At 40.6% G+C, this 249,303-nt stretch overlaps 6 protein-coding genes, 2 long non-coding RNA genes and 2 other non-coding genes across 23 annotated transcripts; 3 read left to right on the top strand and 7 right to left on the bottom strand.

Moving 5' to 3' along the window:
• Positions 1-14,003: 14,003 nt before the first annotated feature.
• Positions 14,004-51,289, top strand: LOC134211764 (uncharacterized). Of its 3 annotated transcripts, XM_062688983.1 has the most exons (5): positions 14,004-14,162; positions 14,224-14,306; positions 14,369-14,506; positions 42,460-42,659; positions 50,830-51,289. In XM_062688983.1, the coding sequence occupies exons 1-5, from the start codon at positions 14,087-14,089 to the stop codon at positions 51,152-51,154; spliced, it is 822 nt and encodes a 273-aa protein (XP_062544967.1). In that variant the 5' UTR covers positions 14,004-14,086; the 3' UTR covers positions 51,155-51,289. The 3 variants fall into 3 exon arrangements, with proteins under 3 accessions (XP_062544967.1, XP_062544966.1, XP_062544965.1); XM_062688982.1 differs by lacking the exons at positions 14,004-14,162; positions 14,224-14,306; positions 14,369-14,506; positions 42,460-42,659 and adding an exon at positions 45,281-46,393 and having other exon boundaries at positions 50,830-50,931; XM_062688981.1 differs by lacking the exons at positions 14,004-14,162; positions 14,224-14,306; positions 14,369-14,506; positions 42,460-42,659 and adding an exon at positions 46,716-48,567 and having other exon boundaries at positions 50,830-50,959.
• LOC134215944 (uncharacterized) lies at positions 34,045-34,807 on the bottom strand. Its single transcript, XM_062695017.1, has 2 exons — positions 34,667-34,807; positions 34,045-34,605 (listed from the first exon to the last, which is right to left on the bottom strand). Exons 1-2 carry the CDS (start codon positions 34,705-34,707, stop codon positions 34,140-34,142), a joined length of 507 nt encoding a protein of 168 aa, XP_062551001.1. The 5' UTR covers positions 34,708-34,807; the 3' UTR covers positions 34,045-34,139.
• LOC134211766 (large ribosomal subunit protein mL52) lies at positions 51,176-52,398 on the bottom strand. 2 transcript variants are annotated; one of them, XM_062688984.1, is made up of 4 exons: positions 52,245-52,398; positions 52,128-52,186; positions 51,482-51,589; positions 51,176-51,422 (listed from the first exon to the last, which is right to left on the bottom strand). In XM_062688984.1, the coding sequence occupies exons 1-4, from the start codon at positions 52,282-52,284 to the stop codon at positions 51,243-51,245; spliced, it is 387 nt and encodes a 128-aa protein (XP_062544968.1). In that variant the 5' UTR covers positions 52,285-52,398; the 3' UTR covers positions 51,176-51,242. The 2 variants fall into 2 exon arrangements, with proteins under 2 accessions (XP_062544968.1, XP_062544969.1); XM_062688985.1 differs by having other exon boundaries at positions 51,482-51,601; positions 52,155-52,186; positions 52,245-52,395.
• A 3,562-nt stretch (positions 52,399-55,960) lies between these two features.
• Positions 55,961-246,511, top strand: LOC134211756 (F-actin-uncapping protein LRRC16A). 9 transcript variants are annotated; one of them, XM_062688945.1, is made up of 19 exons: positions 55,961-56,166; positions 62,200-62,297; positions 62,354-62,404; positions 62,468-62,596; positions 92,492-92,575; positions 113,573-113,961; positions 115,643-115,740; positions 133,037-133,224; positions 133,285-133,362; positions 134,713-135,599; positions 138,103-138,352; positions 138,421-138,596; positions 138,658-138,820; positions 138,875-138,946; positions 143,053-143,073; positions 143,132-143,378; positions 149,103-149,849; positions 152,946-153,011; positions 233,486-233,569. In XM_062688945.1, the coding sequence occupies exons 1-19, from the start codon at positions 56,130-56,132 to the stop codon at positions 233,545-233,547; spliced, it is 3,843 nt and encodes a 1,280-aa protein (XP_062544929.1). In that variant the 5' UTR covers positions 55,961-56,129; the 3' UTR covers positions 233,548-233,569. The 9 variants fall into 9 exon arrangements, 7 of the variants coding, with proteins under 7 accessions (XP_062544929.1, XP_062544930.1, XP_062544926.1 ...); XM_062688946.1 differs by lacking the exon at positions 233,486-233,569 and adding an exon at positions 174,651-174,885; XM_062688942.1 differs by lacking the exon at positions 233,486-233,569 and adding an exon at positions 153,109-153,391 and having other exon boundaries at positions 143,056-143,073.
• LOC134211761 (uncharacterized) lies at positions 175,624-178,070 on the bottom strand. Its single transcript, XM_062688971.1, has 3 exons — positions 175,890-178,070; positions 175,755-175,821; positions 175,624-175,693 (listed from the first exon to the last, which is right to left on the bottom strand). Exon 1 carries the CDS (start codon positions 177,999-178,001, stop codon positions 176,202-176,204), a length of 1,800 nt encoding a protein of 599 aa, XP_062544955.1. The 5' UTR covers positions 178,002-178,070; the 3' UTR covers positions 175,624-175,693; positions 175,755-175,821; positions 175,890-176,201.
• LOC134215943 (uncharacterized) lies at positions 180,142-180,752 on the bottom strand. Its single transcript, XR_009980380.1, has 3 exons — positions 180,396-180,752; positions 180,261-180,327; positions 180,142-180,200 (listed from the first exon to the last, which is right to left on the bottom strand). It is a non-coding gene; the product is annotated as an uncharacterized LOC134215943 (long non-coding RNA).
• Positions 182,924-187,631, bottom strand: LOC134215942 (uncharacterized). Its single transcript, XR_009980379.1, has 3 exons — positions 187,535-187,631; positions 183,246-183,332; positions 182,924-183,039 (listed from the first exon to the last, which is right to left on the bottom strand). It is a non-coding gene; the product is annotated as an uncharacterized LOC134215942 (long non-coding RNA).
• Trnat-agu (transfer RNA threonine (anticodon AGU)) lies at positions 189,231-189,303 on the bottom strand. Its single transcript has one exon. It is a non-coding gene; the product is annotated as a tRNA-Thr (tRNA).
• On the top strand, positions 190,901-190,973 carry Trnat-agu (transfer RNA threonine (anticodon AGU)). The gene has a single exon. It is a non-coding gene; the product is annotated as a tRNA-Thr (tRNA).
• LOC134211762 (ubiquinone biosynthesis protein COQ9, mitochondrial-like) lies at positions 204,170-240,778 on the bottom strand. 3 transcript variants are annotated; one of them, XM_062688975.1, is made up of 4 exons: positions 240,625-240,778; positions 206,763-207,400; positions 204,352-204,561; positions 204,170-204,288 (listed from the first exon to the last, which is right to left on the bottom strand). In XM_062688975.1, exons 1-4 carry the CDS (start codon positions 240,677-240,679, stop codon positions 204,250-204,252), a joined length of 942 nt encoding a protein of 313 aa, XP_062544959.1. In that variant the 5' UTR covers positions 240,680-240,778; the 3' UTR covers positions 204,170-204,249. The 3 variants fall into 3 exon arrangements, with proteins under 3 accessions (XP_062544959.1, XP_062544957.1, XP_062544958.1); XM_062688973.1 differs by lacking the exons at positions 204,170-204,288; positions 204,352-204,561; positions 206,763-207,400 and adding exons at positions 220,069-221,211; positions 239,197-240,059 and having other exon boundaries at positions 240,625-240,756; XM_062688974.1 differs by lacking the exons at positions 204,170-204,288; positions 204,352-204,561; positions 206,763-207,400 and adding an exon at positions 220,069-221,211 and having other exon boundaries at positions 240,625-240,774.
• Positions 246,512-249,303: the final 2,792 nt, after the last annotated feature.

The raw sequence follows: 249,303 nt of genomic DNA, 5'->3' as shown, positions 1-249,303 counted from the left end.
ATATCGTTATACAGTATACCCCCGCTGATCCGACAAATGTATGGCCGGACTATCGGGGTTCCTCTCGTTAATCCGACTGTCAAATCCATACAAATGAACCAAAACAAAATCACAGCACAAATTTGAAAACTGACAGCATAATGTGTTTAAATTGATGTTGATACTTTTTAATCCGGAAAATTCCGAATTAGCGAGATCCGGACTAACGAGTCGTCGGATTAGCGAGGTCCGGATAGGCGGGGGGATACTGTATTGCTGCATGATTGAGTGTTAAATTTTGATAAAATATTGAAAACAAAAGTGTGCATAAAAATTTCCTCGCCATAACAAAAAGGTGGTAGAGAATTAACACTGTTGTTTACAGTTTAGAACCAAATCCAGATGTCGCACATGTTGGGGTAGGGATTCAGTGCTCCACCTTCCCCCCTGGATTTTATCTGATAAACTATACACGGAAGAAAAAAAATACCCAGCGTTGAGTTTTGTTAAACTTATTTTTGAGTTATTTTTTCTCTTCTCTTTCATCCACTCTTTCTTCTGTTGTCAAAAACAAAAGAGCCAAACAACCCAACGACGCCAGTTCAATACGGGAAGCCAATTTTGAGTTTTATTACCTGAGGTCGAAATTCGAAATTTTATTTCATTGCTTTGTTTTGATGAGATGAACAGTGCCGAACAGTTACCCTATTCAGTCGATTTTTTTTTTCAATTTCGTTGAGCATCAAAGACGAGCTCGGTGGTCAAGTGGCTACCGCTTCTGCCTTATAAGCAGGAGGTTGTGGGTTCAATTCCAGGCTCGTCCCTTTCCTACTTTGTATTTTTATCTGTGTTTTACGTTGTACCAAATTCTCGCTTAACTTTTCAAAAGGACCTAAGTAACATTTTTTTCATGTATTAATTTGAGTACTGCAATTAAAAGCTTTCATGTTGTTCTGTTGATTGCGCTATTCAAATTAATTCATGAAAAAAATGTTACTTAGGTCCATTTGAAAAGTTAAGCGAGAATTGATTCTTCTTCTTCGTATTGGCATTACATCCCCACACTGGGACAGAGCCGTCTCGCAGCTTAGTGTTCATTAAGCACTTCCACAGTTATTAACAGCGAGGTTTCTAAGCCAGGTTACCATTTTTGCATTCGTATATCATGAGGCTAACACTATGATACTTGTATGCCCAGGGAAGACGAGACAATTTCCAATCCGAAAATTGCCTAGACCGGCACCGGGAATCGAACCCAGCCACCCTCAGCATGGTCTTGCTTTGTAGCCACGCGTCTTACCGCACGGCTTAGGAGGGCCCCCTCAAATTGATTCCTACTGTTATAACCTTTCTCACTAACAATTAAAAAAAAACTCCCGTGGCACCTATGAGGGGTCGCAGAGTTCTCTGCATCTTTCTTAAGAAGGGGTCCAACTAATCATCCTTCCCCTTCTTCAGCATTCGCAAGGACGTGGCCAGGACAAATCTTGACTATTGGAGAGTGCATTGCTTCCATCAACATAAAGTGACCAAATTTTTCTTAGGCCAATCCGGGATACCTTATGCATTATATATTTTGATAGCGTATTACCGTCAATGAGATTTTTCTCTTATCAACCTACATATCCAGTATGATGTTAATCACTTGATTTCATAGAAATAAATTTCCTAAAATCTTAGGTTTTTTTTTTCAAATATATTTGAAATAAAAATTGATTTACAATCTAGACCTCGTGGCTTTACGGCGCCTGTCGTCTGAGCATATTTTGTAGTTATATGATGTGTATTATGAGTTAAGAGTTCGATTCCCGTTTCAGTCTTGGAAAGTCTTCGATAAGAAAAACATTCTTCATTGGGCTACTGAATGTCGTCCGATGTCCATTGTCTTATGTATGTAAGTGTCCAATTGAACAACCGTCGTTGATTGAAGACGGTGAAATTATGAAGATTTTTAGATCTTTGCAGAATTAAGGATACTCCAAATGTTACACATTTTCTGATGTCCCATTTTTTCTAGAATCTGGAGCCAGCCTAAAGCGCCAAACGCAATACAACGGAACGGCGACGGAAACGTAAAATTTGACAGAAAATATATGGGCTAACTGTCAAATTTTCCGTTTCCGTTGTTTTGCGTTTGGGGCTTAAACTTCTCAAAATATCTCAAAACATTTTTATTTTTGTAGATCATAAAATTCCTTAATCACCGTGGACACTTATTTGTTCTTTTAATTGGATTTTTTCGGTGACAATTAAATCAAAACAGCAATTTAGCGTTACGCGTTTCGGCTTACAACGCTTCAGCCATTATCAGATGCTACTAGCTGGCAATCTCCTAGCTGTTATGTTTATCTGACTGAACAGCTAGGAGGTTGCCAGCTAGTAGCGACTGATGATGGCTGAAGTGTAGTAAGCCGAAACGCGTAACGCTAAATTGCTGTTTTGATTTAATTGTCACCAAAAAAGTCAATTAAAAGAACAAATTCTTCCTTTTAGTCCATTTAATTGATTAAGATTCCGGAGATTTCTGCGTTATCCAAAGACTGACGAATCAACTTAACTTTTATTGATCCTTTAGGATGGAATCTTTAATAATGAAGATAGCCTGGTCATCTGTTCCGCGGATTTTGTCCCCGTCTATTTTTTAGTGGCGAGAGTGAAAAGATTGCGACACGATGAATCAATTATCCAGCTGACCCCGTTTAAAATTACAAAAATTATTTAGATTCTCGAAACATTCAAAACTTTATTCTCCAAGTTCAGTAAACCCTCTAGATTGCTTAAGTTCTTCCTTTCTCTTCTGAATAGTTTGGTCTATTGCAGATTTTCTAAACATCCCATTTCCTAATGATCCATAGATTTCCAAAAATTTACGGATGTGACATGGAATGCAGGACGCTTTCCGGGACATTTGGCCATGCGAGACAGCTAGGTTGAATCGGCACAATCCGGGACGTCTGGTCACTCTCTAAGAGATAGTGATTAGTCCCATATCAATATCTGTGGTAATGGATGGAAGTAATGGTACTCTCATGCTCAATGCTAATGCTAATAAACTCCATTTTCGTTGAGCATCCACTTAGGCTTGATGTATCTGGCTGAAATTTTTACAGTAGCTTCTGGGAGCAAAAAACTTTTGAGTATACGTCTCGATAAAATTATTTTGATTTTTTTTTTCATATAAATGTGGTCCACCCTACTATGCTATTATTGTGCTCCCCAAAGCCAGAATCACTAACACCAATATCTTTGTGTAGGATATATAAAATAAAAGTGGGTGTTTATTCATTTGAAAAAGCCAATACAAGCAACGTGTTGCACTGCCCCTAACCGCATGTTCGTCCCATATGAATAGAAAATCCAGCAAGGATGGGACTGACATGCAGAGGAGTCAAAAAATATATGGAAATTTGTTCATTTTAACCTAAACTTCGAAGAGTTGCTCAAGTTGCCCCATTGTATTTATTTTGCTTTTATTGTTTACTCCTACATATGGGCGTGAGAATCTCAATAGCATTTGTACTAATAAAAAATAACAAATTACAGATAGGTCTATAACAAAATGAACATAGGGAGAAGGGCCGATTTAGAATGTGGCTGAGTAATAAACGATAAGGACGGGAATACAGGCCGCCTAGATATATATATAAAAAAAGCCAAGTAAATTATGGGAACATATTTTGATGTGAAAATGTATTTTGAATAATGGTCGCCCAATTTGCAATCAAAAAGCAAACCAAATATATTCTTAATTCAGATGTTTGGATTGGCGAAGTATGTAAAAGATCATTGCTATAAATGTTATTTCAATTAAATAAAATAATGAACAAAAATATCAAAATGACTCATAGTTGAGGCTCCATTTGTACTAATATCAGACGAGTGACCATCTTGCATAAGGCATTTTATGAGACAAATTTCCTGGGCCAGTCTAGTGTTTATCTGTTTGGCTGTTACCGCTGCTCGTTTGTTTGGCTGTTTCGAGGTGAGCATTATTGCCTGATTTTCTCAAAATTGCACGCGGCAGCATTGCGGTGTATCGTTTGGCGCGGCCGTATTCACCTTTCGACAGTTATTCACCGCGTGAAGTTTTGTGCAAGTGCCCATTTGGAAACATTACAAACGCCGCGCAGTGTATCATATCCAGAAAATCTGACAATAGTATATTCAGATTGCGCCATTTAAGATAATAAATATAATTATAAAGAGTAACTTGATGCAAATTCCCATACATTCAATTTCCTTTTTTAATGTTTAACTCTATAATTAATATAGTAAATGGCGTAATCTGAATATGTAGGCTATTAGGATATCCATGACATTCGGCGATGGGACTGACAATCAAAATCAATAAAAACTGTGTAGTGTATGCATTTGAAGGCTGGTGTAAACAATTTCCTTTCGACCCTTTTGTCAGTCTGGTCTTAATCAGAGTCTATTACATAGAGTTGCGCAAAGAGGATCTTCTTACACTTATTCTAAATGATCTTGTTATTGTGTTTGCAACTTTCATTTTTGTTCAAAACTTAAAGTGACTTCACGGGAGTGTTCACTGCTGATTTTAATTCGATAACCAAGTACATAACCCACAGAGTGCAAACACGTGAATTTCTTCTTGCTACTTTATTGGGGGTGTATTGAAGTTTTTTGAAGTTGTTTCTAGAACAAATCTATTTAATACATTTCAAATCATGCGTTTTAATTCGACATAATAATCATTAGGCGATAACAATACTTCCGCCTTACCAACAAGCATTTGTTTACTTTGCTCGATAGGTAGGCGGTTTGACAGTTCAATAGGTAGATTTGGCTTCACTCTTTGCGTAACTCTATATGTTAATATTATACACTCGATTAAGTTGAAAACCGGAATACGGGACTAGCAAAGTTGGATTTTTCTTGCAATACGTACACGGTAAAAAATATACACGTCCATGCGAACTGTTCTGCATTTGAATATGCACTACTTTGGAATCAAATCAATATCAATAGCTGAGCTCGTCGCGTTCAAAGACCATCACTTCCATTTGACGTGCACAATGTTTTGAATATAAAACAACAAAATAAAAAAATAGAATTACCTCAGCTCAGATTTGAATAACATACCTTTTGCTTGAAAGTCCTTCGTCTTACCATGACTCCATCTCACACTTCGAAATACCTCTTGAAATAAGCAGAACAGGTGAAAGAACTGTCATCTATTTTTAGAACAACACCAATATCGCTCCACTCTTAAATCAATAGCTCTGAACCTGTGAATTCAATAGCATAGCACTTTCAATTCTAGTGGAGACATTATTGGTGCTGATCGAAGTGCTAATCATTTCAACATCCAGTGAGTAGCACTTTGGTCAACAGTGTTGATGTTATGGAATTGTCTGTATTAAACACACTTGTGAAAGGTGTGACACCACTTCTAAATCAAAGGAATATCATTTTCAATAATAGTGATTCTAAAGTTGATCATTCAATAGATGGAACAGTTAATTTGAACGTGTTGGTTTTTTACCGTGTACGTTAAACCTAATTTCGCTAGTGGCGCGCTAGTCTAATTAGAGCGCACTACTAGCGAAGTTAGGTTTAACGTACCGATTGCGAGAAAAATCCAACTTCGCTAGTCCCTCATTTCGGTTTTTAACTTGACTAGCGATAATAGACTCTGGTCTTAATCTTTCAAAAAATCAAGGTAAACAAAAATCGTCAGCTGATCGCAGCTGTCTTATGGATTGCCAATTAATCGCATCATTAATTATCTACCTGATTTATGTTCCAACGTCAACAACCTAATCATACAAAAAATATCAAATGTGAGTAAGCGAGCCGCCAAAAACCGTCTCATAGAATGCCTTATTGTTCTACATTACGTGTACTAGAATTCAAGGGGTCGCGATAATAATATACACCTTCAAAATAATATTCATTCATATAGATATGTGCCACAAACTTTCCAATAATAATTTATAAAGCTAGTTATATTATAATATATAATCTTACTATTGGGATTGTAAGGAATTTAAACAAAAGTTATTTCAAATTCATTTAATTCTGTATTTACACGATTTACGTTGCTGGATAATAATAATAAACTGTTATTTTTTCTAATTATTTAGAATTTTTAGGAACATGTTGCTAAGTTTTGATGGTAGAAGTTACAGAAGTTACATGATCAAAAATCCAACCAAAAATTGTGTAAAAACAGAATGTTTACTAAATCAGCACCAATAATCTGTTAAGTATAACTACGCTAAATGTGTTAGTAGTTTAGTTAATTTATAGTATCTAAAATATGTTTGGAAATCATTCTTGTAATAGTTGAATTCATTAAGTAATCCTAGTTTATAAAAAGTGCCTTTTCTAGTGATCTATACACCAAAAATTCGAATATACCCAAAACGTCGCAATAAACTATTGTAATTAACAAATAAATCAAAAGCTGGACTCGCTAATACAAATTGAACTAATGTGTTTTTTTAATACTAACTTCTGCATAAATTAATTAAGTGTCTAAATGCAAATAGGTTATCTTCCTTAAACTTACACACTAGAGTGTTTCAAATTTTGTCTTTTTCGCTCCTCTATGTTTAAACGATGGCATTTGCTGTTTTATTAATCCTCCTAAATTTTTAGCTAATTTAGATGTAAGCACGCGCAGTTTTAAGTTTGTATGAAAATTACTATAGAAATCGGCACTTAAGTAAAAGACTGTTCCGTGTTGCGACCCATTGACTTTCAAATGTAATCGACTTGTTGACTTCATAGAATACTTCCTTATCTAGAAGAGGACAGTTGTTGTTCGGAAGCGATTTGACTTTTGAAAACAAAGTTATAAAGAAAACAAAAATTCTCATTATTGATATTGATGTTATTCTTTTACGTGTTGTTAAATTCAGTATTTCCCTAATAACTTATCTTACAAGCAGAGAATCGTTTCGCAACAAAGACGATCAGTTTCATTGCAAAATTTTCTATATTGCCAACGTAGTAATATATTTTTAAAGCTTAATGAGCAACGTTGCGGAACGGTTTTCCACAAAAGTGACTGTTTTCATAGTAATTTTCATACAAACTAAAAACTGCGCGTGCTCAGTCTAGTTACATCGAAATCAGCTAAAAATTTAGGAGGATTGATAAAACAGTAAAGGTCATCGTTTAAACATAGTGGAGCGAAAAAGTCAAAATTTGAATCACTCTATTAACACACCCTATTATATGCTCGTGGGCTCAAATTCTAACATATTTAAATTTACATTATTTTATAATAAATCTGAGCCTAAAATATAATATATATTTTGTAAAGCACAAAACGTTGATCGAACCAATAAAAATAAAAATAAAAATTGAAAAAAAACAAAACAATGAATCTGTTATCATTTTTGTACAATAATATAATAGATGTTAAATTTTATGGTCTTCTAAAACGTGATAACATAAGTAAAGCAAAAGCAATCAACATGATAATAGTTGTAAGAATTTATGTGGATGTAAAACAATCATACAATGATATATTTATAAAATATTCATTCTCATTTCTTTACTCACAATCCTTACATTGGTTGACAATAAACGCATATATATATATATATACATATTATTTAAATGCCTAATTGCCTATGCATCAGAAGGAAAGTAGCCTTGCTAGTTCGTCGTTGAACTGGAATCATTGACCGCCAATGATTGACAATGAATTTGAATCGTAATATATTTACTATGCACAAAAATAAAACATGCACTCTGTTAGACATAAATTCTCTTAGCATAATGCAGCTCTATAGAGCTGTATACAGAAAGGTCGTTTGACGTCATGTAGTTAGTCGTAATATTTAATTACTAAAATGGAAGTAGCAAGGCCTAATCCAGGTTAAATTTTACATACCGCTATTAAATGTGTTCACATCACATGTCAATAGAATCCAATAAACAATCCCAAGTAACATTTTAAGTTTTATTCCGCTCTAAGAATGGTTTTCAAGATCAATTTATAAGATCTAACAATAAAACCGTGTAATACACGGCAACCTTCTGATGACCACTATAACAGTAAGATATTGCCAAGTGGCCCTCTCCAGATAACCACTATAAACCTATTATAAGAGCATTTAGAAACCCTTTTTAAACCACCCGCAAAAAAGGGAATTTGGCTGCGGCAGCTGTCAAAATGTTGCATTAAAAAAAGAGAAACAAATCTTTGCAGAAAAATAATAACAAAATGGATTGTTGATGAAAATTATGATGATGACAACAAAATAATCCAGTACATTCAAAGTTAATTGCCTATATGCCGGGTATTAAGCCACCCGGTATGGAAATTAATTAGGGTTACTGCTCCTGGACTTCATCTCATAGCTCCGAAGTTGGTCTCACGAAAAACAAAGTAATGAAGATATCTGGTTTGTTTATTAATTTTGTGATTTTTTTCAGCAGTAGTAAGCACGCATGTTAGCAAAAAGAAGCGACGAAATTGGTGCCGTATTTCTTTGTTTCGCGATGAGATGAATATATGTCTGAAACTGGATTATGCATATGTACAACATGTGACAGATTTAGTTCGGAAAAGGTATTGGAGGGTTACCGCCCCTTCGGACCCCACCGAAGGGGCGGTTACCCTCCAATACCTTTTCCGAACTAAATCTATCACATGTTGTACATATGCATAAGAACACCTCCACGGGAGTCCTCATCGCTATTCTTATTATAGCGCTCCCTCTCGAGTGCTATTTTAGGATAGCGCCCCATCTTCCCACCGGTGGTTTCTGTTTTAGGTATAGCGACTTCGTAAACATATTGAGTTCTCACCGGGCGTTGCTAAAAGTACACTCAGGAAAATCGACACATACTTTATGACAAAAATCCATGTATTTTGAAATATGCATATCATTTGTCGGCACATACTCAATTGCATACAAATTCACACATGGATACTATGACCCACATGGATAGTATGTGTGAACACTCATGCAATGCATGTGGGCGCATGAAATATATGTGTCGAAACTATGGAATCCATTTCGCTACCCCCATTGCAAAAATCCATGTGTGAACTCATGAATATAATGCGGAGTTTTGTGTGAGTGTAGTCATTTTCTTCTTCAATGTCTCTACATTCCAATTGAAACTTGGCTAGCTGCTAAACTTAGTACTCTATAAGCATTTCCTCAGTTATCAATTGAAAGCTTTTCTATGCCCGTCATTGCATGAGTATGTATTTCGTGTGACAACTATGCTCAAGGACCCCACTTGAAAATAACAGAATCGGGAATCCGGAGGGCAATTCTACGCTTTGCTCGTAAGGATAGCTGGAGACCCGTCATCAAACTTTTTTCATTTTTTTTTCACCATTATTCCTTCTGGACTTCCTTCCCCCTGGAAATTTCCTTCAGGGATTTATACTACTTGCGGACGAAGAAATTCCTCCTGCAATTCCCACCAGTTTTCCTACAGGAATCTCGACTTGATAAAATCCTGCAAGAATGCTTCCACTATTTTTTTCTCCGAAGAATGTCCGGGACAAACAATTTTGTAACAACATCCGAAAGAATCCAAAGAATTTTCTTGGGAAAACTTACTGAGTTTTCAAATGAAATCACAAAACAATTCCAAAAAAACAATCCCGATAGTTTCTGGAATAATTCCTGAAACTAATCTGGGACAACTGCTAAAGATTCTTCAAAAAAATCAAAGATTGCTTGGGAACTCCCGGAGAAATCTTCCAGGGATCCTATGATGAATTTTCAAAGCAAATCATGTTCAAATGAATGACAGAAAAGATAAACTTGCGGGAGATTTTGTGGCGGAACAACTTGAAGAACATACTGAACAATTACTCAAGGTAAGCTTCTGAGGGATTCCTGGAAGCACCTGGAAGACCTCCTTTTTAGAACAACTTGCTAAAGAAAAACAGTAAAACTTTCTTTCGCGAAAATCCATGAAAGTTTCGGACTCTAGCGGACGTCCGTGCGCATCGCTCCTCATCATACCTGCTCCACTAGTATAAGTACTTTTTCGCGGAGTTGATCCAAAAAATTAAATATTTCCCTTGCTATTTTATTTACGCCGGAATTGTTCTAAAAAGAAAAACAGATTTTCTGCAATTTTTTTTATCTATACCAAAGTGACGTTTCACGAAATAGCAACTCTGTATGAAAATTTAGCAACCCAGTATGGGGCGGTAAATTTGGAAACTCACCGCTAATTTTGAGTTGCGTTCTCATTTTACATTCCCGTTTAGATACCGCCGGTGTAAAAGTGGGTCTCTATAAAGGGCCCGGAAATAGCGACAGGGACCCAGATGGGGACTCCCGTGGAGGTGCTCTAATCAAGTTTCAGACATAGTAACAAAATAATATTTTATTTCAGGTTGTTTTTTCGATTCAGTACCATTGAAAAGAAGTGCGCTTTCGATTTTATGGTCAAATGTTGTGAAAAAAATAAGGTTGAACACCCGGCCATATAACGTAGTTCAGGGAAATAAATCGAAAATATTGATTACCACAACATCTAGGATGTCCACTAAATCGATTAGTATTTTTGTCCAAACTATTGATTAATAAAATTATTGATCGTAAAAAATATGATAAGCGGTGAAAATTTCGTTAAATCATGCATTTCAGTGATATATTTCACTGATTGCGAAATGCTTTTCCGTTTTTAATATGGCCATCCTGGAATTTGATCAAAAAAATTTAGCTTTTATAGAACACCGTCATAAACTCTTCGCAATACAAACATTCTTATGGGGGTAATTCATTTGACCATATCATGATCAAAAATTGTAGCTTTATTCGAGCGTTGAAAATTGGATTTATTACGCTCTTCATCACTACCATAGATCTGTTCATATGGTCAATAGGCATTTGACGTTTGAAGCATTTTTCAGCAGATTTATGGGAAGTTTATTGATAGCAATAAGAGCGCCAATAAAACTGAGCAATCAGCTTCGTGATTGCTGTCATAAGAATTAGATAAATCCAAGAAGCATGGAAATTGTTACTTGGGAAAGCATTTGCATTTCATGATTTGGATATATTATTGATAACAAATGTAAAATGCATTCGAAATTTGTTAATTCATAAATGGTATTGAATTTAGGCTGTGAACCACTCCAGCGAATCGTTTAACTTTTAGTTAAGATTTGACAATTCGATGGTTATTATTTTCTCCGTGGTTAAAAATAACCTTGCTCCGGAGCATGGTTAGATTTGACCAGAGTGTATGTAATTAAGAGTGGCGACATGTGCCGCAGGTCTCCTGCTCGTTTGGAACGCGATTTTGTATAGAGATGAGTGACGTTTAACGCTCGCACACTGATGTGCAATTCGGCTTGTGTAAATATTGCCATTTCCAGCTCTCGATGGATTTTTGGGAAAGTCATAGATCGCACTTTGAGCAGTGATGTCAAATATTTTACAATATCTATTATTATTCCAATATCTATTATTAGATTTGACCAGAGTGTATGTAATTAAGAGTGGCGACATGTGCCGCAGGTCTCCTGCTCGTTTGGAACGCGATTTTGTATAGAGATGAGTGACGTTTAACGCTCGCACACTGATGTGCAATTCGGCTTGTGTAAATATTGCCATTTCCAGCTCTCGATGGATTTTTGGGAAAGTCATAGATCGCACTTTGAGCAGTGATGTCAAATATTTTACAATATCTATTATTATTCCTAGAGGCCTGAATAAGAGAAACGCGGATAGGTATGTGCCGCCAATCGAACCGTCAAAAACAGCAGCCAATCGAGCAGGAGACCTGTCAAGCAGCCAAAATATTGGCTCAAATACTGAAAACGGCCAAATTCGATTTTATGCAATTTTTAAATAAACAAAATTGAATGTATTTTACATTAGTTTGCAATAATATATGCAAGTCATTTATAGATTATGAAATAAAATTCCATTGTTTATTGGATTCTATTGTTAGGTGGTGTGGACACATAAAATAGCGGATTGTGAGATTTTGTCTACATAAACCATTTCTTCCTTTTCATGTGTTGTTCTTTGATGAAGAAGATTGAATGCAGTGTTGGCAGAGTCATATTTTCTATCCGCGTTTCTCTTATTCAGGCCTCTAATTATTCCAAGCTTCATCTAAATGCATGAAACTTGGAAATAACCGTCTGATGTACCACTATTGCAATTATTGTAATATGCTTCCGCAAAGAATTCAAATTATAACTAACTTTATAGTAGCGAAAAGATTAACTTTCACTACAAATCATTATTTTTCTAGAGTTTGATCAAACAAATGTACTGGCAACCCTGCCGAGCCCACGTGTTCATATGAAAACATAAACAACTTTCGTTGGCGCCAACCCGTTTCACCCGATTCATCAGCCCGCCAACCGGGAGAACAAAGGATTTTGACATCTCGCACTTATGCTACGTTTTGACAGGGCAAGTGAATTGAACAACTCAGTTGAATTCAATTGACTTGCCAAAAGTTGAACATGTTCAACTTTCTTTTCGTTCAAGTGAATTGAATTAAGGTGTTTACACGTTCAGTTCGCGTTCGATTCAAGCGAATTGCTCAATTCACTTGCCTTGTCTAAACGTAGCATTATGACTATCTCGCACTTCTGAAGTGCGGAGTCCAACGAGGTGGGAAGTGCGCAATACATGTTTGTTTTCCTTCTGCTCATAACCTCAAAATTGATCGAGTCATCACAATGGTTGCGAAGGAGTCAAAAAATATATGGAAATATACTCATTTTTACCCAAACTTTGGTGAGTAGCATCATCTAGGAGTGTTTGTTTTCCTTTTATCGCCACTCACACATTCGGACGTGAGAATCTCAATGGGAATGACAGATGAATTTTGTTCCAATTCTGACAGTGTCGCCACTCTTAATTACATACACTCTGGATTTGACAAATTGGCGCCAAATCCATTTTGTTCCAAATAACTATCAATCAATCCATCAAAAATTTTAACTAAAAGTTAAACGAATTGGGTTGTTTAGGGGTATATATGTTTTTACATATTCTGAGTCTGCATAAAAAACTGAGCCTAACCCCAATTTTTCAGATTTTTTGGAGCCCCGGAACTATTTTTAATTTGCATTTCAAATTTATATGGAACTAAAAATTTGCTCTTATGCTGCATGGGCCAACTGTCATTCTATGAATGTTAGTGTCATTCTATCGAATAAAATGGCTTATTGTTTGCTGTACAGAAATGTAAATAAAAGGTTTACAAACAAAATAAAAGTATATTGGAGATCAGCAAAGCATGCTCTTTATGTTAAACTATAAAAATCCTCATATTTTTCTTTGCTAAACAACCCGATTGCTACGTTTTCAGCACGCTACTGACATCCTATTGTTTAGCCCATCGCCAGATCGTAGCCAGGATGTCATGGGCTATAGAGATGAGTGACGTTTAGCGCTCGCACACTAATGTGCAATTCGTCATGTGTAAAAACATGTTTGTTTTCCTTCTGCTCATAACCACAAAAATGCTCGGGTCATCACAATGATTTCAAAAAAGTCCTGCTCGTTTGGAACGCGATTTTGTATAGAGATGAGTGACGTTTAACGCTCGCACACTGATGTGCAATTCGGCTTGTGTAAATACATGTTTGTTTTCCTTCTGCTCATAACCTCAAAATTGATCGAGTCATCACAATGGTTGCGAAGGAGTCAAAAAATATATGGAAATATACTAATTTTTACCCAATCTTTGCTGAGTAGCACCATCTAGGAGTGTTTGTTTTCCTTTTATCGCCACTCACACATTCGGACGTGAGAATCTCAATAATTTGTTTTTATACTGCGTTTCAATGATGACAACCGGCTATGTCTATTGATGATGATGACACCGCGCTTATCACCGGCTCGGTTTTCAGTATTTGTGGCGCAGTTTTGGCTGCTTGACAGGTCTTTTGCTCGATAGGCCTTTTTACGAGACATTTAAAATCAGCTGATTTTATCGTCAACTGACAGTTCTTCTATGAAAATGACAGCTTCGGGTTTGCAGGCCTGTTCAGCGGTTGTAAACAAGTGCAGTATCGGCCGTGTCACATGAAAAGGACTATTAGCTGCAATTTGTTGACGGTTCAATTGGCGGCACATACCAATCCGCGTTCCTCTTATTAAGGCCTCTAATCAAAACTATGGGATTGTGGTTCAAACAACTATTTAATAATAAATTTCCAATTATTGGAATGATTCATTTAGATGCCCTTCCAGGTAATTTACAATAAGCAATGAGCATAGATTCAAATTGTAATCGTCAAATGTGTGTATTTAGGAACACCTTTCTATAGAGGAAATTTCGATGCAATAATCACAAAGGCAATCGAGGAAGCTAAAATCTACACAAATAATTCAATAGTAAATATGTCGACGTAAGTTACAATCCTTTTAATGACAATGAAGAATTATGTTATCTACAGGATGCTGTTATTATCGAAAATATGAATGATGTTCCTTATGTGCAACGGCAATGTTTTGGACCCGAAACTGTGGCTTGCATGACTAAAATTGCAAGTATAATTAGAGAAACTGTTAAGCATATACCTTGTGGGATTCAGGTGAGTTGATGTTAAGTAGACATAAAGTTATGTTAGCTTTTGACAGGGCAAGTGAATTGAGTAAAGGGGTCGTACACTAATTACGTAGCACTTGTGGGGAGAGGGGGGTTTGGCATTTTCTTATGTTCCTATGTACTTACAGGGGGGAGGGGTGAAAAACCCAGAACAAATGCTTACGTAATAATAAGTGTACGGCCCCAAAGCTCATACTCCACAATTTGCGATAATGGCAAACATTTGTCAAGTTTATACGGACCTCTATCAGAATTATTAAAAATCGACATGGACATCAGGATGACTTACGAAATATTTTTCATTGTGACAATAGCGTACTGATAGCTTAAGTCACTCGACTTAAACGCGCTTTGAACATCTGAACACCCACCCACCGCATCAAACCGACGGCGGCACTGAATACGCATATTTCTATTCGTGTGTTTTGACTGAAGATCTCTACTCGATCTGTTCGTTTCATAGCGGCAGATTTTGCTTAGGGGTCGTACACTAATTACCTAAGCACTTATGGGGGGAGGGGGGTCTGCCATTTTTCTTACGTTCCATATAAATAAAAAAAAAATGATTTGTATGGGAAAAAAATCTGACATGGGGGGAGGGGGGTCGAAACACCCAGAAAAAATGCTTACGTAATTAGTGTACGGCCCCTTATTGATTTATCCATTGATTCACTTGAATGAAAAAAAAATTAAACACGATCAACTTGCGGCATATTGGTTGAATTTCTTTGATCAACTCCCTTTTTGAAATGTAGTATTAAGTGAGGAATCCTTTCCTTCTATAATTGTAAACGTCGTTAATTGCCTATATTCTGGGGATTAAACCACCCGACTAGGGCATTAATTTACAATGTTCTGAAAACTCATATGTGAATATGTCATTATGTGGAAGATATTGATTTGAAAAATGTATTGGAGGTAACCACTTCGATGGGACTCGAACCCACGACCCTCAGTACACTAGACTGGTGCTTTAACCAACTAAGCTACGAAGGACCTCCGTCGGCCTTCGCAACCTAGCGGCAACTGAATGAGCTCGAGATTCCCAAATTGGACGCGTAGTTAAATCACTCGCAATCCATTTGTCAAGCCAACACTTCCACATGTGTATAGTACACGACACACGTGCACATTAGAGGAGCGTGAGTATTTAGAATGTCTAGCGCTACACACATTCACAGAGAACAGACGTTGAAGCTGCACTCGCTATGTTGTGATAATTTTTTTTACTGTTCATTTTGAAATAACTTTGGAATGTCGCCGTTATCCCGTGCATAATCAGCGCTAGCGTCATCAAGAAATGCCACTGTGCGCTAGTGTCGTTATGCATGCAAGAGTATAGCAGCGCCATCGTGTTGTCAAAATGAGATTGTGAGTTGCAATGTCGACGTCGTTGGCGTTGCGGTTCGGTTTGTTTGTTTACACATGTTTTGCAAGAAATTTTGTTCGAGCCTCCATGTCTGTTCTCTGTGACACATTCTTCATCAGCAACTGTACTGATCAAGTGAGGTTCTGTGAGCTATTTGCCAGTCGGTCGGCTCAGAATCGACCGCATTGCGTAGACAAGAGCACGCAACTCAGGGTCAGTTCAATCAAAGTTAATTGCCTATATTCCGAGATTAAACCACCCGACTTGGACATTAATTTACTCAGACCCGACTGCACTGTATTGCTTCAATTCTGGTAATCCAATTAGCGTGAAAAGGACACCAGGCTACAACACTTGACTCCAGAATGGATCGTACTAGCGAGCAGTACAGGGACCGCAAGCGATGTAAATCTCGAAACTCTGCAGATATTTTGAAGATGAACCCAAGTTGCGTATTGGCCTTAGAAATAACATCACAATGATGAGCTTGGAATGTGAGCCCACTTGCAAGCTTAACGCCCAAATTTTGTACATGGCTTACCCTTTGTAGGGGCTGTCCTTCGATGGTGTAGTCAAAAACGGTCACGAAGGTCATTAGGCCGAATGGTCATTAGGTCGAACGGACATTAGCAGGGATTGAATCCTAAAGAGAAAGAGCAAGTCTCTCACTTATCATCTATTTATACATATACGATATGTAGCATACCGCGAGAGACTTTTTTTGCAAGCTGTCATGATAGAGAACTGATTCGGGAGGCTATACCCAATGATAGATTTTTTTAGAAACCTCCAAATGCGGGGAGCCAGTCTGATGATGCACTTCAACTCGTTCTACACAGCTGTGCAGTAATCAACACGAAAGGAGCGAAAACAAAGCGAGAATCCCCATTTTTCTGTGGGGGCTGCCTATCCTATTCTGTTTTTTCGCACTTGTATACAAGTTTGATAAATTTGTTATCATGGCTTGTTATGATTCGGAACAGTTTTTGCCTCTCTTTTATCGCTGTTCGTTATCTATTGAGAGCGATTTCTGCAAACCCTGGTAAGTAAAAAATGAGAAGTTGTTTCTTCACCGTACCCCTTCTTCCTTCTCCCTTCTTGCATCTTCCTTCTTCTATCTGTCTTCTTTTTCCTTCTTTCCTTTTTTATATTTCGCTCTTCCTTCTTCTTTGTTACTTATTTCTTCTCCCTTCTTCCTTCTTCTTTTTGCATTCTTCTTCCTTCATTGTTATTCTTTCTTTGTTCTTCCTTCTACCCCTTCCTTCTACCTCTTCCTTATTTCTTCTTCCTTCTCCCTCTTGCTTCTTTCTTTTTTCTTCTTTTCCCCGTCCTTCTTCTTTCTACTTCTTTTTTCTTTCTTTTTTCTCCTTTCTCCCTTCTTTCTTTACTTTCTTTCTTGTTCCTTCTTTCTTTCCTCTTGTTTCTTCTTTTTTTCTTCTTCCTTCTCAATTATTCCTTCTTTCTTCCTACTTCTTTCCTTTTAATTTTTCCTTCTTCGCTTTTTCTCCCTTCTACCTTCTTCCTTCTTCCTTATTCTTGATTCCTCCTTCCTTCTTATTTCTTCCTTCTTTTTTCTTCTTTCTTCCTTCTTCTTTCTTACTCCTTCCCTTAGTCTTATTCCTTTCACCTTCTTGCTTCTTCCTTTTTCCTTCTTCTTTATTCCTTCCTCCTTCCTTTTTCTTTCTTCCTTCTTCTTTCATCTTTCTGTGAAGGAGTGAAGGAGCAACTCAGCCTTCTTCCTTTTTCATTCTTTTTTCCTTCTCCCTTCTTCTTTCTTCCTTCTTCTTACTTCATTCTTCCTCCTTCCTTCTTTCTTCTTCCTTCTTCCTCCTTCCCTCATCCTTCTTGCTTCTCCCTTCTTCCTTCTTCTTTCTTCCTTTTTCTTCTTCCCTCTTCCTTCTATCTTCTATCTTCTTTCTTCTTCCTTCTTCTTTCTTCCGTCTTCCATTTTCCCTCTTCCTTCTTCCATATTCCTACTTGCTTCTTTCTTCTTCCTTCTTACTTCTTCCTCCTTGTTCCTTCTTACTTCTTCCTCCTTTTTCCTTATTCCTTCTTGCATCTTCCTTCTTATTTATCCCCCTTTTTTCTTTTTTTTTCTTCCAACTTCTTCCTCACTTCGCACTACACGAAGCGTGCGATTGGAAAGGTATGACCTAAACCACATAATGAAATCGGTAGACATGCCCAATTTCTCCAATCTGGCAAGTAATATTCCATGATCGACACGATCAAAGGCTGCTGATATTCGTCTACACAGCGTCGACTTGAGCACCAGAGTCTATACTACGTAGGCACACCGACATGTAGGTAGACATGCCCAATTTCTCTAATCTGGCAAGTAGTATTCCATGATCGACACGATCAAAGGCTGCTGATATCCGTCTACACAGCGTCGACTTGAGCACCAGAGTCTATACTACGTAGGCACACCGACAGGAAATGAACTAGATTCGTTGAAACCGATCGTTTAGGGAAGAATCCATGATGGTCGTTGGAAATGTAGCGCTGGCAGTTTGCAAACAGAGTTTATTCATCGAAAGCGTTCCAACTATATATCTTGATTTTTGTACATCACTAGTGTAGTTACATATAGGTGGATATAATGGAGAATGGTTATTAAATATGGAGAAATACTATCTTATCTTATTTATCTTATCTTATCTTCTATATACATAAAAAAGAATTTGTCTGTCTGAACCTTATATACTCCGGAACTACTTAACCGATCGGCGTGAAAAATTTGTATGCAGAGGTTTTTGGGGCCGGGGCAGGTTCTTAAGATGATTCTGCGATCGATTCCAATAAGGTCGATGTCGTCCGCAAAGCCCAGGAGTATATGCGACCGTGTGATGATAGTGCCGTTCCTCTACACGCCAGATCTCCTAATAGCGCCTTCGAGTGCAATGTTGAACAATAAATTCGAAAGTGCATCTCCTTGCTTCAATCCGTCTAAGGTCACGAGGTTGACACTTCATCTGCAATCCGAATACTTGATTTCGAGCCATCCAGCGTTGCACGTATCAGTCTAATCAGTTTCGCCGGAAACCCATGTTCGGAACATTATCTGTCACAGCTCATTTCTCTTCACTGAATCATACGCTGCTTTGAAATCAATGAACAGATGATGAGTCTGCAAGTTGTACTTCCGAAATTTATCAAGGACCATTCGCAGGCTAAACATCTGATCCGTCGTTGATCGGCCCTCAGGAAAACCTGCCTGGTATTCGCCGACAAAGGACTCCTCAAGCGGTCTCAGTCTGTTAAACAGGATACGCGACAGGATTTTGTATGCCGAGTTCTGAAGGGTGATCCCTCTATAATTGGCACACTCTAGTCTGTGCCCTTTCTTATAAATTGGGCATATGAGGTCATCCAACCAGCCGGCAGGCAGTTCTTCATCCTCCCATATTGTTTGCATAATGTGGTGGATTGATTGATGCAGCTGCTCACTTCCGTGTCTCGCCCGGGATCTCGTACCTCCCAGCAGCTGTACTGTTTTTCAGCTCGTTTAGAGCCTTCTATAACTCGTTCAGCGTTGATGGTTCTACAGCTTGACCGTCGCCGACTATGTCCATCCTGCTCCTTAATACACCTTCATTTTCACCGTTCAACAAATCTTCGAAGTGCTCCTTCCACCTGGCTGCCACCATAGTCTTATCTGTCAGCAAATTCCCCTCTCGGTCATTGCACATGGTGGACACTGGCACAGTCTTATGCCGCGCGTCACAGTTGCGTAAAACCTCCGCATATCGTTTCTATCCATGTTCTCCTGCGCTCCAGCTATCACACTCTCTTCGTGTTGCCTTTTTTTCTGCGGTGGATTCGTTTCTCTTCTGCCCTTGCTACACTGTACCGGAACGAGTACGACCAACTAGCATTCGACTCCTAGCAACATTTTTCACGTCCGTCACTCGCTGGCACTCCTCATCAAACCAACCATTTCGTTGACGTCGCTGTGCAGTGCATAACACTTCCTGCGCTGTTGTAGTCACAGCTTCGTGAATATTTTCCCATAATCTGTTGACGTCGCCAGATCCGGTGGCATCTCCTATCCGCTCGTCTAGCTTCTGGTGGTACTATTCAGCAACTCCTTCAACTGACAAGCGTTGGATATTGAAACGCATCGTTCTGTTGTTTCGTGAATTCATGACGCTGGAAAGTCGCGCCCAATTTTTTGCAACTACAAGATAGTGATCCAAGTCGATGTTCGGACCTCTGAAGGACCTTACGTCTATAACATCCGAGAAATGTCGTCCGTCGACCAGCACGTGGTCTATCTGTGAGCAAGTGTCTCCACGCCAGGTGTGTTTGCGGATATTCTTACGTGCTTATTGCCATCTCTCTAGCAGCAGCAAAAGTTACATGCGCATTTGCATCCCCGATGACAATCTTTACATCGTGTGTTGGCCATGAAGCCAACTCCTCGTTCTGCTCTGTCATCGCCGCTATAGTAGATGTGGTACTTGAAAAAAGTGTTCGCTATGGGATCCACCGCCCGGAATTCACGTTCTCCAGTTCTGGTCCACCGTATTTCCTGGATTGCTGCCGGGTCTGTTGCCGTTGAATCAATCCGTTTGCTCTACTTTTGCCTTTCTTAAACTGTAGAATCTTCGGTAGGTTTCCTTACCAGGGTTGCGCTACCTACATCGCGTTGTATTCTCGTTGGTGACACGATGCAACATGCTGTGCACAGTTAAGTTTAGAGTCCCTCGCTGGCACTCGGACGATGATCAGCCGCCCCTAACATGGAGAACAGACGCTCGATCAGATTTGCAAATCCCCCCATCACTGTCACCATACGACCATAGTTCCCACCGGGGTTGGTTACCCGATCTTCCCTAAAGTTGCTCGTATCCCGGCCAGCGTCACGAGGAGGTAGGGATGGGAGTTGCTGGGTAAGATACTAAGGACCGCAAAATGGGGTCTATTTTATTCCTTCAGGTACGCGAAGTACCAATGGTACGCTTTACCCAGCATGTGCCGTGCCAACTCGACAACTAATCAGAGGATAAATCAATTTTAGGCGAAACGAAGTTCGTCAGGTCTGCTAGTTTTGAAATAAAAAAAAAACTTTATAATCGATATTGGTAAAAGAAATTCTTGTGACATAAAAGTCTAATGACGAAATGTCTTCTTCTTCTTTCTTGATCGAAGTTGTCAGCTGTCAACTTCTGTTGTTGGCCCGGTAGCAAAGACCATATGACCAGATGCAATTCGTAACGTTCATAACGCAATGCACTTTATGCAAAATGCACTTTTTAACTTTTTTGTTCTGTTTTTGTATTTATGACATTTGTGACTTTTGTCATAGATTCAGATTAGTTTGTCGAACGAATTTGATGACTTCTGAGTAAAGCTCTTTTTGTTTAGTTTTATAAAGCTCTGTCAAGCTAGTGAATTTTGTTCCAAAACTATAATTTGCTCTAATAGTATCATATACCGGACATCGCAGAATTGTGTGCTCTGCGGTTTCGGGAACATGGCAAGTATCGCAGTTTTCGCTCTCTGTTAATTTCATTTTTCCCAGCCAGTATTTGGAGAAATCGTGTCCTGCCATTAATCTGTTTGTGAGCCGTATGTCTGGTCCCGACATGTCTGTTTTTGTGAACCATGGTTTAGGTCAAAAGATGGTTGTATCTCATAGTATTTTTTCCTCTTTTCAGCTGAATATTGTTGGTACCAGTTTTCGGCTTTCTCCTGTTTTATATTTTTCAGTCGAAATTGTGAATCGATACGAAGAATCCTATTGCGGTAAACTGGTGGATCGTCGCAAGTGAGTCCTAGTTTGGACAGCTCGTCTGCTATCTCGTTCCCATTTAGGTCAGTGTGACTGGGTACCCATTGTAGAGATGTATTCCGACGGTCGGCGATGCATAGTATTTCAGCTAGTATCTCAGGTCCGGCTCTGAGTGCTTGGACGTCTTCTAGCATTTCGCAGGCAGTTCTGGAATCGGTGAGTACTACGACGTTGTTCATTTCCCTTTCTTCGATATATCCCATTGCTATCCGAATAGCCAAAATTTCCGCTGACGTGATACTCGTTTCTTCTTCTAGTTTGAAGTACAGTCTTTTCTTGTGTGCTTCCACATACACGCCTACAGCACATCTCGTTCCAATCTTGGAGGCGTCCGTGTAGATTCTCTGTTTTTCTTTGTAGGGTCCATTAAGCAAGTACAAAACCATTTGTTTAAGGTTTCTTGGATTTGCGTTCTTTTGCTGCCAACCATTCCGTCAAGGTATGCATGTATTTCGACATTTTTAGTCTGTATTTTGGTGATTGGAATTATGTTGTTGAACATGTTCTGATGTTGGAAATATATTTTTTCTAGGTATGAGTACTTGCTCATATCGTCGTCTTCTGGTCGAATTAATTGTTTGAGTTGTGCAGCTACTACGTTGTTCCTCTCGAAGTATCTCGCTATTTCTTTCGATGTGACGTACGCTTGCCTCAGCTCAATTGGCTCTTCTCCTGAAATTGCAGCCAAGGTGTTTAATGGCGTAGACCTGGTGCATCCTGTCGCTTTCCTCAGAGCCATATTGTTCGCGGTAATTATTCTTTTCCGATTCGTTGCGCTGGCATTGTTATGTATCATGCACCCATATTCGATTGTGCTCCTTACTAGCGCTTTGTGGATTTTGATCATAGTTGATGGGTGTGCCCTTTTTAATACCAGTTAGGACTTTAAACATATTCGTTCTATCCACCACTTTCTTCTCCAGTTCTCGTATGTGTGGACCGAAACTGAGGTATCTATCCATAGTGATTCCTAGGTATGGGTGTGTACGTACTGTCTCTAATTTTTCATTGTTGATTTGTATGTCCATTTCTTTATTGCTGTTCTGGAATAGTATTGCTTTTGTTTTAGCTCCGTTGATCTTTAGCTTCAGTTTCTCTGCTATTGCAATGAATTTGTCTACTGTATTTTGCGCCTTTTCATTTAGCTCTTGTAAATTCCTTGCTGTTACAAGTATGCCGAAATCGTCGGCGTATTGTACTAACTCCACATTTTCCTCCTGTATTTCGAAATGTCAGATGATACAGAAAAAATGATGCATGAGGAATGATGTCGTTCCAAACGATGAATTATCTATGCATCATATACTGCTGAGTGCGTGTACCAAGAGTTTGCAATTTTACAACAGATGCGAGACAATACGCATCGGCCATGGACCTTGAGAAGAATCTCTGCTCTGGCTACGGACAACCGGGTACCTTTGTCCGCTGGCAGTCAGAACATCGAGTCATCACTGGTTGCACTGCCCTCTGTTAGTTGGAGCGTCGAGGCTTCGCTGACGGAGAAGGGATAGTCGAATTGTCGAGTACGAAAAAGAAGCGCGGCTTGTTAAACCCGGTCGCGACAATTAGAAATCAACAAATGCTAGCCATGTACTAAAAACAGCTAAAAACCAAGTCATTCGGTTGTGATGTGCCCGAGTAGTAAACACGGACGGGAACAGGGTGTGTGGGTTATTTCAGTATAACTCCCATTGTCTGGCAGTGACATTATGGATACAATATTCATTAGTATAATTGCAAGAATCGTAGATCCGGGAGCTAGAAGGTGATAGCTCTATAGTAACTCCTATAGCCCGTTTCAAGAACGTATGCGTTCCGAAGCTTTTGTCCTATACAATAAGCCCCGCATGATTGCACCCACCCATATCATAAAAATATCTTGTGTGCATTCATGCTTCCTGAATCAAAATTGGATCCTTTTGATTCTGGCGCGGTTTGCAGATTTGAAGTTTTATCATAAAATGGCTTATCATTTTTCGGTTTGCGGATTTGCAGTTTATCATAAAATGGCTTATCATTTTTCTAAGTTTTCATGAACCGAACATGTTTGTTCATTTACATTGCGATTATCGCATTGTCACATTGCACAATGGTTCAAGAGCAGCCAAAACCTCAAAAATCGAAATTCGTGTTTCCGTCAAAATTATATTTTTCTCATTTTATAGAATACTTACGTGATTCAAATTCAAAATTTGAAGTAGTTCTGTTGAGTTTTGACTTTGTTACATCATTTTAAATTGAACATAAACGTAGATTTTCGAATAAAAACGCTGTTTGATAAGGCGTTTAGATCAGCATCGTACGGCTTCAATTACATCGCAAACCCCAATATTATTTCAAGACTGTCGGGATCTTAAATAGTATGTCTATGTCAAATATAGGTGACAGAACTCAATTTTATGTAACTTTGCATACAAAATTAGTTTAAATACTCACAATTTTTAGATTGAACTGCTCCAAAAGTATAGGCGCCGTTGAGTGGCCGTAATAATTCTACGCTCATTACAAAGCTTAAGGCAATAGCTTACTATTCATCACTATTTTGTTTTGCGAAAAGTTGCGATAAGCTGTCTTTTTAACGTTTTAGTTTGTAATGTGCATAGTATTTTTTGGTCTGTTTCTAACTGAAACCTTACAAATGCGTATTTTTTGTTCACAAGAACCATAAAAATGCCATTTTTTTAAATTATTAGATTGAAGCTGAATCGTTCGATATAATAATTTAATATTTAAAACATGTAATGAAAGCATTAAATGAAAGCTGAAAAATGAAATGATCTCGTAGCATAATTATTCAATGATGAAATCATTTATATACTTTTATTTGAATATTTTTATTGCTGTTTTAAGTGAAATAATTGGATAGAAGATATTACACACTAGGTTTCTTATTTTCAAAACTTTCTCCAAGGAAGGAAAAGGAAAAGCCTGTGTTTGTGCAAACACAATCAGTGTGGTCGCCGGTGCTGAGCTCTAAATGCTACCATCACTGTATTACCGTATTTGTTGTAACTATAGCCCATCAGTACTCAACACAACTTAGGACATCACACAGTGTATCTTTTGTTCAATAAAAATGTAAACATAATTAAACGTTTTAATCCGGAGAAGGAATGTCAATCCCAACCACTTGCGCGATCATAATGGTGCCGTGACCAGGATCCGCACGGCAAGGCTACCAGGAGTTTGCCGAACAAAATAGACCTGTGCAGGAGTTCATGAAATTCACTCACCCGATGGATTTTGACATTTGAGCGGGTCGTCTTCTCGAACAAAAGTTCATTTTGCGTTCATTATGCGACCCGCTCAAACGTCATAATTTCTTGGGGGAGTTCATTTTGCGTTAGTCTATATACTACAAATTCATCTCCTTCATCACCCGAATCAAAGCGCACGTCGTGAACAATGACTTGATATTAAACAATGCCTGTGCCGTATAAATGCCACCATCACAGAGCCTACTAAACGCTAACTATCATTACCGCTTATTCTGGAGCCAATTTGTATTGACTGGAAGTGAATGTGATATGTGCATCTAGCGGCGATTTTCTGGGGTACAAAGCGACCCTGACGGGGCACCTTGCCTCCCGTAGCTTCCAGTGTGCTTCAATTTCGGCCAACATGCCTGCCATGATGTTCGTCATTTCGTCTTCGATCGAGGCCCAGTGCGGCAAGTGATCTACGAAGTTCAACTCATCGGGGGATTTACATGGTTCGAAAACGAATAGGATACAGCGCGTGTTATAATCAGTAACTTTTATTTGACAAGTCTAATTTATATGGACAAGTCTAAGTAAATAGCAGTCGTACTAATTTTTCGCTCCTACAAGTTTTATACTTTTTCGCGCGTTTACTTCGTTATTATTTACAATCTATCGTCTTTCGCCTTCTCGAAGGATTAAAGCATCCGTTTTCGGTGCAAAGTTCAATTTGCTAGTGCTCTTTTCGCGAGGAAGAAAGTTTATATTTCCAAAAACGGCTTTGTTTTCTTTCCATTATTATCGCACGTCTACCGTAGTCGTCTTTCCCACCAAACCGTCGTAGCGCCGCTTATCCTTCGTTCCGGTAAATAGCGTGACAGGTCATTCGTTCGCTTGTTTACGTTCACCGCCGGCTGATATACGATGAAGAAATGCGACGGCAATCCTTGCTTCAATGCTTCTGCTCGCGGTGGAAAAGCGGAATGCATGATATGCCATAAACAATTTCATTTAAAATGCGTAAATTTGACCGGGAACCAGTTTAAGGCCATTCGTGAATGCCCTGGAGCTCTATGGCTCTGTTCCATATGCCGTAATAGCGATATCACAGCTGATAAACGCTCTGATAGTTTTGACACCGGGTACGCACTCATTCTCCAGCGTATAACATCTATTTTGAAACTCGTCGGCGCACAAATAGATGTTACCCGTTCCCTCTGCCGCGCCATCGGATCATCCTGCCCAAGACCCAGTTGTCATAACCCTCCAGCACGACCAACTCAAAGCGATTCACGAAATTTCAACGACGAGCTAGATCGAATGCAGTTCGAGTTTACTGAAGTGTTCAATTCGTTCATTAATGACCCAAAACCTGCTACCAACAAGCGAGATCGCACATCCAGCTCAACATCATCGTTCCCAAGGACCGATAAGAAAATGAGAGTTGATGTTTCAGTCGGTACCTCAGATTACACCGATATTATAGTCCCTCTTTTTGCAGACGCTGACGAATTTAATGCACAACCCAGCAATCCGCCGATCGCTGCATCAGCGAAACACACTCAACAAAGAATTGGCACCCTCACTTCTAATGCTGCCACCACCCACCAAAACGCCTCCACTGCTGCTGCTGCTTCTGCCAATGCCACCTCGAATTCCGCCACAATCAACAACGAAACTCCTCCTGCTGCTATTGCTGTTTCTACGATCAACCAAGCCTCATCCGCTCAGCTACCAGTTTCAACAACTCCCGCTCAGCTTATTGACCAAAACTCCGTCATCAATCAAGCCTTTGCGCCCCTGCCATCACTGCCATAAATAAGCAAACCCCGACTCAAGTTTATCCATCCATGGAACCAGCAAATCGATACACAGCACTACCTGCCATGCAACTGCCAAGCCAAATCACACCATCAATGAATATGCCGATTTTGTACATCCCTACGATGGATCGAACGCATCAAGCTCAACGAGTTATTCCTGCTGCATCTCTTTGTAGCAGCTCTCCCGCGCCCGCCGCCGCTGCCGCTATATCAGTCATACAACCATCCCGTCCTGCATCATTAAACCCACCAAGAATAATTTCGGTATGTGATAATTCGAATAGCGCAGTTCAATCTCGACAAGCTAGTATTGTTCATAGTAGCAAACAAAACACTACTGTAGGTAATGTAATCCACACACTCCCTATGCCTACTGTCCTGCCTACACTATCAATCGCTTTTCCATCGTCATCAGAAGTACCGTTGAAATGGTTCTATTTAACTAGATTCCAATCACATGAAGTCCCAGAAAATATTGTTTCGTTTATATCGGCAAAAACAAAATGCGACCCTCTCTCGATTAATTGCCATAAATTAATCCGCATGAATCGGGATATGAATGTACCATTAACATTCGTATCATTTAAAGTAGGTGTCCCTTCCATTGTTGAATCAACGATAACACCTGAGCATTTTTGGCCAGAAGGTGTTTCTATTAAGCCTTTCATCGTACGAGACATGTCAAATAACCGCCCTTTTTTAGCACCCGAGCGCCGCAATGTATCATCCCCTCGACGCCGAGCTGCTCCCCAGCCAACACGCCAGAAACAAATAATGTCACCCCTCGCATCTCCTCTCCCGCACCAGAATTCGAGACTTGCCTACCCAATTCCAGACAATCGTCGTCCAGCTCTACTCAATTCAATGCCCCAAATCAAGCGAATAATGTCGACAATGGTATAGATCACAAGCTATTGATTTATTATCAGAATGTTGGTGGCATCAATACTCGTATTTCTCGTATTTCACCGAGACATGGCTACGTGAAGACAAAATATCTACCCAGATTTTTGGTACCGATTACAATGTTTTTCGGCTGGATCGCAACTGTAAAAATAGTAACAAAAAAACTGGCGGTGGTGTGCTACTAGCCGTTCGAAGGAAATATAAAGCTCGTCAATTGTCCATCCCGAATTCTGAAGCGGTCGAACAAGTTTGGGTTGCTGTTAATTTTGAAAGCCACACTTTATTCATATGCGTTTTGTATATTCCACCGGACCGCATTCTAGACCAACATGTCATTGATCAGCATGTCAATTCACTTTCTTCGATATTGGATCGGATGCAACTCAAGGATAGTATATTGATTCTAGGAGATTTTAATTTGCCTAATGTTAAATGGATACCAAGTCAATCAGGCTATCTTTATCCCGACGCTTCCCACTCGTCGATCAGTTCAATAAGCTCGGTTCTCTTAGACAGTTATTGCCTAGCACGCATTCATCAAATGAATAACATTATGAATGAAAATGGAAGACTACTTGATCTCTGTTTCGGCAGTTCGGACGGCAATATTCGCTGCACGTTGATTGGAGCTCCTTCGCCTCTCGTAACGTCAACTTCACATCATCCACCTTTGCTCATAACTGCGAGTAGCGTCACGCCTTGTATTTTCTCTGAACCAGTTGAAAGCATCTACTACAACTTCAAAAAGGGTGATTATACTAGTATGAATATTTTCCTAGAAAATATTAACTGGCAGGATGTCACCATGAACATGAATGTCAACTCTGCTGTTATTACGGTCTCAAACATATTACTCTACTCGATTGATCAGTTTGTACCAAAACGTATATCATCTTTTCCTATGAATCCACCTTGGAGCAATAATCATTTAAAACGCCTGAAAACCCGGAAAAGGTCTGCCTTGAGGAAATACACAAAATTCAAAACGCACTATTACAAGGTCATATATCACTCCACAAATCGGCGTTATAAATATGTGAACGACAGGCTCTACTCTTCGTATCAACGAAAAATTCAAAGAAACCTACGACTTAACCCTAAAGGATTTTGGGGCTTCGTGGATTCACAACGGAAAGAATCCGGTCTCCCAACTGTCATGACTAATGGGCATATCGAACAGACATCTACTGAAGGAATTTGTGATCTTTTTTTGGAGCAATTCTCTGGAGTTTTTTCGAACCATCTTCTCAACGAATCAGAAGTTCAGCAAGCTGCTGCCAATGTCCCGTTATATCCTCCAGTTGGCCAACATCCTATTGTCACCGCCGAGTACGTCGCCGAATGCTGTTCCTCTTTAAAATCATCGTCTAATCCGGGACCGGATGGCATCCCATCAATCATTTAAAAAAAATGTTCCTCCAGTTTATGTCTGCCTCTATCAATGTTGTTTAACTTATTGCTGCGTACTGGAACTTTTCCGGATCACTGGAAAAATCCTACATTTTTCCTGTCTTCAAGAAAGGTGATAAGAAGCAAGTCAAGAACTATAGGGGTATTGCTGCTCTATGTGCAACAGGTTGATTCGATTTATACGGACTTTACAGCAGCCTTTGATAAAATCAATCATAAAATCGCCGTAGCCAAATTCGAGCGTCTCGGATTCTCCGGGCCTCTCCTGAACTGGCTTCAGTCATATCTGAGCAATCGAGAAATGGCAATCAAAATTGGAGATTGCATTTCATCCTATTTTCCGATGACTTCAGGAGTGCCTCAAGGTAGCCATCTTGGGCCACTTGTTTTTACGACCACTTGTTTAAACGACATCAATTTGTTGCTCAAGTCTTTCAAGCTCTCATTTGCCGATGATTTCAAGCTGTACTGGATTATAAAAAATCTCGATGATGCGTCGTTCCTACAATCACAACTGAACTTGTTTTCAAACTGGTGTGATTTAAATCAGATGGTACTCAATGCTGACAAATGTTCTTTGATGTCATTCTCCCGCAAACATTCTGTGATTAGCTACGACTACAAAATCGGTTCCACTAGTCTCCGGCGAGAATCTTCTGTCAGAGACCTCGGGGTGATGTTAGATTCTAAGCTAACATTTAGAGAGCATATTGCGTACGTAACTTCTAAAGCCTCTCGCACCCTTGGCTTTATATTCCGAATTGCAAAGCATTTCGATGATGTCCACTGCCTCAAAGCACTCTATTGTTCTTTAGTCAGATCGATTTTAGAATATTGTTCCGCAGTGTGGGCTCCATATTACCAGAGCAATATTGCTAGAATAGAATCCGTTCAACGCAAATTTATACGCTTCGCTTTACGCCGCCTTCCATGGAGAGATCCTTCAAATTTACCCAGCTATGAAGACCGTTGCAAGCCTATAGATTTAGAGCTCTTAACAGTCCGTCGCAATACTTCTCGGGCGATTTTCATTGCAGACCTCTTGCAATCGAGAATCGACTGTCCCCCACTGCTTTCCATGCTAAACATCAATGTTAGCCATAGGAATCTTCGCTCTCGTTCTCTCCTCTTTCTTCATGGTGCACGAACTAATTATGGTCACAACGAGCCATTTACTAGCATGTGCCGTATATTCAATAACTGCTCCATTGGATTCGATTTCCATTTATCTCGTAACACTCTCCGTACGAACTTTTCTCACCTTCTAAACGACAATCAGTAGTAGCTAGGCCTAGATTTAAGTTTATTGTTGGATGTAGTTTTAAGCCGAATTGTATCATTTGGATATTGTAATCTGTTGATGCATAGAAAAGATGAGGAGGTTTTGCGCCCGCTTGAGTGAGATGAATTGAATGAATTTCTAACTGTTCAACTCAAGCGGGCTTTTCCCTGCTTCCAATAAATAAATTTAAAAAAAAAAAAATTGAAGTCTTCACTTCAAGGCGGGGAGTATGTTCGATCAAAACATGATGGTCATTGCCGGTGCAGAGCTCTTCTGTCTACAGCACAGCTAATGCAGTGCCCATCTTTTATACGGTAGTTTTTACATCACACAACGTAGGATAAGTTGATCGTGTCTAGTCGTGGTCTTCCGTAATTAAATAAATATGTGAAACGTTTGTGATTTTTAAGTTATTGTCGTGCGGAGAAACCGAACCATTTCCTACCACCTGATTGATCATATGGTGCCGTGGCCAGGATAATCATCAACATCGGCAAGAATAAGATCTTTTGAACTACCAGCTGCGATAGTGTGGCCTTAACGGTAGCTATCCGGCAGAGCATCTTATACACCGTGTCAAGCTCATCACTGATACTGCAGCGTGGGGCTCTGTATATGATTTGGCAGGCAGGATGTTCATCTCTAAATGGTCTTTTCTAGCTGATTGTGATGGAGGCATGCGACAATTCTTCGATGGATTAATAATGAAGAGACACTTGATCATCGAAAAGTAAGCTGAACTAACATCAAAGCAATAACCAACAGTTGAAGGAAATCAGCCCGGGACAAACATGCCTGCATTGTTCTCGTCTGCATTTTGTGTTTTATCATCCACGATAGAGAAGTACGCCGACTTGGAATCAACACATGGCTGCAAAGTTTGTCCATTCACTTAATTCTGCAATGTTGAAGCAACTGCTTCAAAGCGGGGAGTATGTTTGTGCAAACACAATCAGTGTGGTCGCCGGTGCTGAACTCTACACACTTAAAATAAATCGCCGAATTCGGTAAAATTTTACCGATATCACAACAGCAGAACTGTTCGGTAAAAAATTTAACTGATTTTCGGTGATTTTGACAGTTGAGCAATGGAAAAATTACAAAAAATCTGTAAAATAAATTACCGAACAGTTCTGCTGTTGAGATTTCGGTAAAATTTACCGAATACGGTGAAATGAGTTGAGTGTGTAAATGCTACCATCACTGTATTACCGTATTTGTTGTAACTATAGCCCATCAGTACTCAACACAACGTAGGACATCACACAGTGTATCTTTTGTTCAATAAAAATGTAAAGATAATTAAACGTTGTTAACAATCGATCATCCTATGCTGGCACTAACATGCGCGTGTATGTATATCACTTTTTAGGCACTACTATAGGTTACACTATACATTTGCTTTGACCGCGATCACTGCTCCGGCTCTATTGTTCTACTTTTTGTGCCAAGTTAGTGCGAAACAGCGCACAAAAAGGCAGAGCCCAAAAGCCAACCGCACTGGACGACGGCCGAAATGAGACTCACGTGACGGACGGGAATAGGAAGTGCTGCCAAAATGGTCCGATACCCTAGCTTAATGTTGATAATAAAAAGTTTCAATAACACTGGCAAATTGGTGGAGACGGAAAGTCGATGAATATATAAAACTCAAAAATCCATCGAAAGATGAATGCGCTATTACCATTCAAAATCTTACATGATTTCGTGAAGGTCCTCAATTTTGAAATTTTCATTTTACACCCTGTAGCCAAGCCCAGTAGACGTAGTTTACGTCAAATAACACACACACACGCGGACACATGTATAATATTGTATACACACACACGACGGCTGCGAGCACGTCGAGAGCTTAATAGCTCAAAGGTGCAGTGGCGCTGAATGGCATGAGGAAGAGAGACAGTGAGCGTCAAAGATCAAGAGACGCGCAAACCGAATAAAAAATGCTTCAATGAGAAAAATGTAGCGAACTAGCTGTGCTTGCTAGAGGCTGAACACGTGAAGTGCATTAGCACAGCCCCCCTCCGAAGTATTGACATCCAGTAAGTCCCGGGGATGCAGACGCCAGAATGCTGTGGATGCTGTGCCGAGAAGCAGACGCCAACTGATGCCGATAAGCCGCAAACAAAAAAGGTTGAGAGAGAGAAAGGAGCGCTTTCCAAGAAGGATAAGGCCCGTATGTACCGTTGCCGAAGGAACAGAGGCGAGGCAATTATATTGTCAAAGTCGAGGGCAAAAGCTACGCCAATGTACTGAGGGCCATGAAAAGCAATTACAACAATAAAGCAATACTTCAGGGGGAGACTATTGAGAACTCTCACATTTATGCTAACGCACAAACAACTTCATAGGTGGTAACCTCACAACTTGTCGAACGCAAGCTACGACAGTAACCTAACAGTTTCACGTAACTCACATAGGGATAGGATACGAGCACCCCGGCAACAACAATCGCGTATGGTCCGCAACTACCTTTATATTCACATACTAAAGTAACCGCAGCCCGCCCGTTGTTGGTTGCCGAGTTAAACAAGGTGTTCACCGCACCACATGTATTTACTGCAGCTGCTGGTTTTGTTCAAAACACCACCATCGCTGCAGCTTCAACATAATCTGTTGAGCTGCAGTGTTCACCGCATTCCAAATATCCTCGTCCCGGCACATTCTCTCGATGAGGTTGTCCGAGGTCAAATCCATGTCACTGACAAGCAGCATGTTTTTTTTTTCGCTCAATACCGAATGGCGGGCATGCAAACTTTACATGTTCCGCCGAGTCCTCCTCACCTACACCCCAAGTAACACGGTTTGTTGTATGAGTGTAAAAAATACATTTTTCGAACATATAGTTTGTTACGTTTTGGTATAAAAACCAGCTCTCATTACTTTTACACGACCCAAACAGCGTAAAAATTGTCGATATTTTCAACATCTTCCAGTCGCAACCTTGTTTTTGATTGCACATTCACAAGACTAAACTTAAGTACTAATGATGTTTTCAATGACCGACTCTCAACATGGTTCTGTCAAGTTGGATACCAAAACAAAAATGTTGACCAACACGTCCAAAGAAATAAATTTTATACAAAAAGCGAATGAAAACAAGCATGCATGAAATGATGTATACCATTATAATGATATTAATAAAAATATACATACTGAATAAATAAATCAAATTTGTTTCCAAGTCTCGGTCGAAACCAGGAGGGTGAAACGGCTGTCAAACTACATAGATAACCCATCTACCTCACATCGTTTTTGGTACCCAGTTTTTGGATAGTTCACCCTAATAAATGGCATTATAGAGTAAACGAGTTCTCTGACGTAAGTGCCTATTTTCGATAATTATTGAATTATCTACCGTGATTTCGATAAAAACATGCAATTATGTTGATTTCTTGTACAGTAAACATTAGTATAGATGAAATAATGATCGATTCCATCAATAGAGATAATAAATCATCGAGGAAGATAGTCGGTGTTGACGGAATAGTCGGTGTTGGCGGAATACTTGTTATAGTAAAGACATGTTGGGTACTAAATTTCAACGCAAAACATGAACTGTTTGACAATTGAGTGATTAAAATGTTTGCAAAGGAAATGAAAGGTCCACCCAGCAGTAAAAATACGGAATGAGTTCATTTTAACTATTGTTATTTGAAACGAAAGACAGTGACTGATGTTGCATATGGGATCCCCAGCCGAACGGTAATAAAAGTACAGTTTTTTGACTTGTGCAATATCATTCGATAATTTATTCATTGATTTTGTTCGCATAAAAAATATATACATATAAAAAAAACAATCATGATCTTCAATCTGGTCATTTTAGGTATTACAATATTCGTCGCCCGTTCGCAAGAGGCATTTGATTCAACCCAGCTTCCAAATTCGGTTGAAATATAACTGGATCATCGCCGGCACCTGCTAATAGGTCTTGCTCCAAGCGTGCTTGAATCACTCCTACAGTATTGTCAGAGCCGAAGTCCGACCGAGTACAGATATTTCCGGAGGCATATTCGCGTCGTGTATCGTAATATGTGTTTCTCACATCCCGGAATGGCAACCGGCGGACTGCAGTGCATTTAGCTGTGATTGCATTTACAAGCTTGTTTTCATCAGCTTCACTAAGACACAAACTCGGTATCGCATCTTTTTTCAGTTTCCGTTTACCTTTCACTAGCAGGAAATCGTCATCCCTGAAGTGTCGAGAGCAAATTCTTGCATGCTCGCTGAAGAAGCAATCAATCCTACACAATACTTCCATCCAGCAAACGTTTCTCTCGGGATTCGTAGGAATTCTGTTGAGACACAATTGCGATAAGGAATAGAAAATATCATAAAATATAATTCTACTCTTACCTGTAGGTAAAAGAACCACCCTCTTCAATGCGCAAATGCATGTCGTTGCAGCAAGAGGCTATTAAGCACCGCAATATTATTGAATTGGCCACTTTCCACCATATAACACCGGAACAAAGTAGGAACTGGGTGACTTTACCATTTGTTGTTGTTGAAAAAAACAAAAACAAAATAGATCAAATCAACAACAATCGACGCCATGTTGAATCGATGTGAGGTAGGCGATATTTTGACGTCTTCAGTCCCCTGGTCGAAACATTATATGCGGCTCATGTTTCATTGGCTAACTTTTCATTTTACTTCTCCTAAGTTCATGCGCCAACGATTGGAGAAAAATTTAATTAAGCCAGAGCATATTTTTTGCAATTGATATGTAAATAATTTCTCGAATCTGCTAGAGAAAAACATTATGGCGAGTTCTTGATAAACAATAAGGTCGACGAAGAACGTTCATTGCATTGATTTTAAAAGATGTTGAAATTACGTTCAAAATGCATATTTTAGCTAAACTGCTATCATTGGGATATATATTCTGACAAAACAAATGTCAATAAGTGACCATGTTATGACCTTGTTCGTAAAATCTTCCTGTAGACATGTTTTATGTTGTGAGAATGTAAAAAAACAAACAAATGTCGAAACGGACATGTTATCAGCAAGTTGTGAGAATGTAGTATGAAACTTCTTCTCTAATCAAATTGCTGTATGTTTTGCAAAAACCTTTCAATAGCTTTCCTTGAACATAACATGTTTTGTATTTCATTTTCCCGACCATTATTCAACATTATTATTAGATCTTCGTTAATAATTATGTTTTCGGTGTTACTTGGGACATTCCGGGCAATCTGCAGGTTCTGTAAACCCGAACCAAAACTTCTTGAAACAGCCATGTCCAACAGCTGTGTAAGGTGGAAGTTGATCTGACCATGATTTCTATTGACCCAACACGATACATCCGGAATTAATCTGTGAGTCCAATAACAAGGCTGCTCTCTTGACACGTCTCACTTGCACCGAGTCCCTTTTTTTAAAGCACTCAACATCTTCCTCCAGAAGTATGTCTATCGGCATCATTCCAGCAATGACGCAAACCGCCTCATATGATATGGTGCGGTATGCGCTAGCGACCGGTAGACAAATCAACCGGTGTATTCTGACCAATTTCTTGACATTGTATCTAGCCTAAGTGCCTTGGACCATTCTGGTACGCCGGATAATAGACAATGCCACTTCCGATATAATCTTACGCATCTGACTATGTACCGCCGATCCGTTGGACATCATTCGTGATAATGATTTTATCGCTAGTGATGCCCTTTGGCATGCATAATCGACGCGGTTCGTAAAATTGAGCTTTTCGAGCTTATTGAGTGTCGAGCAGGCAGGTTGGTCTGTATGCCGAAGGATCTCCCGGGGGCTTCGCGGGCAACAGCACCAGTTTCTGGCGTTTCCATCTGGAAAGTTTCCATCATCCATGCATCGTTGGAAGCAACTCCTGAACATATCCGGAATAGTAAGAATCGCATGCTTAAGGAATAGGTTTGGGAATCTATCAGGACCTGGTGCCTTGTTCATCTTAAGTTTTCTTGCGTAAATAAGCTCGTCGTTAGTCACTAGCGATTTTCAGTAGGTGTTGTGGCATGTGCATAACATGTCATCATACCCTTCAATAATTTCTCATACTTTCAATCGATGCACAACGAATGCTCAAAGCCGTTCGTTGACATCAATGAAGTCTCAGCAATTTTAGTCCGAGACCTAAAAATTGCAATGTACACATTTTTAGTGCCATTTACTAAGTTGTGCTGGCTCCAATGGCCTTCCCTAATTACACTGGCTTCGACTGTCTCTCGTAAGTGAAATTGTATTTGTGAATCGCTAATAAAATCCTTATTGTTCTAACCGTACAACACATTAATTGCTCTTGGTGACACGGGTCCCAAAGCTCCACTACAGTGTGATATTGGTCCTAGCTATCCTGTTCATCACTATCCTGTATGCATCTTTTCATGAAGTGTCATCATTCATCCTACACAGCTCCTCAAATCCTGTCCACCTCGGTTCTAGCACGTCGCAATCTTCTTTAAGTTCTAAGACAGGTGCTGCGAAGATCAGCAATCGTGTTCGTTCACCAATAAACCGGTTTGCGGTTGCCGATTGGGTTTGTCCTCTTTGGCATTGTTACATCACAAGCTCGTGTCAGGACATCGTATAACTCGTCGCCGCTCAGGCCAAGAGTCCGATTTTTCCATCAACTGTATTGACGCGCCTTGTGGTTCTGTTGGGGCTATAATTGACCATATACCGGACTTCCTGGTGGTCGCTCAAAGTATACCCCTCATGAATCCTCCGTTCCGGGTCTGCCGTCCATCCCGCACTGCAGAAGATCACATCGATACATGACGCCCCTCTCAGACCTCTGAACGTGGAAACCTGCTCCTCGTTCAACAGAACCACATTCAGTCTCGCTAGCGACTCTAGCAGGATATTACCTCTGGCGTTAGTGAACCGGGATCCCCAGTCCACTGCCCACGCATTGAAGTCACTTACTACTACTAATGGTTTCAGACCAGTTAGTGTGCCTACAAGATTATATAATAATGTACTGCTCAGTAATCCGTCTAGGAGGACAGTAGCAGCTACAAAAGTAAACACCGTTTACTTTGGCTATCACGAAACCCTCATCGTCAGGAGTTGAAACTATTTCCTGGCTTGAGTACTTCCTGCATGTCCCGATTGACACTGTTCTGGACTTGTAGCAATGCTTGTGCTGGCTCGCATTGGTTGAGATTCAACTGAGTTACCTGTATGTCCAAAACCGTTTGGAAGCCGGACTGGCCAGCCCACCGGATGGGTGTTTGTTGTCTACGCCAGGAGCGCAGATCAAACACTTTGGTGCAGCCTGGCAGGTGTGAGCCTTGTGTCCATCATCTCCACACCTCCGGCATAGCCTACTCCGATCTGGACCCCTGCAGTCATATGACTTATATCCAAAACCGCATAGGGAGCGCCCACAAATCACGTAACGCTTTGAGGGGGGAGGGGGGTGTTTTTTTTTTCTTCCTAAACAATGGAGGGGGAGTCTGCTCAACAGACATCCTGGGTTGACCAGGAAGTGCTGGGTTAGGGGCCACCTCCAATGAGGGAGGCAGGGCTGCATCCCCGACCAGCTAATCCGTTTCCATTGCCGCCAAGCCCATCGTCCCTTCGGTACAACCAGAAAGTAATGCTTCAAAAGGGGGCCAAGGCACAACGCACCCTCGAGGCTAGCTGCGTGTCCTTGCAGCATCGAACATCATGACTCGCTTTGTTAGAAGAACACCATGGTATCGTGTCAACGCATTGCCGGCTTTCCAGGTGGCCTTACCACGCCCTATGTCCTCGGAAAGTGGGAAGGGTCAACTTCGCGCCTGCTTCCCTCTGCACGACTGGTATCAAAAATGATGATGCCGCGTGCACCCTAAATTGACCTCTCTGCGATAGGGTCTATTTGCCAACACACAGAGGGACTTGCCGACGCGGTGCCTACGCCTGCCCCAGCCTTGACGAGGACCACTTTCCGTCCTCGGGCTCGGAACCCGCCTGGTTGACCGACGCCGCGAAAGCAACGATACCATGTCGTTCTTTGCGCGGCTACTCGTTCGATAAAAGGATCGAGTTTGACCACAGGGCATAACCATCGGTATAACCCATGAAGCCGACTCCGATCCCTTGACCACCTCTTATTTGCGCCTGAACTAGCCATCCTTGAGTCCACGCGCCACCTTATGTGTAGCTCCGAGACGATTTGGGCGATAGCCGATAAAACGGCGTTCCAGCCAACTTCGTCTTTACACATCCTCCGAACTAGGTTGTCCGGGTAGTGTCCAGACCACATGTGGCAAGCATGTGGTCACGCATTGCGCGAAAACGTGAGCACACGAACAACACGTGTTCCGCCGTTTCCTCTAAACCTGCGCACACCAAACACTCGGGCGAAGCCGAGCAAGCCAGCTGCTTTACCTGCACTTTGATTTTGCAGCACGCTTAAACGCCGGGCACATCGAGCCCCCATGGGTGCTTGCTGTTCACAGCTTTGCTGGAACAAATCAAACAATTGGGAGGGTTCGTGCAGCATTGTGCCTTATGTCCCTCCAATCCGCAGCGTCGGCAGAGATTGCTTCTGTCAGGGCCTTTGCAGTCCCATTGCTTGTGCCCCGGTTCCAGGCACTTGAAGCAAACTTCGGGTTGCTCGTATATGCGCACAGGGCATACCGACCATCCCACCTTGACGCTCCCTAACTTGACTACCTTGGAGGCGTCCGCTGCAGATAGCCGAACCAATGCTACCTGCGTCCCTGCCGGACCTTTCCGTAGCCGAACGGCTGCGGTGGGCGTCTCCACATCACACTGTCGCCGCAGTGCCGTGACGAGCTCTTCGACTTCAGTGATCTCGTCCAGGTCTTTAACCCTTAGATTCACCTCCGTCGTGAGTGCCCTCACCTTGACCGTCTCGCCTAGGACCTCCTCCGCCAACTTCTTGTAGGCGGCGCCCTTTTGCGAGACGCCCCGCTTCAGCTCGAGTATCATCTCGCCCATCCGGGTACGTCTTATTCGACGTACGTCGGCGCCGAGTTCACCGAGCTTGACGTCACTCCTCATCGCCTTCAAAACATCCGAGTACTTAGCCTCGTCCGCCGTGATGACTAGGGCATCGCCCCTGGAGCGATTGGCGCCTACCCTAGACTTTCTTGCTACCCTCATTCGCCTGGGCCTTCTTTTCGGCCCTTGACGTCTTCGGTTTCCTCTTGTTCTTGACCAGGGTCCAGGAGGCGTCATTCCCCTCTATTTCCCTGGTCTGGTGCGGCTGAGAACTTTCAGCCTGCCGTAACCCCTTACCACCGTCTTGCCTGAGTGGACGGACCTATCCAGGTCCTTCCTCCCCCGGTTTTGGAGGTACCTGACCGGGGTTCAGCTTCCCAGCCCCACTACCCTTGTTCGGGGTAGTAACCCTCCGCGTTTTGGAGCGGCCCCAGGATCTCATCCCCTGGAGACTGTCTCCTGTTTTTGTGTCTGCTCCGTTGGAGTAGTCACCCCGACGTACCTGCAAATACTTGAGCCTCAGTCTGGGTAGACTTTGGCACCACCGTCTTAGCTGGCACGCCTTCGGTCGACTCGACCTTGCCTGAGTCCGCGAATCCTTGGGCCTCAGTCTGGGTAGACCTCGACTCCACCGATTTCACGGGTTTACACTTGGCCGTCCTGACCGCCCTCTCCAGCTTGGCGTCCAGCATCGACTTTCGAAGTTTCTGCAAGCTCCTCTTGAGGTCCTTGCTGATATTATGCTTCGATGATGCAAAGTCGATGATGGCGTCCAGCTGTTCCGTCGCCACCTCGAAGGCCGAAAGCCCATCGCGTTTGCGGTTCATCGCCTTCACAAGCCATGGGCCGTCAATAACCCCTTCCGGCGTTTTTATAGCCGAGAGGAAGGTTGAGTGACCCACGCTGGCGCTGCGCACTGAGCTGCCGACTATTGCCTCTGGCCTCCTAGGCGGAGACCTGAACAACCCACCTCTTGCGAAGGGGTTGTCGCCTACACTACTACCACTAATTGAAGAATTGACTTGGTTTTCCATTTTGGTCCCACGAGGCCTAGCTCATTATTTCACCCCCCTGGCCATGCATCCCCTCGGCACGGGTCGCTTGACGCCTTGGGATTAGGGGTTAGGGACGATGGTCCCGGTCTAACTCGCAGTGGCCATGGGGAGGGGTCGTCAAGCCCTTGGACAAAGTCCCTGCTGCCCCCCTGGGAGGGGGGTGTGGTTTGGCCAAAGTGTGACCATACAAAATTTTCAGACGTTTCATACAAAAAGTGTGACATAGGGGGGAGGGAGGTTGAAAATGCCCACGCGTGCGTTACGTAATTAATGGATCTTCCTGTACTGATCAACCCACCTTCAACTTGGCCTTATCCAGCACCTTCTTGACATCAGCCAAGGGTATTTGGAATGTGGCAACCTGCGTTTCCGCTCGATCCTTCTTTAATCGAATTGCGGTATCCTGGATTTCAACACCCTACTGATTACTCAGTACAGCCACCAGGGTTCCGGCTTCGGTTATTTCATCTAGGTCCCGACACTGGACTACTTCTACTGGGCATAGGGCCTTAACATGCACCCCATTACCCATCACCTATTCTGTCAACTTTTTATACGCAGCAATATGACACCAGATCTCGACGTTTCATGCATTTTTTAGACATTTGGCATCAAAATAAAAAAAATCGATTTCAAATTTTTCCTATACCCACAACTAACAGGAAAATTTTCGTGTTTCAAAATAGTCACACTTTGGTCAAACACTTAACGAGGTCGGATTGAGCTGAAATTTTGCAGGACTTATTTCGAGGAGATGAAACTTTAAGTACTACCCGTTTTTGAAATTCGAAAAGTCGATTTTCATTGGCACCCTAATATATATGTATATTTTTATTTTGTATTTTTATATATATGTATTTTTAACTAAGAGACGGATTTTCGAAGAGACAGGCATAGTTAAAACCTGGGTGCTGCGGATAGTGCCGCTTTTCTGTTCTCAAGCGAGTAGAGGGATATTTTGAAATCAATCTCATAAGCAAAATTATTTTGCAGTTACTAAGCTGTCAAACATTTCCCGCTCTTCTAATTTCTCTTCCCATCCTGCATGAGGGCGCACAAATGCGCAAGACTCAGCATGACTTTATAATTGTTTTCATACATTCTCGATACAATCAGCTGTTGAATCTCGTGAAATTTCATAACGAGTGATTTATAATTGCATTCCTACTAATTTTCCACTCGAAATATGATGCGAAAATATTTGTTACAACTAATACAAATCTCAAACTAAGTTTATTTTTATTTTTTTCCCAAATAATAACAATACTTCTCAATATAGAATCAGAAACGAACATAACCACAATCTTCAATGTTTGGCTCCGGCACAATAGAAAATTTTGGCTTCAGTTTGACAACCAAATCGATTCTACCACCCAGGTTAACACGATTTAGACACGGAAAATGAAAAACTCGGTTCTGTCAAAAAAAGGCCGATGCCCAAGTAGCGTTTGTTTAAGCTGCGTGTACGCTGCATCTATGCAAAGTATTGCTTTTTGCATTGAAACTTTTCGTTTCTTCGTTGAAAACAATGACATTTGTCTTCAGCGACTGCTTCCCCGATAGACCATTTGTACATGTTTTTCACTCACACATAAATAATACTGTCAAAACTTGCATTTGACAATAAAACATTCAGCCAAAAGCTCTATTTTTTGACATCGGTGTACTCACACAAACAATCGACATTAATTGTCAAAAATCAGGGTTACCAACTTTATAACTTTCCCCTTGTCGCCGAGTCTGGCGCTGAGTGCTCGGCGTGGAAACCCAAAGGTGGGAATAAAATTTTGGGATTTATGCGCAATACCCAGCGTCAAATGTACTCGTGCACATGTATACGTGTTTTTTTCTTCCTAAGCAATGGAGGGGGAATCTGCTCAACAGACATCCTGGGTTGTCCAGGAAGTGCGGGGTTAGGGACCACCTCCAACAGCAAACGAGGGAGGCAGGACTACATCCCCGACCCGCTAAACCGTTTCCATGTATACGTGTGCATTACTCCGTTTGACACTGGGTACCTTGCGTGTACGCGGCGTGCACGCAGCTTTAAAAACCGCTACGTGGACATCGGCCTAAAAACACACGCGACTCTATCGCTAGGTCGCGACATGCAATGCTCCATTAACAACCCTGAATTTATGCTTTTTCAATTATTAGGTTTTGGCATGCGGTAATGAAGAAGCATTGGCTGTTGCTAAAGCATGCAATTTGAATTTCATACGAGCTGAAGGATTCATATTCTCCCATGTAGCGGATGAAGGCTTCACCAATGCTAATGCAGGACAACTTCTCAGATATCGAAGGAATATAGATGCAGATCACATTCGAATACTCACTGATATAAAAAAGAAACATAGGTAAGTAAAATGAACTCTCCTAATAAATTATGGCGCTCTTATTATTTACTATCAATAATACGCTAAGAGAAGAATGAATTCTGTCATCAAAAGAAAAAGTAGAATCATGAAAAAAAAAATTCACAGCGAGGTATGGGATGCAGCTCTCAAAATAATTTTCAAAATTTCAAAATGATATTTATTTACAAATAATTTATAGCATGAGGTTAGAAATTTGATTATCTACATTATACATATATTAATTTGATTGTTAATGACAATGAAGTTTTTTCTTGAAATGATTCCGGAGATGGTAGTACTTTTAATGTTTATTGAATTTCTAATCCCGCCTAATAAATCATTTTCAAAAAAATCTCTGTTTGTAATTTTTAAAATTATTTTCAATTCCATTGGCTATACCTTGCCGTGTTAAATTTCAGCGATTCTACTTTTCCTCTGATGACAGCGTTCATCCACTTCTCCTCGCGTATCCTCTCATAAATCTTACTGAAAAAACTTCAAACGTCAAATGCCGATTGATCTTATTGTTAGAGTATCATGTTTAAGCTGTGGTTTATATGTTTGTCTGTGATCAGTTTATTACTCTTTTATGACCTTAACGTACGATACTGTGTTCTTGTTGATTCTTGACTTACCCATACCTAAAGAAAACATATTTTAATGTAAATAAACGATTGACCGTGAAGGACGTGTTTTCCTACACGGACAGATAAATCAACCCAAACGTTGAGTTCAATATACGCACTTATGAGAATAGAGCAGAAAAATTTACCCAAATTTGGGTAGTTTTCCCTTTCTTTCCCATGATTGCTATCTAAACTAGAGCAAGATGCAAACACCTCACCGAGGTTGCTCAGCCCAATAACCCAAATTTGAGTAAATTCAATATTCTCTATTTTGGGTTGATTAAGGTCCGCTTTGGATAAATTAAACTCAGCTTTGGGTAAATTGTTTACATGGGATTTAAGGCAAACTACCTAGTGACAGAAAAGTCATTTTACTCAAATTTGGGTTATTGGCCCAAACCACGGTTTTGAGTGCAAACAACCCACTTTTGGGTAGTTTTGGTTTTCAGTGTACTGTGCGTAATATACCGAATCCCAACAGGTTATGGGCCTATTCGCGAATGTTCTTTCGGAATGTAATTAGTGTTTCGGTCGTTTTACGCGAAAATCGATTGTTATTATGCCGGGCGGAAGTGGTAGTGCTGCGGCTGCAGCTGGTAATGGAGTAGTCCACAACATCTCAAGCCTTCCGGGAATTGCGCGGCTCGCAGGACGAGAAAATTGGGCAACATGGAAGTTTGCGGTGCAAACCTACCTGGAGCTGGATGATATGTGGAGCGCAGTTAAACCGGAGAAAAAGGAGGATGGAACCCACAAAGCAGTCGACCCTGCCATGGATCGCCGAGCGAGAGCAAAGATTATTTTGCTACTGGAGCCGGAAAATTACGTTCACGTGAAAGAAACTAAATCGGCGCGAGCAGTTTGGAAAAGCTGGAGAGTGTATTCGAAGACACTGAATCAACACGACGAGTTGGATTGTTGCACAAGTTGCTAAAGACGGAGCTAAATGCCCATAACTCGATGGACGATTACGGATTATTTCGACGGCACATCAGCTGAACGGAATAAACTTCCCGATATCCGATGAGTCGGGTGGAACGCTTTTGCTTGCGGGACTCTCCGAAGAGTATCGCCCTATGATTATGGCTCTCGAAAACTCGGGAACGGCCATTACCAGCGACGCAATCAAAACGAAGCTGTTGCAAGAGGTTAAGCTATCGAATGATGACTCAGCTTTAGCAGCGAGTCACAGAACAGGTGCATACAGAGGCGCTAAATTTAAACAGATATGTAAGTCGATGAACGAACCCCCTAAAGGACCGAAATGCCGAAAGTGTCATAAATTTGGCCATATCGCTCGAAAATGCAGAAGTGCGAAGAAGCAGGATGCATTTTGTGCAGTGATGTCGACATTTTCGTCGATGAAGAAAAGTGACTGGTTTATAGACTCCAGTGCCAGTGTGCACATGACCAGTAATCGCGAGTTTCTCGAAAACGTGAAACCTTCAAATGGAAGCGTTGTTGCTGCCAACGGGAATAGTATGCACGTGATCGGTACAAGATCGACTATTTTGAAACCAATCTGTCAGAAGGAAAGTATTCCGGTTCGTGAAGTACAGCTCACTCGGGCCCTCCTTAGCCGTGCGGTAAGACGCGCGGCTACAAAGCAAGACCATGCTGAGGGTGGCTGGGTTCGATTCCCGGAGCCGGTCTAGGCAATTTTCGGATTGGAAATTGTCTCGACATCCCTGGGCATAAAAGTATCATCGTGTTAGCCTCATGATATACGAATGCAAAAATGGTAACTTGGCTTAGAAACCTCGCAGTTAATAACTGTGGAAGTGCTTAATGAACACTAAGCTGCGAGGCGGCTCTGTCTCAGTATGGGGATGTAATGCCAATAAGAAGAAGAAGAAGAAGTACAGCTGATTCCAGACCTTTCTGTGAATCTGCTCTCTGTGAACCAAATTGTGAAGAAAGGATACACTATCGTGTTTTCGAACGCCGGATGCAAGGTGATCAATGGAAGTGGTGACACTGTGGCTACGGGTAAGCACGAAAATGAACTATTCAAGCTCGAACAACGGCAGCAAGATTCGAACAGCGCACTGGTTTGCTCGTCAGCAGCTAGTCTGAAGGTGTGGCATTAGAGGCTCGGTCATCTGAACGAGAAAAGTGTTCGCAAGCTAGCTAATGGATTAGTGGACGGAGTTTCAATTGTCGGAACGCACACAGGAGACTGCATGGTGTGCCCAATGGGCAAACATTGCCGGCAACCATTCAGCAAGAAAGGTTCACGCGCTGCAGAGGTTCTTGATGTGATCCACACTGATATATGCGGGCCCATGGAGGTGGATTCAATCGGTGGAAGCAAATACTATATTGCTTTTATTGATGACAAATCCAGAAAAATGTGGGTGTATTTTTTGAAGACGAAAGCGGAACCTGAAATTTTGAGAATTTTCAAGGAGTTTCACGCGATGGTAGAACGGCAGTCAGAACGAAAAATCAAAGCGATACGGAGCGACAAGGGAATGGAATATCTCAACGAAGGCTTCGAGAACTACCTGAAGATTCATGGCATCCGTCACCAGAAGACAAATGTCTATACTCCGCAGCAAAACGGAATGGCTGAGCGCGCCAATCGTTCAATTGTCGAGCGTGCTCGTTGCCTTTTGTTTGAAGGTCGGATGAAAAAATCGTTTTGGGCAGAAGCTGTGAATACTTCCGTGTATCTCCTGAATCGGTCTCCGACGCAAGGCCACGAGTGCACACCGGAACAAGGTTGGACCGGGAAAAAGCCAGATCTCTCTCATCTACGGATTTTCGGAACAAAAGCGATGGCTCAAGTGCCGAAACAAAGACGTCTGAAGTTGGACCCTAAATCACGGGAGGCAGTTTTCGTAGGATACGATGAGAATACGAAAGGGTACCGCCTGTACGACCCGCAGTCACAGAAGGTGTTTATTAGCCGCGAAGTTTGGTTCATCGATGAAGGAGTATCAAGTGCAGTCGTCAACACGAAGCGTCTAAACATGATTGTGCTTGACTACGATTTCGTTACTACGAAGGCAGCTGCGAGTGGTTCGGACAACTGCCTGTCCGAAAACGAAGATGATGACGAAGAGTTCTACACGGACTGTGAGAACGACAGTATTGCCGACGAGGGTGAGTTCAACCGTTTAGACGATACATTGACCAACGTGACTTCCGTGCTCCCACCGCGCAAAACTTCACATCCACCTCAGTCACAGGTGTCGAGGCCTAGCGGTCGGGAGCACAAAATTACAGGCAAGTACCATGATTTTGAAGTTTCGTTCGAGGGTCTGCCGCATTTTAAATGAATCGACTGCTTTGAGCGTGCTTACAGCGGCACACTAGGAGTTAACTTTCTGAAATCAGTATGGCGAAAGGCATCTAAGGTTCGATTTCTCAAAATAAAGCACTTTAATCAAAAAAATATTTGGTAGGCATAGTAGCGGACACCATCCCTCATAACCGGTACCAAATAGTTTTTCATGAAAAGTTCCTAATTTTGAGAAAACCAGCGTTAGATGTCTTTCGCCATACAAATTTCTGGCGGTTAACTCTTGCTGGCTATTTTGCGCATATACTATAGCGCCTGGATGTGGCTGCGGCGGGTAGAAAATCAGCCACTGCCAATAATTCATTATTACAGAACAGTCAACCAACCCAAGATGATGCACTGGTTCAGTCCGACGTTCAGCCGGAATTCAGCGGAATCGCAACTGCGAAGAATGGTGCTGCAACGTGTAGCGATGGAGATCCGGCAACACATCAGGAAGCCTTGTCTCGGGAGGATGCAGCTCTTTGGAAGAAAGCGATGCGTGACGAATATGAGGCGCTGATTGCTAACGACACCTGGACTTTAACCGAACTGCCACCTGGCCGAAAACCGATCAAATGCAAGTGGGTCTATAAGACTAAGTACGACGCGAATGGCAACGTTGATAGGCACAAGGCGCGTCTAGTTGTAAAAGGTTTTTCGCAGCGAAAGGGGGTGGATTACGACGAGACCTATTCACCCATGGTTCGTCACAGTTCCCTGCGATACCTTTTTGCCTTGTCTGCCAAGCATGGGTTTTACATCGACCAGATGGATGCGACCACCGCATTCCTCCAAGGAGAATTGACGGAGGAGATTTATATGGAACAGCCGTCTTGTTTTGAAAGATCGACCAAACGAAACCTGGTATGCCGCCTGAATAAAGCCCTCTACGGATTAAAACAGTCCAGCCGTGTTTGGAATGCCAAGCTAAATGCAGCCCTGCAAAGTTTCGGTTTGATTCGTTCCAAATATGACTCATGCCTCTATTATCGGATCGACGGGAAACAAACGCTTTTTGTCGCGATTTACGTCGATGACGTAATTATTTTCTCCAGCGACGAGGAGCTCACGAAGGAAATCAAAGCGAAGCTGAATAAAACTTTCCGGATGAAGGACTTAGGAAAGGCAAGCAGCTGTTTGGGAATCCGGATTAATCGTGAGAAGAGCGCTGTGGCTTTAGACCAGGAGGCGTATATCGAGTCGATACTTGCTCGATTCAACATGCAAAGTTGCAAAAGTGTTTCTACTCCGATGAACCCAAGTGTGAAGTTGACCAAGACTATGACCCCGCAATCAGCAGATGACTTTGACAAGATGAAAAGGGTACCTTATCAAGAAGCCGTGGGCAGTCTTATGTATCTTGCCCAGTGTACTAGACCCGACATTCTATTTGCTGTCAACCAACTGAGCCGCTACAACACGAACCCTGAACCGATTCATTGGGATGCGGTGAAACATTTGCTGCGATACCTGCGTGGCACGTCGAAGTTCAAGCTTCGCTACATGAAGCTAGGAGATCCCGAGTTGAAAGGCTATTCCGATGCTAGCTGGGCTTCTGACCTGGACGACAGGAAGTCTACGACCGGCTATATCTTCATGCTCCAGGGTGGTGCAGTGTCTTGGTGCTGCAAAAGACAACCGACAGTCGCACTGTCAACTTGCGAGGCAGAATACATGGCCTTGTCTCCTACGGTCCAAGAAGCCATGTGGTGGCGTGGACTAATGTCACAGATTGGATTGAAACAAACAGTCGAACTTCGTTGTGACAACCAGAGTGCCATTTGTATCGCCAAAAATGGTGGATATACTCCTCGCACCAAACACATAGACATTCGGCATCACTTTATTAGGGATGCGCTGAACCAGAATGCTGTAAGACTCAACTACGTCAGTACCGATCAACAAGTTGCTGATGGTTTAACAAAACCGCTTGATCGTATCAAGCTGGAGCGGAACCGGGCAGCTATGGGGATAAACGCATCACCTTAAGGGGGTGTGTTAGAGTATCATGTTTAAGCTGTGGTTTATCTGTTTGTCTGTGTTCAGTTTATTACTCTTTTATGACCTTAACGTACGATACTGTGTTCTTGTTGATTCTTGACTTACCCATACCTAAAGAAAACATATTTTAATGTAAAAAAACGATTGACCGTGAAGGACGTGTTTTCCCTACTGTGCGTAATATACCAAATCCCAACACTTATGGGTAACTCTACGGTTGTGCTGAAACGCATAATTAGCCAATTTGCAAAGCTCAACCAAAGACACAATTTTTATAACGGTGTAAAATAAGAGCAACGTTTTTCTACTCGGAATTCATGATGGTCCTATTGAAAAAGCAGAAGGTGGTGAGGAGGTGATTATCGTCAACAACCGCAATTCGACGCAACATGATTCATTGAGCAATCGAGATCACGTTAAACAAGAGTTTGACGCCCCTCGGGTTCATCATGATAGACAACAAGCTGACTATCCGCAGCCATGTCGACCTTCAATAGGAGGTCGTCAGTTGCATTCTAGCAAAAATTCCGCTTGAGGCCCTTTCAAAACATTTTAACAACAGCCACTACACCTGATGGTATAATGGGGGACCGACTGTTTACTTCGATGACATTTACTTCCAGGGTGCAGCAGCCGTAAAAAATGTAGACAACAACCTTCCGTGCACCATGTTTACGGTACTCGTCACTGAGTGGCGATACCGGCGTTTCTATCTGTGCTGTTAAGCCTGCTACTCTATGTTCTGAGATTTTCACATTTTCCACCATGAGCTCATGGAAGTTGGAAATCGATAAAATGTATGGGAAAATCAAGTATTTTGCAAATTTATGGAAAATGGTGGTGTTTTTAAAGAAAGTAGTGATAAGGAATGAAGTATGAGGTGAAAAGATTGTCTCCTGCACTTAGTTTGCACTGATTAGTAGTCTAACAGTGATGAAATTTCGATTTTACTACCATTGAAAAAACGCCATCTCTTGCATTAATCGTTTTGACTAGTACCTTATTGCAATATTTCCATTATCCGGCGACAGGTGGTGTTGCTGCGTGTTTGTATCAATGTGATATTTCATATACACTAGTGACATCTGCTGTTCGATATCGTAAGCTTTCAACACACACACACACACACGAGGTGGAAGTCTTGAAGAAATTGAAAGTATACAGCTAGAATTTAGTATGGAGGTACAATGAAATCTCTTTTATTGTTTAGAACTATAAAACAAGTCGTGAGTACAAAAAATCTAAACATTATTTGTTGGTTTTTGACCTAGCTTTCATATTGATGCGATGCGTAGTTGACGAGAACGGATGATTTGTCCATACAAGGTAATTCATTTTACTTTAAATGTTGTGGCGCCATCTCGTTCAAACAGCACCTTTGTCTTTGCCTTATTAACACAAAAGGAAAATACAAGAAGGGCACCCTGATAAAACCGCATATTTTTTTTATCAAAACACATCTCCGTATCTACTAAGCACGGGTGCTTGGTTGGAGTAAATTGTAATTGTAATTGTGCTCTATTTAAACATGATACCCTGTTCTGTTGGTTATAATGAATTATTGGCAGTGGCTGATTTTCTACCCGCCGCTGTCACATCCAGGCGCTATAGTATATGCGCAAAATAGCCAGCAAGAGTTAACCGCCAGAAATTTGTATGGTGGAAGTCATCTAACGCGGGTTTTCTCAAAATAAGAAACTTTTCATGAAAAACTATTTGGTACCGATTATGTAGGAAGGTGTCCGCTACCATGCCTACCAAATATTTTTTTGATGAAAGTGCTTAATTTTGAGAAATCGAACCTTAGATGCCTTTCGCCATACTGATTTCAGAAAGTTAACTCCTACACGTAAAAAAATTTAATGTTGTTTATTATTAATATTTCTAATACTTTTTTGCCAAAGCAAGCGCTTAATGACATGTATAAGAAAAAACTTATACATCGCATTAGTCACATACATTCGGAAACTTATACTTTTCATTAACCTATGAATGTTATTAGCTTTTTGATATGGGATCACTCATTAGGTGGCATAATGAAGACTATAAGTATTTTCGAATGGTTGCCATAACATATAAGGTTATTTTTTTACGTGTAGTGTGCCGCTGTAAGCACGCTCAAAGCAGGCGATTCTTTATTGTCAGGTCAGGGAATAAAATTCTCTTGTAAAAAAAAGATTGGCAGTGAGACATTTAAAATCTCCCACTTCAATGTAAAGCTCCCATTTTCAAATATATTTTTATTTCGTTGCAGTGCTCATGCCATAACTGATGACGTCTCACTGAAGGACACTGCTAAAGCAGCTGAGTTTTTTCGATCGGATGGAATTGTGCTAACAGGAACATCGACAGGATGTGAAACTAACGTAGACGATCTCAAGGACCTTCATAACGAAATCGAATTGCCATTGATAGTAGGATCCGGAGTTACAGTGGAAAACGTTAGTGAATACTGGAATATAGCTGACGCAGCAATAGTTGGATCGTATTTTAAACAAAAAGGACACTGGAAAGGAGATCTTAGTGAAGTCAAAGTACAAGAGTTTATGAGTAAATTAGAAGGATTTCGAAGCCAATAATACGTCAATCTGACACAACCATTAAGAGCTTCAGCCTTTATACGTATTATAAATTAATATGCAATTCCTTTACAAGTGTTCAGAATTATTACGAAAGCAATAAAAAGCCCTTGGGTTTTAGTTTTTGGTCAAGTACCTGTTTGTTCTCCTTTTGCTTGTTGGCTTGTAATGTCCTGTAGCGTTCTACGGCAAAATCCATTTCTTTTGACATTGTCACAATTTTATTCGCAAGTTCGTGTTGCTGAAGAAGTCTCTTTGTCTGATTGGCCTATAAAGTAGAATTTGTTTATCCACATATATTATTAAATATAAATTACTGGAACTTACTCCTAATGGTGTCACTCTTCCATCTAAAAAGGTATAGTCTGGCAGATCTGTGAGTGGACCAGATTTATTTGGATTTCTGGGTAAATTCCTTTCCTTTATTTCTGTAAACTTGGGACAAATCAAGCATAATTTTTCTTAACGACGTATGTAACAATTATGAGGATTCGAGAAATCCTTTGCAGAAAGTTGGCAAAACTTTTTCTAAAACTGTTTTAAAACTAAATCTTTTTTCAATACTTTTTTCCGCTGGCATGCATCATTACATGACACGTAATAAGCGTGCTTCACAGCAAAGCTCAGTTCATTCAAATTCACTGTGAAAACGATAAAATTATACATACACCGGTATGCTACACGTACGTCGGTGTACATTGGTCGGTTTTCCATAGTTGCACGATTGACGCAACTGCAGTTTTGTTTTGTTTTGCTTTTTTGTTACATAGGTCGCTCTCAGTTCCCATATGTTAAAGCGACGTATGTAACAGTGAGACTTCAAAATAGAAATTTTTACATACGTCGATTCGCAAAAGATCGAATTAAAGAATTTTAAGATCTGAAATCAGTAAAATCGATGCGTATTATATAAAGCCGCGTGTGATTGTCACGTTGTATTAAAACCCCCGTTTTGTTTACTTTTGTTACATACGTCGTTATGAAAAATTTTGCTTGAAATGGTTTTGCTGCTGTAAGCACGGCTGAGGAAACCTGCGAATACGAAATAATTAGTTCTCTCTAATATTTTTGAAAATAATTGTGCAACTACGTTTTGTTAAACAGTGTCCTGAAATCAAATAATATTTCATTTTTTATTAGTAGAAATGATGGATTTTCGAAATAAAACCACTAAAATACTAAGATCTCAGCTAAAATGCTCGAACAGATGATCTAACTTATTTTGACAGATGCTGATATACACTGAAAACCAAAACTACCCAAAAGTGGGATGTTTGCACTCAAAACCGGGGTTTGGGCCAATAACCCAAATTTGAGTAAAATGACTTTTCTGGCACTAGAGGTAGTTTGCCTTTAATCCCATGTAAACAATTTACCCAAAGCTGAGTTTAATTTATCCAAAGCGGACCTTAATCAACCCAAAATAGAGAATATTGAATTTACTCAAATTTGGCTTATTGGGCTGAGCCGAGGGCTGAGCAACCTCGGTGAGGTGTTTGCATCTTGCTCTAGTTTTGATAGCAATCATGGGAAAGAAAGGGAAAACTACCCAAATTTGGGTAAATTTTTTCTGCGATGTTCTCATCAGTGCGTATATTGAACTCAAAGTTTGGGTTGATTTATCTGTCCGTGTATACACACCCGTTTCTACTACTCAACTACTCAAATTTTGAGCATTATAAACACACTGAGAATCCAAACTATTCAAAATCGAGTTAAAAAGTACTCAAAATCAAGTATTTTGCGAAAACTTCCCTTTTGGATATTTTTATGTTAACATATAGGTATATATATTATCAATTTCCCACCTTATCGGCCGCGACGATTTGAAATCGTCGCAAAACAAATTGACGCCAAAATCGTCGCCAGCAGAAATGGCCCTAAGATCTGTCAAATCAACTGTGAACAAAATTTTATATACTCAATAATCACATTATTTCCCAAAATTGAGCCCTGTTTTTAATGCAGATTGACATTATTTTCTAATAAAACTAACATAATTTTAGAATAAAGATGTTGGCGACGATTTTGATAGTGCCTAAAAAATGGTCGGCGCGTTTTGTTACCAAGGAAACAGACAATATTATGGCAAAAAACCATTCGAAATCACCTGTCAGTCGCGCTACTGTTATAGCAGCGCGTTTAGTAGCGACCTGGGAGCTGCGGAGAGAGTCAAAACGAGTGTCAAAGGATCTCCAAGCTAAGCTGTCAAAAAGTATCCATCGCATCGAGAGAGGTTTTGTGCATTTTGAGCGCAGCCGAGAGAGTACACGTATAAGAGCAAGATTACCGGTGGTGAGTTTAGGCCGTTCGGCAGCGCAGTATCATTACTTGACACTTTACCGGTCGCTACACAGAAAAAACAAACGTTGTTTTATCAAATAGAATGCATTTTGTGTTTAAAAAGTGCATTTTTTTCTTTGAAATAAAAGTAAAATATTTTACAGCGACAGTGTTCTACTTGTTCTGAAAGTCATTCTCTCCGATCCAGATTGTAAATTTAAAAGTTCTCGCGTAACATATGATTACGGCTTATAAACCAAAACTATGATTTTTGATTTTCTGGCATAAACGATTGCTTTGTAAATAATTCATCATCCTAGGTAAAACTCCGTACTTGATATCTCCTAAGAAACACATTTATTGCTATTTTGAGTGAACGTCTCATGAACCATTTGCACCATAGTGGTTTTTAAGTCCTTTGTTGGCGCCCTCAACTAACATGCGGAATGTTTGCTTTGGTTTTTAGGCCATTCACTTTATATTGTTTATCTAGTAAAACTAGCTCAAAATTATTTTAAAATGTATATTCTTACTAGGTTTTCGATATATCGCATAGCAGAACTGCTCTGGCTAACAAATCCGATGGTGTTACTAGCTTTGAGCAAACGGCTTAAAAACCAGACGTGTTGCCGGTAATGCGAGTAAACGGCGCGATTTTTGTTTTAGCTGAAATTTTGAAGATTTCGAATGGTTTTTCAATTAATCTTTATCTGTTGTTATATTGTCGGCGTAGCACCAACTTAGAATTCGGAAGTCCGGACTTCCGAACCGAACTTTCTTCCGAAGTTTTATCTGTCAAACTAATGGATGCGTTGTTTAGCGCATCTTCCAGGGGAATCCAGCGCACTACTTCCGAAGTTGGGAAAGTTGCCTGTATCTGAAGAAAAATCCAACTTCGGTATAAAAAGCGGTATAAATTTATTCCGGATACACAATAATATACCCATTTATGTATAGCATTGACATGGTTTTGGCTATAGATAGTAGAATCTATAGATGAGCGAAAGCATGGCTGAGTCGATTTTTTTGCCCGTGCACACGCGCATATGACGTCACAGCCCTTAACGTTTCCATTGAAATCGTGACGTCATGCTCGTTTGGAGACACGTTTGACAGTTCGTTTGGAGACAGAGGATTTATCTCCGCTCATCTATATATTCCACTATCTATAGTTTTGGCAATGAAATGAGTTTCTACTTCAATTAATGATTTAAATTAGTCATAGAAAACTTGAACCTCATTTTTCTCGGTTCAGCATTGTTGGTAATCATATGTTGCTCGAGAGTTCTTCTTTTCAATACAATAATTGTAGAACTGTCAAATAGGTCCACCAAACACTTTACTTTTTTTGACATCGCAGGGACATTGGTATAATAAGTGGCAAAAACCTTTAACTTTATTCTTAATATTTTTAGTAGCAACTAGCAACCCTATAACCAGAGACCAGCGGAGTGAAAAACTGTCGAATTGGCAAAGTATGAAAATGCATGAAATCGCGGAAATAATACTGGTAGCACTTGAACTTTTTGCTTGCTTCTTATGGAAGCAAAATGTAAAGAACTCGAATTGGAACCGCTTTTGACGGTTCGATTGGAAACAAGATGGCGTCTTTGCCGATCTCTTATTCTAGTATTTCTAGTAGCAACATATGCTGGGAAAAAATTAAAGTATTAAGCATTTTGTTTCAATGAAAAAATCGACAAAATAAGGCATTAATAAACATGGTTGTCTTATTTAACTCAATTTAACCATGACAAAAATAAATATATATATGAAAAAACAGCAAACGGAAATGCTGCTTTCCGACTTTCCGAGTCGAGTCAAGTACGAGACACTGAAGACGACCACACAGTTGTGATCGAAATACGTATCTGCAAAGATATCGAAAATTAACTGGTGGAATTAAATGGAGAGTATTTACTTAATTCGCCTTAGACGGTTGATAACCGGCAGCCAATATAACAAGCGAGGGAACAAGTGACGGGGTTGCTGCAGGAGGCCAGTGCCATTCTGAAACCAATTTTATTTAACAACAAGTGCTACTTTATTCTGAATCCGATTCTACTAATCGCCACCGTATGGTATTCTGCATGGTACGGATATATTTTTGGAGACGAACCATTATTAAAACTTCGAATAAATTATATAAATGAAAATGTAAATAAACTCTTTTTTTGATTTTTTTGGTTTCTTTTTGTTTTGTAAACACCGAAGAAAATGACATAAACCATTAATGATTAAAAGAAAGATAATCATTCCGAAGATTAAAATTATTTTAATCATTCACAGCTTATAGTCCACCTAAACATTGCGATGAGTGGATAGACTGAATATAGTTTTAGAAGGTTTTAGTTTAGAATATAATCTATTTAGTTTTTTAATTTTTATCCGTGTGTCAAGTTGAGTGAAAAAGACCTAATTTTGGATTGTTTTGAATTTCAGTGTATTGAACCCCTGACTTGAGTAAAAAGTTCCTAATATTGGGTACTTTTTACTAACCGTGTACAAATGTATTTATGAGTAATCAGCACTAAAAGTGTAACGATGCAAAATGGTGATATAAATAATAAAAACATTGCATTTAAATCTTGTGGAGTTTGGATATTAGTTATATTGATAAATTCCAATAAGAACATTAGACAGTAATTAAATCTACGTACCCGAAAGTAATTAAAACAAATCAGTGGCCAAAATGTCAACAAGATCTCAACTTACGAAAGACTTGAATGGTGAGTAATGTTTTGTTGGAAAGTCTGATGTGAAAATGGTTAAAACATTTCAATATATTAATACCGATGCCCATAGTACTTACAGCCATTATATTGTGCTTAATAACGTTTATAATTTATAATTATTCCTACTTTGGAAAACAAAGGGTACCTAGATGTATGATGACAAAAAGTAGCTAAAATGGGCGTAGCGATTGGCCCGATTAGCCACAACAAGGGTAACGATAGTTATTCCCGGCATGAATCCCATTTCCAGTACAAGCTCAAAAACCTATAGACGAATCCAAGTAAAAATAAGAAGAAGACGCACGACGGTGTTAACTTTGACAGATCCTACAGCGCAGCATACACGTAAAAAAATAACCTTATATGTTATGGCAAAAAACCATTCGAAAATACTTATACTCTTCATTATGCCACCTAATGAATGATCCCATATCAAATAGCTAATAACATTCATAAGTTAATGAAAAGTATAAGTTTCCGAATGTATGTGACTAATGCGATGTATAAGTTTTTTCTTATACATGTCATTAAGCGCCTGCTTTGGCAAAAAGGTATTAGAAATATTAATAATAAATAACATTAAATTTTTTTACGTGTAGGGAGATCATTTTAAAAGGCTTATAATAAATTCTAGACAAAATGTAATTAAATCTGATTGATGTACGGTACGGAAAAAGTTCTGAATTACATAGGGGAACAGACGGCTTTGGCAGGTTTTGTTCTATTATTGGCAGGGGGTTTTGTCGACCGAATTTTATGAAATTTGGCGACAATATTCTTTGATATGCAAAGAATATTTAGAATATTTAGATAATAGAACAAAACCTGCCAAAGCCGTCATTCCCCTTATCTGGAAAAAAGATATTTTAGTTACTAGATAAAGATTGTCGCTTCGGTTCCCTTTGTTCAGCTGTCCGGAACATGTTGGGTACCAAGCTGTTAAATCGTATGGATTTTCCTCTGACATTTAGCTCCCCTATCCTCGCCAGCAAAACATGTTCCGGACAGCGACAATCTTTATCTAGTAACTAAAATATCTTTTATCTGGAAGCTTATCTTAATTTTTTGAATATTTTCCAAAAATGTATCTATCATACAGTTCGGAACTTTTTCCGTATCATACATCAATCAGATCAGATGGGGCCCTCCTTAGCCGTGCGGTAAGACGCGCGGCTACAAAGCAATACCATGCTGAGGGTGGCTGGGTTCGATTCCCGGTGCCGGTCTAGACAATTTTCGGATTGGAAATTGTCTCGACTTCCCTGGGCATAAATGTATCATCGTGTTAGCCACATGATATACGAATGCAGAAATGGTAACTTGGCTTAGAAACCTCGCAGTTAATAACTGTGGAAGTGCTTAATGAACACTAAGCTGCGAGGCGGCAATGTCCCAGTGGGGGGATGTAATGCCAACGAAGAAGAAGAAGAAGAACATCAATCAGATTTTAATTGCATTTTGTCTAGAATTTATTATAAGCATTTTAAAATGATCTCCTTATGCTGTGCTGTAGGATATGTCAAAGTTAACACCGTCGTGTGTCTTCTTCTTATTTTTACTTGGATTCGTCTATAGGTATATAGATGATTATGATATTATTTTGCCAAAACTCTACCTTAATCATGTTTATTCGAGAATATAGTACGAGTATATCTTCTTCCTCTTCTTATTGGCATTACATCCCCACACTGGGACAGAGCCGCCTCGCAGCTTAGTGTTCATTAAGCAATTATTCCTCAGTTATTAAAGTGCGAGGTTACTAAGCCAAGGTACCATTTTTTGCATTCGTATATCATGAAGCTAGCACGATGATACTTTTATGCCTAGGGAAGTCGAGACAATTTCCAATCCGAAAATTGCCTAGACCGGCACCGGGAATCGAACCCATCAGCCACCCTCAGCATGGTCTTGCTTTGTAGCCGCGCGTTTTACCGCACGGCTAAGGAGGGCCCGTACGAGTATACCACTGAATTTAAACTCAATGTTTGTATGTTTGTATGTATGTTCCAGCATAACTTCTGAACCCATTGACCGATTTTGGAAATTGTCTCGATTTCCTTGGGCATAAAAGTATCATCGTGCTACCCTCATGATATACGAATGCAAAAATGGTAACCTGGCTTAGAAACCTCGCAGTTAATAACTGTGGAAGTGCTTAATGAACACTAAGCTGCGAGGCGGCTCTGTCCCAGTGTGGGGATGTAATGCCAATAAGAAGAAGAAGATTCTCTACTCAAATGAAACTATTATAGAGAGGCTGGAAGAGACTTGGAATGCGGGAGGTTATTGGGGTTGGCAGGGCCGGATTTATGGGGGGGCCGGGGAGTGCCGTGGCCCCGGGCCCCCACAAATCTTATGTACCAAAACCAACCTTTTTTTGTTGGTTTTGTTTTGTACCCCCACATACCGTCGGCCCGGGCCCCCTTCCGGCTAAATCCGGTCCTATGGGTTGGTATTGTTTAGAAAACGTCTTGATTTAAAATCCCTCTTATCTAATTCATCCGAGGTTCTTTTATATTGTACAATGCTCCGAAAATTAATTGCCCGAATTCCTCAAAAATACCAAATCCTCGACAATAACATTTTCCCGGTAATAACATTTTCCGAAAAAATGACTAACGAAAATGATATTTCCAGAAAACGATACTTCCCGATACACATATCCCAGAATATGACATTTCCCTGAATGAAGCTGGCCATTAACATAACACTATTTGGCCTAAGTTCATTCGACATGAATGCATTTGAGATAATTACGAACAGCATCAGTAAAATCTTTCATAGAAAGCATGCATTTGGGTATAAAGCAATGATAGTTGTTACCCTTCATCGGAATCATGGTTTTCCCATTGAAAATCAATGAATTATGTGTTTCCTTCTGGATGGTGGATGTGATTGCTTCTTTAAATGTAGGCATTTGCCCGGAATAAGGCATTGGTGGATATGATCCCTTCTTTAAAAATATGCGTTTGCCCGGAATAATACATCGGTTGAGATTTTTCCTTCTTTAGAAATAGACGTTTGCTCGGAATATGGCTATTCAAACCCACGATCCTTTCTTCAAAACCAGTCAGTGTTTCTAAATTCAATCAAATGATGAAGTATCAATAAGTAAACACAATTACCCTGTTGACCAATTGGTTTTATCATTTTCCGATTGTAAAAAAACTGCAAACCAAACTGGCAATTCCGAGCATGGCCGGTTACATAAAGCTAGTGATAATTAGCAACCCTATAACCAGAGACCGGCGGAGTGAAAAACTGTCGAAATGGCAACGTATGAAAATGCATGAAATCGTGAAAACAATACTGGCAGCACTTGAACTTTTTGCTTGCTTCTTATGGATGCAAAAAGTAAACAAGTCGAAATGGAACCGCTTTTGACGGTTCGATTGGAAACAAGATGGCGTCTTCGCCGATCTCTTATTCTAGTATTTCTAGTGATAATATGCTCTTCGAATAACCCTGCTCGCAGAGCAAGATTTCTTTTGACAGGTATTGAATCATTTTTAATAGATGTCTTATTGACACAATTATTGGTCTTGCTAAGTGTGCTGGGTAGCTCCAGCCCGAGGTCACTTTTAGGTTTGATTAGCGAAAATTCGATTTGATTTGAAATTTGATTAACCCTCTCTTTCCCACGTTTTTTTTCAGAGCTTTCATTATAAAGGTATCACCTATGAAAAAAAATGCTAGAAGAAAAGTTATTTGGCATAGCTAAAATTAGTGTAAAACAAAAAAAAAATAGTTACACGATTGTTTTCAATAGTTTCACTATTTTTACACAAAATTGATTATATTTGCAGTCTAATGAAACCATAAAGTTGTGCCAAAAACTGCCTTTTGTTGTTGAAATAATTCGATGAACGTTGGAAGGTGCACAATTTGCTGGAGCTTTACACAGCTACCATGGAAAGGAAAGAGTTAATAATTTAATGAGACAGGTGTTCGTTCACAAATTACGTAGCGCTTAATTTGGTGATTTTAGACCCGCACTTTCTCCTCTCACGTCTTGCCCCCTACAGCATTACGTAGTTTGTGAATATCCCCTTATTTGCTATGATATTACTACATATTTATTTTATTATTATTTGCCTTTCTCGTATATTGAGGAATACGTAAAGGACATAGGATCACGCCAAAACCGAACTTTTGATAGAAGACTCGGAGACCCATAGTGTTACATACAAATCGGCTCAGCTCGACGAATTGAGCTGATGTCTGTATATGTATGTGTATGTGTACAAAAATGTGATACATACACACACACACATACTTTTCGGTACTTAGCGTTAGGGGCTGTCCATATACCACGTGTACAGGTTTGGGTTAAATTTAGATACCCCATCCCCCAGCGTGGACAACCGCTCATTTAAAAAAAAGTTATGGATCGTGGACATTTGCCATACACACCCTCCCCCACAAACTGTCCACGTGGTATATGGACAGCCCTTTATCCAATTCGCTCGCAACAAGTTGCAATCGACGCGAAATGCAGCCTAGAAGTAGCTTTTTAATATTGGCCAAACAACAAATTCCAAAACACGAAAAAACAAAAAATACAAGGAATTCTCCAAAATTTTAACAGTTTTTTTGCCTCCTATACGTAAAGGTTCGCTCCAAAAACAAACTTTTTATGGGATGCCCGGAGACCCATAGTGCTATATACCGATCGATTCAGCTCGACGAATTGAGGTGATGTCTGTGTGTGTGTATATGTGTGCGCAAATTTTCTCACTCATTTTTCAGGCACTTATCCTTAATCAATTTGCTCGATTTGCATTCGACACAAAATCCTGTCCCATTATTTCGTATTGAAAATTGGCCATATTGGGCTCAAAAGTTATGGCCAAAATACATTTTTTATACCAAAAACGATTTACTCGTAACAGATTGCATTCGACGCGGAATCCTTTCCCATTGTTTCCCATTGAAAATTTGTCATATCGGACTATGGGCTCAAAATACTATTTTTATAACACACGAGAAAGGCTCCATCACCGCTAGGTGGATTAATCTGTTTTTTTTTCTTCTAAATTTACCTGAGGAATTTATATGGACATTTTTTTATTATGGGTTTGAATGCCTTTTATTAAAAGATTGTATTTGGAGTAAAATTACGGCTTTTCGGTACAACTTTGTTGTACGAGAGAGGTAAAACGTTTCTGACCTCTTGTTTCAATCTGAATTATGGAACTAAACTTATTGCAAAAAAAGTAAGTTACACTTTTAGTGGATACCGCGTCTGTCTTATAAACAAGAGGCCGTGGGTTCAATTTCAGGCTCGTTTCTTTCCTACTTTGTATTTCTATCATCTTAGTTCTGTGTTTTACGTTCTACCGAAACGACTCCTACTGTTATATCCTTCCACACTAACAATTCCAAAACCTCCCGTGGCACATATGAGAGGCCGCAGAGTTCTCTGCATCTTTCTTAAGTGAGTGTGCAACTAACCATCCTTTCCTTTCCTCAGCATTTGCAAGAACGTGACCAGGGCAGATATAGACTATTGAGAAATGTATTCTATTCCTATTCCTTCTAAGAGAAAGTGAGATTAGGCCCGGGGATCGTTCAAAAATTACGTCCATCGTTTTTTGACATTTTCAACCCCCCTCCCCCCCTCATGTCACAAACTGTCACAAATCACTGACCCCCCCCCTCCCCCTGTACGTACATATGTCATTTTTATTTTGGCGATTTTTTTAGTTTTTCTTTTTCGTGCACTATTTTTACAATAGCATAGTGAGCTATGTCCCTTACTAACAGTTTGAATATATGTTTTTAAAATGCAAATTGTTCCTAAAATGCTTTAACATTTTTTTCGAGGGTGGACGTCACATAAGACGAACCCCCCTCCCTCCCCCTGTCACAAACTGTCACAAAATTCGGACCCCCTCCCCCCCTCAAACCTTGGACGTAATTTTTGAACGACCCCCCGGCTTGCACCACCTATGAATTTATGCAAATTGCTCAATGCTATGCTAATGTTAAAATATTAAATAACTTTAAACGTATTCCTTATTACAGACAGCATTAAAGTATTACTCGGACGACATACAAAAATTTTGGTTAAATATATGGTAAAACTGGAAACTAAAAATGATAAAACAGAAAACAGAGTTTTGGTAAGTTTTGATTCTACTTATTTTCAATAACATATTTTAATTCATTTTTTTTAAAGGTTTTTACCCCAGTTCGGATGTATCTACTAACAGCGAAAGTACCTACAAGGGTTGGTTAAAGCATAATAATATGGGATGCTTTTTGTTCATAATTTATTTCTTTTTTCTTCCAGATTGATTGCCACTTTCATTATCTTGATATACAATTCATAGAAAGCAAAAAACCAACGCATTTCTCAATAACAACGAATGAAAAACATTTCAGTTTTTGTACCATCGGGGATGCAGGCAGCTTCAGTTCGGTAAGTTGCTCTTTATACTGAAAGTAATACATAGTTGAAAATAATCAAACAATTAATTTCATGTATACAGTTGAAAGCGGTAGAAAAATTTCTCAAATTAGAGCTACCAAGATTCTCATACGTTACAGCACAGCTCAGTCACGTGACATACGGAATTCCATTGGCAATGAAAATAATCGCTTTTTGGATTTATGCTTCGCTAGCCATCAGGATTCAATAGACATATATGATGTCTAAAGTATTCAGAAGAATTTGTTCACATTGAAGGAACTATCTACTAGTGTTGTTGACCAGTAGAGTGATCCTATTTTTTGCCTTTCTCGTATTACTAAGTATACGTAAAGGCTATATGATCACTCCAAAACCAAACTTTCGATAGAAGGCTCGGAGACCCATAGTGTTATATACCAATCGATTCAGCTCGACGAATTGAGGTGATGTCTGTTTGTGTGTATGTGTACAAAATTTTGTAGACGCATTTTTTGGAACTTAGCATTGGCCGAATTACTCGCAACAAGTTCCATTCGACGGGGAATCCATCGTTTGCTATTGAAAAATGGCCAGATTGGACTATGGGATCAGAAGTTATGGCCAAAATACTATTTTCTATGCGCAAACACGCTAAAAAGTACTCACAAATGTTTTCAGTATTTTTTTGCACGAGAAAGGCACCAACACCGCTAGGTGGATTAATCAGGGTTTTTTATTATCAATTTTCATTAATACACTGCTAAAAATAACTATAAATTATATATGTGTCGCGATTATAAATTTTTGCAATAGCGCCATCCTGATATAATCGATATGGATCCACACATAAATCAAATTATTGCTTATTCGTGACCACACATGAAGTTTATTTGTATATATATTTTATAAGTTGTTTTGCGTGAAGAATGGTTATGTGTTCGCTTATATAATACATCATAACTTAAATCTATGAACTTTTGCCAATAAAAATGTGTGGATTTTTGGTAGTGTACGAGATAGGTACACATTTGCTCCTATAAAGTTGCAGATTACTGAGCAACAGGGTGCCGGTCACCTCCCATTTGGCTTGGCGTATGTAGTGCTCTCTTGTGTAGGACGAAGAAACTACTATAATGAATAAGGACAACCTGGGCAGTGAGGCACCAGACTGTGGTACCCTTATGTAAGGTACCTTAACTTCCTGGCTGGTGCTGAGGGAATCGCTGCACAGTGTTTTCAAACCCAGAAATTCGTGATCGAAAATGATTGTGATTTGACTATGCGTCCAATTTGGGAATCTCGAGCTCATTCAGTAGCCGCTAGGTTGCGAAGGCCGACGGAGGTCCTTCGTAGCTTAGTTGGTTAAATCACCACTCTAGCGTACTGAAGGTCGTGGGTTCGAGTCCGATCGAAGGGAAAGTGGATACCTTCAATACATTTTTCAAATCAATATCTTCAACATAATGTACATATTCACATATGAGTTTTCAGAACATTTTAAATGAATGTTCAAGTCGAATATAGGCAATTAACTTTGATTGAACTTGAAAATATGATTTTAGTGGCTAAGTGACTTCGTAGTTTCAGTAAAACAACGGCATAGTAACGTCTACCATATTCAGGGTAAAATTAAAAACATTTGACTGCTTTGCGATTTGGGCGTAGCTTATTTTGTAAACAAACATTGATTTATGCATTCCGGAGAATGCAAGCGTTTTCATCCCAAACTAATTCCCTTATCCAGTAGAGGAAAGCCTAATCTGTCGGATCCATACCGTAGTTTCCTCATAAAATGCTTGTTTTAGCAGGAATTCCCCTTCCAATGTTTGTTTACAAAATAAGTTACGCCCAAATCGCAAATTGGTCCCGATTTGTGCAGAACGCAACTCATATTTACTCCAACTGTGTATGTTGTAAATTTTACCATGCAATATCCAGAGAAGAGAAGTAATAGATTAAACTGTGTTATTGTCAATTCTACTACGTTCTGCAGTGTTGCACATAGTAAATTTAACTGCGAATTTATATTACGGTTTACTGTGGGTGAGGCGGGTATAATTAAAGAGTAAACAAACAGATCTTTAGTAAGATTTTTTATTATCGATGACGTACATCGTTATTTTTTCATAAAATCAATTTTCCGGAGAATTCATACGAGTGAGAAAATGACTGCCTAACGTTAGAATTTTGAGGTGTAATGCTTAATCCGGAATTCCTTCTTAATTTGCGCTGCAGCAGAAGACAAACCATTCTATGTGTCCTTTAGTAGTAAGGTCCTGTGGATTTCACGACGGCAGCAGCGGCATCCGTTCGAAAGGTTTTGATCCGAGGGAAGCTCGGGAAAAGTCTCTTCCACCTTTCTGTGGATGGTTGCGGAAATGGTGATAGCAAAACATTTTCCTTCAATAATATAATACATAATTCGCAAAACTTCCCATTTTCTTCATGTTTATTATATAAACTTACCGTATGCGGCAGGATTTGAAATGATCTTATAAGGAAGCTCCTCGCCTATGTTGCAATGAGCAGCAACCTTATCACAAAATAACTGCATCACAGTAGTCTCTACTGCAGCTGCTGGTTTTGTTCAAGACGCCACCATCGCTGTAGTTTCGACATAATCTGTTGAGACGCTGTGTTCACCGCATTCCACAAAACCTCTTCCCGACACTTCCTCTCAACGAGGTTGTCCGCTGAAAAGCAGCATGGCATTACGTTCAACATCGAATTGCGGGCATGCAAACATCACATGCTCTGCCGATTCTTCCTCACCTACACATTCCGGGCACTCCGCAGAATATGAGAACCCGAACCTATGCAGGAACTTTTGAAAGCAGCCATGTTCAGACAACACCTGTGTTAGGTGGAAGTTGACCTGACCATGCTTTCTACTAATCCAATTCGATACCTCCGGAATCAATCTGTGGGTCCAACGATCTTTGGCTGCAGTGTCCCATGCACTTTGTCATTTGAGCAACGAGGCTGCTCTCTTGACACGTCGCACTTGCACCGAGTCCCTGTCGTTGGAGCACTCCACATCTTCCTCCAGAAGTATGTCTATCGGCATCATCTACAATGATACTGGCCACACTTGAACTTTTTGCTTGCTTCTTAGGCTGTGAACCATTCCACCGATTCGTTTAACTTTTAGTTAAAATTTGACACTTCGATGGTTATTTTCCCATCGTGGTTAAAATTTTACTCCGAAGCCGACCCATTTGAGTTTTGACAGATTGATAGTTATTCGGAACGGAATGGATTTGGCGCCAATTTTCTCACGAACAAAGTTTAACTATCGAACTGTCAAATCTAACCCACTCAGCGAACTGGACTATCGAAATTCATAACTGGCGCCTTATGAATCTTCGACCGATTATTTCACCAGCAGTGCTTCTTATTACCTCTATTATCGAGAACGAAGGTGTTGTTACCCGCTCCGTTTCTGAACGCTAATTTGTACGTCATATATTTGTCTAAAAGGTGTAATACGGTTGTGCATTCGAAAGCGATTTGTAACATTTTACAACGGTGCATAAAAATCGATTACGGTATTTCGGCTGCTTTAGTAATCCGAATAAATTATAATGTCAAACCATTGTGCGAAATGCAATCAGCTCATCAACAATTACGATGACCGTACGGTGTGTGAAGGAAAGTGCGCCAAAGTATTCCACGCAAGATGTGTTGGTGTTTCCGAAGCAGCGCTGTGTGTATTATCCCGCAATATTATCTGGATGTGCGACAAGTGCATGGATGTGTTTTGCAAGGAACGTGATAGTACGCAAATTGATGTCGCTGCCTGCACCGAACCATCGCAATCAATGAAGGACGAGATAGACGATCTGAAACAAACCGTTGCGAACATCGTGGAAACACTTGCAAGCGTCGTTAAACAACCCGAACCGATCGCTCCCTGTCTACATTCTACGCCAGTTAGTTTACCGAATTCTCACATCTCTGGTGAAATTGATAGCTGCCCATTGCAACCAGTTGAAAACAGAAGTGAAACATTCTCACTTTATCTATCGAACATTGACAGAAGTGCGACAGTAAATGATGTAAATGTATTGATATCACGCACGCTAGGAATTCCACTATTGACTTGTGATAAAATTAAGGTGCTTCTACCGAAATGGAAACATGTTGCTAAAGTAGACTACATTTCATTCAAAATTGAATTGGACGTTAAATTAAAATCGCTTGCATTAAAGGGCTCAATTTGGCCAAACGAAATAAAATATAGGGAATTTATATGTGACTTGAATTCAACGTGGAAACCTTATTTATAGCTGATTTTTGTTAGTTCATAGTTCAAGATTGTTTATCGAATTTTAACTTTGTTTTGTCGAAAGTAAGATGAATAATGTTTGTAATCATAGTTTGTCTGTTATCAAAGATTTTGAAGTTTTGTTAGTAGTATATATAATTTTGCTGTTTTCTATTGTGCAGTTGTGAGTTTTAAATGCCGTCTGTTGTTGCCTATCTAGTTTAAGTAGTTCAATAAGATCTATACGATCAGTTGAATGTAATCAATAAATACAAATACAAATACAAATACGCAGTTACCTTCCCGGCTATTCAAGCGTCGATGGGCGTGTGGTCTACATACCGGCCTCCCAACCCTGATGTCCATGGTTCGAATCCAGTCTGCCGCACTTCACTTTTTTTAAAATGAAAATCATCATTCATAAGGCAACATATTGAAATTCATACCGATTCCTTGTGGCAAATTTTCATAAGGCGTTTGATTGAAAATCATACGTCCATTTTCCTCAGTGCCATGCTCCGGAGCAGGGTTATTTTTAACCACGGCGAAATAACCATCGAACTGACAAATTTTAACTAAAAGTTAAACGAATCGGTGGAATGGTTCACAGCCTTAGAGTGTCATTATCGGTCGCGAGTATTTTAATTTTAGTTTCGTCACTCGTTTCCGTATCGGTCAATATTTTCGGCTCTCAATTTGGTTGCTGTATTCCGTACCGGTAACGTTTGACAGTTTACAGTTTATAAAATAGCAGCGCTCTTACCGCGCTACCAAATTTGGTCACTTGTCAGACGCGCTATTGTATAGCAGCGCGTTTAGTAGCGACCGGTAAAGTGTCAAGTAATGATACTGCGCTGCCAAACGGCTAATACTCGCGTCCGGTAATCTTGCTCTTATGGATGCAAACAGTAAACAAGTTGAAATGGAATCGCTTTTGACGGTTGGATTGGAAACAAGATGGCGTCTTCGCCGATCTTTTATTCTAGTATTATCAATTCAGTGCAAATCCGAATTATAGCCGCTAACAAAGTTGGATTTTTTCACAATTCGTACGTTAAACCTAACTTCGGAAGTGGTGCGCTGTTTTCATTTGGTGATGTGCTATACAGCGCACTACTTCCGAAATTAGGTTTAACGTATGGATTGTGAGAAAAATTCAATTTCAATAGCGGCTATAATTCGATTTTCTACTGAATTTATAATATTTCTAGTAGGGACCCCACTGTTTAGCAGCTAGGAATGAGCGTTTTTCGGAAAAATATCGATACCGATATATCGATACGTCCGAAAAATTAAAAGCACGAGCAAAAAATAAAATGGAAACTACCTATAGGTTTTCCATTTCAAATCATTGAATCACACATCAAAGTTTCGCTGTTGTTAAATTTTCCACTTTTTTGTATTACGGATGTAATGTCTCTTAAATTAAAAACATCGAAATCCAATATCAGCTACAAAAAATCGATACGGTCAAATATCGAACATAAAAAAATCGATACAAAATATCGATTATTCGGAGCGAAAATATCGATTTCCGATATATCGTATCGGTATCGCCTATTCCTACGTGGCAGCTGGGTCACCCCATCCATACACCCCAGTTCAACAATTGATAATACCCTAAAAATAGGCAATTACCAAGGATTGGAACGCGCTACATGAAAGAACTAAAATTTTCAATAATTTAGCAATGATACTCAAAAATTTCAATGGTATAGGCAAATTGGTGGAGAGTTTGCGAATCGATTGATATATAAATCGTTAAAATCCATTGAAAGATTTTTATTTATTTATTTAGACTAAAACCGAAGTGGCCAGTGCGGTATATAAGAGTCTTCTTCATTCGGCTCGGTCCATGTCTACACGTCGCCAACCACGCAGTCTACGGATGGTCCGCAAGTCATCTTCCACCTGATCGATCCACCTTGCCCGCTGCACACCTCACCTTCTTATGCCCGTCGGATCGTTGTTGAGAACCATTTTCACCGGGTTACTGTCCGACATTCTGGCTACGTGCCCGGCCCACCGCAGTCGTCCGATTTTCGCGGTGTGAACGATGGATGGTTCTCCCAGCAGCTCATGCAACTCGTGGTTCAGTCGCCTCCTCCACGTACCGTCCGCCATCTGCACCCCACCATAGATGGTACGCAGCACTTTTCTTTCGAAAACTTCAAGTGCGCGTTGGTCCTCCACGAGCATCGTCCAGCTCTCGTGTCCGTAGAGGACTACCGGTCTAATGAGCGTTTTGTAGATTGTCAGTTTGGTACGGCGGCGAATTCTATGCGATCTTGCGGAGTCCAAAGTACGTACGATTTCCAGCCACTATGCGTCTCCGACTTTCTCTGCTGATATCATTTTCGGCAATAACCAGTGAGCCCAAGTACACACATTCTTCTACCACCTCGATTTCGTCACCACCGATGCAAACTCGCAGTGGGTGGCTCACATTGTCTTCTCTTGAACCTCTCTCTATCATGTACTTCGTCTTCGACGTGTTGATGACTAGTCCGATCCGCTTTGCTTCTCTCCCATAATATCTATGTCGTCGGCGAAGCCAAATAGCTGGACGGACTTATTAAAAATTGTACCACTCGTGTTAATCCCTGATCTTCGTATTACTGATCCATTGAAAGATAAAGGACCTATTAATGTTACGAATCTTACATGATTGAAATTTTCATTTTATACCCTGTATCCGAGTCTCCCTCTTATACGTAGTTTACGTCGAAAAAAGTGCAGCAATCTCTGTATTCAATGAAAATTCAAAATTAGTGTGTCTTGATATACTCAAAATGCACCAAGAAATTCTGATGATGTAGGGTATCTGTTCCTATATCAATAACAATAAGGCAATGCGCATATGAAATGCATTGATTTCTCGCCCAATAATCAAGAACATGAGAATAATTATGAACGGCTCATGTAATTTTTAATTGAAAACAATTTGGTAGTTTCAAAAATAAAATTTTCATCACATTATAGAAGTATTTTGCTAAAAAACATCATCACCGCCATGCTCCTATTTCAATAACATTCAAAAACAGTTAATCCTATGCCTGTACCTATAACAATAATACTGTTTCCAACATAAAATACGCACACTATTACTTGTGTGTATGTGTATTGATATGATTGCAGTGATGCCGAATTCTTCAATGTTTTGTATTTGAGTTTAAATATAATTACAAAATTGCTGTTTTTGTTGCAGTTTTCCATCTTATCAGCACAATTTTGTGTTTGTCATAATTTATCTTTTCGATATAATTTATTTTACAAACATAAGAGTTGAATTTCACAGTGAAAGTTCATTCAAGCGCCTTGAAATAAAAATCTATGTTGGCAACCCTTGAGAGTACTGCAAGCCATGTAAACAGTTTGGAATACGGACAAGAATAATTTAAACGTTGTTCGAAATAAACCTATATCAAACTATAGGAAATCGCGTTGGTTTTTAAAATATAATTATATTCATAGTGAAAATGTGATGTGCTTTATGTGCTGTGAAGTGAATTTTGAAGGGATAGAATTGTTAAAGCTTAAAATTGAGTGGGAAACAACGGCGTGAAAACAGATGAATCTGCTAGTAGCCAACGAGCAGTGCATCAACCCATCAGTTCAGAGGTAGGAAAATGAAAATAAAAGTGCTTTATAATTTTATCTTTTATTAATTTGATTCTTGTGAATTGAAACATTACTTAAACAAAATCTTGAATAATATTTCAAACATTCAAGAATGTGTTCCATCCATTATTGTGTACATACGATGTGAGAAATTGTTAATAAATTGATTTTTTATTTGGTTTATCGACGGTTGAGATTAATATACGGGCTGTTATTAATATGGGAACAAATACCCTAAATTTGATTCACAATTCCACACTTTAAAAATTTGAGACATAATCACTGCCGTGAATCGCAAGTCAGTCCCATCTGCATTTTAATCAATTTTGAGTTAGAACCGTGATTCACTTTCTTTTTGTATATATATTTAGCTATGCTAATCAGAACGGGAAGTTTGTTCTAGAAAATTGAAAATCCATTCCAAGTCGAATTGTCCCATAACGAAAAGTAACCGCAAGTCAGTCCCATTAGTAAAAACAATGAAAATATCATAAAATAAATTGCAATAAGACATTATAACTTGTTTGTTTAGTTATATTTCTTCAGAAATGACAATGGTTAATAATATCGAGGTTAAAAAATTATTTTTGATAGCATTTTTGAAGCATTTCTGTAGGTTTACTGTTCTGGCAATTTCATCCAGTATGATTTACTATCACTTTTGACGAGCGGTAAAATAACGTCCAGCAAAGAAGTTTTCCTCTTTTCTGATATTCCTTCGGAGGCAGCCTGTCTTTTCGGCGTGTCTTGCAGAAGGAATTAATCACTTTGAATCTGTTTCATTTGATTTTTCGTCAATAGATTGCATTGATTCATCGGCTCACTTCCGTCGAGAGTATTGCAATTGCATTGTAAAAAAGCTTGGAACCAGTTGATCACTGGTGGTCAACAAATCAACATGGAATACGACATTTTCAAGCGAAACATCATTGGAACATAATCCCTAGAAGTGCAAGAAATATGTCCCCTGTTCTAAATAAATTCAGCACACTTTTGAAATAATGTTTGGTCCTTGCTCGTCTTGCCGCGAGGGGGTGGTCATATCGATGATAAATATAGGCATCAATAAAATACCTTTTTTTAAACCAGATTTTAAGATACTGTAACGTCATTATTCAGTGTTTATTGATACTTATGTCAAAGACGGGTCATCAAAAAGGTGTTTCATGGAAAAATCAGCAGAATTCGAAGGAGTGTTACAAGGGTTACCACTTAGGGTGGCCATCTTGCCCCACTGTCCCCTACTTAGATTAATTGCGCTGCTACGAACGAACGATGCAATGAGGGTATCGAAAAGATAATTTAGTTACGAGATAAAGACAATCTTTATCTGGTAACTAAAATATCTTTTGGGTATCGTCTTCACAATGTGACTGATTTGCGGTTACTTTTCGCGTGGGTGAAGAATGTAACCGCATGTCAGTCACACTCAAATTACTATTGGAAAAATGATTGTTATCAATAGTTTTAACAATGTTTCTACTAGAAAACCATTAATTCTGTATCATAGCATGGCTATTTTATATCAAATCAGTCTAAAAACATAAATAGTAGAGAAAACATGCTAAACTTTTGCAAGCGATTTTATCGTTTTCACTTTTTTACAAATGGGACTTGTGGTGACCTCCTTGCAGATCACTAAAGTAAATTTGAATTAGGATGGATTCGGATGGAACCGTTAATGATACAAGAACACGTCTTACACTTTCAATATTATATTTCATTCTGCCTTTTAGTCTACACAACAAATCATAGCCTACTACCCCGATTCTATACAAGGCATAGCACATCTCCCTTTTTATATTATTGTTATTTATTAACTTACATTACAAAATCTCTGTATCAACTGGTACTCTTTTTTGTCTGAATTGCAACCCTTCACCAGGTGTAAAGCCTGGCATTAGTCCTCCATTTTCTTCAGAGGGGAATCCAGCAAAATTTTCCTCTTCGCAAATCGACCTGTTTGTGTCATTATCCTCTTCGCGTACTTCTGGTGCATTTGTTGCTGTAGGGACAATCTTTTTTAGATGAGCTACATTCCTTTCATACCTCATGCTGGAATCCATGTCTTCTACCGTTGCTCTAGGACCAGATTTGTTCACGACCGTATACTTATTTTTGTTAAATGTAGTTGACAGTTTATTTTTCGGCGTAAGATTTCTCATGAGAACAGTATATCCTTCATTGATGTCCGAGGGTTTGGCACGACGTTTGATGTCCTCGCGTTCCTTTCCTTTTTGTTTGTTCAAAAAATCTGTGTCTCGATAGTCGGTTGCTGGTGGACTGAATTCGATATCTTCAAGAGCTGGTAATTTGGATCTTATAATTCTTCCATAACATAGTTCCGTTGGCGTTTTACCAGTTGTAGAGTGTGGTGTCGTGTAATACATAACTAAATAATCTTTCAGATCCCGTTTCCAATCTTTCCCAAGACCGTGACTTATCTGCAGTCGTTTAAGTAATGCCTTGTTTTGCCTTTCCACTAGGCCATTTTCTTGAGGCCAATACGGAGCAGAATGATTAAGAATGATGCCATGTATTTTACAAAAGTTTTCAAATTCTCTTCCGATGAATTGTTTTGCATTGTCGAGTGTAATGGTCCTAGGATAACCTAAGCGAGTGAAGATCCTACTAAGCCGGTCAATTGTGTCAGAGGCCGTTATGCGGGTCACAATTTCAACTTCTTTATATCTACTAAAGTAATCTATTATAACTAGTAGATACTCACCGGATGAGAGTGGAGCCATACAATCAATGGCGAGATCAATCCACGGTTTTACAGGCAACTCTCTTCTACTCATTGGTACAGGTCTACTCGGTAGCCCTACTAATTGACAACCTTCACAAGACGCGCAACATTCTTTCCTTTCTCGGTCCATAGAAGGCCACCATGCTCGTTCTCGTATACGTCGTTTCATAATCGATTCTCCAGGATGACCTTCATGTGCCAGATTCAACATTCGATTTCTCAAATTTTTAGGAACAACTCATTTATTACCTCGAATCAAGGTGTCCCCAATGAAACCCAATTCATTCTGGAAGGGCTCGAAATGCTTTGTCAATGGATTCTTCCAATGTCCTGATCGAAGACATTCTCTAACGGCAGTTCTTTCTGGGACATCTCGTGAAGCTTCCTCGATTTCGCCAATATCAATTGCCACAGATTCTTAAATTGCTAAAACCATAAATTTTCTGTCTTTCTCGAATTCAATTGCATTATCTTTTGAAGTACGGGCAGCAGGGACTATGTCCAAGGGCTTGACGATCCCTCCCCAGGCCATCTGCGAGTTGTGGGGCTGGCCTAGGATGTGGTGTGGTTTGACAGTGGGCCCTGTTAAACCTCTATAAAAAGCTGCATGTATCCGCAAGTAGGCCCCACCAAAGCGACCGTGTGCCGCTCAAAGCGCACAAGCCCAAGTCCTGGTGTTAGGTGGGACGCTAAACAGCCCTGACACGACGGCCCTCCGACGAGACAGGAGGTTTGCGCTGGCCCAATAAGCCGCCTAGAAAACCAATCATTACGAACAATATAAGAGATAATGCGACTCGATATAATCGGCAAAGACCCAGGCGACGAATACAGGATCACGATTGGAAGCTTGGAACATGGAATTGCAAGTCGCTAGGTTTCGCAGGTTGCGACAGGATGATCTACGATGAATTACATCCCCGCAACTTCGACGTCGTGGCGCTGCAGGAGATTTGCTGGACAGGACAGAAAGTGTGGAAAAGCGGGCATCGAGCGGCTACCTTCTACCAAAGCTGTGGCACCACCAACGAGCTGGGAACCGGCTTCATAGTGCTGGGTAAGATGCGCCAACGCGTGATTGGGTGGCAGCCAATCAACGCAAGGATGTGCAAGCTGAGGATTAAAGGCCGTTTCTTCAACTATAGCATCATCAACGTGCACTGCCCACACGAAGGGAGACCTGACGACGAGAAAGAAGCGTTCTACGCACAGCTGGAGCAGACATACGATGGATGCCCACTGCGGGACGTTAAAATCGTCATCGGTGACATGAACGCACAGGTAGGAAGGGAGGAAATGTATAGACCGGTCATCGGACCGGATAGTCTGCACACCGTATCGAATGACAACGGCCAACGATGCATAAACTTCGCAGCCTCCCGCGGAATGGTAGTCCGAAGCACCTTCTTTCCCCGCAAAAATATCCACAAGGCCACATGGAGATCACCTAACCAAGAAACGGAAAACCAAATCGACCACGTTCTAATCGACGGTAAATTCTTCTCCGACATCACGAACGTCCGCACTTACCGCAGTGCGAATATTGAATCCGACCACTACCTCGTTGCAGTATGCCTGCGCTCAAAACTCTCGACGGTGTACAACACGCGTCGAAGTCGGACGCCGCGGCTTAACATTGGGCGGCTACAAGATGGTAGACTAGCCCAAGAATACGCGCAGCAGCTGGAAGTGGCACTTCCAACGGAAGAGCAGCTAGGCGCAGCGTCTCTTGAAGATGGCTGGAGAGATATTCGATCCGCCATTGGTAGCACCGCAACCGCTGCACTTGGAACGGTTAGTGGAAGTTGTGAGCAGTTAGTGGAAGAGAAGAATGCAGCATGGGCGAGATTGCTGCAACACCGCACGAGGGCGAACGAGGCACGATATAAACAGGCGCGGAACAGACAAAACTCGATTTTCCGGAGGAAAAAGCGCCAGCAGGAAGATCGAGACCGTGAAGAAACGGAGCAACTGTACCGCGCTAATAACACACGAAAGTTCTATGAGAAGTTAAACCGTTCACGTAAGGGCCACGTGCCACAGCCTGATATGTGTAAGGACATAAACGGGAACCTTCTTACGAACGAGCCTGAGGTGATCCAAAGGTGGCGGCAGCACTACGAAGAACACCTGAATGGCGATGTGGCAGACGAAGATGGCGGTATGGTGATGGACCTGGGAGAACGCGCGCAGGACATAATTCTACCGGCTCCGGATCTCCAGGAAATCCAGGAGGAGATTGGCCGGCTGAAGAACAACAAAGCCCCTGGGGTTGACCAACTACCAGGAGAGCTATTTAAACACGGTGGTGAGGCACTGGCTAGAGCGCTGCACTGGGTCATTACCAAGATTTGGGAGGAGGAAGTTTTGCCGCAGGAGTGGATGGAAGGTGTCGCGAGTCCCATCTACAAAAAGGGCGATAAGCTGGATTGTAGCAACTACCGCGCAATCACATTGCTGAACGCCGCCTACAAGGTACTCTCCCAAATTTTATGCCGTCGACTAGCACCAACTGCAAGGGAGTTCGTGGGGCAGTACCAGGCGGGTTTTATGGGCGAACGCTCCACCACGGACCAGGTGTTCGCCATTCGCCAAGTACTGCAGAAGTGCCGCGAATACAACGTGCCCACACATCATCTATTCATCGACTTCAAAGCCGCATATGACACAATCGATCGGGACCAGCTATGGCAGCTAATGCACGAACACGGTTTTCCGGATAAACTGACACGGTTGATCAAAGCGACGATGGATTGGGTGATGTGCGTAGTTCGAGTTTCAGGGGCATTCTCGAGTCCCTTCGAAACCCGCAGAGGGTTACGGCAAGGTGATGGTCTTTCGTGTTTGCTATTCAACATCGCTTTGGAAGGGTAATACGAAGAGCAGGGATTAACACGAGTGGTACAATTTTCAATAAGTCCGTCCAGCTATTTGGTTTCGCCGACGACATAGATATTATGGCACGTAACTTTGAGAAGATGGAGGAAGCCTACATCAGACTGAAGAGGGAAGCTAAGCGGATCGGACTAGTCATCAACACGTCGAAGACGAAGTACATGATAGGAAGAGGTTCAAGAGAAGACGATGTGAGCCACCCACCGCGAGTTTGCATCGGTGGTGACGAAATCGAGGTGGTAGAAGAATTTGTGTACTTGGGCTCACTGGTAACTGCCGAAAATGACACCAGCAGAGAAATTCGGAGACGCATAGTGGCTGGAAATCGTACGTACTTTGGACTCCGCAAGACGCTCCGATCGAATAGAGTTCGCCGCCGTACCAAACTGACAATCTACAAAACGCTAATTAGACCGGTAGTCCTCTACGGACACGAGACCTGGACGATGCTCGTGGAGGACCAACGCGCACTTGAGTTTTCGAAAGGAAAGTGCTGCGTACCATCTATGGTGGGGTGCAGATGGCGGACGGTACGTGGAGGAGGCGAATGAACCACGAATTGCATCAGCTGTTGGGAGAACCATCCATCGTTCACACCGCGAAAATCGGACGACTGCGATGGGCCGGGCACGTAGCCAGAATGTCGGACAGTAACCCGGTGAAAATGGTTCTCGACAACGATCCGACGGGCACAAGAAGGCGAGGTGCGCAGCGGGCAAGGTGGATCGATCAGGTGGAAGATGACTTGCGGACCCTCCGTAGACTGCGTGGTTGGCGACGTGTAGCCATGGACCGAGCCGAATGGAGAAGACTCTTATATACCGCACAGGCCACTTCGGCCTTAGTCTGATTAAATAATAAATATCTTTTGAAGTTATTAATCGAGATAAAGGGTCTGCTAGCCTTAAAACCCACCGTTCAATTCTTGCGCATGGCGTTGACGAAGGACTGAAAATCACTTCAAGTGGTTTGTAATCCGTTTCCAATTCAAACTCCCTCCCGATCAAATACTCCGAAAATTTTTCAACTGCCCATACTAAGGCAAGTGCCTCTTTCTCGGTTTGGCAATAACGTTTTTCAGTAGCGGTTAGACTTTTGCTGGCATAGCTGATTATACGAGGAGATTCATCAGTATTTCCGACAAACTGTACAAGCACGGCACCCAGCGCAACAGGGGAGGCATCTGCTACGACCCTGGCGCGTAAAGAATTATCAAAAAATGCAAGAGCTTTTGCATCTGATATCAGGTGTTTCAATGTTTCAAAACAACGTTGATGTTCATCAGTCCACCTGAATGAATTCGTACCACAGATAAGGTCTCGCAACGCAGCAGTAATGGTAGCCAAATCTGGAATAAATTTTCCTACATAGGTTACTAAACCTAGGAAACTTCTGACTTCCTCTGTAGAACGGGGTTCGCGAAAGTTCTGAACAGCTTCAATTTTCTGTTTGGTTGGCCTCACTCCATATGATGAAATAACATGCCCCAGAAACTCTAGTTGCTGTACTTTGAAGATGCACATATCTTTGTTCAATAATATATTGTTGTTCCTCAAAACCGACAGAACTTTAGCTAGTGCAGCATTGTGCTCATACTCTGTTTCACCAAAAATAAAAATGTCGTCGATATAAATAATTACATGATCGGATCCAGCTAAAATTTGTTCCATTGTCTTTTGGAACATTTCTGGGGCGCAAGAAATTCCAAACATGAGCCTCTTGTACCTATACAATCCTTTGTGACTAATAAAGGTTGTAATGTATCTGGAATCCTCAGCCAATTCGATCTGTATTTCGTTAGTATATGCATATTATAATTAGTTTTCATATATAATAGAACAAAATAATATCTTTTCAGAATTGATCTCTTACCTGATGAAAAGCGTCTTGATATCAAGTCGACTGAAATATTTAGCGGACTTCAAACGCGGGAGGAAACTTTCAAACGTCTGCATCATGTGATGTTCTTTCATAATCGCTTGATTAGCACGGCGCATGTCCACACAGAGGCGCAGATCTCCATTATCCTTAACAATAGTTACCAGAGGCGATAACCACGGTGCTGCTCCAGATACCGGTTCGATGATATCAGCCACAAGTAATTGATTCAAATTTTCCTCGATCCGATTTAGAAGTGCAATTGGTGGGCGCCTGACACGTTGAGCAACCGGAGACACGTTTCTATTGATTGGGATACTCAAGTGCAGATTTTTCACCTTCGGAAAAGGTCTTGTTATGCCTGGTACAGTAATGCTGTTGACCGACGAATTAAGTTCGTGGAGTCCAATTTTCAAAACCCCGAGACTGTGCTGTTTCCTTCCCTAAAAGTGGCTGAGACCCTCCATCGACAACGTAAAAAATAGATTTTTCTTGACGGTTATTGTTCCCAGCGTCAACGGTGAATGTGGCCTCACGAACATGTGTCACAATGAATGGTTTCGCGTCACGACCATATCCATGCAAAATCGTCTTTGGCAGATGTTTTGGTTTCCAACTTCTAACTCCTCTCGCAACCATGCTTCGCCACGTGTCATCATCGATGATGTTCTTGCTGCTCGAGTCGATCAACATCTTGATCAGAACACCGCCAACATCAACTAGAGATGGGCAAAACGGATCACTTTGATGAATGGATCAGATCTGGGTCATTCGTTCTAATGATCCGGATCTTTTTACCGGATCGGATCCTTAGAACAAAACGCAAGAAGAATGCAAAATAGTGAAACATTCGTCATTCAGGCTCACACTTTTGAAGCGTACTGACAATAAAAAAGATATTTTAGTCACTAGATAAAGATTGTCGCTGTCGTCGCTGTCCGGAACATCTTTTGCTGGCGAGGATAGGGGAGCTAAATGTCAAAGAAGGAAAATCCATACGATTTGACAGGTATGTACCACACATGTTTCGGACAGCAGAACAAAGGGAACCGAAGCGACAATCTTTATCTAGTAACTAAAATATCTTTTGACAATAACTTCATTCTTTCTTGTTTGCAAGCGTATGGATTACAAACAATAAACTTTTTATTTAATTATTTTCTTACAAATGGTTTAATAACTTGCTGATCAGGAGAACCGGATCTTTTAAATAATGATCCACGAATCATTCACTCACTTTAGAGATCCGGATCATTTTAACGGTTCCGGATCTGAGCGCCCATCTCTAACATCAACCCAAAGAAATTCGTCTCCGTCGCCGATATTACAAATAAAGCTTTCTTTCTCTGTTGTGTCTATTGCTCGTACGCTACTTGTCTTCACTTTCTTGCGAGGCGGGTAAGACACTGACACTGGAATGTCATACTTCCGTTTTGTCAAAGACCGGCACACTCGAGCGAAATGGCCAAGCTTATGGCGTTTCTCACATTGCTTGTTGCGAACAGGGCAGTGTTGATCATTTTCGTAGTGGTTCTTCTGGCCGCATCGATAGCAGCATCCACTAGCGGGTTTGCTACTTCCTGCTATGCGGTTTACAGGCTCATGATCTGAGAAATGACTTGTTGCGGTTGCGTCATCGGTACTGTTTCCTGCAAGTGCTTGATCCTGCTGCTTGATAGATTCGTATGAATTCACAATTCTTGACACTTGTGAGAGCGTTAGTGTTTCCTTGTGAAGTAGGGGAAAGTGGGGTAAGATGGCCATATGGGGCAAGACAGCCAACGTTAATTATGCCTTAAGTGAGCATTATATTCACATTATTATTACAAGGGATGGTTTGCAATAATGTAAAAGGGCTATACAACTGAAAAATGCACTTTGATAATCTCACTTGTTCTTGTAATATTGATTTGAAGATGGTTTAGTTGAAATTCGAATTTTCTTATAATTTTCTAGTTACAAAATTTGCCTAAATTACTCATTTTTTCAGGACAAATTGATATTTATCGAAGCTTTTATATAACTATAGCCTATATACAATAATAATTTGATTAGATTCACAGTAATTAGATTCGATAGGATATAAATCTTTGGATATACGTCGGCCTGGGGCGGTATTGCCAACTGTATAGGGACAAGGTCATCTCCAGGATTAAGAGTTGCCTAACCCCTTAAATGCATTTAAAAAATGATCAAAATAGTTTCTGCGTGAATCAGGGATGATTTAAAACAAAGGATATGGTTTTAACAGTAAAAATTTGTTTTGGGCAAATTCTGATATTGTCGTAGTGCCAGTTGTCAACATGAAATATGACATTTTTAAACGAAGCATCATTTGAACATAATCCATAGAAGTGCAAGAAATGTGTCCCCTATTCTAAACAAATTTAGCACACTTTTGATATAGTTTTTGGTCCATGCTCGTCTTGCCCCGAGGGGGTGGTCATATTGCCCCGTATGATAAATATAGGCATTATAAAAACACCTTTTTTTAAAGTTTATAAGATACTGAAACGTTATTAATCAGCGTTTATTGATACTTATGTCAAAGACGGGTCATCATAAAGGTGTTTCATGGACAAATCAGCAGAATTTTATCGATAACACGCAAATCTCGACTTTCGGCTTCTGTTTTACCGAAATCGCATTTTTTTTTTGCTTGTTTCTGGCACCGCATCAAAAACTTGGCCAACGGCCAGCCAATTTCATCTTCTTCGACATCAGCGCCATCTATTGAGTAGAATAAATCCTGCAACTCAAGCCCTTCGCTTACAATATGTTTTTCAATTTAGTGGCATTTTTCTCTTCGCTAACAGCAGCAATTACTTCAAAATTCCTCTTCCAACGCATCCATTCTTTGCGGACTTGTGAGTCAGGAAGATGATTAAACTTAAATGGGCTTATGTTCCAATTTTCCATTGCACGCTTAGTAGGCTGTGTGCATCGACTGAAATTTTGAAAATTTGAATTAATGTTGTTGTCATGGTAACTCCACAACACGTAGAACTTTCCATCTCTTTTTTTTTTACCTTTTTGCCTTTCTCGTACAACAAAGTTGTACCGAAAGGCTATCATTTCACTCCAAAATCAAACTTTTTATAGAAGTCTCGGAGACCCATGATGTTATATATCAATCGGCTCAGCTCGTCGAACTGAACAAATGTCTGTCTGTCCGTGTGTATGTGTGTGTGTGTGTGTGCACACGAAAACCGAAAAACATTAGCCACTTTTTCATATAGTAATTCTTAACCGATTTTCTCGCAACTAGTTGCATTCGACAAGGGACAAAGCCTTGTTGATCACTATTGAATTTTATAATGATCGACCATTGCGTTTAAAAATTATTAAGAAAATGGAATCGAACTATATAAGCGCCATATACGGTTGGTGTCTTGGCTAAATGCGAGAAAGTCAGTATCACCACTCGGTGAATTAAGTTGGGTTTTTTTTCTGCAATTTTGCAGCGGCTTTTGCCTGTTTCCATCCCCGGTAGCGGCTTCACGCCTTTCCTTGCTCGCAGCGGCTACATGCCTTTTTTCTGCCAAAGACAGCGGCTTCTCACCTTGGTTTCTTGGTGCGGCTCAATGCCTGACCCTGCTCTGCGGCAGCGAAAATGGCTTTTCCTGCGTGACGCAGCGGCTTTTGCCTGATGCCTGTTTCAGTAGTGCTTTACAATTTGAAAACAAATATAAAGTAACACGTGGAAACGGTTGTTGGTAGAACAACGATAATCCTCATTATTATTTTGTGCCAGTCTATTTTTTGTATCAGTTGTTTTTTCATTCTGTTCTGTTGGCTACGCAAGGCGCGCCATTTTGTCAGTTATTCTTGAAAGTTATCTCGCGCATCGTTGATTAATAAAGTTATTTTATATGTAATCAATACTTTGCCTTTCATTCCATTGGGACCTCATCCGAAGAGGTTATGGGCCCAGTGATCGCGGAAAGTGCGTAAGTTTGCCGTCGCGAGTGTAAGTTGTGCGAACATTTCTTTGATCGGAAAATCGTGGTTGATCGTGTCGGAAAGACAAGATGGCGGACGCGAAAGTGCCGATTGACAAATTGAACGACCATAATTACGCAATATGGAAGTTCAAGATGCGGCTTTTATTGACACGGGAAAAAGTATTGAGTGTAGTTACTGATCCGAAGCCTGCGGTTGTCGATGCGTCCTGGACCAGTAAGGACGAGAAGGCGCAAGCACTAATCGGTTTGGCACTTGAAGACGCTCAACTGATCCATGTGATGGAAAAGTCAACCGCAAAAGAGATGTGGGATGCACTGAAGGACTACCACGAGCGTTCTTCGCTTTCAAGCATAATTCATGTGGTGCGACAGCTGATAACGTTGCGGATGTCAGAGAATGGTGACATGGCGGGACATCTGAAACAAATGACGGCATTACGCATTCGCCTGTCTGCTTTGGGAGAAGACGTAAAAGACAACTGGATGGTAGCTCTGATGTTGTCTAGTCTTCCGGATTCCTACGGTGGCCTGATCATGGCCCTCGAAAGTCGACCAGACGATGATCTGACTGTCGATTTCGTGAAAGGCAAGCTACTCGACGAGGGAAGACGCCGAATGGAGAACGCGTCGTTTAGTGAAAAGGTATTGGCAACCGGATCGTGGAAGAAGAAGATAGTGGTGAAGTCGGTGCAGCAGTCGACAGTGAAGAAAGTGTGCCATTACTGCAAAAAGGAAGGGCATTTCAAACGTGACTGTCGGAAGAAGGTACAAGATCAGCTCGAGAGGGAGAGGTCCCAGCAAGCAAGCGTCGCAGTGAAAGCTGAGTCAGGAAGAGAATTATGTCTTGCTGCTGGCGTGGCCGGAACTTCCGATGTGTGGTATCTTGACTCAGGTGCCACGTCTCATATGACGAACAACCCAGTTTTTTCGAGGAAGTGGATACAACAAAAGCGAGATCCATCTGTCTGGCCAATGGAAAGTCTATCAAATCAGTCGGCGCTGGCTGTGGGCATCTACTTTCAGTGAATGGAAAAGGTGCTCAGATGGATGTGAAGCTGGAGAACGTGTTTCATGTGCCGTCGTTATCAGGAAACTTGCTATCAGTTAGTAGAATAGCAGATTTGGGATTTCGTGTGTTATTTGACAAATCGGAGTGCAAAGTATTACAAGAAGAAGAAGCAGTTTTAGTAGGCCAACGGAAAGGTGGTCTATATCAACTGAAACTTCCAGAACAAGTGTTGTTGGTGGATCCGATGCATGGTGAACTATGTCAGCACTTGTGGCATCGTCGTTTCGGCCATAGAGATCCACAGGCAGTGTTGAAAATTGTGCGTGAAAACTTGGGACATGGATTGAAGATGGGCTCTTGTGATGTGCAATCGGTATGCGGCTGTTGTTGTGAAGGGAAGATGAGTAGGGATTCTTTTCCAAAGGCGTCTGCGAGCAGAGCGAATGCTGTCGGTGAGCTGATTCACGTTGACCTCGGCGGACCAATGGAGGTGTCATCACCAAGAGGGAATCGTTTCTACATTGCCCTGGTGGATGACTACAGCCGTTACTCCATCGTTTACCCAATAAAGAGGAAGTCCGATGCTGAGGATAAAATCCGTGAGTATTGCGCGTTGCTGAAAAATCAGTTTGGTCGCTACCCAAAATGTATTCGTTCTGATGGTGGCGGTGAGTTTTTAGGTGCATCGTTAATAAAGTTTTTCAAGTCAAACGGCATCGTAATTCAGCGAACAGCACCATACTCGCCCCAACAAAACGGCGTGGTGGAGCGCAAGAACAGGTACCTTGTGGAGATGATGCGATGTATGCTGTCAAAAGCTGCACTCGGAAAGCGGTTCTGGGCTGAAGCGATTTGCACTGCAAACTATTTGCAGAATCGTTTGCCATCGTCTGCGATAAATCGAACCCCGTACGAGCTGTGGAGTGGAAAGAAGCCATCGTATGCACATCTAAGGATATTCGGCTCGGAAGCGTATGTCCACATTCCGAAAGAAAAGCGGCGCAAGCTCGATGTGAAAGCTGAAAAGCTGGTGTTCATCGGGTACGAGGAAGGACGAAAAGCATATCGTTTTTTGAATCTGGAGACGGATTGCGCGACTATTAGCAGGGATGCAAAATTTCTTGAGCTATGCTCTGTCAAGGAAGCTATCCGCCGAGAACCTGTAACGACAGGAGGAGTAGTTGAAGTTCCTTTGGTATTGTCCCCGGAAGAAAATGATGAGCATATACATGAAGAATCAATTCCAGAATCTGAGAGTGATTCAGAGATACGTGACCTGAACGAGTCTCGATACGACAGTGCTTCTGAAGGCGATTCGTTCCACGGGTTTTCAATGGATGAAATTGCACGTCGTTCGAAGCGGTGTACGAAGGGGAAACCACCATCCAGGTTAATAGAGGAAATTTTCGTTGCTGAGTGTTCTGGATGATAATTTCGAGCCCCGGAACTTGCATGATGCCCTCACCTGTGAAAAGAAAAAGGAATGGAAAGCAGCAATGGTGGATGAATTGAAATCACATTCCGACAATGATACATGGGAATTGGTAAATTTGCCACCCGGCCGAAAAGCAGTAGGTTGTCGTTGGGTGTTTAAAACGAAAAGAAATGCTGTTGGCGAAGTAACGACAAAGCTCGTCTGGTGGCGCAAGGGTATTCCCAAAAGTACGGTGAAGATTTTGATGATGTTTTTGCTCCTGTCACCAGGTACACGACGCTTCGAGCTCTTCTAGCTTTGGCAAGTAGCAGAAAAATGATTTTGCGACACTTTGACGTAAAAACCGCCTACTTGTATGGCAAACTAGATCAAGAGTTGTTTATGAAACAACCACCTGGATACGAAGCGAATGAAAAGGAGCACATGGTGTGTCGATTGAAGCGCAGTATATATGGTCTGAAGCAGTCTGCCAGGTGTTGGAATCAACGGTTGGATGAAGTTCTTCGTGGGATCGATTTTCGTTCGAGTACTGCTGATCCTTGTCTATACACAAAAGTAATGAATGGTAGAAGAGTGTATTTACTTGTGTACGTAGATGACATTATGGTTGGCAGTGAAGATGTATCCCAGATCGATTGTGTGTATAGAGACTTGAAGAAACAGTTCGAGATTACCAACCTCGGTGAAGTGAACTATTTTTTGGGTCTAGAAATTGGACATGAAGACGGAAAATAGAGTGTTGCATTGGAGAACTATATAGAAAAAGTTGTGGAGAAGTTTTGTCTCCTGGATGCGAAAAGTGCCAAGTCACCGATAGATATTGGTTACATCAAGACGGATGACAAAAGTGCGTTACTAACCGATACAACGACCTATAGAAGTTTAGTCGGCGCACTCCTATACATAGCGGTGTGTGCCAGACCAGATGTAGCAGCATGTGTTGCGATACTTGGACGAAAGGTGAGTGCTCCAACTGAAGCAGATTGGGTAGCAGCAAAGAGAGTGGTTCGTTACCTGAATGCTGACCACCTGAATTGGAAACTAAAGTTTGGTACCAATGAAGGTCTAATTGGACATTCTGATGCGGACTGGGCAGGAGATATTGCGACAAGAAAATCAACTACAGGATTCGTATTCCACTATGCCGGTGGGGCAGTGTCATGGGTGAGCCGAAGACAAAACTGTGTGACGCTTTCATCTATGGAATCGGAATATGTGTCATTAAGCGAAGCAAGTCAAGAGCTAGTATGGTTGATAAGTTTGTTCAACGATCTTGGTGTGCAACAAGGTGGTCCAGTCATCATACGAGAAGACAACCAAAGTTGCATAAAGTTCGTTGGTGCAGAAAGGTCTACTCGTCGATCGAAACATATAGAAACCAGGCAATATTATGTAAAGGAGTTATTTGAAAACAATGTGTTACGTCTGGAATACTGTGCGACGGATGAGATGGTGGCTGATATTTTGATGAAACCACTAGGAACCATCAAGCATCGAAAGCTAGCCGAGATGATGGGTTTATCCTCATAAATAGGATCACTCGTTGAGGAGGAGTGTTGGTAGAACAACGATAATCCTCATTATTATTTTGTGCCAGTCTATTTTTTGTATCAGTTGTTTTTTCATTCTGTTCTGTTGGCTACGCAAGGCGCGCCATTTTGTCAGTTATTCTTGAAAGTTATCTCGCTGAGTGCGTATCGTTGATTAATAAAGTTATTTTATATGTAATCAATACTTTGCCTTTCATTCCATTGGGACCTCATCCGAAGAACGGTTACAATTTCTTTCTTTTTTTTCGTTTTATCGTTAGTACATACCTTGGAACACGGCGGATAGTTTCCGTTTCCTCGTCGCCAGATGTGGTGACCTCCTTACAGATCACTAAGGTAAATTTGAATTAGGATGGATTCGGATGGAACCGTTAATGATACAAGAAAACGTCTTACACAGTGTTACAAAGATTTTAAAGTACAAGATAGTCCACTCTTCAATCCTCCGTACATGCCACTAGCGAACACCTTTTTGTGAGTCCAGCGCCAACTTATGGCGAAAAGTCGGACTAATACAGTAAAAAAGGTCAAGTCTACATTGACTTTGAGTTGTTATTAAAATGTCATTTATTGATGTTGTCATGTTGGTGTTTTAGCGGCTGTTTTTTTTCTAATCTGTATTGACGTTATAAATACAAAACATATCTGGGTAAGTATAGGACTTTGTTCATATCACTCCCACACTAGCTAATGCATTTTACATAGATTTGCAGAACAGATATCGCCAGGAAGGATCACCAACAAAATGTTTTGCAAACTGACGAAGGATCCGCAGTCGCAAAAAACAAATACATTTTTAACAGTTGATGAACTTTGCGCTGCTTTAAACGTCGGATGTTTCAATAAGTGTATGAACACATGATGTGCATTTTATAACTTTTTGTTTCTTTTGTGGACATGTTTTACACTCCACACAGACACAATCTCAGTATTTGGTTGGTACTTCCGGTTTTATAAATGGTTGTTACATTTACGCATGTTAATCTCCATGTAACAAATAATAAAGTTGATGTATTCACAATAAAATACTAAAAATGGAAAATAGAACATTTTATTTTCTATGTTCGCTAATACCGTTAAAACCCCAAATACGAGTCACAATCCGAACACTAGGTTTTGAACACCATAAACACAAAATTTTCAATAGTTCTCAGCAGAGTGGATCAAGACCCAATTTAATTCAAGATCCTGTAAAATGGATAACACAAGTGTTCGCAATATGAACAAGGCGCTTGGTATGCAAATATTGCAGTAAAAACTACCATTCCGAGGGTTATTTTAAGAATATGCACCGACGATTTTCAGTAAAAAACAAACCCGTTTGATTTTACAATGCGCGCAGTAAAAATCAACTGTGGCCCATGCGGAATGTTGTCAAATGAACTGAAGCAGTGGTGAATTTCTCTGAAACCATGGTAAAATTTACTGAAATTTCATGGTAGTTTTAAAAACAGAGCGTAGTTTACAAAATAGTAGTTTTTACCACGGAATTTTTTTCTATGTAGACAAAGATTCAGAAGGAATAAATTTTGGTTGTTACGCCCTTTTCAAATGTTGGTCTAGATTTTGACTAATAGAACATTGTTCGTATGATTTAAAATTCAATTTTATTGGCATATCGGCCTCGATGCTGATCCTATAGAGGAAGCACAGACAAACAGACGTAACAGCTTGAACATTTTTCTGATAAATTCATCGCTCAACTCCTCTACCACCACCTTGCGAGCATGTTACACGAAACAATGTTTCGTATGACATCGTCACCAGAAGGCGCTGAAGTGAAATGTCAAACTCGAAGGATTACGACACTAGCGCCTCTAGTTGTGAAACGCGTAATCAATCAAATTCAAATAGATCGTTCAGGTCATGGTCGATGGTATTTTTTCTTGAGTTACGTCTGTTTGTCTGTGGAGTAAGGGAGCAGCGTGGGTGCGAAAGCAGACGTGAAAGAAACGGAATCCGAAAGTTATCGCTAAGCTGCGACAAGTGTCAAAAATGGTTTGAAAGGTGTTGAAGTATGCGAGGACCATTTGAGAATAATTAAGGTGATTATAGAATGAAGCCCGTGGTGAATTTCAAATTCACCACACGTTTATCTACATACATTTCCAAAAGCCCAAATCTGGCGTAATAGTTTTCGTACAGTGCTGAAACTCAAATTATGATTGTTCAGCATAACTAAGCAAACGATCTACTATTATTTCAGTCCCATACGCGTTATGGATCTTTCATCTCGTGCTCTTGAAAAAAAATATTGGAAAAGCATGTGGTTTACAAAATGGCCGATTTCTGGCTTTATTCTATAATCACCTTAAATTATCGAGTTTTCCCCTTAGACGTAGTTTACGTCAAAACCAAATTTATCCCCCAGTGGTGATGATGCCTTTCTCGATTCAATATGTTGAATTCGAATTAGTGATGTAAGTGCTTATTGCCTACATTTTGGCGGTTGAAAGATTTCATGCAATTCTATCACGCTGCCTAAAAATTACTCATTTATGAAAGTAGTGGGTTGCGCCACGGCTACAATGATTAATGATTCAATGTGTGAATGTAAACAGTGTTTTTGTTGATTGAAAAACAATTAAATAAAAAAATAAATAAAAAATAAATTAAAAAAATTTTGCAATTCTTTTCTAATGAGTTCCCTGATGATGATGAGTCGTAGCTATGCTTAAATCTAGCTAGATAGGTATATATAGAGAAATTATAATCAACTTTATCGACATTTATAGGAAATTGACATTAATAGTATTCACTGAGTAGAAGTTTTTTTTTCAAAACTAGGAGCGTGGCGCTTCTCTTATTTTGTTATGTCTCATATTAAAGATCCATAATATAAAATACCACACATGACTATTATGGTATTCAAACAATCTAATCATGGCTTCATACTCGATAAATTTTATTAACAGATAGGGAATAGGCGCGACGAAGATTTATTTTGCCACCGAAAAGTGAATCCTATAGCTGACAACGACTTATATGATAGCTATTTTACACTTGCTTGTAAGGATTTAGGACGATTAGAAATGGCAGAGCAAATTTAATTATCTTCACTCAACTTTAAAGCTATGCTTTTTCAAACTTTTAAACTAGGTTTTTCATCTTTGCGGAAACGACCGGGAGATTAGCATTAGACAAATAAAATGAAGGAACAACGCAACATAATCTACAATGAGCCACGCAAAAAACTAAAAAAGACAAAGTGATAGGTGAATTAAACAAGATAAAACAAAATGACATCTTACGAAATATTTGACAAAATTAGAAGTAAACTTACTGTTTGACTATAAAAACTTTTGATATTAGACAGCACTGCAATTGGTAGAAGACATAAAGATAAGTACAATTCTCCAAACTACTTCTTTACCCGCATCAAAATAAAGGGAAGCTATTAGTTTAATATTTCGATTCATTATAACATAACTTGTATAAACACTATCAGAATAATATCCCCAATTAGAGTGTTATTTGGTGGAGGCAATAGTATCACCATGTTGCTGGCAGTCATGGATCTACATTAAGTGAATCGACTCATCATTAAACACACGACTGCAATATATGTTCAACAAAATAGTAAGCAGGGACTTATATACTTATTAGGGCGCGACGTGTATTTGGAAAGGTTGGAAAGGTTGAACAAGGATGGTTCGGGAGATTTAGTAATTTGATTTTAACCGTTTGGTGATTTTTCAGTGACTCATTTCTGGGGATGGTTTCCCTGTTCAAGAGAGTTATGATAGTGGAGGAGTTGTGAAAGTGAAGAAAGAGCGATACGGTGATAGTGATCGCAATATTTTTGGTGATCACGATGACTGTGCCAAGATTTACGTAATGATAGTAGGTGAATAGCAATGATGCTTATACTGAGTGAAGTAACTGAGGTTATTGGCGCTTTGATCTTGCATGAAGAAGAAGAAGCAGAAAGATATGATAATCGAAAAAATCTCCAGGGGAAAGCATACAGCATAAAGTTTATAAAACTCTTCTCAAAAATTCTAAAAACAATTTAATTAAAAACGGTTAGCTGTATAGGGTTGGACTTTTCTTCTATATTAAACGCATTTAACAAAAAATCATAGGCTACACACATACTATACTTTTGGAGTGAAATTATAGCCTTCTGGTACAACTTTGTGGTACGAGAAAGGCAAAAAAACAATGTTCAGATATACGAAAAGTATGTAAAACAGTGATAGAAATGTTTAGGAACAATTTTAAAACACATCAGAACAATTAAGACTTAATTCACGAATGGTCTTAAACTGGTTCCCGGTCAAATTCACGCATTTTAAATGAAATAGTTTATGGCATACCATGCATTCCACTTTTCGAAGTTGGGTTTTTATTCAGATACAGGAAACTTACCCAACTTCGGAAGTAGTGCGCTGGATTCGCCTCAAGATGCGCTAAACAACAATTAGTTTAACAGATAAAACTTCGGAAGAAAGCTCGGAATTCTGATTTGGTGCTACGCCGACAATATGTGGTAGACGTGCGATAATAATGGAAGGAAACCAAAGCCGTTTTTTTAATATAAACTGACTTCCTCGCGAAAAGAGCACTAGCAAATCCTTAGCTTTAATCCTTAGAGGAGGCGAACGACGGTAGATTATAAATAATAACGAAATAAACGCACGAAAAACTATAAAACTTAGACTTTATAATTATAATTATAAAACACGAACATTATTCATTTGGTTTACTCAAAAGTAAGGAAAAATCAAATGGAATTCTTATGTGAGTGGGTGTATAGCTTTTGCATATCTTACTGTGCAAAAAATTATTTTTAAATTTATTTTCAAACCGGCTATAACTCAATTATAACGAAGCTTAAAAACCCCAATAGCAGTACGTAACAATAAGAACAGATGTAAACAACTAGTAGTAGAAATAGCCGTCTTAGAGTAAGGAAGCGGCAAACATTTGTTTTATTTCTCGCCGAAAATCAATCGATTAGCAACCGAAACATGTAACTACCTCCTTTGACGTCCTCACGTCTGTGGAGGGGACGTCCTAACGTCCTCCTTACTAGCTCACTAGGGTCTTATCTCAGGGTCGGCACGCAACACCTGCTTGAGGGAATACACGAACCGTATCTATACGAAAGCGGACGTAATCAAGACGAGACAACAAGCATGCGGGAAATCGAATAAACTGAAAATGTAGAGTACATTTTATAACATGTTTTTATTAAATTTTGAGGTTTCGATTTAGGGTTAGTCATTAAGGGATTGGTTCTGGTTTGGCCGATCGGACACGTTAGGTCCCATTGTTGGCATGCAGCTTACTTGGACGTACCTTGTCTGCATGCTACCTGCTTCTTCCTTTACCGCTACAGCAATATAGGGCTCAGCTCCAGAAGCCAGAGTGGGTTCGCTTTCAAGCTGGTTTATAGTTGGACAGGTAGAACTTGCTTGGAGCCTATGGAGGTTATAATTTCTCGTGGTCCCGTAGTCGCGGGATACTCCGCTAAATAACTACCAAGCACGACACCGGCCGTCCACGGCTGGTTGTCTCGGGGTGTGGGTAATGGTTGGACGCGTAGAATCTCGTGCTCATTGCAGGCTGACCTGTCAATGTCAGGACACTGGTAATTTTGGAACCGTGTACCCTCGGCCGGAAGGTGAATAGGACCTGCGACCGAATAGGACGAGAGGTCAACGCTGATAATGGTGCTGCACTGAGGCTTCTCTGGGCCTAGGTGATTCGTGGATGCCGGTCTATCATCACCGGGTGACAAAGAAAACAGCGTAACGAGATTCCGGCCGGATGACGTCAATACAAGGTGTGATTTGTAGACGGCCCTTATGGTATATCAGGCGACCTGGTAACTAGATGCGGCACTTATTACAGTCAGGTGATGCTCTGGCCAGGATAGGGCCAGTGAAATCCCGGTGGATGGTGACAATCCAGTCAAGTGCAGGCCAAGTACGGCGGAGGTGTTTCCTATTACTAGGAAGCGAGGGTACCACGTGGCCGGCTGTTTGGACTGGAAAGGCTACAACGAGCGGTACGGGATCGTCTCCTTGACCCCAAAAAGTCCGATAACTAGCGAGGCCGGGTTTCCCGGACACTTCACTTAACACGCGGGTTTTTCCCTGTTTTTTAAGAGCGATCCGTTTTTGGAACTCTCTTCGAGGTCAGTCTTCGTTCTACTCCCCGATTCCTCCTTCCTCCTAGTTTCGCGCCCCGGAGTTCGTGTTGTCGCGAGGAATTCGCCTCGATTGATTTGGTCCGTCAGTCAGGGGTGTGAGAGGCGTTAGTAGTACATACACTATTAAGCCAGAATACTCAAATAAATTGGAGATGTATGTGGGTATTCATGGTCTCAAAAAATACTACGTGCGAAGTCTTACAAATCTTAGTTAATTCTTTATGGTATTGAAACTCGTGGCAGCTCGTTGCCTTATTGTTACCGTTTACGGTAACAAATATAAAATCGCGGCTATCGATTCCATTGTCAATATCATCATATCTTATTACTGTACACAAAAATAAGAAGGAAGGAAAAAGGCAGATATGCTAAAATTTATATTGTTTTTTTTTTCAGAACGCGGATGTTATTCTAACAGATCTTTCTTCTGCTGTGAAGCAAATTTTCCCAACAGTGCCGTTAAAGTATATTATACGCAAGGTAAGTAATAATTTGTATTTTTTAAATCTGGATTGAAATAACTGGATCGAGTTCGTAGATAATTTGACCGAGCTGAATGGAGAAGACTTTTGCGCACTGCACGCATAGGCCATTCCGGCTTTAATCCCCAAACACAATGTCAGTGGAATGGCGACGGAAACGGAAAATTTGACAGTTTTCCCATATGATTTCGGTCAAATTTGCCGTTTCCGTCGCTGTTCCGCTGACATTGTGTTTGTGGCTTTAGTCTGAAAATAAATAAAAATCGTAGATCATTTATTTTACTAATTTTATTTGCTAACTATCTAATACAGGCATTATTCTCTTAGACTAGGGGTTCCGTGTTTGGTCGTTTGATCTGTACTATCATCCCAAAATAGGGGGCTACCCCGTTGGGCATAAAGCCGTTTGGCACAAAATCGTTTGGCATAGGGATGCCGCGTCAGTATAGTTGCTATACTATAGAGTAGCGATGCCAGATTTGAAGACATATCTTCTCACATTTGAATCTCTGCGAAGACATGTATTTCATGAAGACATGTTGAAGACTTTTCGAAATATTCGAAGACTTATCTACTTATTTGAAAATACTTGAAGACAATCAAAGTTAGCGAATAAAAAATATATTTTGATTTACTTGTCATAAGACGAGTTTGTACAATCCCATTGAATTCCACCACTTAATTGTATCTTGACAGATACGTATTTTGACCTCAACAGTAAGGCCGTCTTCAGTGTCTCGTACTTGACTCGACTTGAGTCAACTTGTCATAAAACGAGTTTGTACAATACCATTGAATTCCACCAATTAATTGTATCTTGACAGATACGTATTTCGACCTCAACAGTAAGGCCGTCTTCAGTGTCTCGTACCTGACTCGACTTGACTCAAGTCGAATCAAGTACGAGACACTGAAGACGGCCTTACTGTTGAGGTCGAAATACGTATCTGTCAAGATACAATTAAGTGGTGGAATTCAATGGGATTGTACAAACTCGTCTTATGACAAGTGAAGACATTCCACTAAAAAGCTCAAAATAATTTTCTAAACAAAATATTTTGATTACTAACTTATAAATTACACGACTTCGGTGTTGGGTCATTAGGCGATCAATGGGATGAACCAATCGACGATGAGGCGAACGATAAATGGCTCTGTTGGATCATGGTGCTTCCTCGCGTTGTACAAGTACGGATTCTTAGATGCTACAGTTCCCCAAACGTCATTACAAAAGCCGATGAGGCCCAGCTACATACAACAGTAGATGCCAGTGTGAATTGCACAACTGCTGTTTGTTATCTGCGTTTCGTCAAGGATGAATCTGACTTCTGCTGCATCGTCGCAGCCAAGAGTCGAGTTGCACCACTGAAGTTCACATCGATACCTAGGTTGGAGTTGGAAGCCGGTATGGTGGGCGCTCGTTTTGCACGTACCATCAAGGAATCACTGGCAATCCGCAATATATTTTTTTTAATTTCTTTATTTTCGAGATTTTTTATTTTTAAGTAAAAGTTTAGCACGGTAATCAATCCTAATCTACAAAAAAAAACTGTATTGGTCCGATTCCCGAGACGTCATTTATTGGATCAACTATGACCATCGTCGCTACAGTCAATATGTTGGACACAGGATTAGTGAAATTCTTAAACTCTCCGAATCACAACAATGGCGATGGGTATCGGGAAAGGAAGAGCAAAATCCTGCTGATGATGCACAAAATGGACAGGTCTTATTATTACTAGCCTAATCGTAACTTTCTACCACCATGAATATCACCATATTAATCATGAAACTGTCCGCCATATATGTCCGACCTTTTCCCCGCCCGTCCAGCAGCTTTCTCACGGCATGCAGAAATTGACTACTTTGGACCAAACGAGGTCACCGTCGAAAAAAGAGTACGTTGGGGAATGTTAGCCACTTGTCTGACTGTTTTAACTATTCACATCGAGATCGTGCATTCACACAACACAAGCTCCTGTATCATGGTTGTCAGAAATTTTATTGCATGTCGTGGTACCCAACATTAGATCTACAGCGACCGAAGAACAAACTTTTTCGGTGCTATCCGTGAAATACTGCGCATTATGGAATTGAGTGGGTTAACCCATCACTGTCACACCGCACATGGGAGGAAGTTAGGAACGGCTGAACCGTACAGTTAAGAAAAACTTGATGCAAGTTTGTTCGTCAGCAAGACCGTCTGATGAAGCATTTCGAAACATGTTTTCTGCTTGGTTAATCCAACGGATCAAAACCACTTACCAACCATGACGACAGAAGTGCAGCGCTCAGACAGAACTGGTTAACTTCACAGGTTTTGGCAAATCAAGACTGGAAGCATTGGATATCAGACTATCTGCCACAGATTACAAGACGTAGAATATGGTTTCAACGTACAACTTCGATAACAATCGGAGACGTGGTGATCATCGCTGACCCGAGGATGCCACGCAATTGTTGGTCAAAAGACAAAGTGATCGACAAAGCTCTCAGTACTAGATGTACGGCGAGACGTGCAGTAAGCTGGACGGATGTCCATCGTACTTGGGGGAGTGTTAACGCATTCGCGCTAGCGCGCCTTGCTGCCTACTGTGACAACGGTCAACTTGTGCATCAGTCTGGAAGAATCGAGCAAAAAGCAGCGCACGTCACTGCCACGACAGATGGAACGGGACGGTTGAGAACGAACGCCATTCCGGTATGTGAGTAGCAAGTGATATCGATAACAACAACCACTCGTTTTTTAAATTATGAGAGTATTACCACCGATGAACCGACGTGTCACTGGCGCTGTCTGATTGTCCCAAACTTTTTAACGGTCATTTGCTTTTGCGGGCGATCGCTCTTGTCAAATGAGCTAAGACATAACTCCGCTGCAATGTTAATACACGTAGGTTGGTGGCTGAGCTACGAAAACTTCACGAGCCATATAGTGGTGGCGGTAATGTTCGATGATTTTTCATCATGGCGTCGTGGGCAGCAAATTTCTAGCATAATTTTTCATAACGACGCATGTAACAATTATGAGGATTCGAGAAATCCTTTGCAGAAAGTTGGCAAAACTTTTTCTAAAACTGTTTTAAAACTAAATCTGTTTTCAATATTTTTTTCGCTGGCATGCATCAATACATGACACGTCATAAGCGTGCTTCATGTCATAGCTCAATTCATTCAAATTTTCTTAGAAAAACGATAAAATTATACGTACACCGCTATGCTGTACATACGTTGTATTATAAACCTCGTTTTGTTCACTTTTGTTACATACGTCCTTATGAAAAATTATGCTTGATTTGAATTATTTTCCATGGGGTGACACGTCGGTTCGTCGGTGGTATTACTTCTACGTGAAGTTAAACGATTTACAATGATATGGAAATGCTAACATCATCTTCCAAACTTAGACGTAGGCATTCACTATTGAATTATAAAATAGAGTAAACTACATAGCTGACCCGTCAGACTTCGTCTTTCCCAAAAGGGGTAATTTTCAAAATGAATACTTTGCGTTCACAATTTAATTAGAAGACTGTCAATCTATCGCTTCTCCAACATGATTTTATTCATTTTGACATCTTTTTTGTAATAAATTATGGAGTGGAAATAATTATGATGCCAAAAGCTGGATAAATATAACACGAAATATTTATCCAGCTTTTCATGCTAGCCATAAAACTTCTTCTTGTTCATCTTCTTCTTCATTGACATTACATCCCCCACTGGGACATTGCCGTCTCGCAATTTAGTGTTCAATTAGCACTTCCACAGTTATTAACTGCGAGGTTTCTGAGCCAAGTTACCACTTCTGCAGTCGTATGTCATGAGGCTAATACGGTGATACTTTTATGCCCAAGGAAGTCGAGATAATTTCCAATCCGAATCTAGACCGGCACCGGGAATCGAACCCAGCCACCCACCCAGGAGGGTGAACAAATAATAAGTGCAGAAAACATCTCTGTCTGGCATTAAACACAGTTTAAACAAAAGCATGGTCATTGAAAGCATTCGCTAATACTAATGACACTAATGGTGGTATTCGTACCATGGTACAAACTGTATTACTAGTGTGTCATCTTGTACCATGCTGGTACAACATGGGAAACCATGATACAATATGTACTAGGGTATATAACCATGGTTCTTGTACCACCAGTGTGTCTTTAGTATAAGTAATTCCGTCATCAGTAGCGGTCCAAATTGTATAGTATAGTATGTAAATATTACTGCAACCCATTTCTCAGAGTCCTAGAATATGCGAGTTTGCCCCTTATTGTTAGTTAAAAACATACAATTTTTACGATGTAGGACATAGGGGAACAGACGGCTTTGGCAGGTTTTGTTCTATTATTGTCAGGGGGGTTTTTGTCGACCAAATTTTATGAAATTTGGCCACAATATTCTTTGATATAGAAAGAATGTTTAGGCCAAATTTGAGCATAATTAGTCATAAAAAAAACCCCTGATAATAATAGAACAAAACCTGCCAAAGCCGTCATACCCCCTAGATAATATTTGAGATTTCTACCAATAAGTTTGATAGTGAAAGCAAAAAAATTCACTTCGAACCGAGTGGTTACGGTATAAAAAGAACTATACTGAAAACTGCAGCGAATCTGTCATTGACCCACAATCATCATTAAGAAAATTATTAGGCTCTTGTGGAATGTTGTTATATGACAAGTTAGTACTATCCAATATGATGGAATTATATTGGATACTATAAGGATCGTCTTATGACAAACTTCATGCTTTTTTTTGTTAAATATCTTGGCTGTGTGTTTCGAAATGGACAAATTGATATGAAATTTGCGAAAAATAATCCACGTGTCTTGGAGGGACTCGAACCCTCAACCTCCTACTCTATATCTTCCTGGATGAGATAGATGGATTTATATGAGTTTATAAGGATTGAATTTTAGATTATATGGATGTTGAAGGATCACTAGCAGTCCGTGACTATTTTTAGAAGCCAATAGACAAAACTGTGTAAGAATTCTTAGTGATTAAAAATGAATAGAAGTGATTAAGCTTCCAGTAACTCAGGGACTCGCACGGTTTTCACAGATTTCAACACGTGATCTTCTTTGTTGAATGCATCGAATTAACTCCTTCTTAACTTCTTTCTTTTAAAATGATGAAAATGAATCCAGACGTTTACATCAAATACGCTTAGATTGGGTTTCAATTCTTAGATTTAATTCAATTGAATATCAATTCGGTTCGTGGGGGCAGCAGGGACTATGTCCAAGGGCTTGACGATCCCTCCGCAGGCCATCTACGAGTTGTGGGGATTGCCTAGGATGTGGTGGGGTTTGACAGTGGGCCCTGTTAAATTCCTTTAAAAAGCTGCACGTATCCGCAAGTAGGCCCCGCCAAAGCGACCGTGACAGGCCCTGCGACGAGACAGGAGGTTTGCGCTGGCTTAATAAGCTGCATGAAAACTAATAATTACGAACAATATAAGATATAATACGACTCGATATAATCGGCAAAGACCTAGGCGGCGAATAAAGGATTACGATTGGAAGCTTGGAACACGGAACTGCAAGTCGTTAGGTTTCGCAGGTTGCGACAGGATGATCTACGATGAATTACATCCCCGTAACTTCGACGTCGTGGCGCTGCAGGAGATTTGCTGGACATGACCGAAAGTGTGGAAAAGCGGGCATCGAGCGGCTACCTTCTACAAAAGCTGTGGCACCACCAACGAACTGGGAACCGGTTTCATAGTGCTGGGTAAGATGCGCCAACGTGTGATTGGGTGGCAGCCAATCAACGCAAGGATGTGCAAGCTGAGGATAAAAGGCCGTTTTTTCAACTATAGCATCATCAACGTGCACTGCCCACACGAAGAGACACTCGACGACGAGATAGAAGCGTTCTACGCACAGGTAGGAAGGGAGGAAATGTATAGACCGGTCATCGGTCCGGATAGTCTGCACACCGTATCGAATGACAACGGCCAACGATGCATAAACTTCGCAGCCTCCCGCGGAATGGTAGTCCGAAGCACCTTCTTTCCCCGCAAAAATATCCACAAGGCTACATGGAGATCACCTAACCAAGGAACGGAAAACCAATTCGACCACGTTCTAATAGACGGTAAATTCTTCTCCGACATCACGAACGTTCGCACTTACCGCAGTGCGAATATTGAATCCGACCAGTATGCCTGCGCTCAAAACTCTCGACGGTGTACAACACGCATCGAAGTCGGACGCCGTGGCTTAACATTGGGCAGCAGCTGGAAGTGGCACTTCCAACGGAAGAGCAGCTAGGCGCAGCGTCTCTTGAAGATGTCTGGAGAGATATTCGATCTGCCATTGGTAGCACCGCAACCGCTGTACTTGGCACGGTGCCACCACGTTTTGCTATCTTTACAGATACGTATTTCGACCTCAACTGTGAGGCCGTTTTCAGTGTCGCGCACTTGGCTCGACCCCAATTATTATTGATAAATACATTCCATAGAAATACCAAAAGTTGAATTCTAGCAGAGAATTTTTCTGAATTATGAACTGCTTTATATTTTTGATAAAAGTTATAGAATTGAAAACATGAAATGTAAACAATGATACTTTCTATAAATTGAAACCATCATATTTTCATACCTGGAATTTTTCGAAAAATGGTCTAGAAAGTCAGGAAAAGTCAGAGAATTTCATTTTAAGATTTGAGTCGACACCCTGGTTAAAGACATGGACGAGATCATCGAAGTCGAAGAGCTCGTCACGGCACTGCGGCGACAGTGAAAGGTAGAGACGCCCACCGCAGCCGTTCGGCTACCGAAAGGTCCGGCAGGGACTCAGGTAGTTGGTTCGGACATAAGGCACAATCCTGCACGAACCCTCCCAATTGTTTGATATGTTCCAGCAAAGCTGTGAACAGCAAGCACCCCATGGGGGGTTCGAAGTGCCCGGCGTTTAAGCGTGCTGCAAAATCACAGTGTAGGTAACGCAGCTAAACCTGAACCACTGTGATACAGTCCAGCAATTGCTGTGTTAGACAGTTGTTGAATGGGGGACGGATATCGCCATCATAGCGGATCCTTACCGGATACCCGCCAGGAACGGTAATTGGGTCACCCATGGGTCTAAAATGGCGGCGATATGGACAACGGGGAAATACCCAGTCCAAGAGTTGGTGTCTTCGACACACGAGGGCTTCGTCATTGCCAAAGTCAACGGGGTCTTTTTCTGCAGCTGCTATGCGCCTCCTCGATGGTCGATCGAGCACTTCGGTCGTATGCTGGATTGTTTGACGGCTAACTTGATGGAGCGTAGGCCGGTGGTGATAGCGGGGGACTTGAACGCTTCGCTTGGGCCGTGGAATGGGGAAGCCGTTCCACGAATCAACGGGGGCAGATCCTGCTGGAATCACTATTGGATGTGGACTTGGTTAATGTTGGTACCAAAAGTACCTAAAGCTGGAACGGGGCCGAGTTGATTATCGACGTTACGTTCTGGAGCCCTGACCAAACGAGTAGTTCGAACTGGAGGGTAGATGAAGGCTACACTCACAGCGACCACCTGGCGGTTCGCTACAGTATCGACTATACGACCATCATTCAGCGGACGGAAGAAGGGCGAAGCCTAGCCCTCGTATGTGGAAGACATCGTACTTCGACGACGAGGTGTTTAACGAAGCGCTCTGCCGCGAGCACAATACTCTCGGTCTGAGCGGCGAGCAGCTGGTAACAGTACTCTCGCGTGCATGCGATGCCACCGTGCCTAGGAAAATCCACCCTAGGAATGGGAGGCCACTGGCTTACTGGTGGACTCAAGCAATTGCGAAACTGCGCCGCGCCTGCCTATGGGCACGGAGACGGATGCAGCGAGCATGCACAGAAAAGGAGCGTGTTCAACGACGGGTGGCGTTCGTGGCTGCTAGAGCCGCTCTGAATTAGATCAAGCAAAAAAGCCTGCTTCGAGGGCCTGTGTCAAAGTGCCAACGCGAATCCATGGGGTGACGCCTATAGGGACGTAATGGCCAAGACAGAGCGGTATCCAGACATGCAGGAGAGGATCATCGCGGGGCTCCTCCCACGTCATGACCCAAGTCCCTGGCCTCACTTTGTGGAGCTGCCAGGGACCAGGGTGGCCGACGAGGGAAGAGTAACCATGGAGGAACTTGCAGGGAATGCACAGTCCCTTAGTGTAGGTAAGGCGCCAGGGCCGGATGGTATTCCGAACCTGGCCATCAAAGCGGCCATTTCTGAGGCTCCCGAGATGTTCAGATCTGTCATGCAGTAATGCCTGGACGAGGGAGTCTTCCCTGAAGCATGGAAAAGGCAGAGCTTAGTCCTATTGCCAAAGGCGGGAAAACCACTGGAGGATCCGTCGGCATATAGGCCAATATGCCTGCTTGATACGGCGGGGAAGGTGCTCGAGAAGATCATCCTCAACAAATTGTTGATACGCACGGAGGGTGCGGATGGTCTATCGAGTAACCAGTTTGGCTTCCGAAAGGGTTAGTCGACCGTAGACACTATTTTGTCGGTTACCAAATCCGCGGAGATAGCTATCCAGCGTAAGAGGAGGGGAGTTCGCTATTGTGCAGTAGTAACTCTCGACGTGAGGAATGCATTCAATAGTGCCAATTGGGCAGCTATTGCAGATGCGCTCTTGCGTCTTGGAATTCCCGAGTACCTGTACAAGATTCTCGGAAGCTACTTCCAGAATCGAGTACTGGTATACGACACAGGGGTTCCGCAAGGTTCCATACTGGGTCCGGTGTTATGGAACGTCATGTACGACGGTGTCTTCGGCTTCGCTGATGATATTACGCTGGAGGTCTACGGCGAATCGATCGAAGAGGTGGAGTTGACTGCAGCACACTCGATCGCAATTGTGGAGGAGTGGATAAGTTCCAGGAAGTTAGAACTGGCTCACCACAAGACTGAGGTGGTTGTTGATAAGGGCAGGCAACTGCGCGGTCACCTCGGTAATGATCGACGATAAGATCATCTATGGTAGCCACGTCAATTACGCCTGCAAGCGTGCCTCCACAGCTATAGCGGAATTGTACCGGATGATGTCCAATAGCTCTGCGGTTTATGCCAGCAAGTGCAAGCTTCTGGCTAGTGTCGCTCTGTCCATACTGAGGTATGAGGGGCCAGTTTGGGGCACGGCCCTGCGTATTAACTGCTACAGAAGTACGTATAGGCTCATGTGCCTAAGAGTTGCGAGCGCGTACCGTACCGTGTCGCACGATACACTTTACGTCATCACCGGTATGATGCCTATTGACACCGTTATTGATGAAAACATAGAGTGTTTCGTAATGCGCGGCACGAGAGGCATCCGTAGGACTGTTAGGTTGGCCTCAATGGTCAAATGGCAGCGTGCGTGGGACAGTTCCTCTAAGGGTAAATTGACACATAGGTTGATACCGGAGATAGATACGTGGGTCAAGAGGCACCATGGGGAAATCACTTTCCACCTGACCCAGGTCCTTACAGGCCATGGTCTTACAAGACTGTACCTACACCGGTTCGGACAGTCGGCCACGCCCGAGTTTTTCGAGATGACTTGATTAATAGGGTAAGACGGTATAATGCGTACCACCTGGCCAAAACGCTTCCCCTTGATTTCTAGAAAACTATAACTAAGGTTTGAAAATCAGTTGATACCCTTAAATATTTGTAGAACCATCATGCTATGTGAATGTGGAATTATTCTTGAATTACATAATGAAAACAATAGAAAAATACAAAAAGTTACAGTTTTGATGTATATTTTAATGTTTGTTTGCTCAACATTCGGAGCGACTCTAGCATACTGTCCGCAAAATTTGCACTGGAACACTCAGTTGGGCAACAAAATAACTTTTCTTAGTGGTTAATATGACATAAAATTGCTTCCATCTTCAAAAATGAAACGATTTTCTGTTTTACTGGTCAAAACGCTCCAGTGTAGACAGGACGATATGCCCTTACCAACTGGAGACAAGCGCAGCGAGCCTGTAGCAGTTGCTTCCAAATGATATGGAAAATATATAAAATGTAATTCACACCTGCTTAAGGTGATTATAGAATGAAGCCCGTGGTGAATTCAAAATTTACCACACGTTTATTTATATACATTTCCAAAAGCCCAAATCTGGGCGTAATAGTTTTCGAACAGTGCCGAAACTCAAATTATGATTGTTCAGCATAACTAAGCAAACGATCTACCATTATTTCCGCCCCATTGGCGTTGTGGTTCTTTCATCTCGTGCTCTTGAAAAAAAAATATTCGAAAAGCACGTGGTTTACAAAATGGCCGATTTCTGGCTTCATTGTATAAGGTACAGTGGGGCAAGTGGGTAAAGGAAATCGTATATTTCATGTTCATCAAGTCATAAAAGTTGGATATATATTGAAATTGATCATATTTATGACATAACGAATCATCTATCCAATCTTTATATGCCTGCGAACAAGATCTTTGAAAAATACTTTTAGGATACAAAATATTTGGAAAACAAAAAAATCGGTTTCAATTTTTCACTTGCCCCACATGTGGGGTAAGTGAAAAAATGATTTTAAAAGAGGATTTTTCAATATAAGAACACATTTTCTGTTCATATATTTCATGCAAATGATAATTATACTGAATAGAACATAACTGTGATCTGTTGTGATGCTTTTTGGCAGTTCATGAAAGTCAAAGGGCACTAGAGTGCTTCCATTAAATGATTTTTATGTTTTTATGTTTTCTTTGCCTGATGCTGCTCGATCGATCCTCAAATGATAACACTAACTAGAGAGCGTAGACGTTTCTTCTGGTTGTTCGTTTTGTGTCTGCGGTATTGGAAGTATACAAATTTTTGCTGTTGGGCGAGTAAGCAGACCTGATTTAGTCTGCAGCATAACGACCCGTACGACTCCGTCTCGTCCTGGATGTAGTTCATGATTCCGAGCAATGGGCCAACGCATTGGTGGTTGATTTTCATCCACGATAACAACTACTTGATTTTTCTTCACTTCTATTGGTGGTTTGATCCATTTGCTGCGTGGTTGAAGGGAATGCAAATATTCCACGTGCCATCGTTTCCAAACGTCCTGAAGCATTTTCTGAATTTGTTGCCATTGGTACAGTCGGTTCATCGGAATGGAGTCGTACTCAACGTCTGGGACAGATTGTAACGATGATCCAACAAAAAAATGGCCCGGGGTTAAGGCTTCGAGATCTGTCGGATCACCTGACAGTTTCATTAACGGTCGAGAGTTCAGACAGCCTTCAATTTGAACGAGGAGTGTTTCCATGTCATCGAAAGCTAGTTTCCGGTCTCCTAGCACACGCACGAAGTGCTTCTGTGCCGATTTGATCGCTGCTTCCCACAGACCTCCAAAGTGGGACCCGCGAGGTGGGTTGAAATGCCATCGAATACCAATTTTTGAACATTCACCAGCAATTGCATGCCGAAAGTCGTCGGCTTTTAATAGTTTGCGAAGCTCATGCGCTGCTCCAACGAAGTTCTTACCGTTATCAGAATAGACATCCGTGCACAAACCACGGCGAGATATAAACCGCCGAAAAGCTTGTAGAAACTTTGCTGTACTGAGATCCACAACTAATTCTAAATGAACCGCCTTTGTACTGAAACAAACGAACACCGAAACGTAGGCCTTCGGCGGTGCATCTCTGCGGTGACGAGGTTTGAGGTAAATTGGACCCCAAAAGTCGATTCCTACAACAGAAAATGGTCGTGAGGCATTAACACGTTGCGAAGGAAGTTCGGCCATGATTTGCTCGATGGCTTTTGGTCTTGCTCGGAAACAGGTAACACAGTTGTGGACAATACGTCGGATCGTGTTTCTTCCTCCTAAAATCCAGAACCTCAATCGGATAGTGTTGGCAAGCAACTGATGTGCTGCATGCAGAAGACGTTCATGTTGACTTCGTACGAGTAGTGTCGTGAACGGACGCGATTCAAAAGGTTGTGATGACCGATCTATTCTTCCTCCGATTCGAAGAATTCCGTCTAAACCAATCAACGGATGAAGCCAACGGAGTCGAGAGTGAGATGGAATCGGTTGATGTAGTTCTACGCTTCTTATTTCTTGCAGAAAGGCTTCTCTTTGTACTAATCTTACAAGAGCTAGTTCAGCATTTTGAATTTCCAAAGTAGAAAGCGGCAAGGAAACCACTCTAACATTTGTTGCCAATCGTAGGTTTACCGTACCGTCGCCAGTAGGCAGCAACGTGGAGCATGTGCTGATAGTTTGAAAAACGACTGACATATTCTTCGATAAAAGATATTGATGGAGACGCAGTAGTCAATGAAACTTTCTTAGCTTCCTTGGCCGCTTCGGGATCTAATTCCCCACTAAATTGCTTGGTCCAGGAATCCTTAGCGTTTTGAAGCCACAGTGGACCTTCCCACCATTGCCTACATTGGATTAAATCTGTTGCTGGTAGTCCTCTAGATATTGCGTCAGCAAGATTTTCGTGACTAGCGACGTAGCTCCATTCACAGTGTTCAGTAATTTGCTGGATTTTTGAAACGCGGTTACCAACGAATGTAGACCAGGTTGAAGATGTCGCATTGAGCCAACATAGAACAGTTGTAGAATCCACCCAAAAATATGCCTTAATATCGATTTTCAGAGAGCTGGAAACCTTGCGATAGAGCTCGGCTGCTAGCAATGCACCACACAACTCCAAACGGGGAATGCTTTGTTGTTTAAGCGGTGCGACCTTCGATCTAGACGTGAGTAGAGCAACATTAACGTCCCCTGTTGCATTTGATGAGCGAATATAGGCACATGCTCCATACGCAACTTGGGAAGCATCCGAGAAAAAGTGAAGTTCTGTTAAGGTAGAACTAGGTATTAAAACAAATCGGTTGACGCGCAGCTGGTTCAAACGAGGTAGATCGGCACAGTATCCGATCCAGCGTTGCTCCATGTTCTCGGGTAACTCCTTATCCCAGTCATATGATTTGTTGTTGTCATCCTTAAGACCCCAAAGCGCTTGCATAAAAACCTTAGCAACAACTACAACAGGACCTACTAGTCCGAGAGGGTCAAACAACTTGGCAATATAGGAAAGTGAGCTGCGTTTCGTAATGTGCGAATTTAGCTCGAAAGGTGCTTCAGGAACAACATACTTTAGCTGGTCAGAGAAGGGCTCCCAATGCAAACCTAAGGTTTTGATGTGTTGGTCCTTGTCGAAGTTTACTGACGATTCCATTGCGCGGTTTGTTTGGCTAATCCCTTCAATAACTTCAGGGCAATAACTGGCCCACTTTCGAAGCTGCATTCCAGCTGAGTTAAACATGGAAATCAGCTGATCTCGTAGGTTGATTGCTTCGGCAACGGTCTTTGCTTCAGAAAAGAAGTCATCCACGTAAAAATCTTTGCTAGCGGCTTTTGTTGCGAGTGGAAAATGTGTAGCCTCATCATGTGCAATCTGCTGCAATACACGTGTAGCAAGAAATGGAGCGGAAGCTGTTCCATACGTCACCGTCTTTAGCTTGTAGGTATTGATGGATTCCTCTGGCGACCGACGCCAGAAAATCATATGAAACCGGCTGTCTTCTGGAGAAAGTACTATTTGTCTATACATTTTAGCAATGTCTGCGATAAGCATAATTGGATAGAGGCGGGATCGCATCGTGATTGCCCTCAAATCTTCCTGAATAGTCGGACCTACTAGCATTGCATCGTTTAAAGAAATTCCACTTGAACTCTTGCATGAAGCATCAAATACAACCCGAACCTTTGTGGTGCTGCTATCCTCACGAAAGACCGGATGATGGGGAAGAAAGTACGCCGGCCCGGATGCTATTTCAGTTACGTCAATTCGCTCCATGTGTCCTAACTCCTCATATTCATCTATAAATTTCTTGTATTCCTCCGCCAAGTTCAAATCTCGGCTCAAACGATTTTCTAGTAAATGGAAACGGTGAAGTGCTGTGCGTCTGTTACTTTTTAGCTTCTTCAGGGTATCTTCTTTGAACGGTATGTGCACCATGTATCTTCCATCTTCGCCGCGGAAAACAGTGTCGGTGAAGTACCTTTCGCAGTAAGCTTCATCAGCAGATTGAACTATTGTTGAACCATCCTCAATTGCCCAAAAACGCTCCATGCTACGTTGTATATCAGCAATAGTAACAACATTGCTTGCTATAGGTAGTCGAGATTGATTCTGAGGCGTTTGTGTTTTGCCGCTAAGTACCCATCCGAAAACGGAATTGATTAACAACGGAAGGGATTCACCCAAAGAAATGCGGCCTGCAACATTAAACAAGTCGAAGAATATTTCCGCTCCCAACACAACATCAATTGCCCCGGATTGGTAAAAGGACGGGTCTGCTAACTGAATTCCCGTAGGAAGTGCCCAGCAAGATGCGTCAATGGAAATGGATGGCAGGTCTACTGTGACTTTAGGTAGAACGAAGGCTTCGATAGTAGCGACGTAATTAGAAACTTTTGACCTTATTGTGCACTGAAACTTGTAGTGAACTTCAGTGGCAGCTGCACCAATCCCTGAGATTGGCAGACTAACTTTGTTTCGTCGAACTTTCATTCGTTGGAGTATCCGTTCCGTTGCGAAGCAACATTCGCTACCCGAATCTAGCAAAGCTCGTACAGGATGATGAACCCGTTATCATCTACAATAATTACAATGGCTGTGGCCAGAAGCACTTTTGTTCTAGCTCGCTCAAAGGAAATGCAATTGGTGATATCCGTGTGTACCGCTGGCGTTGATGATACCTGTTCACTGCTACCTTCTTCCTCGCTTGATTGAATAACTAACGCTGGTTGAACTAAATTGGCTCCCTCTGATTTGGTTGCATAACACAACAGTGTATGGTGTCGCCCTCTGCACTTGCGGCAGCTGCTCTCCGATTGGCATTCCTTCGCCATGTGGCCTCGCCGCAAACAGTTTCGGCAGAGTCGATTGCTTCGAACTACTTGTTCCCTTTGATCAACTGTCATTTCAGAAAATTCTGAGCACTGATATAAGAAATGTGAACTAGAACAAACTGGGCACTGGCGCGTGCTCTGTTGTGACGCGCTGTAGTTAACTGAACGCGTTGGGTGCGACTTCTTTGTTAATGCTGACATTTCTGCTGAATTGTTCCATACCGTCTCTAAAACGTTGACTCGACGCTGAAGAAACTCGACCAGTTGTTGAAATTTTGTTGCTTCATTTTCTTCTGCATATTCCTCCCAGTCCCGTCTCGCAACTGCATCCAATCGTGTACTAAGCAAGTGTATCAAAAGTACATCCAAATGTTCCGTTTGCTCTCCTAACTGCTTCAGTATTTTCACATTCGACTGGAACTTGTCAACTAGCACGTGCATGTCTGCGGCATTTTCACGTTTCATGCAATGAAATTCGAACAACGATTGAACGTAAGTTCGTTTCAAACGTCGGGTGTTCTGGTAGTGGCTCACGAGTAGATTCCATGCAACGGAGTACTGTTCATTGCAGATGGGTATAGTTTGAATCAACTCTAGCGCCTCTCCGGTCACAGAGGATCGTAAGTAATAGAATTTCTGAATAGTCGGCAAGCTTGTCGAAGTGTGCACGAGCGAAACAAACAAATCATGGAAATTCAGCCATGTCTCAAAATTCCCATCAAAAATTGGCAGCTTGATATCAGGCAGCTTAACATGCTAGACTTGATGTGTGTCCGCAGTGGCCGCCATGGGTGGAAAATCATTGTGGTTTAGTTGGAGCAGCATACCTTTGGACTTATAGTATACCCGTTCGATTTTCGTTCGTTCTTTTAGATAAGCTTCCAAGACATCGTCGTCTTCTTCGAGAGTTTCCATTTCACCTTGCACACTGTTGAATTCCGACCATAATGCGATGAGGTTTTCTAACCGTACGGATACTTCCTGCTTATCTCTCTCAGCTTGATATTTGGATACGAATGACGCGATTCCGGACATCGATGAAATAATACTGCGCTTGCGGTTTTTCAAACCGCGAATTCTTCTCTCGGTCGCACGCCACGGAGGTCTGACTGGAAGAGGCTAAATCATGGCTTGCTGCTCACTGAATGACACGCTGATGTGTGAATCTATTATAACACGCTGAAGGCATTTTACTCGAACCCCACATTTCCCTTCTTCTCTCATTAAAAAAACGCAAAAAAATCTTCTAGTATAGGATGCAATGCTTGTTTTCTCCTGGGTTATTTAAATGCGACGAAAGCGAACATCGGTTGCAGTTGAGCAACCGGTTAACTCCATTGAAAACTGCACACCAAAATAAACTTGATTCAACATCATGGTTTTGATACCAGAATAAGGATTCAGAGTGTGGGCTCCCAAACTGTGGGCCGCGAAAGATAAAACGTGATTCATACTTTCGTTGGATGATTAGAGAACAACAAATTTTTGAAGCCTTCTTTTGTTTGTCAAATACAATGACAATTTCTTCCAAAAAACATTCCAAATCTTACCCAAATGCAATCCAAAACTAAGCGGCGTTGAACTTCATTACTAATAAGATTTAAGAACAGCCTAATAATGATAAGAAAATTCATGCTAATCCAAATTCTCAATCCAAACTCAATTCATATCTAATCCAAATCCAATTCAAATCCAATCTAAATCCAATCCAAATCCAATTCAAATCCAATCCAAATCCAATCCAAATCCAATCCAAATCCAATCCAAATCCAATCCAAATCCAATCCAATCCAAACCAATCCAAATCCAATCCAAATCCAAACCTAATCCAAATCCAATCCAAATCCATTCCAAATCCGTACATTTAATCCAACTTTTAGTTTCGCGTACGGTACACCATCAACCAACCATCAACTAGTATTGCTAGCCAATAACTCCAAACTAATCTTACGCATAATGGATTCGAACTTCCGAATAGCTTAGAATAGCGAATAGCAAATTCCAAGATTTTTGCTCCTACAGGTAATCCCGCTATAACTACATTCCAAGATAAATTTCTACATAACATATTTGGCTTTCCGAACAGTTTCGAACAGTACAGCATTGAATATTTCTCCATTTCTCTCAGATTTCGCTATAAAATAGCTCGACTGGTAGTCTCATGTACGTTGCCAAGTGGCTTCATGTAATCTAAATTTGTTTTAATCAAAGTCAATGCTCGCAGGACTTTGAAATTTTCTAGATCGTAAACCATTTTCCGTTGGTCTTCCATACTCACCTTGTAGTTTCACAAACTACAATACAGTCAAACCTCCTTGAGTCGATGTTCTATGACTCGATATCGACTCATGAAAGCAAATTATGCCTTATCAAAAATATTTTCTGGATTACTGGGATGGTCTTCTCGAACGGCTTTCCAAGGATTTGCTGTTCCACATCTCGATATTTCCATGAGTCGATGGTCCCTTCAATATCGACTCATGGAGGTTTGACTGTACATTTTTTCGGCCACCTTTCAGACACGCCTTATAGTTTTCTAAACCACAAACCAATTCCACCGATCTTCCAGACGCGCATTGTAATTTTGCAAACCACAAACCAATTTCTTACGGTCTTCCATGCGAGGCTTTAATATTCTTCAAACCACAAACCATTTTCCGACGGTCTTCGAGACGCGTCTTGTGATTTAACAAACCACAAACCAAATTCCGACGGTCTTCGAGACGCGTCTTGTAATTTAGCAAACCACAAACCAATTTCCGACGGTCTTCGAGACGCGTCTTGTGATTTAGCAAACCACAAACCATTTTCCGACGGTCTTCGAGACGCGTCTTGTGATTTAGCAAACCACAAACCATTTTCCGACGGTCTTCGAGACGCGTCTTGTGATTTAGCAAACCACAAACCATTTTCCGACGGTCTTCGAGACGCGTCTTGTGATTTAGCAAACCACAAAACCATTTTCCGACGGTCTTCGAGACGCGTCTTGTGATTTAGCAAACCACAAACCATTTTCCGACGGTCTTCGAGACGCGTCTTGTGATTTAGCAAACCACAAACCATTTTCCGACGGTCTTCGGGACGCGTCTTGTGATTTTGCAAACTGAAATATATCACTCGTCACAATTTAACCACTTGAATTCAACTCACCTCATGAAATCAGCGACAGGATCCAAAAATTCGACTGGCAGGATCGCCAAAATGTGGGCCCCTAAATGGCCGGAACGAAGTTATGACGGCGACTCCCCGTGGATGAGTGTGCACGCCGCGGAGGTCTGACTGGAAGAGGCTAAATCATGGCTTGCTGCTCGCTGAATGACACGCTGATGTGTGAATCTATTATAACACGCTGAAGGCATTTTACTCGAACCCCACACTGACTACAGGCAGTTCGATGCCTTGTACTATTTATCCAAGTTGGATGCTCGTTTATCTTGTAGTAGTCGTTGGTGCCGTAGAATCGAGCAAAAGGCAGACAATAGCTCGTCAGTTGATCTCAATGTCAATTATTTGTCCAGTATTCATAAATGACCGAGCGGAGATAGTGGATTCCGAAAATGTAGAGATTTGTGTCCAGTCGCAGTCGTCCATGCAGATTACACCGACAGATGTTTGACGATCCCGGAGGTGATGAAGAAGAAAACATGAACAAGAAAGGACGATCTTGTAGCACAATTTTAGAGTGTTTATAGATTGAAACCGCACTCACCTTAGTGAGGCATCGATAATGCCTTGTATGCTTCTTTGTCAACAACGGTGAAATGGCGAGCTCGCCATAGAATCCTGATATGAAAGCACTTGGATGATGGCGCTTTTTTTAAGGTTTCACCAGCCAGAGTGGATTACTCTCGACACTCTATCCGGTTCGAAGGACCATGTTTGATAGCTCTACAGCATTGCAGACTTGATGTTGATGGCAGTTTACAATTTGATTATTTCGAGTTTTCCTTAGCAGCACAGAATCACCACATAAACTGCAGGTTCATAGGCTTCTTCACACAATAGTAGTTACACATGTTTTATCACATTAAACACTATTAAAATTTTATTTAGTTCAAGCAACATGCACTTTTATTCTAAATAACTAATAGCTTTTACTTAATTTATTGCATATTCCTAAATTATACTGAATTTCGACGATAACACGATTGATGGCTACAACGTATACAGATTACGAACAACGAAGACCTTAACGATTTGTGCATGGACGCACACCCGACGTCGATAGTGGATCACTTTGTACTGTCCGATCTGTTGATGATTTACTCGTCGGCTGTCTTTCGCACATGTAGTGGCGCTTGCAGGCATCCCAATCCATATCGGGACAGCGTTGCTGGACACCACAGCCAAACAGCTGAACTGATCGTGTGTCTTGGTATTGTTTCCTTGCAGCTCTTTCCTACGGCAGAGTGACCAGTGTCTGTTGCAGACTGTAGGGAATTCCATGCAGATCGACCGATAAACAAATGAATGAATCCGATTGCAAACACAAGCAAAGCAATAAAATTTATTTTTTATTTTTTTTGATGTTCATATCAACATTTTTGTGGCTGGAATTCAAAACTACAAAGAAAACCAGCTTATCAATGCACTAATTGAATATGTTATGGAAACCAACATAAAAAAATATTAGTATTTATTGACACGCAAAACAACTTGTGCAAAAGATAAACTTGAAAGGTTAATAAACTTTTACTCTCGCATGTTGAAATGGTTCATTATTTCATGTTTTACTTATTCAACGCATTGATTTGAAAGGCCTTGTATGATTGTGAAGTGAAATTGAATAATTCTGTGCTTCATCAGTGAAATACTTGCTTTTTTTCACGTACCCCATTTACCCACTTACCCCAATAATGGACTTATTTTGATTTTTAGTGTCAAGCACATAAGGATTTGTAACCTTTTTATTATGGAATAGATAAAATACTTATGAAGGGCTATGAACCCGAGCAAAGCTTGAGAGCAAAACGATAGCTCGTTTTGATGTTGTGAAATCGCCGAATATAATTACTTAATTTGATATCTTTTTGGTCGTTTTAACGGTTAAAATAACAAAATGTATAGCAGAAAAATCTTACTTTGACATCAAATCGAAAACTATTCCTTCTATCGATGAGAGCAAATCGAAGATATTGGTTCCGATGAAAAAATAAGTACACAGTTTGATATAAGATCATACAATTTAGAAATCTACAGCAAAATGAGATCAAAATATGTAATCAATCATGATGATTCATATTTGAAAACAAATTATGATTTCAATTTGATGTCGAATTCAAAATGTGTTTTCTATATGCTCTCGTTATGTTTTCAGACTTTGCTCGGGAAAGGTCTTTGGTTAAGTATTTACCAGGCACTTTTTGAAATACATTTTTTCACGACTTTTAAAAAAAAACTTTATTGAGTGTTCTCTGCAATATTTTTATATGACTACTCAAAGGCAATGCATTTGCGTCGTTTTGAACTACTAAATAACACTAAGTTTGCATAAATTGCGTTGAAAAGTAAAAAGTTTTCATAGGTATTGCCCTGGGGGGCATATTATACCGCCTTACCCTGTATAACACTATGGGGTTCTGAGTCTTCTATAAAATTCCGCTTTTGGAGTGAAATTATAGCCTTATGGTACAACTTCGTTGTAAGAAAAAGGCAAGAACAATCAATAATTGACAATTTAGTTTATTTTAGGCTGGAATGCCAAAAATGTCCTCAAGCTAATCGCTAGAAATAGAGATTTTGATCCTCAAACCATTTTGTATGAAAATAAGCGAATCCGTTATAATTATTTCCGGGGGTGTATTAGAGCCGATGTCCAGTGTTCACGTAGTGTCAAAGCTTCGTGCATACGGCATTTAAAGGACGCAGGTGTGTATCGGGAAAAGGCGATAACGCAGCGTTGCCACGCCGATGCACACCTGCGATATTTTAACGCTGCGTGCATATGGCGTTGAGAAAACGCTACGTGTGCATCGGTCCTAACAGCGTTTATCTAAGAGAACGATAATTTTGAAGAATACTTTCAATCTGCTTTTTTGTACGTTGTCCGATTAGAGCATTAATGAGTTGTCTTCAATTCTGGTATTTCCTGTAGCTTAGTTTACCTTTTTTTTTCATTCGACCTTCTATTTACAGATTGAAGTAAATCCTATTGAAAGGGGCACTATATTTTCTGATGAAATACGACCGTCCGATCCACGAAATGTCGGACCATGTGGAGGATTCAGCATGCAGTATGCGTGTATGTGCGATTTTCATGCAGTGCAATACAGGGAAGAGGTCGCTTGGGACATCGATACTATTTATCTTTCGCATGACAATCGTATACTTAACCTAAGAGATTTTGATCATCTGGAACAAAAGGATTTGACAGCTATCGTTTCGGCATTGGAGTATAATACATTCTTTAGGGGTTTAAAAATAACAAATACGCGACTTTCAATGGAAACGATTGAAAGGATATTACACGTTTTGAAGCGGTCTATGTGGCTAGAGGAACTTCATCTTGAGGCGCTTGGATTACGGTAAATATAATACAACATAAGCTGTATCAATAAATCACAAACAGTTGCAAGTTTCCTATCTGCTGCCTATATCTGGGCGCTAATTTATAGGGTAGGATGGGGCAAGATGGGTCGCCTAAGGCGAACCTTCAATGTCTCAAAACAAAAACATTTTATTTCAACTTTTTAAAATGGATCCATAAAAATAGCTCATAACTTATAAGCCAAGAATATGGAATAACGAAAATTCCACTTTTTAGTTCATTTTGAGTCAATAGTAAAGTCTGGTATTTATTCAAAGGACGTATGTGATTTTGTAAACAAAGATTCAAACGTCGATTAGTCCGATCTGATAGCACTCTCACGCAAACCATCACCATAGACAGATAGAGGGAGGTTTCGGCTACCTGTTGGTGCTGTTGGTTTGCGTACGAGTGCCATCAGATCGGACTGATCGACGTTTGAATCTTTGTTTACAAAATCTAATACGTCCTTTTGAATAAGTACCCGAGAAGTCTATTTTTCTGTGAATCAAAAAGTAAGATGGGTCAAACAGTTTTTATTCACAGTATCAAATTACACACATCAAGTTTATTACCAGTGATTTTATGTAAATAAAATGGATTTTTTAGCTTTTGATGAACCAATGGCTATACGTTTCGAAATTGTCTGAAATTTCTTATGTAATCAAACCGTCCGTGTCCGCTTTCTTAGAGACAAAAATTATAAGCATTAGCATTGAGCATTTCGCACAAATTCGTATGTGGTACAAGCCTGGACTATTGGATGAGGGATAATAGATCTGTCCTGGCCACGTCCTTGCAAATGCTGAGGAAGGGGAAGGGTGGTTAGTTGAACACCTACAGAAAGATTCAGAGAACTCTACAACCTTTCATAGGTGCCTCTATGTGGAATGGAACCCACGACCTCCTGCTTATTAGGCAGAAGCGGTAGCCACTAGACCACCGAGCTCGTCACTTTCTTAGAGACAAAAATTATACATTTTTAATAAACAAATTAACATCATTTTGCTCAAAGTTACCCTAAAAATGATTATATTAGCACCGAAAAATATGGACTGCCGTTCAGTATATGCTGAACCATCTTGCAACAATTGTATGTTGGATTGTTTAATTTTCGATCAAGATTATTTATTTTAAAGCAGTTAGTACAACATCACCTACATTACATATGGCCCATATGATGCTTTCACAATATTTTAAAAGATGTTTTGAATTTCACATAGCTGAAAAATATTTTACCTTGCCATACTCTACCAAAATAATATTTTATCCTCCAATCGAGTGATAATAATATACGTGAGTGACAATAATATATACACTGCTCAAAAAAGGCACTGACCCATCTTACTCCGTGACCCATCTTGCCCTACCTAACCAAACGCGCGAACAGCAGCATAAAGTTAACCGCCAGAAATTTGTATGGCGAAAAGCATCTAACCCGGATTTTCTCGAAAGTAGGGATTTTTAAAGAAAAAATATTTGGTATTAGTTGTGGGAAGGTGTTCTCTACTATGTTTACCTAATATTCTTTCGATGAATATGTTTTAGTTTCGAGCTATTAATCCATAGATACATTTTGCCATACTCATTCCAGAAAGTTAGCTCCCCCAGTGTGTGGCTGTAAGCACCCTCAAAGCAGGTAATTCCATGTATCGTCCTAACCAATATCAAATTTACAGGTCGGATTTTATTCACAAGCTGTCAATATCGGTCATATCCAACTCAAACCCTGCGCTGCGATCAATTGATTTAAGTCACAACCTGATAGAGGACAAAGGTGAGTATTACTCGTTTCAAACTATAGGTCAGAGGTTCCCAAACTTGTTGGATATGCGACCCACCTAGCAGAATCCCAAATTGCTTGCGACCCACCAGTTACAAATGCATTGATTTTTATGAATTGGATAAAAATGAGTTGGCGTTAGATAGAACAAATCATAATAAATTGATCCCATCATTGTATTTTTTTTTAATTGGATGTGGAATTTTATTGGATTTGGATGGAATTTGGATTAGTTTTGGGTTGGTTTTGAATTTGATTTAGATTGTATTTCAATTGGATTTGGAATTTAATTAGATTTAGATTGTATTAGAATTAGATTTGAATATGATTTTGATTGTATTTAGATTCGAATTGGATCAAATTAATATTGGTTTAGATCGGAATCAAATTATATTTGGATTGGATTTGAATTAGATTTTGATTGGCTTTAGATTGGATTTGGATTTGAATTAGATTTGATTCGATTCGAACCTGTCATAAGACGAGTTTATACATTGAATTCCACTTATCTTGACAGATACGTATTTCGACCTCAACAGTAAGGACGTCTTCAGTGTCTCGTACTTGACTCGACTCGTACGAGACACTGAAGACGTCCTTACTGTTGAGGTCGAAATACGTATCTGTCAAGATACAATTAAGTGGTGGAATTCAATGCGATGGTATAAACTCGTCTTATGACAGGTGAAAACATTCCACTAAAAAGCTCAAAATAATTTTCGATTCGAAATTAAATTGGATTTCAATTTGTTATGGATTGATTTGAAGTAGATTTGGATTGTATTTGGCTTGGATTTCAATGCGATTTGAATTGGGTTTGAGTTTGATATGGATTGGACTTGAATTAAATTTGGATTTGGATATGAATTAAACTTGAATTGGATATGATTTGGATTGGGATGGGATTTGGATTGGGATGGGATTTGGATTTGATTTAGATTAGTTCTGGATTGGGTTTTTGATTAGATGTGGATTGTATTGAACTTCATTCTATTTGCCATTTGCACAATGAAAGAAGGTCATTGACCTCGTCAAGTTTGTTGTTCTCTAATCATCGAATTATTACTTAGATCGCTATCTAAAAGCTGGTATAGACTTGTGGGACAAAATAGTGTCAAAGGTATAAATCAAGATTTGTCTTTCACGACCCACCATTGATCTGCCTACGACCCCCCTGGGGGTCGCGACCCACAGTTTGGGAACCCATGCTATAGGTTATTTATTTCAGAGAAGTTTCGTTAGGTATACAGTGACGAAAAAACTAATCGCGGTTAAGTGGTTTATAAACAAAACCCAGCAGATCTCAATTTCAGCAATAGGGGTGATCGGGGCAATATGGGCCACCTAAGGAAATCGTTCCGAAAAGCGCTGAAAAGCTCAACAAATCATCATTCAAATGTAATTGACTTATACTAGGGAGTGTTACCTTCCATATTATAACGATGAATAGTGAAAAAATGCGTTTGTAAATTGTTAGAATGCACTTTTGAAAATGTATTGATTTCAATGTGTGTTCCCGTCTATACAGGATGTGAGGGTGAGATATATTAGAAAACGGGTAATCCACTTCCAGCGTGTATTGATGACAGATATACAAATATCATTCGTATCAGAGTCTATTAGGATCTTACACGCAAAGAGGATCTTCTTACACTTATTCTGAATGATCTTCTTGTTATTCTGTTTGCAACTTTCATTTTTGTTCAACCCTTAAAGTGACTTCACGGAAGTGTTCATTGCTTTTTAATTCTATAACCAAGTCACCCACAGAGTGCAAACACGTGAGTATCTTGTTGCTACTTTATTGGGGGGGGGGGTATTGAAGTTTTTTGAAGCTGTTTCTAGAACAAATCTAATACATTTCAATTCATGCGTTTTAATTTGCCATAATAATCATTAGGCAATAACAATACTTCCGCCTTACCAACAAGCATTTGTTTACTTTGCTCGATAGGTAGACGGTTTGACAGTTCAATAGGTAGATCTGGCTTCACTCTTTGCGTAACTCTATATATAATAGACTCTGATTCGTATAACGGTTCGGTTGCCAACATTGACTAGTGAATAGCAGGCCATGACTTTGCCTCTTTCCTCGTCGGGCAACGAACGGAGTTGCACGCGCGATAAGACAGCACGTCAGTAATCACACTAACGGTTAGGTCGTTCGGCGGAATTGGGCCACACACAGGGCCTTATGAGCCACCATTTGGGGCAGTATGAGCCATCTATCTAAAACGTTTTTTGGTAGAGTATTTAAATGAATTCTATAATGGGGTGAAACTTTTACAATCAGAATTTTAATGCTATTGGATTCTTTTACCACGCACACGTCTACCATACCACCGCTACCCGCACAACAATATTACACATTCGTACTAAAGAGGCTGCACTCATAACAAAGAGATGAAGTGTCAACATTGAAACAGCGCATTTGCTGTCAAATCGGTTGTTCCAATCGAGGCCAAGGTTGTTAAAGGTAGGAGTATTCCGTCTCTTTGTTTTTAATCCAGACTCGTTAATTCGCCGACTGGCTGGCTGGTATGTTGTCTTTATCCTCCTACTCGAATCCTCCTGATTCCCCCCGGCGTCGAAGGTGGTCCACCAGTTCCAGTGAAGGAAACTTCTGCACTGATGGTGCCCCGACTTCCGGCGGCTATCGCAGGGGACGCTTTCGTGAATTGCGCCGACTTCGTTTTGGGATTGCAAATGTGATCCGACAGTTCCAATGGTGGATGACGCACTGGCGGTGCCATACATACCGAAGCGATTTCTCCTTCTTTCCTGTTTCTCCAGCAGGTTGGTGGTTCGAGTGCCGTTCGTGGTTGGTCCGACGATTCCGTATGACAGAAGACTTCAGGTTCGTTGGCACCCCGACGACACGAGAACAAAAATTGTTCATTGTGCTAGATTTCCCTCCGATCTGACGCTTATTTGCTGATCCCTTCTCCATCGACGCTGCAGCTCTGACAGTATTTGTGTCACGACTCTGCTTACCGCATTCCACCCACGTAGAGGTGTGCGCCGGTCCGATATTCGTCGGCGGCAGCGTTTGTCAGAATTTTGGTCGGCGGCGGCGGCGTTTTCGTCGTCACGCCGAAAGCCATTTTAGCCGGCGGCGGCGGCGGCGTGAATCGGCGTGGCGATTTTTTCATTACGTTTTTCTAAGATTTTTTTTTGCTTTTTTTCGGAATATTTTCAAGTCATTAAAAGAAGAATCTTTTGATTTTCGCATGAAAAATCTAATGAACTTCTCCAGAAAAATCTATAAGTTTTTCCAAAATTTGGAAAATATTTTCGGATTTTTCACTTGAACTACTGAAGTTTCGAGAAATCTTTGGAATTCCCAAATAAAATTGTTTGGAATTTCAGCAGAAAATTTGTCGCAGTTTTCATAAGAAACATCAGAATTTTCACAAAACAATATTCTTAACTTCTACAGAAAAAAAACTTCGGAAATTTACGAAAAGTTCCTGTTGAGTTTCTGTTGAGTATTCTTCGAAATTTGCACAGAAAATTCTTGATAATTGTAGGAGAGTGCGACTTGTAGAATGGGTGTTTCCCCGTTGGCTTTCTCAGTCTAGAATAATAAAGACGGCTAGTTTGGTATGGCCAACGATAAAACAGTAAATTCTCAAGAATTTCCGCGGGAGACTCTAAGGAGCTTCCAGGAAAAAAAAAATCTGGAATGTTCACGAGAAATTCACCGTAAGTTTAAAGCAAACTTCTTCAGAATTTCTGCGGAAGATTGTTCAAAATGTTTCAACGAAAAATTGTTCCAAATTATTGGATTTCTACGGGAAATTCTGTGTACAGTAGACGTTGGATAACTGAAAGTCAACTGCAATGCTTTTAACTGCATTTTGATAGTTACATCAGTTTTGCAGTTATCGGACAGCTGAGCTTCAAAACGATGTCAAAGTCGATGATAGCTGCATAGCGCTGAACAATCAGGTGGACTTCTGTTTTGATGTCGTCTGACAATTGTTAGACGTCTAGAATCCGACGCAGTTATCGAACGGTATTCGCTAACTGAAACGAAAACATGTTGCAGTTATCGAACGACTAGTGTATCGTCCGTAAGAAATTCTTGGGAAATTCCATTGGCGAAAGCGAACTGGTAATTTTGCCTAAAAAGTCGTTTTGATCAGTCCAAAAATGCCGTTTGGCCGAAATGCCCTAGCAGCACAATTCAGATCGATTTTGTTGCAGCAACTCCAATGTGATTGGATTTGGTCGCATATGACTGGTATGTGACAAGTGTGCTACTCGGGTGGTCATTTGAAAGAATGGGCCATTTATCCGAAAATATCGTTTAAGCCAACAGATCATACGGCCAAATATAAATAACTGAACGGATAATTTAGTACAAAATATCCATCCGTTTTGCTTAACGATATTTACGTTGAAAAGAAGCCTGTGACAAACGACATAGCCCGCTGTCATCATTAAAAAGCAATATGAAAAAATAGTGCCCGGGACATCCAGGCTACGATCTGTCGATGGACTAAACAATATAATGTCAGTAGCCTGTTGAAAAGGATTTTTGAAAGGATTGAACGTTTTTTCCTCTTAGCTGTACATTACTTTCGGCCAAACTACATTTTGACCTGATAACAGTTTCAATGAAACGTTTAGTTTTGCAAAATGATACCTGTCTAGATGTCTTTTGACCTAAAGGCCAGTATCGACTTAAAAATAGAGAGGCCACGGAATTTTGTTCAATGGTCAATTGACAAAAAGACCATTTCGCCAAACAAGTGGTCATTTCTGACCATATTACCCGTTCAGTACGAAGTTCAGTCATTGAATTGGCTCATTCTGTCAAAAAACTATTTCTGTTAAATGGCATTTTTGGCCAAAGATCGTTTCGACCAGACAACCTTTCAGGGCAAACGGTTTTTTACCAGTTCGCCCGTCTGTCGCTTTCGGTCAATGGAACTTCCCAACTAACATTTAATGTCAATGTAAATGTTATTTCAATTCGTCTATACGGCTTCAAGCTGAATATGTGTGCTATACATATGATCAAGAACTTCTATTCAATGCTTTTACCAGCAAATCTGGCGAATCTATTCAGCTGTTTTTGACGTGTCTGCACAACTACTTTACAGCATGTTACACAGTTTTTTCTCAACCTTTACTAAACCATTTAGTAATATAATTCGCTTCAATGGCGCTTATTCAGATTTTTTGAATCTGTTAAATAAGTTTTATACAGCCACTGAATTCAATTTGATTAAATATTATTTGAGAGGAGAGTAAATTTCGGGAGTTTATTCAATGTTTTTTTTTTGTGAAAACTCAAATATCAATTTTGTTGCTACCTAGATTCGAACTCCTGATCTCCTGATTCAATGGCCGCTGCTCTGTCATTACCGTCACTTTGACATATGTAAATAACAAAGAAAATCATGGATGTGCTTCTTCGCATACCCTATAGGTTGTTTTACTAACGCTATTTTCAGATTCATGCTGTATAAACGTTAGAAAGAGGCCTACATGCTGCTTTCAGCACATAAGCTTAAGAATTATGCTTTCAGCATTATTTCAACCATTATTCAAACATCTATCAGCATAAAACCGTCTAAGACGAATTAAGTACTGTCCATTTAATTCCACTAGTTAATTTTCGTTATCTTTGCAGATACGTATTTCGACCACAACTGTGTGGTCGTCTTCAGTGTCTTGTACTTGACTCGACTTGAAGAAAACAATCGCAACTTACACTATTTATACTACGCTAGGTACCTAATCTAATCTTATATGCCTACTTTATTTACCTATACAGTAAATTACTTTATTGTTTAGGTAGAAACTTGAAGAGCCAAGAGCTGCCATTTCCCTGATCCTTATTCAACAGCGCTGTTTGTACCTGTCGGTGGATTTCCAAACTCTCAGCTACATCGAGTTTCCATGGGGAAGAGACATTTCTTAAGATTTTAATATTTGATGCCGTAATTGGGTGATTTTCCTTATACACATGTTCTGCTACCTTAGATCTAAATTCGTAATGCATTCCCTTTATCATTTTCTTTTTTCGCCTTACTCACTTCCGCCATATGTTCCTTGAACCTTATATCTAATGATCTTTTGTTTGGCCTATAGATTTTTTCACATTGGGAACAACTTATCTTATAAACGCCTGCCTTTATTCAACATTTCTACTTTATCCTTCGTTGAACCCAATAGAGACTTGAGTTGGTTGCTTCTACTGGAGAATACTAGATCGATGCCGAATTTCCTTAGTCGAGGGCGTAGCTGGTTGGTGATGTGTTTATCATATGGGACCGAAACTCTTTTCAGCGGCTCCTCTATCGGTGTCAGCGTTGTATGTCCATTTCGTCGTAGGGTCCTTTCCTTCTTGTTGATGATCGCTCGTATAGTCCTCTCCTGGTATCCGTTGATCTTCGCTGTTTCCAAGATGTATTGTAGTTCCTTCGTTTTTCCTTCTTCGCTCAGGGGTATCGTCTGCATCCTGTGGATCATGTGATGAAATGCTGCCATTTTATGTTGGTACGAATGGTTCGATGTATATGGGATGACTCTCATGGTGTTCGTGGGTTTCCTGTAGATTTCGAGGCTCAATGTTGTATTTGCTTCCCTGATGACTAGTAGATCCAAGAAAGGTAGTATACCTTCATTTTCCCTCGAAGGTAAATTTGATGACCTTATGCACGTTGTTTATCGCTTCCAAAATCCTGGGTAGATCCTTTCGGTTGATGAAAGGATCTACCCAGGATCCTTTCGGTTGATGATGCTGAAAATGTCGTCGACGTATCTCCACCACTTCTGGGGTAGTATTCCTTGTTCTTGTAGGTTGTTCTCCAGATTCGCCATGAACAGTTCGCACAAAACGGTGATAGCGGATTTCCATCGGTGCTCCTTTTCGTCTGTTTGTAGTAGTTGCCACGAAATGTGAAGTAGTTCTCCGTCATGCATAGCCTTGCTAGATTTAGGTACATCTTCACCTTTCTCGCCATGTTGTTTCCGTCCTTTGTGTTAGCAGCCAATCCTCTAGAAGATTCAGAGCATCTTTCACTGGAACGCTAGGGAACAATGCTGCTACGTCGAATGATACCATTATGTCCTCTTCTTCGATGTGTCCTGATTCCAACAGCTTCTGGGCGAACTCCTGGGTGTTGATGACTGACCTGCTGGGGAATGGTTTCGGCATACTTTGGAACTCCTTTACCAACCATTTGGCTATGTTTTGGGTAGGGGAACCCACCGATGAAACTATCTCTCGCATCTCCTTGCCGGGTTTATGGATTTTGGTAGTCCTTAATCCTAGGTAGAACCGGGTTTACTGTCTTTACTCGGGCTTCTCCGATGATCGCCTTACACTCCTTTAATGTTTTGTCCGTGAGCCGTATTAATCCTGGTAGCGGATCCACTCTCAAATGTCTATAAGGTCCTCCGTTGATTTTCGTCGTCATCTGTTCGTCGTAGTCCTCTTTATCCATTACCACTACTGCGTTTCCTTTATCGGCTTTTTACGTAGTATACTGGTTTTTCCTTAAGCTCCTTTAGAATCCTCCTTTCGTCATGGTTCGTTGTCCCGTGCCGTCCTTCTTTGATGGCGTCTGCCACGATGTTCCTCGCTGTATTTTGATCCTGTTGCTCGATGTTTCGGGAAATCGCTGTCTCCATGTCCACGATGATCTGTTCCACGTCCGATTTCTGTGTGATCGCATACCCCAGTCCCTTGTTGAGGTGAGCTAGTTGTTCCTCCGTAAACTGCTGTGTCGAACGGTTCACGACGAATCCTTCTATGATCTGTACGGTGGGTTTGTCAGTACGGATTTCTCTGCTGATTTCACTCGCAATTTGTTCAGTTTTTTTCCTGTGCAGTCTCCGCTTCCGGTCTGATTCACATTCTTCTGCCCTCTTTACCTTCTTCAAAAACAGGTCGAATGATTCGGGGTTATCCTTCGCTAACTTCAAATGCATATTGTAGCACTCCAAAGTCACTCGTTCTAATTTAGCGTAATGCCTCTTTATCGATGTCTTCATGAACTCGGACTCTGCTTTCTTATTAATACTTTTTGGTACATGAGATCCCATCTTAATCTTATGGCTGACGGGTGTCAGCTTCTCTTTAGGCACTTCTTAAGGAAGGCCACGTCCTTATTAATACTAGCGATTGTTCTCCTCAAATTGAGAAAAGTATTTCGCTCATGCCGCTCGGATGCCATTTTCAGAAAAATATATTAAGCTCTTTTAGTGGAATGTATTAAACCGTCTAAGACGAATTAAGTACTGTCCATTTAATTCCACTAGTTAATTTTCGTTATCTTTGCAGATAAGTATTTCGACCACAACTGTGTGGTCGTCTTCAGTTTCTTGTACTTGACTCGACTTGAAGAAAACAATCGCAACTTACACTATTTATACTACGCTAGGTACCTAATCTAATCTTATATGCCTACTTTATTTACCTATACAGTAAATTACTTTATTGTTTAGGTAGAAACTTGAAGAGCCAAGAGCTGCCATTTCCCTGATCCTTATTCAACAGCGCTGTTTGTACCTGTCGGTGGATTTCCAAACTCTCAGCTACATCGAGTTTCCATGGGGAAGAGACATTTCTTAAGATTTTAATATTTGATGCCGTAATTGGGTGATTTTCCTTCCTCGACTAAGGAAATTCGGCATCGATCTAGTATTCTCCAGTAGAAGCAACCAACTCAAGTCTCTCATTGGGTTCAACGAAGGATAAAGTAGAAATGTTGAATAAGGCAGGCGTTTATAAGATAAGTTGTTCCTAATGTGAAAAAATCTATGTAGGCCAAACAAAAAGATCATTAGATATAAGGTTCAAGGAACATATGGCGGAAGTGAGTAAGGCGAAAAGAGAAAACGATAAGGGATTACATTACGAATTTAGATCTAAGGTAGCAGAACATGTGTATAAGGAAAATCACCCAATTACGGCATCAAATATTAAAATCTTAAGAAATGTCTCTTCCCCATGGAAACTCGATGTAGCTGAGAGTTTGGAAATCCACCGACAGGTACAAACAGCGCTGTTGAATAAGGATCAGGGAAATGGCAGCTCTTGGTTCTTTTCAAGTTTCTACCTAAACAATAAAAGTAATTTACTGTATAGGTAAATAAAGTAGGCATATAAGATTAGATTAGGTACCTAGCGTAGTATAAATAGTGTAAGTTGCGATTGTTTTCTTCAAGTCGAGTCAAGTATAAGATGACTGAAGACGACCACACAGTTGTGGTCGAAATACGTATCTGCAAAGATAACGAAAATTAACTAGTGGAATTAAATGGACAGTACTTAATTCGTCTTAGACGGTTTAATACATTCCACTAAAAGAGCTTAATATATTTTTTCTGATCTATCAGCATGTTCTGTTGGCTAACTTTATCCATCATTAATCGCTGAAATTGTTTTTAGGCAACATTTTCTCGACCTGTATAGATGCTACTTTGCTGCTAATCGTTTAACAGTAGCCGTCAACAGAAATATCGCTTCTAAATGGCTTGTTTTCTTACGCTATCTGCTAGCATTAATGACAGCGCTTTTGTCAGTTGCTATAAGAGCAGGTGAATATCTTTTGTAGCTGCATTACAGAAATCAATAGCTCATACACAGCTCCGGCAACAAAAATCAAATGTAAACATAGCGGTTTTGACGTTCCATACTGATATGCTATTAAAAGAAGCAGTGATAGGTTTACTTAAACGTTGTGTAATCTTCAAAGGTACAGAAGTTGCCTAAAAGCTTCGTTAGTTCATATATAGCGCCATTACGCTATATTGTTAGTGCTATAACAACAGCAAAAACGTTTTCATTGTGAATGCTACTCACCGTAATATGGGAAGTTGCTAACAAGCAACTCAGTTGCATACATGAGCTCTTAACTGATAAGCTTTGTTGCTAATTCAGACAGAGCTGTTTTATGACTATATGAAAGCTGCATGAACGATAAAAGATTGAATATATTTGGCACACTGACTAGCTGATAGGTATTTGGGTAATAGTCGAGTTGAAGTTTAAGGGATTATTTGTGGAGGCTTTTCTTTTATTCAGCATTGGCTGCTTTTATTCAAATATTATACAGCCAAAGGCTAGAAGTTGAAGCTTTTAGCACCAAAAATGTTAGTTGGGTTACCAAGAATTTTTAATCGAAAAAAGAAATAATTTTCTAAAGAAATCCAAAAAAAATCTTTAAAAATCCGAGAATTTTTCCGATGTTTCAAATTTGGCTATGCCAAATTAGCCGTTTAGTGATGAATTTCTCTCTGCGAAAAAAATTACCCTAATAATGGATTAAAAACCCAGATTAATCCACCTAGCGGTGATGGCGCCTTTCTCGCGCAAAAAGGTAATAAATGTAGCATTTACGCTTACACCTCGATGATGTACAAGAAAGGCAAAACAGTTACCCCTTCTAATGTTATGATAGAAAATTTACACTAGTAGACGACAGATGGCGCTGCCAAAAGTTTCTCGAATTTCCTATGTTCGAATTTTGACTTTCGGACAATTTCATACAGCACTATGAAACTGAACGAAGAACATACTTACGCCTAAATGCGTGCAACACGAGCATCTTTATAGTACGATGAAACTCTTAATGGGAGCAAGCCACGGATAAACTTTAAAAATATTCATAGACGCAAGGCATTTTTCATAACACATTATTGTTCTATGTGACTATGTCTCATCACTATTTTAATATTATCTATTTATTGCAATTTGCAATTATTATGAAATTCAATAGTGATCAACAGCGTTTTAGTCTCTGTCGGATGCAACTTGTTGCAAGAAAATCGGTTAAAAGTTTCTATGTGAAAATTTGGCTAATGTTTTTTATGGCATTTTGTGCACACACACACGCACACACATACACACACACACGCACACACGGACAGACAGACATTTGTTCAGCTCATCGAGCTGAGTCGAATGGTATATAACACTATAGGTCTCCGGGACTTCTATCAAAAGTTCGAATTTGGAGTGAAATGATAGCCTTTCGGTACAACTTAGTTGTACGAGAAAGGCAAAAACTAACAGTCTTAATTAATCTAGATTGGGGAAGTCAACATTAAAGCATCTCTTTTAAAAGTCACAATTTTCTGTGTGAATTTCAAAGAATACTAAATACTACAACTTCCCGTGAAAACTCTGAAGAGATTCTCATGTAAATCCCAAGCAAGAGTTCTCGAAACTTAAAAGTAGTTCCCGTGGAAAGTATGGGAATTATTTTTCAAATGAATATTCTGGAAAACCTTGAAGAATTTTCTGGGGAAGTTCATTAAATTTTTGAGACGAAATTCAAAAGATTCTCCTGTTATTGTATTAAAAATATCCAAAACTAGCGAAAGAAACCCAGCTTTGCCCGCGTGTTGAAAATGTCACAATGAACTATTTGCAGCGCCGCACTCTAAATAAATTTCCGTGCGTTTGTTTTGTTTTCCTCAACAGCTAACCCAAAATTGTATTCTAGTGATTTTTTACATTTCCCAGTTAAATTCACTAACTTTTTGTATATACAAATCTTGCGGATCCCAAAACGAATCGATTACGGAAAAATCTTGCAAATCGGTCAACCCGTTCGCGAGTTAAATCGTCAGGAAGGAAATCTCAACTCATTTTTATTATGTAGAAGATGACCAATTCAGCCGTACGACACTTTCACCGAATGTCAATTTCGGTCAAATGGCCCTTCCGACTAAACGACTATTTTGGCCGAAGGACATATTCACGATTTTTCAGCCCCAAAGGATCTGTTCGATTAAAACGTATAGAGACATTCTATTTATATTTTGAAATGTGTTGTATGATTTTATTGTATGTTCTGCGCTAATGTTAATATCTTGTAAAACAAAGTGTATTTGATTCAAAATTGTGTGTAAAGTAGATGTACAAAACTAATTTTATTTGCTAATTATCTAATACATGCATTCATCTCTTAGTCTAGGTGTTTCGTGTTTTCTTAACGCTATCATCCTTATTTGCTATGTTACATTTTGTGTTATTATTAATACATTTCAATTGCCTCTGGCAGTTAGGATATTTCCTCTGGTTGAATAGAACCATATAGGAATTACAATGTTTTCTACTTAAACTAAACCTAACCTTATTTATACTGAGGGTACAAGAAGCTAATCGTTGGAATAGAAGATTGTAACGATTTTTGTCTAAAATTGGAAATTATTTTGTTGGACATTTGTTGCAATGTCTCAATATTAAAAATTCTATGAAGTTCATTGGTACTATACCACGGAGGCAACTTCAGAATCATTTTAAAAATTTTATTTGAATCCTCTGGAGTGTTTTCTTTCTGGTATTGCAGCAACTAGTCCATATTGGCACAGCATACAACATGGCTGGTCTGAAAATTTGTTTGTAAATCAAAAGTTTGTTCTTAAGACAAAGTTTTAGATTAGACACTTAATATATTTGTTACATTTGGCTTGAATGCCTTCAATGTGATTTTTAAAAGTTAGTTTTTGGTCTAGCAGAAGTCCTAAGTATTTGGCTTCGATAGACCAATTAATTGGAACCCCATTCATAGTGACAATATGTTTTCTAGAAGGTTTCAAGTAAGAAGCTCTCGGCTTATGTGGGAAAATTATAAGCTGAGTTTTGGAAGCATTCGGGGAAATTTTCCATTTCCGCAAGTGAGTGGAGAAAATATCCAAACTTTTTTGCAATCTACTACAAATGACACGAAGGCCCGTGTCATCTGCAAACAAAGATTTTTGACACCCTGGTGATAAATCGGGTAAGTCAGAAGTAAAAATGTTATACAATATGGGCCCCAGTATGCTGCCTTGGGGAACACCAGTTTTACAGGTAATCTATCAGATTTAGAATTCTGATAGTTTACCTGCAGTGAGCGATCTGATAAATAATTTTGGATCAGTTTAATGATGTACAGATTATTCATCAATTTTACAATCAAACCCTTATGTCAAATGCTTTCTCTATATCAAGAAGAGAAGCTCCAGTCGAATATCCTTCAGATTTGTTGAGCCGAATTAAATTCGTAGCTTTTAATAACTGATGGGTGGTTGAATGCCCATGGCGAAAACCAAATTGCTCATCAGCAAAAATAGAATTGTCATTAATATGAACCATCATTCTATTTAAAATTATCTTTTCAAACAGTTTGCTTATTGAAGAAAGCAAACTGATTGGTCGATAACTAGAAGCCTCAGCTGGATTTTTATCCGGCTTCAAAATTGGAATAACTTTGGCGTTTTTCCATTTATGTGGAATGTATGCCAATTGAAAACATTTGTTAAATAAATTAACCAAAAAGGATAAAGAGCTCTCATGAAGTCTTTTGATAAGTATGTAGAAAATACCATCATCACCCGGGGCTTTCATATTTTTAAATTTTCTAGTAATAGATCTCACTTCATCCAAATTAGTTCCCAACGAAGGGTCAAAAACATTATCTTGGTTGAGAATGTCTTCGAAGCTCCGTGTAACCTGATCCTCAATTGGACTAGTGAGACCTAGACTAAAATTATGGGCACTCTCGAACTGCTGAGCAAGTTTTTGAGCCTTTTCGCCATTTGTTAATATAAAATTTTTCTCCCTTTAAGCGCTGGAATTGGCTTTTGGGTTTTTTTTTAAAGAATTTTCGTTAATTTCCAAAAGGGTTTCGAACTGGGATCCAACTTCGAGACATTATTCTCAAAGTTGGTATTTCTCAGAATAGCGAAACGTTTTTTAATTTCATTTTGCAAATCTCGCCAAATAACTTTCAACGCGGGATCGCGAGTTCTTTGGTATTGGCCTTCTTCTCACATTTTTAAGACGGATCAGTAGTTGAAAATCGTCGTCAATAATAATGGAGTTGAATTTAACTTCACATTTCGGAATTGCAATGCCTCTGGCTTCGACAATTAAATTTGTCAAAGATACTAGCGCATTGTCAATATCACTTTTGGTATCCAAAGGAATATCAACGTCAAAACTCCTATCGATATACGTTTTATATAAATCCCAATCAGCTCTATGATAATTAAAAGTAGAGCTGATTGGATTATAAATGGCTTCTTGTGAGATTTCAATTGTCACAGGAAGGTGATCAGAGTTAAAATCAGCATGAGTTACCAATCGGCCACACGCTGACTTGAATCAGTTAAAACCAAATCAATTGTCGAAGGATTTCGAGTGGATGAAAAACAAGTTGGGCCATTGGGATATTGAATAGTATAATATCCCGCAGAACAACCTTCAAATAAAATTTTGCCGTTGGAATTGCTTTGAACATTATTCCATGAACGGTGTTTGGCATTGAAGTCACCAATTTCGAAGAATTTAGATTTGTTGCGAGTTGGAATTTGAAGATCAGCTCTCAACAAATTCTTTTGCTGCCCATTGCATTGAAAAAGGCAAGTAGGCTGCAATGAAGGAAAATTGTCCAAAATTTGTTTCAACAGAAACTCCCAAGGTTTCAAAAACTTTTGGTTTCGAACGAAAGAAAATAATTTATGTTTGATACGTCTATTAATGACAATGGCGACCCCACCACAGGCGCTGTCAAGACGATCATTTCTGTAGATAAAATAATTTGGATCTCGTTTAATGGAGATTCCTGGTTTTAAATAGGTTTCAGTTATAATGGCAATATGCACATTATGAATTGTTAGGAGGTTGAATAATTCATCTTCCTTACCCTTTAGAGAGCGGGCATTCCAATTCTAGAACTTTCACACAATTATTTGGATCCATTAAAACGGAGTCCGATAACAATTTTGTGTGTACTTTTATACCAACCTGAACAGCTTCAGGAATGGTATTTGCGTTGAACATTGCATCAATCATGTGGATGCAATTGTTCAGTTAAAAAATCAAAATCGGAAGCAGACATGCTACCTGAATTGGCAACATGACCGTTATTTTCCGTTGGGACATGGGTATAAACCTCATTTTGAGAAGAAAAATTTGTCTATCAGCAGCGATATTTGCATACGTAAGAACAATTGCTCAGTTTTGTCGTCGTATGTGAAGAATTTATGGCGCTTCTCAGTTAAATACTGAAGAAGACGTTTGCGATCGTCAAAGGATCCCGGCAAAACGCGGCAGACACCCTTCCTAGAAATCTGAAATGAAACCTTGATTCCCTGAAGGTTACTCAAGATTTCATTCCGAAAGCCAGAAAACTCGGCAACAGATACCACAATTGGCGGAATCCTTTGCTGTTTCGCATGAATCGAATCACCTGGGCTAGAGGTAGATTTTCTCAAATTCGTCATTAATCAAATCGAACTGATTGCTCAGTTCGATAGGAGAAGAAATAATGTCAACGTTAGAGTTAGAAGGAATATCTGAAGTCTCCAGCTTCCTTCTATTTTTTTCCGTGCTTGGCAGGACGGTCTTGAAACCTTGTTTCTTTGAAGGAAGTGGAGAATTCAGAGATTCCCCCTTCCTATTGTTTTTGTCAATACTCATTGCTGAGCGTGGAGACGTGACCTTCTAAGAGGTTTTTTCCTAGAACGGTGTCCCTGCAGAACGGTGTCCCTACTTCCGCAAACGGGTCCAACGTAAAACGAAGGCACGGGTCCTTGCAAAGATCGTAACGAGATCAGTAGGTATAAATAGCGCTGAGAAGCACTGTTGAAATTAAAATAGCTTCGGGTAGTATAAAAACGAAAGCACGATGCGGTCTGTTTTTTTTCATCTAATAATGTTACAGATGACCCTGTGTATATTATTGCATAAGTTTCAACTATTTTCAAACCGTTTTTTGGAACAACTGGTATGACTTGAAAAAGTGCTTTGCTTCGCTGAATCCGATGATGATTGATAATGTTCGGGTTGTCCATACAAAAAGTGTGACATAGGGGGAGGTGGGGTTTGAAAATAGTTAATTTTTGCGTTACGTAATTAATGGATCTTTCCTTAAGTGATCTTTGACTCCTAATCAATATCGTTGGTGTAGTTTCTGGTTGTGTTCTGTGCAGTCATGAATGATGTGTTTGGCTACATCCATCGACGGAACATTTCCGAAATCGTTTTTGAGCGTTACCGGCGGCCTGCCAGGTTGTTTACCGGGACGGAGGCAGACGAACCATTAGCCTGCTTGCCATTTCAAAGAGATGTCACCCTTTCTTAATCAGGAAACAGAATAGCTCGACTATCAGCTTATATACGCCTAATCCTATCCATATACCGAGAATCGTCCAATGTCGTTTGCCGTAACTAGTATACCATAATCAGGATCTTACTGGTATTAATCCTGATATACCGGTTGGCATTTCTGCTGGGCTTGTGTGTTTTCAATCAGATTTTAATTACATTTTGTCTAGAATTTTTTTATAATAACCCCGTCAGTTGTCTTCTTCTTATGTTTAGATTCGTGATTAAAATAGGATGATTTCCAAAAGACCATCATTCAATTCGCCAGATCTATAACACATTATATAATTGTCATCTGGATAGCGATTTATACTCATTCAAATAATAATCAAAACAAATTGATAAGTGGATGATTTTCATCCAAAAGATGCATCGTTAAACAACCATTTGTTTAATGCAAATCGTTGCGTAGAAGAATGACGTTAGTATATTTGATAGTCACTTTTCGTGCACAAAATATTACGGTATTTTCCTCATATTTGTTTATGTTATCAATTAACCTTATTTTTATCCTAGTTTAAAGTGACCAGAACTTTCTAGTGCCAATCCGGGACACCTTAACCTTACGCACTATAAATTTTTCAAGCGTAACAAATCGTTTCAGAATGGATTATTCTCCTTTCAATTAAAACATCCAGCATGATGCTAATTACTCTATTTCATAGAAACATTGAAATCTTTGGAAATTCCAAAACAAACATGAAATTTAAATGGTTGTGTACACTAGCCAAACTGGTCATGTGAGCATCATAAAATTGGCTTTGGAATTACGACATAAAAAAACGTGTTGATTTTCATAAGTCTATTTTTTAAAATGCATTCAATAAGACAAACAAGATGTAATCTGGACTCGAACCATGGACATCAAGATTAAAAAGCACGTTGTTACTCTACACACCCAACGACGTCAGTGCAGTGCACAGGTTGCACATCCGGAAGCGACGCCTCTGGTATATGTTTAGCCACTATGTATAATGGTACATGTAAATGAAAAAAAAATAGTGATATAATTGAATAATATTCGTCTATACAACCTAAAGCCTAAAAAAATTAAGTTGTCTTTATTGCAAGAGATGACGATTGTGCACTAAATTTCATTCCTATGATTCATTTTTTTACGTTTCTCGTTTTATCAAAAAAAAAAAAAATACTTTCCTGTCTTTCCAGGTGCTGGACATTTTTCGGGCCCTATCGCAAAGATCACCAAAGGTGTTTCCAAGCTGTCACTTTCACACTGTGGTCTAACTTCCAAAGGTGTCAATCAGATTGCCCAATCCCTTCTACAGAATCAAAATGTTTCCAATGCATTAGTTTACCTTGATCTTAGCGGCAATAATCTAAAAGATGATGTCAACGTACGTAATGCTTTCATACAATATATTTATCTGTTAACTCGAGTTTAAATTAAATTACAGAATTTGTACAATTTTCTGGCTCAACCGAATGTTATTGAATATTTAGACATTTCCAAGACGGATACAACTCTGGAAAGTGTAAGTATAATAATGCCGTAAAACGGGGTTTTAAGGCCAAACAAATATTATACATATTTATATCTATTGATGTCTATCTTCAGTTATACCACGTTATACTGTACAGACTGTTGCTTCGAACTAATACACATTACATCATTACACGGGCTCAAACACTCACTTATTCAACATTCACTTCTAGATCTTAACTTTTCACAACACAACAATCAATTAATAATGAACTTAAAAATAATCACATTCGAAATAACTTCACAATAATCAAATGGACAGTAAAAACTCACAATATAAAACAAATCAATGATAAGTCACTGAGCGTCTTTCAGCCGAGTCTATCTCCACCGCGCCTAGTAATGTTCTATTGTTCAATAAAACGCTCGGCGTCGCGTCGATGTTAGCGCGAAGTCAATCACATCTGCAGCGTCTATGATCAAGTCATCCAGCAACCCTGAACCTGATGGTGTTCCGGTTGCGTTTGTCAAGAAAAACATTGCTTTGTTTCTAGAGCCACTACTCGATCTCCCGGCTCTTCCTTCACAATGGAATTTTTTCCGTCTTGTTGAAAATTGGGTGACATGTTTCCCGCGCACAAGAAAGGAAACAAACGGGACATCTATAAGGCTGATACAAATATTTAAAAACCGAAATATAATTTGTATAGGTGGAAAAGTGACGCCATTCGTAAAACGGTGTAGATTTTTTTTCGCATGCGGTAAATGGGTATTTGCAAACTTTAAACGGCCTGTGCTTAATCAGTTTTTATTCCAATCAGCTCAAATTTTCGGAGGACATTCATAACATGAGACAGAATCAGGTAAACGTGGTGAAGCAAAATCGATTTTTCCGAACCACCCTTGATATACCCACTAAACCAACAGACAGATTTCATCTCAATGAATTATTGGCAGTGGCTGATTTCCTACTCGCCGCTGCCACATCCAGGCGCTATAGTATATGCGCAAAATAGCCAGCATGAGTTAACCGCCAGAAATTTGTATGGCGAAAGGCATTCATAGCGGGATTTCTCAAAAGTAGGAACTTTTCACGAAAAAATATTTGGTACCAGTAGTGTACTACGCCTACCAAATATTTTTTCGATCAAGCTGCTTAATTTTGAGAAATCGAACCTTAGATGCCTTTCGCCATACTGATTTCAGAAAGTTAACTCCTAGTGTGCCGCTGTAAGCATGCTCAAAGCAGGCGATTCATTAGTCTAGCTCTAGCCGATTCGATTGATATATAACACAGAGAAAATCTGGGCCTTCTATTAAAAATTCGCTTTTGGAGTGGGCATTTAGCCTTGGTGTACGAAAAAGGCAATAATACATATCTAACAATTTTCTTTCCTTTTAGCTTTTTGGCGCTTTACTACGTGGATGCTCAACTCATCTTTTACATTTGAATGTGGCGCATAACTCGTTCAGCACGAAAAAAGGGAAAGAAATCCCTCCATCATTCAAACAGTTTTTTACTAGCAGCTTAAGTATGAAACATCTTAACATTTCTAACTGCAAATTACCATTAGAGGCTTTGAAACATCTACTGCTGGGTCTAGCTTGCAACGAATCAACCGCTGGCCTACATTTAGATCTCAGTAGTAATTCACTGAGTTCTCAAGGCGCTCACGTTTTAGAATCATGCATTCACGGAGTACGGGTTCTTTCTAGTTTAGACATAAGTGACAATAATCTCGATTTCGAGATGGCTTCCGTTCTCACTGCCATAGGAAAGAATCCATCAATAAAGGTGCTATATATAAATAAATGTTTCAACGGAATGAAGGTTAAGCATATTTCAACTGTAATGGAAGCCCTAGTGAACTTAATCCAGAAGGATGATTTCCAGCTGCAGGAGCTAGTTTTATCAGAGAACAAACTGAAAAATGATTTACATAATTTTATTAATGCACTCGGAAGCAATCAGAGCCTACAGATTTTAGATATTACTGGAAACCTGATGGGTGATATCGGTGCTCGGCTTCTAGCGAAAGCGCTACAGATTAATAATAGGCTGAAGACAATTTGTATGGATCGCAACAACATCACATTACAAGGATATGCTGACATAGTATATGCTCTGGAGCATAACTTTTCAATGAGAAACATTCCATTTCCAGTATTCGATGTTGCGCCATGCTTGAAACAGCATCCAGAACGTACGGATACACTGATGCGGAAAATGCAAGACATGCTTTCACGAAATGGCAACGGGTCAAGGCGAGCCAACTGTCAAGGATTCAGGTAATAGTAAAATATGGTTGAAATGACATGATTTGAATGGTGAATTTTAATGAGATTTTTTGATACATATTTAGGTACATCTAGAAAGAACTGATCACTTTTCAAGTAATCGATTCAACTACAATATGCAATGCGTCAGGACATGAAGGGCATCTATCATGACCTCAAGTTACTCGGATTGTTAATCTGGCATTGAAAATACATTCGTTAGACATAATGATCGTTTGGTATTATAGCTTTTAGACATAATGGTTGTTTGGCATAAAGCAAAGAAAATGATCATATTTCAATTCCTTTATCGATTCCGACTACCAGAAAACTGGATAAATTTGCGAAATACCATAAGCTCATGGTGAAAGTTTCAAAACATAGAGTACCGTGGAAGCACCATATTTGACGCAGGTCCAAACTTTGCGCACGTTCATATCAAATGGTTCATAAAACTTATTTTCGCCAAAAATATATCAACGAATCAAGCTAGATATGACTTGTGAGAATGTTCGACCCCTGCCTACAAACGGCTGAGCATTATGAGTAAGCTTTCCCTTTTAAGCTGAACATTGCAACATTCGAACGCATTTCCGACCCAAAATGTTCTGCGTCGAATAAGGCTCACAATGCATATGATGTTCCTGATTAATCTTATCAGACAATTAGCAAATATACATAGTAGGGGAAAGTGGGGTAAGATGGCCATATGGGGCAAGACAGCCAACGTTAATTATGCCGTAAGTGAGCATTATATTCACATTATTATTACAAGGGATGGTTCGCAATAATGTAAAAGGGCTATACAACTGAAAAATGCACTTTGACAATCTCACTTGTTCTTGTAATATTGATTTGAAGATGGTTTAATTGAAATTCGAATTATCTTATAATTTTCTAGTTACAAAATTTAACAATTGAAGCCTCAAATTACTCATTTTTTCAGGACAAATTGATATTTATCGAAGCTTTTATATAACTATAGCCTATATACAATAATAATTTGATTAGATTCACAGTAATTAGATTCGATAGCTTATAAATCTTTGGATATACGTCGGCCTGGGGCGGTATTGCCAACTGTATAGGGACAAGGTCATCTCCAGGATTAAGAGTTGCCTAACCCCTTAAATGCATTTAAAAAATGATCAAAATAGTTTCTGCGTGAATCAGGGATGATTTAAAACAAAGGATATGGTTTTAACAGTAAAAATTTGTTTTGGGTAAATTTGATATTGTCGTAGTGCCAGTTGTCAAGAAATCAACATGAAATACGACATTTTTAAACGAAGCATCATTTAAACATAATCCATAGAAGTGCAAGAAATGTGTCCCTATTCTAAACAAATTTAGCACACCTTTGATATAGTTTTTGGTCCATGCTCGCCTTGCCCCGAGGGGGTGGTCATATTGCCCCATATGGTAAATATAGGCATCATAAAAACACCTTTTTTAAAACCAGTTTATAAGATACTGAAACGTTATTAATCAGCGTTTATTGATACTTATGTCAAAGACGGGTCATCATAAAGGTGTTTCATGGACAAATCAGCAGAATTTGAAGGAGTGTCACTATTTTACAAGGGTTACCGCTAAGGATGGCCATCTTGCCACACTTTCCCTATACTAGTTTATTTGTGGACGCAGTAGCGCCCGCGGCAATTTTTTACAATGTTGTGAAAACTCATATGTGAATATGTAAATTATGTGGAAGATATTGATTTGGAAAATGTATTGCATTGCCAAAAATATCTAAATAACATATATGGTCGCCGTTATAAATTTTGGCAATAGCTCCACCCTAATATAAACGATATAGAATCACACATAAATTAAATAATTGCTAATTCGAGACCACACATGAAATTTATTTGGATATATATTTTATTAGTAGTTCGCGTGGAGAATGATTTTGTGTGCGCTGATATACATCATAAGATAAATCTATGGATTTTTGCCAATAAATATGTGTGGATTTTTAGTAGTCTGGAGGTAACCACTTTCCCTTCGATGGGACTCGAACCCATGACCCTACAGTGCAATTATAATTATACCATCAGGTGTAGTAGCTGTTGTTAAAATGTTTTGAAAGGGCCTCAAGCGGATTTTTTGCTAGAATGCAGCTGACGACCTCCTATTTCATCGATGTAAACAGTCGATCGCTCATTTATTCATAACTGTTCTACATTTATTGTGTGTGGAAGAACGGGAAGAACATTGAAAACTCATGCACTCGAACAACAGATGTCACTAATGTATAAGCAAAAACTCATTGATTCAAACACATAGCATCACCACCTGTTGTTTGATGTTGTAAATATCGCAATTTGCAAATAAACCCTCAGATGGTGTTGCTAACTGTAACTGTACTTACTCTCTTTTCTCTATCAAAATAACGTGGCTTATGCCAACCACTGCCAACTATACATAATCATTGCATAGCGGAAATAGTACTGTCCAACGATTTACGATGTTTTACAGGAATGATTGTGTACAGCACTTATCTTTTTTATAGATTGCAACACGGGTTTCTCCTATCGTCCACGCATCAAATTTTAGATAAGCTAGTAACGGAAACACAAGAAACAATGTCATTACGTCAAGGATGCGAAAATAACTTGTCGCGTCTACTGGAAGACGCAGAAAATTGTAAGCAGCTACTTCCAAAGTTGCAAGATGCTATCCGATGTGATCCCCATCATATAGAAGTGCGCTTTAGTAAACTAAAAGTCGAACTTCATTCAACTATAAAGCACTACCTTAATGTTTGTATATACTTTTGACATGACTTCAAAAATATCATTGAAATTTAAATTAAACATTCCTATTCCAGGAAACAATGGAAACCATGCTACGTACGGGTGTTGAACAATGTCCAAAAACACTTGGTAATCAAGTGGTGCTAACAGAACTTCGAAAAGGCTGTGAGGAAAAAATGATTATTTCAGAGGAGTTCTTGCAGAATTGTTTAATTAATAGTGCTGGTAGTGAAATTATGAATCGGATCAGGTAAGTTCTTCACTGAGATATGATAAGCGTTCATTCATATGCGCATCTGTGTATACTTTAGTGAACTAGAGCAATCAATGGCCAGTCTTATCTCTGATCGTGCTACCGACGAAGTATTAGAAGCATTGACACGCCACAAAAAAGGATTGGGCTTATGCGATTCCCCTCACAGCTTAATGGACGATACCCAGACTCCAGATGCAACTCGAAGTCAATCTAGTCAAGTAGTCGTTATTTTTTTATGCACTGATAGATATCATTAGGGATTTTTCTTTCAGGAATCGGATATTGTATGTCAATTTGAAATGCGTGGTTTAGATTTGCCCAAGTTAGGATTGGATTCTCCAACCGTAAGTTTCTATGTCAAATTTTAACACCATCTCACCTTATCTCTATTCATTTTTTTCAACGTACTGTAGTATGGAGAGACTATATACATGCGCATCATTCGGATAAGTTTTGATGCAGTTTGATGTACAGGGGTTAGACAAAAAGGTTGAGAAAAGAAAAAAAATTGTCGAAATTCGAATTAACTTAACTCTTTTTTAAGTATAATCCGATTTGTACACTTTCGTGTACAACTTCATTTTGTACAATGAAAAAAATCCTTCGAATATAAAAAAATCTCATATACCATTTCATTCAGCTTTTCTCGGTGGTTTGGACCGCCAATAATGATCATCACAAAGTTATTTATTTATTTTTTTATAGTCTTCGACTATGTTGTAAATTACCTATACAGACTAAAAATGGTTAAAAACTAAAGCGTGACCTGAATAACCGTTTACATAAATTAAAATCAAATCTGACGACATTAAAACATTCACAACAAACGTAAAATGGATTTTTTTTGACTATGTAAAGTACGGTGTACAGGGCATCGGAAAAAGTCAGCTCTCCTTACTGCTCTTTGGGGGGGGGGGGAGGGGTGTGGGCGATCATTAAAACGAAGTTTCGTGGATGCTAAGTTTAGACAAGGAAAGTGAATTGAACAAGTCGCTTGAATCGAACGTTTAAACACCTCTGTTCAACTTACTTAAATGAAAAGATTGTTGAACACGTTCAACTTTTGGCAAGAAAATTCAACTGAGTTGTTCAATTCACTTGCCCTGTCAAAACGTAGCATAAGCAGGGAATCAATATTCGGGCAACGACTAACAATATACTCTTTGTCGTCAACAGAGTTTGTTACTGACAAACTCACCATGCTCTTATATTTCCGAAAATACGATGCTAATTTTGTAATCATTGTTCGATTCTTTAATATTTCCATAAAAGCAGAAACTATGATAGCATAAAACCGAAATTTGCTGTAGAAAAAATGCAAAATAACGGGATTTAAAAGTTAGCGACAAGATTGTCTTCTTTTTTGTTGCTGACAAAATTTTTCGGATCTTTGTCATTATTATCACCTACAAAAACAAAGCTTTGTCGTTGGTTCGCCTTTGTCGCTTGTTTCGCACGCGCATTCCAGAAAAATTGATTCCCTGAGCATAAGAGATCAGGGCAGTCAATATGGTTCTGCAGCAGGTCAAACACTGAAGAAGCATTGTCCTACTGGTCCTACTCCTCAAAATAGGAAGACTCACTAGTTCGCAGAGTGGCGCTCATATGGTGGCAACTCACTCGCCGAAGCCTTCAAAGCGCAAATCTAATGCCAGAGGTGGCATTGTCTCGAATCGAATAACTCGATTTGTACGTTTTTGCATTCGTTTCGAAAAAAATGCGGCATTAAGGCTCTTCCAAACCTAAGCGATTTCATCGCTGCGACGGCGACGATTAGTCGCCGCGATTCTATCGTTGGGTCGCTGCAGGCAATGTTTTATTAACGCTTCTATACCAACGGAGACGAATGTTTATTCGAGTTGCGCGTTTTTTTATTTAAGGCTCAAGACTCCATCACAATGTTTTGAGAATTAATGACTGTTTCGCTTGTTTGTAATAGTGAGGCAATTGGTACGGAAAAGTGCAGCAGCGATAGATAAATTTTGTTTACAACTGGGGTGGGTGAAAAGGGGTGTTAAAAATATGCCAGCTGGTGCATAATGTTGCCAAATGTGACGAAATGTTTATTCTATATCATAACACATGTTCACGGTGTATCAAATATATGGTTATTTATCGGTTTAAAATTTGTTATTCACCACTTGGAATTTAACAGAAGCTTACATAACATGTTTAAATATTTTTTCTGGTATATTTGTTCAATCCGACAAACAGCAATGATTTTTTCCAATAAACAAATCTGGCAACGGTGAAGAGATGATTATTTTCTTGTGTATGCACACCTTTGTTTGCGTGTTGGCTGGCGTATACGATGTATTGTTCGGATTGAATGAAGTTGCAACGCGTAGATTTTGTACTCACCATTTCACTTATTGCGCTAGTGAATTTGAGTCTTCCGCATTTTATTGCATTCACAATACGGTCGTCAAATTTGTTTCTCACTTCGATTTTTGGAAAGCAGTTTTCGACAGTTTTTGGTCGCGAAGTGAATTAATTGGTAGTCAATATTGAAGAAAAATGTGAAACTCAGTTAGTGAATATGTTTTAGGAGTGATTAAATCAAGGAAACAGTGGGAAAAGATCAAGTGAAAAATCAAGTGCATGTGTATGTGTTTGCTCCGAACGTTCGGAGTAAGTATGCGTTCGATAAAAATACGAATGCCGGCCCAGGAAAAAGGCAGTTTTTAGAGTTTTTCCAGCGATTCCTCAGTAATTATTAATTTAGATAAGTGAAAAATTAATTTGAAAATGTCATGAATATGCAATGATGGAGGTAAGTCGGCAAATAGCCCCAAAATATTGAATTTAGTTTGAAACTTTATTAGTATTAGTGCGGATTCGAATAAAATCATCGTCATTATCTGATTGATTACGGTTTATAGAGCCTTAACTCAACCATTTTTTTGACGTTGATTTTGAAATATACACGTTTTTACGCAGATTTTTACGCGGTTTATCGAAATCGTCATTAAATCGCAATGAATTATTGGCAGTGGCTGATTTTCTACTCGCCGCAGCCACATCCAGGCGCTATAGTATATGCACAAAATAGCCAGCAAGAGTTAACCGCCAGAATTTAGATGGCGAAAGACATCTATCGTTGGTTTTCTCAAAATTAGGAACTTTTCATGAAAAACTATTTGGTACCGGTTATGAGGGATGGTGTCTGCTACTACGCCTACCAAATATTTTTTCGATTAAAGTGCTTAATTTTGAGAAATCGAACCTTAGATGCCTTTCGCCATACTGATTTCAGAAAGTTAACTCCTAGTGTGCCGCTGTAGGCACGCTCAAAGCAGTCGATTCATTGCACAGGGAACCAATGGATGGAAGCATGGGATTTGCTCTCCAACCTCAATGTGCACAGTTCGAGAGCTCTAGTATTTCGGATGGTCGATAACAGCGCTGCCCACTTTCTCATGGGCATTGGAGATGTGAAGGAATTGATGATGCAGTCACTCGACCACTGCAAGCTGAGAACACCTCTGCACTCGCCACTAGTTCCAATTTTATTGAAAATTGGGTTAGGTTTTATGGCAGAGGTTCGTTTTGGTTAACGGGTTGCCAATGTGATAGTAATGAAAGGGTGGTGTATATTTTAATTGGATGCGGAAAACGAGCTTTTTTTTTGCCTTTTTTCGAATTTTAACAGTTACCTGCTAGAACTAATCAAGTTGTAGGTATTAGCAATACTAGAATAAGAGATCGGCGAAGACGCCATCTTGTTTCCAATCGAACCGTCTACTTCTTATTCTACTTCTTCTACTTCGACTTGTTTACTTTTTGAGCCCATAAGAAGCAAGCAAAAAGTTCAAGTGCTGCCAGTATCATTTTCACAATTTCATGCATTTTCATACGTTGCCATTTCGACAGTTTTTCACTCCGCCGGTCTCTGGTTATAGGGTTGCTAGTAGGTATACTACCGTGAATCGCATATCTGTCCCATATCATATCATATCGTGTCGCATATTCATATAGGACAAATATGCGATTCACGGCAGTATAGTAGGGATAGAAGATGGAAACAAAGATACAAAGTAGTAGGAATGGAACGGCCTGGGATTGAACCCACGACCTCCTGCGTATGAGGCAGAAGCGGTAGACGTATGACCACCAAGCCCGTTATTTCAAAATGGAAACTTGGCAGAATGAAGATAATCTAATTCAGAATTAAATTCCTGTCTGCCGTATTCTAACGGAACTATCAAATATATACTTTCGTCTTCAATTCGCTAAATGTACGTCTAAAGGCCAATTTAAAAGAAATTAATAAATGTTTTGGCCCTTATAGACATAAAAGTTTATCCGACTGTTTTTTAATAGTAAAAATATGTAAAATGTGTTAAATAAATTTCTTATTCTTCTCATTATTTTTTATCATCGATCAATATCATTTGAACATATCCATTACATACCATGCTTTCACATGCTCACATAAAACATCAATTAGAAGCTGGAATATTTAAATCTCGTAAGTATAAATGTTTGCAATGAAATAATGGCATACTAATCAAAGCTTCATTTCATAGGCAACACCACAACTGCAAACTAAGCGTCGATCCATTGCACGAAAAGTACGACCTCAATCAGTCGTAGGACTTGGTATCGAGAATCTAAGTCTAACGCATATACCGGATATGGTAGAAACTCCATCACCCGAGCACCATTCTAGCGCAAGTAAACTAGAGTCTACCAATGAACAAAAGGATGAGGAATGCTGTGATTCTATATCTGAATTACCTAGTCAATCAATTACATTACAACATTTAGTGAAAAGTAAGTACCATTCAAATTACCCCGTAAGTAATAATTAGTCCTACACCCAGAGAAAAAAAAATCTGCTCTTTGACTTTACTCCATTTAAACGATTTAATAATCTAAACTACATAAGTGCAACTAATAAAGGGATAGTTGAATTTTCTAAATGTCATGTCAAACTGAAGAAAAACGCCAGAGCCACACAACCGTAATCTGAAAAAGTGACATATGCGCCAAATTACAACACACATGTTTTCCATTTTTCTGTTGAAGAACTCGATGAGTACTACTCGTTTACAACATTTTTAGAAAATGGCGTCACTTTTTTCGGATTACGGCAGCACAGGAGCGTGCACGCTGAAAATACACTCCAGTGTATTTTCAGCCCACGCGCTCCTGTGACTCGTGCAATTTTTTGACATGACATTTGGAAAATTCAAATATCCCTTTATTAGTTGCACTTACTTAGGCTGTGAACCAATCCACCGATTCATTTAACATTTAGTTGAAATTTGAAAGTTTGATAGTTATTTCTCTGTTTTTGAAAATAACCCTGCTCCGGAGCATGGTTAGATTTGACAGTTCGATAGGTAAACTGTGTTTGCGAGAAAATTGGCGCCAAATCCATTTTGTTCCAAATAAATATCAATCTGTCAAACATCAACTCGACTTCGGGGTAAAATTTTAATTATATGGGATAATATTCAGCGAACTGTCAAATTTAAACTAAAAGTTAATCGAATCAGTGAAATGGTTCGCAGTTAAGATTATAAAATCGTTTAGATGGAGTAAAATCAAAGAGCAGAATTTTTTGCTATGAGTGTAGGACAACACTGGCCTTAGATAAACTGCGCCAGTGTTGTCCTTCAATAATTTAACGTGATTGAAACTTCGTACGCCCAAGACACCCGCGTTAGAAGTTTGGTCAATATTACGCATTGCAAGAAAAATTTGGAATCCAGGAAAATTGAATGCGCTTCCAATGAATATTTTCCTGGGTAGTGATCAAAGGCAGCCTATGCTAAATTTGCAATGTTTTGTTTATGTTTATTTTTATGACACCTACCTATCACCTACCTAAATCGTTCTGAAAAAAATGAGGATTATTGGGGATATTTTAATGAATTTATGCCCGAGCTTTGAACGAGGAGAATGGAAGGAGGATGGAAATAAACAATGAGTAATCAAATAATAGAAAAGCGAACTTCAAGGAAGAGGAAACCTCGGAGGAAACAAGTTTAAAATAATATTTGTTTCATCCTTAATCATTTGGCGAGGAATGAACAATTGTGTAACATAAAAAGTTCGGTTTTGGAGTGATCCTAAAGCCTTTTGGTCAAGCTCTCGATACAACTTTGTTTTTGAGTAAAGCCATTCAATGCACGGAATAAAAGATACTTTTAGGGGGATCCTATGTCCAAGAGCTTGTCTTCCTTGCACTGGCCACTGCGAATTGGGGGCTTGGCAAATATAAAATGCTACATGTATTCGCATGTAGATTGTAGGCCCTATCAAAATGACCGTGTGCCGCTCAAAGCATGCAAACCCATGTCCTGGTGGTGGGTGGGACTCTAAACAGACCTTATACAACGGCCACCGGAGAGATAGGATGTTTGTGCAGGCCCTATAAGCCGCATGAAAGACCAATCATTACAAACTGCATAAGAACTTTATGATAAATCTATGCGTAACATTCATCTAAATTTAATTTTGAAATCATTTAATATTTACGAACTGTTCGACTTATTAAACTTTGTGACAGTTGATGTGTTCTAATGTTTGAACTCAATTCAACGCACACTATGCATGATTTGTTCTGTGCGGAGATTTACCCCTGCGCGTTATAAGAGTTATTTCCGCGTAGCCATCCAAATTTTTTTTTTCTCCGTAATATTTTAGAGTGTATCATTCACCACTGTAGCCTTCTGGAAAACACTAAACTAAAAATATTTCACTTTTCAAAGACATACGAGCAAAAACACGGAGGAACAAAAAAAAACTCAATTTTCAATATATTTTTATAATTATGTAGAACTTTGAAAATCAACTTTAAACCACATTTGAACATGCATTATACAGCCGCCTCTCCACATCTCGATATTAAAGGGACCATCGAGATAGGGAGAGATCGAGGAATGGAAGGGAAATTAGAATGGGTACTAGATCCAAAAATGCTCGTTGCTATAAAAAACGACAACAAAACAAAATTTAATGTCGTTTTTTTTGTTGTTGATGTGTTTGTTATTGTCCCAAAATGGTCTAGTAGCCTAAAAATGGGGGGGGGGGGGGGTCTCCTTAGCCGTGCGGTAAGACGCGCGGCTACAAAGCAAGACTATGCTGAGGGTGGCTGGATTCGATTCCCGGTGCCGGTCTAGGCAATTTTCGCATTGGAATGCAAAATGGTAACTTGGCTTAGAAACCTCGCAGTTGTGTTGTAACGGAGTATTTCGTAGATTGCATACAGGGGTTAGACAGAAAGGTAGAGATAGGCAGGGTTTTGTCGAAGTTCAAGTCAGCATAACTTTGCGTAGAATGATCCAATTTTGATGAAATTGGGACCATCGGACGCGGAAACTCTTCCAGTATACTAACCCTATGCCTAAAACCTGAGATAGGTCCTTGACCACCGGAGATGTTCCGGGTTTCCGAGGGTAAAAACTATAGCTAATATGCCGACCAATGGTGGCTGTAGATCGAGAATCCATCAAAACTACGCAGAGATATGGCCATTTCCGTAAAAACGGTCCCGGGAACATGATAAAATGATAACAGGATCGGAATAATACAAGTATGAGTATCTAACGTCATGGCTTTGCGAGACGATGATTACAGAAACATTACCAGAATGATAGTGTCAACTAGAACCCTTATAGCAGGTTCTAAGGGCCTTCCAGGAGGAGCCGGGTTTGGCATCATCTGGAACCGTGCATATATGGGTGTGAATATAGAATCTTTATTAAAGATTCATTTTGAGGACTGTAAGACTCTCTGGCCAAATTGTTACAGGTTCCGGATGTTCTGCGAAAGTGACATTTGTTCAGGGTGTATGGCCAATCCCGTACCGTTTCACGGAAATGGCCATATCTCTGCGTATACCTAATGCAGAGGTTCCCAAACTTTTTGAATATGGGACCCCCCAAGAAGCATCCCATGTTGCTTGCGGCCCACCAGGTACAAAATGCATTGATTTTAAGAAATTGAATAAAAATGAGTTCCCGTTTGATTAAACAATTCATAACAAATCGCAATAATTTTTTTATCTATTTGGATTGGATTTGGATTGGATTTGGATTAGATTTAAATCGTATTGTACTTCATTGTATTTGCAAGATAGGTGATTACCAAGGTTTGGGAGGATGAGGTTCTGTCGCAGGAGTGGATGGAAGGTGTCGTGTGTCCCATCTACAAAAAGGGCGATAAGCTAGATTGTTGCAACTACCGCGCACATATCACATTGCTGAACGCCGCCTACAAGGTACTCTCCCAAATTTTATACCGCCGACTAACACCAATTGCAAGAGAGTTCGTGGGGCAGTACCAGGCGGGATTTATGGGTGAACGCTCTACCACAGACCAGGTGTTCGCCATACGTCAGGTATTGCAGAAATGCCGCGAATACAACGTGCCCACACATCATCTATTTATCGACTTCAAAGCCGCATATGATACAATCGATCGGGACCAGCTATGGCAGCTAATGCACGAAAACGGATTTCCGGATAAACTGACACGGTTGATCAAAACGACGATGGATCGGGTGATGTGCGTAGCTCGAGTTTCAGAGGCATTCTCGAGTCCCTTCGAAACCCGTAGAGGGTTACGGCAAGGTGATGGTCTTTCGTGTCTGCTATTCAACATCGCTTTGGAGGGAGTAATACGAAGGGCAGGGATTGACACGAGTGGTACGATTTTTACGAAGTCCGTCCAGTTATTTGGTTTCGCCGACGACATTGATATCATGGCACGTAACTTTGAGAGGATGGAGGAAGTCTACATCAGACTGAAAAGCGAAGCTAAACGAATTAGACTAGTCATCAACACGTCGAAGACGAAGTACATGATAGGAAGAGGCTCAAGAGAGGTCAATGTAAGCCACCCACCACGAGTTTCTATTGGTGGTGACGAAATCGAGGTGGTTGAAGAATTCGTGTACTTGGGCTCACTGGTGGCCGCCGATAACGATATCAGCAGAGAAATTCGGAGGCGCATAGTGGCTGGAAATCGTACGTACTTTGTACTCCGTAAGTCGCTCCGATCGAATAGAGTTCGCCGCCGTACCAAATTGACTATCTACAAAACGCTTATAAGACCGGTAGTTCTCTACGGACACGAGACCTGGACGATGCTCGTGGAGGACCAACGCGCATTGGGAGTTTTTGAAAGGAAAGTGTTGCGTACCATCTACGGTGGGGTGCAGATGGCGGACGGTACGTGGAGGAGGCAAATGAACCACGAGTTGCATCAGCTGTTGGGAGAACCATCCATCGTTCACACCGCGAAAATCGGACGACTGCGGTGGGCCGGGCACGTAGCCAGAATGTCGGACAGTAATCCGGTAAAAATGGTTCTCGACAACGATCCGACGGGAACAAGAAGGCGAGGTGCACAGCGGGCAAGGTGGATCGATCAGGTGGAGAACGATTTGCGGACCCTCCGCAGACTGCGTGTTTGGCGACGTGTAGGCATGGACCGAGCCGAATGGAGAAAACTCGCACAGGCCACTCCGGCCTTAGTCTGATAATAAATAAATAAAGAAGGCAAATCTGCATACAGACACCTGAAATTATGACTTAGGGAGTGGGATTGGCGCGGAAGGCAGAAGGCCAGCCCGCCGGACCCACTAAACCCACCCGTGTACTATACACATGTGGAAGTGTTCACTTGACTAATGGATTGTGAGTGATTCGACTATGCGTCCAAATTCATACTTCCCACTTTTTACCTCTAGGTGGCATTGTGGTCATTCAAACCTGCTCATTAGTGACATTTGCTATCTTTACACTATTACGAAAAGGCTCCCGAAAACTGCGAGTAATTTTGTCAAAAGATAAAAAAGTTATACCTATAGATGAGAAAAGTTGAGAAAAAAATTATTCTCCCAAGGTGAAACGCTCCATCTCCATCAATCAAATTCGAATACAAAGTCGGTCGGAGAAGGCAGTGAGCCCTAATATCGTTTCAGTCAATTTCAAAACTAGTATCGGGCGAACGAAGTAAATCGAAGCAAATCGGACCCGATCGATTCTCTCTCACTATTGAGCGGGATTAAATGGCTACAGCGCCACCTAGAGATAAAAAGTGGAAAGTATGCATTTTCCCATATATTTAGTCGATTTTTCCCATATAAGCTTCACGCTCGAGCTTGAGCATCCACCTAGACTTGGCGAATCTGGCTGAAATTTTTACAGTAGCATCTGGGAGCAAAAAAATACATTTTCAGGGAGAATACGTCTCGAAAAAATGATTTTGAATTTTTTCATATAAGTGTGGTTTACAAGCTTATAAACCATTGTTCACGGTTTGAAAAAAAAATCTTCCTTTTACTTCCACTATTTTGTATCAAAATAGTGGAAGTAAAAGGATTTTTTTTTTCAAATCGTGTAACATTTTCCCCGAAGACGCTAGAAATTAATTATTAATAAACCATTGTTGTTAATTGAAACTTTTCAAACCGAGCCTTATTATTTGCATTGCTTTCCTTACGTTACTAATAATAACTTTATTGCGCTTTCTGATTTTCAGGTCGACCAAAGCGAACTAAAACTCGAGCTTCGAAAAAGACAACTCCACATGTTATAGATTCATCCACAGATGTTAATGAAGGCATAGAGGCCTTTTTCAGGCCTGCTTCCACAACACCGTCTACCCTTACCCCCCTAGTCTCCCCAACATCAGAGGATTGCAGCTTATTGTCATTTGTTGATAGCCCCACTTTAAGTCGTGATGATGGTGGTCGATTCAGTAATGTAACATCAGAGGAAACAACACCAATCCTTGAGGAGCGTAGAATTATCAAGTTAGAGAGGTCTTCTCCTGTAATGAAAAATGGGTCTGCACGATCTCGTTCATCGGATAATTTAGGAAAGGTCTCACCATCTATCAATAATAAATCACCACTATACAAACACAGTTTAGAAACTGAGAAAAAACTACTCGCATTGGGTCCTACTATAGATGATATTGAATTTTGCAATAGCAAGGACAAATCTCCTAGTAGTGAATCCATAAAAAGTCAACATTCCGAGCTTCAAAGAGCGGGAAATAATATAATGAAAACTCCAGTTTCTGCACAAAAGCCTCGTCCGTGGTCTGTTCTTGGGCATGAGTCTAAAAATGATTTCGTCGCAAATGATTCATCTGCTATACTCTCCGACGAAATTGATGATCAGATTGATCTTGTTTTGGTATCTGGACAGACCCCTGGTGGGTCTATCGTTGGCATAACACCAGGAGCAATTGGAGGAGGAAGTATCGTAGGAATCACCCCAGGTAATTAATATTTTTATTATATTTTAAGGTGAAGCGTTGTGACACTCAAATTTCTATGTAATTGTGTTATAAAAATCATCAACCATGAATTTGTAGTGGAGGAAACTTCCAATACCAATTCAGTAAGCATACACGTGGGATTCATTTTTTGTTAACATCCGACAACAGTAAACATTGCACGCATTCAGAAGAGTTCAGCACAATTTAGACGCGGTTATACAGTCTAATATGGGGGACACACTTGTGGTATTCGTACCATGGTACAAAAATCTTGAAATGAGTGCCATACCAATTATTGTCTTCATTAAAGATAGCCTTGAAATTATTTTCTTGTCGCCTTGTACCATGGTACGAATACCACAAGTGTGTGCTCCATATAATGCAACGTACACACCAGTCAAGCAGTTCGACGAACATTGACTCCGCCCCAAGAAAACGCTTCGGTTGCTGCTTTGTTTGAACGTGCGTGAAGTTGTTTGAACAACCATTTGACAGTTGGCGGCTCGGTTGGAAAAAAATAAAACGGTTTGATTTTGGTTTGAGTTGTCGGGGGTGGAGTCAAGGTTCGCCGAACATGTTTGAGCATATGTAGTGAAGTTGCACAAACTCTCATATATTTTTTGATGGTTGGTACTCAAGTTGTTGCTTCGGTCGTTCGTGTGTGATATTGTTGGTCGAATAAATTGATTGTTCGTGCCGCTGTTGGTAAAACTTGATGGATGTTTGAATAAACGGGAGGTGGAGTCAATGTTGGTCAAATTGCTTGACCGTGTGTACGTTCCATAATGCAACGTACACACCAGCCAAGCAGTTTGACGAACATTGACTCCGCCCCCAAGAAATCGCTTCGGTTGCTGCTTTGTTTGCACGTGTGTGAAGTTGTTCGAACAACCATTTGACAGTTGGCGGCTCGGTTGGAAAAAATTAAAACGGTTTGATTTTAGTTTGCGTTGTCGGGGGCGGAGTCAAGGTTCGCCGAACATGTTTGAGCATTTATAGTGGAATTGCACAAACCGACATATATTTTTTGATGGTTGGTGCTCGAGTTGGTGCTTCGGTCGTTCGATATTGTTGGTCGAATAAATTGATTGTTCGTGTCGCTGTTGATAAAAATTGATGAATGTTTGAATAAACGGGAGGTGGAGTCAATGTTGGTCGAACTGCTTGACCGTGTGTACGTTCCATAATGTCGAATTCGTTTTTAAACCTATGGGTCAGTGCCAACCCAATGAGAATAGATAGAAGGTGAGGAAGAAGACCAAATGCAAGTGTATTAGTAGATGATGGAAAATGTAAACAGCAAATGGTGACGTACATATTTGCACGGCTTCTTATGTTAGCTCTTTCGAATGTAGTATACTATAGGGGGAAAGACGGCTTTGGCAGGTTTTGTTCTATTATGGGCGGGGGGGTTTTGGTGTTCACAACGAGAATACTTCAAGGACAATCCCAACATCCTCTGTGAATTGCAGATAAGTATTGCGTTTATATTTTAATTGCACTGAGCTCGTTCTAATCTGTTCGGTGAATGAATTGACTTGCCACATATTTAGATACATCGTGAATAATCAATATCATTAGTAAATTTAAATATTCCCGTAGATTAGAAAAGCAAGTGCATAAATTACTATTTTATGGCAACATATCACAGCGAAATGGGACCCTTCGAGCCTTGAGTAAGATCTCGGTCCGGTTGCATCTAAGGAGATCTTAGTGCAGTGCACACCGGACGTGTTGCCCAGTAGACGTATCGCTCAGCGGTATTTAAATACAACGCAGATAGGCTATGGTCAGAGGGTGCGTTGATATTACCAGATTACCAGATTACCAGATTATGGGCGGGGGGGTTTTGGTCGACCAAATTTTAAAAAATTTGGCCATAATATTCTTTGATATGCAAAGAATGTTTAGGCCAAATTTGAGTCAGTCATACAAAACCCCCTGTCAATAATATTACAAAACCTGCCAAAGCCGTCATTCCCCCTAGTAAAAGCTTTTTCGCCATACACGAAAGGCACGCACACAATATATGGATTTCCACACCTTAGTATCTATTTTCATTGGTGCCAACCCGAACCCTGAAAAAAAAACATTTTCAGTTCCATCTGTCATTGGATATGTTGGTGTTTTTAGCATCGTGTTTTTTTTTTAATTCCGTATAGAATTCATGTAAAAGGAGATTTTCTATTCTACAAGAACTCATCTAATAAATCAGGTTGGAATTCCAATCACTATTTCTGCAAAAGTTTTTTTTTTGGAAAACAGTCAGAAGCATGTAATAAAAATTCTCCAGGACACGCTAATTTTTTTACTCGCCACCCCTCCTGATAAAGGTAGCCTCACACCTCGGGAATAATTTCACCAGATTTTGGGCCCGTACATTTTCAATGGGGCCGGGATTTTGATTTCCCGTGCCCAAATCCTGAAAACAAATGTAAAAATACAGCGGGAAAAAATCCGCGGATCAAATTCCCAAGGTTTGATGCTACTTTAATGCTAGGAGTTCCTTCTGAAATTCCTTATCTTTCAATAGTCCAACATGGAAAGCATAACAACATTTTGCTCCGTAAATTGCTTCAGGAATTCCCCCGCAGGTTTCATCTCTACATGTTGTTTGAGGAAATCCTACGAAAATTCCTTGAGGATTTTTAACGGAAGTTCCATGAAGGATTCCTCAGAAAGTTCCTTGAAGGATTCATCCGAAAATTCCTGCAGGATTTCCACCGGAAGTTCCTTCGGGATTTCCTCCGGAAGTTCCTTCAGGAATTCCTCCGGAAGTTCCTCCAGGAATTTCTCATCTCCGGAAGCTCCAACATGAACATCTCCGGAAGTTCCATCAGGAATTCCTCCGTAAGTCCATTAAGGAATTCTTCCATTAATTCATCCAGGGTAATCCTGAAGACATCGCATATGTAAAAACACATGGGGAAAAAATCGCGGTCCAAATTCCCGAGGTGTGAGGCTACCTTAAAGTAGCCTTTAAGATAATCGGTGCTGAGAACCTCTGTAGTAAAGAAAATAGCATTATCAGACCTTCCAAAGATATGTTATACCTTCCGATATAAAATTCTTTATCGACATTCTTCACACTTTCAGGTGCAGTAATGGAAAAAAGATCGGTTAGAGACATGGCAGCCAATTTGAATAAACTTGGAATTACAGGTAAGACATTGATTTTTTTTTATTAAACGCTGTTTGATTTTGTTCATTCTGGTTTTTTTTTGCATGTGTTACTCTATTTTCTGGTTTGCCAAAGTAGATATGTTTCTTAACAAACCCCCAATTCCTGCTCCGCGAATGATTGGTAAATACAATTCACGAAGTAATCCGGCACATGATCATTCCACTCAAAAGGAACGCTTCAACCAAACTGAGTGTAGGGACCAACGATAATATTAAGAATGTTCAAACAAATGAATTTATATTTTTGGTTAAAATGTTTTAGCAGTATTATAAAACTAACGCTTTAGCGATGTCTAACCAAAGCTAGCCGATATGGTAATTTTAATGTTAAGTTTTACATTTTATTAAAGCATTCTACGACATGAGTGAGTATAAATATATTTTACAAATTCAATCAATTTAAATAACAATATGGTAGATAAATATTTTTTCTGCGCGAGTAGAGCCAATTTTCCACCATGACAATATCCATCCCTACTTATGGGTCCTGTACAGTGTACTCCTCCGGTGGTGCAATGGGCCAACCTGAAAGATGTCCATCCTGAGCGATGTCCAGCAATCGCTTTAACCTGTTGCCAGGTCGACCTCTTTTATTTCTTTATTGAGGCTTCGCCGCCATTAGTTTCTGGGTCCGCTGGGTTTCAGTCTAATGCTTGTTTACAGATTTCATTTCTGCCCCTACGTAGAGTGTGGCCGACCCAGCCCCACTTCCGATCCCGAATTTCTGTTGCTATCGGCCTCTGGTGACAACGACGATGGATCTCGTTGTTTGAAATCCAGTTGTGAGGTCACCAGACCTGAATTATATACCGCTAGCGTATGTTAGAGATACTTTTGCTGGGGACTTTTTTGTCTCACCCTCAGACCTCATGGTAGTTATTATTGCTCTTGGGAGAAATTGAAGGGAGGGCGGAAATACTTCCCTGAATAATAGGCAAGATGGAGTAATCGACTAAAAAAGTTACCAAAGTATAAAAAGGAGGAAATAACAAATAATGGGCTATAGCAGAGGTAACTTGATTTTACATTATATATTCAAATGATTGGTTTTATGATTTCCGTTACATTGTAGGGTAATAATCGTAGGGAAATAGGAATATCCTCACATACAACATTGATGTTCAGGGTCGAGTTGGCCGACGCGGCCTGGGCAACTTAACTAGAAATACTAGAATTAGAGATCGGCGAAGACGCCATCTTGTTTCCAATCGAACCGTCAAAAGCGGCTGCGGCTGCCGTGGTTTTGTTTTTTTTATGGAAGAATGAATGGTTAAAAGAAATGTCAACCATTCCCGTCCCTGTGTGGAAGAGCTCGGTTCACCTCCTGGTCGTCTCTGTCGTTCGGCGACCTGAGGAGGTTAACTCAGGTAGTGTGGGGATGGGTATGCTACCCGACCCACTAAAACCAAAACCCTTTCGCCAGTCCGTACCCCCGGCCCGCAATTAAGCAATACATCAGGGGGGGACTATTGAGAACGCTCACGCCTATGCTAACGCACTTGACGTTAATACACATCGACTTCAAGGGTGGTAACCTCACCACCCGTCGATCGCAAGCTATGATAGTAACCTAGCGGTCCGTATCACAATCTCACGTTGGAGACGAGCACCCCGACAACAACCACCGCGCATGAACCGCAATGACCTTTATATCTACATACGGAGGTCCCCGCAGCCCAACCGCGACATGTTGGTTGTCGGGGTGAGCAAAGTGTTCACTGCATCACAGGTGCCCTTACTGCATTCGTTGGTTTTGTTCAAGACGCCACCACCGCTGCAGTTTCGACATAATCGGTTGAAATGCTGTGTTCATCGCATTCCATATAACTCCTCTCGACGAGGTTGTCCTGGGTTGTATCCATACCGCTAACAAGCAGCATGGCATTGCGTTCTACCTCGAATCGCGGGCATGCGAACATCACATGCTCTGCCGACTCTACCTCACCTACACATTCTGGACACTCCGCAGAATCTGTGAAGCCAAACATGTGTAGGAATTTTTTAAAGCAACCATGTTCAGACAACACCTGTGTTAGGTGGAAGTTGACCTGACCATGTTTTCTATCGACCCAGTTGGGCACATCTGGAATCAGTCTGTGGGTCCAACGACCTTTGACTGCGGTGTCCCATGCTCTTTGCCATTTGAGCAGCGAGGCTGCTATCTTGACACGTCGCATTTGCACCGAGTCCCTTTCGTTGTAGCACTCCACATCTTCCTCTAGGAGTATGTCTATCGGCATCATCCCAGCTATAACGCACACCGCCTCATATGATATGGTGCGATATGCGCTCGCGACACGTAGGCACATCAGCCGGTGTACTCTGATCAGTTTCTTTACATTGTACTCGGCCTTTAGTGCTACGGCCAATGTCGGTACGCTATAGCGGCTGATAGACAATGCTACGCCCGCTATCAACCTACGCACTTGACTATGCACCGCCGATCTGTTGGACATCATTCGTGATGAAGATTTTATCGCCAATGAAGCCCGCTGACATGCATAATCGACGTGGCTGGTAAAATTGAGCTTATCGTCGATCATCACGCCCAGATGCTTAAGAGACCTCACGGAGTTAACTGTGAAGGTCCCTACTCTTATCCTCGCTTGCTGCAACCCATAACTGTTATGCACCACCACGACTTCCGTCTTGTGGTGTGCAAGGGACAACCGCCTCGAGTTGAGCCATTCCTCCACTCTGCCAATCGCGTATGAAGCCTTCAGTTCGACTTCGTCGAGAGTGTCTCCTGTTACCTCTAGCATTACGTCATCCGCGAAGCCTTCTATTTTCACACCAGCCGGGAGACTTAAGCGTAATACTCCGTCGTACATAATATTCCACAGAACCGGTCCGAGGATCGACCCCTGTGGAACACCCGCAGACACTACGATCGACTTTTTACCAGCATCCGTGTCGTATATCAGCACCCTATTCTGAAAACAACTTTTCAGTATCCTGCACAGGTAATCCGGAACTCTCAATCGGTGCAGGGAGTCAGCAATAGCTACCCAGTTAGCATTGTTAAACGCATTTTTTACATCAAGTGTAATCAATGCGCAATATCTAATACCTCGCCTGTTCAAACCTCTCGCTATCTTGGCCGTATCCGTTACCGATCGAATTGCTTCGACGGTGGAACGACCTTTACGGAAGCAATACTGGTTGTTTGATAGCCCACCAGTACGCTCGGTATAGGTCGACAATCTGTTCAGAATATCCCGCTCAAGCAGCTTACCAGCTCCGTCGAGAAAGCAAATCGGTCTGTATGCCGAAGGTTCTCCCAGGCTTGGGTAATAGCACCAATTTCTGTCGTTTCCAACGATCTGGAAAGTTTCCTTCATCCAGACAACGTTGGAGGCAGCTCCTGAACATATCTGGAGCGGCAAGAATCGCGTGTTTAAGGGCCAGGTTAGGAATACCATCCGGAACCGGCGCCTTATTGAGCTTAAAACCTCTTGCGGTTTCGATAAGCTCTTCGATAGTCACTAACGGGACCCCGTCAATCGACCCACACGGTTTATCAGGCCAGTCTGGTGAATCATGCTTCAGGAACAGCCCTTCAACGATCCTAGTTAACAACTCCGGAGATCTCTCAAAAGGTGTGCTATTTGTTTTAGCCATCACTATCCTGTAAGCATCCCCCCATGGAGTGATACTGCACAGCCTTTCAAAGCATGCTCTTTTACTACACTTTATTTCGTAGTTTAGAGCTCTGCTTGCTGTCTGGAATGTCCGGCGTCTATCAAGTCGATCAATCTCTTTTTTTGCACGTCGTAGTCTTCTTTTGGCTTTAAGGCAAGATCTACGAAGTTCAGCTATCGCGTCAGTCCACCAGTACGCTGGTCCAGATTGCCACCGATCCGGACTTGTCAGCAACCCAACTGCCGTTTCCAGCAGGGATGCGATATAGGTCGGACAGCAAGGCAACATCAGCTTTACACTCAGTAACCGACTGTTGTAGCAGCGCTTGCGGCGCTTAGGTGTCTGTTGTCTGTATTAGGGGGACAGATCAGACACCTCGGTACGGCCTGACAGGTGCGAGCTTTGTGGCCTTCAGCTCCACACCTGCGGCATAGCTTACTACGATCGGGACCCCGACAGTTAAAGGATTTATGACCGTAGCCGAGGCACCTATAGCAGGACTGAGGTGGCTGGATTATGCTCAACGAGCATACCGACCAGCCCACCTTCAGCTTAGCCTTATCTAGTACCTTCTTGGCATCAGCCAGAGGCACTTGGAATGTGGCAACCTGCATCCCAGCAAAGCTATTACGTAACCGAATCTCGGATTCCTGGAGTTGGACGTTGCACTGATCTCTCAGCGCGTCCACCAGGTCCGCAGCTTCGGTTATTTCATCCAGGCCGCGGCACTGGGCATAGGGCTCTCACTTGAACCCCATCACCCAGTACCTCCTCTGTCAACTTTTTATACTCTGCACTCTTCTAAGCAGCATCCCGCTTTAGGACGAGAATTATCTCACCTTTCCGCGTTCGACGGATGCAGTTGACGTCGCCCCCTATGCCAGTAAGCTTATCGTCGCTACTCATGGCCTTCAAGACATCGGCATAGCTTTTATCATCAGACTGGACAATGATCACTTCGCTATACCGTTGCCATTGGAAGGCGCACCCTTTGCAACACGGGCTCTACCCTTCTTAGCAGATGTAAGCTGCGTTCCACCTGCCTCCTTGCCTGCGGTTTCTTACGCTCGTCGCTTCGTCTTCTTGGGATTTACAACCACAGTCCAGGGTTGTTCATCGTTCCGGCGAACTTCAGTTGCCCTCCTAGGTGGAGGCACTGACTTCCTCTGTTCCTTAGGATCGGTAATTTGCGCGACCCTCTCCCGGCGACTCCGATACAGTTTCCTTCCTTGGTGGAGGAACTGGTTTCGATTTAGCTTCATTCAGGTCGGCCTGCACGACCTTACTTATGTCGAATTCGTTTTTAAAAAGTTTCAACCTAGGTTGGAACCAGTTCCAACCTAAGTGCTGTCAAAGTGTTTTTTTATTCGCTCAGGTTGGAACTAGGTTCGCACTAGTTCCAACCCCAAAGCTGTCGCACCCTTTGCAACACGGGCTCTACCCTTCTTAGCAGATGTAAGCTGCGTTCCACCTGCCTCCTTGCCTGCGGTTTCTTACGCTCGTCGCTTCGTCTTCTTGGGATTTACAACCACAGTCCAGGGTTATTCATCGTTCCGGCGAACTTCAGTTGCCCTCCTAGGTGGAGGCACTGACTTCCTCTGTTCCTTAGGATCGGTAATTTGCGCGACCCTCTCCCGGCGACTCCGATACAGTTTCCTTCCTTGGTGGAGGAACTGGTTTCGATTTAGCTTCATTCAGGTCGGCCTGCACGACCTTACTTATGTCGAATTCGTTTTTAAAAAGTTTCAACCTAGGTTGGAACCAGTTCCAACCTAAGTGCTGTCAAAGTGTTTTTTTATTCGCTCAGGTTGGAACTAGGTTCGCACTAGTTCCAACCCCAAAGCTGTCGGGTTTGCACTGTGTTGTTTCACGGTTTCGCACCGGGTTCACCAATACAACTGTACTACAACTGTCAAAACCACGTGGGTGGGTGGGCGGAATAAACAAGCAGAAGGGAGAAACGAAACTATCTGTTTATTAAAATAAAATGCGCGTTGAAAATCTTTTTTCGAGGAATTTTGTGATATTTGTTATTGTAGTTTAAAATGAAATTTATCCGGTAATGTTGTCTAGATTCAGTTTTAAAAATAATGAATTATTGGCAGTGGCTGATTTTCTACCCGCCGCTGTCACATCCAGGCGCTATAGTATATGCGCAAAATAGCCAGCAAGAGTTAAGCGCCAGAAATTTGTATGGCGAAAGTCATCTAACGCGGGTTTTCTCAAAATAAGAAACTTTTCATGAAAAACTATGATGTCCTAAATTAGATCGGTGGATGGAATTTGTAGTTTATATATTCCACTTGAAACCCGTTCACAAAATCCGCTAAAAATTGTCAGGAAAATATATTTAAGGAATACCAAATAGAATTATTTCTTATGCAGAATTTCTCTTTCGTGCGTTTCAAAATTTTCGTCGGGAATACTGCCAGAAATTACTTTAGAAATTCTTTCAATAATTCTTTCTTGAATTTTTGGCGATATCTTTCAAGAATTCCTCCATATTTTTTCCAAGGGATCCTTTCGAGATGAATTCCTTTGAAAATTCCTCTAGGAATATCTTTGAATACTGTTCCAGGATTTTCTCTGGAAGTTGCTCCAGGAACTAATTTGGAAATTCCTACAATATAATTCCTTCAGGAAATCTTTCTAGAATACAGGAACTTACTCGAAGTATCCTTCAGGAATTGCTCCGCTAGTTTCGTACATAAATTTCCCCGGAAGTACCTTAAGTCGTTCCTCCGGGAGATTGTAGAAAATTGAAAATGCACGGGGCCCAAAATCCGGCGGAAAATTTTCCCGAGGTGTGATGCTACCTTTATCAGGAGAGGTAGCGAGGAAAAAAAATTAGCGAATCCTGGAGAATTTTTATTACATGCTTCTGAGTGTTCTCCGAAAAAAAAACTTTTGCAGAAATAGATGAATTTACGGAAATACGGAAAATACGGAATTCTTGGTATAAAAATGTGCACATGATTATTGAATATAATTAAATAGGGGAACTGTTCCGATCTCCATCTCACTGAACATATATTCATCTCAACGGGAAACAAAGAAATGCAGCACCAATTTCGTCGCCTCTTTTTGTCAACATTTGTGCTCACTGCTGAGAAAAATCCCAAAAATAATAAACAATCCAAATTCCTTTCCATTGCTTTGTTTTTGATGGGATGACTATCGGAGCCATGAGATGAATTCCAGGAGCAGCTTCCAAGGCAGCTTCCCTGTTTATATCCACCCAAAAGTAAATTCCACTATCCGCAAAAATCAGTTCACGCACTTAATCATGATCTGATTAGTCAACGCCAACGCACTGCCAGTGCACTGGATGTCCTGGATCATATGTTTCGAATCAAAACAAACACGATGCTACGCACACCAACATATCCAATGACAGATGGAACTGAAAATGTTTTTTTATTCAGTGTTCGGGTTGGCACTGACCCAGGTTTAAAAACGAATTCGACATTAGCTTCGGAGTTGCTCCGCTAATGGCCATGCGTTTTTGAAGTTTTGCGGTATGGCTCTCGGCCAACCGCTTCTCATCAGTGAGGCGACGAATCTTTGATTCAGCCTCCTCACTGACCTTCGCCGCCTGACTTATCGCCAACTCCTTTTGCTCAGTAAGAAGGCGAATCTTCCGTTCTGCCTCCTTACTGGCCTCTAGTAGGGACCTCCACTCCGACTTCGCCTCTACCACCACCGAGCAGAGGGTTAGTACGGCCTGTTTGAAGTCCCTACTATATCTGTAACGGTTGTCCAGAAAAGACATAATCACGTCCGTAATGTCCGTGATCACCTCCATTTTCTGGCCGCCGCCTTCCTCGTGGCTGATCATCAACGACTTGATGACCCGGGTTAGAGTAGGGCCGTCCATTTTTACCTCAACCGGCCCATCCTCAGACCCACCACGAGCCTCCCCGTCACCTTCCAGCGGCGATCTTTGGGGTGACCTATTAAGGCCACTTCGTCTGCTGAAAGGATTCTCCTTTTCGCTAGACCCGCCTTCAACATCCTCAACGGTATTTTTGTAGGAATTTGAAAAAATCATTGCTATTGGGTCCCCCTTACGGCTGCTGTAGAATCCTGCTGGAGTAGTCGCCTATTGTGATCCCATGGTTATCTATACATACCTTGCGGCATGCAGGGAGGCCATGCGAGGGTTGACACTTGCGTGTTCAGAGCCAGATCAGCGCAAGTCAGGAATGTGCAACTGAGCCTACTCCCACGCAGTTTGTCAGACTGGTGGCAGAATTGTACCGCGTGCTATAAGGCCCGCCACGGTTTTACGGGACGGATGACAGCCTAACCATTAGCCCATTCGCCGTTTCAGGTCAGTGTCACCCGGCTTTACTAAGAGAATAGACTGACCCGACTACCAGCCCTCGCTTCACAGTATTACAATATTCAAAGACAAAGCCAGTAGACATGCAGCCAGTATGCCATAATCAGGATATCACTGGCGTTAATCCTGATGTGCCCATTGGCACTTCCTTGGCTATTGCGTGCTTTGAGCGGCACACGGTCGCTTTGACAGGGCCTGCTTACGGACTCATGCAGCTTTTTATAGAGATTTGGCAGAGCCCACTGCCAAACCCCACCACTACCTGGCAGGCCCCCTGACTCACAGATACCTAGGGGAGGGATCGTCAGGCCCTTGGACATAGTCCCTGTTGCCCCCGTCGTTCGGCGACCTGACGCCAACGAAATGGCTTCCATCTGCCACCAAGCCAAAGAAAACTGCCACAACTAGAAAGCCTTGCCGCGACACTGTCAGACACGCGGCTAACAGGAAACCGAACCAAAGAAGGCACTCCGCAGTAGGGTGACCATATGGTATCCTCCTTTTTGTCCTCCTTTTTCATTAAAAATCAAATGTCCTCCTTTTGAGCTAAAATGTCCTCCTTTTCGGAAATTTTGGGAAAACAGTTGCATGAATATCAATTTCTGAAGAGATTCTAGCTTAAAAAGCAATAACACAACATAAGTCTATTCTGTAACAAACCGTTGCACACGTTTGAATTTCGGGTTTCAACACCGAAACATTTTCCTAGATGTTTTAGAAAAAAAAATAATTAAAATATCTAAAATAAAATGCGTGTATTACAGTTATACGAGTGTCAAAAGTATTAGAAAAATAGAATTGATAAATTGCTTAGGAAAAGAGAATGCATACGCTTCTCAAACATTTTCTACGGGTAAACACCCATCAAATTTCCTTGTAAACGCATTGCACGGTATGTTTCTTGAATAGGACACTGCACGGGTTGCTTTGTGTCTTTCTCACTGCAAAGAAATTAGAAAAACGACAAGGCCACTAAATGTCAACGACTACCAGCCCTAGCTTCACAGTATTACAATATTCAAAGACAAAGCCAGTAGACATGCAGCCAGTATGCCATAATCAGGATATCACTGGCGTTAATCCTGATGTGCCCATTGGCACTTCCTTGGCTATTGCGTGCTTTGAGCGGCACACGGTCGCTTTGACAGGGCCTGCTTACGGACTCATGCAGCTTTTTATAGAGATTTGGCAGAGCCCACTGCCAAACCCCACCACTACCTGGCAGGCCCCCTGACTCACAGATACCTAGGGGAGGGATCGTCAGGCCCTTGGACATAGTCCCTGTTGCCCCCGTCGTTCGGCGACCTGACGCCAACGAAATGGCTTCCATCTGCCACCAAGCCAAAGAAAACTGCCACAACTAGAAAGCCTTGCCGCGACACTGTCAGACACGCGGCTAACAGGAAACCGAACCAAAGAAGGCACTCCGCAGTAGGGTGACCATATGGTATCCTCCTTTTTGTCCTCCTTTTTCATTAAAAATCAAATGTCCTCCTTTTGAGCTAAAATGTCCTCCTTTTCGGAAATTTTGGGAAAACAGTTGCATGAATATCAATTTCTGAAGAGATTCTAGCTTAAAAAGCAATAACACAACATAAGTCTATTCTGTAACAAACCGTTGCACACGTTTGAATTTCGGGTTTTAACACCGAAACATTTTCCTAGATGTTTTAGAAAAAAAAAAATTAAAATATCTAAAATAAAATGCGTGTATTACAGTTATACGAGTGTCAAAAGTATTAGAAAAATAGAATTGATAAATTGCTTAGGAAAAGAGAATGCATACGCTTCTCAAACATTTTCTACGGGTAAACACCCATCAAATTTCCTTGTAAACGCATTGCACGGTATGTTTCTTGAATAGGGCACTGCACGGGTATTGTGTCCTTGCTTTGTGTCTTTCTCACTGCAAAGAAATTAAAAAACGACAAGGCCACTAAATGTCAAAATTGACATTTTCTGGCCTTGTCGTTTTCTAACTTTCATAAAGAACGAAAGAGAAAAAGATTCATCCATGCATTGCCCTATGTGTGAGGCAAAGAACAGCCGCCATGCCAAGAAAGGAATAAAAATACCTAAAACTAATCTGAACAGTTTTGAGTTACTTCAATTCAATTCTAATTAGTTTAATTTTTTTTTCAATTGAAAACTTTGTGGTCATACAGTTAATGCACAGACAAGTTAATGGTTTCATTCTAATCTACATGCCTTAAATTGTGAAAATCTTTCCATTATAATGATGTTGCTGATTAGAAATACTAGAATAAGAGATCGGCGAAGACGCCATCTTGTTTCCAATCGAACCGTCCAAAGCGGTTCCATTTCGACTTGTTCACTTTTTGCATCCATAAGAAGCAAGCAAAAAGTTCAAGTGCTGCCAGTATCATTGCCACGATTTCATGCATACATTGCCATTTCGACAGTTTTTCACTCCGCTGGTATCTGGTTATATAGGGTTGCGAGTACTGGTAGTTTATAATTAAAAGTGTGTTTCATGTAGACTATGAGAGTTGGAAACGTTCCATGATCGTATTTGCCTCGACTTACAAAAACTTTTTCAATAGACTTTAGTGTGCAAAAATATAACAAATATAATATTCTCATAATAAAAACGAAAAATTGATCGATGTTTTTTATGTCCTCCTTTTTTCATCCAAATGTCCTCCTTTTTCGCTACGATTCTGGTGAATGTCCTCCTTTGGAAAAAAATTATATGGTCACCCTACTCCGGAGGTGCATTACGGTTCACTCAAGAGCAGCCTTTCACGCTGATGAAGAACACTAAGAACTTCCACTCACGAACACCAAAGTTCTTCCTTTCCGCGGCCTGTAGCGATTAGGCGATTCCTAATAATCAATCCTCCATTGGCGATTAAAGGTTGCATGAAGAAGAAGAAGTCGAAGGATGATATTAGAAAAATATTGCACGGGGAAGTATACGGAAATTTTTTAAAACTCTTCTCAAAAATTCTAGAAGCAATTTAATTAAAAACGGAAAGCAGTACGGGGTTGGACTTTTCTTATACTGTATATCAAGTATGATATAAAATTGTCATTAATGTACATAATGAACAAAAGGGGCCCTAAAACACTTCACTGTGGTACACCAAGGTCATTCTCCACGAGACACGACACATAATCATTGAAAGCAGTCCGTTGGGATCTGTCAGACAAATAGCTTTCAAACCATTTGTATGCAGAACCCGAAATTCCAAAGCGCTTAACAGTTTTCAACAATAAGGGCTGAGAAATTGTCTCAAAAGCGCGTTTGAGATCCAAAAACACAGCTAGAATAGTATCTTTACGCTCCATATTTTCTTTCCATTTAGATAATACCAAGTTTAATGCAGTTTCACAGGAATGACCTTCTCTGTAACCTGATTGTTCCGGTATTAACAAGTTATTACTATTTATATATGTAATTAGCTGGCCTTTAACTACAAGTTCTAAAATTTTCTCTAATGTGTGCAACATGTTGATGGGACGAAACTCTTCGGCTTTAATCGTTCCAGAAACTTTTTGTATTGGAATCACTAGTGATTCCATCCAAACATGCGGCACGTGCCCAGTTTGTAACGATTCATTTATAAGGTCCAGCAAGTTGCGTCCAATGACATGAAAGCAATCTTGAATAACTCTAGCATTAACATTATCAACTCCAGCCGTTTTACCTAAAGAAAAGCAAATGTTTTTAAGTTCTTCAAAAGTAATCGGGTGAAAACAATCAAATCTACAGTTAATATTTATCGGCTGTTTTATTTCATCAGGCTCATCCACTAACTCGATAGATCGGTTAATGGATAAGATAGCAGAAGGAATATGCAAGAAGGGAAGAGGAAGAAGGGGTAAGGTGAAGAAAGAATTTCTCATTTTTCACTTTTTGCTTCTTTTTGCTAATTCGGCCAAATGACTTTCGGCCTAATAATGGCCTGACACCGTTTGATATTTTAATAACAGAGTATATTATGCATGAAGTATTCTGCATATTAATTTTTGGTATTTTACCTCTTATGTAAGGCTGGTTCATAACAGAATATGGTATCAATAACAGAATGAGGTATTATAGAGCTTGCTGACGTTTGATCATCTTTCTCTTGTACGCGCACAGAATGGATAGGATTTGATGAAAACAAATCGAAAACGAATCGATGAAAACAAATCCTATCCCCTCCGTACGCGAGCAAGAGAAAGATGATTAACGTCAGCAAGCTCTATTGAGGTAATTTCTCCTGCTCAGGTAGGCAGTTGAAGACATTCCACTGAAAGAGCTTAAATATTTTTTTCTAAAAACTGCTTCACACGGTTTTAAAAAAAAATATCTTCCTATTATACTTCCACTAATTTGTTTTATCGTGTCTACACAAATACGTATTTCGTCCACTACTTGTGGACATCTTCAGTGTGTTATTTATCGACACATAACACACTGAAGATGTCCACAAGTAGTGGACGAAATACGTATTTGTGTAGGCACGAGAAAACAAATTAGTGGAAGTAAAAGGAAGATATTTTTTTAAAACCGTGTAACATTTTCCCCTATAAGACGCTCGAAAATAATTATCAACTGCTTTATGTTTAGAGCTTTATAATAAATGTGAAAATTCACAGAAAATAATAATTGTTTTGAACTTTTATACAATAAACACGAAACGAGTTTTTGTGACTTGCACCCTTTTGCGTTTGACTCCACCCCCATTTGAGATAAAATTCCTTTTCATTGCTTAGTTTTTCGGAGCTATGTTTTGAAAAAGTTTTTCCTGATTTAATTACGAGACGCTTTGGCAGTTGAACCATAATCGTTGTTTCACTATGATAATTAATAATGCTAGAGTGACCTTTAAAAATCCACTTTTTGATTATATTTATATTTTTGATTTTGTCTTCTTTGATTATAGGGGAACTGTTCCATTCTCCATCTCACTGAACATATATTCATCTCATCGCAAAACAGAGAAAAACAGCACCAATCTTGTCGCTTTTTTTGTCAACATGCGTACTCACTGCTGAAAAAAATCACAAAAAAAAAACAAATCAAATTCCTTTTTATTGCTTTGTTTTTGATGGGATGGGAATGAGAGCTATGAGATGAAGTTCCGAACCGTTCCCCTATATCCAGGGCCGGATTTAGCCGGAAGGAAGGCCCGGGGCCGACAGTTTGTGGGGGCCCAAAATGTACAAAAAAGGTTGGTTTTGGTACATAAGATTCATGGTGGCCAGGGGCCACGCCTCCCCTGGACCCCCCCCCTCCCCTCACATTCGGCCCTGATATGGCTCAAACATTGGCCTAATATGCTGTGGTTGAGCACATTTAAAGAACCTAGAGCATCTGGTTTGGGTATAACTGAGTTGCAAAATATACGCGGGGTCCTAGGGAGATGTATGGACATCGAGTCCAGTTGACCTCTTATGCAACGTACACACCAGTCAAGCAGTTTGACGAACATTGACTCCGCCCTCATGAAAACGCTTCGGTTGCTGCTTTGTTTGAACGTGTGTGAAGTTGTTCGAACAACCATTTGACAGTTGGCGACTCGGTTGGAAAAAATAAAACGGTTTGATTTTGGTTTGAGTTGTCGGGGGTGGAGTCAAGGTTCGCCGAACATGTTTGAGCATTTGTAGTGAAGTTGCATAAACCTTCATATATTTTTTGATGGTTGGTGCTCAAGTTGGCGCTTCGGTCGTTCGTGTGTGATATTGTTGGTCGAATAAATTGATTGTTCGAGCCGCTGTTGGTAGAACTTAATGGATGTTTGAACAAACGAGACGTGGAGTCAATGTTGGTCAAACTGCTTGACCGTGTGTACATTCCATTAGACCAATTGATCCAAATTCCAGAACAGTTAGGGGAGTCTAGAACATCCGATACGGGTATAACCGAGTTGCAATTCATACGCGTGAGCTGTAGGGACTAACATAACATGATGGGTTCCCATTGGCACGGGTTTTCGTAGTTTTCTTTGTCAAAATTTACAAATCATCTTTCATCAGTATAGGTCACTTGGGAGTCGCTAGGGATGTCCAGAAGAAGTTCACATAAAGTATTGTCAATGCTGCACTAGTGTTATAAGATATTTTATTAACCTGTAAATGTAGCTCACTCTGAAATATGTCTTGTAAATCGAAATTTGCTATAGGTCATTGTGTGCGGCAAACCTATCCTCACAATTATGACAGGTACTGGTGTTGTTGTTTACCTTTCGGACTTCAAATTATTTTTGATCCAAATTAAATCTGCATATTTCCCTATGGTGAAGAGATTCCGTACATTCCGCATTCAAGTACAGGTAATTATCGATAAGTTTAGGTAATTATCGATCAGATAATATAAAGAATGATAAAAGTATCTTAAAACTAAAATGTAATCGTCTGTAAACAACAGGACCAGTACCTGTCAAAAGTTGTGAGTGACGTCACTGCGAGTATATCATCTTGAAAAAAAAAACATCCTTAGTCACGCCCCTCTCATCCTATCTCCCGCAGCAAGCGAATGAACCTTTGTTTATATACAAACAGATTGGCGATTGAAGGTTGCATGAAGAAGAAGAAGTCGAAGGATGATATTAGAAAAATATTACACGGGGAAGCAAACGGAATTTTTTTTAAAACTCTTCTCAAAAGTTCTAGAAGCGATTTCATTAAAAACGGAAAGCAGTACGGGGTTCACGCAGAAAAAACTATTGTAAAAACAATTTTATTTTATTTAAAGTCAACAAGAATTTAACATTGTTTTGGCGGTAATAAGAAAACATGTTTGTTTTAAAAATCAGGTATTGTTGAAATCAAAAGAAAATACGTTTGGATTGGTATAGTGGCTTGAAACTTCGCTGTACTGGTAACGTCGTAACGTGTGACTTGCTAATAACAATAATATCGTTGTTTTTAAAAGATATTTCTTATTAATTTAAATTGCTTTCTCATTAAAAATACATTCAAAATATGTTTGTTCCAAGTTATTTTTGAATTAATTTTCGATATAATTAGGGATTCTTTTAAATTCTTTTTCTAAAGTGACATTTGTGTATATCATATGTGTTTATTCAAAAGATATTTTAGTTTACTAGATAAAGATTGTCGCTGTCGTCGCTGTCCGGAACATCTTTTGCTGGCGAGGATAGGGGAGCTAAATGTCAAAGAAGGAAAATCCATACGATTTGACCACACATGTTTTGGACAGCAGAACAAAGGGAACCGAAGCGACAATCTTTATCTAGTAACTAAAATATCTTTTGTTTATTCTCATGCATTCTTTTTTACCTTATATCAATCTCTGTCACCTTATTGTCATATTTATCAGTTTCTTTCTATGCCACAGGGATAATTGAAATGTACTCACATGCGTGAAATAGACCAGATCTAATATAGAATTCCCTGCACACACTTTTATCAACAGGAAAGGCTTTCCACCTGATAGCCATCCATTTTGAGTCATCGATATTGAGCTGTGATGGTAGCAGATCTGTTGCAATAATAGAGGTAATAAACTATAGAGGAAGATTGTCGCTGTCGTCACTGGCGAAACATCTTTTGCTGGCGAGGATAGGGCACTAAATGTCAACAAAGGGAAAATCAGCACGTTTTGACAGATAGGTACCCAACATGTTTGGGGATGATAACAATGGGAACCGCAGCGACAATAGTCCTCTATAGTTTATTACCTCTATTGTTGCAATTCATTCTTGGTGAATTGTATGGGTACACTTGTACCAGTGGCACGACGCCCCGGCCGCCGTTGTACCGAAACTGTTGTTAAAATTTTGATTGCAACATGTAGTAATAATAGTATAGCTCGGTGATTTCGTTACTACCTTGATACCCGGATAGGTATCGCAGAGATCTCGATGAGGATATTTAAATAGTATCATCCTTTAAGCTGGATTAGGAAAAGAAAGAGGAAAGAATATTGTACTGCCAAAACTTTTCCTATCGAACGTTTTACCGTATTGACGATCATCAGCTTTCCATTCACCATCCACATAGAGTAGCAGTATTTTTGTTGGTTGTGCAAGGAGCCCAGTTGGGTGTCGGCAATAGAGGTAATAAACTATAGAGGAAGATTGTCGCTGTCGTCACTGGCGAAACATCTTTTGCTGGCGAGGATAGGGCACTAAATGTCAACAAAGGAAAAATCAGAACGTTTTGACAGATAGGTACCCAACATGTTTGGGGACGATAACAATGGGAACCGCAGCGACAATAGTCCTCTATAGTTTATTACCTCTATTGTGTCGGCGTGTCGGTTATTCGAGCAACTTATTTGCAACTCACAGTAATCACCTTGTCAAATCTCGTTGTCATCTTTACTTACTATGTCGATCGAGTTAGCTGCTAGTGTTGGGAATGTCCCGGATGCTTGTTTCTGCCATTCGCTTCTCCCGCATTCCCGAAATTTTTTTCATCGTCAGCACCTTTTACGAAGATATTATTTTGTCATAGACATTTGTAATGTAATGTAACTTACCTGTATTTTCAATAGCTGCTGAACAAAATTGATTGGGTAGGTTTAAACTGATTTAAATAATAAACTTTTCCGGTAGGTTTTCCTACCAAACAAAAATTAACAAACATTTTGTTTACAATGTTATGAAAACTAATATGTGAATATGTACGTTATGTGGAAGATATTGATTTGGAAAATGTATTGGAGGTAACCACTTTCCCTTCGATGGGACTCGAACCCATGACCCTACAGTACGCTAGACTGGTGCTTCAACCAACTAAGCTACGAAGGACCTCCGTCGGCCTTCGCAACCTAGCGGCTACTGAACGAGCTCGAGATTCCCAAATTGGACGCATAGTCAAATCACTCGCAATCCATTTCTCAAGGCAATACTTCCACATGTGTATGGTACACGTCCACATTAGAGGAGCGTGAGTATTTAGAATGTCTGGCGGCTGTACACATTCTTCATCAGCAGCTGTAGAGTAGAGTGGGGCAAGAGTACGCACTTAGTTTTCAATCGATTATGTGGCCCTGATAAAGCAAGCTTCTGCATATCAAATCAGTGTGTTACCCAGTGGAAACAATATTGAAATTATTGAGATTCGTTTTAGTAGAACCCTTATTGCAAGACAAGTGAAAAACGTACTCTTACCCCACCGGTGGGGTAAAAGTGCGCATCGGGTGGGGTAAGAGTACGCATTTATCCAATCATGTGCTTTACGTATATATATAACAAATAAGAGTTAATAACATTTAACTGATGTTTAATGAGCATATATTAGGGAATGTTTAAAGATTACGAAACTCTTAAAGGGGGAGGGGGTCCTAAAAATGTGCACTTTCAAACGAAAAACCATTGTTTTTTGTATATACACAAAAACTACAGAGGTAAAAATATATATCAGGTTTCACGTGGCGTATACAAAGGAATTTTCCCTAAAGAAAGCCCACCAATCACGTAACGTAAAATTTAGCTATTTCATCACCCCTGCCCCCTATGTTATACTTTTTGTATGGATCCTCTAAAAATTATTTGTATGAATCCTCTATGATTATAGCTCGCAACCCCTCCCAGATAAACGTTTCGTAATTTATGCATGTTTATTTTGATTAAATGAAATTATCATTTAGATGAAATTGTGTTTTCGTACTATGTTTAGGTGTACAACAAGTCCTAATACAATTTTATTATTTCGCTTCAGTGCTTGGTTCGCTAAGTCCTTCCTAACACCGAATTACTTCAACTTATCCTAAAAACTTGTTATAATTTCGAATTCTGTCCCTTTTTTCTTAGTTGTGGATCTTTACGCTTTGGAAGAAGTCTTATTTCGGCCGGAGATACGGGTTTGACATCAGAACTTGAAGATTCATATGCGTACTCTTGCCCCACCGGTTCCTGCGTACTTTTACCCCACAGTCCCAAAAATTATTCAAGTAATGGTTTTCACTTCTTGAAAACCAACCGGATTGGTGTTCTGCACCATAAAGTAATCTATACAATAGGTTATCAAAATGGTATAATGTTCACCTGATTGAACGTATATATGGTAATGAAATACTAGTTGCGGAAACCCAATTATTTTTAGCAAAATGACCAAAAAATTATCTAGCTCCATATCTCCCTTGTTGTTTATTCAAATCGTTTACAATTACACATGATAATAGTTGGCCAGAATACCTGTCAAACTGATGCAGTGCTGCTAGTTTATCTTTTTTTATTACTTCAAAAATTGAAAACGTACTCTTACCCCACGCGCACTCTTGCCCCACTCTACTCTACTGATCAAGTGAGGTTGTGTAAGCTATTTGCCAGTCGGTGGTCAAGCTCAGACCCGACCGCATTGCGTAGGCAAGAGCACGCAACTCAGGTTCAGTTCAATCAAAGTTAATTGCCTATTTCCGGGGATTAAACCACCTGACTTAATTTACAATGTTATGAAAACTAATATGTGAATATGTACGTTATGTGGAAGATATTGATTTGGAAAATGTATTGGAGGTAACCCCTTTCCCTTCGATGGGACTCGAACCCATGACCCTACAGTACGCTAGACTGGTGCTTTAACCAACTAAGCAACTAAGCTTGTTTTTGACGTTTATGCTAGTGTTCTTCTTCTTCTTTGAAAATGTTATGCGGGTGTTATTATGGTTATGCCCTGTTATGCCGTTGTGGAAGGTTGTTGCATAAGATAACAAAAAGTAATTACACATTAAATTAAAATAAAATTTTATTGATTCAAAAATAAATTATATTAGTTTTTACAAAAAAATTGTTATAAATCGTATTATAGAAACAAACATAACAAACATAAAGCATGTAAATAAATATTATGAAATCAATAATATTTGGTGTAAATTCAACTTGTTTCAATCATTTGAATATAAAAAAACCCAAATTAATCCACCTAGCGGTGACGATGCCTTTCTCGATTAAATCAAGATATACTGAAGGTGGTAATTTCGTTTTTTTCCAATTCCTATCTACCAAAAATGTTGGCAATTTTATTTTTCTGTAAAATAAGCAAATACATTATGTTATAATCAAGCTATGACGATCGTCAAATTTTCTTTCATCTATTTTTGACAGAGAAATTATTTCAAGTATTGTTATTTGTAACACATATTGATATAATTGTTATGACTAACAAAACCGCATACATAATATAATATGGAAATAAGGAGATGTATAAAACGAAAACTATATTCAAATTTGCCCTTGAAAACATCCAAACTTCACCATAACTCCACACCACCCATCATACCACACACCACCCAAACCAAACAGCATGTTGAAGCATCAATGAAACCCCTCTTTTCCCCTTCCTATGCAGCCACCTAGCACGACGCCATGTTTTTGCAGCCAACATCTCAAAGTAAAATTGATGATAGTATTTGTGTTGTTTAGCAACATTTGATTTGATTCCCATACCAGAAATGTCAGTGGGGGCCAGTCGCGCAATGTTGGCCGCAAAACAAGCCCATTGTGCGAGATATGGATGACACCCACCTGTTCCTATGTATGACACAAAACAAACGCAAACACCACCATGGCCACGAGCGTACGAACCAGCAGTTAATCGTGTCGAGTGCAATTTCTGTTGCCAACGATGAAACTTTCGACTGTGTTGGTGCGAATGCTCCGATAAAGTATCCAGCTATCCACGCTCGGTAATGGCGGCTTGTCGGTGTGTGAAAATCAGTCGGTCACTGTACTTTTTGACACTAGCTGGAGGAAAACCCACTGGCGAAAAGGCCTTTTTTCCCTTCCCCTCACCCAGGAATGCCAGTGGACTTTCCTCCAGCTAGTGTCAAACAGTACAGTGACAGATTGATTTTTACACACCGACAAGCCGCCATTACCTAGCGTGGAAAGCTGGATAATGGCAATAAACATCATCGAGTCGGCTCTACACTTAAAAGCGCGTACGTTGTTCGTCGATTAGTTTTCGTGTTCAACACGTTCCACATTGCAAGCTTTGGAAAGCTTTGCTCGTTGCGTTAGCGTTATCGATATTGCCGTAGCGAGGTTTCTAACCCATCGAGCAAACGTAATTTATATTATAGCTTGGTAGCTGCTCAATGCGTAGTCCCGATTATATGGGAAAAAATGGAAAACTGCCTAAACCATTTTCAGCTGCGAACGCATTAATCAATCTTGATGAAATTAAATAGCATGTAATTAGAAGAGTGGCTCTGCGGAATGCAACTTGTTGCGATAAAATCAGTTAATTCTAAGTACATGGAAATCGTGTGAGTTTTTGAGGTTGAAAAAGTGACCATACAGACACACAAACATACACACACACATACATACACACACACATACATACACACACACAGACATCACCTCAATTCATAAAACTGAGTCGAATGGTATAAGAAACTTTACTATCAGATGTTTCTGTAAAAAGTTCGTTTTCAGAGTGAAATGATAGCCTTTCGGTACAACTTTGTTGTACGAGAAAGGCAAAACGATATTATTATTTCAATTGAAATAAATTTCTTTTCCGTGTTGGACTTTTCTTATACTGTGTATCAAGTATGATATCATAAAATAAAATTTGAAATCGAAAAATTGCGTTTATTATGTAGTAGAAGGAAAGTCCAACCCCGTGCTGCTAACCGTTTTTAATTAAATTGCTCCTATATTTTTTGAGAAGAGTTTTAAAAAACTTCCCGTATGCTTCCCCGTGCAATATTTTTCAAATATCATCCTTCGACTTCTTCTCCATGCAACCTTTAATCGTCAATACAAACCACCGATACCTATCAAATGTGGAAGGAATTCATCAGAACGCAGCCGTGGCTTCATACGTGTGACGTCACGCTGTGAAACAAAATGGGCGAACGCCTTATGTGTACTTAGTGCTAGAACTTGTCGACAATCAAACTTTTCTTGATGCAAAAATGCAATAAATTTGTTTCTCCCGTCTTTTGTTCTTTATAACTGTTTTATGACGAATAGCGATAACAAATACCTGCCTCTGTTGCTTTCTTATGTGAATTGAATTGATATACAAATGCAAACAAACACATCGGACGCTATGTTTATTTGATGTAGTGTAGACGAATTGTGCTTAATGTTACCCCTCTGTTCTGTACCCAATATGTTTGGGATGAAAAACAAAACGACAATCTTTATCTGTAGTTTATAAGTTTCTACCAAGAAAATACATCCCAGTCACGAATGAAGGAGTCCCACACTTTGGCACACCACCGTGCGGTAGATTGGCAAACTAAAGCACGTGTACTGATCAAAGCGTACAATTTTACCACAGAGAATCAGACGTCTCACTCTACACATGTTCCATCGTTCATATTTTTAACGTTGGATTATTTTTTTGTAGATGGTCGATTGGCCACCGCATGGTGCTTCCATTGGTTTTACTTGTGTTTGACGTTTGCTCACTACCACCACCTGGTTGCCGCTTGTCCGCCTCAGTGCATTAAGCATTGAGCGATAATGTTTTCGTGGCGATGAATTTGATGGCATTTTGATCTAAGTGAGACGTCTGTTTCTCTGTGATTTTACTCTTTGTCAAAACACACACACTCATGTAAAATTTGATAAATTTTGATTGTTTTTCTCGTTTATTTATTTCACAATATTTGTTTGGCTTTTCTGCATGAGTTTGAGAATATTTGAATGAATCGTTTGTTCTAATAATGATTACCTTTTTAAATTTTATAGGAGAATAACAAGGTTCTAACAACTACTTCGAAGGTGAGCAATTACGTTTTTTGCCATAGGTCAAATTAAGTAAAAAAATGAATCCACGTTTGCAAACGTTCAAAACATGAATGTCATCACATGTCTGTGTAATGCAACTATTAAAATTGGCGATAGACATTCCAAGCGTCTTCTCAAAATACAGTATCATTTAAATACAAACATAAAGTAATAAAACAAAATAAATGAAAAACAACTCTGTATTATTTTTTCTATAGAATTCTTCATGTAAGCCATGTTTGCAATCAATAACTTCAAGGCTCAAGAAAAATTGGGCGATGAAAAGAGCTTTCTGAATGATTTACCACCGGCGGTGTGTGGTATGGTTGGGGTGGTATGGTTGTGGTGTGGTTGGGGCCCTCCTTAGCCGTGCGGTAAGACGCGCGGCTACAAAGCAAGACCATGCTGAGGGTGGCTGGGTTCGATTCCCGGTGCCGGTCTAGGCAATTTTCGGATTGGAAATTGTCTCGACTTCCCTGGGCATAAAAGTATCATCGTGCTAGCCTCATGATAAACGAATGCAAAAATGGTAACCTGGCTAAGAAACCTCGCAGTTAATAACTGTGGAAGTGCTTAATGAACACTAAGCTGCGAGGCGGCTCTGTCCCAGTGTGGGGATGTAATGCCAATAAGAAGAAGAAGAAGAAGGTGTGTCGTCTGTATCTTTTTGTCTTCCGAAAAATTGTGATTGTGGTAGTGCAACACCGAGAAATACCACAAACACTCATTAAAAAATTAGGATTTATGTAGTGGTTTTGTTCCCAAACTGGCAACAAACAGAAGACAATACTTCCGCAAATTTGAACAGATCCTTTATTGGTTTCTAGGATACGTTAAATTTTCCCTGTAGGGTTAAAAGTATTCATTTTAATACAATTACAAGCTCCCTGTCTTTAATAATAATTCTTTTACAACGTCTTTTTATGCTACTCACGTTTAGTGTCTTTTACAATGTCCCGTTATATCCGGAAAGCGGTCCTGTACGGTACGTATGTAATATCTGCCTGTTGTATTTATGTTTATTTTTTAAAGATTCATTAGTAATTAGGGCTAAGAGTTCATTACCTTAGTATAAGCCTGCAGGGATTTGGTAGGTCTATCACGCACTGCGTCACAATCTTCAATAATCGATCTGTGATTCAAATTTATTACTGTTTAGTTTTAAGCCGTTTGATATCACTTGCTTTCGAATTCTATTACCTTCAATTCACACCAATATTCTCACCGCTGTTACCTCTGTGCAATGTTCGTACTATCAACAACTAATAAGGATAAATTAAGTATTAGATTTAAGTTTAGAATCCAGAATTCATAATAATTTTAAACTGCTCATAAAGATAATCTAATAATCGATGCCTATTCATTCGCTCATCATCAGTTTGTTTTGTTCCGTTTTCTGCGGTTCCTCATATAGCATAACTACGATAACTGCTGAGCGTACAGTGACGCTGACTAATAGTGGGGGCATAGTATATAATGTACACGGAAAGTCCAATTGGATTTATATTTTTGTCATACATACATTACTGCTAATCGATGACAAAGGCGCGTACGCAAATGGCGTAACACTCCCACCCCGTGCACAGGATCTGGGTTCATGAGCACTTCCTGTTGCGCCGATGTCCAGTAGCTCTTCAACAATGAGTTCTTCAGCAAATTCGAACCCACAATAAATCGCCATATTTTCCAGAAGATGTTGGCGAAATTTTGAAGAAACTTCCGGTTGTTCATTAGGATAGCGGTGGTATCGCCGTAGAATGCTAAGAATTGTGTTCCGCCAAAGAATCCTAGCAAGTAATGGCTGGGTATCAGAGCCTTATTTTCGGTTTCTTCAATTGGGGCGTGAGTGAGGGGGCTGAGCTCTATTATATTTTGCATCTCCATCAAACTGTTCCACAGAACTTCATTGGTGATTTTTCTTGTAGGCTGCTTGTTGATGTCGGTCAAAGACGTAATCATTCGGCTTCGAAGATTCGTATCGTTTTGAGTTATCCTTTGCTCGCATATGACGTGTAATACTTTCCTGGAGTTTGTGCACCATCCTCGAATTCCGAAACCACCTTCAGATTGTATGTAACAGAGATTGAGATCCGCTAATTCAAGCTCACTGGGATTCAAACTGAAAAAATCGGCGGAAACCACGAATCTTCGGAGTGTGTGGCTTTCTTCTGTGCTAGCAACTAGCGGATGTATTCTTCTGATTGAAGTTCCATTTTTTGTCTCCTGCAGCTCCTTTACTAGCTTAGATTCGCGACTAGTACGCTTGTTCCAACAGTCGTATTGCTGTAGGGGCAAGGAGTCACCCTTCGGCAACCGGGCATCTTCGCAGCGTCGCATTGGAGCGGTCTCGTAACCTCTATCCTTGTGAATGATATTTGTTTGCATATATTCCATGGATTGTTCATCATACGAAACGTCTTTCTTCCCGATGTTTTCCTCTGTCATAGAGTATGGACCGTAGATCACCCAACCCAGTCGAGTGAGTACCGCGATCGGCTGATTCTCTTTCCCCTCTCTAGAATCAAGTGGATACTCTAATCGAGAGCTGTCAACACCCAAGAGTAAACGAGGTTTCACCGCAGCGTAGGACTCTAGGGGTAGATTCGACAAGTGTCGGTAATGCTTTGCAAGATCCTTTACAGGCATAGTTTGCGCAGGAAGGTTCAGGCTGCGCACTGTGTGGACTTTGGGAATACGGAAGCTACACTCTGGGTTTTGAGCACTAGTTATCTCAGCTGAAAATACTACAGAATTTTCCTCGTATCGCCCTTGTTCGCCAGTCCATGAGATATGCAGCGGAGACTCCTCACCATCGAGGTTCAGCTCCTCCCATAAACTATGCTCCATCAGCGTTGAGGTTGATCCTGCATCAAGAAAGGCGAACGTTGATATCGATTTCCCTTTTCCTTGCACTGTGACCCGAACATACTTGAGAAGTACTTCCCCCAAACCGTGATGAGCATTAACGGATGCGAACTCAGATGGAAAGCTTGAAATTGATTTCTTGTGTCTGCTATCATCATGAAGCAGACGATGATGTAGAAAACTACATCCGTTCTGATTGCACGGAATGTTCCATTCACAAGCTTTGAAGTGCTTGGTTAAACACTTGCGACAGATCTTTTTATCATTCACCAGGGCCCATCTTGCATTCAGTGACATGTTGTAGAAACTGTTGCACTTGTCGAGAGAAATACACTCCTTTCCACAAGCTAGGCAACTTGTGCGGTCCACCTGTTCTGGTGCGTACGTGGAATGTACATGCATGTATGCTTCATCCTTCCGATTCTTTTTTTTCCGATTTGAAGTCATATCGCTGTGGTTTGACCCATACAGCCGGCCGAATTACTTGACACAAAGCCTCCGTCATCTCTCCAAGCCAATTGCTGAAGTCCAGTAGCGTGACAGCTCTTATCTCCTTCCGATGAAAGGCCCACTGCATTTTTAATGCCGACGGTAAACTATCGACAAGCTCCTGTAGCAGGGCAACGTTGTACAGACGCTCGTCCAGTTGGCACACTTGCATGGTCGCACAAAGATTTTGTACCGCAATACCAAAGTCGATAATGGTCTCCAACTTCTCGGCTTTCGGTGGTGACATCATACGAATCCTCTGAACCATGGTCTCTACGATGGCCTCTGGATTACCAAAGAGGGTTTTCAAACGATGCATAATGACCGGAACGTTGTCGGGATGCAGCAGCAGACTTTTAACGGTGTTGAGCGCCTTATCCTGCAAACTTCGTTCCAGGCGATCGAGTAGCTCGTCATTTCGAAATGCGCACATTTTTGTGGTGCGTTCATACGCCGCAATGAATCGCGGCCAATCTTCTGGATCGCCGCCAAACCTTGGTAGATCCTTCACCGTCTGTCTCGCCGCTAGATGGCCGCTGTTCAACGGTACTGGATCGCACCTCGGTTGCTGATTCTGCTGCTGAGCGGAAATAAGATTCTGCCGCGGAGTTGATGTGAGCAGCGTCGGTTGCCCAATACTTTGTGCAGAAGGGATCATATTCTGGACGAAGAAGCGCGGATGATTTACAGACGGGTAGGCTGTCGACATTACTGGTTGATGAGTCGATACGGTATATGAAGCTACCGGCTGTACTCCGGGCACAACTGAAGGATATCCACCGAACGCTTGTTGATAGCTCGTTGTGACTCTCGGAATAGTTCCGCCGTATTGTGGATATTCTACGTGCGTACTAGGTACGTAGCTCGCAGAAAGTTGCTGTGGAACGACGAAGGGCTGAAGCGGCTCAGCCACCTGCTGACGAGCTGGCGGTCCACCTGAGGGGATATTACTGGGAATTAGAGGTGGAGTCGATGACACAACAGTTTTCCTTAAAAGCTCGTCGTACACCGGTAACGGAGTATCATCCGAAGAGTTTCTTGCATCCCGTCCTATGTTCTCCGTTTTATCCAACCACTCGTTAATCTTTTCGATACTTGTGATCGACTCTTCTTCAGAATCGCTAATCTCCAACATCTCACGCTCCAACGCCAACCGTTCTTCCAGCTGCTTTCTTTCTAATGCTTGTCTGGCTTCCAGGGCTTTCGCTTGCAAATCTCGAAGTTTTGATGACCGGATTGATGCTTTCGAAGAAGCTTTGACTGATTTGCCTGATGGTCTCGCGTTGTTGGCGGTCGAACTTGCCAATGGGACGACATTCCGTCGTTCATTCGTTACAAATCTTTCGGGAACAGTTTTATCTACGATCTGGATATGATGCTGTTCCTGGTGCTTCGGCACGGCACCCAGATATCTCGGATGCGTTTCAGGCTCCATTGTAGCTACTCCCTCGCGCTCGCTTGGTTGCTGCAACTGCAACTGTCCTATCTGCAATTGGTCGAACTGCTCCTGCTTTCTCTGCTGCCACTCAGGTTGTTCCTGTTGCTGCTCTAGCTTCTGCCGTTCTTCTAATTGTCTCAGGCGCTCCTGCTGCTCTCGTTGCCACTTCCTCTGCTGCTGATCAAGATGCTCCAACTGCTCGCTCAACGCATACCTCTGTTTATCCAAGGCTGTTCTCACGCACCCGTTACAGCTCCAATCACGATTACCGACACTGTCGTCCACACTTACGCAGTCATAATGATACCACACATCACACTCGTCACATTGTACCATTCGGCTATTATCTATGCGACGACATGTGCCACAACTTGCCCCCTCACCACCACGAGAATCATTCTTCTTTCGGGAATGTTCCCCTGTACCCGCTAGATCTCCGCTTGACATTCCGGAATTAAACGGAAAATTTAATTTGTTCCCAAACTGGCAACAAACAGAAGACAATACTTCCGCAAATTTGAACAGATCCTTTATTGGTTTCTAGGATACGTTAAATTTTCCCTGTAGGGTTAAAAGTATTCATTTTAATACAATTACAAGCTCCCTGTCTTTAATAATAATTCTTTTACAACGTCTTTTATGCTACTCACGTTTAGTGTCTTTACAATGTCCCGTTATATCCGGAAAGCGGTCCTGTACGGTACGTATGTAATATCTGCCTGTTGTATTTATGTTTATTTTTAAAGATTCATTAGTAATTAGGGCTAAGAGTTCATTACCTTAGTATAAGCCTGCAGGGATTTGGTAGGTCTATCACGCACTGCGTCACAATCTTCAATAATCGATCTGTGATTCAAATTTATTACTGTTTAGTTTTAAGCCGTTTGATATCACTTGCTTTCGAATTCTATTACCTTCAATTCACACCAATATTCTCACCGCTGTTACCTCTGTGCAATGTTCGTACTATCAACAACTAATAAGGATAAATTAAGTATTAGATTTAAGTTTAGAATCCAGAATTCATAATAATTTTAAACTGCTCATAAAGATAATCTAATAATCGATGCCTATTCATTCGCTCATCATCAGTTTGTTTTGTTCCGTTTTCTGCGGTTCCTCATATAGCATAACTACGATAACTGCTGAGCGTACAGTGACGCTGACTAATAGTGGGGGCATAGTATATAATGTACACGGAAAGTCCAATTGGATTTATATTTTTGTCATACATACATTACTGCTAATCGATGACAAAGGCGCGTACGCAAATGGCGTAACAGGTTTGATAGCAATCTTTGTTACCCCTTTCCTTTCCACGACGTTTTTCAAAGCTTTCAATAGGAACCCGAATAAAAAAGTCCAATAGAATTACAATAGAAATTATTGTAACAATATGATAAATTCAATTGTAAATACAATAAACTCTATTGTTGCTCACAATAGAATAACAATTAAGAATATTGTTTTCCACCATAAATCCTATTGTAAATGGCAGTTTTACAATAGAAAATAGTTGTTAGTTACCGTAACAATAAAAAATCGTTTTTTTCTCGAACAAATTTTTGCCTTTACAATAGAATTTATTGTAATTCTATTGTCAAAATTTTTCTGCCAATAGATTTTATTGTTCTTTTATTGGAACAACAATAAGGCAATTTAATTGGTACATTAGAAGAACAATAGAATTGATTGTTCATCAATAAAATGTATTGTAATTTTATGATATTTTAATGTAATTCTATTGTATTTTCTTTTCGGGAAGGAATCATCTCTGAGGAAAATTCTAGACCAAAAGTTAGTTGGCATATGTGAAATTAGTGAAAAACGAAAAAAATATTTTTGATTGTAAATTAATAGTTATTTGATTGTTTTCAATACTTTCACTATTTTTGCACAAAATTGATTACATAAGCCATCCAATGAAACCATAAAGTTGTGTCAAATATTGTTTTTGTTATTGCAACAATTTGATGAAAGTTGGAAGGTGCAAAATTTGATGGAGCTCTACCAGCTACCATGGGAATGAAAGAGTTAAGTGAGATATCTATTGTATTGATTTCTAAGTATTGAAATATTGAAATTCCCGTTGAGGAAACCCTTTTCACAAAGAAAAACAATACTAGAGTTACCTTTACTTCACTCCAGGGCTGCTGAATGATATGTCTGCTAACAACAGGTACGTGCAATAAATCATCAATAATATTAACAGAAACCATCAAAAGAGCAACTATGTCAAACTGTAGCCTGTATTCGAACCGACGTTTAAAAACCTCTGCCGATCCTCTCCTGGATGTTTTTGGTCCAAAGCATCTTCTGGACTCTTGCTGACTAGCCAGCAACCTACCGAACGCTTCAATCTTCTGATGCCGTACAGCTCCACACATTACTTACGTGGCCAATCCATGATCCCACGGCCACACGCGACGGAACCAAAATTCCGTTCTGCGATTAAGTCTTTATCGGCCATCCATCGTCGTAAGTTGTAGATCCGAAACCCTTCATGGGACCACCATCTATTGAAACTAAGGAAACCCCCTTACAAAGAAAAACAAAATAGTAGAATTAACTCAACTCCATTCTACGGTAGGCTATACTGACTTGTCTGACTTCATCCAGCTGCTCCTAAGTTTCAAATTTGTTGAGTTGTATTGAATTTATTGAAATAAGTGCCTAAGTTGTAATTACAATACTATACGTACAGATTCAGGTAAGCCTAATAAAATAATGAGTGATCGTGAGGAGTGGGCAAAACCAGAGTCTATTATATATAGAGTTACGCAAAGAGTGAAGCCAAATCTACCTATTGAACTGTCAAACCGTCTACCTATCGAGCAAAGTAAACAAATGATTGTTGGTAAGGCGAAAGTATTGTTATCGCCTGATGATTATTATGGCGAATTAGAACTCATGAATTGAAATGTATTAGACACGCCGAATCTTAGGCCAGCTGAAAATCTTTTTTGTGACACGTCAATTTCGACAAACAAAACAAGTTCGTTTATCATCGGAGCTTTCACCCAAGAACAAGTAATGCCAACTTAACGATTACACGGAAAACAAATTGAACTCAAGGTTAAATATAACGAAATGTGTTTTTTTGAAATGTTTTTTTTAAGTTACATTTAATCCAACAAATACCTTCCACATTCACGGAGAACCGAAACAACTCAAAATTGAGTCTTTTTCACTCAACTTGACAGCAAAGTGAAACAACTCAAAATTGAGTTATTCACTAAGTACTCAATTTTGAGTTATTTTAATAAAACTTTGGTTGGGTGATTTTACTTATAGTCAATGAGTCGACTCTGAGTGAAAATTACTAAAATCTGGTTTTCACGGTAGCAAATTTTAGGCGAAATGAGGATTTGTTTCGTATACATACTAAAATCTATAAATATCATCATGTTTTTATTTTTTTATTCAAACTATTTTAAAAATAGAAAAACAAACATAGTAATGACATATTGATTATGAATGACTTTAATGATCCTGCAAGATGTGTGCCGTGTCCTCTGCTGTCACGACCAAATAGTTGATGGAAACAACGTTTCGAATCTGTAAAAAGAAGAAAAATTGCCGAATCACTCAGTAAAAAAGTCATGAAGGAAATTGTAGGTAAATTTGGCTACGCCACTGAATGCAGGTGTCTTTATATGTAGTTTGAGGTTAGATCCCATAACTGCAAACATTTATAAGCAATAATTTACCTGGGATATCAGGTATTTACATATAGAAATTAGTTCTAATAACGTCGTACTTACCTTGCGGCATATGTGATAAAATCAAAGAGGTGGTTTCCGAGGTGATTTCTTGGTGATTGCCGGTAAAATCATTATACCTTCCTAAAACTGTACGCAGAATAAATTAGTATTTCATATATCAAGCACTATCTGGAATAAGGGCGAATGTCGCAAGAGAGGATTCTATTCGTCGACTTCCCCTCTTTTAAATAAAAGTGACAAGCAGCTGATTTCTTTGCGGTTTATCACCTCAGAACGATAGAAAACAATGCGAACTTGCATTCTGAGGTGATAAACTACAAAGAAATCCGCTGCTTGTCACTTTTATTCAAAAGAGGGGAAGTCTCTCTTGCGACATTCGCCCTTTTACCAGATAGAGTTTGATATTGATAAGAAACTAATTGTAACTCACCCGCAGTGGAGTACAGTGATCGTTCGCTAATTGGAGCACGACCTCACCCCAACTAGCGAATGCCGTTCGCTAATTGGAGCGTTTTGACAAGCGTCAATGTTGTTTACTTTTTGCATTGAACAAAGGAAAATATTACGCGCCAGAAAAATCGATCCTGCCAAACACGGAAACAAAACGTCAACGCGTTTTTGACATCAGATTCTGACGTTTAGCTGCTTTTTAATTGGGTTTCGCCCCAATTAGCGAACCCCCAACTAAAAAACGCCCCAACTAGAAAAAACCCAATTAGCGAACGTTCATTGTACCTTCCTCGGAACCTTGCATTTCGTTCCATTTTGGGCAAATTATCACACACAGTTATCAATTTAAGTTGAAATTTAAATTCGAAACTTCATGAAACGAACTGAGCGTCGGGTAAAATGGTTGTAAGTAAATTTTCAGCCAAAACCGTGTTAAGTGCCAAGACTTAATTTTGGATACTTACATATAAACAAAATAACTCAGTGGAAAGTGTTGAGGGTAAACTTCGAAATTAAGTATAAATCACCCAACAACCAAAATAAAAATATATCCAAAATGGGAGTGTTGGCAGATTTCTCAAATTTGAGTAGTTTCACACTTGATTTTGGATAGTTTCGAATCTCAGTGTTCGCTCTCTCCTGTACTCTCAAAATATAGTGTGAAAAAATATAAAATAATGTGCCCCAATATCTTTACTCATTCTGGCTTCTAAACAGTTTACCCTTCGAACAAGAAATTCTCTCAGAAGCGTTCGTCGAAAATGTGTCATCAGATGTGTTAAAGTTCTGTCTAAATACAAATCGAAGATATGTCGCTATCAGCCCTGCCTGCCTGTCTAACAAGAAAATCGAACATAATCTTTTCTCGGAAATCTGCCCTTCCGACAATAATATTTTCACTCAAAAACCCTTTGCTCCTAAGAAATTTTCAATGGAGACCTGTCGTTCCGGAAATCCAATACATTTTTTACACCCAGACCTGTCACTTTGGGTAAGATTATTTTCTTCTGTTTATCAAACAAAGATCCAACTACGAATAGGAGGTATGTCACTAAAACTCAGAGGTACAAAAAAACGTCCCAAGACCAGCCCTGCCGGCCTGTCTGACAGAAAATCAAACAAAATCATACCCCAGAGACCTACCCTTCTGACAGTAATATTTTCACTCAGAAAACCTTTTGCTTCTGACCTTTTGGACCTCGAGGAACTCCTCAACAGATTGATGGTTGTCCTTATTCACCGGAATCATTTCCACGCCTTCGCTGCAAAGCCGAAATTTACATTTCAGCCCCTTAGCGATTAGCTGTCTAACAAAAAAAATCATCACTCTGAGACCTGCCATTCCGTCAATAATATTTTCACTCAGAAAACCTTTTGCTTCTGAGAAATTTTCGTCGAAGACCTGCACGTGAAAAATAATCTTATACTTTTGAATCAAATGTATGTCACTAAACCTCAGAAGACAAAACTAACGTTCCAAGATCAGCCAAGATGCCCACCAGTCCAACAAAATAAAGACAAAATCATCTCTCAGAAACCTGTCACTGCGGCAATCATTTGTTCAGTCCTGTCCTGTCACTTTTGAGAAGTTTTCGCCGGAGACCTGTCGCTCCGGATATTCAATCCAGCTTTCCACGCTCGGTAATGGCGGCTTGTCGGTGTGAAAAAATCAATCGATCACTGTAGCATTTGACACTACACTGAAAGAAGCGCCATGGTAAGGCCTACCATATCGAAGGTAATGCTAAAAACATTTTACCATTTGATTTCGGCAGAACGCAACATATCTTTGAAACTACTGCAATGGTAGTCAATTTTACCATGTCACTTCCAGAAGAGGGAGGTAGTAGAATCAAATGTGCCTACAAAAACAAAATTAAATTTACCATGGAAGCTGGTTGTGTATAACTATGCATAGTAGAATTAAAGGTTTTGCAATCGCAAAATCAATAATGTCATACGTGAATGTTCAGGGGGATGCAAAGGTTAGGAAATCTTTATTTAGATGCACTTATTCACATATTGAGATTCTCCTGTGTAAAAAAAGTACATATACGTTTTGTCGAAGTTGGTGAATATAATACTTCGCCTTGCGACCATTTTAAGTTGGAATTTCTTCACCAGCAAAAGAACATGAACCGAACATTCCATTGCGTTTGGTGCGCCTCCTGCAAAGCCGATTTTTTTCTCCTGAAATGGATACATAGCGATAAACTTGTGTGAAAAAGAAATTTTCCTTAAATATATACCAGCATTCTTATATTCTCGCTATTTTATTCATTCTTTTTTACGTAAGCATGCGGTTTTCAAACGAGAACTGCCCATCCTTATCCTTTATGATGAACATACTTATTCCGGGATCAAGATTATTGCGGTGCTGTCACCTGTGTATAGAAATTATCTGGTTGTTGATCAGAGTAATAATATGAGACGAATAACCTACCTGGATGAATAGAGGATATTTAATTTACATTTCTTTTCGCAGCACTTAGGAGAAAATGTTTTGGCAAAATAATTACCTTATTTCTTTGCTAACGCAGTCACAGATTGCGGTAACTGAATAATGCAGTTAATTTTACTATGGAGAGTTCAATACGTGTATAGTAAGCGCTGCCATGATTCGGTCATTATGAATTGAATTGTAGTTCATTTTACTATGACGTTGTTGCACATGGTCGTAGTAAAATTAAAAGCAGGCGAATAGTTAATGGTACTATGTAATTTTTCTCAGTGTAGCTGGAGGAAAACTCACCGGCGAAAAGGTCTTTTTTCCCTTCCCCTCTCCCAGGAACGCCAATGAGCTTTCCTCCAGCTAGTGTCAAATGCTACAGTGACCGATTGATTTTGTCACACCGACAAGCCGCCATTACCGAGCGTGGAAAGCTGGATACATTTTCTTTTTTGACCGAAGACCTGTCGCTTCGCATGTTTTTCCGGAGATTACTCCCTCCAGCATTTTTTCCGAACCTTAATACAATTTCAAGATGTGTTACTAAAATCACAAAACTGATCAGCCCTGCCACCTGGTCCAACATAAAACGAATAAAATCATCCCTCAGAGACCTGTCGCTCCGACAATCATTTGTTCACTCAGAAAACCTGTCGCTTCTGAGGCATTTCCGTCGGAGACCTGTCGCTCCGGAAATCTAACACATATTTTCCAATTAATTGCATATTATTCGGCAACTCGGCCGTACGAAAACCATTTTTTTGTTAAATATCTTGGCTGTGCATATGCACAGCATATGTTTCGAAATGGACAAATTGATATGAAATTTGCGAAAAAGAATCCACGTGTCTTGGAGGGACTCGAACCCTCAACCTCCTACACTCTAGATAGGCGTGATAACCCCTACACAACAAGACCACTTAAATGTCACGTTTGCGGAAAAGCCATCAGAATCCGAGTACCAACCTCCTCCGCGGTTAGCTCTCGATTTGGCAAATTGAATATCTTTCGGATGCTTGATTTGTCCAATCTCCACATGTGCTTTACTATTGTATACCCACAGCCAAGCGAGTGCACATTGTTTATTAAACGAGAGGATCGCACTCCATGCCCCCCAGTAACTGTCTGGGCAAGACACGTGGATTCTTTTTCGCAAATTTCATATCAATTTGTCCATTTCGAAACATATGCTGTGCATATGCACAGCCAAGATATTTAACATATTTTCCATCGAAGACCTGTCGCTTCGAGGAAGATTCTTCCGGAGACCTGTCTCTCCTTTTTTTCCTTCCAATCCTTTTGTTTTCAACCGAAGACCTGTCGCTTCGGTGAAAATTTATTTGGAGACCCATCGCTCCACGAAAAGTTTAACAAGAACTATATTCTCAATGTCTGCCAAAAAGTTCCAAATCTGGTTCTTTATACTCACCGACTGCGTCATTGTGGTAACCAAAAATCTTACACGCCGAATCTTAGGCCAGCTGAAAATCACCATATGTTGGTGCGTCCGTTGCTGTCGAAGTTCGTCCAAAGAAGAACGATCATCGTCTTTTTTGTGACACGTCAATTTCGACAAACAAAACAAGTTCGTTTATCATCGGAGCTTTCACCCAAGAACAAGTAATGCCAACTTAACGATTACACGGAAAACAAATTGAACTCAAGGTTAAATATAACGAAATGTGTTTTTTTGAATGTTTTTTTTAAGTTACATTTAATCCAACTAATACTTTCCACATAGAAACAGCTTCAAAAAACTTCAATACACCCCCCAATAAAGTTGCAACAAGAAACTCACATGTTTGCACTCAGTAGGTAACTTTGGTTATCGAATTAAAAAGCTTTAGAAGTGATCACTCCCGTGAAGTCACTTGAAGGGTTGAACAAAAATGAAAGTTTTCAACATAATAACAAGAGCATCATTCAGAATAAGAGTAAGAAGATCCTCTTTGCGCAACTCTATATAATAGACTCTGGGCAAAACCATTAAAAGCTCATCAATGGACTGCTAAGGGACGCATATACCCTTGTACGACGCCGACGCGCGAGTCACGTGGTGACGCCAGCCCACATGATATCGTCTGGGCAGCGACGCTCTAATAGCCCGCCGATAAGTCAGAAACGCAAAGCACGATTGGTCATTCGGATCGCTCCGCGCATCCGTCGAGGGATTGTCGCCGCCAAGAAGGTTAGACTGTGGATCCGAAAAAAAACTGGTGTATCAAAACTATATACACCCAGGTTTTTTACACGGTTGGGTTTCTTTAATTTCTCGGTTAACCTGAACTTTCACAGTTTTTTAAATACCCCCTGATTTTTTTTTTTGATTTTTTGTGATTTTTTTCGTGGGGTTAACTCATTGCTTCATTGACGCTGAAGGTCTTAAACGACCAAAACCAAACCGTGTAAAAAAACCTAGGTGTAAATCTAAACGTTACTTCACCTAGGGAATTTAGGTCTGCCTTAATTTGTATTTTTTTTTTTCTATAATTTTTTAAGGCAATCGATTTGAACTCGATAAATTTGAGCCGTTTCTAACTTCGAATTGAAATTGAATTAAAATAAAACTTACTTCTATTTTAGTTAGGCTACTCCATTATTTTTCTTTCGTCACGAAATATATTATTATTTTTAAGATTGGCTTGGGTTCTATTGGTTAATTTTTCGAGAATTATTTTTCTTTATTTCGTTTATTTTTTTGTATTTGAATTTAGTTCGGTTTAATTGTCGGAGACGTTTGGGTAACTGAGTGCGACATCGGTTGTGATTAAATTATAATAACCTGCCCTGAGATGGTGTTTCATGTCGGGTAATTCGGACACGAGTTAACGGGCCTTCCAACTTGGAAGTTGGCGCTTAAACCGTTTGCTTAGCGGAACGGAACGTTTCAACATAATTACCAAGTTTAACGGACATACTGCGCCCGGTAAGATATGATCGAAGCCAAGTAAGTACCCTGTCATTTAAACCTAATTTATCAAATTTCAATCAAAGGTAATTGCCTATTTCCGGGGATTAAACCACCCGACTTGGACGTTAATTTGCAATGTTATGAAAACTCATATGTGAATATGTACGTTATGTGGAAGATATTGATTTGGAAAATGTATTGGAGGTAACCACTTTTCCTTCGATGGGAATCGAACCCATGACCCTACAGTACTAGACTGGTGCTTTAACCAACTAAGCTACGAAGGACCTCCGTCGGCCTATCAAATCAAATTTGGAAATAGCTATTTCGTGGTTCATTTTGTCGAACGCTGCTGACAAGTCTGTGTAGATAGCGTCTACCTGACCTTTTTCCACACAGTTGTGGTCGAAATACGTATCTGCAAAGATAAAGAAAATTAACTGGTGGAATTAAATGGAGAGTACTTAATTCGTCTTAGACGGTTGAAAGTGGGGTGGTCGGTATACACTGTGGGCATATATGAGCAACCCGAAGTTTGCTTCAAGTGCCTGGAACCGGGGCACAAGCAATGGGACTGCAAAGGCCCTGACAGAAGCAAGCTCAACCGACGTTGCGGATTGGAGGGACATAATGCACAATGCTGCACGAACCCTCCCAATTGTTTGATTTGTTCCAGCAAAGCTGTGAACAGCAAGCACCCCATGTTTAAGCGTGCTGCAAAATCGAAGTGCAGGTAACGCAGCTGGCTTGCTCGGCCTCGTGTTGCTCGTGTGACCACGTTTTCGCGCAATGCGGGACCACATGCTTGCCACATGTGGTCTGGACACTACCCCGGAAAACCTTGTTCGGAGGATGTGTAAAGATGAAGTTGGCTGGAACGCCGTTTTATCGGCCATCGCCCAAATCGTCTCGGAGCTACACAGAAGGTGGCACGTGGACTCAAGGATGGCTAGTTCAAGCGCAAATAAGAGGTGGTCCAAGGGTTCGGAGTCGGCTTCATGGGTCATACCGGTGATCATGCCCTGTGGTCGAACTCGATCCTTTTATCGAACAAATGGCCGCGCGAATAACTACTTGGTTCTGTCGCTTTCGCGGCGTCGGTCAACTTCAGGCGGGTTCCGAGCCCGAGGACGGAAAGGGTGCTCGTCAAGGCTGGGGCAGGCGTAGGCACCGCGTCGGCAAGTCCCTCTGTGTGCTGGCGAATAGGCTCTATCGCAGAAAGGTCAATTTGGGGTGCACGCGGCATCATCATTCTTGATACCAGTCGTGCAGAGGGAAGCAGGCGCGAAGTCGACCCTTCCCACCTTCCGAGGACATAGGGCGTGGTAAAAGCACCTGGAAAGCCGGCAACGCGCTGGCACGATACCATGGTGTTCTTCTAAAAAAGCGAGTTACGATGTTCGGTGCTGCAAGGACACGCAGCTAACCTCGAGGGTGCGTTGTGCACTGCCCCCCCCCCCCTTTGAAGCATTACTTTCTGGTTCTACCGAAGGGACTATGGGCTTGGCGGCAATGGAAACGGTTTAGCGGGTCGGGGATGTAGTCCTGCCTCCCTCGGCGATCCCTAACCACGCACTTCCTGGTCAACCCAGGATGTCTGTTGAGCAGATTCCCCCTCCATTGCTTAGGTAGAAAAAAAAACTGTTTGAACTCATCGTACTCGAAGAACTGGTACATATAAGCGCCCATTATGTTTCGCCCAATTAACACGGTTTTGTACCCAAACGTTTCACCACCACCAACTTGTCACCCTTCACTTCGTTCATCATACGTGAAATGGAAAAAGGTCAGGTAGACGCTATCTACACAGACTTGTCAGCAGCGTTCGACAAAATGAACCACGAAATAGCTATTGCCAAATTTGATTTGATAGGCCGACGGAGGTCCTTCGTAGCTTAGTTGGTTAAAGCACCAGTCTAGTACTGTAGGGTCATGGGTTCGATTCCCATCGAAGGAAAAGTGGTTACCTCCAATACATTTTCCAAATCAATATCTTCCACATAACGTACATATTCACATATGAGTTTTCATAACATTGTAAATTAACGTCCAAGTCGGGTGGTTTAATCCCCGGAAATAGGCAATTACCTTTGATTGAAATTTGATAAATTAGGTTTAAATGACAGGGTACTTACTTGGCTTCGATCATATCTTACCGGGCGCAGTATGTCCGTTAAACTTGGTGATTATGTTGAAACGTTCCGTTCCGCTAAGCAAACGGTTTAAGCGCCAACTTCCAAGTTGGAAGGCCCGTTAACTCGTGTCCGAATTACCCGACATGAAACACCATCTCAGGGCAGGTTATTATAATTTAATCACAACCGATGTCGCACTCAGTTACCCAAACGTCTCCGACAATTAAACCGAACTTAATTCAAATACAAAAAAATAAGCGAATTAAAGAAAAATAATTCTCGAAATATTAACCAATGGGTAAATGCTTTGTAACTATATAGAACCCAAACCAATCTTAAAAATAATAATATATTTCGTGACGAAAAAAAATTATAATGGAGCAGCCTAACTAAAATAGAAGTATAAGTTTTATTTTAATTCAATTTCAATTCGAAGTTAGAAACGGCTCAAATTTATCGAGTTCAAATCGATTGCCTTAAAAATGATAGAAAAAAATACAAATTAAGGCAGACCTAAATTCCTAGGTGAAGTAACGTTTAGATTTACACCCAGGTTTTTTTACACGGTTTGGTTTTGGTCGTTTAAGACCTTCAGCGTCAATGAAGCAAATGAGTTAACCCCACGAAAAAATCAAAAAAAATCAGGGGGTATTTAAAAACTGTGAAAGTTCAGGTTAACCGAGAAATTAAAGAAACCCAACCGTGTAAAAAACCTGGGTGTATATAGTTTTGATACACTAGTTTTTTTCGGATCCACAGTCTAACCTTCTTGGCGGCGACAATCCCTCGACGGATGCGACCACACAGTTGTGGTCGAAATACGTATCTGCAAAGATAAAGAAAATTAACTGGTGGAATTAAATGGAGAGTACTTAATTCGTCCTAGACGGTTTTCCATCCTAGACGGACATTCCACTAAAAGAGCTTTATATATTTTTCATCCCACCTTAACGCTCCCTAACTTGACTACCTTGGAGGCGTCCGCTGCAGATAGCCGAACCAATGCTACCTGCGTCCCTGCCGGACCTTTCCGTAGCCGAACGGCTGCGGTGGGCGTCTCCACATCACACTGTCGCCGCAGTGCCGTGACGAGTTCTTCGACTTCGGTGATCTCGTCCAGGTCTTTAACCCTTAGATTCACCTCCGTAGTGAGTGCCCTCACCTTGACTGTCTCGCCTAGAACTTCCTCCGCCAACTTCCTGTAGGCGGAGCCCTTTTGCGAGACGCCCCGCTTCAGTTCGAGGATCATCTCGCCCATCCGGGTACGTCTTATTCGACGTACGTCGGCGCCGAGTTCACCGAGCTTGACGTCACTCCTCATCGCCTTCAAGACGTCCGAGTACTTAGCCTCGTCCGCCGTGATGACTAGGGCATCGCCCCTGGAGCGATTGGCGCCTACCCTAGACTTCTTGCTACCCTCATTCGACTGGGCCTTCTTTTCGGCCCTTGACGTCTTCGGTTTCCTCTTGATCTTGATCAGGGTCCAGGAAGCGTCATCCCCCTCTATTTCCCTGGTCTGGTGCGGCTGAGAACTTTCAGCCTGCCGTAACCCCTTACCACCGTCTTTCCTGAGTGGACGGATCTTTCCAGGTCCTTCCTCCCCCGGTTTTGGAGGTACCTGGCCGGGGTTCAGCTTCCCAGCCCCACTACCCTTGTTGGGGGTAGTAACCCTCCGCGTTTTGGAGCGGCCCCCAGGGAGCTCATCCCCTGGAGACTGTCTCCCCCGACGTACCCGCAAATACTTGAGCCTCAGTCTGGGTAGACTTTGGTACTACCGTCTTCGCTGGCACGCCTTCGGTCGATTCGACGTTGTCCGAGTCCGCGAATCCTTGGGCCTCAGTCTGGGTAGACCTCGACTCCACCGATTTCACGGGTTTACACTTGGCCGTCCCGACCGCCCTCTCCAGCTTGGCGTCCAGCATCGACTTTTGAAGTTTCTGCAAGCTCCTCTTGAGGTACTTGCTGATATTATGCTTCGATGACGCAAAGTCGACGATGGCGTCCAGCTGTTCCGTCGCCACCTCGAAGGCCGAAAGCCCATCGCGTTTGCGGTTCATCGCCTCCACAAGCCATGGGCCGTCAATAACCCCTACCGGCGTTTTTCTAGCCGAGAGGAAGGTTGAGTGACCCACGCTGGCGCTGCGCACTGAGCTGCCGACTATTGCCTCTGGCCTCCTAGGCGGAGACCTGAACAACCCACCTCTTGCGAAGGGGTTGTCGCCTACACTACTACCACTAATTAAAGAATTGACTTGGTTTTCCATTTTGGTCCCACGAGTTGCTCGGGAAAAGAGGTCCACCACGCCAGAGCTCAGCATGACGCGGTAAGGGACAGAGTTCAAACAGTTTAGATACAGCATTCAGTGCAGCTATCCCGGTCCGGTTGTCAGGGACTTATGAAGACTGTAGCTAACGGTAACACTAATGCTGATGAGCATCTTTTCAATAGAAGCGATGGAATACAATCTGGACCATATCCGGTAGATGATTTCAGGGCACCAGATACCGTGTCCAGTGTAACGGTAAAATTATGCCCAAGATTTGACAGTTGAGGAACATTAATTTTGACAGCATCGATTGCATAAGCGATTGCTTCATCGGAGAACACGCTGTTAAACCGGGAACAAAAAAAATCAGCTGTTTCCATGATAGTACGTTAAGTGTTATACACGCCTGAGCCTGTCAAATAAATGCAATAGATAATAATAATAATCACTCCCCATCGGTGGAGCCGCCTATCCAAATCAGTTTTTTCCAACTTGTATACAAGTTCGATAGTTTTGTTTTCATGGCTTGTTATGATTCGAAGAGGTTCGTGGCTCTCTTTTATCGTTGTTCGTTATCTATTGTACATTTTTAGAAGAAACAAATTTTAGGTACTTTTTTCTAACCGTGTATACTACAATATTATAAAACAGACCTGGCATAAGCAATGTATAATTTCCTGACCTAAAAAAAGCATATATTTCCTCATCTTATATTTTCATTTGTTTTCACAATGTATATTTTTTTTACACTCCTAATTTTTCTTTTCACCTTTGCATTTCTTCATATTACGAGGTAAAAACAGATTGTTTTTCCTTTTTTTGTAATTCCTCATTTCAACTTAAAGTGGCTACGCAGTCTTCAAAAATTGAAACAAATTTTTTATTTGTCCAACGTTTCGACACGGAGTTGGTGTCTTCTTGAGGGCAAAAATAACATGTTTGTATTTCTCTTTAAATATAACTCAAATAAAATAAAGAAATATAATTTTTTTTCCTCTTTATTAGAGTGTTTTTTTTAATTTTAAAATTAAGTTCAACACAAAATATTAAATATGTAACGCAAAAAAATATATAACTTTAATAAATCATAATATGTATGAAAAATATTTACAATAATTCAAAACCAAAACAAACAAAAAATACACAGGGTAACTGTTCCGGTCCTCCATCTCATAGCTCCCATGTTGCAAATAATTAGCAAAAAGAAGTTTTTTAAATAACTAATTGTTTCCTTCTTCTTCTTATTGGCATTACATCCCAACACTGGAGCAGTCAGAGCCGCCTCGCAGCTTAGCGTTCATTAAGCACTTCAACAGTTATTAACTGCGAGGTTTCTAAGCTAAGTTACCATTTTGGCAATCGTATATCATGAGGCTAACACGATGATACTTTTATGCCCAGTGAAGTCGAGACAATTTCTAATCCGAAAATTGCTAGACCGGCACCGAGAATCGAACCCAGGCACCCTCAGCATGGTCTTGCTTTGTAGCCGCGCGTCTTATTGCACGGCTAAGGAGGGCGAATTGTTTCCTTATACTTCCTTATAATCGTGTATACATTATTACATAGGTTCGCCGCACTTGGCTGAAACATCTTTTTATACTAATGTTCATTTTATTGATTTTTTCTTTCTAATAATAAATTCATCACTTAATGAATCACTTTTAAAAATGTATGTATTGCAGTAATAAAAAAAATAAAAACATTGGACTAAATATTTCACTTCGCAATGTGATAAATTAGTATTGCAAATAAATCCCAAAATTGTATTCCCACTTTTGGGTTTCCGCGCCGAGCACTCAGCGCCACACCCGGCGACAAGGGGAAAGTTATAGAGTTGGTAACCTTGATTTTTGACAATTAATGTCGATTGTTTGTGTGAGTGCACCGATGTAAAAAATAGAGCTTTTAGCTGATTTTTTTATTGTCAAATTCAAGTTTTGACAGTATTATTTATGTATCAGTGAAAAACATTTACATAAGGTCTATCGGGGAACCAGTCGCTGAAGACAAATGTCATTGTTTTCAACGACGAATCGAAAAGTTTCGAGATAGAATGTAGGAAAATTTATTCATCGGCAAAAGTAATTTTGTCATTGATAGCATGTTATAAAACAAATTTAAATTTCGTTGTATATTTATTAACTATTATTGAATTTGGACACATCTGTCCTTAACTTAACTTAGGATTAAATCCTAAAGATAAAGAACAAGTCTCTCACGTATCATCTCTGTTACAGTATACAGTATACATATACGATACGTAGCATACCGCGAGAGACTTTTTTCGCAAGCTGTTATGATAGAGAACTGATTCGGGATGCTATACCTCATGATAAATTTCTTTTAGAAGCTCCAAATCAGGGGAGCACTAGCCCTGATGATGCATTTCAACTTGTTCTACACAGCTGTGCAGTAACCAACACGATCGGAGCGAAAACAAAGCAAGAATCATCATTTTCTGTGGAGGCTGCCTATTCCATTCTGTATTTTCGCACTTGTATACAAGTTTGATAAATTTGCTATCATGGCTTGTTATGATTCGGAACAGTTTTTGCCTCTCTTTTATCGTTGTTCGTTATCTATTGAGAGCGATTTCTGCAAACCCTGGTCCTTAATTATATTATTTTGTTCATAACTAAATAATTTTTGCTATTGTATATTTCGTAAGACGTTACGAAGTCTACGGAAATTTAATAAAACTGATCTAATCCTAAACCTAATCCTAATAAGCATTGAGCAATTCGCACAAATTCGTAGTTGGTACAAGCCAAGACTATTGTACGAGGGTAGCATCACTTTCATTCGTTACACAGATAATGATTTGGGACTAATCACTACCTCTTAGATGAAGGCAATTCACTCTCCTATACTGCCCATGATCGCATATTTGTAACACAGGCATTTTTGTTCACTTCGGGAAAAGCCTGCGAATCATTCAGAAAGCTCAATTTACTGCATCTTATCCCACAACAGTAAAATAAACTTTACTATGTTGCTTATCTGTGGTAAGTTGGAAATGATTGAGTTTGTGGGGAGGATTGACAAACGATTTACAAAATCAACCAAAATGCAAATGTTACAAATATGCGATCATGGGCAGTATAGTCGAGACGACATCCTGCTTATAAGGCAGAAGCAGTAGCCACTAGCCTACCAAGCTCGTCGCTAATCCTAAACCTAACAGTATTAACAAAAACAAGAGGAAGGGGGAATCTCTGAATTCTCCACTTCCTTCAAAGAAACAAGGTCTCAAGACCGTCCAGCCCAAGCGGGGAAAAAATAGAAGGAAGCTGGAGACTTCAGATATTCCTTCTAACTCTAACATTGACATTATTTCTTCTCCAATCGAACTGAGCAATCAGTTCGATTTGATTAATGACGAATTTGAGAAAATCGAATCTACCTCTAGCCCAGGTGATTCGATTCATGCGAAGAAACAACGGATTCCGTCAATTGTGGTATCTGTTGCCGAGTTTTCTGGCTTTCGGAATGAATTCTTGAGTAACCTTCAGGGGATCAAGATTTCATTTCAGATTGCTTGGAAGGGTGACTGCCGCGTTTTGCCGGGATCCTTTGACGATCGCAAACGTCTTCTCCAGTATTTAACTGAGAAGCGCCAGAAGTTCTTCACATACGACGACAAAACTGAGCGATTGTTCAAAGTCGTCTTGAAAGATCTCCCCAGTGATGATAAATCACTGGGTGAGATTAAAATTGATATTTCTCAATTACTTGAGTTTGCGCACGTTCAAGTAATTAAGATGAAAAAGAAATCTCGTTCTGGTACTTCCCAGAGAGGTATTTTTCAAGAATTTTATTCAGTTCACTTTAACAAAAGTGAACTAAATAATATGAAAAGTTTGGAAAAGGCCTGTATTATGTCACATGTCCGTAGGGATAAATTTCCAAAACCCCACCCAGTGCCGTAAGTGCCAAAAGTGGGGTCATGGAACCAAACATTGTCACATGTCCTGTGAGAGAAGATTCCAATAAATTTAAGTACGCAAATTATGGGGGCAATCATAAATACAATTTCTGGGAATGCCCTTCACGCAAAAGAGTTTTGAATAACCGTGCAAAATTGATGACGGGAAATTCCAATCGGATCCCAGATTCGACGGGAGAAATTTTACAAACGCTCAAAATTCGAAACCATTCATTTTCATTTATTTAGTTAACATCTAAACAGATAACACTGAATCAACAATTTGACGCCACAATACACGGTTCGAGGCCGCATCTCTCCATCCTCGGATACGCCCCACGCTCGCCAAGTCGATCTGCACCTGGTCTGCCCATCTCGTTCGCTGCGCTCCACGCCGTCTCGTACCTGCCGGATCGGGAAGCGAACACCATCTTTGCAGGGTTGCTGTCCGGCATTCTTGCAACATGTCCTGCCCATCGTACCCTTCCGGCTTTAGCTACCTTCTGGATACTGGGTTCGCCGTAGAGTTGGGCGAGCTCATGGTTCATTCTTCGCCGCCACACACCGTCTTCTTGCACACCGCCAAAGATGGTCCTAAGCACCCGTCTCTCGAATACTCTGAGTGCTTGCAAGTCCTCCTCGAGCATTGTCCATGTTTCATGTCCGTAGAGGACAACCGGTCTTATAAGCGTCTTGTACATGACACATTTGGTGCGGTGGCGAATCTTTTTCGACCGCAGTTTCTTCTGAAGCCCGTAGTAGGCCCGACTTCCACAGATGATGCGCCTTCGTATTTCACGACTAACGTTGTTGTCAGCCGTTAGCAAGGATCCGAGGTAAGACGAATTCCTCAACCACCTCGAAGGTATCCCGTGTATCGTAACACTGCTTCCCAGGCGGGCCCTGTCGCGCTCGTTTCCGCCCACAAGCATGTACTTTGTCTTTGACGCATTCACCACCAGTCCAACTTTTGTTGCTTCACGTTTCAGGCGGGTGTACAGTTCTGCCACTTTTGCAAATGTTCGGCCGACAATGTCCATGTCATCCGCGAAGCAAATAAATTGACTGGATCTGTTGAAAATCGTACCCGGCTGTTCTGGCGCAATGTTGAACAACAGGCACGAAAGTCCATCACCTTGTCTTAGTCCCCGGCGCGATTCGAACGAACTGGAGTGTTCGCCCGAAATCTTCACACAGTTTTGCACACCATCCACCGTTGCTTTGATCAGTCTGGTAAGCTTCGCAGGGAAGCTGTTCTCGTCCATAATTTTCCATAGCTCTAAGCGGTCTATACTGTCGTATGCCGCCTTGAAATCAACGAACAGATGGTGCGTTGAGACCTGGTATTCACGGCATTTTTGAAGGATTTCCCGTTACAATGAAGATCTGTTCCATTGTCGAGCGGCCGTCAACGAAGCCGGCTTGATAACTTCCCACGAACTCGTTCACTAATAGTGATAGACGACGGAAGATGATCTGGGATATCACTTTGTAGGCGGCATTAAGGATGGTGATCGCTCGAAAGTTCTCACACTCCAGTTTGTCGCCTTTCTTGTAGATGGGGGCATATAACCCTTCCTTCCACTCCTCCGGTAGCTGTTCGGTTTCCCAGATTCTGACTCATCAGTTTGTGCAGGCAAGTGGCCAGCTTTTCCGGGCCCATCTTGATGAGCTCAGCTCCGATACCATCCTTACCAGCGGCTTTGTTGGTCTTTAGCTGTTGAATGGCATCCTTAACTTCCCCTCAAGGTGGGGCTGGTTGGCTTCCATCGTCCGCTGAACTGACGTTGTCATCTCCTCCGCTGCCTTGACTTTCACTGCCTGTACTCTCAGCGCCATTCAGATGTTCCTCGTAGTGCTGCTTCCACCTTTCGATCACCACACGTTCGTTTGTCAAGATGCTCCCATCCTTATCCCGGCACATTTCGGCTCGCGGCACGAAGCCTCTGCGAGATGCGTTGGGCTTCTGATAGAATTTGCGTGTATCTTGAGAACGGCTCAGCTGTTCCATCTCCTTGCACTCCGCTTCTTCCAGGCGGCATTTCTTCTCCTGAAAAAGGCGGGTCTGCTGTCTCCGCTTCCGTCTATAACGTTCCATCCCGAGCAAAGTTTGAAATCAAAATTTGCTGTCATGATGTCAATTATTTGATTAGGTACTCCAGTTCTTGAGCAACATATGCTTATGTGTTATGCACATGCCATACCATCCCCCTATGGAAAAGAATGGCTTCGATTATCTCTCACAAAAATTTGGTTACGGAATATCAGTAGCAAAATCATGTTTGATTAAAATTTATACCATGAAAACGAATTATGCATCAATTAACTATATATAGAGGGAAACTTCTATGATCTATCATCCCTTCCCCCTAGGCAATTTTTTCCACAAAATTGTAACAACTTTAGTAATCTAGATACATGTGCTTTGGACTTTTTTCTCGCCATTTTATATTTTATATATATTGTATTTGGTATTATTAATTTAACAATCATTTTTTTATGCCAGTGAGCTGAATCAGATTGATATTTTTGTTTTCGTGATTTTGTTTTCTGTTTGTAAAGTTTTCATAATATTTTTGTGTCTTCTACTTCTTCTTGCTGTTGGCATTACATCCCCACACTGGGACAGAGCCGCCTCGCAGCTTAGTGTTCACATTAAGCACTTCCACAGTTATCAACTGCGAGGTTTCTAAGCCAATTTACCATTTTAAAAGTTTGCACAGCTGTCATGTTCGCAGCATATTTGAATACCAATCCTTTGCGATTACCACAGTACGAGGATCGTTGTCAGCTAATACACTTGGAACCGCTCCGCCAAAGACGTGCATATTTGCAGAGGATGTTCGCCTTTGACCTGCTAAGCCACCGGCTGGATGAGCTACTACAGCGTGTCACCTTTTATTTTCCAGCTCGCCAAAGATGATGAATTTTTTTGTTACAATGCCGTATTCGACTTACAAATGTTGGCAATTGTGGAGGTCGCACGTGAGTCACACGACTTCATATGTTCATTTAGCGAAATGCATAAGCGTTCGTTGTTTTGGTTGGTCGTAGGTCTCATGGAACGTACACACGGTCAAGCAGTTTGACCAACATTGACTCCACCTCTCGTTTATTCAAACATCCATCAAGTTTTACCAACAGCGGCACGAACAATCAATTTATTCGACCAACAATATTGCACACACGAACGACTGAAGCGCCAACTTGAGCACCAACCATCCAAAAATATATGGGGTTTGTGTAACTTCACTACAAATGCTCAAACATGTTCGACGAACCTTGACTCCGCCCCCGACTACTCAAACCAAAATCAAACCGTTTTAATTTTTTCCAACCGAGCCGCCAACTGTCAAATGGTTTTTCGAACAATGTCACACACGCTCAATCAAAGCAGCAACCAAAGCGTTTTCTTGGGGGCGGAGTTAATGTTCGTCGAACTGCTTGACTGGTGTGTACGTAGCATCAGGTCGTAGCCAGTACGTTTTTGACATCATTGAGCAGGTGCTCAATGTTTTCAAGTAGTTTTCAAGAAAAGTTCTTCATGTCGGCAATAATACGATGGTTCGTCTGTTTGTGTAGGAATAGTCTTTATAAGCTCTTCCTGCTAATGTAGCATTATGCCCACGTCGGCCTCTCCAAGATCCTTGATGGAACTTACACGCTGTAAAGGATCCCCCAAACCTAAGCGATTTCATCGCCGCGACGGCGACAACTAGTCGCCGCGATTCTATCGTTGGGTCGCTGCAAGCAATACACTAATGTTATTCCATACCAACGGCGACAGAATCGCAGTCGCCAAGCGATAGAATCGCGTCGCGACTGTCGTGTCGCGTGTGTTTGGGGGAACCTTAATGCTTTTAAAGCCATTGTACAGTCCTGCAACAATGGGGAACGAGATCGGGTAAACGATATAATCCTACTTTTCCCGGCATTTATATTCATGCTAGTAATTTGGCACCATTCTTGCAGCACATCAAGGTCTCTTTGAATAGCACAACAGACTAAATACGAGAGCACAGTTACTGCAACACGAATTACTGTGCTGTAAGCGAGCGAGATTCCGTACAAAATAAACCGGTCCAACGTTATGTTTTGCTAAAAACCGCGAGAAGATTAGTGTACACCTGGCAAAGTAATTAGTATTTTACTGAAGTGTAATTTGAAGAAATTTCGCTTCTTTTATATTGGAAAAGTAATAAATTTACTCAGATAACACTTCAGCAAAATGCTTATAAATGTGCCGGGTGAACTCCACTACTTTCCTGCATAGGTGATATTTTAATAAGCATTCTATATAATTCTTGCCAATAATTGAAGTTTTTTTTAATCGTAAATGGTGCAATCTAACAGCAAATCTCTGTTTTCCAATGTTTCTCCATATCTTTTTCCATAGAAACTTCCAATAAGTTTAGCACCGCCCAAACGATGACCGATTTGGCCTGAAATTTTGTCCAGAGCACCAGGGCATCAAATAGAACGGAATAAGAGGGCGGCCCATAAAAAAATTGGAAAAAGTGCAATTTGTAACTGCTGCTTAGTACTAAACCCCTTTCCTTTTTCATTTCCCAAATTTTATTTTCAATTTCTTGACTATTTCAATTTGATCCGCGTTGATAAAACACTGATCCGTACACGTTTTTTCGCTTTGATCTCCGGCGTTTGTGCGTTATCTCATTGTACTCGGACGATGAAATTGTTTTGCGTTGTTTTCGACGTCGGCCCACTCGTCATCGTTTTGTGGTTGTTCTTCTGCTGCGGTTTCATTTGTAGCAGGAGACGATGATAACTTCTCGTTATTGTTTATCGGTGGGAAGTCGGCCTGACTGAACAACTCGTCATTTGAGGATAGCGGTGTGGTCACTGTTGCTATTTTGCCATTCGCTTCTGCACATGCTTCATTAGGGTGCGCTGCTTGATTGCACCGGTTACATATTTTCGGCTGATTATTGTAAGTTACCATGGCGTTATATTTTCCAATGGTTATGAACGATGGTATGTGTTGAAATAAATTTATTCGCACTACCAGTACACCGTTTGAAATCCCCGGAAAATAATGCTTCCATGTTTCGTTACGGATAGAAATCACTTCTCCGTACTTGAGCATATACCTACTCATGTACGGCACTGTGGCTCACCGTTGGAGATAGATCGTGAACCCTAACGTCCACCGCCTCGCTATCCACCTAAACCGGAATCTGATATTGCTTTTCTTTGCACATAATAGTTCGCTTGCAATTGTGCTCTGATTGATAGCGCAAAGCGGCTAATTTGTCTATTCTATCAGAACACAATTGCGGGTGTTATGCACGGGACTGACACTTGTATGCCTCCACCACAGTTCATTTCGTAGCCAACATAGAAAATTCCGCACTGACAGCCCTAAGAAGAATCATGGGAAAAGAAAGAGATAGGTGCGTTCCACACTGACAGTTCCATAAACGACAAGCAGAAGAAACGAGACTGCATTCACACTACGAAAACACAACCAAAACATCAGACCCCTGGTGTTATGCAACTGAATGCTTTTCACATCCGCATAATTGATCTTTATTTGATCATCCAAGAAATTCTTGACTTTCCCAATGTCGGGACGAATTGGAGGCTTAAGGTTACTCAAAAAATCGACCACAAGTGTATTTTCCCATTGTGTTTAATTGTTGCGAATTGTGTTTAACGAAAGCGAGAGAGAACAAGAACGGCGGACGCGATGGCAAAATAGAACTGTAGGGCATCTTTAGTAGAGTTATAAATTGTATGGGAGTTAGGAAATGAAATTGATTAAAAATGCCACCTTCAACAGACGTTGTAGTTTAGAAAATTCGAACAGTTTCGTTAGAATTTTTTTAAGTGGAGTACTGCTCAGTTGTATCTTTGCACAAATTTGCAACAGAATTTAAACCGTCTAAGACGATTTAGTACTGTCATATCAATTCCACCAGTTAATTTCATCGTTAAAGAAGTCTTTTGCGAGATACGTATTTCTGACCCACACAGTTGTGGTCGAATACGTATCTGCTAAAATATACTTTAATAATTAACTGTGGAATTCACAATGTAACAGTACTTGTTCGTCTTAGGCTTAAGTTTGAATACATTGACTCCCACTAAACGAGCTTAATATATTTTTCTGAACAGAATTTACTTGAGTTATATTTTGTTCAAAACAAAACTATACTATAGATCACTTCATCAGCTTCAAAACATTCAGTTTCATCGACATCACAGCAGTTAGACATTCGGAAGATCATACATTCGTTTTCGATTATACATATTTAGTAATGTTACAGTTCTAGTTATACTTTTTCCTCAATTTACAGCTGTAAAAATTTTAAACGAGAAATGCATCTTCAGTAGCAGTTACAAACATGTTTTATACTGAAAAACGAAAATATGATCTTCCGATGCTAATTCAAATGTCAAACTGCTAGGAAACTAAAATTTTTGAAGCGGATAAAGTGATCTAACATTTACGAACAAATATAACCAGACTCATTCTGTTGCAAATTCGTGCAAAAATACAGCAGCAGCAGACAACTTGACTTGAGTTTGGATTTCTTCATCAAAGGTAACATGTGACAATTATGCGTAAAACGGCAGAGTATTCCAGTTCAAAAAAATTCTAATGAAACTGTTGGAATTTTTAAAACTACAAAGTTTGTTGAAGATTTTTACAGTTTTAATTTCATTTCCTAACTTCCATATAATTTATAACTCTACTAAATATGCCCTTATTAAAGATGCCCTTAGCATGTCGGTTCACCTTAGTATAGTACGAGAAAGTCAAAAATGATAGCTATAGGAACAAAAATGAAAGAATTCCATTGTACACATGAACAAAAAAACAAATATATTTGGTTGCTGTTTATTCTGGAGCTACAAAAGAATCCACTCTCCTATCTATCACCGCCTATCGAAATTCAGCCCAAGGATGTTGCGCGCCTGCAAATAGAATAGAAACTTTTCTTTAATAAACATCAACATAAATGTCAAAATTACGCTTACAGTAGAAAAGGAAGATCCTAGTGCGTTTTGAATATGCAACGTTGCGGTTTCTGACTTGACTAGAAAATCATGCAGTATTCTGGCTTCCTCGACTCGTCTTTCCAGGAATTTCCATGTTTTTTCGTGATCTTTTGAGGTATCTTGCAACATGTACAACTCCGTCGCTTTGTAAATACTAGCCAGACCTACACGTCGAGTATACCAGTTGAACTGAAAAATAAATAAATTAGTGTAGTTGAAAGCCTATGGAATTAGTATAGAATATTCATTTGGCATAAATTTTGAAATACATTATTCGAAAAGGGTATACTTGGGCAACACGTTTTGCCGTTACCAATCTTTATTACTTATCAAAGATTATACAGGCTTATTGTGAAAAATGCTGTATAATGCATAATATACGACGACTTAATGAAAAGTTGATTGTTTCCATACTGGTTCTCATGAAAGCTTTAAAAAAACTCATTTACTCGCGCCCCTGTGTCGCTTAACTCTTTCCTTCCCACGACTTTTTTCAAAGATTTCAATCATCTTTGAGGAAAATGTTAGAACAAAAGTTATTTGGCATAGCTAAAATTAGTGGGAAACGAAAAAAATTGATTGTGAATCAATAGTTCTTCTTCTTATTGGCATTACATCCCGCACTGGGACATCGCCGCCTCGCAGCTTATTGTTCTCTTAGCACTTCCACAGTTATTACCTGCGAGGTTTCTAAGCCAAGTTACTATTTTTGCATTCGTATATCGTGAGGCTAACACGATGATACCTTTATTCCCATGGAAGTCGAGAAAATTTCTTAGACTGGACCGGGCATCGAACCCAGCCACCTTCAGGATGGTTTTAACACAACATGTACATCTTACCAAACAGCTAAAGGAAAGAATTTGAGACGGCTAGCCTCAGAAGCTGGTATTCAATATTTAGTTCTCGCAAGCCTAGCCACTTTTAGTAGTGAGCGGCTAAAAGGATCTTTATTCTAAGTGATATCACATCAACCACGTGGGCAGTATAGTTTCATATTGTCATTTTGTTGCAAGGCACAATATATTTCTCTGCATAGCTGTCCCGCTAAACTATGTTCATGAATAAGCTCGCAAATTCTATTTCTGAACTAAAATCTTGAATGAAATCATTAGAATGGAGCTCTCCCAATAGTCTAGTGATGTAAACTTCTCAAATATATAGGGGAACGGTTCGCCACTTCATCTCATAGCTCCTATTTCCATCCCATCAAAAACAAAGCAATGGAAAGAATTTGGTTTGTTTATTATTTTGTGATTTTTTCAGTAGTGAGCACGCATGTTGACAAAAAAGCGACGAATTTGGTGCCGTATTTCTTTTGTTTAGCGATGAGATGGATATATGTACAGTGAGATGGAGATCGGAACATTTGCCCTACTCATATAAGAACCGGAGCGAAAATTGTAGTTTTGTTTCAAATACGTTTTCCTCAGTTTGGTCCTATGTCCTACATCAGTTTTCTTCAACTTGAGTAATTTGCCGTTGAATTTTTCATACTGATTCTACACCAAGAAGATTAAAAAAATCTGATAAATTGCTAAAAATGTTTTTGAAAATTTGACATAATATTCGTTACGTGTACATTGCTATGGAACTATGTAAAAGTATCAAGATCTGGAATGTGATTGAATATATATCAAGATGGGACAACACAAATGGGTTTTGATTTTCAATTTTTTAAAACGAAGTTTGTTATTTTATAAGTTTTTCATAAATATGAAACAATTTTAAGCTTTATCCCTTGTCAGCGAGTATCCTGCAAAGATATTATCGATCATTTAGTAATCTGCGTTCGATCATTTAGTAGTTTGTCAATAGCACATTCTAGAGGCTAGATTTCAAAATGGGTGGTATGTTAGACTTCTTATGCAAAGGTTTATCCACAACTCTGCTGCTAGCTCGATGTTTATATTTGAATAATAATGGAGTATATAGCTAGTAGCAGTAGCTTATACTAAATGATTGGAATTGTGTTATCATTTAGTATGTTACTGCAACTAGTTAGTGTTGTACTTCTTTAAATGGTGGAATTTAGGCAATTATAGAAAAACCTTCGCACTGGAAGTTCACCATACAACACATTTTGAAATTTAGCCTAGTAAATGATCGAACGCAGATTACTAAATGATCGAACATCCCTTGGTATCCTGATGTCAAAGTTTAAACTTCTTATTTTCATTTTATATGATATCAAATGATAAAACTTGTAATATTGAACAGGGAATTGTAATCTGAACTGTCACGTTTCCCAGAAAAGGAAAAAAAACAAGTACAATCCTATATGTAGTTCAATATGTTTATGCCAAACAATTATGTATACAACGTTTAGACTACGGAGTGAATAACACGTTACAAGCCAGCAGTCGGAACGTAGTATCACTCATACGTACATCTACGGAACGATCCCCTGCGTAATAACAAATATCGTCCACCAGCGTAAGTACATTTGCTAGGGATGTAGGTACGTTCGGCGGTAGCGCCATAAGCCCCAGTGCCTGTGGCCAATGCTGCAAATAAGGGATTAGCATTCGTAGGCGTAATTCAATAGCGTTTCTCGCAAACGTTGCAGAATCCTGATGTTTCTCGTTTTTCGTGATTTCCTCTCTCAGATAAACAACCAATCTTTCGTTGCAATGTCTTTGGAAAAAATGCAGTAATTCAATGCCACCTTTCGGAAAAAGTCCATTAATCATGCTTGGATAATTTAGGCTTTCCGCTCCCTTGACAATCGCCTGCTTAGACCAGCCATGTGTTCCTACATAATCAAGGGCAGCTTTCAAAATCTTATCTTTCACAGTTTCAACTTCATCACCATCTTCGTGTTCTTCCTTATTGTCCTTGTTATTCAATGTATTTTGCGTCAAGATTTCTTTTTCCTTTTGCTCTTCTCTAGAGCGAAATGCATCAAATGTGTCCCGTGTTTGTGAAGAAGTGCTACATGATTTAATTTGGATGAATTGGTTCATCGGTCGAGGTTTCGACTGCTCGTCACATATTACACTTGTACCAATCGAACGCAACAGCATACCTACGGAGAATAAAAAATATACAACTTAAGCTACTATTTGTTTATTTTTTTTTATTTATTCATTAGTGTTTAATTTAGTTTGGGCAAATGAAATGAACAATTCACTCGACTTATGGTACATACACACGGTCAAGTAGTTTGACGAACATTGACTCCAACCCTCGTTTAGTCAAGCATCGACCATGTTCGACCACCGCAACACGAACACTCAATTTATTCGACCAACAATATCACACACGAACGACCGACTCAACTGGAACGCCAACCATCAAAAAATATATGGGGTCTGTGCGAAGCTTCTACAAACGCTCAAATATGTTCGGCGAACTTTGTCTCCGCCCCCGACAGCTCAAACCAAAATCAAACCGCTATGATTTTTTCCAACCGAGCCGCCAACTGTCAAATGGTTGTTCGAACAACTTCATACACGGTCAGACAAAGCAGCAACTGAGGCATTTTCTTGAGGGTGGAGTCAATGTTCGTCAAACTGCTTGACACAATTGTGTAAGCTGCATTACACACTTGCCTCGTCCTCAGGATGGCTGGTCAATATTAGATGTCAATTTCCCGTTTCCTCCCCATATAAAAAACCCTGATTAATCCACCTAGCGGTGATGGTGCCTTTCTCGTGCATTATAAAAATAGTATTTTGGCCATTCCTCTTGAGCCCATAGTCCGATCTGGCCAATTTTCAATAGGAAACAATGGTAGAGTATCCTGCGTCGAATGCAACACACACACACACACACACACACACACACACACACACACACACACACACACAACACACGCAACACAAAGACGCCAGGGACTTTGTCCAAGGGCTTGACGACCCCAATAGCCACTGCAGCGAGTTAGACCGGGACCATCGTCCCTAACCCCTAATCCCAAAGGCGTCAAGCGACCCGTGCCGAGGATGCATGGCCAGGGGGTGAGAAATAACAAACTAGACCTTTAACGGAGCCTGTGGGTACCTGGGCACCCTCCACAGTAATTGTCCCTTACCGCGTCGCACTGGGCTCCGGCTTTGGTGGACCTCTTTCCCGAGCAACTCGTGGGACCAAAATGGAAAACCAAGTCAATTCTTCAATTAATGGTAATGGTGTAGGCGACAACCCCTTCGCAAAGAGGTGGGTTGTTCAGGTCTCCACCTGAGGCCAGAGGCAGAAATAGTCGGCAGCTCAGTACGCAGCGCCAGCGTGGGTCCACTCAACCTTCCTCTTGGCTATAAAAACGCCGGTAGGGGTTATTGACGGCCGCATGACTTGTAGGCAGCGATGAACCGCAAACGCGATGGGCTTTCGGCCTTCGAGGTAGCGACGGAACAACTGGACTTCATCATCGACTTTGCGTCATCAAAGCATAATATCAGGACCTCAAGAGGAGCCTACAGAAATTTCGAAAGTCGATGCTGGACGCCAAGCTGGAGAGGGCGATAAAGAGTGTAAACCCGTGAAATCCGGTGGAGTCGAGGTCTGCAGACTGAGGCCCAGGATTCGCGGACTCAGGCAAGGTCAGATCGAGCCGAAGGCGTGCCAGCAGACGGTGGTGCCAAAGTCTCACCAGACTGAGGCTCAAGTATTTGCAGGTACGTCCGGGGTGACTGTTCCAACAGGGCAGACACAAAAACAGGAGACAGTCTCAGGGATGAGCTCCCTGAGGGGACGCTCAAACGCGGAGGTTACTGCCCCCGACCAAGGGTAGTGGGGCTGGGAAGCTGAACCCGGCCAGAGTACCTCCAAAACCGGGAGGAAGGACCTGGAAAGGTCCGTCCACTCCAGGAAAAGACAGTGGCAAGGGGTTATGGCAGGCTGAAAGTTCTCAGCCGCACCAGACCAGGAAATGGAGGGGATGACGCCTCCTGGACCCTGATCCAACTCGTCATCTCGTCACGGCACTGCGGCGACAGTGTGGCTGGGGAGACGCCCACCGCAGCCGTTCGGTTACAGAAAGGTCCGGCAGGGCACAGGTAGCATTAGTTCGGCTATCTGCGGCGGACGCCTCAAAGGTGATCAAGTTAGGGAGCGTCAAAAAGTCTGGGATGGTCCGGTATGCCCTGTGCGCATATACGAGCAACCGAAGTTTGCTTCAAGTGCCTGGAACCGGGGCACAAGCAATGGGACTGCAAAAGACCCTGACAGAAGCAATCTCTGCCGACGCTGCAGATTAGAGGGACATAAGGCACAATGCTGCACGAACCCTCCCAATTGTTTGATTTGTTCCAGCAAAGCTGTGAACAGCAAGCACCCATGGGGGTTCGATGTGCCAACGTTTAAAGCGTGCTGCAAAATCAAAAATGCAGGTAACGCGGCTGGCTTGCTCGGCCTCGACAGGGGTTTGGTGTGCGCAGGTTTAGAGGAAACAGCGGAACACGTGTTGTTCGTGTGCTCACGTTTTCGCGCAATGCGTGACCACATGCTAGCACCACATGTGGTCTGAACACTACGGACAACCTAGTTCGGAGGATGTGTAAAGATGAAGTTGGCTGGATCACGTCGTTTTATGGGCTATCGCCCAAATCGTTTCGGAGCTACACAGAAGGTGGCGCGTGGACTCAAGGATGGCTAGTTCAGGCACAAATAAGAGGTGGTCAAGGGATCGGAGTCGGCTTCATGGGTCATACCGGTGGTCATGCTCTGTGATCGAACTCCGATCGCGCTTTAATCGAACAAGTGGCCGCGCGAAGAACAACACGGTATGGTCCGCTTTCGCGGCGTCGGTCCGCCAGGCGGGTTCCGAGCCCGAGGACGGAAGGGGTCCTCGTCAAGGCTGGGGCAGGCGTAGGCACCGCGTCAGCAAGTCCCTCTGTGTGCTGGCGAATGGGCCCCAGAAAGGTCAATTTGGGGTGCACGCGGCATCATCATTCTTGATACCAGTCGTGCAGGGAAGCAGGTGCGAAGTCGACCCTTCCACCTTCCGAGGACATAGGGCGTGGTAAGCCCACCTGGAAAGCCGGCAACGCGCTGGCACGATACCATGATGTTCTTCTAAAAGCGAGTTACGATCTTCGGTGCTGCAAGGACACGCTGCTAAGCTCGAGGGGGTGCGTTGGTACTGCCCCCTTTGAAGCATTACTTTCTGGTTGTACCGAAGGGACTATGGGGTTGGCGACAATGGAAACGGTTTAGCGTTGCTTAGGAAGAAAAAAATGAGACAGGGACTTTGTGCAGGAAGCGGCGACCCCTCCCCAGCCACTGCGAGTTGAACAGGACCATCGTCCTAACCCTAATCCTAAGGCGTTAAGTGACCCGTGCCGAAGGATGCATGGCCAGGGGTGAAGTAATAAGCTAGGCCTTTAGCAGAGCCTTGGGGTATCTGGGCACCCTCCACAGTAATTGTTCCTTACCGCGTCATGCTGGGCTCTGGCATTAGTGGACCTCTTTCCAAGCAACTCGTGGGACCAAAATGAAAAAACCAAGTCAATTCTTCAATTAGTGGTAGTAGTGCCAGAGCGACAACCCCTTCGCAAGAGGTGGGTTGTTCCGGTCTCCACCCTGGGAGGCCAGAGGCAATAGTCGTCAGCTCGATTGCAGCAAGTGCTGGGTCATAACCTTCATCTCGGCTAAAAAAACGCCGGTAGAGGTTATTGGCGGCCCATGGCTTGTGGAGGCGATGAATCGCAAACGCGATGGACTTTCGGCCTTCGAGGTGGCGACGGAACAGCTGGGCGCCATCATCAACTTTGCGTCATCGAAGCATAATATCAGTAAGGACCTCAAGAGCCGCTGGGGAAACTTCGAAAGTCGATGCTGGGACACGCCAAAGCTGGCGAAAGCAGTCAGGACGGCAGAGTCTAAACCCGTGAAATTCGTGGAGTCGAGGTCTACCCAGACGGAGGCCCAAGGATTCGCGGACTCGAGCAAATCGAATCGACCGAGGGCATTGCTTTCAGCTTGAAGACAGTGGTGCCAAAGTCTGCCCAGACTGAGGCTCAGAAATATTCACTTGAGCGTCGAGAGCAAACTGCTCCAACGGAGCAGACACAAGAAACAGGGGAAACAGTCTCCAGGGGATGAAACAGGGCCGCTCCAAAACGCCGGAGGGTTACTACTGATCAAGGGTAGTGGGGCTGGGAAGCTGAACCTCAGGCAGGTACCTCCCAAACCGGGGAGAAAGGACCTGGAAAGGTCCGTCCACCCAGGAAAGACGGTGGTAAGGGGTTACGGCGGGCTGAGAATACTCAGCCGCCCCAGACCAGGGAAATAGAGGAGGATGACGCCTCCTGGACCCTGGTCAAGAACAAGAGGAAACCGAAGACGTTAAGGGCAGAAAATAAGGCCCAGGCCAAAGAGGGTAGCAAGAAGTCTAGGGTAGGCGCCAATCGCTCCAGGCGCAAATAAGAGGTGGTCCAAGGGATCGGAGTCGGCTTCATGGGTCAGTGGGGGGTCAGTGCGAGACGGCAATATCCCAGTGGGGGATGCAATGCCAATGAAGAAGAAGAAGAAGACTTTTTCATATAGTAATTCTTAATCGATTTTCTCGCAACAAGTTGCATTCGACGGGGGACAATTTCTAGTTAATCACTATTGAATTTGATAACGATCGACCATTGCGTTTAAAAGTTTTTAAGAAAATGAAATCGAACTATGTAAGCGCCATATAAGGTTGGTGTCTTGGCTAAATGCGAGAAAGGCAGTGCCACCACTCGGTGAATTAAGTTAGGGTTTTATAAATACGACACCAATACTACTACAGTATATGACAGTTTTTATTGTACTAATACTTTAGTTTTGGTACTCAACCCACCTTCACCTTAACCAAGGTCGACGGATGTCCTTCATAGCTTAGCACGTATTTTACTTCAATCGAATTCTCGGGCCGAAAATGAGCTGCAGACAATTACTTCCAAGTCATAATTGACTGCTCAGTAAATATGCAACTGTAATAATGAAGTATCCTCCGTCTTAGTATGGCCATTTTGTTGTTTCGTAACTTTGTTCTGTTTCTTGCTTGATTCGTATAATCATGTTGTGACGTTGTGAGACGTTATAGATTTTTGCAATTAGTCCATATTTTCAAAACGGATTTTTATAGCCTATTCAGATTACGCAAATTATGTATACCGTGTTAAATTGGAGAAAGAAAATTGAATGATTACCTTTATTATGATATGTATTATCATATATGGCGTAATCGGAAAATATGTAATAAAAATTCATTGTTTATAAAGGGTATGTTTCTTAACACTCAAATAAAATTCACGATTCAGGAGTTTTGGTCATTTTATGTGCCGCTAACACATGTTAAAAATAGTTGACTTTTATGCAGTGAAGGAAGTACATGAGAAATTTTCAGAAAAAATCTTGTTCAATGTCCAAACAATTTTCAAATGAAATTCAGAATACTAAATACCAAGAAAAATTTGGCAAGAATTTTCAATGTATAGTTCTAGGAGCAGTTCCTTAAATTCTTGAAGAACAATTCCCACGTTTTCTGCTTGGCCGAGAATGAACTAAATCACTTAGAACGAAACTCAACAGCGTTCAATAATAACATATATGCATTCCTATTTTTTTAAACTAATCTTGTTTAATAACTTAAAAATACCGCCATAGGGGAGACAACGGGTCTGAGGGTGAGAATGGGTCATCGCTTTCTCTGGCAACCTGGAGGTCGTAGAGCAAAATCGTTCAAAAAAGGTCTTTTATATTGTCTCTTAAAGGTCTCTATGTCTTCTTGCCCTTAGATACATTAATCTATTCTGCAAAGTTCTAAGTAGGGGTGATCGGGGCAATATGGGCCACCTAAGGAAATCGTTCCGAAAAGCGCCGAAAAACTCAAAAAAAAATCGTTTAAATGTAGTTGACTTATACTGGAGAATGTTCTTTCATATTACGTCGATGAATGACGAAAAATGCGTTTGGAAATTGTTGGAATGCACTTTTAAAAATGTATTGATTTCAATGTGTGTTCCCGACTATACGGGGCAATATGAGCCACCATTTGGGGCAGTATGGGCCACCCATCCAAAACCTTTATTTAGGCGAAAAAAGTATCGTAATATGGAAGAATATGATATTCCTACAATAATTGTGAGTATTCCATACCAAATAAAATTAAAAAACCGCACAACAGCGGACTGAACCGATTTGTCACTCTTCACCATTTGAACAGCCACATTTCAATTGGTCAATGGTCATTTTTTCTGTTTCAATCGCAGTAATGCGCAGTTGTACTTTTTCCGTAATGAATCTTACATATATGATAATATTCTTGTATTTGACTACTGAAATTTGAACTTGTTCGCATTTTAAGGCCTGATATCTTGCTCTGTGCAGGTATGCCCATATTGCCCCATAGAGACCGGTTTTGGGAAAAAAGTTTTATGATAAATTCAGATTTGTATCAATACAAACATGTGTGCACAATATTCAATTTTAATATATCTTTTGATTGTGGTGTATTTTTGACCTGTATTTTAATCAGTTTTGTGTCAAAACCTTATTTATAAACTTCAAATCTTATAATAATTTTGTCTATACAGCGAAAATTTACATATTCAAGTGTATTTTCATGTTTGAATTGAATTTTAATGCGGTTTTCACGTTGATGCATATGTGGAGCATCCTCTTAAAGATCATATAACTTTTACATGATAAAACTAGTCAATAAGCTCAAAATGAGGGTGGCTCATATTGCCCCGTATGTTTATATTGCCCCTACTACCCCTAGTTGGAACAGTGACCCATTCTCACCGTCGACGACGCACAGTGGGACCAATTCCAAAAGACGGTCAAAATGTTAGAAGTGAATAAAATGGTCTAGCATGCCACATATTATGATATTTCATTGAATGGATGGTTCATCTTCTCGGCATCGCCGACCGGTAAGCAAGAGATCCACTACCGGAACAAGAGGTGGGGCACCAGTCGTCGCAAGCACGCTGACGTTCTCAAAGACAACGTGCTTGCACCAAGTGGTGCCTCATCAAATATCAATGGCTGGCGCCGCCAGTGTAGAGTTTTCCCACGTTTTCTGCTTGGCCGAGAATGAACTAAATCACTTAGAACGAAACTCAACAGCGTTCAATAATAACATATATGCATTCCTATTTTTTTAAACTAATCTTGTTTAATAACTTAAAAATACCGCCATAGGGGGAGACAACGGGTCTGGGGGGTGATAATGGGTCATCGCTCTCACCGGCAGCCTGGAGGTCGTAGAGCAAAATCGTTCAAAAAGGTCTTTTATATTGTCTCTTAAAGGTCTCTATATCTTCTTGCCCTTAGATACATTCAATCTATTCTGCAAGGATTCTAAGTAGGGGTGATCGGGGCAATATGGGCCACCTAAGGAAATCGTTCCGAAAAGCGCCGAAAAACTCAAAAAAAAATCGTTTAAATGTAGTTGACTTATACTGGAGAATGTTCTTTCATATTACGTCGATGAATGACGAAAAATGCGTTTGGAAATTGTTGGAATGCACTTTTAAAAATGTATTGATTTCAATGTGTGTTCCCGACTATACGGGGCAATATGAGCCACCATTTGGGGCAGTATGGGCCACCCATCCAAAACCTTTATTTAGGCGAAAAAAGTATCGTAATATGGAAGAATATGATATTCCTACACTGCCGTCGGACGCATAAATGTCACATGTTACAAACGAGAAAAATGAGAAAAACGCCATTTGAAGTTTCAAAATACATTCATCCTATTATCGCAAAATTTTGCTTTTTCATTGGCTTTAACCCAATAAACTATAAAAGAATATTCATATTCGTTGGGCCGGACTCAAACATTGCCAAAAACAACTATTTTTCCCACGTTTTTCAATCAAAACCCAAATGTGACACTTATGCCGCGAAATTCACTGGCCAGGTGAAAAATGTACGCATATTTGTCACACTGTGAACTGAGAGATAGTTGTTGTTTGTTCATTTGTTTTTACATTTCGTGAGCGACGATTGTATTTCTTTGGTGTGATTTTTTGCTGTCGGTAGAAGTGGAACCGGAAATCCTATACAGACAATCCAGTAGCTGGAATCGGAAAAGGACTTCCTCGGGTTCGATTTAAAAAATGACACAGGTGATCGTGTTTTGTTTTCGGAGCCGGCAAACGTTCCATTACCGGTCCCAGTGGTTGACCAACCGATTCTTGACGGCAGTGGCGTAGTTTCCTTGCCCTGGACAAGGACATGCACAACATCCTCAACGTTCAAAGGAATCACGACTGTCTTATCGAGATGATGGTGACAAAGTACCAGGTGAAAAAGTTTTTTCTGTGGATTTGCAAAAAGTTATTAATTGTTTATAGATTATATTCTAGGTCATACGGCTTCCACGGTTGGATAGGTTCAAGAGCATTAGCGTAAAGGCTGCTGGTCTTTAATGAGCCTGTTGGCCCCTACATACGAGCATTCCCATTGTCTGCGTGCATTTGGTCCGAGACAGTTAATGGTCGTACAGCCAACGAAATCCTTAGCTGTTTTTTTCAAAGTTATTATGAAGTACGCTGACCTGAAAACAATTATCTTTTGGTTGGATAATTGTTGTTCGCAAAATAAGAACTGGTATTAATCCTATCACATTACTCTACTGATAAACAATAATGAAATTCAGGTCAAGCGCATACTGTTGGAGAACTTTCAATCGGGACATACGTTAATGACCGATGACTCTTTCCATGCGGCGTTTGATTCCAAAATGCGACAGTTATGAAAACTTCAAGTCTGTGGTTGGCAATGCAAAGAACAATGTTGACGCACTTGTTATGCAAGCAACTGACTTCTTCAAAGCTCACCGTTTTGGAGTATACGATAAACCACTGCAAGCCACGCCCGTATGTGGATTCCATGCAAATAGTGGAGTTTAAAAAAGGCCGTTATGAACTTGGATACGCAAACAATATCAACAGTAAAGACCTTAAATGCTGCAATACTGTTTTCCAAGAAGCAATTTAAGTTGGTTGTAAAGAATTCATCCTCTTTTGATACAAATGTACGTTGGCAAAATGCTCCTCTAGGAATTGAAGAAGAAAAGAAAACTTCTATAATAAAAGTGGTTCAACCTGTTGTTACCGAAGAGGAAAAATCGTTTTTCATTGATCTTGGGACGAAGCAAAAAGCTTCTGATTAATCTTTGTACTCGTTTCATACTTTGAATAAATTTTATCGCCATAACATGTCACACTAATTATGAGTTTTACAAAAAAAACGGGTTTGCTAAAGGGTTCCTCTTTATCACTTTTTTACAGGCCTTAAAAATTTAAATTATGTCACAGTTTCATATCGTCTTCTCCCAAGAGGCCGTTCACGTTATACTTGGAGAGGTTCTAGACAATATAATACCTCCCCTATTCTTTCATGGACAACCCTTCATATAAATTCTGAAAGTAGGTAAAGACCTTACATGATTACCAGCCACCCTTCTAAACTATCCACGTGGATTGTAGATGACCCTAAAAGCATGGTATATTTTATGAACGGTCCTCAGGACACATCAGGCAGTGCTATGTGTCTTTTTTGTGTGATTGCTATATCTCTTTTTTTAGTATGACAAATATGCGTCCATTTATCCCGGTGTGACAAGTATGCGTCCGTTTGTTCGAATGTGACAAATTGACTTCAGATTTTTTTCGAGATTTCTAAAATAAAACCTCTGTTTTGACAAAATATTTCAAAAATACGTATCAAATTATGACGTTAGACATCAAAACCTCAAAAATGTTAAAATGTAACATGTGACATTTATGCGTCCAACGGCAGTACAATAATTGTGAGTATTCCATACCAAATAAAATTAAAAAACCGCACAACAGCGGACTGAACCGATTTGTCACTCTTCACCATTTGAACAGCCACATTTCAATTGGTCAATGGTCATTTTTTCTGTTTCAATCGCAGTAATGCGCAGTTGTACTTTTTCCGTAATGAATCTTACATATATGATAATATTCTTGTATTTGACTACTGAAATTTGAACTTGTTCGCATTTTAAGGCCTGATATCTTGCTCTGTGCAGGTATGCCCATATTGCCCCATAGAGACCGGTTTTGGAAAAAAAAGTTTTATGATAAATTCAGATTTGTATCAATACAAACATGTGTGCACAATATTCAATTTTAATATATCTTTTGATTGTGGTGTATTTTTGACCTGTATTTTAATCAGTTTTGTGTCAAAACCTTATTTATAAACTTCAAATCTTATAATAATTTTGCCTATACAGCGAAAATTTACATATTCAAGTGTATTTTCATGTTTGAATTGAATTTTAATGCGGTTTTCACGTTGATGCATATGTGGAGCATCCTCTTAAAGATCATATAACTTTTACATGATAAAACTAGTCAATAAGCTCAAAATGAGGGTGGCTCATATTGCCCCGTATGTTTATATTGCCCCTACTACCCCTAGTTGGAACAGTGACCCATTCTCACCGTCGACGACGCACAGTGGGACCAATTCCAAAAGACGGTCAAAAATGTTAGAAGTGAATAAAATGGTCTAGCAGGCCACATATTATGATATTTCATTGAATGGATGATTCATCTTCTCGGCATCGCCGACCGGTAAGCAAGAGATCCACTACCGGAACAAGAGGTGGGGCACCAGTCGTCGCAAGCACGCTGACGTTCTCAAAGACAACGTGCTTGCACCAAGTGGTGCCTCATCAAATATCAATGGCTGGCGCCGCCAGTGTAGAGTTCTATTTCTATGAGCACTTTCACAGGTATTAACTGCTACCTTTAATTACCGATTTCAGCCACCTCACTGCACTGTTAACGAAAAATGTATTCCATTGTTAGAAATTTGGAGAATGGATTTTGTTTCGTCCCTACACAAAGTAAAGCTGTAGAGGCGCAAATCGTTTCTTGGTATTCCGGTTCATGTGAAAAACTCATGATCTAGGGGTAGGGGTCAAATAAAATGCTCTCCCTGCATTGCGACTAAACATGACATGACTTGATAGTTTGTCCTACTTCCTTTAGCAATATTTTCAAAATCTCAGGGCTTGTAAAAACTTATGATCACGTGGAATTTCCTTAATTAAAGTATACGTGAGACAAGAACAAATGGTACTAGGGGGCCGTACACATATTACGTATGCCTTTATTGGGGACGGGGATCTGTCGATTTACCTATAAATAAAAAATCATTTGTATGTAAGAAATTTTACAGAAAAGGGAGGGATGTTGTAAAAACCAGAAATAACGATTACGTGAGGTTTATATGGTAGTAAATTTAAGATGTTGCACTATCTAGCTTCCACTGAAGAAATTTTTGAAATCCCTTTGAATTTTTAAGTTTGTGCTTTTCTGAGATTTTTTGGTACATGCTTCTATACGTTCCTCAATTAAAATCAATTGATTCTTTGAAACGAATCAGAAAAATAATATTTCCATATATATCATATCATTTTTGAAAATTTTATTTTTAATATTAAAGTGAATTTGTTTCAAATGCCATACATTTTATTTCATAATTCAAAAGATTTATTGATAGATTTATACGTAACACGCCTGCGTAACGCATACAAAGTGAAATTATGTAAATTATGTATATAAAATGTACGAAATTCATTAGCCTACTGTGTGCTACTGTTTTAATAGTTCTTAAATATAGTCATTAGAGTGGTTCAAAAAATCGATTTTGCTCCACAGTGCTCATCTGATTCTTTATCATGTTCTGAGTGTCCTCTGAAAATTTGAACTCATTTGGATTAAAACTGATTTGACACAAGCCGTTTTAAGTTTGCATGCAAATTAGTACGGTGAAATTTATTTTTTTCAGGCTTCATGACATGTCATTCAGAATGGCTGCCTTGCGGCTTACCAACACAGTCAAACAATCAACCACCCCACCCACCCCGATATGCGCAGATAAATTTAATTCATACGTTGCCTACATACCTGACCATCTTCTCACTAAAAAAGCCTAGACCGGCACCGGGAATCGAACCCAGCCACCCTCAGCATGGTCTTGCTTTGTAGCCGTGCGTCTTACCGCACGGCTAAGGAGTGAAACACAGTAGCCTGAATTTGTGTGTGCTATCTTTCGCGGCACGAGGAGCAATGTTGCCTGTTGAGGAGTTATGCAATTAGCTCCAGTAAACCACGGTATAGATTAAATTCGATTACTAATTATTGGAACGATTAATAAAGATGCGGTTTTCACTGAGTGAAAGCTTTTGAGTATTCCTTTTAGCTATGTAGGTTTTCTTTTAACCTGCGCGTAATGGGGAAGCGTTATTAACAGTATAATGAAAAAATAAATTTTCCCATACTAATTTGCATGCAAACTTGAAACGGCTTGTGCTAAATCAGTTTTAATCCAAATGAGCTTAAATTTTCAGAGGACACTCAGAACATGATAAAGAATCAGATGAGCACTGTGGAGCAAAATCAATTTTTTGAACCACCCTAATAGTCATCTACGTGATGAATTTGTAGGGTAACAGTACCAATAGTGGAGGTTTTAATAGATCCACAGATGAAAATATTAAAAAAAAAAACTAAAATAATGAGGAATGCAACGGATACTTTTGCGTTGCGTTTGACACATTTTCTATTGGAAAACTGCAACGTAAACGTATCCTATGTGTAAGTCTCTTAACAAATTCATCGGCGGTGGCGTGGCACAGCGGCGCACATGTCTAGTTAAGGGACGACTATTTTGACATGTTCCTGGTGTTCGTTCGGAATACTAAGATGAAAAGTCTAAGCATTATTGATAAATCAAATGACAAAACAAAATATATTTATGTATTCTTGGGATTTGAGTTCATGCAGTCAATTACTCTCGCGAGAAGACATTCCATCAGATCGAATTTGTTGAACGCATCGTTCAACAATTCTAATTTTTTCTCCCTATTTATTTCAGGCACCGATTCACCGTTGATAACACTAACACATACATCTACTTCAGAATCTTTTATGCTAGTACGACTTTGTATAACAGTTGATTGTTCCTCCTTGAAATGAGCTTTTGACAAATCCAATGATTTACGCAGTGGAAGCAAGTAGTTCTGTTCAATTTCTGTGGTGTATTCCCAAATACCGGTCTGATTCAATTTATCACGGATCAGAAGGAATCGTAACACGTTGAGGCCAGTGATAACCGTGTCGGAGTTTTCGACCAAATCCGTTCCAATTCCATCTATCAGAACGCATATTTCCGTCAGCAACAAATGTTTTAGTGATGCCCCAACAAACCATGCGTCAGGTTCGTCTACGCAGTTAAGGTGTTTGTTAACCAAATCCTTGTATATTGTCGATACGTAAGAATGTAGTCCACTATGTTTTATCGTTTTTAAGAGATTGGCGATAACCAAGTAACTGCCTTTAGAATCAAATTGTAATATGTAATCACGAAGAAGAAAAGTTCCATCCTTGCGAGTTCTTTCCGAACTGGAATATACGATAAGCTTTGATAAGCTTGTACAGAATTCTTGGTGAATTTGGACGTCCAGATTATCAGATGTCAATTTGTCTACTGCCATAATTTTCAGTAACCGTTTAGCGAGCATTATTCCCTTGTGGTGCGCAGAACTTTGATCGTGTGTCATTAGCGTTACACAGTAATACAAGCACATTTCAAATATATGATGTTTTGCATAAACGGTTGGAGTCGTGCTGGGTAGAAGATCTTCCCCCAATAAAAAATAATGGTACATTGCCAGCCCAAGCCTAGGACACTTTTCTTCACTCATGAAAATATTCAGGATCGGGGAATCATTTTGTCGAGTTCTGCTGCAACGCCATCGCATTCGTTTTTCACCATATGGTAACAACTGGAATGGGTCCCCCAGTAAATTACACATCACTGAAATCAAGTCTTCTACGACTTGTCGGCTGTAAGTTTTAACGTCTGAAAGAAAATAATTATTCAATTAGATCAATGATATCCAACACAACAGAAAGGTTCTTCACATGTTATGGTCTAATTGTCAAGTAATTTATAATTGTCAATCAATTTATCATATTAAATGTTACATTTCGCACCCTAATGAAATAATATTAAATCGAAGATAATTAAATGTACGCACCCCTAGTTATAAATCGATGAGATTAATATTTATGAACATGTCAATAGAGTTTATAATTGAGTTAGTGTGGAGGTTCTGTCGGCAGGAAGATAATCGGTTTCAGTTAAATCACCGAAATTGTAAGTAATATACTAATTTTGGCAGCTTTTTAGCTAATAACTGACAAATGGCGTCTTTTATTTGCTGAAAGCATTGGTGCGAGACCGCCACCTGACACCTTCCGCAACAGTAAATCATATTAATTCAAGCCAGACTGATCCACTTAGCGTTGCCTTTTATGCCCATTATGAAAAATAAGAAAAAAAAACACATGAGAAAGGTCGAAAAGGAAATTTATGGGGATAGATTCCGCTGCGGTCATTTTAATTCATTGTACCAATTTTAGGGTTTAGGTTTTTTGGAGAAGGGGGTCTAAGATTTTATGACAGGACAGGACATATAAATACAAGGTATACAAAAAAGCGTGACAGAGGGGGTCTAGCAATCTCAAAAAGTAGTGGACGTCATATTTGAATCGCCCGCAATAAGTGAAACGTGTCCCGTAGCGTAGTTGGCTACACGTTCGCCTTATAAGCGAATGATCATGGGTTCGATTCCCAGCCTCTCTACCAAACCCTCGTCAGTCGCCGCATCCGCAGCCCATACGGTGGCGTTTGGGGTACGCGCCTTACCGTCACGGCTGCCTGATGACGACTGACAACTTGTTCTTCTCGGAGGCATTCCTCCAACGTTACCAGGATTAAATGGCAACCGAACAAAGCAACGATCATTGGATGCACGACATGGACAAACGGACACAATGGACTCACGGCAAGATGAACTGGCAAAGACAACAATAACGAATAATGGATATCTAAAAATAGATTTTGTGTGGATTCTGTACATCAGAATACCACAGTACTCACGGCACAGTAGCGGTTAAGAACACAGAGCGCATACCAAATAAATATATGAATAAAAAAAAGTCTGAAACGCAATGGAACGATTTTCAATAAGAACCAGACCGAAACCTAGACCGCTTTACGCGTTGTTTGATTTTTTTGTGAGCAAATCGGAGAACGCTTAGTACCGAAAAGTGGGTTTCGAATTTTTTTTACACACACGGTGCTTCTATGGGGAAATATTATTTTTCAAAAATCAGTATCTCTAAAACACTCACCACGGGAAAGTATATGCTCTCCTCTTTCATATAGTGGGTAAACTAAAATGTTCTATCGGGGGATCTACAATTTTTATTTTTATTTTTTCACTATTATTGGTGTAAACGCCATAGAAATCTCAAATGATAGCCAATTTAACCCCCCCCCCTCTCCCAAACGTATGGAAAAATGACTCCCGATAGAACATTTTAAAAATGCACTTATGTGACAGAGGAAAACCTATACTTTCGTGTAGTGGGTTTTTGAAAAAAAAGCCTCTTTGGACAAAGACGCCGTGCCCATACTCACACACATAGGGGAAAGTGGGGAAAGATGGCTACCTTAAGCAACAACTCTTGTAAATCTCTAAATTGCTTCCAAATACTGCACATTTGTCACTGAACGATCTATATAATGATTCTTCTTTATAATGTATAATGATTCTTCTCTCATATTAGTATCAAAAATCTTGATTATTGAATTTTAAATATCTTAAATTGGGTTGAAGAAAGATAATTTTGTGGTGCTCATATTCACTTCATGGGGTAATAAGGCCACAACCTAAGAATAAGATGAGCAAAAAAATGTTTCGTCAAGCTGGATCCGAAGGATTAATAGTTTTAGCTTGTTTTAGTATAGTTACATTCTAATAAGACAATGCGACGAAATGCGATTAAAAGACAGTATGAGCTGTGCAGTGCAAATTGTTTTCAATTATTCTTCCTGGTACTATGTAATCAGGTGTCCGAAGTTTGAATATTTGTGTCCGAAATATGAATCCAACCCCTCCGGTCTCCGAGGTTTGAATCAAACAGAAGCCGGACATTTTCATAAATTGCAAACAATATTCAAAGAATTTTTCACTGGTTTAGTGTTTGTGTCCATTTTTTGACGATATGTATACTTATATTTTTTTATTACCATCATTAGGACATAAGTCTGTTAATGTAGACCTTAAATAAATAAATAAATGAATATACTTAGTGATGACTTAAACTTATATTTTTATATTTATATTATATTATATTATATTTATTATATTATATTATATATATTATATTATATATATATATATTATATATATATATATTATATATATTCAGTGTTGTGCTTAATCATTATCAGACGATCATGATTGCAATTTTCATGTGAAAACTTCTCACGTGAAAACAGTAGGCGAGTTGTCGCCGGTGACAACTTCTCAAATTTTGTACTCAAACGATAATGAACACAGAATTTTCATTCAATCATTAATCTTCACTAATAATAGCTAATTGTCAATAGTCCCGTTTTATCTTCTATTTGGCGTTATAGCTTCATGCTAGTAAGGAAAAAGAGTTCAAAATGTAACGGTAAATGCTTCAAATCAAGATCCGATTTTCAAACGATTCTTAATCGCTGGCGAGTTTTAATCACTTGATAATCCAGAAGTAAAATCGCGGGTGAGTTTGATCATTCTCGATTTTTCGAAAATTTGATTTTTCCCAACCCTGTATATTATATTATATATTATATATATATATTTATTATATTATATTGATATATATTTTTATACTTATATTTTTTTATTACCATCATTAGGACATAAGTAGTCTGTTAATGAAGACCTTAAATAAATAAATAAATAAATATACTTAGTGGTGACTTAAACGGCGTGATTTTTAATATTAGTAAATAGGATGATTATATATCAGAAAGTGCTTAAGCGTCCAAAGTTTGAGTTTGCACGGTACTTAAAGTTTTGTATCTTATCAAACATAATTAATACACCAGCGAAGCATTGCCCATCAATTGCCCTAATAAAATATTTTAAAAAAAACTTCCAGGGTCGAAATATAGGGACGTACCATTCCGACTCAAGAATGAGTACTGACGGGTATCTGATACCGCCATCTGCACATTTTTAACAGTGGATGCATGCTTCTATTGGTCAATTGATTATATTCTACCAATTTATTCAATTAAATCTGACAAGCCAAAGCCTGGGTAGAAAAATGGGTATTTTTTGTTGGCTCTTGGTGCGATTTGGCAGAACCCCGGTCATATAATAGTGGTGAAAATTGTTATTCTTTTGATGTTTCCCGGATAGAGGTGAATAATAAACTAATAATAACAAATTTTGCTGTGGTATCAGATTTTGTTATTCCGAAATTATTCATGAATAACATAAAACAGCATTCTAATAACAAATTTTGTTATGATTGTATTTTTTTATTTACATGATATTGTAAGGAAGGCCAGAACAACAGATGAAGAACACATTATGCGATCGTAACAAAGTTTGTAATTCATTTATCATTTGCATTTTCAACACATCAATAATAACTGATTTTGATATTTCGTTTTCTGCAAATATTTTGCTATTGATTTGCTCTTATAATGGCAAAATGAGTTATTTTTTAGCTATTTAATCGAACAATTTCTGCTATTATTTTAGTTATTTTAGCAACTTTATCAATCAAACTAACATCAAAATTTGCTATTCTGTTATTCATTATTAATGGTAAAATTTGTTACTCTTTTGCTATTTTCTTCTACCCGGGTAGTAGGTAGGCAAGAAAAAGGTAAAACAAACGTTCTCGAGTATTTTGCATCGCCCATTTCTCGCTTTGAGGTGTAGGCAAAAGATATTTTAGTTACCTTTAGTTACCTTTAGTCGCTTCGGTATACTTATATACGCGAATCTTATATACATGAAAATGGATTTCTGTCTGTCTGACCCTTATAGACTCGGAACCTACTGAACCGATCGGCGTGAAAATTTGTGTTTTTGTGGCCGTGGAAGGTTCTTAAGATGGCTCGAGACTCCTCCTCTATTTGGAAAGGGGGGCTTCCATACAAATGAATCAGAAATTTCTGCATTACTCAAGAACTAATCAATTTTAGGCGAAACGAAGTTCGTCGGGTCTGTTAGTAGAAAATATAATTTCATTACCAATGTTGGTAGAATCATGCTCAAATCTCACTCACCGAAGCCTCATGCGCGAGCTGACTCGCTTGTGATTCTGCATGGAGAGCATGGCGCATGAGTTTTTTTTACATTTTAGACGTCAAACGTACTTCACTTTAAAGTTGTGTGCCAATCCGAAAATTTTCGGTGGTAGCATTCGTTTAAATTTTCTTCGGCAGCGGCTGCGTTTTTGACTTGACTGTAGGAAAAGCATAACTTAGGAATACAATGACCGATCTAATTTATTGAAAATGACAAAAAAAATCTACTTTTACTTTGATTGAATCTATTCAACTCTTAAGCTGAAACCAAAAATTCTTCCAAATTTTATTTGAATTTCCACGAAAATTTTATCTGAATTGAACACTTTTTTGAAAATTTCTCGAACAAACTCAATAAAATTTAAAAAGAATTCGGTAATTTTTCATAGAAATATGCAAGAATATGCCTCAGTATAGCCTATACTAAGAACGACTGAAGCAACCGGATGTCGCCAATGCATACGTGCAGCATCTGTCAGCATTGTCAAAAGAAGGTGAGCTCGATGGGACTTTTTATATCTTTATTATTTGCAGCACTAGGCTTAAAGATTGTAGGAGTTTAGTTAAAGCAGCCTTCAACGAAGCAGCGGAGAATAACGTCAGCTATGTGAAACAAATCGACGGAACGATTGCTTCGACGAAGAGTCCAGGCCGATTCTAGAGGAGAATGGCGGTCGCGTAGCAAGAAGGAACCCAGACGCTATCAGACGGGAACGGCGACAGAAGACCCGCCAGGAAAAGAAACACCGCCTTAAGGTAGCGGAGTGCGAAGAAATAGAACAGCTGTGCCGCGCTCAAGAAACAGGCCAGTTCTATCAGAAGCTCAACGCATCCCGCAAAGACTTCATGCCGCGAGCCGAAATATGCTAGGATAAGGATGGGAGCATTTTGACGGATGAACTTGGAGTAATCAAACGGTGAAATCAGCACTTCGGTGGCCAGGAAACAGAACATTTATCATTTTTTTATAAAACCGTCTAAGACGAATTAAGTACTGTCCATTTAATTCCACCAGTTAATTTTCGTTATCTTTGCAGATACGTATTTCGACCACAACTGTGTGGTCGTCTTCAGTGTCTTGTACTTACTCGACTTTTTTATTTTAAATATCCACGCTATTTTATTTAAACATTTATGTATAAAAGCTGTCCCCTTAATGAAGTAAAATAAAAACTCTAACATTTTGACAAACAATACCATGTTCGTCATTTTTTGCATTTGTACATGTAAGGTAACGTGAATATTTTTTATGTGGAGGAAGCCGAAACAGATGACTCTGATTCAATTAATGCTTAATACTACTTGGTAAAATGCATTTTTTCATAGGTGGGTCGCGAAACATATAGAATTTTGCTAGGTGGGTCGCATACCCAAAGGTTTGGGAAGCTCTGGTCTAGCGTACTGTATGGTCAAGGGTTCGAGTCCCATCGAAGGGCAAGTGGTTATATCCAATACATTTTTCAAATCAATATCTTCCACATAATGTACATATTCACATATGAGTTTTCACAACATTGTAAATTAATGTCCAAGTCCAAGGTTTAATCCCCGGAAATAGGCAATTAACTTTGATTGATAATTTAATGGTCAATATGAGATTTGGTTGTATTGAACTATTGTTTTCCCGTCCTTTCCCATATTTGAACAACTTGAAAACAGGAAATAAGGATTAATTTGAGTTTTGCATATTGTTATCGTGAAATTCCCGAAAACATAAAAAAAACAGCTTATAAATGAAAGGTGATAAAACCGGGAGAGTTTGAATAAAGAAATAAACTGTGTTACAATAAAGTATGATCTTCCTTATAGAAATAATAATATTAATAAAGGCTCATCATATAGTAACATACACATTAAGCTACATATTTCAAATATTCATATTCACAAGATATGATGTTGAATTAGAATCATATTCAGAGTAATCACAAGGTAAAGAAGGTCACATAATCAGAGCATGGAACATACAGAAAAATCCAAAGCCCATAACGAATAAAATCAAATCTTTGTGTGGTTGAAATCGAATATCATAGAATAAATTATTATTATTATTATTATTATTTTATTGAATTCTTAGGTATATATTACATTCTGTATATTTAGCTTAGGACTGAGATGGTTGTTAACCTGACAGCAGTGAGATGTGGGACTGGTTCAAAGATTGGAATTAGTTTATTTGAATGCATTTGTGCTCAATGAAGGAAAAATGAGACAAAAAAAACCTTCGAAATTGCTATTAGAAGGGTGATAGTATAAGGAAAGTGTATAAATCTAAAAATATCACAGTTTTAATTGGCTAACTCTTCTAGCAACGGGTTTCCTGAGGTTCTGCATCCTAGGTAGAATTTGGGAAGAAGTCGTTGGAACCAGTCGTCGATGAGTTCGATTTTAGCTTCTTCATGCAGTTCATCAGTGGGGTGTAAGTAATCCAAATTCATCATCATTTTGAGGAGGCGATTTTGTTTTCGTTGGATTTTCATGCGATGAGTGTGAGCACAGGTGTACCATGCTTGAAAAGCATAGGTTAGAGTTGGTCGGAAGATGGTTTTGTACAGGAGCAACTTGGTACGGACATCGAGGGCAGATCGGCGATTAACTAGTGGATACAACGCTTTCGTTAGTTTGTCGCACTTTTTCAGGCTGTTACAGATGTGTTGCGAGAAGTTCAATTTGCGGTCCAGTGTAGCACCGAGGTATGTAGCAACCTCTGACCAGGGAACTGGTTGACCATTTGCTCTAATTTCACGTTGGGGAAGGTTTTGAGGACTGCGTCTCCGGGTAAAGAAAATGGCTTGAGTTTTCCTGGCGTTAACTTTGATTTTCCACTGCTGCTGGTACGATTCGAGTGACTGCTGAGCTTGTTGCAGTTTATCCAGGACAACTGAGGCATCTCGATGTGATGATAGAAAGCCGGTATCGTCGGCAAATAGGTAGTACTGAACGTCAGCGATCATCACTATGTCTGCTGTGAAAATGTTATAGAGGATCGGACTGAGTACTGCCCCTTGAGGCACACCATACGGTATTTGTTTTCTTTCAGAAACTTGGCCATCAACTGCTACATGATACGTTCGGTCCTTAAGAAAACAGCGTATGATTTTCATGATGGCTATTGGAAAATTACCCTGTTTCATCTTGTGAAGTATGGCTTCTTGCCATACCGAGTCATATGCCTTCTCCACGTCAAGGAATATCATTCCGGATGATTTCCCTTGAGTGAAATTCAACCTAACTTGTCTAACTAGCCGCGTCAACTGATGACATGTAGAATGCCCTTTCTTGAAGCCAAATTGCTGGTCTGGAATGATTCTGGAAGTGTCCAGGTGAGCTTCAATGCGGATAAGTATAAGTCGTTCTAGTAGTTTGCTGAGACTGGAAAGAAGGCTGATCGGTCGATAGTTGGAAGGCAGAGTAGCATCTTTGTTGGGTTTGGGGATGGCAATTACAACAGCGTGTTTCCAACGAGTAGGAAAGTAGCAAATTTTTAGGCATGCTGAGAATAGTTTGGCCAATAGGATTATGCCCTTCCGGGGAAGGTGTTTCAGCATCACATTTCGTATCTGGTCCTGTCCTGGGGCTTTTTTAGTTTTTAGGTTGCGAATTAGTTTTTTTACTTCATTTGGGCGAACAAGCCACGAGTTGTCGGAAGCAGGGACGGCCTGATCCAGGATTTCTACAGAGCGTTTAACGTCTTCAGTGGTCGCTGGGTCACTGCCCATTGAATTCGTATGGGATTTGGCAAAACTGTCTGCCAGCACTTTAGCTTTCGCCGCGGGAGAGGCAACTAGCATGGTGTTTTCGTAAATAGGCGGGCTATACTTACAGTTATTACGCAAAGCTTTCGCTATTTTCCACAACTGGTTGCTACCGTGTTCCATCGTCTGAAGTGTTTCTCTGAATTTGCGGAACCTGGCCTGGTTACATTCCTCTGCAATTCTGGTGTTGAGCGATTGGGTGATTTGTTTGTAAATAGGGTCTCTAGTCCTTATCCATTGGCGACGTCGGCGGTTCCGAAGTGCGATGAGTAATCGCGTATTTTCGGGAACGGTAGGGGTATCGTAGGCACGAGGGTGAACTAAAGGAACAGCAGCGTTTTCTGCATCCAGCAGTGTTTGCGTGAAATTATCAATTGCTTCGTCGATGTTAGTCACGTTATTCAGTTCTCCGTATGATGGGTGTAGGAGATCCACTTTCGATTCCACTACCCGCTGGAATTCTCTCCAGTCGGCACGATGATAGCATCGGAAGGAAATTGCTGGCTCGTTTGGTTCAGCGTCGAGGTGCACGTCAAATGTGATTGGCAAATGATCCGACGACAGTTCGTTATGGGCTATTGGCTTTGTCATGTTGATCAAATTGTTGGATAGAACAAGATCCAGTGTGGATGGTCTGCCCCGACTAGTTGGGTGAAAAGTGAATGTGTCTGGGTGGTGTATGTGGAAATTACATTGCAAGGCGACGCTTTGAAGAATGGTCCCAGCTTTGTTGGCCTTTATGCAGTTCCATTGACGGTGTCTCGCATTCAAATCGCCAACCACGAACAGCGGTTCGTTGCTCCTTGTTATCTTCTTCAAATCATTACGATATTGGCCCCAATCGACCAGTGTCCTCACTCCCGCAAAGTATACCGCAATGAATTGAACATTGAATCCATGTTTCGTGGGAATAGAGATGCCGGTACACTCCATAGATTGTGTTGATACATTCAATGTGTCGAACTTGATTTCTCGCCGGACCGCAATGAGTACGCCTCCTCCTCTTTCGTTTGCACTGGGTGGACGATCAAATCGAATGCATTTGTACAATGGATGGAAGAATGACAATGTGGGGCGCAACCAAGTTTCTGTGACGATTCCAACATCAATGTTGAATCGTTCCAGGAAATCGAAGAATTCTATACGCTTGTTTACAACAGACCTGCTGTTCCAGTTGGCCACGCGTAGGATGTGTGGACTAGACATGGTAAACGTATTTAATCATGAGCTCTGAAAGAGCCATGAATTGTTGTTCTTTGTTGCGACACCCTCTCAGACGAGCAAAGAGATCCCTAGCGAGACACATAAACTCGGACAGAGTGAAAAGGTTATCTGTACTTGCGCTAGGTGCATCGGTACCTGCCAACACTTCTGCGAATGAGTGGGATCCTAGTGCTGTTTGGCGTGGTCGCGTCGGCCCACCGGATGGTCCTCCGCTCAACGATGGCCAGCTAGTCAAAGCCGAAGGAGAAACGTTTTTGCTGGACTTACGCTGCTGCTGCTGGTTTTCCTTCGCAGCTTCTCTGCTTTGGAGATAGTTTTTCCTAGTGATGCAGCCGAGATAGTTAGCGGTATGATTTCCACTGCAATTGGCGCAGCGAATTTTCGCTCGAGTGGCGGCTGGGTCCGTCTTTGCCAGGTCTGCTTTTGCAGGAAGAAAGCACGCCGCTGAGAGGTGGTTTTCTCCACATTTGACACAGAGCGGAGAAACATGGCAGTTCTGCATTCCGTGTCCGAAGCGCTGGCATCGAAAACATTGTACCGCATCAGATGGCTTTCGTGTGAAATATCTCCACCTCACTACTATGCTAAACAACGCCTTTATCTTCTGTAGCTCCGATAACTTGACCTTTCCCTTCTCAAAGTAAAGAAGGTAAAGTGTACTTATGTCAAGGCCAGTTTTCTTTTGGGAAAAGATTTTAATTGCTTTCGCATGTACGTTGTTTGCTTTGAGCTCTTCATTCAGCTGTTGGGTGGTGTAGTCTGGGAGGCCAGACAAAATGATTTTAATTGGTTGGTTTTCCGCCGCAGTGTATGAAAAATACTCGACGTTTGTCTCCTTCAGTACTGAGATGATTTTCGGGTAAATTTTTTGCCCCTCTTGGTTTCCACTGACGGTTAGCTGTGCTCCAGCCTTTACAGCCTTCAAGTGATACACGTTCTGGGGAATATTTCCGACGTTGAGTAGCTCGCGAATCGCCTTGGTACCTTTGTTTACTATCGAAATAGGAGGAAGTCTCTTCTTTTCTTGGGGTGTATCACTGTTACCCGTATTAGTTTGCACTTCCGGTGACATGACTTCGGTGTTAACATCCAAAATGCTAAATTCGTTTTGAGTTGGAATGTTAGCTGTTGGTTGGCTGAGGCATTCCAGGCGAGAATGCGAACTTTCCGTTTTCTGCCGCTTAGCATCCTGGGTGTGTGAGGTTATGTCACGCGTGGGCACTTTGTAGTTTCGACGAACCATTACGTAGGAAGCACCTGGTGGGCCATTTTCATGAGCCCTGGTCTTGTCCAGCTCATTGGACGCCACTTTCACGACGTACCGCGGGAATAAACAACTTTGTATGAAAACTCATATGTGAATATGTACTATATGTGGAAGATATTGATTTGAAAAATGTATTGGAGGTAACCACTTTCCCTTCGATGGGACTCGAACCCATGACCTTACAGTACGCTAGACTGGTGCTTTAACTAACTAAGCTACGAAGGACCTCCGTCGGCCTTCGCAACCTAGCGGCTACTGAACGAGCTCGAGATTCCCAAATTGGACGCATAGTCAAATCACTCGCAATCCATTTATCAAGCCAATACTTCCACATGTGTATTGTACACGTCCACATTAGAGGAGCGTGAGTATTTAGAATGTCTGGCGGCTATACACATTCTTCATCAGCAACGGTACTGATCAAGTGAGGTTGTGTAAGCTATTTGCCAGTCGGTCGTCAAGCTCAGACCCGACCGCATTGCGTAGGCAAGAGCACGCAACTCAAGTTCAGGACGTGTACAATACACATGTGGAAGTATTGGCTTGAGAAATGGATTGCGAGTGATTTGACTATGCGTCCAATTTGGGAATCTCGAGCTCGTTCAGTAGCCGCTAGGTTGCGAAGGCCGACGGAGGTCCTTCGTAGCTTAGTTGGTTAAAGCACCAGTCTAGCGTACTGTAGGGTCATGGGTTCGAGTCGTACATATTCACATATGAGTTTTCATAACATTGTAAATTAACGTCCAAGTCGGGTGGTTTAATCCCCGGAAATAGGCAATTACCTTTGATTGAACTGAACTTGAGTTGCGTGCTCTTGCCTACGCAATGCGGTCGGGTCTGAGCTTGACGACCGACTGGCAAATAGCTTACACAACCTCACTTGATCAGTACCGTTGCTGATGAAGAATGTGTATAGCCGCCAGACATTCTAAATACTCACGCTCCTCTAATGTGGACGTGTACAATACACATGTGGAAGTATTGGCTTGATAAATGGATTGCGAGTGATTTGACTATGCGTCCAATTTGGGAATCTCGAGCTCGTTCAGTAGCCGCTAGGTTGCGAAGGCCGACGGAGGTCCTTCGTAGCTTAGTTGGTTAAAGCACCAGTCTAGCGTACTGTAGGGTCATGGGTTCGAGTCCCATCGAAGGGAAAGTGGTTACCTCCAATACATTTTTCAAATCAATATCTTCCACATATCGTACATATTCACATATGAGTTTTCATAACATTGTAAATTAACGTCCAAGTCGGGTGGTTTAATCCCCGGAAATAGGCAATTACCTTTGATTGAACTTTGTATGGATAATTTTGGAAAAATACTCGAGCGCTACGATAGCTAGTAAACACGTATCAACAATCGTACAACTGTCGTTGTCATCATAGAATAAAGAAAACAGATAACAGAAAACTAAAGGTAAATGGATGATAAGGATAATTGAAAAGACCTCACCGAATTTGCTTTACAATTATGAAGCCGTTTCATCGAAAAAATCAGGAAGTATTCGTTTGGGATATCCGAGGTCCATCTTCTTGCTTGAACTGATAAATGCATGTCATTTTGAGGAGGAAATGGTTGAATTCTGGAGCACATATTATATATTCTTGTGTGAAGCTCCTCTATAATCATAAGATCAGCAAACCAGTCACTTTTCACTATCATTGAAAATTAATCCTGTAAAACTTGCGGAGAAATCTTTCACCTTTTTCTTAAATTTCCAGATATTCAAAATAATGGCAGCATGCTGTCCAGAAACTTACGTCAGTTCGCGAGCCTTGACTGAGCGGACACTTTCCTGCATCATTGGTAGGTATTAAATATATTTTCCAAAAAAGTTCCAATTTTATTATAATTGAATTCAAGCTCTGCCTGTTTCCCGTAACACGGTAGATCACTTTGACGTAGTGTGTTGCGGTGTAAGATCTACCAAACAGAGCTCTAGCTTAATCCATTTTTCTAGCTGCTAGGGCAATAAGTTGTGGTAATTAAGGATTCATCGTATTTAGTTCCCGCTACCAACAGCAGTGTCAGATATAAAACATAATTAATGGTACCTTGCAGAGAGTTGAAAGATTCGAATTCCTCTTGTTTGATGCTAAACTGTATGCAGCGGAAACAACTTTTCAAGCAATTAGGTAGTTAAAAAACTTCGGTACCCGGTCCTAGACTGAACTGGCGCTGGAAAAATCGAGTTAGGGGTTTAAATACGTACTAACTCTTCTTGAACTGGTGAACAATGATAGTGAGAGGAACACACGGAAGTTCTTATTACTGAACAAATTCTCTTGCTTGAAATGGTCTTGTAGACAGAGCTAAATCCCGGGCTTTAACCCTCTCTTCCCCATTGTAGCTGTAGAGCTCCATCTAATTTTGCACCTTCCAACATTCATCAAAGTGTTTCAACAACAAAAAGTATTATTTAGCACCTCTTTAAGATTTTATTAGATCGCATAATCAATTTTGTGTAAAAATAGTGAAACTATTGAAAACAATCAAGTAACTATTTATTTACATTCAAAAACTTTTTTTTTCGTTTTCCACTAATTTTAGCTATGCCAAACAACTCTAGCACTTTTCTCTAAGATGATTCCTTCCTAATGAAATCTTTGAAAAAAGTCGTGGGAAGGAAAGGGTTAAGAGTATTACTGGTGATATGCTAAAAGCAAGACAAGGTTGTGGCTAGGGCTCTGATGCATGGCCAAAAACAGTTTTCTCAAGAAAGGATTGATTTCCTATTGATAAGAGGCGCGCCTTTAATGGGATTACTCTGTGGTGGCAACCCTGCCATCGTGAATAGAGGGAGAGACAGAGAAATGACAGTTGAGCATTATTCCATACCGCGAAATAAAGTTAGTTTTTATTCTTCATCGTCCGTTAACCGACGCGTTTATTATTTTGTCTCGCCATCCGTCGTGATCCGTAACGTCCGAAATCCCCACATTGGTGACCTCCGACAGTGTTATTTACGTCGTCGTCTATGCGCGTCTAAACGAACTGTTGAGTAAAAACAACATCATGTCGACAAGCCCGCAGCGTCAGCCTGCTGCAGCTGCTGCTGTTGCTGTCAAATTGCCGGAATTTTGGAAATCGGACCCGGCGATGTGGTTCGCGCAGGCTGAGGCACAATTTGCCTTGGCAGGAGTAACTCAAGACACCACAATGTTTCATCATATTGTGGCAAAAATTGATCAATCCGTGATCTGCCACGTCGCGGATCTTTTGAAAAATCCGCCAGCCGCGGACAAGTACGAGTCTATCAAACTCCGTCTTATTTCTCGCTTTGAGCTGACGCCACAATCGCGCCTTGAGCGACTCCTAAGTTCTTGGGATCTCGGCGATTTGCGGCCAACTCACCTGCTGGCGAAAATGCAGGAACTCTCGGCGGGTTTGAATGTCGATGATTCTTTGCTAAAGATGCTGTTCCTGCAACGTTTGCCGTCCAACGTTCGAACTGTGCTGAGTATCCACGATGGAACATTGGAAAAAATCGCGGAAATGGGGGATAAAATGATCGACATCGCCCCAACAACAACGGCTGCCGTTGAAGATCAACACAAATCAGCGTCATTCAATCCAGATCCGAATTCGCAAGAAAATCTCGCAACGCAAATTGCGGCTTTGACTGCCGAAATCCGTCGCCTAAAAGCAAAACCGCAACGTTCCCGTTCTCGATCGACCTCACGGGCCCGACGGGCAAATGGAAGCAACAGCATATGCTGGTACCATCGTAAGTACGGCGATAAAGCAGAACAATGCCGCAGTCCGTGCAGCTACCAGTCGTCAAAAAACTAAGTAGCCGCCCATCTACTGTCACTGGGGTGGGCGGAAAACAGTCAAGCCATCGTCTTCACATTTTCGACCGAACTTCGCATATTAGATTCTTCGTTGACACAGGATCCTATGTATCGATTATTCCGGCATCTAGCAAAGAAAAACGCCACGGTCCTTCTGCCTTTCAGCTACATGCAGCAAATGGATCCACGATAGGGACATACGGAAACCGCTTCGTCACTACGGATCTAGGATTACGTCGTCGATTTGCGTGGAACTTCTTAATCGCTGATGTCACCACTGCCATCATTGGTGCCGATTTTCTGGCATATTTTGGAATTTTGGTAGACCTCGGCAGTCACAAGATAATCGATGGGACAACGAAGCTACGTTCTATTGGAGAATTAGCAAAAACCGCGCTACACGGTGTGACGACAATCGATATAAGCCATCCGCTTCGTGACTTACTGGTGGAATACCGTGAGATAACCACTCCACCTTCTATGCGATCAGAAATCTTGCATAATGTGACACACCATATTCAGACTAAAGGACCTCCCGTTGCATGTAAACCACGAAGAATGGCCCCGGATAAACTGAAAGCGGCGAAAAAAGAGTTCGAGATGATGATGGAGTTGGGAATATGCCGGCCATCGAAAAGCTGCTGGGCCAGTCCCCTGCACTGTGTCCCTAAGAAGAATGGAGAATGGCGTTTCGTTGGAGACTACCGAAGCCTGAATCGCGTAACCATTCCTGATAGGTACCCGGTTCCTCATATTCACGACCTCCTGAACAATTTCCAAGGAAAGAAGTTTTTCACCACTCTGGATATGGTTCGAGCGTATTACAATGTGGCCGTGGAAGAATATGACATACCCAAAACAGCCGTCATAACCCCTTTTGGGTTGTTTGAATTTACAAGAATGCAGTTCGGGCTATGCAATGCTAGCCAATCGTTCCAACGCTTTATGCATAGCATTTTCGGAGACTTGGAATTTGTTATCGTTTTTGTTGACGACATTTGCATAGCATCTGCCACCGAAGAAGAACATCAACGGCACGTCCGCATCGTGTTTGATCGACTTCGAAGAAACGATCTCGTATTGAACCTCACCAAATGCAAGTTCGGGCAAACGGAAGTAGACTTCTTGGGATACCGTGTCAGCTCAGAAGGCATCAAACCACAGCAAGAAAGAGTGAGGGCCGTCGTCGAATATTCGCGACCCACTACAGTCAAGGAATTGAGGCGATTCCTTGCTCTTGTCAACGGCTACAAACGCTTCCTCCCTGGCGCCACGGAAATGCAGAAGGTTTTACAGGATTTGATACATGGAAACCGAAAAAACGAAACTCGCAAGCTGTAATGGAACCCTACAACCGAAACAGCGTTTGTGCGATGTAAGCAAAGCTTGGCGAAGGCAACTCTATTACATTATCCAGATACTTCAAAACCACTCGGGTTGACGCTTCGGATCTCGCAGCAGGAGCGGTGTTGCAACAGTACTCAGGCTGCGCTTGGCAACTTCTGGGGTTCTTCTCCCAAATCATCTCAAAAAAAGTACTCTGTATTTGGTCGAGAGTTAACGGCGATTAAGCTTGCTGTTAAGTATTTTCGGCATCTGGTTGAAGGGAAAACATTTACCATATTAACCGACCATCGTCCCCTGACTTACGCTCTCGATTCCAACTCAACACACTTGCCACACATACATACACACACATACACACACGAAGGCCGATATTTGCAGTACATTTCTGGTTTCACACGCTCGATAAGACACATCAGCGGGAAGGACAATTTTGTTGCTGACGCCCTGTCTAGAGTGAACACAATTGCAGCACCATCTGCTATAGATTTCGAAAAAATTGCTATAGACCAAGTGCAAGACCCTGAGTTGCAAAAACTTCTGAATAGCAAAACTTCTCTTCGATTGGAGCTCAAAGAAATTGGCCACTCTAATAACAAAATATATTGTGATATTTCAGGTAACGGACAACCACGTCCGTTCATTCCAAAGCAACATCGCCTGTCAATCATGCAAACACTCCACGGTTTGTCCCATCCTGGGATTCGGGCAAGTCGAAAAATCATATCTTCAAAATTCGTATGGCCATCGATGAACCAAGATGTTTCTAAGTTCGTTCGTTCGTGCGATAGATGTCAGCGTTCCAAAATCAACCGTCATACTCGAGCAGCCCTGGGAGAATTTGGTACTCCTCAAGGACGGTTCAGCCACGTCCACATAGATTTGGTTGGTCCTCTACCACCATCCCAAGGACATCGATATCTACTCACAATGGTTGACAGTGCCATTACCGGACATGGAGGCCGTGCCCAGGGTTCTTATATCAGGGTTCACTCACTTCGACAGTAGATGGGAGAGACTAGCGCGGGGGTGAAAAATTCATTTTCAGTGCAAAACATAAACAAACTCGGTGGCTGCCCATATAAAAATCCAAGATGGCTGAATCATGAAATTGGCATACTGCTACACCTGTTTGTATTCACCTTGGCCGTGCCATTACCGGACATGCTGGCGGAAACGGTGGCAAACGCGTTTGCACTACTTGGGTATCTCGCTTCGGTGTTCCCGAAACAATAAGCACTGATCAAGGTCGTCAATTCGAATCCCAGCTCTTCCTAGAACTGATCAAATGGCTCGGAACGGTTCGAACTCGAACCACTGCTTATCACCCTCAAGCAAATGGATTAGTAGAACGGTTTCACCGCAGCCTGAAGTCTGCAGTTATGTGCGTGGATCCAATGCACTGGAGTGAGAAACTTCCATTGATTTTGCTTGGCCTGCGCACTGCTATTCGCGATGATACGAACTGCTCTGTAGCTGAAATGGTGTATGGGCAACGTCTTCGGGTTCCAGGCGATTTTTTTCGAAAACACCACTGCTGATACAAATTCATCTGATTTCATAAAATCGCTCCACACCAATTGCGGGTGTGCATCATGCTAAGCAGCGCGTGTTCCTACCCAGCGACCTTAGATCGTGCAGAGGAGTTTTCGTTAGAGTCGATCACGTGAAAAAACCACTACAACACCCTTATGAAGGTCCATTCGAAGTGATTGAACGAGGCGATAAATACATGGTGATCTTCATGAAAGGAAAAGAACAAAGGATATCTATCGATAGATTAAAACCTGCGTATTCCTGTAATCAGCAGATTGAGACCTTCCCTGATACGAATACCAAAGTTACGCCTTCAGGTCATCGAGTAAGATTTCTGGCATAACTGGTGGGGGGTAGTGTGGTGGCAACCCTGCCATCGTGAATAGAGGGAGAGAGAGAGAAATGACAGTTGAGCATTATTCCATACCGCGAAATAAAGTTAGTTTTTATTCTTCATCGTCCGTTTAACCGACGCGTTTATTATTTTGTCTCGCCATCCGTCGTGATCCGTAACGTCCGAAATCCCCACAACTCTATATAAAGGGTCTAAATAGCGGGACTTGTCATGGTGATCTTGAGAAAACAAAACAACAACTGTATCGAAACTAAGGATACGGGTAACGCTACAATAGATATAACCAATTTAGGTTGCAGTGGCACAACCGAACAGGAAAAAAAAGCTCTGCCTGTTGCGTTTATCGTTGACAATTAAACCATTTTGAAGTGAACATATTTTTGGGACAAAAATATCTACTTACCTTCAACAACCGGAATTTCATCTTCCTTATACGATTTGTAATGAGTGTCCAAATGAAGCAAATGTTTTCCTAACAGATGCAAAACGAAGCAGATGACAACATTCTTTCTTGTTAAGCCGGTGGATTTGAAAATACTCTCTTTGTTGTCCAATGTTTTCCAGATTGGTTCCAAGAACAGAAGCACTGTCATATACAGAAGCAAAATCCGTCGAATAGTTTCATCGCATTCCAGGAGCTTTTCTTCCGCTTCCCCGACTTTCGACACGTAATCGGGAAGTTCAATCCGGTCAACATATGAATATATCGTATTTAGGCTCCATTCGAGAGATCGAACCTTTTTCTCGTTGAAACGCAGAAGAATCACCTGGAGCACCTTCAACAAACTCGTAAATATATTGTCATCCTGTGATGATTCAATCCTCTCTAACACTTCTAACAAGACTTCTTGTGGAACACATTTTTCAGCAATCAGTTTCAGCATATCCTCACAAGCAGAAAGTAGTTTAATATCATTCCGATGATGTGCTTCTTCCAGGTTATCTACTAAAGTAGACACTATGTCCATACTTTCAATCTGTAGATTAGCTTCATTTTCACTTGCACAAAACAATTTGAACAAATCTTTAAACGCTCGGGACTGTAATTTACTTTTTACCAAACTTATAAGACTCATGTCGACAATTTTATTTTCGAAGTTCTGCTACTATTCTTGGAGTATGGGGCTAAATCTTTGATCTAAATCTGAGAACACTCGGGCCAACGTCAGTGTTTGAAAATAAAAACAAATCGATGCCGACAGCAGAATCCGCATATACAAGAAAATGCACATAGGACCGAAGCAATGATTTGACTGGGTCAAAATGCTAAAAAATAAATAACATGAATGACACACGTAAAAAAAATAATGTTGTTTATTATTAATATTTCTAATACTTTTTTGTCAAAGCAGGCGCTCAATGATATGTATAAGAAAAAACTTATACATCGCATTAGTCACATACATTCCGAAACATTAATACATATTCATATGTATACGCTGACGTTTGATCATCTTTCTCGTTCAAGCGCATATGAATTCATATATCCTATATCCTTAACGATAGGTATGGTTTTCATCGGGAAACGTTTCCCGATGAAAACAAATCCTATCCTTCCTATGCGTTTGAAAGAGGAAGATGATTAAACGTCAGCAACCCTTAATAATGTAAAAACAACCCAGCAACCCAGCAAATTCACAAAAGCGAGAATTCTTGACCAAAGAAACTTTTTAGTAAGAATAATTTTCACCATGAGATCGTAATACTAAACCATAGTGAAATTAGTGACAGAAGTGATCGGACGAACATCCTCTCTACTGAAAATGAGTAACAGCATTGTGTAACTTCTCCAACCATTTATGCAATGTTTCACAATTATTTTAAAGCTTACCTTTGCAACTGCTATAACGAATCTGCAGTGCCAATAATTTACCAATTTTGTTCATAATTGAAGCACTATTTTTCGACACAGAGACGTGACTATTTTTTGCCAATAAAAAATATAAAAATTGTGTTGTTTTAGTTACACGGACAAATCAATTCACGCAAAATTTGAGTTTAAATGGAAAAGGCCTGAAATTTTAATCTACACGGTTAGAAAAAAGTACCAAATACAGTGTTGAGATTCTCACGTCCGAATGTGTGCACACTATTGACCATCCCGAATAAAAAAGTCCAATAGAATTACAATAGAAATTATTGTAACAATACGATAAATTTTGTTGTAATTACTATAATCTCTATTGTTGCTCACAATAGAATAACAATTAAGAATACTGTTTTCCACCATAAATCCTATTGTAAATGGCAGTTTTACAATAAAAAGTATGGGTTGTTAATTATCGTAACAATTAAAAAAATCGTTTTTCCTCGAACAAATTTTTGCCATTACAATAGAATTTATTGTTATTCTATTGTCAACATTTTTCTGTCAATAGATTTTATTGTAAGTTTATTGGAACAACAATAAGGCAATTTAATTGGTACAATAGAAGAACAATAGAATTGAATGTTCATCAATAAAATGTGTTGTAATTTTATGATATTTTAATCTTTTAATGTTATTCTATTGTATTTTCTATTCGGGATTGCACGAGTCAAAATCTCCATATAAAAACAATTGTAAACATTGCCCTCATGAGAAAGTCACTCCCATTTAAACATGGGTAAAAAAAATGTAAACATTGCCCTCATACACGGAGAACCTCGAAAACTCATTAAAGGGTAAATTTTCACTCACTTTGAAGAATAAGTGGATCTACTCATTAAAAGAGTAAACTATGTTTTACTCATAAATGAGTAAACGCAATATGTGTCAAAAAATGTGGCATTTTTACCCATTCTTTAGAATTGATTTTTGTTGAAAATGGGTAAAAAACTCTCATTTTTGAGAATGGATCTGGAATGGGAAATAATAAAAATGAGATTTATTGCAGGTTTAAAGAAGAGTACAACAAATAAAATTCTCATACTCGTTTATTTATTTTCAAATATACATTTTTACGCGTTCAACATTACAAAGTCTTTTTTTTTTCCCTTTTTGTGGCACAGACCTGTTGGTCCATATATACACTGAGATAAATTTTATAGTAATTTCAACTATGGAACTATTGTTAAAATAACTATTTCGAAATGTGTTTATATTAAATAGAAATGCAATTAAATTGACTGCATGTTTGTTAAAAATACCATGCTGTTGACAGTCCATGGTATTATTAACAAAAATTCATGATACTGCGGTCGCCTGGAAAAAAGTGCAGAAGACGCCATATTATTTACATTATTAGGAGCTCCGCAAAAAAACATTTTAAAATTGCTCAAATTGGGAGAAATAAATAAATTTTTCATGGCGAATTGAAAACTACACCACATCAAGGTACGTATGGATATTTTAAGCCTAGAATTTCGGCATTTCGCACTTTTGTTAAGGCTGAAAAACTCATTTACAGGTTACATGCTCAAAGTAGGAGAAATGCTACCGCTGAATAGGTTCTAAAAATATGATTGGTAAGTTATAATTATGACAGTGAATGTATAATTTCTGTTGCCATTAACTATTAGTAACATATTTGCGTTCGGATTTCCAGAATCACAAATCTTGCAAAGGATTCAGGAGGAGATCTTGAGAATGTTCCCCTCGGAGAATCTATGCGCTGTTGAGAAACAATCATGAGAAACATGATGACGTCGAAATACGAACTTACAACTCAGCATTTAGTAATTTATGGAAAAATAACTAATAAACAACCCGAAAACATATGATATTACGCATTTTTACAAATCCATGTGATTTTGATTGAATTTTCTTGTCTACTTTGTTTATTTATTATGGTTCTCAATCGACTACACATCCATCGTCAATTTAAAAGCAGAGTAATAGTCAATTTCACTGTATTTGATTGTTATTTTAACCATGGGCATGGTATTTTCGCTGTCAACCCGCTTTGCACATCCATAGTAAATTTAACAACTTCTTCCGTTTGAAATGACTGAAGAATGTAGTCTGCACAAATCAAGTGGTGTTGTGCATTTAATTTAAACCATCAAAATGGTAATTTTAACCGCATCGCTGTTTTCAGTGTACACTCAAAAATAAAATAAATCTGTGAAGGGTTTCAAAATAATCTTTCTAGTCATTTTTTACTGTTATACATTACATAGTATAAACAGTATACTATTGAAAATTAAGATTTATACTAAGCTAGAATAACGTAAACATATTTTTGTTTGCATTCTGTTATTCGCAAAATTTCATCAAGTCGCGTTCAAATCTTGCACCTTATTTTTATTGATTTTCGTATGAAATTCTGCCTAAAATTAATTTATTTTGTTCGAAAAACATGCAACAAACCTGTCGTAAGACGAGTTTGAACAGTCCCATTGAATTCCACCACTTAATTGTATCCTGACAGATACGTATTTCGACCTCAACAGTAAGGCCGTCTTCAGTGTCTTGTACTTGGCTCGACTTGTAAGTCGAGTCAAGTACGAGACACTGAAGACTGGCCTTACTGTTGAGGTCGTATCTGAAAGTGGAATTAATGGGACTGTTCAAATCTTGACAAATGTAATTCCACTAAAAGCTCAAAATAATTTTCTTATCATGCAACAAAGTTCGATTGGATAGTTTCCGGACATTTGTTTTCCAATCGGAAATACGGTTCGTTCTATCGCGAGTGTTCCACGAAGCTCAGTTGCATATTCCAAACGCCAAAGTGAAGGTTTCTCACTTGCCGTCAACAGAGATCTTAAATTGGATCTCTACCTCTACCGCGACATGAATAGGCGATTTTGCATCAAGGAAGTTGATATTGTTGAGTTCGATGTTGAGATCGAATCCGAACTGCTATAAATGGAGCGACTAGTGAACGCGGTTTTCATCCGTGGTTCATTTGGGCGGTCCCGGCGGTGGTTTTCATCCGCTGGCTCATTTGGGCAATCCCCCAGAACAAAACTGTAGCTCTTTCTCGAGGACAAAACCTACAACATCCAAGTTGCTCCGGCTTGCTAATTGTTCCTGCTTTGAATCCGTACCTATGTACGGAACGAATTAATATCACCGTTGACACACACAATGGCATGCTCAAATGTCACGTTCCGAAGCATTTAGATTGCTCAATCATGAGAAGCAGCTGACACGGAACAACGGTCGTATAAGAAGTAACGCGGCCTCGGTGCGAGAAGACGCCTTAACACTTGCCAGCTACGACAAGGAAACGGCTGACTCCCTGCGAACTATCCGATCGGAAAAACTCGGCCCCTTATTTTGGTAAGACAGCTTCATTTTTTGGAGGCCCGGATAAAAAATACCATAGAGTTGCAATAAAATATCATAAATATACAATACTTATTGAAGAACATTAAATTATATTGTTTTTATATCATACCAATTAAAATTTCATATTGTTGTTCCAATAGACGTACAATAAATTCTATTGCCAGTAAAATATTGGCAATAAAGTTACATTAAACTCAATTGTAATGGCAAAAATTTGTTCGAGAAGAAATCGATTTTTTTATAGTAAAGATACATAACAACCCCTATTTTCTATTGTAAAAGTGCCATTTACAATAGGCTTTATGGTGGAAAACAATATTCTTTAATATTATTCTATTGTGAGGCACAATAGAATTTACCGTAATTACTATTAATTCCAGCGTACTGTTACAATAATTTCTATTTTAATTCTTTAGGAATTTTTTACTAGGGGTCGTTTATATTGATTTCATTATTTTTCTCAGATCGTCGAATTCAATACGGAAGGAAACAATTGAAATTTAATGACCTACTCTTCGTAAGCTTCGTATATGAACGTGGTGAAATTTTGGAGCACGCTGGAGAACAACCAAGCACCAGATCAAGACCAGCAACACGCTTCCACTTCTGGTGAGCCAACTACGTCCCGGCTCCGTACCTTCATGTGGTCCATCGAGTGTTTAGTTTTGTCTGTGGTTTAGTGTTACTGCTGGCGCATTATCAAAAGCATCAGCGACTATCACAAAAATGCCGGATTACCATATTACTGATAAATTAAGAATAAAACATATATTTCATTTTATTTTGCTTTTCGTTTTATTATTATAAAAGTGACCCAAATCAAAACAAACAAACATAACCTAGAAATACCAGAAGTAAACTAACCAATTATATTCCTTACTTATACTATAGAACGATTTAATTGAAGTTATACTATGCCGGTATAGTTGGATGAAATACGAGTTTGGGGTCAACCAGGCGAATAGTCATTTAGAATGACTTTTAAACTATTTAGTATAAATTTATTTCTGAGTGTACAAAGTCTTTAAACAATGATATTTTTGCAGTCCATAGAAATGGTTGAAGAGGCGCTTCCATCGGTTCCGATCCTATTAATTAATGAAATAAACTGTAGGTTATTTACATTCAATTAGAATTGATTTCAGTTACTTACGTTCAAGTGTTTCTATTATTTCCGCGTAAAACAGATCACAATAATTCAAGAAATTTCAGCAACGCCGCAGCACGCAACAAAATCTCACAACACTTTTTTCACCCATTTATGGGTTTCAAATTAAACGTTTTTGAAGTTGGTCAACTTTCTCAAAATGGGTATTTTTTCACCCATTTCAAAATGTCAAAATTTCCCCATTTTCTGACAGTTCAATACAAGATCCAAAAATGGTTATATTTTTACTCATAAATGAGTTTACGAAGTTATCCGTGTATGGTGTCCGATGACGTCATCCCGCATGGAAGGATGACTAAACAGGAATCTACCTCGAAAAGACGCAAACCACCTTAGTCAAGATTCATTTATACTTGGGCCCGTATAATAGTACTTTCGGCTATTTACAATTGTGTGTGTACCTACCGGTGTACTCGTCGAAACTGTTCAAATGCCACGCGCCGCGCCATCTTTTTTTACTTCTATCATTCGCTTCGCACGCGCACCGTACACATTTGAACATTTTCGGAAGTTTACCATTTTTTTAAAGTTAAAATTGCAGCAATAAAACGTTTTGACAATCGAGTGATTAATCAAAAGTTAGTGAAGTGTGAATGTGTCCAATTATTCACATTTCTCCAGGAATCTCTTTCAAAAGTATTGAGAGAGAGACTTCGAAAATCCCAGGGTTTCTTCAGGAATCACAACTCCGAAAATCCGAAAGTATCTTATAGGAAAACTTTCAAACTGTACACGTCAGTCCCACTGCTAAAACTTATGTACATATTCGTCATGTTAAACCTCACTCAAAACCTTCTTTTTTATTTCTAATCACAGGCAAGAAACCCCAGCCAAATATCGTAGAGACCTCCGCCCCCTACGTTCCTTGGGCAGCGAAACCGGTGGGCAACACTAAGCGTTCACATTTCAGACACGCTACGTCCGCATATTCTGCCGCAACCTCGGGAGCAAATTACAAGCCATCAGCACCGATGCGAACACTCGTTGGAAGGATCGTGACCCAAGCGACAATGCAATGGATTGCACCAGATCGGGATAACAAGACTCATCATCCAAGGCCTCCTCAGCTGACTCAGGCGGTATCACTTTGATCGTTCTATGGGTACACCAAGGCAGCCGTTGTGAAAAAGAAACCGATTCTCCGACGATAAGGACCGGGTTGACTGTGCCCTGCGTGGTAGCCCATTACTAGCCCGTGGATTGATGCACATGTTCAGTTTTTTGCCTTTTTTTCTTATCCGATTACCCACTATGTACCGTGATTAGTTTTCCCCAATTTATTTTTTTTTGTTATATTTATCACCATACAAAAATAAAGAAATGTTTTATATCTTCCTTAAAAAAAGCTGTGTTTCATGGAATTTTATGTAAATATCAAAAAAGAAAAGAAAAAGAAGAAGCAATATGGTACCCACATCTAGGAGAAGTCTAGAAGACCCGTGGTATTCGAGTCTAGAAGATATCGAGGTAATATCTAAGAGACCACACCTGTCATATCCCTATCGGTTCAAACGGTCTACTCGTCTAAAATTTGAGGTAGACACCGGTGTAAACGGTTGTTGCATTTGAGGCGGATTTGAGGTGTGACAGGTTCTAGATATCGAAGAAAAATATCTAGGAGACTCAACTTTTTGTCTCAGAGATATCGCGGAGATGTCTAGAACAAATTTCCGAGCAGGATATGGTGCGATAGGGGCCGTTCAAAATTACGTCCAAGGTTTGAGGGGAGTTTTGTGACAGTTTGTGACAAGGGGAGGGAGGGGGGTTCGTCTTATGTGACGTCCGTTCACAAGAAAAAAATACTGAAAGCATTTTAGAAACAACTTGCATTTTAAAAACATTCAAACTGTTAGTAAGGGACATAACTCACTATGTTATTGTGAAAATAGTGTACGAAAAAGATAAACCACAGTAATCGCTAAAATATAAATGAGACATGTACGTACAGGGGGAGGGGGGGTCAATTATTTGTGACAGTTTGTGACAGGAGGGGGGGGGTTGAAAATGCCGAAAAACGATGGACGTAATTTTTGAACGATCCCATAGTAGAATCTATATATTCCACTATCTAGTGCACACTCATGAGTGACGAAAAAAGAAAAATAAACACTCCTAGATGGTGCAACTCAGCAAAGATTGGGTAAAAATTAGTATATTTCCATATATTTTTTGACTCTTTTGATATCATTGTGAGGGGGCAGCAGGGACTATGTCCAAGGGCTTGACGATCCCTCCCCAGGCCATCTGCGAGTTGTGGCGCCTGCCTAGGATGTGGTGGGGTTTGACAGTGGGCCCTGTTAAACCTCTATAAAAAGCTGCATGTATCCGCAAGTAGGCCCCACCAAAGCGACCGTGTGCCGCTCAAAGCGCACAAGCCCAAGTCCTGGTGTTAGGTGGGACGCTAAACAGCCCTGACACGACGGCCCTCCGACGAGACAGGAGGTTTGCGCAGGCCCAATAAGCCGCCTTTAAAACAACTATTACGAACGACATAGAAGATAATACGACTCGATACAATCGGCAACGACCTGGGCGACGAATAAAGGATCACGATTGGAAGCTTGGAACATGGAACTGCAAGTCGCTAGGCTTCGCAGGTTGCGATAGGATAATCTACGATGAATTACATCCCCGCAACTTCGATGTCGTAGCGCTGCAGGAAATCTGCTGGACAGGACAGAAAGTGTGGAAAAGCGGGCATCGAGCGGCTACCTTCTACCAAAGCTGTGGCACCACCAACGAGCTGGGAACCGGCTTCATAGTGCTGGGAAAGATGCGCCAACGCGTGATTGGGTGGCAGCCAATCAACGCAAGGATGTGCAAGCTGAGGATAAAAGGCCGTTTCTTCAACTATAGCATCATCAACGTGCACTGCCCACACGAAGGGAGATCCGACGACGAGAAAGAAGCGTTCTATGCGCAGCTGGAGCAGACATACGATGCGGGACGTCAAAATCGTCATCGGTGACATGAACGCTCAGGTAGGAAGGGAGGAAATGTATAGACCGGTCATCGGACCGGATAGTCTACATACCGTATCGAACGACAACGGCCAACGATGCATAAACTTTGCAGCCTCCCGCGGAATGGTAGTCCGAAGCACTTTCTTCCCCGTAAGAATATCCACAAGGCCACATGGAAATCACCTAATCAAGTAACGGAAAACCAAATCGACCACGTTCTAATCGACGGTAAATTCTTCTCCGACATCACGAACGTACGCACTTACCGCAGTGCGAATATTGAATCCGACCACTACCTCGTCGCAGTATGTCTGCGCTCAAAACTCTCGACGGTGATCAACACGCGTCAGAGTCGTCCGCCGCAGCTTAACATTGGGCGGCTACAAGACGGTAGACTAGCCCAAGACTACGCGCAGCAGCTGGAAGTGGCACTCCCAACGGAAGAGCAGCTAGGCGCAGCATCTCTTGAAGATGGCTGGAGAGATATTCGATCCGCCATTGGAAGCACCGCAACCGCTTCACTAGGCACGGTGGCTCCGGATCAGAGAAACGACTGGTATGACGGCGAATGTGAGCAGTTAGTTGAGGAGAAGAATGCAGCATGGGCGAGATTGCTGCAACACCGCACGAGGGCGAACGAGGCACGATACAAACGGGCGCGGAACAGACAAAACTCGATTTTCCGGAGGAAAAAGCGCCAGCAGGAAGATCGAGACCGTGAAGAGACGGAGGAACTGTACCGCGCTAATAACACACGAAAGTTCTATGAGAAGTTGAACCGTTCACGTAAGGGCCACGTGCCACAGCCCGATATGTGTAAGGACATAAACAGGAACCTTCTTACGAACGAGCGTGAGGTGTTTCAAAGGTGGCGGCAGCACTACAAAGAGCACCTGGATGGCGATGTGGCGGACAACGGTGGCGGTATGGTATTGAACCTAGGAGAAAGCGCGTAGGACATGCGACTAACGGCTCAGAATCTTCAGGAAATCCAGCAGGAGATCGGCCGGCTGAAAAACAACAAAGTCCCTGGAGTCCCTGGACCAACTATCAGAAAGCTGTTTAAACACGGTGGTGAGGCACTGGCAAGAGCTGCACTGGGTAATTACTAAGGTTTGGGAGGATGAGGTTCTGCCGCAGGAGTGGATGGAAGGTGTCGTG

The sequence above is a fragment of the Armigeres subalbatus genome, chromosome 2 (assembly GCF_024139115.2).
Source record: "Armigeres subalbatus isolate Guangzhou_Male chromosome 2, GZ_Asu_2, whole genome shotgun sequence".
Lineage (NCBI taxonomy): Eukaryota > Metazoa > Arthropoda > Insecta > Diptera > Culicidae > Armigeres > Armigeres subalbatus.
This window is presented reverse-complemented; position numbering and strand designations above follow the sequence as displayed.

Coding starts and splice junctions, on each gene's coding strand:
- LOC134211766 (XM_062688984.1), bottom strand. CDS start 52,284: ATGAAATATTATTTGATTTCAGGACACTGTTTAACAAAAC. Junction 52,187..52,244: donor AGGACACTGTTTAACAAAAC/GTAGTTGCACAA, acceptor TCGTATTCGCAG/GTTTCCTCAGCCGTGCTTAC. Junction 51,590..52,127: donor GCAAAATTTTTCATAACGAC/GTATGTAACAAA, acceptor ATTTGTCCCAAG/TTTACAGAAATAAAGGAAAG.
- LOC134215944 (XM_062695017.1), bottom strand. CDS start 34,707: ATGCATTTGCGCATTGAAGAGGGTGGTTCTTTTACCTACAG. Junction 34,606..34,666: donor GGTGGTTCTTTTACCTACAG/GTAAGAGTAGAA, acceptor GTGTCTCAACAG/AATTCCTACGAATCCCGAGA.
- LOC134211761 (XM_062688971.1), bottom strand. CDS start 178,001: ATGACTTCAAATCGGAAAAAAAAGAATCGGAAGGATGAAGCATACATG.
- LOC134211762 (XM_062688973.1), bottom strand. CDS start 239,869: ATGAGTCTTATAAGTTTGGTAAAAAGTAAATTACAGTCCCGAGCGTTT. Junction 221,212..239,196: donor TGAAATTCCGGTTGTTGAAG/GTAAGTAGATAT, acceptor ATTTTCTTTCAG/ACGTTAAAACTTACAGCCGA.
- LOC134211764 (XM_062688981.1), top strand. CDS start 47,070: ATGCGTGACGAATATGAGGCGCTGATTGCTAACGACACCTGGACTTTA.
- LOC134211756 (XM_062688941.1), top strand. CDS start 56,130: ATGTCAACAAGATCTCAACTTACGAAAGACTTGAATG. Junction 62,405..62,467: donor CAGCGAAAGTACCTACAAGG/GTTGGTTAAAGC, acceptor TTTTTCTTCCAG/ATTGATTGCCACTTTCATTA. Junction 153,012..153,108: donor GAATAAACTTGGAATTACAG/GTAAGACATTGA, acceptor TTGCCAAAGTAG/ATATGTTTCTTAACAAACCC.